Here is a 288,358-nt window from a genome sequence, read left to right as displayed (position 1 = left end):
TGAAGAGCCCAGATTTTGTTCATTTTTTGCTGATCCTGTGCCTAGAGTTCTTTCAGTCCTGGGGGGTGATTATGAGAAAGAGTAAAGCCTAATTAATATAAAGCAGTCATCATAATTCCTTTCTCATTGCTAATGATTGACTTTAAAATGGTCTTATGATACAAATCTAGCAAAAGTAATATGAAGGGGCTCCTGGAAAACTTTTCCCTTACTTTAAAAATGAGGCATATCAGCGAAAATAATTCTTTCTGCTCTGGAATTTGTAGTGATGCTAGAACAGCAGTGGGCAAACTATGGCCCGCGGGCCGAATCCGGCCCGTTTGAAATGAATAAAACTATTGAAAAAAAAGACCGTACCCTTTTATGTAATGATGTTTACTTTGAATTTATATTAGTTCACACAAACACTCCATCCATGCTTTTGTTCCGGCTCTGTGGTCCAGTTTAAGAACCCATTGTGGCCCTCGAGTCAAAAAGTTTGCCCACCCCTGTGCTAGAAGCTGTCGCAGCCACCTTGATACAGTGAGGGTCAAGTCTGAGAATAAGTATCAACATACTAAGGAGGACAGGACAAGAAATAGGAAAATTCGGATTCTTGATGATATTATTAATCTGTTCAGTTGTCTGACCTTGGAACCACTTTACTTTGGAGCTTCTACTTATCCTATATAATAAAAGGCTAGTATGCAAATCGACCAAATGGCAGAGCGACTGGTTGCTATTATGTGCACTGACCACTAGGGGACAGGTACTCAATGTAGAAGCTGCCGCCTGGTGGTCAGTGTGCTCCCCAGGGGGAGTGCCGCTCAGCCAGAAGCCGGGTTCACAACTGGCAAGCGCAGCGGGAGTGGCGGGAGCCTCTCCTGCCTCCATGGCAGCACTAATGATGTCCAACTGCCAGCTTAGGCCTGCTCCCCATGCCTGGGCCTAAGCCGGCAATCGGACATCCCCTGAGGGCTTCCGGGCTCCAAGAGGGCACAGGCCAGGCAGAGGGACACCCCGCAAGTGCACGAATTTTGTGCACCAGGCCTCTAGTGTATAATAAAGATTTTTGAATTCTTTAAAACATTTTGCTATAACAAGTCTATCTGCAGTTGAAATCATTTCATCTGATACAACAGCCAAGGTTCTTTGCTCAATATTTTCCAAAAACACTATATTTCCAGACAAAAAGAGCCTATACAAATGTAAATAAGAATAAAGTACAAATTGACCCAAATAATAAAAACAATAGCACACCCTCATTTTTTAGCTCAATATATGAATTCTAATCATCCTTATAATCTTATGTCAAGACATTAGAATCCTCTTCTGTACTTATATAGTAAGTAACTAGTATCAGAATTCATTCACAGTACATCATGGGGATTAAGACGTCAGGCTCTAGATTTAGGTGCACAGGGGTTAGGTCTAGATCTGCTCCTCTCTAGCTATGTTAACTGGGCAAAAACATAAGCTCCCTAAGCTTCAGTTCCATCATCTGTAGAGTAAGAATAATGATAGCACTTATTTCTCAGCATTAATGCCGGCATAATGAGCTAATCCATGTACTTGGCTCAGCACTTAGCGTATAATAATGATTCAATAAATGCTGGCTACCAAAAAAATCCAGTAGTTATGCAAATACACATCAATATTATGAAGAAAGAAGAGTTTAGGTCTTTAACATATTAAAAATGTCAACCTAGAAAGCACAACTATAAAATTTTATACTGGTAATGTTATTCAGAAGTAAAAATAATCAAAGAAACTCCAGGAGGATTTGTGAAAAAATTTCAATCTCAGTTTTCCTCTTAAGAGAGTAAGGTCAGATTTAGTTAAATGAAAATTATTCAGATAATAATGTGCTAGCTTTATTTACAGGTAATATGCTCCTTCATAAAAAATATCATTGCAGTATATTAAAAACCTATTCTGTAACATAATTTAGTACACGGGGGAAAAGGCACACTTTGCAGATTTAAATACATGAATGGAAGGGGTGCGTATTAGAAATACTCAAAAGGTTTTAAAAGAGTGGCTTCCTTTTTAACTCTGGTGGTAACCTTTGGTTGCCTATTAGAAACAAAGGTGAAAATTATGATGCCATAAATTAATTGTTTTATTGCCTAAAGTATTACAAAGGGTATTACATATGTGTCCTTTTTTTTTCCCGCCCTTGACAATCCCCTGGCCTCCCCTACCCCCCAGTGTCTTATGTCCATTGGTTATGCTTATATGCATGCATACAAGTCCTTCGGTTGATCTCTTACCCCCCTCCCTCCTGCCCCCCAACCCTCCCTGGCCTTCCCACTGCAGTTTGACAATCAGTTTGAGGCAGCTCTGCCTCTGTATCTATTATTGTTCATAAGTTTATAATGGTCTTTATTATCCATGAATGACTGAGATCATGTGGTATTTTTCCTTCATTGACTGGCTTACATAAATTAATTTTTAAAGAATACATTTCTAATATTTAATGCAATATACTTGCCAAAACCTACTCAGAGTTAGGGGGAAAACAGTCTTTTCAATTATTAAAAACTGCACAATGATTATAGGTTGTTCACAATAGAGATGCATATGTCAGCTAATATCTAATCAGGAAAACATAATTAATAAGTTTGTAAATTGGATTTGATTTAGACTTATACTGTTAAGACTAATTGTTTATTTTTCAAAATGGTTTTCTCCAACAACAGCTTCAATCATTCAGCAAATATTTAGTGAACATCTATCAAATGTCAGACTATGGACTAGGCAGTCTAGGCTTATGGATAAACGAAGAATGATTCTACCTCGAATACATCACAGTCCACTTAGAAGGATATCTGATATGAGCTATAACATGGGTATGTCACAGAAGATATAGCAATTAAATTTGAAGATTTAAGATTTTTTCAATTTCACCAATAATGAAACCTACAATCAAAGCCAAAGTAATTGTTCTAATTAATGATTATATCTACAAACAGAAATGAACAGTGATGCATGAATGAGCCATTAACTAGCATCTGAGGTCTGAGTATATTCTTCCCTCACCAAATCTGGAGGCCAGTCCCACACATCTCTTTAATTCTCCAAGGTTGATGCCTAAGTTACAAAAGGCATTCAAGTCCCTTGAATGAATTGAGCAGAACATTCTAAAAGCTTATTTGTTTCTGTTTCTGCATCAAACCATTAAAATAAAGATACAGATCTGATGTTTTGATTAAATAATACAAATTTAAATATAACTTTATCCTACAGAATATAAAAACATGAAGAAAAAACACAACATGAGATAATGATTAATAACAACTGCAAAATAATTAAATTCTGAAAATCTGATGTTTTCAGTGTTTTCTTCTCACCCATTTCACATTGGAAAATGGAAGCCTGAATGTAATTTTTTTTTTCCTGAATGTAATTTAATGAAATTTATTTTTATATTTTACTAAGGGAATAATCTCTTAATTCAAGCCCAACTATATACTTTTAGAATTTCATTATCTACTACTTGGGACTAAAGAATATCTGGATACATTATAAGCTATGTTGTTTAAAAAACGTGGGGGCAGGCTATAAGAGGTCAATGGGGAAGAATGGGAAATATGTAATACTTCCAACAATAAAGATTTAAAAATAAGTAAAATAAAATACAGGTAAATCATGAAAAAAATAAAAAACCCTATTTTAGTCTAATAAACCAATATGCATTTTCACTTTCATTATTTTCTCTTTACTTCATCCCCAGAGAGGAATAAATAATATGTGGAGGGGATCAAAAGTCAATCCAATCCAGCTGAAGTCGCTCAGTGATTGAGCATTGAACTATGAACCAGGAGGTCGAGGTTCAATTCCCCATCAGGGCACATGCCCAGGTTGCAGGCTCAATCCCCAACAGGGGGCATGCAGGAGGCAGCCAATCAATGCTTCTCTCTCATCATTGATGCTTCTATTTCTCTCTCCTTCTCTCTTCCTCTCTGAAATCCATAAAAAATATATTCTAAGAAAAAGTCAATCCACAAGAATAAAAAGGAAAGGGGAATACACATTCTGCTATTCCATGCCCCGGCTATCTAAAAATCCAGTTTCCAAATCTGGTAATGATGAAATGACTCAAACAGTTCTCAAGGAACAAGCAGGCAGTTCCTGTATAGCCAAAGTTTAATCAAGCTCTTTCTTCAATGAAGACATCCTGGCATGTTTGGACCTCACCTTATCGCTTCATATTAATACAGTGTGGCAATTTATAATACTCTTCCATAGTTGTAAGCATAGGACAGAATATATTTGCAAAGCTTCTCAAAGAAAAGTTTTGATTGTTAAGTTACACATTTAATTTTTCCCCAAAAAGAAAGAAAATAAAAGGATAATCTTGTTAAATAATAAAAGGATAATTTTGTTACTTGTCATGTTTGAGATGAAGTTACTGAAAGAAAACAGATTCTGATTTTAAATACAATTAATATATACATACATATATGCAATAAATCCATATAAAAGACTCAATTCCTGAATCCTCTCCAAGAAATTCCTGGGACATTGCCAGGTCATCATATCCAGCATTCCTGGTCATACCACAGATGCTGGATAAGGTCTCTTGTACATTGTTACACTGAGACATCACTAGTAGAAAATATTATACAACACATGCACCCATCAGTAAGAGAACAGAGCACACAGAGAGGCCCAAAGGTAATGAAATAATCTAGCCTAAAAATTTATTCAATTACTGGCAGATGCTCATGCTTTTATTCCTCCTTTCACATAAGGCTCATGGGGAACAACTGCCCTTGATTCCAAAATTAACTCTCTACCTTTTCAAATCACACCATTTTTTTCCTATTTTCTGACTCCCAAAAAACTCCTGGTTGCTTAGTTCACTTCTGCTTTCTAGGAAATGAGTAGGCCCACCACAGCTGTTGACAGTTGAGTATCCTCCCCTCTTGAGACAAATATACCATCAACGATTGGCAAGGTCGTGGTTCCTATGGTTAAGGGGAAGGACCCTACCCTCTTCTACAGTCAGTTGCCTTGTTTTATTTATCCTACCAAAAAATTGTTTACAACTGTGTCCAAACTCACTTTCTGCCCCCACTTGAATAGCCTCTGTGCCCTCTGCCTTCCAGCATCTATACAGTCTACACAGTACATCCCTCTTTCATAATATATTGCCTATAGACATGCTGAGAAACCCTGTCAGGTGATGATAAACATCTCAGTAAGCAAAGATGTCAAAACATCTTGGACAACCTGGGTATCTCCTTCACTGTCAATTTAAATTGAAAAAGAAAATTCAAATCCTCTCAAAAATGCTGAAATCAAAGAGAGTTTGAATGCCCCTGCTGAGGTCTCAGAACATTGATTTCAACGTATGCTATTAACTAAAGTCAGATTTTTTTAATTCTAAACTTCTATTAGCTTCACCAGCTTCATTCTTGCTTCAGTTTTTTGTGCACAGAAGTAAACACTTAATGGCATTGGACAGAGATGCTGTGAGCCATGCATGTCACTGCAGATGAGGTAATGACAATGGGAAAACAATGGCCATGCATCAGTGAATCATCAGAGTTGTCCAAAGAAAGAAGAACCCTATCACAACATAAGAAACGGATGTTGTGATTCATCTGGAACTCTTCTCAACGAAGTAACTTCCTGTTCACACACTATTCTCTACTTTTCTATGAGAAGGAATAAAAAATATAAACCATATTCTACAGTTACTCATTCTCATAAAGCTGAAAGGCACCTAGTACATTTTAGAACACTTTGCAGCACTTAGTCTGTTGTGCCTTTCCTTCTAAAACATGTTGGCAGTCATGAAGCTAGCAATCTTGTCACTCAAATCCATAATTATAAGTAAGAAAATAACTTAAAGCATAAATTGTCACTGCATTAGCCATCACATTTACATGTCTCCTCAATTTAGTAATTGCCATAAAAGCCCATTTTATTTTTAAAGGCCAAAATGTAAAATAATTAACTTGTTGTTGTTAACTCTTTTGAATGAGCAGCGTTATTTTATTGCCATTTTTAAAATCAATTTTGCACCATTCAGTGTTGAATGACAGCCTGTTAACAAGGCAGGGAAGGAACAGTTGAGTGTTTCATTTAACAATGTTTGTACCTGAAATGCACATCTTGCCAACCAGATTGAGCACCACAAGGAACAGCGTCTGAGAAAACAAACCTAAGCTTCCCGGGTGCAGTACAACTGCCCTGGCTTATTTTGGTAAGGAAAAACTTCTGCTTTATATTTCCTTAGCTCAAAAATGAATACCTTCCCTGAAACAAACTTGATTTATAAAGTAGGACAGGATGGTTTAACTGCAACAATAACTATTCAAACTCACCTCAAATTCAAAGTAAGCCTACTTTCTTCAGCTTAAATACTATTGATTTCATAACTCCCTTTCTGGTTGTCTTCAAAGTAAGAGAAAAAGAAATATAATAAAACATCCTCCTCTAAGTTCTAAAAATTATTCTCTGACTTGAGACTGAATACTGGCTTGCAGAATTATGTGCTGGCCCCGCCGGCACATGGGGGCGCCTTCTGGACAGGCAAACACCTCTCTTGGACAGGCAAACACCTCTCTTGTTCACACTTAACATGCTCTGCCCTAAGGAGTTACACAGAAAGGATGGGACTCTGTTCACCAACAGAGTTAATTTGTTGTTGTTAACTCTTCCACCCCTGAGTCCACATTCAATATATATAAGAAGGCCACTTAAGCAAGTTAAAACTCACATTAATGCCAAGGGGAACAATCAAAGAAATATCACAGCAAGAAAATGAGAAGACAAGCCACAGACTGGGAGAAAATATTTGCAAATGACATATGTGAAAAAGGACTGTTCTCCAAAGTATACAAAGAACGCTCAGACCTCAGCAATAAGAAAACCCAATTTTAAAATCTTTAAACCCAAAGATCTTAACAGATACCTCACCATAAAAGTTATATAAATGGCAATGAGCAGATGAAAAGATCTCCGCATCACATGTCAAAAGGGAAATTCAAATTAAAAACAATGAGAAACCACCACACACCTATTAAAATGGCAAAAAAGCCATACACTGACAATACCAAATGCTGTTAGGATGCAGAGCAATAAGAACTCTTATTCTGTGCTTGTCAGATTACAAAATGGTACAGCCACTTTGGAAGACAATTTGGCAGTTTCTTACAAAACTAAACATACTCTTACATACAATCCAGCAATCATACTCTGGTATTCACCCAAAGGAGATGAAAACTTACATCCACCCAAAAAGCTGTACATGCATGTTCATAGCAGCTGTATTCATAATTGCCAAAACTCAGAAGCAACCAAGATCCCCTACAGTAGGTGAAAGAATACATAAACTGTGGTCCATCTAGACAATGGAACAATGTTCAATGCCAAAAAAACAAAAAGAGCTATCAAGCCATGAAAAGACAGTAAAGAAACTTAAATGCATGTTACTAAGTATAAGAAGCCAATCTAAAAGGCTACATACTGTTCTTCCAACTATATGAAAGAAAGGAAAAGGGATAACTAAAAGAGAACTGGTTGCCAAGGTTGTAAGGTGAGGGAGGGAAGGAAGGGATGAAAAGGCAAAACACAGAGTATGTTTAGGGCAGCGAAAATATTCTGTAGCATACTATAATGATGGATATGTGCCATTATACATTTGTCCAAACACACAGAATGTACAACACCAAGAATGAATCCTAATGTAAACTATAGATTTAGAATAATTATTATGTATCAATGTAGGTTCATCAATTGTAACAAAAGTACCACTCTGGTGGGGATGTTGATAATGGGGAGTCTATGCAAGTGTGAGGCGAGGTATAAGGGAAATATCTGTATCTTCCTCTCAATTTTGTTGTGTATCTAAAACTGCGTGCCCTCCCCCCAAGAAAAAGAAAAGCCTTTTAAAAATCACACAAAAGTAAAGAAAATCTGCAGCTCTATTTTTTAGGCTATCATTGCTATGAATAATTAGAGCATAGGGAAATGTCTATCCAGCATTCTGTCTTGATCATTTTGCTCCTTGCATTAAATTATTTAAATGAACATTGTCACTGGCATAATTTTTTTTAAATTGTTACTCAAAGAGCAATGTATTTGACAGCTCTTAACCTTCATATGCCATTGAGACCTTAGATGGCCAAGATATCTCCTGTTTACTTATTTTCTTTACTGTGGTCTTACAGTTACTCTGTAGGAAAATGTCACCTTCCATTGTATTAACACAGTAATAACCTTTTCTTGCATTCCAAGTGAAAGTAAGTTACAATAAACAATGTCAACCTTAATTTTCTGGTATTTTACACTAAGTCACAGAGAAACCAAGTGTAAAATGTTTTGCTTCACTTTCTTCCATTCTCATTAGTAGGCATCATAGAAATGTTGAGAGCTAGGGCAAATTTTACAAACTATCTAGAGTGCACTCATTCTATTTACAGAATAGAAACTGAGGCACAAAGAGAGAAAATGACTTGCCCTAGGTTGTTCTTGTCATTAGTGCCAAAAGCAAGCATAGACCCTAATTCTAAGCTGCTAGAATAGTGCCTTTCCCCCACTACCCTTATTTACTTGACATATAATATAATCAGATAAAAGTGACCTTATGGTTGAAGAAAGCCAAAAGTGTAACTAGTACCTTAGATTCTCAGAACCTTCAGTGTTGAAAGAGACATTGTTTAAAAAAATTCATGTTAGAGGAAACCAAAGTCTAGTTTAGCCCAGATGGATGCCAACAGACCTGCATTCCAGTGAAAAAGGGCTCTAGTCTTGTGCCATGTCTTTGCTCCCAAACTCTCTGCTCACTCCAAGTGACAGAAGGTCCATTCAAGGTGATTTAACAAATTAAAGGGGGATTTACTGACGTTTGTAACTGAAAAGTCAAAGGTTATCTTCAGGCATTGTTAAATCTAGGAGTTAAAATAATGTCATCAGGCACTCCTCTTTATTCCTCCAACTTCAGAGCAGCCAAAAACTTGGTTGTTGTAAGTGAAACAAAAATAAGAATACAGAAATGAAAAGGCAGATTGGCTAGGGACTCTGGGACTCAAGAAATGACATAGTGCTGAGTTCCCTGGGTTTCCTTTTGCCTCGTATATCCCAGACTTGGGAGTTGGAGAAACCAGAAAGACAGAAACAACAATCACAGGGGGAAAAAGAGTCCTCACTAAAAACCTGCCCTCAGCCAAAGGACCAGGAAAGTGAAGCCTAGCAAGACAGGAAAGGGTTAGATGACAGCCCTACTCTACTCACAGAGCTTGGAAAAAACAGTAACCTCACCCATCCCCTGTTAGCAAGACAAAGTGGAGAGCCCCTCTTTCCACCCTTACCAGGCTGTAATGATGCCCAACACCCCACCATGGTGGAGTCAGAGAAGGCTGAGGAGGGAGTTAGGTCTTTCATCCCCACTGAGCAGCAGAAAGATCCCTCCCTGTGTTGTCACTGGAGGCCACATGGGGAGCCTAGACTCCATCCCCAACTACTGGTAAGAGGCAACTCTCCAGCAGCAATGGAGACACTCCTCACAGTGTCAGTGGAGTCCAAGTGGAAAGAGGTAAAAAGGCACCCCTCCTACAAGCACGGTTATGTCCATGTTGGCCTATTGTGGAACCTGAACTCCCCCACCCACATGACGGTAAATGAGAAATCCTAATTCTTTCCCCCACCCAGGGTGTCAAGGAAAAACAAATTGGGAGCCTGAACTTCCACCTCACCTGACTGTAATGTGGCAGTGACTCCTTCCCCTGCTAATAGGATGTCAGAGGCCTTCTAAAATACAAAACTTAAGATCCAGATTGTCATAACACAATATCCCAAATGTTCAGAATACAATAAGAAATCACTCATCATACCAAGAACTAGGCAAACCTCAACTTGAATGATAAACGACAATCAACCGATGCTCAAACTTAAAAGGTAAGATGTTGGAATTTTTTCACAAGGATTTTAAGGTCACCATAAAAAAAAAATTGTCTCAATGAAAAACTACAAACACTCTTGAAACAAATGGAAAAATCGAAATTCTCAGCAAAGAAAGAAATATTTCCAACAAAGAAATAGGATATGTAAAGAAGAACCCAATAGAAATTTTAGAACTGAAAATGACAGTAATCAAAATTTTAAAGCTCAATAGATGGGTTCAACAGCAGAACAGAGATGACAGAAAAAAGAATCAGTGAACTTTAAGATGGAACAGTAAAAATTACCCATTCTGAACAACAGAGAGAAAACATACTGGAGAAAAATATGAGCAGAGCCTCAGGAAACTGGGTGATTATAACAACAACAACAAAATAATAATCTTGCCCTAGCGGGTTTGGCTCAGTGGATAGAGCATCAGCCTGCAGACTGAATGGTCCCAGGTTTGATTCTGGTCAAGAGCATGTACTTAGGTTGCAAGCTCTGGCCCTAGTCAGGGCAAGTAGGGAGGCAACCAATGAATGTGTCTCTTTCATGTCAATGTTTCTCTCTGTGTGTCTCTCCCCCTCCCTTCCACTCTCTCTAAAAATCAATGGAAAAATATTCTCAGGTGAGGATTAACAAAAATTAAAATAAAAATTCTAGTGTTCATGTCACTGAAGTTCAAAAGTAGATTCCTCTGGTCACATTCCTCAGACCTCTGATCATAGTATGCACAGGTTGCCTCTTCATCTGTCTCTCTCTTTTCTAGACTCTAAGCTGTAGGAGGGCATAGATTATTGTTTCCATCTCTGCATCCCCAGTACGGTGCACATGGTAAGTGACCAATAAATATTAAATGAATGCATGGACTCCTTTCTGTATTTTCCATGTATTGTATCTAATAATTATGAAGCTTGACATTAAGATTCAAATTCTAAAAACTTTTACTTCATTTTTGCAGATAAAGTCAGAGTGGCAAATTCTTTTGAAAATCTCCCAAATAAACTTGTAAAACATGGAAAAACAATTTTGCTCCCAAGGAAATATTTTACTTGAACCAAATTCAATATTAAAAATAACACTTCGAAATGAATACTTTGGTTTCAGAACACTGAGGGACTTCTGAATCTTTAATATACAATGATGTCATTAAAATAGCATACAAGGTTATAAAAGCATTTTTACGAAGAAATGGGCTCTTTATTCAATTTCTCATTTAGAGCATACAATAAAAATCAATTCATATTGTGAATTTTCATAGGAACATTGGAAAATCTATGAAGCTATTTCATGTTTTATGGATTCAGGAAACTATGGTTCAAAGATATATCATTTATTATCTTTTTTGCACTTGCTTTATTAACCATCTAGATCAAAGAATACTAAAAATTCCACAACAGAACTATATTCAGTGTGAAATGTTTTAAGGAGAAATATGAAGCAAGTGTTCTACCAAGCTGAAGAGGTCCGTGTTAAGATTTGAGTGTTCCCAAGAGAAGACCCAATAACCAGTCTCCACAGAAACCTCAGAAGCCTTAATACATTTCCTGTGATCTGACTGACCTCAGCTTTATCAAATGTACAGAACTGAGAGGATTTATCCAGATGACTCACAGGTCGCAAACTTGTAAGTTAAATTCTATCACCTAGTCTTCAAAGGAGACAGTTCTTTCTATTGACCAGAATACTCATGTCCTCCACTCATAACATTCTGTTGCTGGTATCAGTAAATGGGGGAGAAAACAATTAGCAAAGTTGTGTGTGCGTGTGTGAGTGAGTGTGTGTGTGTGTGTGTGTGTGTGTGTGTGTGTGTACGCGCATAGAATCACACTATAAACAATCTCTGACTTAACTATGGTTGCACTTACAGTTTTTCCACTTTACAGTGGTATGAAAGTGATACACATTCACTAGAAATCATATTTTGAATTTTGACCTTTTCCTGGGCTAGTGACATGCAGTACAATACTGTATCCTGATGCTGGGCAGCAGCAGTGAGCCACAGCTCCCAGTCAGCCACCCCATCACCAGGGTAAACAAACTGTACTCTACAGTGTATTCATTGTGTTAGATGATTTTGCCAAACTATGGGCTAATGTAAGTGTCCTGAACACATTTAAGATAAGTTGGCTAAACTATGACATTCGGCACTTTCATTTTACAATGTTTTCAATTTATGAGGGATTTATCAGGATGTAACCCCATCATAAGTCGAGGAGCATCTGTACTGTGATTCTGCTAAATATTTTCCACTTTCCCCTTCTGATCTGAGCTGACCTCTATATCATGTATCAATTGATCCTAGACTTTCATTCTTCTGGTTGGGAAGCCCTCGCAGGAAATCAGAGGAAGGGAGGATAATGAGATTAATGTATTTATTCCCTTGCTCCCTCCCTGGAGGTTGCTTCTGTCTGGCTAGGGCCCTCAACCACAAGGTCACTGCATCTCTCAAGACAACAGAAATATTTGCCACTTTTACCAACAAAAGAAACTGGTATTTCTCCCCCTCCCCCCCCTCCCCTCCCCCTCTCCCTCCTTCTTCTTCCTCCTCCTCCTCCTCCTCCACCTCCCTCCTCCTCCTCCTCCTCCTCCTCCTCCTCCTCCTCCTCCTCCTCCTCCCCCTCCCCCTCCCCCTCCCCCTCTCCCTCCCCCTCCTCCTCCTCCTTCTTCTTTCTTCTTCTCCTTCTCCTTCTCCTCTTTCTCTCTTTCTCTTTCTCTCTCCTCTCTCTCTCTCTCTCTCTCTCTCTCTCTCTCTCTCTCTCTCTCTCCCCCTCCCTCCCTCCCTCCCTCCCTCCATCCCTCCCTCCTTTGCCACTGTAAAATACCAGTGACACTTAGGGAAAAAAATAATCCATATTGAACAAGGCAGTTATGTTACCATAGAGTTTACAATATTAAGATTTATTTTTGCTTGAGGTAAGTTAAGATTAAAGAGATGATGTCACTAATGCCACATAGACTCATAAAACACTAAGCCATTACTATGACCTTAATATGGAGCTCGAGATTCAAAACATCAATATTGTTTTATAATAGTCTCATATTCATTTAAAATTCAGTTGTAGTTCCTCATAGCTCTATTTCCCATTTCCATCTAAACTACATTGAATTTTGGTTGCATAAAATATTTTTTTTCTTTACTAACTGTGTACTTTAAAAATTCATAGGATCCAAAGGTGAAAGACAATAAAGAATTTACAATATCAAGCAATATCAAGACCTCATTTTCTAATTTGTGATCTTGTTCAGTACCTTTGCAGTGAGTTAAGGGATTGCCATATGTACTAATATCAGACATTATAATAACAAGAGAATATCATGGAAAATTACTTGGTAATTTTTTAAAATTATGTTAATTCATTCTCAAAGTTTACTAACTGCACATGTTTACCCATTTATCAAAAGATCACAGCTCTGCCATATATTGTGCAACCTAAGGATAATTTCTTAACCACTCAAAGGTAAAGTTTCTCATCTATAAAATGGGTCTTTGTGGTGACTAAATAAGTAAAATAACATGTAAAATGGTTAGCATATAGTTTACTTCACTTTTACGTCCCTCATTCTATTCTACATGGGGATGTCTAGACACCGAGCCAAGATTAAATAATAAAGACTGATTATAATGGTAAAAAGAACATATATAATCTGTACCAATATAAATATTACAAAGAAATTACAGTTTTATCCTTCATACTTGAAGGCATTTTGTATATTTCTATGTACTAACTTATACAGACACAACTGTTTTCCATATTAACTATGTTTTATTAATCTGAAAAAATTTCAAATGTCTTTGAGCACATTCCCTATTTCTAGGACTCAATATCTTATATACAATATGAGAGGAGTTGAACTAGATCCTCTCTAAAATGTATTTCATTCAAAATTATAAGAAGACTATATAATTTCTGAAATAGCTATAAGGGAGGTATCCATATAGTCCTGGATATAAACTGTTATGCCCAGATTTCAAGATTCCCAAGAGCCCACCAGGGTTAGCCAGCCAGTCCGATGCAAAAGCAAAGAGTCCTTTATTTCAAGCTAGCTCGAGCTCCCCGTCCACCACACTCACCGACACAACGGCAAGCCAAGTGGCCGAGAGAGCAAGGCCTGATGGGACTGTGGGTTTTATAGGGGGGTGGAGTAAGGGCAGGAGAGGGGACTGTGGGCCCCGCCGATTGGCCAGGCGCGAGTCGGTGTCTCATTACACAGGATGTGGTCATAGTGATGGCGTGCACTTCCCTTGATTATCATTGGTTAGTCCAGAGAAATCCTGGGTGTGGCTAGCAGAGGCTTCTTCCGGGAAGAAGCCTTGCCGAGCACATGGCTCTGCCCAAAAATGGAGGGCCCAGGGTAAGATGGAGGGCATAGTCCTCGCCCTTTCATAAACCATTAAGAATATTTCTGAAATAATTAAAGGGAAGGTTGCTGTAACAAAGAGACCCCAAAATAAAATGGCTTAAATAAGACTCAAGTTCCCTTCCCACTTAGACATTTGAGTCATTTTTGCAATAAAATAAATATTAATTCATTCATACAGATAGTATACTTTTTAAAATTTTGTGAATGGAGTTATAAAAGTTTTGAAAGTAAAATAAATCCTTAAATTGGCAATTTCAACACATGGTTTAACATAGAGCTGTTAACCTTGCTGAGAGATCTACTAGTAAATGTTATGTTATTTCAATAACACTCAAATAATGTCTGCTGGAATTTTCCATTGTTCAAATATTCCCTATAGGCTAAATTTTTTCAAAAATATGTTAACAGAAGAAATGCAAAGAGAAGATACAAATGTTGTAGAACACTCCAACATTAAATCAGAAACTCATCTAAAATCTAAAGTACAAAAAGCAGTTTGATTTCAAAGCAACACAAAAATCAAGGCAAAGCAGATAAAATATTTTCATTACTAATAAGGCAATAGCTTATGTAAAGAAACATGTATCCTAACAACCAACTTGAAGATGCTTTTGGAAACACTTTCAACAATCCAAGCAATGCCAACACAAAATGAAAGAACATTTTTTTACAACTGCATTATTTGTCAGAAAACAGAGAGAATAATGATCAGATAGGTCAATTAATGCTTTGTGTATTTTCAGATACAATTTTAAAATGATAATTTTTAAATATTAAATATTTGTGGTGTTTTTAATGTTTTCTGTTATCAAATGTGAGTATCAATCAGGTAAAGCTATTTCTCCAGGAAGTATATAATCTTGCCACAATATATTTGTTCATAGTTATCATTATATCACTTTTAACAGAAAAATCTCTGAAACTTTTCATAGAACCTTATTATAGAAAAAAATGTTCATTATTTATTAGTATGCTCACTCATATTTAGAAATACACAAAGTATAATAAAAATATAGAATAACTTGGGATTTATGGAATTCCCAAGAATTTCTAGGAAATTGATTTCTCATGCTGAATCCCAAAGGTTAATAATGATTTGTGGGAAATTTGAAAAAAAATCATCCATTGTCCTCACTTGCAAATTGAAGACAGGAATCAGCTATATCCAGACTCCAACTTAATGAATGCAAAAGAGAGAGGGTCAAGGGCAAGCAAGTACCAGAATATTATATTTTTATACAGACATAGGTCATACATTGTTTTCTTTTTCTTTGATTATAGTGAAACTTAGGGAAAAGAATGTGTTTGAGAAGTGGCATGATACATATTTTAAAATACATAGAATATTTAAAGACAATTCATAGTCAAGATCATAACTGAAATTGTGATGATGAGAAATAGTGTAAATATAGATGAAAAGTTGGAAATAAGACAGACTGAGGGAATACGAGGTGATATTAAAATTTAAAGATAGCCCTCCAGTATAATGAAAAGGGGAAAGAAGCTCTTATATCTTTTCCCTTGTCCAGAAAATTTAAACAATTTGTGTATAAAATGTCTGTGTCTAAAACATATAGCACACTCATATCCTATATAATAAAAGCCTAATGTGCAAATTGTCCCCTCCACCGGGAGTTCGATCAGGAGTTCGACCGCAGGGCGGGACCGGTGGCGGCAGCCGCTAGGGACCCTACCTGTGTATGAATTTTGTGCACTGGGCCTCTAGTATATATATAAATTGTGTACGGGTCATTGTTTGGGTCAGGTTGCCACTTTAGACATGAGAGTCTTTACCTGAATAATCAAGTAGGGATCAAGACAGGTGTCTTACCTTTCCTGCAAGGGCTCTTTTACCATGTGGACAGATGACCCAAAGCCTCACTGAGAAGGATAAACCCAGAGTAAGAACCAAAAATTATATTCATGTATGTCTTAGTTCACTAAGCACTAAGAAACAGAAATAAAGGAAAGAAGGAAGGGAGGGAAAGAAGGAAAGAAGAGGGAAGGGAGGGAGGGAAAGAGGGAGGGAGACTATAGCGTGTGTTTAATATTGATTTCCTGCTCGTCCTAGCCCAAAAAACTGGTGAAAGTTATTTTTTTTAGTATGGCTGCAAGAAAAATCTCTGTTAGAACTGAGCATGAATTAATTTCTTCTTTCTTTGTCTTTGCTAATCCTCCTCTGTGGATCAGGCACTGTCTTTGTCCCTTGCTGCTCTGGACTGACATTAACTTCCCTGTGTATGTTCCAAGTTATCTTGAATACCAGGTCTCTGCCACAAAATTACTAAGGGTCAGAGAGCTCACTCAGAGGCAGCCTGATGCATTTTTTCACCCAGGGGTGGTCTGAGATGACCACAGCGACATGCCATCTGACTCTGTCCTAGATTGTCTGTATTTTCAGCTACAGGAAGAATGCTTTCTTAGTTAGACTTAAAAATGCCTCTATGGGACAGAAATCCTACATAATAAGAGGCTAACACGCAAATTGTCCCCTCAGGAGTTTGACCAACCAGGAGTTCGTCCGCTTGCTATAACGTGTGCTGACCACCAGGGGGCGGCGTGGAACAAAGGACTGGGGGTGGCACGGAAAGAAGGAAGGCCTGGGCTGGCAGCTGGCAGCAGGGGAAAGGAAGACCTTACTTGGCCCTGATAACTAGCAAGGCCTAGGGACCCTACCTGTGCACAAATTTCATACACTGGGCCTCTACTGTGAGAATAACGATATATCCTAGGACTTATTAATAAATATCCTTAGTCATCTTTCTTGAAATTCCTGCTTTAACTCTGCCTTCAAAGAATTCTTTAGTGATAGCATTTTCCCAAGAGCGCCATCTATACTAATAATAGGGTAATATGCCAATTAGACCAGATAGACCGGATGTCTTCTGGACACCATTCCGGATGTTCTTCCTGACAAAGCCGGGGCGTGGCCAGCCTGCAAACTGCTCGGCCCCTTGCCCAGGCCGGCCCCTCCCCCCAGCGGGGACCCCCAACCCCGATGGAGGCGTGGATGGCCTGCAAACCACCCAAGGCACCCTCGCCCAGGTCGGCCCCATCCCCATAGAGGACCTTCATCCTGATCGGGGATGAGGCTGGCCTGCAAACCCCGTGGCCCCTCGCCCCGGCCAGCCCTGCCCCCCAACGGGGACCCCCCACCCCGATCTGAGGCCCCCTTCAGGGCAGGTCAGCCAGCCCCTACCTGTGCACCAGGCCTCTATCCTATATAATAAAAGGGTAATATGCAAATTGACCCTAATGGCAGAATGACCAGAACGACCACTGGACCAGTCACTATGAGGCACACTGACCACCTCTTGGTCCCTTTCCCTGAACAGCAGGCTCTGATCGCCTGATGGCCACCCACAGTGGGGGTGGGGCTGGCGAGGGGACGGGAACAGCTGACCTCTCGGTCCCTTTCCCTGGCTGTCAGGCACCAATTACCCAATGGCGAACGGGAAACCGGGGGTGGGTGGCTGCAGGGGGCAGGGCCAACTGCAGGCAGCTGGGGAAGATGGTGCTGATCGCAGGCCAGGCCTAGGGACAATACCCGCACACAAATTTCATGCGCCAGGCCTCTACTCTAATATAAAAGGTCATTAAACCAGGTCTGCACAAAATATTACTTGAAATGTTTGATTTAATGTTCTGTTTTGTTTTTGCATCTCTGAGCATATATAGTACACATCTGCAAAAGCAGTCTAAGATCATAACAGTGAATGCCTGCATGTGTATAATACTTCCTGTAGGTACACAGCCATTAATTCCCTTTACAAAGCCCTGCTTCAGTAAACCGAGGGTTAGCCACTCTTGTCAGTAAACATCATTCAGTGGTTGCTTAATTCAGAAGCCAGTGCTAAAGCTTTAATGGAGAGCAGTCCAGGAATTTGAAACACTACAAAATGAATACCTTACCTTATCTTCAAAATTCAGTGAAAATGCTGTCTACATTTTCTGATGTGAATTATTTCCGTGCACTTTCTGCTCTTTCTGCTCTGGAGCCTGCTGCAGAGACCCTGCCCTGAGGTTGACCAGCTGGCCTTGGGCTGCATATGAACCTATGCCTCTGTGAGTGGGATGTCTAATTGGGGCATGTAGACACCACTTAAACAGTCTTCAAATAATGCTGGTAGCTAGTAAGTTTTGTACTGATTCATTATTTCAAGAAAAAAAATGATAACCCTAAATATTGCATTATTCCCAAACAATTTAAAGGCAGCAGTAAAACAGTGTAGAGACAGAAGAAACCAGGACAAAGAGTGAGGAACCCTTGGTTTAATTCTGAATGTTGTCTGCAGGTGGCATTTGGCCAGTCACTTAACCTCTCCAGATTGCTGATTTTTCATCCATTACATGAAGGGCTCAGACTAGATGATGACTCGGCTGCCATTATACCATTCCAGGCAGAAAGAACCTTTTGAAAACAAATCAAGTGGAACAACAGCTATGATGGAAGGCAATCTCTCCTGTCCTGAGAGTATGAATCTGAAGATGGAGAGGTTCCAGGACCTAGCTGGATGAACTTGAAGGAAACACTTGTCTTCATCTCACAGGTTGGTAGGGAGGATTCAACAGATAATCTATGTCAAGAACTTAGCACAATGCATGGTACATGTAGCTAAATCAATGATTAAGTTATTAACATTTTACATTTGTGGTATTAAGTTTGGAATCTAAATAGTATAACAGATTCTTATATTCTAAGATTATAATAATAAAGAGGTGTTAACATAACCCACAGTTTATCCAAATCTGAGAAGAGGGGAAGAGAAGGGAGAAGAAAGGTCCACAAACTGAGGCCTGAGGTACTGCCTTAAACAGTGGCTGAGAGATTGCAAATGATGTGTGCAAAGCCCTCAAATATAGACACACTAAACGCTAGCTCTTAGTCCATGATGGATACTGGAAATTTTTCAATAATCAAAAGCTCATTGTCTTGGTTCACTGTCAATAATTATATTTGTACTGAATACACTATCCTGCTCTAAGATTTTCTTTCTTAGATTTTTATACTGAATTACTTGGTTAAAAGAAATTCAATATAAAAAGGCAATAACACAAAACTATCAGAGGGTAAAATAGTACACTGCCAAAAGGAACAGTTGTATTTGATTTATTTTTTCAAAGCACCCCTAGAGAAACTTAATTCAAATACTTTTGGACTTATGCATGAATTGAAAACTTGCAAAGGAAAGTAGATGTGAAAATAATATCTTATATTTATCCTCACCCAGGAAAATATTCATTGATATTTTTTAGAGAGAGGAAGAGAGAGAGAAACATCAATGTGTGATAGAAACATTGGTTGGTTGCCTCACATACGTGCCCCAAATGGGGATCAAATCCACAGCCTAGGTATGTGCCCTAACAAGGAATCAAATCCGCAACCTTTCGGAGTATGGACAATGCTCTAACAAAGCCACACCAGCCGGGGCAATATCTTCAAAAGAAGTGAAGATTCATTAAGATTGGAAAAAAAGTAAAGAAAGTTATATTTTTCATTACAAATATTAGAAGATAGCCAACTTATTCTTAATGAGTTTAATATTTGTGGTTTCCTAGCACAGACATCTCTACTGGTTGTAGAAAGAAGCAGTTTTTTCAGCTTCTGGTAGTATACTGGATTGACATAATAAGCTAACTTTGCAGTGCAGGTCAATGTCGTCCTCACATATATGAAACATACTTCCTGTGATGATAATCACACTCTTCTCTCCTACTTTAAAAAATCAGTTCCAAATATTATTTACACAGTCATCCGCTGCTGTAATGATTTTACATATCTAAAGCTCCACTTTCACTCTGCATTACCTTCAAAGTCAAAAGTACATTCCTTGACTAGATGGTCAACATCGTTTATCATGGTGCTTCTAGAAATTGCTCTTCCACAATTCCCCCATATAAGGCCCCACTCAGATTCAGCCTTCATTCCTGTTCCCTTTTCCTTTGCCAACCTCCAGGAGTTTCTTCCTCCTTGCATGCTTCCTGTCTGCCCTGTATATCTAGATGTGGGGTGCCTATTCATCTCAAAAATTGCTTCCTTCCAAATCTTTGTTCTTCTCACCTTTCATCTAATACAAAAATTTCCAAGCTCTAAACTTGCCCTTTGCAGATATATTTCATGAAAAAAGGCTCTTTTCTAAAAGCTTTCGTGAGTGTGCTCCCATAATTCATGAAATTTTTTTAAATGACAGGACACAAATGGATGACTTTTAAGTTAACCCTGTACTTATATCTGAATTATGGGTAATGCCTACCTCACTCTAGTATTCAATCAAAATATATAATTACACCCAGCAGCACCCAGTCAATAAATATTTATTGAATTGGGCCCTGTTTTAGACACAGGCGATTTAGCAGTATATAAAAGTCTCTGCTCTCTTGGAATTTACATTCTAATGAAGAGAAAGACAAACACATAAACAACAACATCAAAAACAACAACTACAAGGATCATTTTAGATAGTGATGGGTATTGTATGACCTTCAAAACATGTGTAAAAAAAATTAGTTTTGGCCATCCCCATTTCCCTAAGGCGACTGAAATATTCTAGAAAAAACAAAAACAAAACATCCCAAATGTGCTGGTCACATTTTACTTACACACAGTACATTCAGACATCTTACTGAAACCTTAACCCGCTACATCATCATACTCAGTTATAGAATTCTGCTGGCAACATAAAGCCTGTGAAGGATCTGCTGTTTGATGCTATTTCAGTGCCACCTGGTAACATTCCTTTTTTTTTTTTCCCTTTGCCCTGCACTCAACCCAAAATCCACTTTTTCTCTTGCCTTAAAATTAACTAAAAGTTCATGGTGAGGTCTCAGCCACCGTTACTGACCTTCAGCTGCAGCTGAAGCAAAGTGCAGCTTCACATGGCAGTCAGAGATGATGTCATAGGTAGGAGAACCGATCAGCGACAGTCCTCCAAATTTCTATAATTACCTCCACTGCTTGGTTTTGATCTCTGTCAAAAGGAAAAGAGTGCCACCTATGTATTTGCATTTATTTTCTTGGAGTATTTACTTCAGTGGAAAAATTTGAGAACTATTTCAGGAATATCAACAATACTACAAATAAAAGGAATATTTTTTAAAACTTAAATGTAAACTTAAGCCTTATAGATGTTATGTAAGGAATTCTGCTTGAAGAGGTTTGTGCTACAGATATAAGAAAAAGCTCAGTATTTAAAAGTAATATAATTTGGCATTTTATCCAGGAGTAAATTAAAGAATGTGGCACAGGTATTATAAAAAATGTTGCCAGTTAAAATTTGCCAATTATATAACAATTGAATAAAATGTTGCTTTCCACTAATATGAAAACAAACTAAATTCAACAAAAATTCACTTTCATAAAATTTACTAGTATATAAGATTGATGAAAACAAAGTTAGTATTTTTCAGTTAAATATTTAGAGCTTTAACTCCTCTTCTACCTATCTTTATTAATTTCCTAAGATTTCAGGAATCTGAAATGACTTTTATAAGAGCAATATTCTACCAGTGTCCTCTAGCAAAATTCAATATTAATTATGATTCATAATTATTAAGAACGTAATTTATCTTTTTTTGAGAGAGTAGGTAGAGTCTTCTAATCTTGGCAAAACCATTTGTGCCTTAGGAATTCATAATTTACATCCTCTCAGAAAGATAATTAACCTATATGGTTCTCATATTTTCTTTAAACCTACAGGAAATTATCCTAGATTTTTTTCAATAGTAAATGCATGTCCCACGTGAAAATTTTATACAGCATGTTTTGGTGTGAGATTCTATCCCACACTTTTTGGCTTTTCTATCCGTTATTTCATTATGCCCTACAGCTACCATGTGAAGTAGTTATTATTACTAACGACTTTTAAGAATTAACTACTTAACCAATTTTAAGAAAACAAAACTGAAGACAGAACTCAGATGATGTACTCAAGGTCACAAGTTTTCAAATAGGACTGGACCTCAAGCCCCAAGTTCTTGTCACTCTTACTCGGAGAAAATCTTAGGTGGTATCTGCTGAGATGAAAAACAGGGCCACGAAAATATAAAGCAGGAAAATAAAATAACAACAGTACACAAGAAAGGAAATGAATGAGGATTCTTCAGAGAATCTATCCCTAGTGGTCAGCCAAAGTCACAATTAATAGCTAAGATCAAAATAAAAGGCTATGGTCACAAGCCAATAAATATCTTCACCTTCTGGGACCCTTGCTCAATCAGGAGGCTCCCTGGTCAATAGCCAAGGCACTGGACATGATCTGTTTATGGAGAAGGGGGATGATGGAGGGATGGGGAACTCTTGAACAAAGGGGTTTGCATATGCATCCTATGGGTAGGCCATGGAGAAACCTAATAGGGGCAATGTCACCTCAACAAGAGATTTGTTGAATTAGAATTTCCTAGGTTTTTTATTTTCTTTACTCATATTATATTTAATATAGAGATGAGTTGAAAGAACCAGTGGTTTCCTTTGTGGATACACCTGAAGGCATCAATGTAATAAATGTACAGTTTTGCAGTTAGTTCAATTGGAAAAACAAAAGTACAATAATAATGTCAAACATGGTGTTACTTTGGTTAAAAGTTTTAAATATCTGAAAATAATGTTATTTTCCAGAAATTTAATAGTCATAAGATTTTAAGAAAAGTTCTAACCAAAGAGTCCTTAAAAATAATTAGCACTAAATGAAAAGAATACAGAGTTGATCTGACTAGATCTTTCTATCTTATTGTTTTCTTTCTTTTTTATTTGCATATTTACTTTTTATGATGGAAAGTTTATGGAAAACATACACCAGAGAAGAAATAATAGTATATTAAACCACCATGTAGATACTACTCTGCTGTACCAATTATTAACTCTTGGTTTTATCTGTAAAACATCAGTGCTCCAAACTCCACATTATTAAATCTCAGACAAATTATCATTTTATCTGTAAATACTACAGTATATACTTCTAAATTTTTTACCCAATAACTTTATTATCTTACAAATTCACAGTAATTATTTAATATCCTAAAATATTTGATTACTCTTCAAATATCTCCAATTGGCTCATGTTTTTTAAAATGTGTTTTAATTAAGATTTCAGTAAATTCTATACATGGTGGTTAGTCAATAGATCTCTTATGCCTTTTAATCTAGGTCCCTACTCTCTTTTTTCCTCCTTGAAATTCATGTTAAACAAGCTACAGTGTTCTACATAATTTGAATCTTGGTGATTGCCTCCCCATGGTGTTGCTTCACATGTCCTCCTAACCCCCGCATTTCCTGCAAAATGGTGGTTGAATTGGACTTCTCAGTGTTTCGATATTTACTGCTAAGAAATCCCTTCTCTCTGTGTTTGAGCCTTCCCACTTGCTCTTGGAATGACTCATCTGTCTCAGTGAACTAGGCTCATTCATTCATGGAGCAACAATGAGCATTTGCTGCACACCCCCTAGTTGCAAAATGACTGTGGCATTGAAGGGAGGTGCTCATAGCTAGAATTTTTCTTACAAACAATGCAAAACTTCCTTTTACAAGTAAAATATAATTTTCTAGCAATGGTTGAGTTGGCTTAACAGCATTTTGTCTTAATAAATCCTTACCTCAACCCTATGAGAGAAGTATTATCCTTATAAGTCTTATCCTCCTCCTTCTACAGATGAGGAAACTATAGTTTAGAGAGGTTCCATGATTTGCCCTAAATTACATATATATATATATATATATATATATATATATATAGAGAGAGAGAGAGAGAGAGAGAGAGAGAGAGAGAGAGAGAGAGAGTCATGAGTCAGTGGTGGGAAAGGGATTTGAACCTGGACTATATGCTTCTGAGCCAAACTATCTAACCACTTGGTGGCCCCTGTCCACTCCAAACTCTGTGATAGAAAAACTGAACAATTATCTGGCTAATTAGCAAGTCTCCTCAGACTGTTTATTTCATGCAATCATTGGAATTAGTTTAACTTTGAGTGATGACCAACAATATGATTATACAAAGACCTGGAATAAAATTTGCTTCCATGTCATAAAGTGTAAGGAGCACAGACTTTGTAATCAGTCCAGACTGGTTTTTGAATCTTGTAATTCAAAAATATAATACATTTGACTTTAAGATCTTTGGCTCTCAATATTTCATTTCTTCACTCTATCTTCTCTGATCCTGAGGCTATATTGTTAAAAGTCAATGCTTTTGATTTGCATAAGCCAAGTATTTGAAATTCGAAAACTAAGGCAAAAGGAAGTCAGGAATACTAGGTTCTATCAATAATGGGTGGAAAGCCAGGGTAGTTTTCCCTAAAGGGCAAGGCTGTGCCTAGGATTTACGGGGGCCCTGGGAAAATAGTTTTTGTAATGTTTCTGCCTATATAAAAATCTTATTTTTAAAATATTTTATGAAATTCATGGGCCCATATGAGATATAGGGATTTATCAATGAAGATTTCTAATAATCCTATATAATAAAATCCTAATATGCTAATCGACTGAACAGTGGAACAACCAGTGGCTATGACGCGCACTGACCACCAGGGGGCAGATGCTCAACACAGGAGCTGCCCCCTGGTGGTCTGTGCGCTCCCACAGAGGGAGCGCCACTAAGCCAGAAGCCAGGCTCATGGCTGGCGAGCGCAGCAGTGGTGACAGGAGCCTCTCCCACTTCCGCACCAGCGCTAAGGAGCAGTGAGCCCAGAGGTAAGGAGCAGCAAGCAGATGGGCAGTAAGGAGCGAGGGTTCCTGAAGGGGAGCGGGCCTAAGCCGGCAGGTGGACATCCCCTGAGGGGTCCTGGACTGCAAGAGCCGGGCTGAGGTAGCCCCTCCAGTGCACAAATGTCATGCACCGGGCCTCTTGTGGGTTTATAAGAGGTACTTTTGTATTTGTTTATAGTCTAATCAATGTATATAAAGATTATTCAACTTGTTTGACATGAAAGTCACCTGAAATCAACATGTCAGCACCATACTGACAATTCCTTGGGGGAAAAAATACCATGCCAGCCAGCAGGAGCCATCTTCTCACCAGGCTGCTCTCTTGGGACTGGCCCAGTCATTTGGGCAACTTCATAGGCTAGAGTCCCAGAGCTCCTTAATTGAACCCATTAGAAGAGAGGTCAAAGAGTGCCCAAAAGAAATAAATAAGACCAGAACTTAAATGGGTTCCAGTCTAATCCCATATTGCCCACCCAGAAAACACTGCAGACCCTGACTGTGCCCAGGCTCCAGAAATAGACATAGAAACTTTAGCAGAAGGTATCCAAAGTATGGTGTGCCAACTTAAGCAGGAACCCTACCTTCCCCAATATAAAGTCAGTACTGGCAAAATCTCATCCAGCCTGGAGCAAGGGAGGAAACAAAATAGGACCAGAGAATGAAGTTGCTTGGGACCCAAGATTCTGAAGACTGCTATCCTAAGTACCCCTTTTTAGAGAACTGAAGAAAACCAACTCAGGATCTTCTCCCAATATTGGAATGGTGGTGACACACACTCCCAATTGCATTTACTATAAGATCTTAAGAAATTATTTTAACTACCTTGAACTTTTCAGATGTCCTCATTCAAAAAATGGGGATTAAAATATTTGCCTCCAAGAATTGCTGTAAGTCTATTATTGGATACATGTTTCACTAAATGCTAAAAATAATCATAAATATGTACTTCTTCTAATTATTTAGTAACCACAAACTGAAGCAGAAGCAAAGGAAATAGAAGAAAAGCATATTCTCTAATACCCAGGAATTTGTCATTTATATGGAGCAATACTAAATTGTAGATATGGGAAACCATTAAGAACTACTTCAGTATGAATCTATTGAAAAGGATGAATGGGAATGAATTAAAGAAACAGAGAAAAGGCATGAACAAAGATTGTTGTGTTTAATACAGAAGCATCCTAGAGCAGGAGAGCTTTTGAGTCCAACATGTTAACAGGGGGAGGAACCAGAAGGATAGACAGAAGGAAGAGGCCTTGCAGAGCAGAAGACCTGAGACTGACTAAGACTGTTGGGTACGGCTTTCTTGAGGAAAAAGTGAGATCCCCAACACCAGCAATACAGGTTTGGTAATTATTCCCTATAGAGACCTGATGCGTGAAATTCGTGCATGGGTGGGGGGAGCCTCAGCCCAGCCTGCACCCTCTCCATCCGGAACCCCTTGGGGGATGTCCGACTGCCAACCTTCGTCTGCCTGCCTAAACCAGCAGTCGGACATCCCTCTCGCAATCTGGGACTGCTGGCTCCTAACTACTCACCTGCCTGCCTGCCTGATCGCCCCTAACCACCTCTGCCTGCTGGCCTGATTGCCCCCCTAACCACCTCTGCCTGCCGGCCTGATTGACCCCTAACTGCTCCCTTGCCAGCCTGATCAGCCCCTAACTGTTCCCCTGCCTGCCTGATTGCCCCTAACTTCCCTCCCCTGTCAGCCTAATCACTCCTAACTGCCCTCCCCTGCCGACCTGATCACCACTAACTGCCCTCCCCTGCTGGCCTGATCACCCCTAACTGTTCTCCCCTGCAGGCCTGATCACCCCTAACCGCCTCTGCCTTGGCCCCCACCACTGTGGCTTTGTCCAGAAGGACGTCAGGAAGACATCCAGTCTAATTAGCATATTACCCTTTTATTAGTATAGAAGAAGATAGTAACAATATCAGAAGCAAACCCAGAAAACAGGTCAGCATGCTGAAGGCTATTTCATATGTTGCAAATCAACACAGCAAGAACCTCTGAACCTAGTTCAAAAACAAAGTTCTGCTGACTTTTATACCGGAGGAAGGAGCACATGTGAATTTCCTAACTTGATCAAGATACAAATATATGCAAACTGAGTTTACAAAAGGTTGTTGCCTCAAGTAAAAATGATGCCAAAACAACAAATAGAGATGTGAATATCAGCTAAATCAATTGCCTGGCACCATGAAGACTGCTGTGGTCTTTCACACTGTAAAAAAGAAAGACATTTGGGCTACCTTAAATGGAGAATTACTGCCTGGAGGTAAGGAAGATAATGTCTACAAGGCCTGCAGTTCACTTTCCTCACAGCTCAGTGAGATTAGCACGTCCCTAAACACACAGTAGTAGCTCTGGCAACCCAGCAGGAGCTTCAGTAATCATTCCCTTCTAAGGTGCATCCATCACTGGCTACTCAAGAGCTCTGCACAATGGTGTCTGGTAAATATCTAACAGCAAGCTATATATGAGGAAACTTGATATGAAGCTTTTGTTAATTTCTTTTGTGTGAAAAAAAACAACACCTTCAAGGCCAATTTCAAGCTACCAATGTGTTGTCACTGAATACAGAGATGGGGAGAGACAAGCACTTGGGCTTTTAGAGAACCCCTGCCAGGGACTCAAAAACTCTGACTCAGCTTCTCAACTCTCTCACTCAATGGACTAACTTCTTACTGCATACTCCTCTCTACTCCATGCTTTATTCTTCCTACCTTATTTTGTAAACTTTCCTGACACCAGCTGTATGTCTCATTGTTCAAACTTTCTAAGAGAGGAAGTCTGATTGAATTACCCATTCCCCAACCATTAAGTACGGTACCACATGATTAGAGTTCTCTGGCCAGACTCTAATTCATCAGCTATGATCATGACAGTGGCTGATACCTGCTACCAAGATGAATTTGGCAGCGCCTTGATTGGGCTATTCAGGCTTTGTAACAAAAGCAATTAAGCACCTGGTTTGGCTTGTGTTCAGCCCATTGCTTTGGAATCATTTAAAAACATCTTTATCTAGACTCCATTTCTGATGGCTTGCCCAGTTTCACACTGATCAGTGTCACTCTGCAGGTGGAAGCACTGTGGTGAACATCCAAGAACTCTGAATAGAAGATGGGAGACCTGGACTTAGGCCCAGCCAACAATTACTTTGTCTTTTTCTGTGACCTTGGACAATCTCACTTAAACTTTCTAAATCTAAGTTTCCTCATTTATAAATGAGAAAATTGCTCCTACCCTATTAAATCCTAGATGTTTTACTGAAGTGAAAAAAAGGAGGAAGAGGAAGAAATGTTCTCATGAAAGAGAATTTAAATTTCTTTTAGAGTAAAGTTAACTTTTTTTCAAGCATGGGTCTTAAGTGTGGAACTGGAGCTACTCTGCTTTAAAGAGATGGAAGGAGCTAGTGCCCAACCTGTGTACCACCGTCCTGCTCTGCCTTCCCCCATCTATGGAACCCTGGAGGGCCTCAGAACACTGCTGGAAAATGAGAGTCTATACAAATTTTGATGTCTGGAATTTTTCCTCTGGTGTCAATTTAGAACAGAAGTATTTACCCATTAAAACATTCAGCAATCCTAAAAACAGGCATCTCTGGAAAATTTTGTGAGAAGAGTAAACCAAGTAGCATTTTAAAAAGGTAAGTGTTGAGGTGACTGGAATCACAAATTCTAACCTCCTACTAGAAGCCAAGTCATGAATGGGCCTTATTTCTACAAAAGATACTGTAAAATAGGTGTTATTGTTGTTCTTGAAGGGAGGAATATAGAAATAAGTTAATTTTATCCTAACGCTGTATCCTATCTTGCTATTTACCGCAACTCAAAAATACTGATTTGAATTAAAAGTAGAAAAAAAGCTGCATATGCCAAAGTGATTTTATTACTGTTGTTGTTAGTACTATCATTATTAGCCTCCAAAACCATTTTCTTGACCTTATAAATGTTTTATACATTATTGGATACATAAATACCAAAGGAGATTTTAAACGTTTACAAAACATTTGAGTTGTTGGCTTTCTATACAGAGAAGTGTCATTTTCAAATCCTTATATTTCTTTTGAGGGTACTGCCAGGAGCCAGTCCATCCTTGCTGTTTCAAGGGACCTGGCATATATGGCATACTGTTCTTAATATGTTTGCTCACCTTCTTGGCACTATGTGTTTTAACCAAGGTCTCTGAGAAAGGTTGTTTCCCCAGGTAGGGATTTTCCCCTGAAGTTAGGGAGGGAATAAAACCTCTTAACTAAGTGCCAGGTGGGTAATTAATCAATTTAACTATGAACAATCATGCTTAAGCTACATAATCTTTACTCCCTGGAATGGAGATAAGAAACGCCCTAACCTTTGTAATAGAGATTGATAGGACTGAATCAACTGGTATAAATACAGATGTAACAAGACAGCAAGAGACAGAACTTAGAACACAGAACTTAGAACACAGAACTAAGAAGACAGAACCTACACAGAACCTAGAGACAGAAGAACTTCGCTGGAGAGAACATGGCAAAAGATCTTGGACTGAACCTGACTACAGAAATTGGCAAGAGAACCTGACTAGAACCTGGTGACTGAACCTGGCTGGAGAACCTGGACAGAATCTGGCTGGAGAACCTAGCGAGGGAACATGGCTACTGAACCTGGCTGGAGAACCTGGACAGAACCTGGCTGGAGATCCTAAGCAGAACTTCGCTGGAGATCCAGACCAGAACTTGGCTGGAGATCCTGGCTAGAGATCCTGGCTAGGCTGCTGATCAACTGAACGCTGTCTCCGTGTCATTCCTTCTTCGCCGACTCTGTCCACACCTTTGGGGACCCCTGGACCTGCTGGGGTTGGACCCCGGCAGGGTACAAGTCTACTTAAAGTGAAGGTCGTGAATGAAAACAAATATAAAAATAATGGTAACAATAATAAAAGTACTTTCACACTACAATCATTTTTAATCATCTTTAATCAGATGAGAAATGGATCAACAATGTTCTATTATCAATCATTTCCACAAAGGTGGAAGGCATAGTTAATGTGTTCATCTACTGGCCCCATGTCAAATAGTCATTGTGTAAGTCAGGGTTCCAACAGAAAATGAAATTATTAGAAAAAAAGTCCAGGAAGGATTACTTACAAAATATACTAATTACAAAGTTAGTAGTGTTAATAGGGTATGAAGGTACAACCAGGGATAATGCAGAACCCCAGAGCTGGCCCAGGAGAGCCTGACGGGATGAGGGGAGAATGAGATTGCAAGTGTCCAGGAGGAGAAAGAATTCCATAGAGGAGTTCTGTTCAATAGAAATAGAATGAGACGCACGAATGTAATGTAATTTGTTCTAGTAGTCACATTTTTTTTAAATTACACTAAGTGAAATTAATTTTAATAATACATTTTATTTAATCAAATATGTCATTTCAACATTTAAAAGGAAAATCATTAATGAGGTATTTTACATTCTTTTTTTATAAGTCTCTGAAATCCAGTGTGTATTTTACACTTATAGCATACTCAATTTGGAATTGCGACAGTTCAAGTGCTCAATAGCCACATGTGGTTAGCCGGAGTGGGCAAACTTTTTGACTCGAGGGCCACAATGGGTTCTTAAACTGGACCGGAGGGCCGGAACAAAAGCATGGATGGAGTGTTTGTGTGAACTAATATAAATTCAAAGTAAACATCATTACATAAAAGGGTACGGTCTTTTTTTTTTTTTAGTTTTATTCATTTCAAACGGGCCGGATTCGGCCCGCGGGCCGTAGTTTGCCCACGGCTGGGTTAGTGGCTACTGTTCTGGACAGCACAAGTATAGAGTATAGACTGCCTTGATGTCCCACTGGGGTAGGGGTGGGAGGAGGAGGGGCACTGGCCAAACCTAACCAGACGCCAGAGGCAGTAAAGCCCTTTGATACAACTCAGGAAGTCTGACTAGAATAACTTCCATTATTTTTAGCCACCACGTTGACTGATAGATATTCTCTAGCTCAGAAATGCAGAGGCATGATATAGAGGGGTTTGCTAATTATCTATATCTGGTATTGTACTAATTGTCTACCCAGTTCCACAAACATTTCTGGGAATGCTAAGAATGAGAAGATAGGGGTATGAATATGCCACCCAGGCAACGTTCCATGAAATTAATTACTTGAGATAATTTAGACAAGAACATGCTGATGCCAGAATTTACTCAACATATTAAGTATCCTCTGTGGATGATTCAGGCACTGTGCCTAGTTATTGACACTCTTCAACATGAAACAAAAAGAAAACTAGCCTACTAAAATACATGATCTAAAAAGAGATGTAAAAGAAAGGATAAACCCAAAAAAGTTGTTTTCTAAGCAAAGTTCTTATTTTGCTTTATTAAATCTGATCAGTGCTATAATTATGAAATATTCATCACCCTAATTTACAAAAAAAAAATCAACCTAAGAACTTGTATGCATATATTCATAACCCATGAACACAGACAATAGTGTGAAGGCCTAGGGGTGAGAGTGGGGGATGCAGGGGCAGCCTAGAAGGGGTCAATGGGGGGATAAAAGGAGACATATATAATACTTTCAACAATAAAGATTTTTTAAAAATAAAATAAGGAAATTAATAAAATAAAAGCTATCACCTTAGCATCAAAGGTAGTATATGGAAAGGATAGACTTGAATTCAAAATATCTGAATCTTCCCTATGAATAATATAGACTATGTAAAGTTGAACCTAACAGGCTTTCTGAGTCTCAATCTCCTCATCTATTAATTGAAAGCATAGGAATACATATGCCCATATATTATGTATCCAATACTTTCATTTGTTCAACAATTTAATAAGCATCTACTATGTGCCAGACACTGATCTAGATACTGGGTATACCCAGATGAGCAAGATATGAACCTTGTCCCAAGTTTAGGAGAAAATACAGATGTATTAACTCCAAGTCTGCTCATAAGCCTAGGACGCTTGCTGAACATTTTGATTTTATTAGTCTGCTTATAGATTTTCTTGAATAAATTTCTCTTTAATATATTTTATCTTTTTCTTTTTAATCTTTATACCACTAATTGCTTTGCTTGTCTTGCTTCATTGTCTAAGATCTACCCAATATAAGCAGAGTTCTTTCATCTTGATCTCAACATAAATAGAAATCATTCTAAAATCTCATTAACTATGCTTACTGTAGATATTTTACATATATGCTTTAGTGATTAAAATAGTTACTTTTGATTCTTAGTTTGCTAAAAATTTTTGTCATGAATAAACTTTGAATTTTTCTAAATGCTATGTCTGCAGCTAACACCAGGAACTGTGATGGGGGTGAGCTTTTTCCTTATTTGCAGATTCTCAAGTTAGCCTGCCACAACTTCATGGATGCTGGCAGAAGACATGAAACTTTACCCATGACATCGCGAACAGCATGAATATCAGCATATTTCTGTCAGGTTCTCTTGCCTCCAAGTTTCATGGGAAAACCACAGATGGAGCTGGGTGGACACTGCACAGGTGGTAGGGTTTATTACAAGAGAGAACCCCTGAGCTTACGAGACCCAAAATCTTAAAATGCCTCCCCTCTTTTCTGGAGGGAGACATTACCTTTATTAGGCTGTACAGTTAGAATGCCTACCTTTTGTTCCAAGGGAGACACTACCTTTATTTTCCAAGACTGTTCACTTTATAAACACGCTTAAAATTTTTTCCCAAACCAAAATCTATCAGTGTCTGCTTGCAAGATGTGCAGAAATATGAGACTTGTGTCCCAATAATTTTTCTAATACAATGCATAAAAACATCAACACATTTTCTAGAGTTGAAAAACCTTACATTCCTTAGGAAAATTCTACTTTATCATGGTGCACTGTTTTTACATTTCTGGATTATGATTTTCCATTTTTTTATTTTTGTGTTTTGTTTTCATTAAAAAATAACTGTAACTATAATTTATATTTCTTTTATTGTCCTTGTCTAGTTTTGGTATCAAAGATATATCAGCCCTTTAAAAATAAGTTAGGTAACTTTTTTCTTCTTGTAGTCACTAGAGTATATAAAATAAGAATTTCTGCTATTTGAAAATTAGATAAAATTAGCCTAGAAAACTAGCTTGACTTTGTGTCTTTGAAGAAAGTAAAATGAATTATTAATTCCATTTCTTTAGTAGTTATCCATTTAATTCTCCTTATGTTGACTTTGGTATATATTTTTTCTCAAAAATTATCCATTTCATGTATTTTCTCAAATATCTATAATAATAAAAGGGTAATATGCTAATTAGACCAGATGTCTTCCCTACGTCATTCCTGACAAAGCTGGGGCGGGGCGGGGGGTGGGCCGGAGCCAGCCCGGGTCCCAGGTACCAGAGGAAAGCTTCCAAGGGAAGGAAGGCCTATTCTTGCATGAATTTTCGTGCACTGGGCATCTAGTCCTATATAATAAAGAGGCAATATGCAAATTGACCCTCACTCCATCAAGCCGTCACAAGATGGCTGTGTCTACAGCAGAGGCAGGGTTCCCATAATACAAGATGGCTACGCCCACAGAGGAAGCAGAGTTCCTATAATGAGCCATAACAAGAGATCAGCAGGGACCTGAGGCTGCATGGCGCCAGGCCAGGGAGGGGAACCTAAGGCTGCGCACCCCACCCAGTGGGGCTTGACAGGGGTGGGGCTGGCCAGGTCTGTGTCTTGCGCAATTTTGAGGCCCACACAGGTGGGCAGGGACTTGACTCTGGGTCCTGCGGCATGCCCTAGACTCTGATGGGAGGAAGATTTTTATATACATTTTACTAATTTTCTTTCATCTCTGACACTTCTATTTAAAGGGCAAATAGCAATATTAAAATATTTCCTCTAATTAATTCCCTGTTAATGTGTACGAATTTCATGCACCAGGCCACTAGTATCTGTACAAAGTTGCTCAGAGTATTCACTTGTGATTTTAAAAACCTTCACTCTATTTATATCATTCATTAATATAAGTATATATAACCTATATAGTTCCTATATTTCCTCACTAAAAAAAGTCTCGCATACTTGTTTATGCCTTTTTCATTTTTCTTGATCAGTCTTGGTAGGAGTTTGTTATAGAATTAATTTCTTCAAGTTACTTTAGTAGTTTGGATTATGTTGATCTTTCTGTGTTTTTTGGCTTTTTACTTCACTAATTTTTCTCTCATCTTTATTATTTCTTTTTAATAGTTTTATGTTCATTTATTGTCTTTATTCTTCTAGTTTCTGGGACAGAACATGAATCATTTATTCTCAGAATTTCTTCTTTTTACGAAAGTTACCTCTAAGCACTGTTTTACCAGCATCTCACAAGTTTTGATATATAGTTTTGTTTTTATACAGCTTTTTGCATTGCTTTCCTCCTTAACCCATAAATTATATAAGGTCATTGTTGGAGATGCTATAGATATAAAGACATAGAAGTGCATGTGGTACATATAGAGAGAGAGAGATAGAGAGGTTATTTTACTTTTCAATGCTTCTGAACTGTACTAAATTTTATTCTTTTCAAAATTTTATCTTTATTGTTAAAAATATTACAGATGTCCCCCTTTTTTCCCCAGTTGAATTTTATATTCTTGATCAGTTTCCTTATGATTGAGGGTTTATTGGTTGCTCCTTTTAGTTCTTGCTTTATGTAATTGAAGAGTGTTTTTTTATGTACACATATCTATACTGATTGTTGTGACATCTTGGTAGATTATTTCTTTTTTAAATTATTTGGTAGTGTATCATTTTACATGTAATTTTTTTTTTTACTCTAAATTCTATTTCACTTGAGAACCTCAGCTTACTTTAATTTGGATTTTTGCACAGATCTTTTGGTGTCCTGCAATTTAAACCTTTTAGCATTATTTTGGTTTTGGTATTTCTCTTGGATTCAAGGTAGGCAGACTGAGTTTTATAACCAATTTGATCATCCAACTTCTCACAGATGAGATTGATCAAGGAACATCTATTGTGATTATAGCATTAATGGTATACTTGGACTTACTTCCACTATCTGATTTTTTTCTTTTTGCTTCCTTCTATTCATTTAAAAGCTGTTGTTTGAATTGCTATTATTTTGGTGATTAACTTTAGTATAGTTAGATTCAAATACAACTAAAAATTTTTCTAGCAAGATCTTGAATTATATAGTACTTCTAGCCTACTGATAATTAGAACAAGTACCACACACGGGAACCTTTGAACAGCTCCACATCTATTATTTTTACACAGAGCTTCACTTTTAACTCTTTTACATGATTTTGGGGACTATACTTCTAAGTTTACTTATATCTTCTCTCAGCACTTTAGAATACCATTCCATTCCCTCTAACATCTACTGTCAGGGTAAAAGGTTGCTGCTTGTCTAATTGTTGTTAATTTGCAGATAATTTGTATAGTTTCTCTGATAACTTTTAAGATTCTCCCTTATTCTTAATGACCATCATAATATGACTAAAAGTGAATTTATTAAGGATTATAGTTTCATACTCAGAGTTTGAGTGATAATGTTAAATTCAGGACATTTCATTAACAATTCTCCTTCACATATTGATTCTCTAATATCTTTTCCATTCTCTCTTTTTGAAACTCATATTAAATAAATATTGAAAGTTCTCAATTAATATTTTATATTTTTCTTTGTACTAATCTTTTCTTTGTACTAAATTAATCTTTTATATTGTTTCTTTGTACTTCAATTCTATCTTCAAGTTTACTATTTTCTTTTTTTACTGTGTCTCTTCTAGAATCTATCCAATATATTGCATTTTGATTTCACTGACTATATTTTTATTCCCAAAACATCTAATTGGATCTACCATTGCATTATTTTATTCCTCTTCGGTTTTGTCTCACATGTTTCTGTTCTTTTAACAATCATTTCAAAGTCTTTTTTCAGGCTTGTATAAAATTAATTAATCACAGCATGAGTTCATGTACTGATCATTTGTTCATTTGGATTTTGCTTGTTTATATTTTGGCAGTCTTCCTTAGCATCAGTTTGTTGTTGTTGTTGTTTTCATGAATCTTAGAATTTTGGTTCATAGGTTAATTCTTAGGAAAATGTTTTAAATTGTATTCCCCTTTCTTCCTTCCATGCTATTCCTGCATGTCTAGTGGACTAAACTCAGTAGCTTCCACTCAGTCAATACAGAACTAGTTCTAATGACAGAGACTGCCATGATGTGTGATATCACTATCCAGTGCACTTCCCTCAGAACACCTTTTGTGAGGTTCAGATCTTGATGACATGCTACTTTTGTGCTCTTCCTCTTGGATACAATAATACAATTGCTATTTACTCTTTATTATTCCCCCAACAAGACTGTATGTTCTAAAAGGATAAGAACCCTGGCCGTCGGGTTCAGTATTATATAATCAGCACCAAGAGCAATGCTTGAAACAAAGTAAAGTTCATTAAATAGTTAGTGAATGAAAGAAACAAATGTTTGCATCACTGAGTAATGTGTCTGATGGTATTGCCATTGTGCCATTTTCTCAGGACCCATGTGGTTAATTTTGAAGTACTATGGACCATGATTTTCCTAGATGGCAGACACTTCTGAAGAGTGATTTAGTAAGCACTTGGCTGCTAGTTCAATCATTACTTCTTTAATTATGAGTTATTTTTCACATTGGGTGCATCTGATAGGGCCAGCAGCTTTGAAACTTGGCAGGAGAAGAACATAATATCTCCTACTCCACAATTTGTTCTATTGTTGTAATTGCTATGAAAATTATAGATTAAACCTGCTCCTACTTATTATAATTTCCTCTTTGAAATCCAAAGATGAGGGTTTTCATTCTTCACAGAGATCTTTTCATTTCTTTCTGAACAGAAACCAACTAAAATTAGCTCCAAGTCATTACTGAACTGTCAAAATGGAAGTGTCTTCAGCATACTCATTTCCTGTCACTACTACCTGACAATCCTATAATCATTTAAACCTTCTCACAAGTGGCTATTGGAGGGAAACATTGTTTCACTGTACTTCTATAGTTTAGTGAAGATCATGCAAAAATATGGAACAACATTTCTTGCTGTTTATAAAGTATTCTAATTTTATTTATGTATATTTTGTTTTCAAGACCTCTAGCAATTACAATAATACCAAATAAACTTACACATGTTCCCTTTTTTAGCCATAGGAGAGTTGTTGTTTTTTTATATTGTTTTCTGTCAGGTTTAGTAATAATTTATTCCAATATTTATGCTGATTGTTTTCTAAAGAACATTTAATTTTTATTATACTTGCTTCTTTAATGAAGAAAACATTCATGATTTAAATATTTTAAATTCTTTAAAGTAAACATAGAAACACTGTCTACTAATAGGCCCTAAAATCTATATGACTCTAGAATGCACTGAAAAAAAGTCACTCTTTTTCTGCTTTTCTTTATACCTGGGGGAAATTATGTGGGGGGTGGGGGTTTGTCTTTGAGGTATTTTATTATTTTACCAAATTTATCATATTTCTGGTCTATTAATTATACATAGAAAGGTCACAGAAATGATTTCTTCCAAATATTATGGTCACTTTACATTACATCCTTCATTGCATGTAGAGAACAACTTAGTATATAATTAATGTTCTTAAACCTTAATTTACCTGAATCCTTCAGATGTCATATATATGTTTTTTCATATATATTTAAATATATATTTCCACATATATATTTCCACATATATATATTTCCATATATATGGTTCTAATTTCTATCTGAGTATTTTTACTAGTCGTCCCTAATTTTCATAATAAAAGCCAGTCACAGTCCTTACTGGTTACAGATTAGATTGACAGGAGTAAACTATAATCAGGGAAGAAGGTAAAAATACTTAATATCTCTCAGAAGCTGTTCCTTTAAGCAATTGCACAAGTGGAGTCATTAAAGTTCATTTTTATTCAGTATGACCGCATAAAAACTTATAATGATAACATGAATAATGTTTACTGCAACCGTGGTTTATGAAACATTCAAATTTAGATCTGAACACTATCATAAATAAACTATAAGTAAAGCATATTATTGATTAAAGTATATTTAATGCTAAAATGTTGAAGGGAAAAAAGTCATATATGAAAAAAATCATATCTCGTTATTTCACTACCTAGGTAACAACATACTAGTTGCAAAGTATATGAAGAATTTGAATGTCAATTCTTAGACTCCTAAGTGTGATTCTATGATGACAAATACATCATTATAAGCTGATGTAATTCATTTTTACACAAATTATTGAATGCCTACTATGTGCATAGTGAAACAGACACTATTCTCTGCCTTAGGAAATTCACAGACTAGTGGGAACTAAAGCCTAATTTCAATAGTAGATAAATTTTTATGAATAAATCCTCATTCTGCACATTAATAAAAGATGCACGTGCCTCTATAATTTATACTTATACAGAAGTCATCTTTTTATATTAATAAATGAAAACCTCCATTCCAATTAGGCACTAATGTAAAACAGTCACCCACTTCCCATCTGCCATCCCATTTGCTAATACATAAAGGAAGAGGACAAGTAACTATTGAGTGTCACAAACTGAACATTCTGTTTTGCAAAATAAGTGAAATGAAATGCTTATAAAATATTTTGATGAGAAGAAATGACCAGGTTATAAGCCTTTGTTTTTTTCCATGTTAACAAAACAAAGATTAACTAGCTTCATATCTCACAAATTATAGAGACTCTTCTGGGTTTGGTATTTTCCCATCCTAAGGAGGCCTCCTAAAGTGTCTCCCATGTTTCCAAATGTAAATAATGAACCGTCATCTACTCCAGAAAAGTTCATGTAACATAGTAATGACTACCACTGTCCTCTTATGCGGGCAGCATTGGCTAACAAACAGCCTCAGAGGTAGAATGGGTGTGTACCATTCCTTTCTTCTCTCAAAGGAAGTCTATACCAGATAACAAGAGAGAAGTATGGAGACATTGTTTTCCAGATGCACATCATCATGCAAAGTAAAGGCTGAGCAGAGCTTCCTTGCAGCTCTCAGTAATTGATAGCAACTCTCCTGCCCACTTCATAGTCAAACTGCCTTACAGTCTCTCCAGCTCATTAGAAATGACTTGATTTACTTTGTGTAGTGACTCTAATGTGCCTGGCACAAGCAACCTTCATTTTGCATCTGAAGGTTAAAAACAAAATCTCCCTCTAGTATCATCCAACACCATATACACAATATCAAATACTCCCCAAAAAGACAGCAACATAATGTCAAGTTTAGCAACAATATCCAAAGATACATTTGCCAGGTCACTTCACAGCTGCCTGCCAGTCTTAAAACCTCAATCTCTAGGTGATACCTTTTTCTCTTCTAGGTCTCGTGTGAAATTATCCACATCTATCTGTTGTCATTCTGTAACCTACAGACTAAATGATCGCCTAACCATTTCACACATACACACTGAATATACAATCATGAAAGAATACAAGTGAGCTGACCACAGCAACATGTATTAGAAAAGGGGAGAAACAGACAGAAAAGAGCCAGAATGGGCAGGAGGAGAAGTAGTAATTTTTAACTTTTCAAATATTCATGCAGTGAAAAAGAAAAAGAAATTGAAGGACAGAGGAAGCTACCTCTTTCATCTCAGTAATTGAACACAAGGCTGGGACTTAGGGCGTTCCTCTTCTGCAGCCTGCTCTGCATTCCTCCTTGCCTTCAACAGCACCTCACAGGACCACGGTCTGGTGGGATAAGCCAACCTACCTCCCAATGGAACTGAACCCTCATTTAAAGTTGCAGTACTTTTTTTTGGAGGGGGGAGAGGGGGAGGAGGAGCCTTTTTTTGCCAAAAGCAGAGGCACTGTTTACCCTTGGCAATATTAAATAAACTGGCTAACAACACAGTCCTTATCTCTATGTAGTTCCCTAATGGCATACCGAGTCCAGGAGTCCAGAATATCCAGGGAGCTATCTCAGGTTCAAGATTAGTAAGATCCTTATACAATTCCAATGGGGCTTACAGTGTGTACCATGACCTGGCTGTCAAGGATGCCCAAGAGGAAAAGCTTCCCATCTTCTGGTCTAGATTCAGACAACTAATTAGATACATAATTACTTGTTCATTTTTAAACAAGTCCTGCCCCTGATACCTCTTCATTCTCTCAAATCCATCTCATCCTCTCCGCCTTCACTGCCACAGTTTTCGTTCAGCTCTTCCTTCTCATCTGGGTAATCATAACAGCCTCAACCATGCACTTCTCACACAGACCTGAGGTTAATGTCTTACCTATGCATCTATGACAAAATTTCAAAAGCTCCCTGAGGGCAGGCCTCATGTCTTACATGACTTTTTATGCCAGCACATCATAAACTGCTTGGCACATATCAGATAGTCAAAAAAAATTTTGTAGAATGAACATATCTCAACTTTTCTCCCTCTTTCCAATCTCTCCTCTCTAATCTAGCCTTCACAGTGCTACCAAAATAATGTTCACAAAACATAAATCTGACCACACATGAACCTGGCTAAATCCCCTTTGTGATACCTAAAGGCTTTCAGGATAAGGCTCAAGTATTCATGCCTACCACCTGTCTTGTCTCTGCCACTTTCCCTGCCCCAAGGGAAATCGTAGGCTCCATCCTTTCCACAGTCATTCCCTGCACACAATGCTCTCTCATGCACCTCCAAGCCTTCGTTCAAGCAGTTCCCTCTTTCCAATATGCCATTACTCCCTTGATTCCCTGACCTAGTGTCTTCATCCTTCAGAATTCAGATCAAGTGTCACTCTCTCCTGGAAACATGCCCTAAACTCTTCCGTCTGGATTAGATACTTCTCTGGGCTTTCAAGATATTCCAGGCATACATATAGCCTGGCACTTATCACGCTGAATGGTAATTTTCTATGGTAGTTTTTATATCTCCCCCCTTAAACAGAATACTCTTGAAGACTTGGGCCTATCTTATTTGTGCTTGAATTTTCACTGCTTGGCACACTATTTGGATAAATCAGTTGTTCCATAAATTGACAAATATAGGAATAAATGAATCATGCTTTGTATAATTTGACATTTCCACTTCCACTGTTATACTTGACTAGAGGCCCCGTGCATGAAATTCATGCACTGGGGGTGGTGGGTATCTGGGACCCCTCGGGGGATGTCTGACTGCCGGTTTAGGCCTGATCCCTGGGACATCCCTCTCACAATCCGGGACTGCTGGCTCCCAACCACTCGCCAGCCTGCCTGCCAGCCTGATCACCCCCTAACCACTCCCCTGCCAACCTGATTGACATCTAACTGCTCCCCTACCAGCCCGATTGCCCCTAAGTGCCCTCCCCTGCAGGCCTGGTCCCCCCCAACTTCCCTCTCCTGCAGGCCTGGTTGCCCCCAACTGCCCCCCCCCCCGCCAGCCATCTTGTGATGACATGGGGTTGGCCATCTTGTAATGACGTAGTGGCAGCCATCTTGTGATGATGTGGGGTGGCCACTTGTGATGACGTGGGGTTGGCCATCTTGTAACGATGTGGTGGCAGTCATCTTGTGGTGATGTGGGGCAGCCATCTTTTGACAACATGGGGGTGACCATCTTTTTTTTTTTATATACAACTGTGGGAGACTTCATCAAGATTTCTGAGAAATCCAGGACTGTTTCAGCAAAACCAGAGGGCACACAATTTGCATCACTGAAATGGTCCTGGGTTAGTCCGATAAAATAAAAATGTATAACCATATACACATGGATTTAATCTTTGCTGGGTAGATTACTGATAAAGTCAGTCTCAGAAAAGTTTCTAAACAGTGCTATGTAACTAGATACAATTGAGAAACTCAAATGAAAATTTATATAGTGTCATATCAATGGAAAGAAAATAATGAAACACAGAATATGTATCTCTTTTGGAAAAGAAAGCAGTGGTGATGGTGATGGTGTAGGTACCACAGAAGGTGATGGCCAGCATGCTAGAAAGATTAGTATGCGCTGAGTAGGAAGCATTTGATTTTTCTCTGATGCTTTCAGCTCTGGGCTGGCTGGTGCAAGGCCTCTCTCTGGCGTGGGTGTCCAGGATTTGTCCCAAAGTGTTTGAGTAAGCCGGTTTGAGAAGGGGTCATGCTTTCTGTTTTCTTTTTCTTCTTTCACACAGCAAAAAAATACAAACAAAAATGCACCTCAAAACCAAGCAATGAGGTGCCTGGGGCATAGACCTGCTGGTTTCCAATTGAGCCGGGGCTGCTTGGCAGGCCCCATCTTCTCTTCCCCTACAGCAGCTGCTGCTGTGTGAGGACAAACCATAGCACACATGAGCACAACCATGGCCACCTCCTTGCATTCCCGCCTTCGGGGGGTGACCATCTTGTGATGTGAGAGTGTAAGGATCAATTTGCATATTACCTCTTTATAATACAGGATTCTCACTTTAGTCTCATCAAATTAAATGTACAGATTCCAGAGTCCCTATTTAGAAGACAGAGAGGATATCTTCCACAAGACTAGGCCACTAGTAAATCAAACATCTAAGTTTCAAATCCAGAGCCCTCTGGCGTCAAGTGCAGTCACTATTCAAGGATGCCTTAGCACCTCATCAGCACAGCAATGTAGCCACCTCATGGGCTAAATTGCCTGAAGTTCACTCTGAGCTCTAGGCTGTACTTGATGATTAACTTCAACCTGCCTGGATTACTAGTATTCGGACATTCTCTTCACTTGTGTCTACTCAGCACTATTGATTCTGCCTGTAAATGGTTAGCTCAGTTCATTACAGCACCAAGACAAGGAAAGCAGGGTTATAAGGTTAGGACTTGCCTATGAAGCTAGGATGGATTAATTTGTGCAACACTACACATATATTTTAACCCATACCAACTTCCTAGTAAACAAAGTAAGCTTGGCCAATAGAAACTGACTGAGATCATGTGAACTGATCCTGGCAGATCCAGAAATTTGTTCACTGAATCCTGCATTCTAAAGCAATAAGAAAATTAAGCAATCCAGAAGCCAACTACTCTGCCTTTCTTATAAACAATAGAGGAAAAGAATTTCCCCCAGATTGTTATAATATTTGCTTATTGTAATATTTGTCCATTACTGTTGCAAAGAAATTTTAAAATATCATAGTGCTTTTTACTCCATAATATTGACTACCAACACCATTTTTCCCTCTCTCTTTGCTTGAATATTTTGTAAATTAGTGGGAGTCTACACACTGCATTTACTGACTGGTTCAAAAAAATTCTATAATACTTTCAAAATAAAACCTATAGCAATGATTGCTCCTATTTACAGAGCATCTAGTTCAGGAGTCCTCAAACTTTTTAAACAGGGGGCCAGTTCACTGTCCCTCAGACCGTTGGAGGGCCGGACTATAGTTTTAAAAAAAACTATGGCACATATCTTATTTTGAAATAAAAAAAACAAAACGGGAACAAATACAATATTTGTATTTGCATGTGGCCCGCGGGCCGTAGTTTGAGGACCCCTGAATTCTAGTCAGTACTGGGCACTGCAGTAGGGCAAAGTATGTGTTGACTCATTTACAAACTCAAAAACCACACAATGTAGTATTTATCCTCTTTCAATTAATATGCTGAGTGGTTATGGGCTTCCCCAATACCTCAATTCTGCTAATTAAAGGAACTTAGACTTTGAACAGTGTATTTAATTCTAAAGACTATGTTTTATGCCCCTGTAATGAAAGGCGCCCCGCCCGCCTCTCCGGGCGGTGCGGGAGGAGGAGTCTGGTCGCTGGGCTCTGAAATCCCTCCACGCCCGCCGTAGGGCCTGGCCTCCCCGGAGCGGGCCCGAGTGTCCGAACCGGCTGCGTGGTGGCTGGCGGCGGGCCTAGGGGTGGGGCCGGGCGGCGACCGACCACGGGGGCAGGTCATGGGAGCGGAAGGCCTCACCGCCTGGCTCTTTCCTCCCTTCCCCCGTGGTCGGCTCCCCGCTTGCCTGCGCTGGGGCCAGGAGTTCATGCGGCCCTTGGGGCCGGTCGGGGGGACCGGGGCCTGCGTGGGCCGGCTGCCGGGCCCCATGGGGGGTGGGCATTGGCTCCCCGGCCCACGGCGGGAGCCCGGCACAGGCTGCCACCCGCCCGCTGCCCCCCGGACCGGGCCCAGTGCAACAGCGGAAGCGGAGTGGGGCGCGTGCCCTAGCTCGGGGAGGCCACCATGCTGCAGTGCACCGGCCCCATGGCCGGGCCTGCTCTGAGCGGATGCCGCTCCTCCAGAGCTGGGCCACTCCACCGGCCGCACCCCGTTTGCTGGGCCTGTGCCGCCCAGACGCGCTGGAGTCCCAGTCTGCCCGCAGGCCAGCTGCGGGTGCTGTGGGGGGGGGGGGGGGGCCATCCTGCCTTGTGGCGAGTTCGAGAGGCAGCAGCAGGAGCCGGGCAAGGACTGCGCCCTCCATCTTGCCTTGGGTCCTCCATTTTGGGACGGTGCCATGTGCTTCCTCACGGGAAGAAGCCGCTGCTAGCCACACCCAGGATTTCTCTGGACTAACCAATAATAATCAAGGGAAGTGCACGCCATCACTATGACCACATCCTGTACCGACTCGCGCCTGGCCAATCGGCGGGGCCCACAGTCCCCTCTCCTGCCCTCACTCCACCCCCCTTTAAAACCCCCTGTCCCATCAGGCCTCGCTCTCTCGGCCACTGGAGCTTACCGTTGCATCGGTGAGTGTGGCCAGGGAGCCAAACCTAGGTTTGAAATAAATGACTCTTTGCTTTTGCATCAGACTGACTGGCTCCCTGGGAGTCTTGGGAACTTTGAAATCTGGGCACAACAGTATCACTGTGGCACATAGTAAGTGCTCAATAGATATTTTTGTGTAAATAAGCCGTTGTGGCTAAACCTGTTTTTTACTTTAAGATGTTAACGCTATGCATAAAAATGAAGCTTAATGACACTATACCCGATATGACTATCGAAAATGCCTTGTTAAAGGATGTACTTTAGGGTTTAATCACATTACTTTCCCCTCAATGGCCAATGCAACCCTGAATGTTTAATTATGCTACTAGTTTTATACCTAATCAATCTTTGTCATTAAAATCCAGTGAAGCAGACAACTGAGATAATTACTGCAGAATCATCTTAATTAAAAATTTTAGCTTCTAATGAAGGGTCATTGTTTATCTTATCAGGAAACAGGATTCATGACAGAGTGGCCCTGTTCATTAATTTTTTAGCCTTTTTTGAGGTTGGACACAGCATATGATACTCCTGACTCCTGCCTATATGAGCGCTTGCGTTTATACATGCACATATGCTTGAGCATATTTAGTAGTACTTTAATTGTATCAAAGGAAAAAATTAATAGGAAGCATGAAACTAATGGAAATTCAGTGAAATTCTTGATCTAGTCTTTATGTCTCAGCTAATTACAAAATGTTCAAAAGTGAATTATTTATACCTTGATTACTAGTCAAATACATACTTATAAATTCACAACTGAAAAAAAAGCAACCTTAAAACTTTTTCTTACAAGTTAAGAATTGAAACAAAGACTGATGAATATCCACTCAAGTCTGAGCAGCATAAAGAAATAATTATTTCCCTAGACTCGCACTTCTGGAAAATTTCTTTTTACCATAAGAATCATGCATATAGGACTTCAGAAGTAAGTCACAGTCTCCTTGGATTGCAAGAAACTCCATCCATTCAGATGGCAAATATAGCCATGGTACACTGTCCCTAGGGAATCCCAGCTTCATTATTCATTACAGGTGCACAACCCCCTCCCCATGTGTACGTGGGTTGTCATATAATTCATAGCCAAACACCAGCAAATGCTTTAAGTCACTATCCTCTGCCTTGACAGTAATAGATCATTTTTTAAATCTCACAATCATAATTCATGAATCCATTACTCTATTAAATTTGATCACAGACTTAAGGGAAAATCAAAGGTAGCCATGGGGACTGGGAGACTGAAGGGCTAACCAAGTCCCTAAAACACACACAACAAGATGCAAGTAACATACTTGATCAGCTATTCCTGAGTACCTATGTTAGAAAACCTAGAAGAAGGACAGGGACAACAGCAGAAGACGGGGGGGGGGGGGGGGGGGGGGGGGGGTGGGGGGGGGTGAGGGGAACAAAAATACTGCAAGGATAAAAATCATTTGTTGATAGTTTAAATGTTATGCATTGAAACCACACTGAAAAGTTGCTATGTGGAAATATTTGGAAGCCAAAAGGCTCCCATCAACTATAACAATGACCAGCATGACCCCTCACATAATCAAAGGTGACACAAGCAGTTTGAATATTTTAAGCTTATGTGGAAAAATCCCATTCAAATGTTCATTGCTAAGAGTTAGCTTACATAAAAGGTAACAGGGGGCTGAGGGTTGGGGGAAGCAAGAAATAAAATTCAAGTCGTCATCAATAACACAGGTTTTAAAACTGTCCTCTGAAGAGGACAGATGCAGGAATCTGGGAAGGTAACAACCTGAATCCCCAACAACAAAGTGGTCTTTCTCTCCCCAGTTTCCATGGCCCTGCCACCCCAGGAACAGTGGACACTGTAGCTTTCTAACAGCAGGCAAATGCTTTGCACTTACTCTAGGTCAAGGAATATAACATGATGATCTGCTCAGAACTTCCCAAACGACTTCAAAATCATTTTAAATTGGAAAGGGCACCAAGGTTGGGGGGTAAAACTTAAACCTTTGCTGAAAGAAGTCTTGAAAGTAATTATTGCACTCAGTATGAAAAAAATATATATGGAGGTAGAAGAGAGTTATAATCTAGGGTGTTTGTCCTCCCCCCCCCCCAAAAAAAAAAGTTAATAAAAGCACCTTATTATATTATACCAGGCTTCCTTTCTAGAAGCATCATTCCTCAGACAAACAAACAAAAAACATAGGTTTAAATATGCAGATAACACAGACTTTCAAATGAACACTAGCATTCAATTTGTACACAAATTCAGCGGTGCATTTTCTTTTGGAAACAATTTGTACATAGTTCCAGATGTACATCCATTTTGCCGGTGTAAGTGATGGGTACTTTAAATTCTGCCTGCTGCATGGTGGCCCACTGTTATTACAGCCAATGCCTCACCTGGATCTGTACTTTATATTGATGCTGAAAAAATCCATTCAGATAAATTACTGACTGGCAGCAGAGGGGCTGATAAAAAGAGGATCATTATTTTGCAAAATGGTCAATGCAGGGGGCTATAAAATTAAAATACAACTAAAGGATGCTTCACAGAAGTAGCACATTTTATGGCGAAGAGGTTGCTGAATAATGAGCCCCTGGAGGCCCTGCATTCTCTTTCCCTGCACTGACTGTGACGTGGGGGACAATGTTGTGCTGCTGGAAGTATCCAGTCACCAGGGTTAATTGGCTTATAAATTCTTTTGGCAACAGAATACTGATGGCTTGATAAACAGATTAGTAAAATCAAGGGCACAAGGGACATATGGAACTTCTTTCTATTTACCAGATAGAGAAAAGATGGATAATGGATGGATGGATGAATAGATTAGATCGATAGATGATAAATAGAAGGTAGATAGATAGATAGATAGATAGATGATAGATAGATAGATAGATAGGGCAAGCAGTTGAAGGGATTTTCACTTATAAGCAAACATCAATATTTAGACCCTTAAAATTTACCTATTCCTAATTCGCCAATGCACAATTTAGGCCCTACATGGCAAAGTAGCCTATATTTAGCTTAAGTTTCCTATTGCTGCTATAACAAATTACCACATTATAACACAGATTTATTATCTTACAGTACTAGAGAGTAGTCCAAATGGGTTTTATGGGCTAAATTTGAGGGTTAGCAGAGCTGCATGCCTACTGCAGGCTCTAGGAGAAATTTCATTTCCTAGCCTTTTCCAGCTTGTAGAGGCTGCCTGCATTCCTTGCCTTGTGGCCTCTTCCTCCGTTTTAAAAACATAATTTTAACTTCTGCTTCTACCATCACATCTTTAACTTTGACCCTCTTGCCTTCTTTTTATAAGAACCCTTATGATTACACTGAGACAACCTTTCTAATCCAGATACTCTTCTTATCTCAAGATCTTGACTTAATCACATCTACAAGGCACTTTTTGCCATATAAGATAACAACATATTGAAAGATTCTGGAGACTAGGACACGGAAATCTTTGGGGAGCCATTATTCTGTCTACCACAAACTCACTGTAAGACAACTTCCACAGCTTGCTGGGGGGGGAGGAGGGGAGGGGAGCCAGGATCTTCTTTATCTAAGGAGGTAACTTATTATGAATCCTAAAGGTAGACAAAGGAAGCTAGACTTCAGGGATCATCCCTAGAATTGCTCATATATTCACTGCATTTGGTGATCTCAACCAGTCTCACAGTCTTAAATACCAGGTACATGCCAAGGATTCCCAAAATATCTCTCCTGCTCAAATTCTATATCCAACTTCCTACTCAACACACCCACTAGGCTGTGTAGTAGGCATCTCTGACTCAACATGTCTAAAACTGAGCTCCTGATTCCCCCTCACTCAATCCTGCTTCTCTCAGAGTCTTCCCTACCCCCATTAATAGCAAATCTCTCCTTCTAAAGGAGTTAATGAGGGGGTGGGGGACATATCACATATGTAATACTTTCAACAATAAAGATTTTTTAACAAAGAAGTACAAAAAAAAATCTCTCCTTCTAGTTGTTCAGGCAAAAACTTCAAATTACCCTTGACTTCTTTCTTACTTTAACAGCCTACATCCAATCCATCAGTAAATCCTATAGTATTCCATTCAAAATGTACCTTCTCATTTCCTCCACTGCTATCATCCTGCTCTGATCCAATTCACCATCATTCCTCTCCAGGGTTTTTGCAACAGTCTACTAACTGGTCATTTTCCTTTCTCCCTTTATCCAGATGGCACATTCTTAAATAGCAGTCAGCATGGCCTTGATAGAAACATTAGTGTAATTCATGCTATGGGGCATCACCCAGATCCCCCCTGAGGTATTTGCTACCCCAGAAACTGGGGATGTTGGCTGCCAAAGGCTTACATTTGAGTCTCCTTCTTAAACTTATCCAGTAGGAACTGCATTACTAAAGCCTTGACCTTCCCATAAGGTAAACAATGACTAATCAATGTGGGGGTACAAAATCTTTACTCCTTTCCCTCAGTTTGGGACAACTCTGAAGGGCCATGCCAGCCCAGACTCCCTGTGGATCAGCTGAGGACCCTGTTGCAACTGTATCACATTTCAGCTTTTCCCTCTGCCCAGTCATGCTCACCAACCCTCTCACAGGTGTTGCTTCTGAGAATAGTTCCAAAATATACTACACACAGCTATACATCTCAAAGTCTGTTTCCTGGAGAACTCTAACTAACACACTAAAACATCACTCCTCTGGTCAAAACCCTCCAATTACTCTCCATTTTTTATAAAAGCCAGAACTCTCATAATAACATAAAGTCATAAGTGAAATGGCCCCTATTGCCTCATCTCCAACTATTCTTTTCTCCACCATACTAGCTAAGCCATGTCAAGCACAGCCTTTCCATTGGCTGTTCCCTCTTTCTGGAATGTTCCTTCCCCACATATCCACAGTTTACTCATTTACCTCCTTCAAGTCTTTGCTCAAATGCCACTTTCCTCGAGAAGCCCTTCCTGGATATCCTATGGCACTAGAATAGCCCTTCACTCCTGTATTCCATACCCTACTTTGATTTCATCCATAGCACTTACCCTGCCTAACAAACACTATAATACACTATTTTCTATGCATATTATCGTGCTCATCTCACTATAAGCATTGTGTGTGTGTGTGTGTGTGTGTGTGTGTGTGTGTGTGTGTGTGTGTGTGTGTTCATTCATCTGTAGTATTCTCCATGCTTGGAAATGTACCTGGTACATAGTAGGCCCTCAAAGTATTTGTTGAATGAATGAGTGCACTTCCCAGGGCATGTTTAAATATATTATCTCATTTAATACTTACAACAACCCAGAGAAAGAAGTATTATGATATCCATTTTTTCAACTGAGAAAACAGAGACCCAGATAATCAGACCTGAATATCACATTCACAAAAAGTGATAGAGCCCAGATCTAACTCCTCTTGGTCCAAACTCAAAGCTTTTTTCTTTCCACTAACCTGGGTATTCATTTTGAACTTAAAAGTATGAACAACTGACTCACTCAGAGAATATGCCCTACCACAGCTACAGTACTCTCTTCCAAAACAAGTCTATCTCAACAGAAAAAATGATTCTAAGAAAAAAGTGGAGAGATTGAGAGACAGAAAACATCATCTATTTTACAAAATGTCCATGTGTTAACTGTTAACGATTGACTCTCTAAAAAATGTTTTAAATCCCCAGCTTTGTATTAATTACTGATGGATATTCCCACAAGGAACTAATTAACATGCAGGTAACTATTTGCACACAGAAACCTTACCAAAATCTAATTACATTCAAATAATTTCTTATTTGAACCAGTAGGGGGCGGGCAAGGGGTGTTATGTGCTGGTAGAAAACAAGTCTGGTTTTTGTACCTGAGTTAATGGGAAAAAATAACTCACCCTGTCTTCCACTTAGCAAAAGAAAGCTTTATAAAGGAAATAGTGTTCCAAGAGCTTTCTGACTTCCAGAGAGGAAGAAGTTTGGCAAGATGACACGATGGTCTTATCCAGTGTTCAACACCCATTAACTTCAGAGAGAGCCTCTAGTCAGCTGGGCAGAATGCAATGCAAATGGGAAATGAGCCTGACCCCATCACAAAAACCTTTAGCTCCACACACATGTGGGTCTGATGGAATCCACTCACATAAAAGGAAGGTGAGAAAGCTCTAAATTGGCTTTTACCATCTAAGGATGTTCACACACAAAGCAAGCATTGTACCCACTAATGAAAGACATGTGCCAGAGTGGTTACACATTGCAACTGAATGAAAACTAATGACATGAAACAGCCACAGTGCCTCTAGACTGACCCCTGTAAACCCTCAGACCTGACTTGTAACAGGCAGCGCTAAACCAATTTATCACTGAATTATGCATCATTTAATAAAAACTGGTGTGACTCAACCTGCCATGAATGCTAAAAGCTTGAGGAAAGGGCCTCCAAAGTCCCCTCCTCCTTTCACCAAGCTCATCTTTAACCCTTCGATGACTGATGTGCTGATTGAAGTAAAAGTCTAAACTTTATAAACGATACTAAATAGCCTTAGGGTAGTTTGACCTTGTGTTTCCTGGGATAACTTACTTAAAAATTACTATTTCTGTGAGTCAGTGGAGTGTGAATTAAGTGAAAAAAAAAAAGGCATTCTCTGTTTTGAACCCCCACTGGCATTTTGAAATTGTAGTTAAAGTATATTTTCATATGCCAAAAACAAATGTTGATTTTACTAGTTATTTTCAGAGTCATCATCAAAATATATTTTAATTTAAATAAAAATAAATTCTATAGGCTTTTAAACTCTGCCCAAAGTTTTACATTTTCAAAAAAAAAAAAATCCTGCTGACTCCATCATTGTCATAGAAACAGAAAAATCAACACATTCAGGAGCGAATTATGCAGGGCTGAGAATAGGGTTGTCCACATCAATTTATAGACCACTGGAGATAAATTATTTAGCAAAAATTTAGCTGAAGTCAAGGAAATCCCAGCAATTTCTACCATTAGTTCCTACAATAGCTTTTTAGTAATAGCCAAAACACATGGTCTCGAAAGTTAAGAAATGTCCCAAAATCTATCCTTATTTTATTTCTCTTTTCAGAAGACATCATTTTTTTTTCTTATGAGAACAAATTTGTAGCACTGTAGAAACATTTAGGTGCCTTGAAAATTTTTTTTTCCTTAACAATACACCAAGTATCATGCTTCTCTTCAACTGAACCAAAAAAGTGCATGAAGCCAAAATCCTATATAATAAAAAACTAATGTGCAGATTGACCAAAAGCGGGACAACCGGTTGCTATGACATGCACTGACCAGAAGGGGGAAGATGCTCAATGCAGGAGCTGTCCCCTGGTGGTCAGTATGCTCCCACAGGGAGAGTACCACTCAGCCAGAAGCCCTGAGCTGGGCTCACAACTGGCAAGCGCAGCAGTAGTGGCGGGAGCCTCTCCTACCTCTGTGGTAGCACTAAGGATGTCCAACTGCCAGCTTAGGGCCTAAGCCATCAGTCAGACATCCCCCGAGGGCTCCCAGACTGCGAGAGGGTGCAGGCCAGGCTGAGAGACCACCCCCCCCCGCCAACCCTCGAGCGCACAAATTTTGTGCACTGGACCTCTCGTGAATTTATGATTAAGTCCAGCAACAATAGATTACATTGAAGACTGAAGCACTTGTAATGTTTCTTCATCTAGGGAGACTGTTAAAAATCTGCCCACTGTACTTTTGCGTTTCATTCCTTCTTTTTCTTCCACCGCGGTAATGAAAGCATCAAGAGTCTCTGAAATATTGGATAAAGGAAATCGAAAGGAGCATTCACAGCCCAGAAAATGGTTACTAATCATTAAGGGTTTGCCACCATCTGTTTATTAACCTTTATTTTTCTTGAACTACTTTATTATTTAAGATATTTAGGCCAGGAAAAATATCTGGGATGAAAGACAGAGATTTTTCTAACCACTGTACATGTATTAACTCAATTTGTACCCACAACGACTTTATGATAAATGTCCTAACATTATTTCCATCTTATAGCTGAAGAAATCAAGGCAGGGGGAGGTGAAGTAACTGACCCATGGTCAATAGCTATAAGTGGTAGAGACCAGATTCAAATCAAGGCAGTCATACTCCAAAACCCATGTGCTCACTCATGCCATGCCATGCCATCTCCAGAAATAGAAAGGCAGTGAGGAAAACCTGAAGCTTTCATTTTAATAAAAAACCAAAGAGAAATTCTTTAGTCTCTGTGCACTCTATTCGGTCCAAAAAAGTGAGATTACACATTTCAGTGCGTTTCTCTCAAGTGAAATAATGTGGCTCCTAAATTCATTTTAGAATTTTGTACAAAATATAAAGTATTCTTTTTCTAGGGTAAAGGTGGTTTATTACTATTCAGAAGATAAAAACATAATAATGAGAAGAGCCAGGATGAGAGGCTCAATCTTTTAGCTTCATTTTGGCTTTCAAGTACCCACAGACATAATATTTTATAAAATGGCACAGAGATTCATTTTATAAAATATTATTATCATTTAATTACAAGTATATCATGTTTCAAAAGTACCAAATCAAAAAGCCTCAAAGCAGATGACCCCAAAGCAGGTTTTCACTATCTCCATCCCAATCATATCTGGGAGGCAAGCAAGATACAAATTTGAAGGAAACCAGGAAATAAAAACAATTCTTTTTTGTGTGTGTGTGCAAAAATTGAGTGAACCCCAAGCTACTAATTTTAAAATTCAAAACAGTGAAAAAGGAAACAAAATAAAATCTAGTAGCAACAGGGGTGCTCTCTCTCTACTCCGCTCTACTCCAAGTGACCCATACCAACTCTGTCCCTGTGGCTGACCACCTAGCAGTTCTGATTTCCACTAACCATTATTTGAAAGGACTTACACATCTTTTAAGCATTTTGATTGTTTACATGGAAAATTGGAAATCAATATTTCCAGAGACTCTTAAGAAATCTGAAGGGGAAAAGGTCTAAAATTGACTTCTAAAAATAAGTATTTATAGGGAACTCCAGAGAGGAATAACTAAGTCAAGTCCGCCAAATAGTTGCTTAGCCTCTGTAGTAAATATTGTTTTCTTTCAACATTTTTCCCTTGTGAAAGGATTTGCCTTAGACAGAAAAGAGCAAGAACCCTATTGAAGGCTTTGGGTTTGGGGGAAGTAGGTGGGTAGCTCCTCTCTTGGCTTCTGTCTGGTACCTGCAGATAACCAGAAGTGATACTGAAGAGAACAATTTCTCTCCAAGGGGCTGGAGACTTGCAGCAGTCTGTTCTTTATTGTACCTTCTTCAGATCAAGTCTGATGCTCCACACTTGGCAGGAGATGGATTGCTGTTGACTGGTTTATATTGTCTGGCAGTGTTAGAGGGAAATTTGAAAGTTAATGAACAATTTAATTCTCTAGAGGATGTTTGAATCATCTGGAGAATTTGGGTAGTATAGACATGACAGCTTTTGAATGCAACTGTGATAAAAGTAATTTCAAATAAAATTAGGGGTAGCTTAAAGCAGTTTCTTATCACACAAATCACTTTAGAAGGAATCTTGACAATGATCAGCAATGATACATTATGGGTGGCATGCCAATAGAAGCCTGAATGTGAGATATCAACCATGAGCTAATGTTTCTCTGATAGGCATGATTTAAAGACAGACTATTATGGCCTTCAGGTACCTATAGAGATCCATTTTATAAAATATTATTATTATTTAATTACGAGTGTGGTAGTAGGCTCCAGGTTTTTATGGATGCCCTGGAGCTATCATTAAAATATTTCAGATAATGTAAAAGCATGTACCTGTGTAAATGCTAATAATAATAATAATGATAATAATAATACTGTGGTACAGCAGAAAAAAAATAAAGTTAAAAAAATAAAATAAAACTGTGCGTGCGGACTCTGATTACCATAATTGGAAGAGTCAATGACTGTATGATTCAAGAAAATAGTCTCCCTCAAGAAGGAGAGTGATTGTCCTGCATTTATATAGCAGCTAACCAACACTAAGCAGACTTTCCTTTGCATATTATTGGTGCCAGCCCAATGAGGCAGAAAATTGTATCGTGTCATTTAATTTCCCAATCTTTGTTTTCATTGTATTAATCTTTTGGCTTTGCTTCACTTTATAATTTGAAGGCTCAGCGAGAAGCAAACCAAATGGAAATTCAGCTTACTTTCATGTTGAGCTGAATGTGTTTGGTGCAGTTTCCAAAAGTTTAATTCTGCATAATACTGTCCATGAATAATAATAGGCTACTTTTGCATACAGCCTTATTAGTGTTTGTTAAAGGTTGCCTTAAAGTTTCTGGGAGATGTGCCCAAAAATCAGTCACCAAAACATGATTAACAAATTGGTTACAGAAGGAGTACAGATAATTTTTTAAAACAGAAGTATATCATCCTGTCGAGAAATGAGAACTAAAACCCTCAAAAACTGATTTAACCTGCATAAGCCTTTCTCTCCTTTTACCTTCTTTCTTTCTTCCTTTCCTTCCTTATCTTCCTTCCTTCTTTCCTTTCTGTTATTCCAATAAATTAAAAACATGAAATAAATATAACACAATGAGGAAGATTCAGATTCCAATGAGTTACACAAGAAATTAGTAGCCTGGAATATAAATAAAAGGCATTCTGTTTGGGGGGAGGGTATGACAGTGCAGTGAACAGCTCTGAATTGTTTGGACTTTGGACTTTGGAATCAGTCCAGCCTGGCTTCATATCCTTGCCATCTCTACTTGCCAGCTATGTGTATCAGTAAGTTATTTAACTCTTGGAGCTTCACTCCGTCATCTGTAAAATAGGAAATGTATAAAGAGTGCCTGGCAGGGTTGTTAGGAGTAGTAAATGTAAAATGCATGTCAACACCTAGTGTTGTGCCTGGCACCTTGGACACTCTCAGCAAGAGCCATGTGACACTGCTGTATGGACTGCCACTATCGTCAATGTATACTAATAAGTAAATGAAGGTGTGTAAAAAAGTCCCTTACCACATTTGAAATTGAGCTTTGGACATGTAGTTTTCTTTTACTCCTGACTTGTGTTATTTGTATAGCTGTAATATATAACTCACCGCAAAAATGGAATATACCTTCTACATAACTTTCATTGCTGGAAATGTTATATTAATGTATCCATTTCACCAAAGATATTGATTCCTCTGTATTTGTAGGTCCATATAAAACACGGCTTATAATAAGACATAAGCAATAAAGAAATACAAGAGAACCAAGGAGGGATGTGTGAAATCAATCCTGGAATGAACAGCAGGGTCAGTTAGCTCCTAGATCTCAAGGTCACTAAGTTAGCTTCTCAGAACTCACAGTCAAGATAACGTTTTAAGAAGTCCAGTGGTTGTTACAGACAAGGGTCAGTGGAAAATAAATGTAGAGAGAAACGTACTACACTCTTCAAATAAAAATAAAATTCAGCTGGAAGTCCCTTTCTGATTAAATTGTCCAGTTCTTGACTGATCACCTATTTATTTGACAGATCTCTACTCATGTGACATCCAAGCCTATGGAATAAGTTGGGCTGGTATTATTGACTCCATTTTAAAGATGAAAAAACTGAGGACGGAGAATGTTATGTGACACGTCCTAAAGTATATAACTGCAAAGTGGCAGATTTGAGGCTTGAATGAAGGTCATCTGACTCCAAATCCAGTGTTTTTTATACCTTCATGTTGGTGTTGAACACTTAGCAACTTATACTCCTGCCATCTCTATTCAGAGGAAAATACAGTGTTTCAAGAAGCAACCCTAGTATCCACAGAAATGGACCCATCAAGGCTAATATTTAAAAACATAAACCTTCACTTAATTATTTGTGTTTTAGTAATAAATGACTCTGAGAAGAAATATGAGGGGGATCTTGCTATTTACTTTTGTTAACTTTCCTTTAAAAATAATTGCAGCATATTTTTTTCTTTTTAAAAAGATAGAAAAAAATTTTTTTTCACTTCCCTCAGATTCCTATTATGCAGTTTGTGCCAACCAACCCATTACAAATTGCAGAAATGACATTTCTCCCTCACCTGAGCTCCCCAGGAGTCCACAAGTTGCAACTGAAAGTCCTTAGGCTTCCTGTGACTTAGATTTCACTTTATCAAGAGTTCCTGGAAACAATGTCAAATAATAAGAATTTTCACTCCTTTGCAGCTCAAAATACCTTCGAAGTTTGTTACTATACATTCTTCTCAAAGTGAGTCATCACTGTTATAAAATGAATTGGTCTTATATAAATGTCAATTCTGGGTGATATTTGTCAAGAAACTCAACCTGTTTCTGATACCTTGTTTGAAATCAGAGAATGGATGAGCTTCTGTCATATGGTATGACATGGTATAAATTTATCGAGCCTATTTTTTGCCCAACAGTAGAGGTGCCTTAGGAAGTTAATTACCAGCACTTTGTGCTAACTGACAAGCAACTTCTTAGTTAGCTCCATGAATGCCATTCCAAATAGTTAATCATGAAGCTAGTACAGATAAGGAGGGGATAGGCATGCATCAACAGGACAAGCAATCATTATGGGCTCTGTAGCTAATGTTTAAGGTTGTTATTTAATGCTATGGCCAAATGTCTTTTCAAAAAATTTCCCCAAGATTTTTTAACTGTTAAGGTACCTTTTTATTAGCTCAATTCATTTCCTATTAGTCTTGGAATTTAACAAGGCTCATGGCAAAACAGGCCTGGAAGAGATCTTATTAACTTTCCCTCAGGATAATAAGTCCCATATGGAATAAGGAAAGGAATCCAACTCTCAAAAGACAGAAGTCATTAGAGTCAATGGAGGGTTAATGTGATTTTTAATAGGAGGCCCATTACAGTTCTCAGCACCCATAAAGTTGGTACCACACTGGGCATCTATTTAAATATAATCAGAGTAGTTCCTTTATTATCCTCCTCTAAAGAAAAGGTAACATCTTTCTCCCTACAGTCTCAAATTTTCTCAGGGAATTATATAAGGTATGTCTCTTTTTTTTTCCTTGTAAATAATGAAGGCAATTATGTTTGTCTTCCCTGAAAATGTTTCACTAGTTAAAAAAAAAAAAAAGGGAAACTTTCATTCAGTTGCTCAATTAGAAAATAAACTCAAATTTAGACTTAAGATAAGTGGCTCTAGTGTGAAAAGTAGTAATATATAATTGACATTTTATATAATTTTATATCAGGTATGCATGCTTGTAATACATTAAAATATTTTCCACCAAATATACTGCTGAATATACATACTTCATCTATAGCCTTCCCTGAAAAACACCAAACCTGGGAAGAAAAAAATCACAACGCAATTCAAACACTTAATTTTGGGAAATTAAGAATGATTTCCAATTTCCATCATTGAAACAGTATGAGAAAATAAAGATGGTCATTTGGAAGGGCCTTTGGAGGGTAAAAGTACAGGGAAAGAAAAGTTGCATGGGAGCTGATAGGACAAATGCTAGTTTAGAATTCAAAAGACCTAGGCTTGAACCTCAGCTCTGTCCCTGACCAGAAGAGTGACTTTGGCCAAATCATTTCATTCTTAAGAGCTTTCATTTCCTTGCCTGTATAATGAGATGCTAAATATGATCAGAGATAGTAAATAGATTTCACCTGAAGTTCCATTAATGGTAATCTGGTAATGGAAGAAAGTGTTTAGATTCTCAGATTACATTAAGGCCCTGCGAAAAGAGGATTGTGCTCAATTAGTAATGTCTACCATCGAAGAAAAATGTAAGGGCCTATGTAGCAATTTACCGTCACCAGGTTAAATAATTTTTAAAATTCTCTTTCAACTTTAACATTCTATGATTCTATTAATTAAAACATAGAAGAGATTTTTTTTCTCATCCATGATTTTACTTGCCATAAGTTATTAAGTGTCCATCTCAACTCATAGCAAAACAATCCAAGCCATCAACTTTTGAAATATTGAACAGGATGATGCCCATTTATGCAAGAGATTCAAAATAAAAATAAGAATGTATAAGGAAAGTTGGGCACAGTAGGCCAAAGATTTCCAATGAGTCTGAGAAGTTTCTAGATGGAAAAGAATTCTATTACTCCTATTTGCCCTCTCTCGCAGACTAACAGGCACCTGATTAATTCTGTAGAACAAGAAAATTGTTTAAGTTGGTGAAGATTTCACTGGAAGTGATTCATTTCCCCCCAACCCAATGGCATAGCAATATTCATTGCTTATAATGAAGTATAAAGACTGGATAATGCAGATTAAAGTATCACCAACCCTAAGGTTTACCAATAAGCTAATTTGCAAGACAGCAATATTTCATATCAGGTGCTGTAATATTATTTATCAATGTTTAATAAGCACTTCATAAGTTTTGGCAAACAAATGAGAAATAGATTAGCACAGAGAGATGATGAAATATTTATAATGCACAAAAGCCACATTGTAACTGTCCAAGAAATCTTAATAGTAAATTGAATGGAAATATAGTTCGTAATAGTTGTGGAAGTGTTCACTCGGCCATTTGTAATGAAATAGGAAAGTGTTTAAAAAGAGTAAATACATTTGTAATGGTTTTTGATTAATATAATCAATATAATTATATATGATTCAACCATCCATTATGAACAATGTGCAGATATTGTGATGGCTTATAATTAAAGTGGCAACCTTGGAGAAATATTTTGGGAGTCATTACATGTATTACTAGCTTTCAATAATTCAATCTGTATCGTTACTTTGAAAATTTTTCTTTCACTTTCCTAAAATAATTGTATTTCTTTAATAAATGGTCCTTATTTGTGATTAGTGGTATTGTTTTTCATTTTTTATTCATCATAAATTTGAGCTCTGTTTTTGCTCATGTTAAGATTTTCTGTTTATAGCAAATGGATAAAAAACAACAGAGAATTACACACACACACACACACACACACACACACACACACACACACCAGGAAAGAAATTATTCTCTAAAATTAAGACAATTATATAGAATCATCAAATGTTCCAGTCTCCCTATCCTGTTTAGTACAATGACCATATTTGTAACTCAAACATCACTTCATTCCTTCAACCACTTCATGCCTCTGCTTAACACTCTGCAGTGACTTTCCAGTTCTATAGGAAACAGACAATAGTTGCATAAGTCCATCTAGTTCTTGTTTCAGATGCTTCACATACATTCCCTCTGCCTGAAACACCTCTCCTGCCTCTCCTGCCCCACCAGCCCCATTCTTCCTGTAGAGCTCGCTCACCATCACTTTCCACAGGCTGGGTCAGGATCTCCTTGTATAGGCACCCACAGCACCCTCTACTTCTTTAAGCACTTGTCCCAGTCATAACTAAATAATTAATGGTATTTGCAAGTTGTCTCACATCTAACTCATTTACTAGAATGCAAATTCCATAAGGGGGGGGACAACATATCTTTTATGTCCTAATTATTTCCATCCTTGGGACAGAGTCTTGCACATAACAATGCTCAGTAAATATTAAATTAATGGATAAACAAACAAAAAGCCTACTCACAGACACTGTGTCAGTTACCAAGAAGGATGAAGAAGGTAGAGCACAAAATCACTTGATTAAATCTGATTTAGGATTGATAATGGCCAGCCGTTATAATATAGTTAGAATGTTATTCACAAGTTCAGGTATTTGTTTTAGGTTTGTGAACTGTTGCTTTTAGCAAATTGCCACTCAGAACCTATGACATTTTCACCTAACTCACCCATTTGCTAATCCTCCTGCTTCGAACTCTACTATTAATATGAGAGCCTGGTTCAGGATCTGGCCTATTTTCTCTCCTCGACTCTATTAATAATTAGAATTTCACTTTCCAAAAATAAGCCCTCCTAATACTAGAGAATTATTCTTGAATATTTTACCTCTGCTTTATGCTGGACAAAGTAATAAACAAAAACAAAACAAAACAACAACAACAAAAACTACAGGACTGTCAGTCAGGAATTCCAGAGAAATAGAACCAATAGATCCATCGACCTACAGAGAGAGAGAGAGAGAAAGAGAGAGAGAGAGAGAGAGAGAGAGAGAGAGAGAGAGAGAGAAATTCATTTTAAGGAACTGGCTTACTTATCTTAAGAGGTCAGTTGGCCCCTCAACTGTGGGAATTGGCAGGTCTGAAATTTACAGGGCAGGCTGGCAGGCTGGCAATTCAGACAGGATTTATTCCCTCTTCTCCAGAAAACCTTAAGGTCTTCAATCAATCAGATATAGCCACTCATATTATTGAGGATAATCTCCTTTACTTAAAGTCAACTGATTGTGAACATAAATCACTTCTAAAAAACACCTTCACAGTAACACCTAGGTTAGTATCTGACGGACAACTGGTAGCTCCATGAATCGACTACATGATTTCTTTGGCAAATGGGACACATGTTCATTCTGAGACAGATTATTTGGTGTGCTTTTACGGTTTGATTCAGTTCAGTTCGGCTGTTCCCCACTGTTATGAGAATGGGGTTGTTCCACATAGGGGCCTCTCCTTTATTTTAGACCCCAGAATGAAGACAGCATGTGGAGCAGACTGAAATCTAACCACCAACCTGGATAAGAGTGAAACATGTTATAAAGCCATGTCACTGACCCAAAGCCACTATAGCATGAGGAAAAGTAAACCCTCTTTCTTTCATAAGCTACTGAGATTTGAAGATTTGAGATCTGTTTATTAAGCAGAAAGATTACTAGCAAAAGCTAATACAAGACACTTTCATGAAGTCTGCCACATTTTGATAGTATATGGCACTGTATCCAATCCATTTATACTACCAATAATTAAAACATATTAGCTGTAGTGAGTACCTGGACAGATACACAGCATGGTCTCTGTCACAGAGATATTATATTTTACCAAACATCATATCAGCAGAGCTACTTAAAATATATTTACGACTAGTATGTTTCAGACAATCTTCTGAGCCCAGCATATACAAAGGTGAATGGGACATACCCTCCCCCTTCGGAGGCCAATAGACTAGCAGGCAAAATGTATATGTCAATGAATAGAATAATGTGAGTCGGACATTAAATTCTACCTCATAAATTCTTGCTAACCAAAGCCTTCGCCCCAGGCTTCAAGACTTGACTTATTACTACTTCCTTCTATTGGCTCCTGAGAAAGATCCATTCCCTTAAAATCAACATCCAATTGCCCATCTTCTCACCTATAGAGAAAAATGGCTTTGCTAAGGGACATAACTGATTAACTACCATACGATCATGACTTAGAGTCCCATCTTTCTCTCTAGTCTCTAATCCTATGTGAAATTCAAGTCTAAATGGCTCTTTGCACCATTGCATCTTGTCTATCACCTGTCCCAGCCAACCTCTGTGGCCTTATCTCCCACCACACCCAACATGACCATTCCCTCTGATCACATACCTCCCTGCTGCCCAACTGTGCGGACTGTGCTGCTTATGAAAAAGCTTTTGTCTCTCAGCTTCACTCACCTTCTCAACTTAGCTTTCTGGTGCTGACACTTGTTCTCTGCAGGTCTCATTTCTGTTTGCCAGCTGGGTTCTGCCAGTAAGGGCATCAGGAGAAAGGACTGGAAAAGGAAAAGAATCTTGTTCTTTCCTATTTGCTCCTCACATCTGTCAGTTCTTTGCCCCAGAGGAGGCAATTACTTAGTTCTAGTTGCAGTGGCAGTTCTGGTTTGCTAGGCTTGGGATTCTGTTTGGTTGGTTGGTGGTGTTTTTCAGATCCCAGAGTCCGCCTTACAATGCCCCCTCAAAGGTGCCAGCGCCAGTCCTTCTTCGAGGATTGAGTCCTATTTCCTTGGGATCACTCCTCCAAAATTCTAAATTCTAAGAATCCCAACTTCTCTTTGTTCCACCCTAGAGATGATGGCTGCTTTCTGCGGCTACTGCCTCTACAACACCTCTTCATCCCCTTGAGCTTTTTCAGTTCTCTAATACCTGCTTAGTAATACTTTATATGCAATTCCTCTGATACATCCTAGTACAGAATCTTTACTCTTAACTTTTTATTTGGCTTTGCTTTTGCTTTTATTCCATGTTTTTCCCTTACACCAAGTAGTTACCCTTCCTCTCATCCTCCAGGCTCTGACTCCAGTCATGTATCCTTGATGAAGACTTTGCCCCAACTGTTCTCTTCCTCTGAACTCCAACAGTATCATTATCACAAGAAGATACACCAGAAAGACCTTGTCTAAGGCTCAGAAAGCCTTGTTCAAGAACAGCTCTGCTACTCACTGGCCCTGTACATTTGGTCTTTCTGGGATTCAGATTTCTCAACTATAAAACGGAAAGTTGGATTAATTATTTTTAATGCCCTTACAACTCCACTCTTTCAGAAATCTGTATTCTACATTTCTCATTGGTAAATCCTATCTTTCCAATTAACAGTATAAATCCCTCAAGGCCAAAAGCTTTGCCTCAAACTACCTCCCATCTTTAGTATGCCTGGCACAGTTCTGTAGGTTGAGCACACAGTAGGGGCTCTCAAATCCTTTCTTACTAAAATATCAGAATTATATTGAAAATGTGTGTGAACCAGAAGCTGCAAATTGGTAGTCTAGGAACCAAAGTCTGCGCACAAATATGACTTGTTTGGCCCATAGTAAATTTTGGTAACTAGTTGTCATAATTTTTAAAACTGGGAGATTTTATATTCAATCCAAAATTGTCCTTCAGATTTCACAGATGGAAAAAATATATAATGAGGAAGTAAAAGAAATTATCCAATGTCAAGAATTCCACCGGGAGTGAAATGGTCATGCAAATATGAATCTCTCTTTTCATTTCTGGGGTCCTAAAGTGACTGGGCCTCTGTAAAACAACACCATGAAGGGGGGGGGGTGGGGAAAGAGTGCTATAACAAAGGGAAATTTAAATCTTGAACTTCAGTTACCTTTGTCATTTGCCAAATCCTCTGATTTATCATTGACGTACAGCAGGTTTTAAGGCTGTCCTTAAAACTTTTTCATTGAAAGGTTATTTTCAAGTAATTATAAATGGTCAACATTTCATTTCATGAGTATTGGCACTCATAACTCACAGGATGCACTGTGATTGATTTTGAGGAAAACTGATACCAAGGTATTTGTTCTCTGTAATGTAAAATTCATAGCAGATGCATGAGTGAGGGAAATTCTTTCCTGCTGTTTTCACAGTTATCAAAAATCTTGGATTCTACTGTGTTTCTATCCCACATACTATGCTGTTTCCCTTATTAATCTAATTCCCTGCAGCATTTAAAAGCGGTATCTACTCTCGTTTTCTTAAAACTATCTCTCATTGCTTTCTGCTTTGAAGAAATAACAGCCGCTACCATTTACTGAGCACTTACTATATGCCATGTAGCAGATTAAGTGCTTGATAGGTTCTATCTTGATTAATACATGAGAGAGGTTTGAAAGTAATACTATCCCCATTTGACAGAGAAAAACAGATGATGTTCAAGACGATAAATAGATTATCATCAATGACACTCCTGGTGTCTGGCGGCACCAGTGTTCCTGACATGACACCTTCCCTCTTGGTTTTTGTCTTCCTCTGTTTCCTCCCTTAGACTCCTCTTCCTCTGCAGGACTCCAATATGTTTGTGCTTCCCAGGCTTCCATCTTCTTCCATGTCATCGACCAGTACAGGAGTAGGCAAAAGTAGTTTTATAGGTGTTTATATGGAAAAAATATATAATGATAAATAATAATACAAGAATAAATTCTGTGTTTTGTGTACTCACAACTGTAAACCTACTTTTGCCTGTCCTTGTATAATATGCCAAACATATGTCCAATCCAGACCTTTCTGCTAAGCTCAAGTCGGTGTCCTTACACAAGGTACTTAATCTTTCCAGGCTTCATTTTCTCATCTAGAAACAGGATAAGAAGGCTATTCCAATGGTTAAATGAGATAATGCATTTAAAGCAACTGGCACTTAATACATATTCAATAAATATTAGCCAGACATTACTTTCTATAGGACTGTGGTGGGCAGTTAGACAGGCATGAGCAGAGCAAGGACCATGGGCCAGTTACCGAAGGTCACCAGGACAGAATGTCCCAGACACTTAGCAATGGAAAAAACTGGTAGAGCAAGTATTGGAGATAAGTATTGTTAATCAGGACCTCACCCCTAAGACCTCCACTCTAGAATGCCTCTGGTCATGGAGGTGTGATTCTCCTGACCTTTTCTCCTCTGGCACATGGTAAAGCCATGTGGTAGATCCCCACCTTTATAGGAACACGGGGCTGGAGGAAAGCCCCATCTAACTTCAATACAAGAACAGAAGACAACTGGACAAACCCCAACGTGTCAGTTTGAAGAAGAGAGCCATTAAACCACCTCCAAAGGGTTAAAAGGAGCCCTTAGCCCACTCCCCAGGGCAGCTCTTTGAAATTTCTCTTTCAGTGCTCTTTCTCTTTGCTTGCCTAATAAATCTTCTCTATTGAATAAATAAATAAATATTAGCCAGTAGTTGTAATTGTTTAAACTGTCTGGTCATAAGTATTCCAATAGCCCTTTGAATTCAACCTGCTTTCAACAAAGACTTCATTTCTTCTAACAAGCCAGCTCCTCCTCTCCATTCTTTTCCATGGTGAATGGTGCTGCCACTCTTCATCAATTAACTCAAGTCAGAAATCTAAGTAACTCCTAGGAGTTAGAATTTTTTAGCAAACCTCTAGAATCTATGACCTATACTTACATAAGAGGGGTCACTTTCTAAATTTCAAATCTGTTCATATCTGCCCACCTCATTTAAACTCGCTCAGTGGATCATGATGCTCTTTACAATAAGGTCCAAATGTCTCCACAGAGCACACAACCCTTCAATATCCAGTGTCTGCTGACTCTTCAGTCTCCTCTGAAGAGTCCCTCCCCGCCCCCCCCACCCCAATTACCCTAATGAACATTACTACTGCTGTCCTGAACAGAAACAAGTCTTTCATATTATAGTATGCTAGCAAACGCAATTTCCAGAAGCCAAAAGTACCCTCCTGGCTAACTCCTTCCTGTCCTCCCAAATGCTCTTCACACCCCCTTTTTTCCAAGCCTTGGATGGCTCCTGAAGTCTGAGTCTGGCCCCTCCACTGGGCAGCCCTTGCAGCCTATCCTCACCCCTCCCTTAGCGCTTTCACAAAACCCTAGGTTTGCCGTTCTACCTCACTTCCTGGACTCTAAGTTTAAAATGTCTTTAAAATAATCCTGTGTTTCATAACGTCATTTTTTATAATATTATTCAATGAAGTCCCAAAGCCTAAAAAGGGGAAGGTCAGCAAAATTGGGGTATTGGGTGGAGGGTAAAATGATATGGACAATATATTCATTTCGCTATATAAAACAAGCTCTGTGCTCCATGAGGGCAAGCAGCCCGTTTTGTTCATTGTTGTGTTCCTTTGAATACTGTCTACCAGAGCAGAGTTCACTGGTCCAAATGTTCAACCAAAAAGCAAATGTCTAAATCTACATAAACAGTTCATATCCCAAGTGAAATAGGTAAAATGTGAAAAGTTATAGCTTTTCAAGGCAGAACCAGGTTACCGACTGGACCCCCAGCAAACATCAGTTCCAGGCTGTACATTGGTATGCAAAGAATTTGAACAGTTTCAGAAAAAACATTTCAAGTTTGCAGTTAATACTAAATTGGAAGAGACAGCAAATAATGAGAAACAAAGCAGCCAGATAAAAGGGTTTTAGATATTTCAAGTACCTACCCAGCTAATAAATGCAAATGAAGTTCAGTGCAGATAAGCATAGAATTATGAGTCTGGAAGCAAAGAAGAAAAAGGACTATCTGCTAATGGAAATGAACTGCACAGTCCTGACCAGGAATGAGATCTGGGGAATTACTGCAGGAGAAATCCCTCAAGCTTTCAACCCAATTTGCTGCAATGGAAAAGCAGTACAATGATGAGCTGTATTAAACCACAATACACAACTATCAAGTCATGCTCTACATTAAGGGAAAATTAAACAAAAACAAAGAAAGAATAAGATTTTTTTATTATTATTATTTAAACCATCACTCTGTTCAGGGCAAAACTATCCTCAATTTAAAAAAAAAAAAAAAAACAAAAAAAAACACAAAACACAAAAAACTCAATCTTAAGCAATCACCTTCTACAGATTTATTGGAATCTGTTTTCTTATAATTTGCTTTAATTCTCTGTCATTTTCCATGCAATCCCACAATTATTCAAGGATCCCTAGAATATGGTCATCACATCTGATAGCAGGAGACATCACTGTAGAAATCAGAAGACACTTGAATTGCAAAGATTGTGTGCTCCTTCTGTCAAAGCCTACATTTTCTTTTTCTTTTTTCTTTTTTCGTTGGTCAAGAAAAAAAGAATCATACATTTGTAGCCTTTAAAGCTAGAAGTACGCCTCTATGAGCCTCCTAACTATAGCAGCTAATATTAGGACCATGTTAGAGTTGAATTTCAGACTCAAAGGGCCAGTGATGTCACGGCATAAGCTATTTGAGTCAAACAGTTGAAGGAGTGAGGTGTGATGGAAGGAGAACCTAAAGGCTTCCCTGGACAGCTCTCCCTATTTCTTCTTTAGTTTCTAAAATTCCATATTTAGTCATTCAACAAATATTTCTTAAGTACCTACTATGGACTAAGGTACTGTTCTAAGCATCAGTGATATAACAGTAAACAAAAGAAATAATATCCATGCCTTCCTTCAGCTTAAATTCTAGTGAGAGGAGAGAGACAATAAATACAGAAATGAGGTGAACACACTCAAATAATGGGAAGTGCTAGGAAGGTGACAAACTGAATGGTGTGGAGAAAAAGAAACAAAGCAGAGTGTGGGACTATTTAAGGAAGATGGTGGAGAAAGACCATTCTGAGGAAGTGACATTTAAGGGCTTGAAGACTTGAAGAATGAGGAGCCCACAGGGAATTTCCATGACAAAATACAATTATGACCTAGATAAGTGAAGGCATTTAAAAAGCATCATTTACTAAAATATCATTCTGAATTAATTTCTCAGATTTTTAAAATCCAATTACCTTATAGAATTATGTAAAAAAGCAACTGACATTATAGATTATCCTTAATATGGGAAGGATACGATGGGTTAAAAACACTGGATTCAGACTAACAAGTAGGTCCTCGACCTCAGTGAAGGAAAAATGTTTACTGAAAGTGCAATTGCAGAGCATGCTCCACTAGGTTTAGCCACATTTCCCCCAATAATAACCTTACTTCAGACCTATCCTTCACCTACTCAGTGACTTCTAAACAGATAACAACTTACATAACTGATAGTGATTCCGTTTTTCTTTGAAATAGGAAAAGCCCTAGTGTAAAGTGTAGGCAGCCTCTAAGTCTAAGACAGTGATGGCGAACCTATGACAGGCGTGTCAGAGGTGACACGCGAACTCATTTTTTTGGTTGATTTTTCTTTGTTAAATGGCATTTAAATATATAAAATAAATATCAAAAATATAAGTCTTTGTTTTACTATGGTTGCAAATATCAAAAAAAAGTTCTATATGTGACACGGCACCAGAGTTAAGTTAGGGTTTTTCAAAATGCTGACACGCCGAGCTCAAAAGGTTCGCCATCACTGGGACTCTAAGACAACCTTCAATGACCCCAGCTCCTGGTATTCATGCACTTGTGTAATCCTCCCTCCCGAGTATGGGTTGGATCTAGAAGCTTGCTTCTGTGAATGGAATACAGATAAAGAGATAAGATGTCACTTCTGAGGTTAATTTGCAAAGAGACCATGGTTTTTGTCTTGCATGTCCTCTCTTACTCACTAGCTCACGCTGATAGAAGTCAGATGCCATGCTGTCGGCTGTTATATAGAAAGACCCATGGGGCAGGACACTGAAGTAGGACTGAATCCTGCCAACAACCACACACATGAGTTTGGAAACAGATCCTCTCCCAGTTGAGTCCTCAGATGAGACTGCATTCCCAGCCAGCACTTTAATTGCAGCCTTATGAGAGAAACTGAGGAGGAGGCTCCCATGTCTGGATTCCTGACCCATAGAAACTGTGAGATAATAGATGGTGGTTGTTTTAAGCAGCTAAGCTTCAGAGTAATACATAACTCATATAGACCAATAATTTTCCATCGTTTTCAGCTCATGGCACACAAAAATGAATTACTAAAATTCTGCGGCACACCAAAAAATGTTATATTTTTTTGCTGATCTGACAAAAAATAGGTATATGATTCATTTGCAACAGGTGGCTACTGTTGCATTGGCTGCTGTTATTTTTGTATTTGACAATCTCAGGGAAAAGAGGTCAGTGTCCCTGGCTAAATAGTCAGGTATTGCATGTTTTAAAAATTATTGTGGCACACACACTGGTTAAAAATTGCTGAGAGAACCAAGATGGCAGCATAGGTTAACGCCGGAGTTTGCTGCCTTGAACAACTACTTCAAAAGTGAAACTAAAAAACGGAACGGACATCATCCAGAACCACAGGAACGCTGGCTGAGTGGAAGTCCTACAACTAGGAGGAAAGAGAAACGCATACGGACACTCAGAGGAGGCGCAGTGCTGAAGTCAAATTCTGAGGTGCGGAGTGCGCGGAGCCCGCTGGCGGCGGAGGGCGCGGTTGGCGTTTTCAATCGGGAGGGAGTCGCAGACTCTGAGCTCCAGATCCGGGCGAGTCTTTAGGGACCCAGACTCAAACGGGAGAAGCGGGACTGTCTGGCTTCGGTCAGAGCGAGTGCAGCTTTCTCTCCGAGGTTTGCAGCGGGTGCTGGGACTCAGAGAGGCAGAGCCCCTGGGGACAGGACTGAGAGCCACCATAACTGCTCTCTCCGGCCCACCCTGTTGATCCTGTGCGACCCGCCCCACCCAAGCCCTGCACAGAGGCATTTGCTGGATAGCCTCAGGCAAAGGCTAGATTAGCACCTCCCTAGAGGACAGAAGTTCTCTCACTGCAGACACAGCAGATTCTCATAGCCACTTGGCCTGGAGGTCAAACCCTCCCTGGTATTAGCTACAACAATCAAGGTTTAACTATAAGACTGCGCACAAAGACCACTAGGGGGTGCACCAAGGAAGCATAACAAAATGCGGAGACAAAGAAACAGGACAAAATTGTCAATGGAAGATATAGAGTTCAGAACCACACTTTTAAGGTCTCTCAAGAACTGTTTAGAAGCCGCCGATAAACTTAATGAGATCTACAAGAAAACCAATGAGACCCTCGATATTATATTGGGGAACCAACTAGAAATTAAGCATACACGGACTGAAATAACGAATATTATACAGATTCCCGACAGCATACCAGAGGAGCGCAAGAATCAAGTCAATGATTTGAAATGCGAGGAAGCAAAAAACACCCAACCGGAAAAGCAAAATGAAAAAAGAATCCAAAAATGCGAGGATAGTGTAAGGAGCCTCTGGGACAGCTTCAAGCGTACCAACATCAGAATTATAGGGGTGCCAGAAGATGAGAGAGAGCAAGATATTGAAAACCTATTTGAAGAAATAATGACAGAAAACTTCCCCCACCTGGTGAAAGAAATGGACTTATAGGTCCAAGAAGCGCGGAGAACCCCAAACAAAAGGAATCCAAAGAGGACCACACCAAGACACATCATAATTAAAATGCCAAGAGCAAAAGATAAAGAGAGAATCTTAAAAACAGCAAGAGAAAGAAACTCAGTTACCTACAAGGGAATACCCATACGACTGTCAGCTGATTTCTCAACAGAAACTTTGCAGGCCAGAAGGGAGTGGCAAGAAATATTCAAAGTGATGAATACCAAGAACCTACAACCAAGATTACTTTATCCAGCAAAGCTATCATTCAGAATTGAAGGTCAGATAAAGAGCTTCACAGATAAGGAAAAGCTAAAGGAGTTCATCACCACCAAACCAGGATTATATGAAATGTTGAAAGGTATCCTTTAAGAAGAGGAAGAGGAAGAAAAAGGTAAAGATACAAATTATGAACAACAAATATGCATCTATCAACAAGTGAATCTAAGAATCAAGTGAATAAATAATCTGATGAACAGAATGAACTGGTGATTATAATAGAATCAGGGACATAGAAAGGGAATGGACTGACTATTCTTGGGGGGGAAAGGGGTGTGGGAGATGCGGGAAGAAACTGGACAAAAATCGTGCACCTATGGATGAGGACAGTGGGTGGGGAGTGAGGGCGGAGGGTGGGGTGGGAACTGGGAGGAGGGGAGTTATGGGGGGGGAAAAAAGAGGAACAAATGTAATAATCTGAACAATAAAGATTTAATTTAAAAAAAAATTGCTGATATAGCCACCAAGAAAGTTCTTTCAAATTGTGACCAGCCTCCTTTTGCATTTTCTGCTTTCAGTCAATCCTACTTATATAATAACTAGAGGCCCGGTGCACAGATTCGTGCACCAGTGGGGTCCCTCAGGTTGACCTGCCCCCTCTTGTAATCCAGGACACCTCGGGGGATGTCAGCCTGCCAGTTTTGGCCAGGTCCTCGCAGGCCAAACAGGCAGTCCGACATCCCCCAAGGGATGTAACAGTGCACGAAGCAGCAGGCGACCAGGGAGGAGCCCAAGCCCTGTCCCGCTCATCCTGGCCCCACTGCTCCTGCCATTGCCGCAGCTCGGTAGTGCTGCCATGGAAGTGGGAGAGGCTCGCACCGTTGCAGCTGCGCTCGCCAGCCATGAGCCCCGCATCTAGCACCTGTTGGTCAGCTGAACAGTGCTCCTGCTGTGGGAGTGCACTGACCACCAGAGGGCAGCTCCTGTGTTGAGTGTCTGTCCCCTGGTGGTCAGTGTGCATCATAGCGACCAGTTGTTCGGTTGTACGGTCGCTTAGGCTTTTATATATACAGATATGTTGTCTCTCCTTGAGCCTCTGCTGAAAGGACTGGGATGAGGCTGCATGCAATGGTGGCAAATTAAAGGACAATAATAAAAAAATAATAATAACAATATTTTATTCTTAATATAATCTCATAATAACATCACAGGGGATATTAAACCCTAGGTAAGTGTCTGTTGCTTATAATTTTAATTATTTCCTCAACCACTCAGAACGTGATGGGGTTAGTTTGAAGCATCCCTAAGCTCAGGGATACTGCATCCACTCCATCTAAAGAACAGAAGCACATCACCAGCCACCCACCAACTGGGGGTACTAAAGCCAATCTCTCCTTTAGCAGCTCTTTTCCCTGGTAGCCCCCTTAAGTTCCCAGCTGGATTCCACCACTCACAGAGGCAAATAAAATGTGATAAACTACCAACTAATATCAGCAAAGAAAATTAAATTAAGGTTTGTGATTCAAATTGAACTACTCTTGGATTAATCACCATTGTTTATCTAATATAAACTCAAGCCTACTTAGGTGAGCCGAAAAGGAACTCCCATGTCAAAATGAATAACACCTCCTTGCTTGACTTTGAAAAGCTAAGGAATTTCTCAGGAACATTGTACAAGGTTGCTTCTATAATCCCAAAGTAAGTAGAATACTAAATCAAAAGAGACAGCCCCTATATAACACTGCCACTGGCTATTAGTAACAAGGCACTACACAGTAGGTCTTCTTGACCATGGCAACCACAGTGATATCAAGCTTTGCAAATTCAAAGAGGCAGTTCTGGACTATGGAGAACTTCCAAATATAAAGACAAAAAACACATTTAAACAACCTTGGAAAGCATTCCTCCCCTGCCCCGTGGCCTCACCATGAGAGGGACCAGCTCAACAGAACCAACCCAAAGGAAAGAAGCCTCAGAGAGCTCCCCTACTTCCAGCTCTTTGTTTTAATCTCTCCACAACACTGGCCTACATAAAAATCAATAGGGATGCCAACCTTTCATCACCAACAGTTCTTTTAAATAGGCTTCCTTTCGGGAATAGCTGTAGTTTTAAGGCCAAACTCCCTGCTCTGGCACCAATGAATGCCAACTAAGGAGACTTAAATTAGAATTTGGCCCGAACAACACTGATCCTCCCACCACCACTGAAAATTTACCTTCCAAACAGAACTGTATGGGAAGCAATGGGAAAACATGCTTTTCCTGTAAACCTCTCCTTGATATACACAGTGGGGCAATATTACGTTTACAGTTGTGAGTATGGAAAATAATACAAGAATAAATAATAATACCAGAATAAACTATTGCTCATACAACTGTAAGCCTACTTTTGCCCCACCTTGTATTTCATCTACAAAAGAAGAAATGCAATTCCAATTTTAAGGTTTCCCTTGCCACATTCAATAGAAGTTCAGGCCCAGACATTTTAATCTAGGCCCCTTACATTCACACTAATTACCCTCACTTTCACCTTCCTGAGTATCTTTCCAGCATTTGCCTTTTAAAGCTCTTACTGAAAATCACAACATATCTCCTAGGGTTAAAGTTTGGGAAATATTTTATATTCGTATGTATTTAAACTTCACTTTATATTGACATTGTTAGATAGTATTTGCTTTGTTGCGAAAAGATGAGAGGAAAGCCTCAATACTTTTGAAGCTCCAGAGAGGATTCCTTCTCTGACTCTCCAGAACATTAAGTCATCAGGAGCTTTTTAAAGTTAGAAATTCATTTATCCTTTGATATTCTATTGAGCCTAGTACTCAGGTATTTATGAAAACAAAGCATCTGAAAAGCCAGCAATCCAAGGTATCATGCCTGTACCAAGCACAAGTAGCACAAAATGGCAAAGTGGGACCAAGGCAATGGTCCTTTAAAATGTATTAATGTTGCTAAGATTGATGTAAAATCTTTTTATAAAGAATACTAATTATACCATTTTCCCATACACCTTTGTAATTATCTTTTTATTCATCAGGTTGCTAGTTGTGCTTTTTATGTACTCTTTAAAAACAAAACCTATCTTTCATCAAAACTGGAAGTATTTTCCATAATATGCAAAATTCAATGTTTACAGGGAAAACCTTGTGAGGCACTCATTTTTAAAGGTTGCAGGATAAAAGAATTGTTATAGAAATTTCTTTACAGCCTCACTCTTGACTTGTAAGAAAAGTGAAATAACATTCATTTGAAAGAAATATCCATATACTTAATACTATATTCATTAGACAGAATAATGAATATATTGGTCAGGATAAAAAAATTAAGATATTGAATGTTTTAATGTCTTTATCTTTTAAAATTATTTAATATTATTCATTAACTTTCCCGGAAAAGCTCCCAGTTATGCATATGTCTACATTAGACTGACAAATTTCTTAAAGGTATAATTTTATTATTTTTAAATAAAATAATTCTGTACTCTAAATAAAAATGATTTGAAAATGTGCCCCTCACAGGAGAAAAGCCTTGCAAAATCCAAATAAAGTCTATAGTTTAATAGTATTGTACTGCTGTTAATTTCTTGGTTTGATACGTGTTCCACGGTTATGTAAGGTGTTACATTAGAGGATGCAGGGTTACAGATATACAGAAACTCTGTATCAACTTTACAAGTCTTCTGTAAATTTAAAATTACTTCAAAATAAAATGTTTTATTTTAAAAATTGTCCTTTGAATTTCAATTTAAAATAGGCAGTTGGAGAAAAACTTCTAACATTTTATTTGGAGTCTATTCATAAACATTCAATTAACAGAGAACATGTGTTCTCAATTGACTTCTGACATTAAGCCTATTTTATAGTTCTAGAGACCACACTAAGGCAAAGAGGTTATGGCTCTAATGTGAGCACAACATATTTGTATTCTCACTCAGATCACAGCCTTTCAAAGTCTCTGTAAATCAACATCTATTTTCAATCTCAGAAAAGTAGAGGAAGTAGTTATTTCTAGAATAAATTTCTCCAAACTAGTAAAGCATCTTAAAATGCACATATTATGAAAAATCTGTATTCGTGGGCAAAGCAGAATATTGAACTTACCTGTCTATGTTCATTATCTACATGGAGATACTACACACAGAACTAATATCTATCTTGACTCATGAGAATTTTGAAGCTTTTGTGACTGGAGACATGTTATGCAAACCCTTATTAAACAGTGAAACTCCATTATAACAAAGTGTAATCATGTCTACATGTCTGCCCAATGAACCACTGCCAACTCAAACTCAATGTGGAAATTGCTCTTCCTAGCAAGAAATCAAAAGAACCCATGACCCACCTCTCCACTTTAGCACAAAGGTAAACAAGACTCAGATGCAAATAGAAAAATGCATAACTGGGAAAATAGGCAGAAAAATTATATTCAAATAATAATGGACACAAACATTTCACAGTAACTCAGAGAAAGCAACCCACAAAAGCAATATGGATAATAGAGGCACAAGAAATCAAATCTTTTCTTTGGGTAACTATAGATAGTAAATTAGTAAAAAAGAGTTCTGATAGCAGGAGGGTTTTGATTCCAGCACACATGAATGGCACAGAACAGCACAGAGAGAAGAGAATGTGGAGAATCTGAACCAATGACAGGGGACATAGGAACGAGGCCAGAACAGAAGCAGTTCCCATGGTGATTAAAGATACAAAATTATGAATCATCAGTTCCCAGTCAGGAGGGGGCAGAAATGACTAGCTGAGGTCCCTGGTATACCATCTGATATTTTTGTTTAATATAACTGCAAGTAAACCAATAGTATAATAAAGTACAGGGTATATGCAACTCACATTCCACAGTATGGGGTCAATAATTCTCAATACTTTCATTGTCTTAAACCTGAGTTAAATAAACTCTCCAGGTCTTCTAAGCTTCCCTGGTTGCCCGATGGAGTGACCACACTGACACTGGTGCTCTCTCTGTGCAGGGGGGGGGGGGGGGGGGGGCGCAGGCGGGGGGGGGGGATGGGGCCAGGGGAGCAGCAGAAGAACAAGGCAGTAATACCCGACCCATCACCCATCCTCCAATGCAGAATGCTACTCTACTAAGCCTTGTTTCTGGATGCTGCAAACTAAACATCATTTATTTGGCTGTTTTACATTTCAAATGAAGTCCCAATTGCTACCTGGCTCATAGGAACATAATAAAATGTTCATTAAAAAAATTTTTTTTGCAATTTATCCATGTGAAGGACTATCTGTTTATTACTATGCTTAATAATATTGAGTATGTGTTACAGATATTATTTAGTATAAATATTTCATATCCCAAAAAGGACTGCTGAAAAAAATATATATACATATTAACATGTGTGCCTATATGCATATATACCCGCACAAAACATATATATTAGCCTTTATATTTGTTTTTCAAAAACCACTTTCCAGAATGTTTTTCATTTTTGCTCTGCAGTTCTTCAAAAATGCAGTTAAAAGTGTTGCATATTCTTAGTTTTAAACATTCAAATATAAAAATCACAAAGCTCTCTGCCGTATCACATTCTGAATCAGTGAAAGACAGAACAAGGAACAACTTTCAAGCATTACAGTAATTCCACAGTTCATAAAAGTTGTATACTTTATTAAGTTTTCTACATAAATAATTTAATATTAATAAAGATTACTTTTAAATCCATTAAATCATAGCTGTGCTCCATTAATAGACTATATAGTCCATTACACAGGTTCTTGTAAGTCCTGAGCATGTACTGACTCAAATGAACATTTGCATCATTTCCTTCTCACTTTCATGACTTGAGGTTAATTGTGAGCTTCTAAAAACAATCCAGACTCCACTTGAACTAGCTTCAAATGAGAGGTCAGCAATGAAACAAGCAAGTGCTTTTAGCCAAAAGTCTGGTTTCAATGAACAAGTATAAAAACACTCAAATCTTTCATTCCTTGGGGCATTTTTTTTTTAACCAAATGGTTTAGTAAAGGCATTTGGCCTGATTTCCTAAAGGGAATATAGGTGCTAAAAAAATTAGACTGTAATAAAACTGGGGAATATTTTAGGGAGATGTAAAATCACCAGACTGTTCCAGACTAAAATTCACACTTGCCCAAAATATCTCCACATCTTTAAGTCTGTGGGAAGACAGCCCCAACCAGAAGGAGGAAGTAGAAGAGATTGGAGCAATGGACTATGAGCTTCCTGAGGAACTCCTCACTGTGCCTCAGCAAATACTAGCTGAGTGCCTAGTAGGTTCTTGGCACTGGGCTCCAAGGAAACAGTGATGAATTAAAAGACATAGGACCTTCCTCCTGGAGTTAACAACACACCAGATATTGATTCACCTTTCTAATAATAGCTAAGGAGAAGAATTTGAGGAGCAGCCAGCCCAGAAAGAAGGTTCAAAACTATTTTAGAAGAGGCAAGTGAGAGGAATCTCCATCTCCTTAAATAACAACAAAAACAAAACCAGCTTCTATTTGAAGAGATCATTCTGTGTTAGAAAGTATTTCACTTAATTTTCAGAGTTGGGGGGAAGTGAGGGTATAGGCTTTAAATCCCAATTATTCAGAATAGAAAACTGAGGCTCAGAGAATAAAGGGATTCACTTAAGCTGCCTTCTGTGAGTGGTCTCCACCGTAGTGAACCCAATGAGGTTCACACTTCACCACAAAACCAGGAGAGTGGCTGGGCTGCCTGCATGACAGGGGTGCAGCTAGCCCATTCCCAGGAAACCTCCCCAGGCTAGGATTTTCCTCCTTCATAACCTGGAAAGTGTGGAATTAGGCATCTCTTCCCTCAGGGGTCCCAGCACACAGTCCCAAAGACCCTGGCAAAGCAGAAGAATCACTTAGGAATATATTTTTTTCAGTAAGACACCAGGTAAAATTATTTCAAAGTATGGTATTAGCTCATAGTAAAAAAAAAAAAAAAAGGAGAGAGAGAGCGGGTACATTTGCACTCTTTTATTAAATATTTTCTTGAAGAAAAATTAAGCAAATTATTCAAGCTGAAACAGCTTTCTGGATCTACCATCATATATTGGCATGAGAACTTTCCTTTCTCCCACCACCCCTCCCAAAATTGCAGCATTGGATAAGATTGGTAGGTAACTGAATAACCTTTAGGTTTTTCTTTTCTTCTCATAAAACTGTCATGCTGCACACATCTCTGCAATGAGTCTGTCTTCTCTTTATCGAAAGCAGCTCTATACAATCTAAATACAATGTAAAAGAGGACCTCAAGCGAGGCTCTGTGGTTTGGCTATAAAGGAGGCAGTGGTGCAGTTCCTCCCCAGCCCCCGTAGGCTCCCTGAGAGCTCTGCAGGACTGCAATGCAGTGAAGGGTAGCAGTAAATGAGAGGAGGCGGGAGAGGGAGAGAGCCAGGTTACAATTTCCTTGTGTGTATTCAGCCTGAGCATTTTCTATTTCAAGTGAATATGAAGAATCATGGCCTTGTTTTCAGAATTTAAGAAAAAGAAGACAATTTAAAACCAAATGCCTGCTTTCTGCTATGGCAGTTCTAGTGGCAGGCTGTAATTTGTCGAGGAGAGATAATGGAAATGCGGTTATGTTTGTCTAATCCATGAGCTGTTTATCAGCTGGTAAAGCCCAAAGATACAGGTAGCAGCAAATCTTTCTGTCTGGGGGAAAAAATCTTTCAACTCTGAAAAAATAAAGAAAAAGAAATTTTCACCATTTTAATATCAAATGCAGTTTCATGTCATTTCATTATAAGTAATTATGAACCAAAGGGAAGAGATTAATGGAGGGAAAGAAAGCATCTGTGGGCCAAAAGGCATGTTTCATATCATATATGGAACATGAATGTGCTTCTCCCAAAAAGTGGTATTTACATTCGTGTCCTGACATATTTTTAGCCCATAATTTGGAGGCAAATACCACAAGTGACAGCTCTGAACAGATCATTCCTCTGATACTAATGCATGCAATAATTTGTCACATTTTTTTCTTGTTATTCTTGTCTTTTCTGGAAGAATCTAGTCCTCAGTGAAACTTCACCCTTATCTGAAAGTATTAGACAAGCATTCACTAGTTTTGTACAGTTGTGAGAAATAACATACACAGATATAAAGGTAATAGGCTCCTTAAGAATCATGTAAAGCAAACCCTGAAAATTGCTTCTTTATTCACAGATATCAGTATTTAGTTCTGAGTTTTCGTTTTCTGAGCTGCATGTTTTACTCTGAGATGTAATCTTGCTTCATCTTTCCAATGTCAGTATGTCACTCTTCGATTGAATCAACACTGATGAATGTTGAGCTTATTCAGTAATAAACAGAAGGTACATGCAGAGACTACAAAAATACCATGTAAATACATCTCAGAATACAGTAGTACTAAATCTCCATTTCAGAATATCTTGCAACCACACTGCATAACACTAAAGAGACTGAAATGCAATGACATTTCAGACCAGGGTTTCCCTGCGTGGTTTCTATCCTGATCAGTGTCTGCACTGTTTAAATGGAAAAAGGAAAACACATAAATCATGAGCTTTTTCTCCCTCTTGAACATCTCTTACTGGTATTTCGTTCTCTGTAACCTCAAGTGAGCTTCGAAAATTAATTCAGCCATCAGCATCAAGCCACACAAATAGCAGACTGTTCTAGCTTTTTATCTTCTGATTCTTTGGGGGAATACTTGCTCCCTGGACTCACACAGTCCAATTTTACGAAGCTCCTAAAGGCACTTGTGTGCTTGTTGCAAGGTCCTTGTCAGGATTCAATGCAGCAATCCCCATGAAGAACATCACAGAGCAACTCACACATACGGCGCTCATTAAAAATATGTTATTTTTAGTATCATATCTTAATGAGTGATTTTCTAGTTATTTTCTCTAGACCAGAAAATTTATTATTCAATACGTTGTGACACACCCAGAGAAGGATTGCAACAAAAGAAATTGCATTGTTTTTAGGGGACCAGCATTCAAATTTTGGATTTACCACTTAACACATTTGTGACCTTGGGTAAATGACTTTAACTCACTGAGCTTCAGTTTACTTATCTGTACAATGGAAATGGTAACACTTAGTTCATAGATTCAGTGTCAGGATTCCTCACCTCAAGAGGCCATATGACAGACAAGTATAAAGCATGAAAACTGGGAGTAAATGCCAATTACTGTGTAACCTTGGGCATTCTTTCTCTCTCCCCATCTCAGTTTCCTCATCTGTAAAAAGGGCATAACATTTGTGAATCTGTCTCATATAGCTGTTGTGAGGATTGAATGAGCCATAAATAACTTCCAGAAGTGTGTCTGAAAGCTGCAAGTATTGGTTATGATGATAGTTGCCACGTTTAGTAATGAGATATTTACTGAGCAACAAACTGTGTCTGCCACTGCACTAGTCACTGAGGATACAAAACTGCACTCATGAAATGTAGAGTCTGATGGGGAGAAGAATGAACATTAACCCAATAATCACATAGGTAAATGTATCCTTACAAACTGAGCTATGTGATTTGAAGAAAGGGAACAGTTTTATGAAAGCATGGTCAATCAGTGGAGTCTTCCCTGGGGAAGGAACATTTGAGCTGGAATGATGGGCTCTCTAGCCCAACCCTAGCCCAGCCAAAGGAGAGAGCCACCTGTCACCCAAAAGTTCTGGGGAACCAAGGCAAAAAAGACTAGGGAGATGGATCCAGGGGAAAGGAGCTGAATATGCCAGGGCCTTGTAGTGAAGGAGCATGTTGCACCAGACGAAATGACTGGACACTGAAGAGAGGGGAGCATAATAGGAGCTGAGGCTGGCAAGGTATGCAAGTGCCATGCCATGCAGGGCGTGGGACCAGGGTGAGGCTTCGGAATTTTATCCTGGGAGAGTGGAGAATTTTTCAGGAAGTTAAGCATTGGAAGAAAAGGGGTATTAGTAGTAACATAATCAGATTTGCATCTTGAGAAGATTTTCCTGACTGATATGATTTGGATATAGGCCTAAGTACTCAGGAGACCAATTAGGAGGCTAAGGTAGATGGGAATTAGAGCTGGTGGTAGAGATGGAATCAGATGGGAAAAATTTAGTGAATGTAGCTTTCCCTTTCCTTTGTCTATCATTGCCCAGCCCAAGTGTTCTATACCTAAACTATGGGCACAGCTAGAGATAGACATGTATGATCACACCAGAGTGAGATGTGACCTAAGAATAGTCTAGGTCCAAAAAAAAAACTCTGTGGAATGACAGCCGAGGCAAGCACTTCTGAGAGAGTTCTCACATGGGCTCTAGCCCAACCCCAGCCCAGCTAAAGGAGAGAGTCATCTGTCACCCAAAAGTTCTGGGAACACAAGGAACTCTAGATATGTGACAAGGCCACAGCAGCTTCTGCTCCCATTGCTTCCTCTTTGCTACCTGGCAAAGGAAATCAGCCCTGAATCACCTGAGATCCACTTCTAGGTCTGTATCAGTGATCAACTGAAACAACATCTGTCAATCTTTTATGTTATTTATGTCTACCTTTCACTAAAAACATAACTTGTAGACATTAGGTGGTCGTCTTCTTCTCTTTGTAGAGAATACCCCAAGTGTTGGTTTTGGCCCTGGTCATTCTAACATATCCCATAAAATACTGTTTCTAAACCTGACACACTATAATGAGGTTCATTTTTTTTCTTTTTTTTCTCTTTTAATATATTTTTATTGATTTCAGAGAGGAAAGGAGAGGGGGAGAGAGATAGAAACATCAATGATGAGAGGGCATCATTGATTGGCTGCCTCTTGCATGACCCACACTGGGGATCAAGCCAATAATCCGGGCACGTGCCCTGACCTGGAATCAAATCGTGATCTCCTGGTTCATAGGTCAATGCTCAACCATTGAGCCACGCAGGCTGGGCCATTTTCTTTTAAGCTACACTAACTGGTGGCAATCATCTACTTTACCCTGACTTTTATAAACATTGATCTCACTCAACAAGAATCAAGCATTTGCTGAGCACATTCTACATGCCACGCCTATATCAGGTGCAGGGGACTAGAAGATAAGTGGCCCATCCTCAATATGAAGGGTCAGCTGTCTAGTGGGGACGGTGGGTATAAAACAATTAATCACAATACGATATGGAAGTGCTAAAATAGGGCATGAATAAAATGTGGAAATACAGATCTGGATATAATTAATTTCTGTCTTGGGTAATACATAAAATCTCCATAGAATTTGTGGCAAAACACAATAAAAATTAGATAGACTTAGCTTAACAATTTCCTTCTGGCATTTTCTTCTTACCCTTTAACTTCATTACAATCACCTAGAAGTTCCTGCACTCTATTATTAATGGAAATGTTTCCTCTCATTAGCCATCAACTCTATTACATAGACAATTGTGTTCTGGAAGATGTTTGAGAACTTCTTTAGTTGATAAAAGAGTTAACCTTTTAGACTAAGGCAGCTACTTACCGCTGGGCACAGCTCTCAAGGATTCTGATTACTTGAGAAATATAAAGCATTTGTTTTACATGTGTATGCAGTATAGCTTAGCAAATAACTATTCAAAACAGTAAAATTTTATTATCATTAAGGGACTACAGAACAATAATCCTCATAATTATGCCTTTAAAATAGTCAAATCTCAATTGTAATAGAATGTCACAAAAATAAATCTTCAGAGACCAGCCCAACATTTTAGAAACAGAAGAGGTAGCCATGTGCATATGAAGACTTGAGGATTGTGGAAAAACTATGTGCCCCAAAAATATCTTCCTCAGTGACTACGCTACTTGGCTGTTAGTGGGAATGTGTTACATTCTCTGAGAGAGAATGAATGAAATTTAAAAACACAAGAATTGGTGAACTTGTAGTATAAACAGATTGGTAACAAATACTCTGCGTCCTTGGAAAGATGTCTTACTCATCCTATCATTCTCCATAATCTAAAGAACAGAATCCAGTGGCTTTACCCAAGCATTCAAGGCCCTCAATAATCTAGTACCAACCTACATTTGCCAACTTATATCCCACCTTCCCATTACCAACTAGCATAATCACTGACCTCAGTTCATGCTTTTCTTTTTCCCTCCAAGTGGGAGCTTGGGGCAGCAGAGTGTGCTAGAAGTCGCTACAGAATCAGCTCCATTACTTGACAGATGTCTCAGCCCCATTTAGTGAGTTCCAATGTCCCAAATCATTTTATTGATAATCAAATTAACAAATGAACCAAACAGTTATCTCAGAAATAAACATCTAAAAATAGACACCTAACACTAGGTAATAAACTAAAACAACAGGTAGCCTTCCTGAGGGATAGATTCTGTGCCCTCAAAGGCATTATGGAATTTATCAGGCTTTAATCTGAAAATGGCACGTTAACCAAAGATCTAAGTAACAAAATCTTTGTTACCAAATGAAAGAGAAGGGCATGATAATAACAGTAATAATAGCTGGCATTTATTCAGTGCTAACAGTGTACCAGATACCATTCTAAATGTTTTATATATGTGATACATTAATCTTCACAGGAGCCCTCGAGGTAAGTAATGTTTCTAATGCCAACATTGTAGGTGAGAAAAATGAGGTCAGAGGTTGAGTAACTTACTCAAATTCGTAGAGTGCCTAAGAAGTAGCATCAGAATTTGACTTCAGGCTATCTAATTCTAGGAACTATGTTCTTAAACTCAGCCAGGTAAGAAAATGTCAGATTATAGGTAGAACTGTCTATGAGGTTTCCTGGGGTAAAATATTTACTGATTAACAGTCAAGAAAGGGGATATGTTTGCTCTTTTCTATAATCACTAGTTATATGCTTTATCCAACCAAAATGCAAAGAACAAAAAAAGCCTTTCTACCAAAGATATCTTCAGATGCAGGAAAGATGAGAATGCTTTGTCCCAATAACAGTCAAGTTTAAGAACTGGATTGAAATTTTCTTTAAATATACACAGCCTGACCTATGAGGTTTACTATCAATTATCTCATTTTGCAAATGTCTTAATCTGAAACAATTTATTTTTTAGAAAAGTTTTCACTGAAAGAAAATATTTAATCTTATTGCACTTTATATTTCCCTTAATAGTTCTAAACATGAGTCATAATAATTGGCTTATAAAGAGAATATTTCACTTGCTTGTTTCTAGGTTACACAATGGAATAATATGAATAGTTCTAACAGATAGAAAGTCTTATACTATAATGTTAAGTGAAAATGACACAAAATTTTATATTTATTATGAACACATTACTGGAAATATATATTCATAGGAAGTATACTAGCAGAAAATGTTGGCATTAATAAAATGGTTGTCTTTAGGTAGTGGCATGTTGGTAGTTTTTTCTTTATGCTCTTATGTATTTCTATTTTTGTAAAATAAACATCTTTACATTTGTAATGAAAAAAAAGAAAAACTTTAAAGTAAATATGAACAAGAAAGTCATTAGCAATCCAAGTTCTGTTTCTACACTCAGCTCTTTTAAGGAACATTTTACCATCTAGTTAAGAAAATTCTCTTTGAACCACACACCAAACGTAAATTTGCCTTTATGAGGCCTTTCAACATTTTATAGACAACCACTAATCCAGAATAATAAAGAAAATCAGCTTTCTTTCTCTTGGGGAAAACACTTTCTCTTTAATTTAGAAGAAATAAAATGGGCTTTGGACTGTGTTTCAATCCTGGTTCAAATACTTCAGCAAATTAGTTAAGCTCTCTGAGCCTTAGTTTTCCCACAGATAAAAAAGTTGCTATTAGCTGAAACCGGTTTGGCTCAGTGGATAGAGCGTCGGCCTGCGGACTGAGAGGTCCCAGGTTCGATTCTGGTCGGGGCATGTACCTGGGTTGCGGGCACATCACCAGTGGGAGATGTGGAGGAGGCAGCTGATCGATGTTTCTCTCATCGATGTTTCTAACTCTCTATCTCTCTCCCTTCCACTCTGTAAAAAATCAATAAAATATATTTTTTTTAAAAAAGTTGCTATTAGCATTAAACTCAACAGCATAAGCCCAGTGGTTAGCTCAGATGACTGCACCCCAGCTAACATCTGACTACAAATGCGATGTTACTTTGCTCACTCTTGGCCCTTAGATCTGCTATAGCATCCATAATTGGGAGGAAACAAAAGTAAATTTCACATAAGAACTCTATTTTAGGTTCACCTAAAATGCCAGTGGCTCCAAATTGAGGGACTGAAAAAAATCAATACTATTTTTCTTGTCAATATATAATGATTCCAGCTCACAATTAGCATTCAACTTTTCTGAAAAATTGTATTGCTTGATTTTAGACACATTTTTCACAAAATAACCTGTGTCAAATTTACCCACCTTGTTTATTTGGTTTCTGTCTGATTTTCCTTCTTTCTGTCTTTATTTCTTTCTTATATTATTTTGGACACATCGAGAATGCAACAGTTCCTTTGTTAAACACCCAAAATGCTAAGTATTCTCTTATAGCTGGATAATATACCAAGTAAAATTTTATCTATAATGATAAAGTATGTTATAAGCCACATATGTCAAGAAATATAGCATAGAAAAATTTTCTTCTGTTTAGTGTAAATGATTATTAGAATGTGTTAGAATCCTCATGTGATGTTTATAACAGGCATTTTCTCTTTGTGAATATTTACAATCTCTGTCTCCCTGATCTTCACAGTTTCTTTAATAGCATTCTTGTTCTTCATAATAGTTATTTTAACCAGGAATTAGAGAGATCATACAGTCCTTCTCCCCTGGTACTAGTGACAGGATAAATATAAAATAGGAGTAGGTGAGCATAATTCATTATTCATTATTCTTATATTTGTGGAATTGGTAATTCCTTTCTTTGCCTTAATTCCCACTCTTTTTCTCAGATCTTATCCTATACCAGAGGCCCGATGCACGAAATTCATGCAAGAGTAGGCCTTCCTTTCCCCGGCTGCTGGCACTGGCTTCCCTCACAGCCCCAGCTTCGTCGGGAAGGTCATCCAGTCTAATTAGCATGTTATGCTTTTATTATTATCCTAATAATAAAGAGCTAATATGCTAATTAGACAAACAGCAGAACAACCATCTGCACAACTTTCCGGACAACCTTCCAAACAAAGCTGGGGCTGCAAGGGCTGGCTGAGGCTGCGAGGGGCTGTGAGGACTGAGCCCCTTGCATGAATTTCGTGCACTGGGCCTCTAGTAGATAATAAAAGCCTAATATACTAAGTGTGCAGTCGACTGGTCGGCTGTTCAACCAATCAAAGCATAATATGCTAATGATATGCTAAGGCCACTCAACCGCTCACTATGACGTGCACTGACCACCAGGGGGAAGACACTCCAACCAGGTTAGCTTGCTGCTGGGGTCTGGCTGATCAGGACTGAGCAAGACAGGCCAGACACACCCTGGAGCCCTCCCACGGTCTCTCCCCAGCTGGCCAACCTCCCATGTCCCTCCCCGACCCTGATCATGCACCGGTGGGGTCCCTTGGCCTGGCCTACACCCTCTCACAATCCGGGACCCCTCAGGGGATATCAGAGAGCTGATTTCAGCCCAGTCCCACAGACCAGACCGAGGAAACCCACTGGTACATGAATTCATGCACTGGGCCTCTAATATTAAATAATACCCATTCTGGGAAGCCTTTTCTGACCACTTCCCACTCCTCCCCCTAACTCACCACCTCAGATGAGGTTGGGGCTCTAATTATATTCTCTCACTATACACTAGATATTTATTTTATACCACTATTACAACAGTAACTAAATTATTACTAGTATATGCTTAATATCTGTCTATATGAATAGACTGTGACTTGCATGGGACAAAGATATAACTGCTTTGTTCATCTTTGTACCCAGTCCATCCTGTGGAATCTGATCTATAAAAATACTCAATAAATAATTATTGAGCCTTTTACTTGCTGCCAGTAGAAATATCCAGGTTTGTGCTTTCAGCTAAGGGTAAAATAGCCTGAATCTCAAGGGTCTATTTAGAATAAAAATGTGTTCATTGTGTAGTTTAGTAAAATGTGTGAAGGAACCATTTTTCAGCTTCCTGTAACTATCTGTGCCAAAATAAGCAAGGTTTGGCTGCCTTTCACACAAGGTATTTGGGCTTCCAAACAATATTTACAACTACAGAGTTAAAAGCAAAAGATGCTTTCTAAATCCAAATATGCATAGGTTATTGCTTTATCAAGTTTTTTTTCCTTGAAGATTCACTATGAGAATTGATGGAATGTCAGATATACAGGTATCAGAAAGAATACATCCAATTAAGACAGGGTATATTATAAGGCTTGGACAAAATTAAAATCAGAAGAATTTAAGTTAGTGTGTGCTTGTAAAGAATATCAACTAGAAGTTTGTCTATTGAACCAGGGTCAGATCCTCACTGTTCCCCTAAACCCCATAACCATAAACAAGCCCAGAGAGCCAATAAGATCAGTTTTATGGAGCACAGTGAGTTTTTTAAGCTGATAGAATGTTCACGGTGGAATCGCCTCAAGGTTTATACATTACTTTAATCACAGGATAATTCAGGTTAGTCTACTTGCCTTGTGAAGTCATGATAAACAGCTCCTTTCTGGGACAGAAACCAGGCATGGTGTCAAGTGGGCAGCTTAAGCTCCCGCTGTGTGCTAAAAAGGAAATAATGAGAACTGAAGAGTGCAAAGCAAAGCTTCAGACCCTCATTATAACATGCACCGAACAATGAACAAAAAGCAACACCAAAGGTTTTGAAACAATAACATAAGCTTTTTCCTAACATTGTTCAACAAATAATTATAGGCCAGGCACTGAACATGATTTTAGTGATTAAGACAGGTGCGGTACATGCCTTCACTGAATTCACAAAATTAAATGCCAAACAGTAGCACTAGTTTCTAAAGAGTGTTGGTAAATGTCCTTTACTTATTCATGAAATGCTATAAATGACATGTCATGTGCACCAGTCACTTAGAAACCTTTCCAAGAGTTGAACTAGACTTTGTGGTCACAAAGGACTATAATACAATGATGAATGGGTAACCCAAATGATAAAGGCTATAAAAAGGAAGGCAGGCACTCAGGTTGCCAAAGTGGAGAGGTTCTCAGGTCAGAGGTGGGACTTGAGCCGGCTTTGAAAGAATGGAGACCTAAGAAGAGGGAAAAGCACCATAAGGACATGAAGAAAAATGCAAAGAAGACATGGAAGCAGGAATGCTGATGGCATCCAAAAGTTAGGTGAGTTTGAAACAGAACCAGTAAAGAAGCAATGAGAGATGCAGTTGGAAAGGTAGGCACACTTCTCAAATGCCTTATACTTCATACTGTGAAATCCTGAGAAGAGAAGGTTGAAGAAATCCTTGCATTAGACTAATCTGGTAGTAGTTCCTAAATCTGGTTTGAAAAATGGCGCCAGATTAAATAAAATCACCTGCAGCACTTTATGAATAATACAGATCTCAGGTCCCTCATTCCTAGAAAGTTGGAGTATATCCAAGAAATTTAGAGTATATGTATTAACATATATATCCATTATATATAGTACATACACATATATACATTTTTTAACTACTACCTCAAGTGATTTCCTATGTGATTCTGAGGCATAGCCAGGTTTGGGAAACACTACTGTAGTATATGGAAAAAATAGCCTCTGACTACGCTGGCTCAGGGAAAGAAACAAGGGGCAAGCCCAGAGAGAGTTTGGCCTGAACCGAAAGACAGGCAGGCTACTCAGTCTAATCAGGGCTGTAAGGTCTAACTGACAGCTGGAAATGTTTGTCGGAACTTTTGACCCGTAAAAGTACATTACTTGCATATTGCTGTGCTCAATGTTTAGAATAAATGGTTTACTATGCAAGGACTCTAAATGAATCAAAAACCTATGTCTGCACATCTTGACTCCATCTGTTTTCTCCTAGCCCCATCCATCCCCTGAGAAGAGGTAAGTTCCTCAAAAGCAGAGAATTTACACCATGCTCTAACCCAGCCCTGGCAATGGAGTTAGCACAGAGTAGACAAGCAATAGTTTTTTTCATTTTTTAAATAAATGCATAAATGAATGAAGAAAAAAGTCTTTTTTGGTCACTGGAAAAAGCACCTGATATTCAAATATCTTTGGGAACCATGTCTAAAATACCCATTATTCAGGTGAAACAAGAAAAATTCAATGGTGTCCACCATGGTTATTAAATGCTTTAGTATACTTTAGATTAGAGCAATGGTTTTCAATCAATGTGCCACAAGAATATTTAAAACCTGCAATACCCGACTATTTAGTCAGGGGCACTGACCTCTTTTCCGTTAGATTATCAACTTTTTTAAATGACAGCCAACACAACAATAGACATCCAGTGTGAGTGACTCAAAATTATACCTATTTTTATGTTAAATCGGCAAAAATTATCTTTTTTGGTGTGCCACAGAATTTTAGTAATTAGTTTGTGTGTGCCATGAAATGAAATGGTTGAAAATCACTGCTCTAGAGGCTTCCAAGATAGAAAAGAGACCTGGGAGAAACTTTAACTAAAACAGTGAGACAAGGCACAGAGGCAGCAAGAGTAGCGCAATCTTCATAGTAGACTGATTTCAGCCTGATTTTAAAGCATCTGCCATCTGTAGACATCAGGATTTTCATTGGGGGAGATGGCTGGGTCGGGGCGGGGGGGGGGGGGCGGGGGGGGACTCCTAAAGTCTGCAAGAGAGTTATTTCTGGGTCACGAAGGAATTCCTTCTCTTCTCATTTAAGAGTTCTGGAAATCTGAGAGACAGTCTTTAAATGCCCAGAGTTTAGTACTTTAGAGTCGGTGGAACTTACATATTTGTTTTTTTTCTGAAAATGAGCAAGGCTGTGATGGCGGTATAATTAATGCTTATTCCTTGAATCCAGACATCATCTTAATTTGGCATACTTAGTCAAAATGACTATGTTGTAAAATAATCTGCCCGGTTCCTTCATTAATCTTTTTAAAATAGGGAAATTGAGCCCCAGAAAGTTGATGCCATGAGGGCTCAATGATTCATCAGTTTCAGAGCCACCATTACAACTGAGGTCTATGTGTCAAGATAAATTCTACAATATGACACTGCCTCTCTTAAAACAAAACAAAACCTAGGATATATTGCATTTTATACCTAGTGCTTTTTTTATTGCATCAGTATTTTTTCTTCAGTAGAGTAAGCAAGATGAAGCAACTCAATGAGAAACTGGTTTTAGATTTTTGTGCATAAGGTTCCTAATTTGAAATAATTCACTTTTACCAAATAAGAGAAATTTAATTGTCCTTGAGATGGGTAGGAGGGGGAAGCATAAAATATAAAAATGGGTGCTTAGTTTCTCCAACACAAGTTTTTAATAGCAAGCCATTGGTGGGGAGTGGCATCTGCTCCTACAGGGAGGAGTATTCTTATTACTGACATTGTTTAAAATTGATGGAGCATGATAACAATAGAAAGCAGACAACCTGGTGTTATTATTGTTTTTCAACTCTCTACAGACGATACGCCCTCTCACTGACTGCACCTGAGGCAGCTGGCTGCCTGCCACCACTGTTCTTGGTAGGTTACTGAGAGCGCTTAGAGGCAGCCCAATGACACAAATCACGGCCACAAATATCTCCATCAGGGGCAGAAACAACATTGGAGAAACATCATCTGATCCTCATCTGAGGTATACAATGATCTCAACAAATAAGGAAGGTGGTTTTAGGCTACATATGCTGGCCTCCTACAGTCAAGGATTCTGCAGTCTAGGTTTCATGGTCAAAACATTTAGGTCAATACTAAGTATTACATCCTCCTCTTAGCGTCAGAATGCACTTCGGCTCTAAGAAGTCATATACTGGAGAAACACGTTTAACTTTGTTTTACCAGGTGTTTCTGCAAAATCAGGAGGGCTCAGAATCCCTTTTCTGAAGAGCACCTATTAGTGTAAATGTATAATGGACCAGCACCGTGTACTAAGAACCAAGTGGAATTGGGGAATTTAACCTTCCCCTTAAACATAATTTCTTAAAACAGAACAGGCCCCTACAAAAGCAAGCACTTACATTTGGTTGTATGAATAAAAGAATCACTTCAATTATAGATTTCCAAACTGTGAAGAACAGGCTAAGTGATAGCCAAATTGGAAATAGAAACTCTTTGTTGCATTACTGGCATTCAGGGACATGTTAAATTTAATAACAGTAGAATAATGTTGAATATTTCATTGATTGTCTGTATTTCCACATGCATATGGATACATATGAGCATTCAACTGTTTACCTCAACTCCCTTCCACCCCCAAGAATTCTCTTTTTTTTTTTTCTGGTTATGAAGTGTCAAAAGGTTAAAAAGTAATTTTACTATTTTTTTTTGTTCTTCATTCATGTCTGAGTGTTTTTTTATTATAACTGGATTTAGAGTATTTCCACTTTACAAAAAGAATGCTACACATTTCTTCAAATGTATACAATCATTTAAGAGGAAGTTTTAAAATTTTGAAAATGCAGGAGTATCAATTTAATTAAACACATTTAACACATTTCTAACTACCTGTTAGTCTGGTGCTGCATTTAGCAAATGTTATCTCCAAGGCCAATTAGGTATTTTCATCCCAGAAGGGTGTGGGAGGTGATAGATTATTATTGCCATGTAAAAGGGAAACTTTACCTTCATTACTATCAATTTACAGCCTATTTTTTCTGGCACCTCTAATTTTTCTATCATATTCTTTCCTTTACCCTTTATAACAACCTTCATTAGTGAACTTTCTCTCCTTGGGGGCTATTAGTTACAAGATCCCCTGAATCAGATGTCACTGACTGATAAAACATTCATCTTCTGTCAGGACTAGAAAAATCACCAAATAATGATTAGAGACAGAGGGTTTTTAAATATCCTAACCATATGTCTCAATTCCATATTGATTTAAGTGATAAATTTTTCTATGATGATACAGAATCCTGACCAATCAAATATAATGTTTATAAGGTGCATTAATCATAGTTTGCTGTTCTCTTACAGGTATGATGGATAGTGAACATTTTATGAATCAATAAACTGGCAAAAACAAGTATTCAGGGCTAGAAAAATAAAAGAAGACATAAAACCTGCTTAATTTTTATATGTTTTTAAAATTCCAGCAGTCTCTTAATTATCAATTTTATTCTAATTTACATTTAAGGGTTTCTATTACCAGCTTGTTTTTATCATTATGGAGCAACAGAAAACAAGTTCAAAACACGGAGCCATGTCTGCCCTTTCACGTAATGTCAAAACACAAATAATAGCTAAGAGTGTGATTTATCTGGAGAAAACAGTATTTCAAGTAGAACTGTACAAAATGATCTGTATAGTTTCATTTCCTTGGAGAACAGTCAAGATTTAAAGATTAAATCTAAAGTATGGCTGAAAAAATGTGTCACAATTTTGCTAAGTAGAGCAGAGAGACTGTGACAATAAAGGTTTCCTCTCGTAATTCTGAATTATATTTCTTTCTGTTGTTTTTATTCTTCAGCCTAATTAATACATTCATACCATTATCTTATGGATAATTGGTTTTTATGTAATTTTGCTTGTCGCTTTCATTTTGTATACTTTAGTTCCATTTTTTAAAGTCTTTTTCTTGTTGGCACCCAGGAATTGCATACATTCAGTTTAGGAAGAGCTTGCAGACTCTTCGCTCACCCATGTTTCTAACATGGAAATTGCCTGCCTTGTTGTAGTGGCTCCTCCTTCCCTGAAGTGTTTTACCGAAGGCAGAGTTCTGAGCGGCAGTCCTTTATTCTTGCATGTGCCGACATGGACCTTCTCCATATGCAGAGCTGGACAGGGGTCTAAAGGTAACCATAGAATCATATCCTTTGTTTTCCTGCACCCCCTGGACAGCTACAAATGAGCATAAATATGTGAGAGCAAATATCAAGACAAAAGGTGACACAGGACCAGCCTCACACTGATGGTACACGTAGCTCCTGACTTCACAGAGCCCAGGCTGATCTGTCCAGTGGGCAAGTTGAGAAATGGTGTCCGCTGCCTGTCCACAGGACTCACCCATAGACAGTGTGCTTGACCTTAGGATATAGACTATTGAAAATTTATCTGAATTCAAAATATTACTTCTCTGAGTTTTGCATTTCATTGGTTTCAGAAAAAGCCCAGTGCTTGAGAAAGAAGAATCTGAAAATTCTCTGATGCCCTCAATGACATCCCAAATACGGATTCCTTTATAAAAGCATCCTTTAGAGAAGGCAGCTTGAAAACACTATTTTATGACACCGTCTTTTCATGGAGATCTGCTATGTGACAGGCATTTTCTTACACTAAGCACTGAAAAAAAAAAAAAAAGGGTAAGACACAGTCCCTGCTCTCAAGGAGCCCAGAGAACACTAGAGGTGGGGGAAAGTAAACAAGAAAGCAAATACTTTGGAATAGAAGTGGCCATGATATAAACAAATAAAGAACTATAAAAGTTTAAGGTCTGAGCAACTATTCTACCAGCAGAAGTCAGGGATACCCCAGATAGGAAGCAAATTTGAACTAAGTGTTAAAGAATTAGTGAAAGCCTTCCATGAGAAGGGGAAATCTGTTCCCAGAAGGAAGAGCATGTACAAAAGCACAGTCATGCAGGAACTGGGCATATCTTAAGAATAATAAAAAGGTCCCTGAAACACTAGTGTGGGGGGTTTTGAGGAATAAAACACTAGTATGAGATGAAAGTAGAGCTGACAGATGTGAAACTCCTTACAGTAAACATATGTTGTCTACCTATGGCTGGGTTTTTTGAGTGAGTGCTCCTAGTTGGAGAGGCTGACAACACTACTTTTAGCCCCAGCTGTAGACAAGTGAGCCAGTCAGAGTGCTCCATACATTAGCCCAGGTGATAGGTTCATGAGTAGATGAACAACCCAAGCTGGGCCAATAAGAATCCTTGTCAGGACTATCAGCAGATCCAATCAAAATGCTCCACAGGGCTATCAGCAGGTCCAATCAGAATGCCTATCAGGGCTAACAGTAGGTCCAAACATGAGCTCCTTAGGGCTATCAGCAGATTCACTTTGTGTGTGTGACCTATTCTGTCACAAAGCCCCTGTGCTCAAAATGGGATAATAAAGCATGCACATAATCGAAGAAATACACACTCCATTAGTGATACAGCACTCATGATATCCTATGAGCACAGCATTCCATGGACCTACCATGTATGGCACTTCTGTGAGATTCAAAGTGAGTAAAAGGTAAGCATGTTACTAAAACAGAATAAATGGGGGTGCTGACAGCCGCAAAAGGACATGCAGTCCATCTGAACCAGAGCTTGCTTCCAATACAGAAAGAAATCAATAGCATTTTAAGAAACAGGACCAAATAAGTTTATCATATCCTTTCTTAATTGTGTTACTTCCCTTTATTAACAAACCCACTGAAAACAATATGAAGGAAAGAAAAGACAGGGCAACCCATAGTTCCTTTTCCTTTCAGTCCTTTGTTACTTATCAGTAAGCTGAAGAGCATTGGTAGAACGTAAGTATACCAAGAGGTGAAATAAAAACAGTTGAGTCTGGCCCTAGCTGGGTAGGTCGGTTGGTTGGAGTGTTGTCCTATATACCAAAAGGTTGCAGGTTTGATTCCCCATCAGGGCACATACCTAGGTTGTGAGTTTGATCCCCAGTCTGGGCAAGTACAGGAGGCAATCCGGTTGATGTTTCTCTTTCTTTCTTTCTCTTTCTCCCTTCCTTCCTCCCTTCCTTCCTTCCTTCCTTCCTTCCTTCCTTCCTTCCTTCCTTCCTTCCTTCCTTCCTTCCTTTCTTTCTTCTCTCTCTCTCTCTCTCTCTCTCTCTCTCTCTCTCTCTCTCTCTCTCAACAATTTAAAATAGTCCTCAAGTGAGAATTTTTAAAAACAGTTGAGTTTGTTTTGTACATTTCCAAGAATCTAGTAAGAGCAAAATACAAATGCACGTATAAAATGTGTGCAATTTCAGTGCTTTCATGATGAGTAATATGATCTTTGTGTTGAAAACTGGTATTGCACAATACAAACAGTAAGATTTGTGCTCATAATTTAAAAATTTAGTTTCCCTTCACTTAGAAAGATATTAAATATTTGTTTAAAACACCATGACAACTCTATTCCAACAAACTAGACAACCTGGAGGAAATGGACATATTCCTAGAAAAATACAACCTTTCAAAACTTAATCAGGAAGAATCTAAAAATCTCAATAGGCCGATAACTACGGAAGAAATTGAAGCAGTCATCAAAAAACTTCCAGCAAACAAAAGCCGGGGGCCAGACGGCTTCACAGGGGAGTTTTATCAAACATACAAGGAAGAACTAAAACCTATCCTTCTCAGACTATTCCAAAAAATTCAAGAGGAAGGAACACTTCCCAGCTCATTCTATGAAGCCAGCATCACCCTAATACCAAAACCAGATAAAGACAATACAATGAAAGAGAATTATAGGCCAATATCACTCATGAACATAGGTGCCAAAATCCTCAACAAAATTCTAGCCAATCAAATCCAGCATTACATCACAAAGATCATACACCATGTCCAAGTAGGATTTATCCCGGGATGCAAGGATGGTACAATATCCGCAAATCAATAAACATGATACATCAAATAAACAAATTGAGAGAAAAAAAACCACATAGTCATATCAATGGATGCAGAAAAAGCATTTGACAAAATCCAACACCCATTTTTGATAAAAACTCTCAGAAAGGTGGGAATTGAAGGATCATACCTCAACATAATAAAAGCCATATATGACAAACCCACAGCCAACATCATACTCAATGGGCAAAAAATAAAACCATTTCCCTTAAGAACAGGAACAAGACAGGGATGCCCACTCTCACCACTCCTGTTCGACATAGTACTGGAAGTATTAGCCATTGTAATTAGACAAGAAGAAGAAATAAAGGCATCCAAATTGGAAAAGAAGAAGTAAAACTGTCCTTATTCGCAGATGACATGATATTGTACATAAAAAAACTCTAAAGACTCCATCAAAAAACTATTAGACTTAATAAAGGAATTAGGCAATGTAGCAGGATACAAAATTAATGCCAAGAAATCTATGGCATTTCTATACACCAATAGTGAACTTACAGAAAGAGAGACTAAAAAAGCAATCCCATTTACCATCACACCAAAAAAATTAGGATACCTAGGAATAAACTTAACTAAAGAGGTAAAAGACCTCTACTCGGAAAACTACAGGACGTTGAAAGAAGAGAGAGGAAGACATAAACAGATGGAAGAACATACCCTGTTCATAGATTGGTAGAATCAACATCATTAAAATGTCCATACTACCCAAAGCAATCTATAAATTCAACGCACTTCTCATTAAAATACCAACGGCATATTTCACAGACCTAGAATGAACTCTCCAAAAATTCATCTGGAATAAAAAAAGACCCTGAAGAGCTGCAGTGATCCTGAGAAAGAAGAACAAAGTAGGTGAGATCTCAATACCAGATATCAAACTGTATTACAAAGACACTGTTCTCAAAACTGCCTGGTACTGACACAAGAACAGACATAGATCAATGGAATAAAATAGAGAACCCAGAAATTGACCCGAACCAATATGCTCAATTAATATTTGGCAAAGGAGGCAAGAACATACAATGGAGTCAAGACAGTCTCTTCAATAAATGGTGTTGGGAAAATTGGACAGATACATGCAAAAAAATGAAACTAGACCACCAACTTACACCATACACAAAAATAAACTCAAAATGGATAAAGGACTTAAATGTATGATGGGATACCATTAAAATACTAGAGGAATCCAAAGGCAATACAATCTCAGACATATGCCGAAGCAATTTCTTCACTGATACAGCTCCTAGGGCACTTGAAACTAAAGAGAAAATGAACAAATGGGACTACATCAAAATAAAAAGCCTCTGCACAGCAAAAGAAACCATCAACAAAACAACAAGAAAATCCACTGCATGGAAGAACATATTTGCCAATGTTATCACCGATAAGGGTTTAATCTCCAACATTTATAGGGAACTCATACAACTTAACAAAAGGAAGATAAACAATCCAATCAACAAATGGGCAAAGGACCTAAATAGACACCTTTCAAAAGAGGACATTCAGAAAGCCAACAGACACATGAAAACATGCTCAAAGTCACTAATCATCCGAGAAATGCAAATCAAAACAACAATGAGGTACCATCTCACACCTGTCAGAATGCCTATCATCAGCAAATCAATAAACGACAAGTGCTGGAAAGGATGCAGAGAAAAGGGAACATTCGTGCACTGCTGGTGGGAATGCAGACTGGTGCAGCCACTATGGAAGACAGTATGGAGTTTCCTCAGAAAGTTAAAAATGGAACTCCCATTTGACCCAGTGATCCCACTTCTAGGATTATATCCCAAGAAACCAGAAACACCAATCAGAAAGGATATATGCACCCCTATGTTCATAGCAGCACAATTCACCATAGCTAAGATTTGGAAACAGCCTAAGTGCCCATCAGCAGATGAATGGATTAGAAAACTGTGGTACATCTACACAATGAAATACTATGCTGCTGTAAAAAAGAAGGAACTCTTACCATTTGCAACAGCATGGATGGAACTGGAGAGCATTATGCTAAGTGAAATAAGCCAGTCAATAAAATAAAAATACCACATGATCTCACTCATTTATGGATAATAAAGACCATTATAAGGTGATGAACAAAAATAGATACAGAGGCAGAGCAGCATCGAACAGACTGTCAAACTACAGCAGGAAGGCCGGGGAGGGTTGGGGGGGCGGAGGGTAAGAGATCAACCGAAGGACTTGTATGCATGCATATAAGCATAACCAATGGACACAAGACACTGGGGGGGTAGCGGAGGCCGGGGGAATGTCAAGGGGGGGAAAAAAAGGAGACATATGTAATACTCTTTGTAATACTTTAAGCAACAAAACAAAATTAAAAAAAAAAAAAACCACAAGAAAAAAAAAAAGCTACCTGATACACAGTATGGTGCTTTTCATAGCTTTATATAAGACTGTCTCCTCCCTCTATCAAATTCATTTTAAATGAATCACAGGAATAAAAGAATAGCACAGAAAAATAATCCCTAATTTGCACAGTACGGTACTTAGTTGGAGGTAAGCAGGAGTTGAATTTTCTGGTGTAAGTAGAGCCTGCCTTTCATATCCTCACATTCTTGCTGGCTCACATAACAAGAACTTCTGCTCTAGCTGTAGGCGCTGTAGCTATTTGGATCCTACTCATTGGCTTCCAACAAGAGGAGCAATTTTTCTGTTTTGTGCTGAGAACCTGATGTCCATTGGTCCACTTTTCATTGTTGGATGAATCATTGGGTTCAAGGTTGCTATACATGAGTGGCCTTTCACTCAGTTTCTCTGAGCCCAATGGGTATGAGTTGGGCCATAACTACGTCAAGAAGATGGCAGGGGAAATGTCACTCTGCAGGCCCAACGCATCCCCCATGAAGGTCCTGCCAGCTAAACTTGTGAGGAAAGGAAGGAGGAAGTCCATTTGACCCCATATCCAAGCCACATTCTCCAATTTTATTCATCATAAAATCCCTGTGTCCTTTTCTGTTTTATTCTCAGTATCCACTTCATGTGTGTTCCTCAAGTCAGTTCAGAACTCAGAGGGGAGATGGACTGACTGGCCCCTTCAAACCCCAACACCCAACATCCTTCAAATTACATAATTTAGTTAACTATTTATGAACTACCTTGTAAATTATTGAAATTTTTCCCTTTTTATGAAGAAAATTAAACGGTAGTTATGTAACACGATTCTGAATAGGAAAAAGAGATGTATACTCTTACTATGAATATTCATTTTCTCCCTCATTCATAAAGACTTCAATAAAGCAATATAATTTTTTACCCTCCTGTTTCCTATAAGCCATCGCCTCCTCAAATACAGATTCAGAATTTGTCATGCTCTCCAGACTCCATGCAACAATCTCCAAATACTTAAATCAGCAAAACAAATTTACCCATGAGCAACCTAGGAGCTGCCAGCATCAATTAAAAATAAGTGGTGCAAAACAAATTGATGAAAGATAATTTTGATGCAATACCATTTTAGCTTATATAATGGCTCCCATCCCTAAAAATAAGCAGACCTGAATAACAAAAAAAAATTTCCCTAAGAAACAAACAAACATTTGTTCCATTCAATAAAAACAAATTGCTTTTATGTTATCTGAAAGGGTTCAGTCAAACAGAAATATTGGCATTAAACCACAACATTTGAATATTGTGGCAGAAGGGCTTTTAAACCATTTCTTTACATGATTGAATAAAAATGGCACTACCACTGGAAAATAATGGAACAGAAAACTTTTCAACATACAATCGAGTTTCCATAAAATGTAAACATTATAAAACTAGTTGTTTTATTATACTGCCAATAGTTTATATGGGGCTTATGCCTTAATGCCCTTGAAATTATATATTTTTAAAAGATAGGTTTTAAAATAACATAAGACTGCAAATGCTACAAAATATGATTTTCTATAAAATAGAAACTGTTTTCTCCAAATAAATGAGGAAAAGCTGTTTCTAAATAAATCATCAGAAATCCTTTTGTATTCAGCAGTACTTTTTAGGACCAGATTTCCAAACCCCACACCCAGTTCAAGTTTCGTTTCATTCGTTCCTATTATGATTGCTTCCAATCTTCTCCATAATGCTCAGACACAGTATTGTGTTCTCTATCTAACTCACACCTTGTAATACTAAGACCAATAGGCTCTCATCACTCTTTTCTCCTCCCCCAAATCTCTATTGTCATGCATCCTCCTTTCCCTCCCCACTTTTGGGTTCTTCCTATTCCAGACCAACCCCAAGAAGTGGTTTCTTTGCTTCCACCTTCCTCTACCTTTCCAATTCCCTGAGCCCCCACCACAGCCTCACACAGACTTCTCCCTGCTCCCCTACAATGGTGCTCAAGGCTCCTCTTTTCCTTCTCTCTAACAAACCACCCAACAGACATTTAGATCAAATCCACGCCCCAAATTCACTTGCCTAAGAGGCCAGGAATGTCATACAAATAAGAGACTTGAGCCAGGTGGAAAGGATATCCATTGGGATGGGGACTGAGGGGTGAGTCAGGGGAAAGTGTGTTATTTCTAAGACGGGTAACCAATTGTTGCCAAGAAGTTGAAGGTCCAGTGTTGTCAGATCTTCCAGTTTTTTCAAGAGAAACAAAACTTATGCTTTATATGAAACCTCCCTAATTTTATGTTAAAAATTATTTTTTAAATCTCTGAACAGTATAGAGCAGCAGTTCTCAACCTGTGGGTCGCAACCCCTTTGGCGGTCGAACGACTCTTTCACAGGGGTCACCTAAGACCACCCTGCATATCAGATATTTACATTACGATTCATAACAATAGCAACATTACAGTTATGAAGTAGCAACGAAAATAATTTTATGGTTGGGTCACAGCATGAGGAACTGTATTTAAAGGGCCAGAAGGTTGAGAACCACTGCTATAGAGGATACAATGAATAGGTCAATCAGAGCACATTTGTGAGAAGCATGCACAGGTAATCTGTTGCTTCTGTCCACACTTGCTACACTGAGTCCTTAGTGCCCCACTCTTTATTTGTTTTGCAGTCCGGCTTTCCACCACACCACTACACTGGAACTCAGTGGGACACTCTCTGGCTTCTCTTCAGTCCTTGCCACCCCTAAACTGTGACAGCATTTGACACCATTGACTGATATTGATGACCAATTCACGCTCCTGGAAGTCCCCTCTCTCAATGTCCACCACCTGGTGTTTTCCTGGTTCTTTTCTTCCCCGTCTGATTACTCCCGCTCCAGTCCCACCTCCTCCTCTTCAGCTCCTGCACCCTTCTACAATATAGTATGGGAAGCTCACGTGGAGACAATGCTTAGACAAACTTCACACGGGCAGTTCTCTAAAGGACAGTATCATTTCAAGGTAAACATCAACTGTGCTTTCCATACAAATGGGGATATTTGGCAGTGTTTCTGATCTTTGGATGCACATTAAAATCAACTGGGAGTGGGGAAATTTAATTGATCTCGGTTGTAACCTGGCCTCAGAATTTTTTAAAAGCTCCTCAGGTGATTCTAAAGTGCAGCAAAGTTGAATCACCACATGGTGACTAAGTAAGTGGGTGACTTCTCAAAATTGATGAATCTCACCTAGTGTAAATTGCTGTTTTCAGGGTCTGCCAACCAGTATGGCTCCACATATTCATTCAACAAAAACTTCTGATTGCTAAGGTATGCCCTGCACTGTGGGCCTAAAGGAAGGTAATGGAACTGGCTGAGCCAGCACAGGTTGCTGAACATAAACTTTTCTATGAAAGTAGAGTGTTTGTTTCATTGGAATATAATTTGTAGAAACTCCTATTATACCAAGGCTTTTCCCTTGGCTTATACATGGAAAACTTCCAAATCTGTTTTCTATCTCTCCAGTTCTGAATACCCTTATAAACTTTTCTTTTGCATTTCCAACTGCCTGGCGGACGTTTACATTTTTCTCCTCCTCGCCGTTTTCCATTATCATGTTTCAATTCTCCCACCCACTGAAGTGTGAAATCTTAACACAATCCTTGACTCCTCCCTCTACTTTTTCCTTTACATCTAATATTGAGTCTTCTCTCACACTGTTTCTGCCATCTGGCTGTGCCTCCCCATTCCCACTACACCTTCCAACTTAAGACATTGCATGACTGGCCTATGGCGATGGTTCTCAGTGCTCTTGCTACTCCCAGCCTCTTCCTCAACTAGTCCATTGTGCTCTACAACTGGGTTTTCACCTTCTCACAAAACCCTGCTGCACCTGGCAGGAATAGGCTTAAACAGCCCTACAACCTGAATCTGTTGAGCTGTGTCACACCACCACCCAGTCTCTTAAGTAAAGACTAAGTGGTTTGTGAGCTTACTGAGTGCTTAAAACATTCATTGATGAACAACACAAGTTTTATTGTATTAAGATTATATATTCTCCATAAGTACAATCATACTATTTAGTTGTAGAAAGAAAATATTTATATAAACATAATATAAAATATAAAAATATATCTTCACAATACAAAAAATAATATCTTCTGTTTGGTAATTATATTTATATCTTCCATGTTGGTCTGTAGGTTGATTCTGAAAAGTGAAAATACATACAATTTTTATAACATGATTATGTAAATATTTCCTTCCTAGAACTAAATAGTATGATTGGACCTATGGAGAAGATATAAACTTAACATAACAAAACTTGTGTTCTTCATAAATGAATGTACTAAGCACAAAGCTCAAATGGAAAATCTACAATTTGTTTAAAATCATTGCTTTTTATTTGGACCACATTCTTTTCTGATTTTTTATGATTATTTTAGTACTAGAGAAAACAAAACTTCAAGCCCTCCACACATTCCTCCCCTCCAAAAATACTGCTGCCCTAACCCCACCTTTTATTATATAAAAATTAAGAAAGTATCACTGGAGCTTAGAGTATGCTGGGATTGATAAGCAACTCACCAGAATTCTATAATTCATTACACTTACATGGGTGATAAAGTAAAGGATTCTAAGATTTTACGTTTTATAAGATTTTGTAATATTAAGTGGGAGAACAAGAATTTATGGGACAAGTCATGCAACATAGTTATAATGTAAAAGATAAGAATAATCAATCACAAGAAGAAGAAATAAAAGGCATCCAAATTGGAAAAGAGGAAGTAAAACTGTCCTTATTTGCAGGCGACATGATATTATACATACAAAACCCTAGAGACTCCATCCAAAAGCTACTAGACTTAATACATGAATTTGGCAATGTAGCAGGATACAAAATTAACCCCAAGAAATCTGAGGCATTTCTATACACCAATAGTGAACTTTCAGAAAGAGAGATTATAAAAACAATCCCATTTACCATAGCACCAAAAAAAATTAAGCCACCTAGGAATAAACTTAACTAAAGAGGTAAAAGACCTCTACTCAGAAAATTACAGGACGTTGAAAAAAGAGATAGAGGAAGACATAAACAGATGGAAGAACATACCGTGTTCATGGATTGGTAGAATCAACATCATTAAAATGTCCATAATACCCAAAGCAATCTATAAATTCAACGCACTTCTCATTAAAATACCAACGGCATACTTCACAGATCTAGAACGAACTCTCCAAAAATTCATCTGGAATAAAAAAAGACCCCGAATAGCTGCAGCAATACTGAGAAAGAACAAAGTAGGTGGGATCTCAATACCAGATATCAAGCTGTATTACAAAGCCACTGTTCTCAAAACTGCCTGGTACTGGCACAAGAACAGACATATAGATCAATGGAATAGAATAGAGAACCCAGAAATCGGCCTGAACCAATATGCTCAATTAATATTTGGCAAAGGAGGCAAGAACATACAATGGAGCCAAGATAGTCTCTTCAATAAATGGTGTTGGTAAAATTGGACAGATATATGCAAGAAAATGAAACTAGACCACCAACTTACACCATACACAAAAATAAACTCAAAATGGATAAAGGACTTAAATGTACGACGGGAAACCATAAAAATTCTAGAAGAATCCAAAGGCAACAAAATCTCAGACATATGCTGAAGCAATTTCTTCACTGATACAGCTCCTAGGGCACTTGAAACTAAAGAGAAAATGAACAAATGGGACTACATCAAAATAAAAAGCTTCTGCACAGCAAAAGAAACCATCAACAAAACAACGAGAAAACCCACTGTGTGGGAAAACATATTTGCCAATGTAATATCTGATAAGGGCCTAATCTCCAAAATTTATAGGGAACTTATACAACTTAACAAAGGAAGTTAAACAATCCAATCAAAAAATGGGCAAAGGACCTAGATAGACACCTTTCAAAAGAGGACATTCAGAAAGCCAAGAGACATATGAAAACATGCTCAAAGTCACTAATCATCTGAGAGATGCAAATCAAAACAACAATGAGGTACCATCTCACACCTGTCAGACTGGCTATCATCAACAAATCAACAAACGACAAGTGCTGGAGAGGATGTGGAGAAAAAGGAACACTTGTGCACTGCTGGTGGGAATGCAGACTGGTGCAGCCACTATGGAAGACTTTATGGAGTTTCCTCAAAAAACTAAAAATGGGCCCTAACTGATTTGGCTCAGTGGCTAGAGTGTCGGCCTGTGGATTCAAGGGTCCCAGGTTCGATTCCGGTCAAGGGCATGTACCTTGGTTGCGGGCACATCCCCAGTGGGGGGTGTGCAAGAGGCGGCTGATCGATGTTTCTCTCTCATCGATGTTTCTGGCTCTCTGTCCCTCTCCCTTCCTCTCTGTAGAAAATCAATAAAATATATATTTTTTTAAAAAAAAAAACTAAAAATGGAACTCCCATTTGACCCAGTGATCCCACTTCTAGGAATATATCCCAAGAAACCAGAAACACCAATCAGAAAGGATATATGCACCCATATGTTCATAGCAGCACAATTCACCATAGCTAAGATCTGGAAACAGCCTAAGTGCCCATCAGCAGATGAATGGATTAGAAAACTGTGGTACATCTACACGATGGAATACTATGCTGCTGTAAAAAAGAAGGAACTCTTACCATTTACAATGGCATGGATGGAACTGCAGAGCATTATGCTAAGTGAAATAAGCCAGTCAATGAAGGAAAAATACCACATGATCTCACTCATTCATGGATAATAGAGACCATTATAAACTTTTGAACAATAATAGATACAGAGGCAGAGCTGCCTCAAACAGATTGTCAAACTGCAGCGGGAAGGCCGGGGAGGGTTGGGGAGCAGGAGGGAGGGGGGTAAGAGATCAAACGAAGGACTTGTATGCATGCATATAAGCATAACCAATGGACATAAGACACTGGGGGGTAGGGGAGGCCAGGGGATTGTCAAGGGCGGGGAAAAAAAAAAAAAGGACACATATGTAATACTTTAAGCAATAAATAAATAAATAAATAAATAAATAAATAAATAAATAAATAAAATGTAAAAAAAAAAAAAAGAATAATCAATCATAAACCATAAATGTTCTTACCACTAAAAAAAAAAGGTAATTATGTGAGATGATAGGAGTATTAAGTAAACCTTTTATGGGTATTATCATTTCACAATATATGCTTATATCAAATCATCATGTTGTGTACCTTAAACTGACACAATCTTTTATGTCAATTATATCTCAATAAAACTAATAAATAAATAAAATTCAGTTAAAGTGATAAAAAAGAATGACCAATGACATTTCTTATCTTCAATATACTTTTATAAGTTATAAATTGTACTTTTACATTTCAAAGGTATTGAAAACTTCCACATTTCTCATATAGTATATATTGTACACCAAAATCTCTTTTGGAAGTGTGTGTATTTATCAACTTCAAATGAGCCTCAGGATAGTACATATTATTAAGATAACACAAAATGCATCCATTTCTGAGTCTTTTCTATAAACTCCCTGGCCAGGTATTTTGCAGGCTTGTCAGCTATCCTAGTGATAGCTAAAGAAAGATTTGAGATGAGGAAGGTTAACCTCTCTTTTGTGAGTCACAGCACTGATGTGCTTCAGCCTTAGAACACAGCTAAACTTTTAATCATTGTCTGAGTTAGTTCCTTTTTCTTCTTTTCCTTGATGTATTTAAGCTGAGTTCATTTTGGCACATTGGTTTATTAACACATGGACCCATATATGGTAAATTCATTTCCTCCCAATCCCTTCATACTAAATACTGAAGTTTGGTTAGAGATGAGAAAATGTTGCTACCCACATAAAACACCAAAATCCAGCCCTCTTCCCCGTTGTGAAAAGGGTCCCTGTGTTATTTGGGTGTCCCATCTCCTCTGTGTATCCTGTGCTCAGGAGAAGTAGAAGGGCCCACTCCACATCCCCTGGCTTCCTTTTCCATGGCCAAGGATTAGTCTGGACTTAGGCATGCGGTATAATTCTGGGTACTGTGATGTGTAGGAAATCTTGGAAAGGCTCCCCTTATTAACAGTGAAAATGATAGTTGAGGCTAAACATTTCCTGATGCTGGATGTCATTGTCCCTATGACAATGGATTCCTGGAGCTGTGGCAGCCACCTTGCAACCATGTGGGGTACTGAGTTAATAGATCCAGGAGGGCAGAACACAAAGGTGCAAAGAACTTAAAAGTTCTTGCTCTTGCTGAGCAATGCCGCCAATCTGGAGCTGCTCCTCATTTGAACTTCCTATTATGGGATAACAAATGTTCCTCATTGTTTAAAGCATGTTGAGTGAGGATTTTCTCTTAGCAGATATGCACATCCAAACTGGTACCCATGGATTTGTTCTGTTAACTCCCTTTTACCTCCACCCAGCCAACATTTTAAATGTCTAAACATACTTTAATTGGTATTAACAATATTACACAGGTAAACTTTAGCTTTCTTCAGTGATATATTTAAATGTATCCTCGTTTTATACTTTACCTTGGCAACCTATTTTAAAAAACTGAATCTTATCAAAGATGTCTGGTTACTATACCCATGGGCACTCATTATACTCTTAAGGCAGTGGTTCTCAACCTGTGGGTCGTGACCCCTTTGGTGGTCGAACGACCCTTTCACAGGGGTCGCCTAAGACCATCCTGCATATCAGATATTTACATTACGATCCGTAACAGTAGCAACATTACAGTTATGAAGTATCAACGAAAATAATTTTACGGTTGGGTCACAACATGAGGAACTGTATTTAAAGGGCCAGAAGGTTGAGAACCACTGTCTTAAGGTCATGGAAATAGCAGTATGAGATTACAGTGGTTTTTGATAGCCCAACAAATCTATGTTGACCAAAGAAACTTTTCCTGTATTAAAAAGAAACTAAGAAAGAAAAGAAAAAAACTGAGTTATATGTGGAAAATTTCTAATTCTTATTGGAAATTTTTTTATAGACTTTATTATAGCAACTTCTTGGAGCCTGACTGTTTGGCTTTCAAAGTTTAATTTCTTAGCTTTGAGCTAATATTATTCCCTTAATCTCACTAATCCCCTAAGGACGGTGACCATAATGGTAAACTTCATATAAGAAATATTCTATTAAATTTTGAAATGACTAAACTGTATACATAAAAATAAAGTATGAAACCACATTGAATTTATAAAACTTCCTATGCAAATTCCGAATTGTAAGCCCTTTTTTCCACCAATACCACCTCCAAATGTCTTTCTGCTTTATGAGCTGCTTTATCAAGACAAATGTCAGAATTCATAAAATCAATCACAGCAATTGAAAGGCCTATGTTAATTATAAATCATAACACAAGTCAAGATTAATTACAATTAGGTTTCAAACATTTTGCTTGGCTATGTTAAGTTTCTTTAGTCTGGAACACATTTTTAAAAATTAAATGCTTATGTATGAAAGATGTAATAATATGTCTACTGCAGCTGTGGAGGTAGGGGAAGGAAGCACTACCCAGCACTATGTAAACATTACATATTCACCTCAAAAGTGACAGAAATAAGCAGTTTGAATGCAAATTAGTCTCCAGAATTTTTGGCTCTTAAAAGGAAATGTAAAGGCCATAATCTCTTAAGCGCTTCTGGGCACTAACAATTTTGAAAAATTCTGAGATGAAGCTAAAATGACAGCATTCACTTCTGAAGTTTGCAGCCAATTTTGTCATACACAGAAGTGCTTTAATTATATTTTTTCACTTCTGTGTTCTAAGAAAAAGCCTTTAGTTCAAATCAAAGAGAAATTATTAATAAGCCAACCTACCATATTTTTAGTGGCTCTCTAGTTCCTTATAAGGAAAATTACTGGAGATGGGATTAGAACTTTTAGAGGCAGCTACGAGAATGTAATAGAGAACAATCTTACCCAGTCTGGAAAGCGGGCACAGAATTTCTAGGGTCCAAGAATAATGGAAGTCTAATATGAAAGTGAATAGATATATCCTTTAAGAAAAAAAGTGAAGCCCTTTTCCTTAAGGAAAATTTGAAGGAATTTTTTAAATTGTACTTTAGCTATACAAGACATAAACATCTAGGGGCTCTAGGTGGAGGGTGTACAGAGTTCTTATTTTTCTAATTTTTGAAAAGTCCACAGTTATTACAAAATAAAACGTTTATAATGTTTTATAAATATTACTATTTTGGCATGAGAAACTAATTCAATTGTCTAAAGCACTTTCCTTTCTGACCAGGGTGACACCAGTTAACAAGACCGCTGTGCTGGAAAGGCCTCAGTGCATGTCCAGAGCTCAGGCTCTCACCTTGGTTCTCAGCAGTATTTAAGGACATCAATCTCCCCAGATAGATAGATTTTTATTCTCACAGAGCAGAGTTCTACATAGAAGAAAAACCAAAATACTACATGTAGTGTACATCAATTATTTTCCAATAAAACTAGGGGAAAAGGTTCATGAACATAAGCCTGAGTTTGGTTGGTATCTGAAATCTGACTTAAATACATTGTTCTTTTATTTGGTGGTTTATCAGTTCCTGTCAAATTACTTCAAAACATTCCTACTTTTAATGTTCCTTAAAAATAAATCACAAAATTATAGGCCTAAAATGATCTATAATTATAGATTCATAGACTCTCAGAGCTCAAAACAATATTATTAGATCATCCTATACCACCCACAGACATGAAAGCACTTACCCAAAGCCACGTAGTACAAACTAACACATCACATCACACAACTTCACTTGTCAGCCAGTTGCAATGTGGGAACCTAGAATGCATCATATAAAAGACATTCTTGTAACAGCTGGACATATTTAAATGTGAAACGGCCACTGAATAATGTTAAAAAATCATTGTTAATTGTCTTTACTATGATAAAGCACTTCCACTGTCTTTGTTCTTAGATGATACATGTTAAGGTATTTATGACTTTGGAACTTATCACAAATGTTCAAATGGTACAGTACCAGTGTGTGTGTGTATGAGTGTTAATGTGTGTGTTATTATATTGAAAGGTCAGGGTAAAGAAGTTGTGGGAAAATGTTAACAATTATTTTATTTAGGTGAAGGGCACATGGGAATTCAGATTTTCTGTATGTTTGAAAATACACAGGACTGTACTTTACCAAAACCCTCAATGACGCTCAGAAAAATTGTATTAAGGACTTCGTTTAGATATTTACTAACACTTTAAGCAGTTGTTAGAAAAGTTAATTTTTCTTTTTTCTAGAGTACAACAGATTAGAAACAGTAAGTTAAAAGAGAGAAATAGATGTAAGAGACAGTCAAGATCCATTAGACAAACATTTATAAAGCATCTACCAGACTTAGGAGACAGAAATGGCTAAGATATTATCCTGACCCTGAAGGAGCCACAATCCAGCTGGCAACAGAAACATGTAAACAAGTAGCCATAATGGTAACTAAGATACCTAATATAGAGAAAGAATATTAAGAAGTAGATACAACTGTATTTATATCCAGTGAGCAATGAAACTCACAATGATAATCCCAAGTCATAAGGAAAAGGTCAAAATTTATGGTAAGTCATATACATTTAGAAGGTTAGGGAAATTAACATTATATTTTATAAATATTATTACTAAAGTATTATCTAAATGTCTAAAGCTTATAGAGAAATGATTTTACATATTAAAAATATATTTCCCTGAATAGAAAGACTCAATATTTTTAAGATGTAAATTCTTGCCAAAACCGGTTTGGCTCAGTGGATAGAGCATCGGTCTGTGGACTGAAAGGTCCCAGGCTCGATTCCGGTCAAGGGCATGTACCTGGGTTGCGGGCACATCCCCAGTAGGGAGTGTGCAGGAGGCAGCTGATCGATGTTTCTTTCTCATCGATGTTTCTAACTCTCTATCTCTCTCCCTTCTTCTCTGTAAAAAATCAATAAAATATATTAAAAAAAAAAGATGTAAATTCTTCCCAAGTTATGTACAGTCAATATAATCCCAATCAAAACTCTAGCAAGATATTTTATGTCAACAAACATACAGTTTATATGAAAAGACAGAAGGCCCAGAATAACTAACACAATATTAAAGAAGAATAAAGTCTAAGGATTGACACAATCTGACTTTAAAATGTATCATAAAGTTACCAGAGGCCTGGTGCATGAGATTTGTGCACTGGGGGGGGGGGGGGTCCCTCAGCCCGGCCTGCGGGCTCTCTGCAGTTCAGGACCCCTCGCTCCTTACCACCCGCCTGCAGCAGAGGTGGGAGACGCTCCTGCCACCGCCACTGCACTCGCCAGCCATGACCCTGGCTTCCGACTGAGCGGTGCTCCCCCTGTGGGAGTGCACTGACCACCAGGGGGAAGTTCCTGCATTGAGCGTCTGCTTCCTGGTGGTCAGTGTGCTTCACAGTGACCAGTCGTTCTGCTGTTCAGTCTATTTGCATATTAAGGTTTTATTATATAGGATAATTATCAAGGAAGTGTGGGTATTGGTAAGAGAAAAGACAAATGGATCAATGAAACAGAACAGACAACTCAGAAATAGACCCACACAAATATAGTCAACTAATCTTTGACAAAGGAACAAAGACAAATCAATGGAAAAAGGGTAGTCTTTTCAACAATTGGTGTTGTAACAATTAGATATCCACATGTAAAAAAAAAGTTGTGACACTAGCCTTACCTCTTTTATAAAAACTAATTCAAACATAAACTAATATAAAACTTCTATAAAATAACATAGGTAAAAAGTCTATGTGACCTGGGTTTGGTGATGAGTTTTATTTTGAACAACTAAAGCATAATTCATAAAAGAAAAAAATTATAACTTGACTTCAGGAAAAATAAAAAACTTCTATGCAAATGAGAACGTTATAATAAAAAGACAAGCTACAGACTGGGAGAAAATATTTATAGAACCTATATAATAAAGGACTTGTACCTAAAATATACAAAATGCTTTTTTTTAATTAATGATTTTAGAGAGAGAGGGGAAGAGACAAAGAGAGAAAGAGAGACTAATTTGTTGTTACACTTATTGATGCATTCATAGGTTGATTTTTATATGTGCCTTGACCAGGGATCAAACCCGCAACCTTGGTTTATCTCAAAGATGCTCTAACCAACTGAGCACCTGGCCAAGGCAAAAGTCTTAAAACTCAACAATAAGACGACAAACCCAATTACAAAATGGGCAAATGATCCAACCAGATACCTAACTAAAGAAGATATACAGGTGGCAAATAAGCATTTATAAACATGTTCAATGTCATATATTATTAGAGAACTGTAAATTAAAACATCAATGGGATACCACAACATACTTATTAAAGAGGCAAAAAAGAAAAACAAAACAATATCAAATGCTGGCATGGATGCTGAGTAACAGGAACTCTCATTCATTGCTGGTGAAAATGCAAAATGGTTCAGCCAATTTAGAAGACAGTTTGGCAGTTTCTTACAACACTAAACATGTTTTGATCATGCAATCCAATAATCACACTCCTAGGTATTTACCCAAATGACTTAAAAAAACTAATATCCACACAAAAAAACTATACACAAATGTTTATAGCAGCTTTATTCATAATTTCTCCAAAGTAGAGGCAAACAGACATCCTTCCAAAAGTGAATGGAGAAACAAACTGTGGAATATATGTTATTTGGCAATAAAAATAAATGAGCTATCAAGCCCTAATAAAAATAAATGAGCTATCAAGCCAATATAAAACATGAACGAATCTGAAATGTATATTGCTTAGTAAAAGGAAACCATCTAAAAAACCTGCACACTATATGATTACAACTATATGACACTGGAAAAGTTGAAACTATAGTGGTAATAAAAAGACCAGTATTGCCAAGAGTTCAAGGAGAGGAGTGGGACAGGGAAGAATAGGTAGAACACAGGATTTTTAAGGCAGTAAAACTATTCTGTAGGATACCATAATGATGGATATAAAGCATCATGCATTTGTCAAAACCCATAGAACTGTAGAACACAAAGAGTGAAACTTAATGTAATCTATGGACTTCAGTTAATAATAATGCATCAACTATTAACCATATGGTATCAATATTGGTTAACTACAACAAATATACCACACTAATACTCGACATTAATAAGAAGGGAAACGTGAGATTAGAGAGGGAGTATATATGGGAAATCTGTACTATCTGTTCAATTTTATGTAAACCTAAACTACTTTAAAAAAATTGTCTATTAATTTTTTAATTTGTATTTTTTTGTGTGGGTAATACTCATTTTCCCCAAATGCCAAGTATTAAGCTCTATTTTAATAAGCATGTGTTGCTCACAGTTAAGTCTTTATCTACACTAAACTAACTTTTTCTGAATTGTCAGTCACTTTTGGATATGCTCAAATAATGAGCACATAAATTATGAGTAGGCTCTGGGCAGGGTTTCAAAATGTATGGTCTTCAAACTACCTGCACCAGAATCATTTGGATGCTTGTTAAAAATCATATACCTACTAAATCAGAACCTCAAGGGGTGGGCAATCTGCATTTTTAACAAGTTCCCTGGGGACTGTGATACACGACAAGTGTGGAAAGCACCACATTAATAGGGTATAAGGATACTTAAGAAATACTATTTTACTGCTTATAAAAAGCAAACTATTAAAGCACACCAGCTGCCCAGTAATTGAGAACAGGCTTCCCTTCATCTCCCTGGCACAAGATGACAACCAGTGACTCACGTTGCAGTTCCAGGAATTCCAGCTGCAAGGACTAAATCCCCTAGAAGCACTGTATTATATAACACCACGTTTTTATAAGTGCTGGTCGTTCAAGAAAGAAATAACTAGACAGTAAAGACCAAAATGATGCTTATCACCCTTTTGTATGTTTTACTTGAAGGCTTATAGTTTTAATAAAGGGTTAAAAAGAATCTTTCTGATGCTTTATCATTTATTATTTCCAAACTGAATAAATATTATAATAAAATTTTGGATGGCATTGCCAATTTCTTTTATTCTCCAAGAAAATTAATTTATATTAAGTAATTTTGGTCTTGCCCTTTTCAGAAAGATAAAATTTTACTGCATCTACATCAAAGAAGGTCACAGAGCCAGGATACAGGGCAATGCTTCATGACAATGCCCTAGATAGAACAATGATAGAGTGGGCCCAGGCAATCCTCGCTGTCATCATTTCCTTCAGACTTTCCATCTGAGTTTTTGTGACCTTGGCAATCCATCTTTAAGCTTCATAGTATTGTTATTACCCCCATTTACCCAGTGGTCAAATGTCAAGCAATCGTAGCCATTCTGAACACAGCAGAGAAATGTGTCTTTCAAATGTATGGCTTACCTTTCTGCATCCTTTTTCCTCTCCCACCAATATTTCAGTTATTGTCTTTCTTAAGTGGAAACAATCTGATGTTAGTCATTTATACGTATGATTGAATGCAACACTGCTCATAATCACCTGGACGGTTTGTGAAAACACAAATCACTGGGCTCCACAAACCCCCAAAGTTCCTGAGTCAGTGGGTCTGGTATGAGGCTGGAGAATGTACATTTTTCTTTCTTTGTCTTTTTTTTTTAATTGATGACAGAGTGAGAGAGAGAGAGAGAGAGAGAGAGAGAGAGAGAGAGAGAGAGAGAGAGAGAGAGAGGAGAGATTTTTTGTTCTACTTATTTATGCATTCATTGGTTGATTCTTGTATGTGCCCTGCCTCTTCCCACCATACACCCAAGCCCCCTCTGCCACCCTGCCAAACCTATCCTGCGTTTCTGATCTCTAGTCCTGGATCCTCTCCATCTTGGCTCCCTGAGGAGTTATAGCACACTCCTTCCAGGGTTCCCAGGGTTCTAGATATGTGATAAATTTCTGGCATCAGTCCTCTTTGCTGCCTCCCCGAGCAAGATTTAGAGAAAGATGTTTACTCTCTTTTTAAAAGAACCAGAAGAATGCCAGACCTAAGGTGAGGAAAGGGCCACACTGGGAATTGGTAGGTGAAAGCGCCCCCTCGATAGATGGCAGGAGAAAAGGTAGCTTTCATACGCGAAGTTGACTGTTGAAGAAATATTAAGTCCTACTTTTTTAAAATGTTCTGATCTTTTCCATAAGTGAAATGCCAACCAAAATAGCTTTTCACTTTCATATGAGAGGCACTCTCTGCTGAAAGATGTTGCATGAGATCAAGATTAAATCCAGAGGAAGCCAAGCAACAAGAAAGTGCAGGCGTCCTAGCTGGTTTGGCTCAGTGGAGAGAGCATCAGCCTGCAGACTGAGGGGTCCCAGGTTCGATTCTGGTCAAGGGCACATGCTAGAGTTGCGGGCTCGATCCCCAGTGGGGGGCGTGCAGGATGCAGCCAATCAATGATTCCCTCTCATCACTGATGTTTCTATCTCCCTCTCCCTTCCTCTCTAAAATCAATATATTTTTTTAAAAAAGACAGTGGGGGCTACTTTGCCAGCATAGGGTGGAAGATCACATTACAAGAGGGACCCCATCCACAAGCAGCACTTCCCACAGGTCTATAACTGCTGGTAACTATGGGAACGCTGAAGGAAGTATATTGGACTATTCTTCTTGCTTCCATGTTACTATTCCTCATGGTGGGACTACTAACAAGGAAATGTCAGCATCATATACTAGGTGTGCCAGTTAATAATGTGGATTTTCAATAGATGAGTTACACATATGTTGACGTATATGCGATTTGATACATATGCTATTTTGTTGTATTGACAGCAAGCTTCAAAACTTCATATGTCAAATTAGCTGAAGGTATTAACATCATAGATTTTTTATGCTTAAAAATGTTGAATTTCATGCAAAAAAAAAGAGCATTTGCAGGAAGTTTTAATTCATTACTTTATTTTGAAGAAAAAGTTATATACTTCGGGAAGCTTATGGTGAACATGCTCCATCTCAAGATACTTGTGAATGCTGGTTTAAAAAAAAACTTTAAAAGTGATGATTTTGATGTGAAAGACAAAGAACGTCCAGGACATCCAAAAAAGTTTAAAGACCAACAATTACAAGCATTATTGGATGAAGATGCATGTCAAACTCAAAAACAACTTGCAGAAAGATTAAATGTTGCTCAAGCAAACAATTTACGATTGTTTACAAGCAAGGGGAAAGATTTTAAAGGAAGGAAAATGGGTGTCACATCAACTAAATGAAAGACAAATGGAAAACCGAAAAGTCATCAGTAAAATGTTGCTTCAATGGCACAAAAGACTTTTTCTTTTAAATTTCTTTATTGATTAAGGTATTACATATGTGTCCTTATCCCCCCTTTACCCCCTCACTCATGCCCTCACCCCCCGGGTGTCTGTGTCCATTGGTTAGGCTTATATGCATGCATACAAGTCCTTTGGTTGATCTCTCCCTCCTTACCCCCACCCTCCCCTACCTTCCCTCTGAGGTTTGACAGTCTGATCGATGCATCTCTATCTCTGGATCTGTTTTTGTTCATCAGTTTATGTTGTTCATTATATTTCATAAATGAGTGATCATGTGATATTTATCTTTTTCTGACTGGCTTATTTCACTTAACATAATGCTCTCCAGTTCCATCCATGCTTTTACAAATGGTAAGAATCCCTTCTTTTTTACTGCAGCATAGTATTTCCTTGTGTAGATGTACCACAGTTTTCTAATCCACTCATCTGTTGATGGGCATTTTGGCTGTTTCCAGATCTTAGCTATGGTGAATTGTGCTGCTATAAACATGGGGGTGCATATATCCTTTCTGATTGGTGTTTCTAGTTTCTTGGGATATATTCCTAGAAGAGGGATCACTGGGTCAAATGGGAGTTCCATTTTTAGTTTTTTGAGGAAACTCCACACTATTCTCCACAGTGGCTGCACCAGTCTGCATTCCCACCAGCAGTGCATCAGGGTTCCTTTTTCTCCGCAACCTCGCCAGCACTTGTGGTTTGTTGATTTGTTGATGATAGGCATTCTGACAGGTGTGAGATGGTACCGCATTGTCGTTTTGATTTGCATGATTAGTGACTTTGAGTATGTTTTCATATGTCTCTTGGCCTTCCTTCTGTCTTCCTTCAAAAAGTATCTATTTTTGCATCGAATTGTGACTGGCCATGAAAATGGATTTATTTTGAGAATCCCAAATGCACAAAATCATGGGTTGATCCAGGTCAACCATCAACATCGACTGCAAAGCCAAATCGCTTCGGAAAGAAGACAATGTTCTGCATTTGGTGGGATCAGGAAGGTGTGGTGTATTATGAGCTTCTAAAACCAGGTAAACCATTAATACTTGTCGCTACCGACAACAAATAATCAATTTGAACCACACTTTGTGAAACGACCAGGATGTGCCAGAAGACATGGCAAAGTAATTTTGCTTCATAATAATGCACCATCACACACTTCAAAACTAAGTTAAAGACACATTAAAAGATCCTGCCTGGCAAGTATTAATCCACCCACCGTATTCACAAGACCTTGCTCCTTCAGATTACCACTTGTTCCAATCGATGGCACATGCACTTTCCGAACAGCACTTCGAAACGTACGAAGAAGTGGAAAATTGGGTCTCTGAATGGTTTGCCTCAAAACAAGAAAAGTTCTATTGGGACGGTATCCACAAATTACCTGAAAGATGGGGAAATGTGTAGCTAGTGATGGACATTACTTGTAATACAGCATTTTTGATGTTTCTCTTGAAATTATCATGTTTTCTTTTATTACAAAATCTGCCATTATTAGCCAGTACACCTAGTAAGAGAAGAGCACAGGACTTGGAGTCTGAAAAACTGGATTCTAGCATTTTCTAGCTGTTAGGCTTGGCCAACAACCCAGAGCCTCCATTTTCTTATCAATGGAATGAGGGAGGGGAAAATAACAAAAACCAGTAATGATTACCTGTGACTCATCAAATGCATAGGCTTATTGTGGGGGCTAATAAGTAAAAGGAAAAAGTCTATACACATTAACATTAGTTATTTCCCAGGTTGTGAACTCAAAACAAAAGCAGTATGTTAACCCCAAAAGGTCATCTCAGCTCTTCATTCCACAGGTTCTGATGCCTGAGAATTCTCTAACCTTATCACAACTGTGGGAAGATATTCTGGCACTAGGCTGCAGAGATAAAGGGGCTTTCTAGAGTAGGAGTCCAAATCCCACTCAGCAATTAGGGGCACAGACCGCTCCGCCCCAATCCTGGTTACTTAAGTGAGGCTGACAAAAGAGAAGCCAAGAACCACAGTACAGAGAATTAAGGGGAAAAGCTTTAAGAGAAAGACTTAACTGACAGCTGTCTCTCCTAAACAATCACAAGAAAATGCAGATCCAGTCCACCGCAGGAAACCTCAGGGAAAATATCATTTTGATTGTGTGTTTGCATCTTTTACAGAGCATACAAGAGGACTGCTGGGCACTGCAAAGCAGAAGCTAAGAGACCCTGAACTTATATTATGCCATTATGGGGCTATTATGCTTAGCTAATGTTGAAAAAAGCACAAAATTTAAGTGCCGAAGTTAAAATCACAAATTCTGAGCTAAACTACAAGACAGAGTTCCACATGATTTCATTCTATTTTTATTTGACAGGCTATTAATTGCAATCACTGAACAGATTTTCATCTTAAGACAGCTAAGGTTTCTCTTGCCACCAAGTCCCAAAGAACATTGTCCTCTCTCTTGGAGAAATTTCTCTAACCAATCTTCCTATCATTTGCCTCACGGGCTTGTTTAAATTGACACTTGAGAGTAAATATACACCTTCCTTTTTTAGAAAAACAATCCCAGATGAAGGTACCAAATGATCTATCCTATTTGAATTAAAAGTATAAATTCTGCTATGGATTATATAAATGGGAACCCTTGGGGGGGAAGCTCAGATAAAGTGGAATTTTTTTTTTTTAACCTGTAAATTATTTCCTCAACATATCCATACTGGTTACTTTTAAATATCCTTCTATCTCTTCCTTAAAATCCAGCTAACAAACATATCATTATAAATAGTACCTTTTTAGGGAGACAAAATAGTTCACCACTAAATTCTTCTAAAAGGAAGTCATTAATGTACGTGACTGAGTTAGAGCAATCTCTAGAACAGGCATTTTTTTCTGAACCCTAGAACAAACTAGGAACTTTTAAAATTGTAGCGAATAAGTATTGGAACTTTTTAAAACTAACTTGTATTTAAAATCAATTGTTTTCTTTTGAACACATGTGGTATTGGGATAATTACTGACACTGTCTGCTGCCCACCTTCCAATAACATGGTAAGAACCCACTTCCCCTGCCCTGTGAAATTAGGCGGGGCCAAGTGAATCGCTTGGGCCAATGAAATGCACACCTCACTTCCTGTCAGAAGGCTATCTAAGAGCAACTGTCTGGCCCATTCCCTTGTCCAATCACAGTGTCCCTCTAAATAGCCTGGGCTCTGAGTGAAGAAATCATGAATCAAATGAGCCAAAGATGGACACAGGGGGCCAAGTATTGATGGAAAATAAATCTTTGCTGTTTTCAGCCACTGAGTTTTGGGGATCATTTCTATCACGGAAAAATCCAGCTTATCCTGATGCCATATCAGAAAATTTTACCTCAACAATGCACCAGGCCACAGGCCTCTGTACCTGGCAGAAATCAGAGAAGGAGTCACCAGGCAAGATCGCAGAGTGGTTTTGTTCTCAAAAAAAAAAAAAAAAAAAAAAAGATCGGAAACTAGGCTTTCAAAACAGAGACAGTCCAGGTTCAAAATTTGAATCTGATACTTACAATCCTTCATTATACTGGCAAGTTCTCAAATTCTCTGGGCTTCAGTTTCCTTTGCCATAAAATGAGAGTACTATTACCTTTCTTAAATGAGAACCTACATGCAAAATACCTCTCACAGCAAATTTTCAATACAGATTAATAATAGCTGCTATTATTATCACTTGTTCTTATAGAAAAGAATCAGTACAAGATGGACAGTACAAGGGCAGAATAAACATTTCCACTTGTTCATCTTTGAAAAACGTTATGTTAAGCACTGCCACTTATATTTTCTAATTAAACAAGCCCTGTACAGGAAATATAAATTTAGTACTGACATCTTCTGAATGCACAAAATAATGAATATATAGATGTTAAGTACACAGAAAGTCATGATAGAGAAGGATTTATTTATTTACTCAATTTATGAAACTCTTATGCAAAAAAAGCCATTAATCCCAATTTGTAAAGTACATGAAACTAGCAGCAAAGTAGTAACAGATAAAGTATGACACAAGAAGAATTAGAATGGCTTTTAAAGCAACATCTGTCTGCTCCCTTCTCATTAAGCCTGTTTTAAAAGGTGAGGTGTATTCCTGACCCTAAAAATTAAAATTTCTCACTCCAATCAATCTGGTTTTGTACATTGAGATATACTGCCTTCCTCCACAAGCGCTAAAAGATTTCATAAACCCCAGGGTAACCAGAGATGAAGTTCTTAATAAAAATTCAATTTGTAGGCTTTGATACTATTTACTTCTTGATTGGAGAGCAACATGTGAGCCTTATCCAATATGGCCAATACCGTCTTCCTCTGGCAAAGGGAGTAAAACTGATTGGATCTTTTCACGGAATAACACATAGGCTGATCTAAATTTTTTGCTCTCACATCTTACATATCGCCTTGCTATTTATTTTCTGTCAAAATAATCCTAGCTTGCCAAGCCACCAAGCAAAACATAGATTTTTATGTAAGAATTTTCAATTTTGTTTAGTAAATGATTCTGTCTATAACAGGTTCTTTCTGCTCACCAAATCTACAGAAAGAAAAAAAGAACAGATAACAGGCCTGTCCATTTGTTTCACCTTAGTCAAAAGTCACAGTGTTTGCTTCTCATTTGTACTAAGAACTCCTTTCCTTATTTTGCACTTCCAAGGGCCATTGATTCTCCTCAATAATCACTTAATTGTACCCCCAGAGCCAGAAGACACATCTATTAGCCACAGCCATGTCAATTACACCAGTCAGTTGGAGGCCCTGACTCTTTGGACTCAGCCATGTATCATGAAGCACTGGCAAGACAAGATAGACCATATGGTCACTGAAATGCAGGGTTTTCAGAGCCTAAAGGAAAGTAAATCCTATTATGTTCTCTCCGAATTCATCAGTTCAGGTTATAAATACGTGGACAGAGCCGCTCTTTCCCATGAGGGAGTCACTGCTGAGAATGGTAAGCATGAACACATGCAGCTCTGCAGTGGCATTCTCAGTAAGCTGTGCCCCCAAATGACCTCTCTGACCAACTGTTAATCATTCAGCTAAACTTAAACTAAAAGACTTCAATCTCATAGCACCATTTAGGGGAGTTTCATGCAGCACCCATAAGCCAAATAACGTAGGTAGCTATTTCAACACTGAAAACTGCCCTTGCTTCTCTCTGGGGCTAGGAGAGAGGGCACAGAAAAGACTAGATATCTAATTGAAACTGCCCAGAAGCCTCCAAGTGCTTCAGGCTGAGGGTCACAGAGCATGATTAGGGGACTGGCAGAGTAGTCTGCATTTCCTCTGGGCCACGTCCTAGGAATCTGGTTGTAATCATGATTGTTAATGATCAGAACTGGACTTTGGTTGATGATGTATGAAGTGGCATGAGGATGTGGGCTCTTGTGTGCAAATGTACACAGTTCACCGACTTTACTCTCAAATTCCCACACTGCAATCATCAAAACGGTATGGGAGCTGCCCCCGAGATGAATATCCATCCAAAACTGTCAGTTACAAGATAGGCCGAGGAAACTGCAGCCAAAGAAAGGAATTCCAACATGACAGATGTTTGGCTGTTAAAAGTTCAGAAAAAGCAGAGAAAATGAGAAACAGAAGCATGAAGCCAAGGTTAGAGAGGCTTCTTTCCTGGAGGCCTCAACCACAACAGCAGCTGCTCAGAAGGCACCAGTTGCCATAAGGCACCTCTAAAAAGATAATCAGTTAGAGGGTTTTCCCGAAATGCTAAAGGTCAGAAAGCTGTCGACGTTTTGATCCCAGCCTAGCACACCATAGGTCAGAGAGACCTGGCTTAGAAGCCTCTGGGAAGAAATGTTAATCATTTATTTTGAGAACATGCAGTCCAAATAAAGTGCCTCGTCCTGCTTTAAAACAAGCCTCACTACAGATCTATTTTTTAAAAACAGACAAGCAAAAGCCTAACTCTGGATGGCTACTGAAGATTTTCACCAAGGGGGCTAGTTGGGGAGCAAGAGGTATAAATTACAATACACAACACACAGTTACACTTTCTCTATTCACCTTTGTCCCCCAAGTCCTTCTTCTTGGCACAGTGGCCCCTGTTCCCATTTCTGTCTCTTAAAATACTCGAGCATCAGAAAGCTCTACTTCTCAGCAACCTGTCGGCATCTTTCCTCAGAGTGTTTCCGGCCCTTATGATTGGTCATCAATCCTCCGGGGCTTCTTCAGTTTTAAACTCCAACCATGTCCCCAACTGAATCCAGTGGCTCTGCAGGGAAGAATTCTAGCTCCTGGTAAGACTGAAGAGGAAAGGGTTTATATAAATTGCCTTTTGAATATTCATTTCTTTCTTGTACAAACACACACTGGCACAGACACTTATATACCACAGTTATAGGCTATATGGAGAAGCTAAAGTCATTAAAATATTCACTAATGAACTGATTTTGTTTATTCCACACTCTTCACAAACTCATCTATCCAATCCTGTGCTCTCTGAGGTAAGCATTTTGGTTAGCATCTGGCTGTTTTCATTTCATATTACTACACCCTAAGTGCCTTAAAACACCACAAATTTACCCTGTTACAGTTCTGGCGGTCAGAATTTGAAATAAGTCTTGAGGGGCCAATATTAAGGTGTTGGCAGGGCTTGTGCCTTCTGCAGGTTCCCAAACAGAATCCATTCCTTGTCTTTTCTTACTTCCAGAGGCAGCAGGCTTTCCTTGGTTGGTGGCTGCATCACTCCAATATTTGCTTCCATCATCATATTTACCACTCACGCTGATCTCCTGCCTTCTTCTTATAAAGACCTTTGTGATTACATCATTCCTACCCTAATAATCCAGGGTAAGATCTCATGAGCCTTAACTTAATTGTATCAACAAAGTCCCTTTTGTCATATGAGGTAACATTCAACAAATTCCACAGATTAGGATATGAACGTCATGAGGTAGGGTGAGGGAATTATTCACAATACCAGATGTCACAAACTTTATAAAAATCAGTACAAATTCAATGTACAACAACTGCAAAGTGAAATTGCCAGGCTTGCAAAAGATGAATGAATTCATAAAGTCAACAAAACTTATGGGTGAGAACTGCTAGAATTATGAGCAAAGCCATTGACAAATGGTGATTCAGCAGAGACAGAAGCCCTTGCAATTGAAAAAACAGAAAATCAGCAGGATGATAACAGCTGGATACAGCAAAGAAAAGAGTTATTGAAATACCACCTGATTAAGAGAGAATATTAGGAAAACTGATGAAACCCTCAAATTTTTGCTGTGATGAAAAAATGGGAAATAAATATAATATAGAATTGTCTTGGAAAAATTGTCTACAAAATGAATCAATAGTGTCCTGATTACTTTCTTGTTCAATCTTTTATAATTATAATTATTATGTTAATTTTATTTTAATAAGAATTATTTTTATAATTTTTAGTTTCATTTTTCAAGAAAAATAAGCAATTTAAGCCTTTTTTCACTCTTTATTATAAAGTTTTGGTCCCTATTCTAAGCAGATCCATTTTAAATAGCTATTTGCTAGTAAAAATTAGTCTTAAAAATAAAGGCAGGGGTGGAGAGAAACCTCCCATGAAGACAGACTGTGCTCCAAAGTGCATGCAAGAGGCCCAAAGCCATACAGCAGCTGCACAGGGAAAGCTGGGAGAGCAGGGCCCTGTGCCACCTTACACAGAGCCCTTCCCCTATCTGAGCCAAATATTTTTCCCCTTATTACAGCCTGCAATTTTATCTGTGGTGGGGGGGAAATTTCATTAGTCTGGTAAACATCACGCTACAAAGTGATCCCAAAAATCAGAGTGTCACATGGGAAAATATTTCACATTTCTGAAGGAGGGGGAAACAAAAAAAAACAAAACTAACAAAAAGAAGAACCACCATTTATTGAGTGCCTCCAAAGTGCCAAATAGGATAGGGTACATTCTCAATTGTACCACCCTCCATTTATTGAAGAAACTGAGTTTTTTTTGAATAATTTTCCAGAAATCTCATAGATAGGAAATAGCAAAGTCAAGAGAGAACTGGAGTCTTCTCCACCCTAAAGCTATCTTTACTACACCATGCTTTACTAGATGTACCAGTTAATAATGAGGATTTTTCTCAATCGATGGAGTTACTCATATGTTGATATATATGCGATTTGATACATATGCCATTTTGTTGTATTAATAACAAGCTTCAAAACTTCATATGTCAAATTTGCTGAAGGTATTAACATCATAGATATTTTTACACTTAAAAATGTCAATTTCGTGCCAAAAAAAAAAAAAGAGCATTTGCAGGAAGTTTTAATTCATTACTTTATTTTGAAGAAAAAGTTATATACTTCAGGAAGCTTATGGTGAACATTCTCCATCTCAAGATACTGGTGAAGCTGGTTTAAACACTTTAAAAGTGATGATTTTGATGTAAAGACAAAGAACGTCCAGGACATCCAAAAAAGTTTGAAGACCAACAGTTACAAGTATTATTGGATGAAGATTCATGTCAAACTCAAAAACAACTTTCAGAAAGATTAAACATTGCTCAGCAAACAATTTCCAATCATTTACAAGCAATGGGAAAGATTTTAAAGGAAGGAAAATGGGTGTCACATCAACTGAACAAAAGACAAAGGGAAAACCGAAAAGTCATCAGTAAAATGTTGCTCCAATAGCACTAAAGAAAGTCTTTTTTGCATAAAATTGTGACTGGTGATGAAAAGTGTCTTTATTTTGAGAATCCCAAATGCACAAAATCATGGGTTGATCCAGTTCAACCATCCACATCAACTGCAAGGCCAAACTGCTTTGGAAAGAAGATAATGCTCTGCATTTGGTGGGATCAGGAAGGTGTGGTGCAGTGGTTCTCAACCTTCTGGCCCTTTAAATACAGTTCCTCATGTTGTGACCCAACCATAAAATTATTTTCATTGCTACTTCATAACTGTAATGTTGCTACTGTTACGGATCGTAATGTAAATATCTGATATGCAGGATGGTCTTAGGCGACCCCTGTGAAAGGGTCGTTTGACCGCCAAAGGGGTTGCGACCCACAGATTGAGAATCGCTGTTGTGGTGTATTATGCGCTTCTAAAACCAGGTGAAACCATTAATACTGATCGCTACTGACAACAAATAATCAATTTGAACCACACTTTAATTGTAACACGACCAGAATGTGCCATAAGACACAGCAAAGTAATTTTGCTTCATGATAATGCACCATCACACACTTCAAAACCAGTTAAAGACACGTTAAAAGATCTTGCCTGGGAAGTATTAACCCACCGGCCCTATTCACCAGAACTTGCGCCTTCAGATTACCACTTGTTCCAATCAATGGCACACGCACTTTCTGAGCAGCACTTCAAAATGTATGAAGAAGTGGAAAATTGGGTCTCTGAATGGTTTGCCTCAAAACAAGAAAAGTTCTATTGGGACCGTATCCACAAATTACCTGAAAGATGGGGAAATGTGTAGCTAGCAATGGACATTACTTTTAATAAAGCACTTTTGATGTTTCTATTGAAATTATCGTGTTTTCTTTGATTACAAAATCTGCATTATTAACCGGTATACCTAGTAGCATAGTTCCATGCCACCACAGGTGCCCCCCGGTCTCCAGAACCTGCCTCTCCCTGCCATAAAGGGACAGATAGACTGAGTGTTCTATGACAGAGATCAAGAGTCTAAGGGAGAATACCCAGTCTAGACCCTTTTCAAGTCTTGTCATTTTTGTGACATTGAGGAATAAGGATGTTTGGAATCTCTCAGATCTCTGCTTCCTCTATAAAATGAGAATATAAATACTTGTCCTCATACTTTTGTTGATTTCAAGAAATGCACCTTAAAATTCAGATGAATAGTAAAACTCAATGTTAAATTAAAGATATCCACTTCATACTATCCAAAAAAAAAGACATCAACAGGAATTTTTGGAATGAAAAAAGTTAATTCTAAAGTTAATATGGATAATAAACTTGCAATAATAGTCAAGAATATTCTGAGGAAGGTGAGTAATGAGAAGGTAAGCCCAACAGAGAAGGAGCAATATTATAAAGGTGTACTGATTAAGCAGTAAGGTATTACACCTGAAAAGACAGAACAGTAGAGCAGAACAGAGTCCTAAAATGGACTCAAATACCAACAGGAATTTAAGATATTATATAACTATACTTCTAAATCAGTAGGTAAAAGATGAATTGTCCAATGATGATGTCAGAACAACTGAGTAGCCACCTGGGGAAAAATATACATCTACTTCGTATCTTTCACAAAATAAAGTAGGGATGGATAAGGGATTTCAACATACAAAATGAAACCATTATAATTGCTCAAAGAAAATGGGAGAAATTTTCACAATCTTAGATTAGGATGGTCTTAACACTACTTTAATATTTTACCATAAAAAATAAGGAATTTTACAACTTTTAATTTCTGCTTGAAAAGAACTAACATAGTGGAGAAAAAAAGCCCACTGTTCTTTCTATTCTTCTTGCATACCTCAGAATACTTCACTTGCTCTGAAAATGCTTTCTCCTGCTTACAAATAACAAACAGGAGAAAATATTTACAATGCATATAAAAATTCCAACAAATCAGTAAGAAAATATCAACAACTCAAAAGAAAAAAGGGGGGCAAAAACAGTAAGTCACAGAAAATGAAATACAAATGACTTTCCAACATTTTAGAAGATATTGAACCTTAGAGCAAGTGAGTCTCTAATAATACTCTGATTCCAGCTTTTAACTGTCAGATTAGAGAAAAACAAAAATCTTATTGTGTATTATATTGGCTACGTGAAGCAATCACTTTCATACAATACTGGTGGAAATGTAAGTAGAACCACCTCTTTACAGAGAAATTTGGAAATATCTACCAAACATATAAACATACAAAATTTTGACACATAGATTACACTTATAATAAAATTAAATATCTATGAATATTTACATGTACATAATTCTAACCCTAAAACATCCTATAAAACACTCTCATTTGTATACAAATCCTATCTAATAAAAGAGAAACATGGTAATTGGCGTACGACCACTACCCTTCCCATTGGCTAATCAGGGCAATATGCAAATTAACTACCAGCCAAGATGGCGGCGGGCAGCCAGGCAGCTTGAAACTAACATGAGGCTTGCTTGCTTCAGTGACGGAGGACTCCAACATTCCCCGCCTGCCGCTGCATGCCTCTGAGCTGCAACTCTAAGCAACTATGTAACAAATATAGAAGCTAAACAAAACCCCAGAAACCTGCTTTAGTCCGCCGGGCTACAGCCAGCCGGATCGCAACATTGTAAGCAAAGGCCAGAAACCTACTTTCAGCAGCGGAGGCCTAAGAGCTGGAGCCAAGCCTCAAAGCTAAAGCTGGCCCAGAATAAAAAAAAAAAAAAAAAAAAAAGGAAAAAAGGAGTGGTTGGGAGCTTCAGTCACCCCCAGCCTGAAAATAGCCCTCAGCCCCTCACCCAGACTGGCCAGGCACCCCAGTGGGGACCCCCACCCTGAAGGATGTGTGACCAGCTGCAAACAGCCATCATCCCCTCACCCAGGCTGGCCAGGCACCCCAGTGGGGACCCCCACCCTGATCCAGGACACCCTTCAGGGCAAACCAGCCGGCACCCACCCATGAACCAGGCCTCTACCCTATATAGTAAAAGGGTAATATGCCTCCCAGCACCGGGATCAGCAGAGCCGCGAGGCCTCTCGGCACCGGGATCAGCGTGACAGGGGGTAGCGCCCAAACCCCCTGATCGCCCTGCAGCTCTGTGTGTGACAGGGGGCGGGGCCACAACCTCCCTATCCACCCTGCTCTGTTCGTGACAGGGGAAGGCGCCCCAACCCCCTGATCAGCCCTGCTCTGTGCCTGATAGGAGGGAGCTCCCCAACCCCCTGATCGCCCTGCAGCTCTGTGTGTGACAGGGTGCGGCGCCCCAACCCCCTGATCAGCCCTGCTCTGTGTGTGACAGGGTGCGGTGCCCCAACCCCCCCCCCCCCACGGGCCCTGCTCTGTGTGTGACGGGGTAGAGCCATAACCTCCCCATCGGCCCTGCCCTGAGTGTGAGAGTGGCGGCGCCCCAACCTCCTGATTGGCCCTGCTCTGTGGGTGATAGAGGGCGGCGCCCCAACCCCCTGATGGGCCCTGCTCTGTGCGTGACAGGGTACAGAGCCCCAACCCCCCTGATGGGCCCTGCTCTGTGAGTGACAGGGGGCAGTGCCCCAACCCCCTGATTGGCTCTGCTCTGTGCATGACAGGGGGTGGCGCCGCAACCTCCCCATCGACCCTGCCTTGAGTGTGACAGGGGACAGGGCCCCAACCCCCCAATCGGCCCTACCCTGAGCGTGACTGAGGGTGGCATCACAACCTCCCGATCACCCTGCTCTGTGCATGACAGGGGCGGCGCCCCAACTCCCCAGTCGGCCCTGCTCTGAGCCCGACCAGGGGCTGCACCTAGGGATTGGGCCTGCCCTCTGCCACCCGGGAGCAGGCCTAAGCCAGCAGGTCGTTATCTCCCAAGGGGTCCCAGACTGCGAGAGAGCACAGGCCGGGCTGAGGGACCCCCCTACCCCACCCCACCCCCCGAGTGCACAAATTTTTGTGCACCGGGCCTCTAGTAAGTATATAAAGGGAAATGAAAATGTAACTTTTTTGTAATAGAAAACACTGAGATAAAAATCAAATACCCTTCCATTGAGGACTGGTTAAATAAGTGATACCAGTACAATGAAATATTCTGTAGTCATTAATAGGAGTGAGATATGGTATACTACCATTTGTGAGTGTTTTAAGGGATAAAGTATAGTTACGTGTGTACATTATAGGATCAAGGATGGGTGAAAACTTGAATTTTTAATCATGCTCATATATTATCTATTCAAGAAATTAAGGAAAAAAATGTTCAAGCAAGGCCTTGAAACATTGGGGCAATTATCTGTGATTTACCATTGCTGGCACCACTAAGCTTTGTTGTTGACATAAATAATGAAAACTGACTATATATAACTTTTTATTGTTCACTGAGCACTCAACTCAGTGGAGTCTGAAATTCAATAGGAGACAGTGTAATGTGATGCAAATGCATAGTAAGCATTTGGAGTTAGAAGGCCTGTGTCTAGTTTCCAACTCCATGTCTTAAGAGCTATGTGACCTGAAAAAAGGCACTTATATTTTGAACATTTTCTCAACTATCAATAGAGACAAATACTATGGGTGTCTCTTGTGAGGTTCCAATTGGGGATGATAAAACTAAAAGTGATGTGCAAACTTAATGTGACATAAACAAGCTAGTTAATATCTAATAAGTATCTTAAATTTTTCCTTTTTTTACTTTCTTTTCATTTTATTGTATCTATATGACAAGATGGATGTTAGCTGAACCTATTATGGTAATCATTTCACAATATGTATGAACTAGAGGTCCGGTACATGAAATTCGTGCACTCAGGAGGGGGGGGGGGGTCCCTCAGCCCGCATTGCAAGAGAGCGCAAGCCAGGCCGAGGGACCCTACTGGTGCATGATGAGGGCTGAGGAGTGACGCGGGAGGGCTCCAGGGCGTACCCAGCCCATCCCACTCAGTCCCGATCGGCAGGACCCCAGTAGCAAGCTAACCTACCAGTCGGAGCGTCTTCACAGCAACTGGCCGACTGGTCGACTGCCCCCTAGTGGTAAGGGCACATCATAGTGAGCAGTTGAGCTGCCTTAGCATATCATTAGCATATTACACTTCAATTGAACAGCCAACTGGATGACCGGACACTTAGCATATTGGGCTTTTATTATATAGGATCTAACTATTATGTTGTATGCCTTAAACTTATACAGTGCTATATGTCAATTATTTTTCAGTAAAACTGAATAATGAATAATATCTGAGTAGTGCTATATAAACTTAAAGTGACATAAACAAGCTAGTTAATATATAATTAATTTTTAGGAATTAAGAAACTTAATTGAGAAGAAGACAATCATTGGAAAATCTTGATGAGACCACATAACAATGAGGATCAAGTAGATGTTCAATGTACCCAATCAGAGGGCACTATTCATACCTATGTGCAAAAAGGGGTGAGAAGGGGGAGGAGGGTAGTGTGTGTGTGTTTGGGGATGGTGATGGAAGATATATGTTTTTTCTTTTTAACTTGAACCCTAACCAAGAAGTTATTCTTCCTTGTCAAGGAATTCATCTGCCCTGGTAGATGCTGAATACAAAGAAATACAACCCAGAGGTAGCTGACTACAGAGCAGAGAGCTCAATGAAAGGTAGAAAACGGACATGCCATTCAGGTGGGCCAGAAGCATTTTGTCAGGTAAATGTACAAGTCATATTTCCATAGAATTGTTAAAGACATTTTATTTAAAATCTAAATTTGACTAACCACAAATAAAAATTAGAAAAATATCTGCAAATAGTTCTAAGGATCTTAATATAAGGAAGAGGTAATATACATGCAGCAAGAATGAAGAGAACAATCAGCAGAGCACAGAAAAGTCAAAGAAAGAAGGAATCAGAGGAATCTGGATGTGAGATTTTAACACACATCTGCAAAGTGTCTGATACTCCTGTCCTTAAAAGGTGGGTTCTGTGTTCCCTCTGCTTGAGCCTGGTCGACCATAGTGACTGGTTCACCAATAGCATATGGTGAGAGTAGCATTATGTGGCTTTCACGGTCGAGGGACCTATGAAGCCATAGAGGGCCTATGCTTAGAAAGATTCCATGCTCTTCTGTTTCAATCCTGAAATTCCTGCGAATTTTTGAACAAGGGACCCACGTTTTCATTTCTCACTGGGCCCCACACATTATGAACCTAGTCCTGCTCCTGAGCCTGGGTATTGGAAGGCAATGCAGCTTCTGCTTGGTTCTCTAGAACCCTTGTGGAAGAGCTATAAGCCTCAGGTGCACTGAAGCCAGAAGCCACCAGGCTGAGATGAAACCAACCGTCCCACCCAAGATGATCATGGGTGCTGATCAGAAACAGAAAGATAATAAAATGGCTGCCGATGTGCTAAGTCTTTACATTTTAGGCTGACTTTAACACACACACACACACACACGTGTGTGTGTTACCTGAATCACTGAATTATGTCATAAATTCTTAATCTTTGGGGAGCTATAAAAGAGAAATGAGTGGGTAAAAAAGAGACACTTCCTTTAGACTTTTTTTAGAGTTCTTTCTCTAGCTAGTAACCATTAAACAGGAAAGGGAGATATATGAGGGGAGTGCATGGGCCTGGAACCCAGGAAACAAACCACAGCCTGACTAACAAGTCACTGCCAGGGATGAAGCCTCTACCTGGCCCCTGGCGAGCCAGGGGGTGCATCAGCTCCAACAGCCTAATTGAATGAGGTAAAGAGAGTAAAAAGAGAGCATATCTTATTAACCTAACTAATCTCCATTCGGTTTCCATGTCTCCTGAGATCAGCCCTCACACAGCGGAACCCTCTGCAACTCCATCCTCTGCTGGGGTCTGCAGGTCTAAGAGAAAGAGGCCACTGTTCATCAAGGACTCCTCCTGAGCCAGACTCTCAACCAACACTAGTTCTAATTCCACAAACAACTCCATGGGGAGGTTTTATTGCCTCCATTCTAGGAGTTAGGAAAGGAAGCTAAGAGTAATGAAGCAACTTTATAAAGCTGACGTTCATTGAGTGCTGATTATGTGTAGGCTCTGCTGCGTGCTCCATATGCATTACCCCACTAAATGCTCATAGCTTCACTCTAAAGCAGGGAATAACGTCATCCTTGTTTTGCAACAGATGTACCTACTTTCAGAGGAGTTGAGTAACTTGCCAAGTGTCACAGAGTGGCCATTGAGAGAGTAGAGACGCTGGGTCAACACCCACCTCAGAACCTTTCTACTCTGGCAACGCCAAAGGCCAGGCTCAGCCCACAGAACAAGACCTTGTTGCCTCTTTGTAAAGCTCCCTCTTCAGGAGAGGGAAGCTATGCCCTTGACATCAAGCAACCGAAGGACTTGTATGCATGCATATAAGCATAACCAATGGACACAAGACACTGGAGGCGGGGGGTGGTGAGGGCATGTGCCGAGGGGTAGGAGAGGCCGGGGGAAGGTCAATGGGGGAAAAAAAGGAGACATATGTACTACTATCTGTAATACTTTAAACAATAAAATGAAATTTAAAAAATAAAAATAAAGTATGGTCTTAGGAGGGAGAAGGGGGAATATCTCCCTCAAATCCCTTGGCCCTGTTATGTTTAAACATTGCAGGTTGGGAGATGCATGAAGGCTATTTGATAGCAGATATCACAAAACTCAAAGAGTTCATTCTGTGCCCCACAAGGGCTCATCAATGGAGTGTGCCATTCAGACTAACTGTAGCAAATCGTGCAAGACTTGGCAGTGGCTTTGGGAAAGCTCTCTGGAAACATACAGGCTCATCTTGCTTCTACTTGCATGAAATGTCTTTGTATATCTGTAAACCTGACCATTGTTTGGTTCCACTTCTCTCAAAGGAGTGAGGCAGCACCTCTTAAAACAGATGCAATCAGCTACACTGTCCAGGCTAAGCCCTATCACCATTACAAGATAATGTGGCTCAAACACAGAACTTAAGCCCTTCCTGTCTCTTTAGCTTATAGTCACAAGGTTTTTTTTTATAACTTTCAGAGCTGATTATGCTGTCAATGCCTAAGGTAGGCAACACCACCCCATAGACACCTCTTCTCCATGTCCTAGATGGGATCTTACACTATCTATTCCCAATCATGGCTTCTTGCTTACTGTGTAAATTGCATTTATCACTCTAAAAAGATGTGAAACATTTTGACTATTTTCTCTTATGTGGGACCTGAAATGCATCGATTTCTGTTGCTACAGCCCTAGAGATTGTTTATTATCTGTCAGTTCTAGTTTACTTAGAAGTTTCCTCTAAAGAACCTACCTGTCTACAACTAGCTCACAACAAAAGAGAGAATTAAGAGCCATATTTCATCCACATGTTGACATTTGCCATCCACCTTCCCAATTCTGCTCAGCATGTTTCTAGTGGAAAGGCCCCTGGCATCCGAGGGCTCTCTCTCTTTCAATGGCAGCAGACAAGCCCTCTAAATGCCTCCAGTTGTTAGAAGAGAACAAAGTTGTCACTTCTTGTGATCAAATTCAGAACTTCCTGTTATTGCTGCCACCATCATGAATGTATGTCACAGAGTAAAGCCATGTGTGCTGTATTCCCAGGAATAAAGTCAGGAATACACTTACTCCCAGACAGGTCCTGGGGAACTGACTACCTCAGAGAAGTAAAGGCAGGTCTACAGCACAGATGGTGGACTTTGCAGATGGAGACATGGTGCTGGCAAAGTCATTTAATTGCTCTTGGAGGGTAGTTTTCTTCTCTGTAAATGGTGATGATAATAGCTTACTGCAGGGTTCATGTTAAAATTAGAAATAAAAGAAATAAATAAAAATAATAAAATTAAAAATAATGTCTGAAAAAACTTATTTTCATGCTTAGCAGATAGGAAGTCCACAGTAAACAGTTGCTGCTATTGTTATAAAAAGAAACTGGTATGGTTCTGGCTGGGTAGCATCGCCCCCATACACCACGGTTGCAGGTTAGATCCCCAGTCAGGGCACATGCAAAAATCAACCAATGAATGCCTAAATAAGTGGAACAACAAATCGATGTTCCCCTCTCTCCCTAAAAATCAATAAATAAAAATTTAAAAAGAATGGACACCTGTCTTTAAAATGTTAGTCTTATTTTTAACAAAGTTACACGTGCACTTTTTTTTATAATTCTTTATTGCTGAAAGTATATTACATATGTCCCCTTTTCACATGCACATTTTTAATGGTTAGATGGGGCTATCAGTCTTGTTATAAAAACACTGCCCCTAATGTATGCCTACTATTTTTTAATGAAATGTATTTCATTTTTTATTTTTCAATTACAGTTTACTCTTATTTTGTATTAGTTTCGGGTGTACAGTATAGTGGTTAAAATATAGACTTTACAAAGTGCCCAACCCCATATTTCCAGTACCCAACTGGCACCACACATACTTACTATATTATTATTTACTCTATTCCCTATGCTGTACTTTACATCCCCAAGACTATTTTGCAATTACCACTATGTATTTGTTAATTCCTTCACCTCTTTCTCCCAGTCCACCAACCCCACTCCCCTCTGTCTATGAGCCTGTTTCAATTTTGTTTCTACTGAACAGGCAACACCAAACTGTTTCCCAAATCGGTTGGATCTGTTTACAATCCGACAAGTTCATGGTCTCTTTGATTCTGAAAACTCTTGTCCTTCAATACTGGAAAATTGTTTTAATTACTTTTTGGTCTACATTCTGGCTGATTTCTTAACTTTATATTCCCAAATGTCCACTGAATTTTTATTTCTTCTGTTTTCTTATTTTTCTAGATCTCTTCTTGTTTTCTGAATGTTACTTTTTCATAGACACTCGTTTTGTCTATGGCTGCAATATCTTTCTTCATCCCCCTAACTATATTAATGACCTTCTTTGGTCAGATTTTCTTCTTCCTATTGCCTTCCCAGTGCCTATCCCCACACCAACCCATTCCAACCCCTCCCCAGGTGCTATTTTTAGGTTGTTTCAGTCTCTGCCTGCCTTATCGAATGTTTTTCTAAAATGTCTGAATATCCCAGGTTATCTGCCTCTAACAAGTTTATTAGAAGACAGATGTGCATGGGCGAAGCTTAGCAACATGGTTCTTTTGTGCAGTCCTCAGTCTAAGGCCCGTGGTCGGCAAACTGCGGCTCGCGAGCCACATGCGGCTCTTTGGCCCCTTGAGGGTGGCTCTTCCTAAGCCTTAGGAGTACCCTAACTAAGTTAATAACAATGTACCTACCTATATAGTTTAAGTTTAAAAAATTTGGCTCTCAAAAGAAATTTCAATTGTTGTACTGTTATATTTGGCTCTGTTGACTAATGAGTTTGCCAACCACTGGTCTAGGCTATTTCATTGGCAAGCACTCAATGTCAATAGATAAAGATCTTTTCTCCTGGACTGGTCAAACTTTTCAGAGAAGACTCTTTCAGTCTCCTGCACATAGGTGCAGCCTGACTCTGCATGCTGGGACCAGGGGGAGAAGTGGAGGGAGAGTGGAGTCACAACTGTCAGTATATAAGTATTCACTTTCTCCATGTTGTTAGTATAAATAAACCTGCATAAATAAATCTCCAGTTTCCTGCCAAGGTTGTACAGAGTGGGAGAGAAGTTTTTTAAGATAAGTTTCTATGTTAATTAGGAAAAGCTTCTTTCTCTCTCAAAATAATACAGTTCAGAAGTAGGCAAATGGTCCTGGGTGTGTATGCTTCCTCAATGAGATAATCCAAAGATCCAAATGTATTCTATTTATTGACCCCCCTTCTCCTACAAGGTCCTCTTCATCTACATGGTCAAAATTAACTCATCATATGATATCTACATTCCAGCTGACGTGAGGGGAGGAGAGAGAAATTGAAGGGCAATTAGCTTCTTTTCTAAGGACCAAACCTATCATAGCCATTAGCTGGAATTTATTCATGTAGCCATATCTCCCTGCAAGAAAGACTGAGACATGTAACTGCTAGCTGGGCATGTGCTCAGCTAAAACTGGGTGATGAGGGGGTTCTATTCCAAAGGAGGAAAGGGTGACTGGATTTGGAGATATAGCTTTCTCTGCCAGTCTCTCAAACAGATTTTCAAGCAGTCATCCTGTTCTTGGCCCCACCACCACTTCCCCTTATAGAAGAACCTGTGACACTGATTCTGAGGCTTTCTTGGGGTTTTACAGTGCTAATCAAATCACTTTTTTAACTTTCCCAACTCTGGGTCAGGGTTCAGATTCCTCCAATCTGCTTTGCCATTTGCAACTAATGGATCTGCTCTCCAGCCTCCAGAGTTTCATAGCTGTTGTCTTTCTTCTCCTTATCTCCTTTTCCTTGAAGATTTATTCCTTATTAAAGAAACCTTTCACTCTTATTTTAATGAGTAGGGATTTTGGGAGAGTGATGATTAAATATGTGTGCTTGGCCAGTTTTAAACAATTCCAATTTCACCAATTGTGACTTTTAAAGGGATTAAAAGTGATAGGCATCTGGTTTTGGTCTTTCATTGGTCATTTTCCACTTATTCATTTCTTCATTCTATAAGCATCTATTAAATGTTTGTTATATAGTAATCACTGGAGAGAGAATTGCTTTATCAATCTCATAGCCCAAAGGCAGAAATAGATAATCAAGACTAAGAGGTAAACATGAAATAACACTTAAGAAACAGGAAACAAAGAAAACAAACATTACACTGGAACAGAAAATAAAGAGGTAAATGCAAGGCATATATGCTAAACTTGCCTTGTTTGAGGAACTAAAAAGACACTACTGCGACTTTACAGCTTATCTTTACATCTTCTTGCCTTCTGATTTCTAAATAATTCCCATAAAATTTTTCTTGTTTTTCCTTCCCAACTTATAGTTGGTAGTGTTATAATGAATAGAACATTACCCTTTGACTCAAAAGACAAGGGCTCAAATTCCAACTCTGCCATTTTCCAGCTATGTGACTCAGCCAAGTTATTTAACTTCTCAGAACTTAATTTTCTCTATTGAAGAGTAAAAAATTATAAAATAAAACTTATAGTGAGAATCAAATTAGATAATTTATATAGAAGTATCTGGCATACAGTAGGTACACAGAAATTGTTTGTTGAAAGTAAATCTGAATGTTGAATACATTCTCAGCTATTCAAATTGTATTCTCCCTCAAATAGGCAAAGGATTCATGAATTAGTTTTCTGCTCAGATAATGAGGAAAAAATATGTAAATATTACAAACAAATACCTTAGGTAAAATCAGAATGGCTGGATCAAATCCATGGCTTCCTCCGCTTAGAATTGTATCTGAAGGTGGCATTCATGCCCCTTGACATCTGTTTCAAGGGTAGGGATGTGACATCCCTATTACAAAATTATAGTTAATGGAGTATCTAATGTGTTTTGGGTAATTCATTCTCATTCTCTCTCTCTCTCACAGGGATGGACTCTTGGGAAGCATAAGCTCCAATCTGAAGCGCTCTTATTTATTTTCCCATTACTTAATGTCTTTAATATCGTGAAATGCCCCTAAGAGATATTATTTAAACTTAATTCAACAAACCTTTATCATTCACTTCAAAGACACACGATGCTGGGTTAATGTGCTGGGAGGAATACTAACATAATCTTAATATTTGTGGTCTAGAATATAATAAAATACTGGTTACTCCAAAGTCTTTTTTTCAGTGATTCATAGGGCACTTTATGATCTTACATTTCAGAGTAATCATTATGAACATCAGTTACAATTCTATATGGACCTGCTTATAAGGAAAGGCTAAATAAGGTCTAAAAGACACAAAATACTGGCAAAAGGGACTTGTTCTCTTCTCTGTGCTCCCATAGCACTCTGTTCTATATGGAACTTGGAGATTTGTGCTGTAGTAGCCCAAATACAGACTGTCCCCACCCCTGCTTCTAAAGTGTTCAGTGGGCAGATCTGCGTCCTGTCCATTTTTGCATCCTTGGTATCTAAAATGCCTCAGGTACATGAGTGTACATTCAATAAATGTGGACATTAGATGGATGGATGGATAGATGGGTGGTGGGTGGATGGACTGATGAATATCTAGAGGTTTTTTCTTTCTAATTATTGCCCTAGAAAATATACACTAGGTAAATGTTGAAATTAAACACTCTAGTAGCACAATGAAGCTTAGCATTTGCGTTGCACAGTGATGCTGCCATTTCTACAGCAGCATGTGTGAGCGCGAATAAAGAGTTAATATCAGATCTGGCTAAGGCAGGCCTGCCTGAGAATGACCTCAGCTACCACTGCCCTGTTTCCTTGGAAACAGTAGAATTAAGATAAATGGAGAACAGTTGTCTCTCCTTCTGTATTGTGTGAAACAAAAACCTGCTTTGGGGGATCTGCGAGTTGACATGCAGATTTCAGGCTTGATGAAAACCATATATGAGATTTGTGGGGAAGGGGACTGTGGCCTCTCTGTGACAAGGTGACCCCACACACCTTGGCTTTCACACCTTGACCCTGCATGGTTGAGGGGGCAAAAAATGCTGTACTAGGATAGCTGCTGGGCCTCCTCAAGAGTTGATGATACTGTATCACCTTGTTGTCTCCTACCAGGTTTCCTTCCAGAAAGCTCAGTAAGGTTTGGCTGCTTTGGTTTAGTGGATAGAGCCTCAACCAGCGAACTGAGGGGGTCCTGGGTCTGATTCCACTAAGTCGGGGGCATATGCCCCAGTTGTGGGCTCAATTCCCAGTAAGGGGTGTGGTGGAGGTGGCCAATCAATGATTCTCATCATTGATGTTTCTATCTTTACATCTCTCTTCCTCTCTGAACTCAATAAAAATCTATTTTTATAAATTAAGGGTAATATTAGATTAAAGCCTGTCTGTGTCTCCTGATTGCCAACCCGGACTCATAATAGCAGCTAAACTGTCTCAGTCAGTAGTCTTCATACCTGGCTTTCCTGCTCCCAAATGTCATTCTCAGTACAGAGAAGAGGAAGTTAAAAGAAGGGTGAAGGAGGGAGAGAGAGAGAGAAGAAAGATCTCCAATACTTTGTTCCCAAGGATGGAAAATAAATTGTTTGTAAATTTGGGATGTCATGAAACCCAGACAAAACCCAAACGGCTCCCAAGAGGTCAGCACTATTGTCCCATCAAAATCAGAATGGAAGGGATTAAAACCAATCCAAGTGACAATGTCTGAAGTAGGCACTGCATAATTTAAACTGCAGCACCAAAGAAAGGCCATTTGGGAAAGGAAGTGCAAAGGAGAAAAAGCAGGATGAAGGTAATTTGATGACTAGGGAAAGGTCAAAGGGGCATATTCACTGAAGGTCCCACTGGATAAGTGAAACAAGAAGGAATAAAAGCGAATGCATGTTCACTGAAATTAAAAACTTTTTTAGGTTGTTCTCTCTGCTAACTTCTTAAGGCTTGAAAATTATTTTAAATTCCTGAAAGCAACTCTTTCTTCTCTGAGTAAATGTTTAGATGCTTTGACCTGGGAGTTCTTTGTGTGTTTTCAGCCAGGAAAAGAGTTGTAACAGGGTCTAATATCCCTTGCAGGCATATGTAACATTTTCAAGCGCCAAAGAGTCCACAAGCTAATGAAGGCAAGAGACCACATAGGTGACCAAAAGCCATGCAAAGACCCTGGCTCAGAGACCTTGGAACTCACATCCACTAGGCTGACCATTTTCACTATCATTCATTATCATTCTTTTTTTTTAATGTATTGAGAGCCCACCATGTGCAAACAAATTTGGCCCTAAATTTCTTACACTTCTTTAGTCCATGTGTTTAGTTCTAAAGAGAAGTGCACTAGATACCATTACTCTCTATATATTTAAAAACATTTAAACAATCTTTAGTGGGTCGGTCTAAGAAATATTGATGTTTTCAGTTATATCAACATAAAATAAAGGTAGATGTTAAATGGTACATCTTCCTACAATAAAATGATAAGTACAACATATTTAAAATAGACTATACATACTAATCTTGTTTTAAGTAAAATTGCTTATACTCCTACAGCCCTTTATATGCCCAAGCATTTTGCATAAATTACCCCATTTGATATTCTCAATAACCCGGTGATATAGTAAGGCAGACATTATTATTATTACTATTCAGATCTCTTGAAAACAAATAGTGGTTTAAAAATATCCACAGAAACACAAAGTTGTTAAAAGACCTTAACCTACAACCTAGATATTCTGACCTCTAGCAAAATAATCTTTCTATCAAAGAACTTAATAAAAATAATGCAAATTTTTTCAGTTTACTTCTCCAAGATTTCAAAGTTAGTAAAGACAAATAAAAGTTGTTAAGCATTTCCCTTGATTATTAGGTAATTTGTCTGTACGCTATTAATTTAAAAGTTCAAGCTTTTATAAAACATAGTTATTTTTGTGAAGCTACTGGGTGAGGAATTTATCCTATTTCTTTTTATCCCCCAGGAGAGATTTAGTAGGCAAATACAAGTTTAAAACTTAATATAGCTTAAGCACCAGTTCAAAAAATTTAATTCTATCAATTTGAATACTTTAATTTAGTCAGAATAAAAAATTTTTAAATATCAAAATTGAGACCCACTTCCTTTGGTATTCATCCTAACCATTCAATAAGCTCCATATTTTGTTTCAGAACAAATCTAGTGGGCATTTCAACCCACAAATCTTCAGATTTGCTTTAAATTCTTCTAGAAGATTCATACTTCTATAGGTAGGAAAGGAAATTAATAACTTCTGTAAAGGATAGAAAAACGTATTTATAAAAGGATTTGGGGGCAGGAGCTTTGCAATTAAAAATACCATTTAAACATTCTACTTAAATCCAACCAAACTGGAGTGTCAGCGCAATTCTATTCGTTAATTTTGACATGATTTACTGAGTGTAATCCCCTTAAGTCAGAAGCTGACCTCAACAGCATTCAAGCTTCCTGTGGGATCAAAAGGAATAATAAGAAACATGTTACTACTGTAAAATAAGCAAGTCTGGTGTTGTATGCACGTTTGTTCCTATGTTGTCAAGTAGACAAGCATGCAGCAAATACTCAGCAATAACAAAATAAATGTCCAGAGACCTTTTTTCACCCAACAAGCCGACAACTCAGCAACTTCAAACAGATTTTTTTCCTCTCGGAGCCAATTCACTTGCAGTGTAGGCTGATAAAGCAGTATTAATCTCCTGCTTTAAATCAAGTTTCTGTCACTGGGCTCCATTAATCTCCCCCCTGTTATCAAGTGTCTCCATGGCAGGAAATTATATTTCTAAATTGAATTTTGTTCTGGTTCGATGTAGTAAGAAATATTTTCCAGACTACTAATAGGATGCATAAAGACTTGACTCTGACAATACTGTTAGATAAATAAAAACTATAAATTAAAACCACCTTCATTCTCGAACCAGCATAATAGCAAAATAGAAAGCACTGATTACCTGAAAAGAGTAATCAAATAAAAGTTTTTAAATGAAAAGGTAGCAGATGGTTAACTTTTTAATTTACCTTTTTATAGCAAGTGCCCATAAAGGTAAAAAGAAAAAAAATCAATCCAATGAGTCTCTTTGTGCTAATAAAACACATATTGATTCTTAGTGCATATGCTTACTCTACAAGATGCCTGAACATGGTCCACCACCGGTAATGGGAGCAGAGACTGTTTACGAGCACTTCAGTGGAGACAAATTTACAGGAAAGAAATGTCTTTGAGCTGGATTTATTATGAAAGAACAAAAACTTATAACTATAAGCAACAAAGAGATTTCATTTTATGGGCAGAGATCCTCTCACAGTCAACCAGGACAATTCAGCCAAATGGCAGTTCAGTGACTAGGAGAGGCCTTCAAAATTATAGTCTCCTTTTTTGTCAGTGAACAATACAGTAATTTCAATAAAGTTCAGTTTATTTTCCATTGACATAAATGCTTTGTACTGCCGCCTTTAATACAGGCGTAGGTTCTCTGACAGTAGCAATTTGGGGAAAATGTTTTCAACATGTTATTGAAAGCGTGGTCCCAAGGTGGTCCACTTAAAACTTCCCATATTTAAAGAAACATTACATGAAAGAAGCTTTTCATCCTGCATCAAATGTAAAGAGTTTGTAGGACACGTAATTAATTCTACCTGTACCAAGATGCTTGAAGGATAAGCAGGATCTGATAAATGCACAAAGGAATGGGGGGGGGGGGGGAGTTTTGCAGAGAGCAGGGAGATGAATGGATACCAGCATTTCTTTCGCACTAGCCTATGCATCTTGGCCTGAATAGATAAGATATGTGGATCAAATCACTATTCCCTCTTCAACTTCACATTCAGAATATTTCAAACAGAATGATCGTGATAGACTTAAGTCACTGTTATATATACTGTCTTAGAATACCTTTAAAATAATACATAAATATTGTTCAAAACTAGAAAGCCAGCCGGAATTGAATACATTACTTTCCGGAGAGAAATAAATACAGCCTGCTCTTTTTTATAAATAAAAGCAGTGGTAAATGGGAAATCAGCATCTGAAAAACATACACCCTCCTCCTTTACCCTTTGACCCGATATTACCTATATGCGTGAGAAAGAAACAGCAGCATCCCAAAGTAGGGGTCATAAGTCACATTCTTGAAGAGCAACCAACTGGGAATGGGACGTTTGAAAAAACTATGAAGCTTCTTTTTAAAATTATTATCATTATATGACATAATTTTGACAGGAGAGCAGACAATAATATGCTCCTGGGAAGAATGGCAGCAAAAGAGGTCATTATTTTTCTATACACTGCAATTTAACAATGAATTTTACATAACCAACACCACCATATGCCTCAGGACTCACTTTTTATCAGAAAGGCCAGCCATCTCAGCAAGTGTGATGTACATTTCAAGCATTTACACCATGCTCCATTTAATGCCATTTGGTGGGGTTCCACGTGGAATTAATTTGTGATCCTGAAAGCCAGTTAAGGACAGTCTCCATTTTAAACTAAATCCATCTGCCAAAATGTTGCTTCACACATGAAATGCACTTTCTAATGGCTAATTTTCAGAAGCATCTCATAGCCACCTATTCATATATAAAAAGTACACTTCAATTGCTATTCATGAAAGGGGAAAAAATCTATATTACCCAAATGGAGTAAAAAAACAGAAGTCACACAAAAGCTCTTCCATCTTTCAGAAGAGAGACTCTTACACTGCATTTATTACAGTTCTCCAGCATCAGACATTCTCTTGGGCTGAATGTTCAAGATTCTCATTTTTATCATTTAGTCCCATGTTAAGAGAATTGCCTTATTTGTCAAAACATATTTAAACATCCAGTTCTGTTGGTCCAAAAGCTTCTGGTTCTCAACCTTCTGGCCCTTTAAATACAGTTCCTCATGTTGTGGCCCAACCATAAAATTATTTTCGTTGCTACTTCGTAACTGTAATGTTGCTACTGTTATGAATCGTAATGTAAATATCTGATATGCAGGATGGTCTTAGGCGACCCCTGTGAAAGGGTCGTTCGACCTCCAAAGGGGTCGCGACCCACAGGTTGAGAACCGCTGGTTTATAGGTAGAAAAGAGAAGTGTCAGGAGCCTACTTCACCTTGCCTCTTCCTGATATCTGAAAAAGACTGACCAACCACACAGCAGAAAATCAGGATGTAATCAGAGGCTTCATCCTTCTGCCATGAGATGGTTTCTCAGGAAGGAAATCACCAGAAAGGTATCAGGAAACTAAGGACTGTGGCAGTCATCTGTAAAGAGTTCAAAGTACTGTATTTCAGGGAGCGGAATGTTTAATTAGCTCTTTTTGTGAACAGAAAAATAAAATCTCCAAGTCAGCCAAGGAGAAAAAGATCACAAGAAATATCCTATCTCTAGCTCCCCCAAAATGGCACTCATTCTCAATTTTTTAAAATGTATCTTTAGGCCCTAACCGGTTTGGCTCAGTGGATAGAGCGTCGGCCTGCGGACTGAAAGGTCCCAGGTTTGATTCTGGTCAAGGGCATGTACCTTGATTGCAGGCACATCCGCAGTGGGAGGTGTTTAGGAGGCAGCTGATCAATGTTTCTCTCTCATCGATGTTTTTAACTCTCTATCCCTCTCCCTTCCTCTCTGTAAAAAATTAATAAAATATATATATAAAAAATTAAAAAGGTTAATGAGATATACGATTTATAAAAAAAAAAATGTATCTTTAGTACCTTCCAACTATAGATTTGAATATATTGAGCGTGCTGCTTTGAGTGATGGTGTTGGATTCTCCCTGGGCAAGTTTCCCAGGCCTTCACCTTGACTGTCAAATTTCCCAGGATGCTTCTTTATGAGAGCCTCACTTCCAAAAGATACCAATCCTTAAAACTTGAGCTGAATAGGAGAATAGATGCTTGATTTTAAAACATTTCATCAAGTTCTATCTGAGCAGAAGGGACAATTCCCAGGGCTAACATAAAGTCTTTAAAAATCCAACTTTATAAATGACCAGTTTATCAAGCATGAACGCTTGAGGAGGGAAGAAGGTTCACTGACATGACTTCTTAATACCCATCTGGTTCCAAACAGCTAATATTTATTATGAAAAGACTGAAGCTAATAACATTTTTCTTGTCTGTGTCAGTCTTAAGATCTAGCAAGACCTACAAACTCCTAGAATTTTTTTAACTAAATTTTTCAACATCGCCAATCCACAGAATGCTGAGGACAAAGCAGAATGCAAATAAACTAAAAGAGCAGGGACCCGGACCTTAACAGAGTTTTAAGAGTGTTTAATTCACTGCTGCCATTTAAATTTTTGAAGATTTTCCATAAGTATCCAAATTTCTGGCTTATTTTTAAGTTGGAAGATCCCAGCATCACTGAGCCCTCCTTCCATTCTGGCAATAACTGATTGGCACTGAGTAGCTGCTGTTTAATCCCCAGGCCAGATAATCTCCAAAATCCTTCTAGGAACAAAATTCTGAATATCTAAAGATGACTGTAGTTAAGTTTGCTAAACTTTTCATTCCAATAGCATTAACAAAATAGAATTCATAAGTGTGAAGCTCAGAACACTTCTCTGAAGTTAAAGTGAATTCCAGAATTGTGATTATTTAAAGTGACAGGATGTTTGCTCTTGTACTGAGCAGGATTACCATGGCAACAGCACATCATCAGTAGGGTAAAACTAACCTGTCCCACCATAATCTAATTCAAACTCACATTCCCGATTAGTGGGTGAATAATCCAATGCTTGGTGAATTCTGCTTCACAGTGAACATGGAAAGATCACAAAGCAACCTCACTATGAACACCTGGCTGCCACCCGCCAGCTATCCCTATGGTAACTTTTCTGACACCTCCTGCTTAAAACCCAAAAGGTCACAAGGATCTGAGGCCCTGTTTCCACTGTCTGTATTCATATACTGAAAATGAAGATCAAGCAAGCCCTTCTGCTTCATGAGTTTCGAATTCATTGAGGTTTCTGTCCTCCTTGAGCTGGCTTTAGGACACCTGCACTATCATTTGACAGGTGTTCCTGCCTAGACTTGGGCAGCGACCTACTGGCCCACAGTGCCGAAGTGCCTGTTGAAGGAGATGTGGGGGAGAAGGGGTGGACTCGTACTCCATCACGTCAAAGAGAGCTGAGACACCAACTTCTGTCAGGTTCCTCTGCTCCAAATACATGACCTTGAACTGCAGCCTCTGGAAGACCTCTGTCAGGACCTCACAGGTCTTACAGTTGAGCTCCAGAACCTCCTTCCTAAAACTCCACACACACCACCCCATGGAACTCAGGAAAGAGGTGGCTAGGAGTGACGAGGAGTGGCCCCAGGTCCGGGCAGACCATCCTCAGGAACTCCACACTCAACAAGTGACTGTACCTACCTGACCTCTTCAGCACCTTCAATTCCACCAGCTTCATCAGTAACTTGTGCTGCTGCTCTGAGCCTTTCAGCAGTGACAGGTGTTCTCTGCCAAGTGTACTGAAGAGTGACTCTGTGTGACCGCATCAATACCGACCACCTGGAGCCTGGGGGAATGGGAAAGCCCAACCCTGTGCCCAGCTTGATTCCTACCTTGACGTGCTGAAGGTGGATATCATTCACTACCTCTTCTGAAAGGTTGCAGTGGTGGTATTCGTCAAAGAAGCCCCTCACATCAGCATCTTCAGGCTGGGCTAACTGTTGGCCTGCATCTCCCTGCTGCTCTTCGGCACAACCTCGCTGCAGACGGCCACGGCCACGCACCTCATGCTATGGGGCTGCTGCATTCTCTGCATCGTCACCTTCATCGTCTCCAACAACATGCTCTTGCTCCTGTCCTGCATCTTCATGGAGCAAACGCAAGCAACTTCTATGGACATCGAGCTTTTCAGCCTCCTGCCAAGTCAAAGGCTACAATGGCCTCAAGGAGTCCCCGCGCAAGGACCGGGCCCACCAGCTGCGGGTGAGGAGGCGGCATCCTCCCGGACAGCGTCTGCTTCCCGTTTCCGCCGCTGGGTGCAACGTGTCTCCCTGGCCACGGCTTCCTGCACATCAGGCCGAACTCCCGGCCTCCGCCCTGCAGGCCTCCAGGTGCCTCACTCTCTACAACCGGGTCAACCTCCAAAGCATCGACCACCCCACAAAAACAGAGCCGTCCCCGGCCCAGCTGGAGACAGACGGAGCCCATTTGTGCCAGGCAGTCCACGGGATTCCCGCCACGGAGCCGGTGGTGCCGCCGGCTGGACCACACCACACTCCTCCGGGGGGAAGTCCAGCCTGAGGACCCAGGACGCCCACACACAGAGCCTTAGGGACAGCGCGGCATCCCGACTGGCATGGTGGGCAGCGCCCAGACGATGCTGAAGCCGCCGCGGAGGCGGGAACCGGCCCGGCAGCTGTCCGTGGGGCCGGCCGGGACCAGGAGGCGGACCAGGGGGCCCGGCGGCCGAGGTGCCGACCACATCCCTGACACAGCGAGCACTGAGCACGTGCAGTTCCCGTGGGGCCAGGCGCTCCCGCGAGATCTTCTCAGGCGTGGGGGGAGGGGTCCCCGCGCAGAGGATGCCGGACCCTAAGCCCCTGAGGGCAGCGAGGCAGGGAGACCCCTCAGCAGCAGCAGCGAGGAGGGGTCCGAGCGGCGCCATGCGATGCGCGTGGCTGGAGCCCGCCTTCCTCCACCTGCACCCCTACTGCGCGCCCAGAGCGGCTCCGGCAGGCGGCGTACGGTGTGGCCACCCCTGGGCCTAGACACGGTTCTGGTTCTGCTACTTCGTCATCAGTGTCCTCAGCCACATGGTCACCGCCTTGGCTGCCTTCCCGGTGCGGCGCAGCCCAGGCGGGTCTTCCCATGCGCCATGCTGCCGCCCCGAGGCCCAGCAACAGCGTTGGGTGGCGGCCGCCATCGTCACTGAACTCGCGGTAGTCACCGAGGGCCTGTTCTGGTTCGGTTCTTCCCTGGCCCAGCCACGTGGTGCCGCAGCATCAGGAGAACAGGCCCTGCTTCCCACCTCCGGTGCTTGGCCAAGTACATCTACGCCGGCCTGTCGGCCCACCAGGTCCACTTCCCCTACCCCACCCCCCCAGTCCTCACCAAGAGGGGGAGCCCCTCCCTCCCTGCCCATGTGTACAGCAGTTTTCCAATTTACAAAGTTCTTATTTCTGCAAACGGACAAAAAAACAGAAATTTAGTTTGGGAAAGGCAGGCTCATGTCCAGTCTCTCAACCTCCTGGAACACATCCTTTCCAAGAGGGAGAGATGTGGGGGTTTCATTTGGGTGATGAAAATGGTCTAAACTTAGATCATCATGATAATTGTACAACTTAGCAAATACACTAATAGATGGACATGGTAACAATGCTTCTTGAGAAGACATTCACTATAAATTCATTAAAATCAAAACTGTATAACCATGCCTTCTGTAGCTTATGTCCCTGTAAGGGTTATACCTTCAGAGGGCTTATATCCTGAGAAAGAAGAGAGGAGCCCATGAAGGCAGGCCTCTCATCGCCACTTGAAACAACCCAGTCAACTTCCAGGTTCAAAAAGACCTAGGAGCCTAAATAGAAAAGGAAGCTAGAATGAAAGGGAGGGTATGTATTAGACTTCCTCTTACTCAAACTAGTTTCAATACTCTATTTGCTGATCCACCAGAGATAGATTGCATGTCAGCTTAATGTCACCTCAACCTCCATTTTATCTGCAGCTCATTCATGCAGGCTGGGAATGTAATTTCAGGCATTAGGCTTAAATTTCACTTAAGTCAGATATTCCCTTTTTTTTAAGATTATTTAAAATTTAGCATACTTATATTTCAGTACCCTTGATGCTGTTGTTTCTTCTATTAAATTCCTGGGCCCATTCTGAAATGGGGAAGGGGATACCTACTAGTACATTCCAAAACACTTGCCATTGTCCAGCTCAGAAGACAAATCCTATGTACTCCAGTTCCAATGGTGGTCAGTGTTGTATGAATATGGGACCAAGTGGGACTTCAAACATTGTTAGTGACTTAGCAGTGCATTGGGCACAGATAAAGTTGCTTTTAAAAGCAATATATTCTTCCCTCCCTCACATGTGCCTGCGGTCACTTTTGTTTGGCACCTACGCTCCTTCACGTTATTACAAAACCATACCCCGGAGTATTGCTAACTCAGTTTTCCCTTCACTACATGCGATGTAATTTTCACATCAAGGTGTTTCTATAGACTGGACAGAGTTAGAGTTCAGCTTCTTCTAGCCAAAGTGTTTAAATTTGACTAGACAGCAGCAATTGCTTTTTAATCTAAGCAAACTGATCTGTCAAAGGCAATCAACTCAGGGAAGTCACTCCAGGAGGATCCTAATAATCCCAATGAATCACACTGCCCTGTATGAAACTCAGCCGCTGAACCTTGACACAGTGTGTCACAAGTACTTAGAGGAATAAGTACATTCAGCTGAACTCTGTGCCGACCCACACACTCTGGCCTCTCGTGCATAAGTTGATGATCACTGCATTTGGTCTGGTGGGGGAAGCACACTGTTGTGTGTGGTGATGTCAATTCATGTTTAATGATGTTACATCAACTGGGCTTCATGTTACATAACCCACTATCCTCACAAGCATTGATCAGCAATGTGCTTGATTCCTCCAATTGTAAATAAAAGTTCGTTGTTCTTTTTAATCACCTCCCATCTGTTTTTGTTGTTGTTGTTAATCCTGAGGATATTTTTTCCATTGCTTTTTAGAGGGAGTGGAAGAGTGAGAGAAACATCGATGTGAGAGAGACATATCTACTGGGCCCCAGCACGGTTTGAGAGAGCCTGGGAATGAACTGCAACCCAGGTAAGTTCCCTTGACTGGAAATCAACCCACCACCCTTCCGTGGGTGGACCCATGCTCTACCACTGAGCAACACCGGCCAGGGCTTACCTATTACCTTTTAAACAAGGGTTCCCAAACTCTTAATAATGCCCATACCAATGTGGGGCTTTATAGTTAGCAAGATCTTTAAATACTTTATGTTGTTTAATTATCACAACAACACTGAGAGGTCAGTAGAGATGGAAGCATCATTCACATTATTTATAATTTGCAGAACTGAGACTCAAACCTAGATTTGATGGTTTCAGATTTTTAAGGTCTTCCCACTGCTGTACGTCTCATTATTGAAGCTTGTTATTGCTCTAGTGTCAGGATTACAAGGGTTGGTGGAATAGGGAGGGACAGCAGTGTTGAATGTCTTGCTCCTGAGTTGAATAGCACTGTCAGAAGAGCCCCACCACCACCCCACAATGAACCCTACCACACTTTAGATAAGAAAACAGAGCAGATAGGGGGGCAGCAATAATGAGCAGAGTATGGTGGACAGCAGGGCTGAAAATTCTCCCTAAGTGATGGAACAAGTATTCTTTGAGAAAGACTTCCTCTTATTAACAGTTCGAGGAGAGCGTTAAGAGAATAATAACATAATTCAGTCAAGGGCAATAGAAAGAGTAAGTTGGCTAGAAGTTAAGTTTGAAAGAATAATAGCAGCAATAATAATAGCTAATGTGTATTAAGCTCTTAATATTTTCCACCATTCTAAGTGCTTTATGTATATTAATTTAATAAATTTTCATCACAACCCTATGAAACAAGTACTGTTTTTCTGATGAGAGAACTGAGGCAACAGGAGGTTCATAAACTTACCTGTGTCCACACAGCTAGTAAATGTTAGAACCAAAATTCCAACCTAGGTAAACTGATTCTCCAACATGTGCTCTGATTATTGTGTAGCAATAATGATAAATTTGGAGACTTCCAGAATTGTTAGAAATTTTACTATTTTTTCTGACTTAAAAGTAGTAATGAATATTTCCATTTCCGGCAGTATTATAGCCTAGATAGTCTGACTGACCTTCCCATTGAAAATACCCAAAATTGCTGTATAAAATGAAGGGGGGTGGGGGGAAGACTTCTTTAAACATGTTAATAAGCTGCAAAGTCAGGAAGGAAAGCAGATGTACCTATAATTACATAAAAATTACCCAGACAGCCCTGGCCAGTGTGGCTCAGTTGGTCGGAGCATAATCCTATGCACCAAAAGGTGGCAGGTTTGATTCCCGGTCAGGACACATACCCAGGTTGGAGGTTCAATACCCCATCAGGTCACAAGTGGAAATGGAAAGCAACTGTTCTTTCTCTCTCTCTCTCTCTCTCTCTCTCTCTCTCTCTCTCTCTCTCTCTCTCTCTCTCTCTCTCTCTCTATCTCTCCCTCCCTTCCTCTCCCTCTCCTTCTTTCTCTCATCCTTTCTCTGAAATCAATTTTTAAAAATTTCTTTAAGTACCCAGAGAGACGAGCTGAAGTCAGTTTTTACTCTGATAGTCACTGATCCTGATTACCTAGATCTTTGATTTTCATAGGGTCACGAGGTGAAAGTCTAATTGGAGACTTCACTACTCACAGGTTCACTTTGTACATTAGAAATAAGACAAAAGTATTTTCTACTAGTGCTAGTAGATGTGAGGGGAAAATCTCTCCTAAGAATTCAAAACCAAAAAACAGACCTTCATTTGGGTTTCTGGTATAAATTTACAGTACTAGAGTGGTAACAAACTAGGTTAAGAGTATGGTAAATGGGTCTTCTTGTTGTTTTGTTGATGGTTTCCTTTGCTGTGCAAAAGCTTTTTATTTTGATGTAGTCCCATTTGTTTATTTTCTCTTTAGTTTCCATTGCCCTAGGAGCATTATCAGAGAAGAAATTTCTTCGGCATATGTTTGCGATTTCACTGCCTGTGGATTCCTCTAGTATTTTTATGGTTTCCCGTCTTACGTTTAAGTCTTTTATCCATTTTGAGTTTATTTTTGTGTATGGTGTGAGTTGGTGATCTAGTTTCATCCTTTTGCATGTATCTGTCCAATTTTCCCAACACCATTTATTGAAAAGACTCTCTTGACTCCATTGTATGCTCTTCCCTCCTTTGTCGAATATTAATTGGGCATAGTGGTTTGGGTTGATTTCTGGGGTCTCTATTCTATTCCATTGATCTATATGTCTGTTCTTGTGCCAGTACCAAGCTGTTTTAAGAACAGTGGCTTTGTAATACAGTTTGATATCTGGTATTGAGATCCCACCTACAAGAAGACCCACTACATGGGAGAACATATTTGCCAATGATACCACCGATAAGGGTTTAATTTCCAACATTTACAGGGATCTCATGAAACTTAACAAAAGGAAGATAATCCAATAAAAAAATGGGCAACGGACCTAGATAGACACTTTTCAAAAGAGGACATACAGAAGGCCGAAAGACATATGAAAACCTGCTCAAAGTCACTAATTATACGAGAGATGCAAATCAAAACGACAATGCGTTATCATCTCACACCTGTCAGAATGGCTATCATCAACAAATCAACAAACAACAAGTGTTGGAGAGGATGTGGAGAAAAAGGAACCCTTCTGCACTGCTGGTGGGAATGCAGACTGGTGCAGCCACTGTGGAGAACAGTATGGAGCTACCTCAGAAGACTAAAAATGGAACTCCCATTTGACCCAGTGATCCCACTACTAGGAATATATCCCAAGAAACCAGAAACGCCAATCAGAAAGGATATATGCACCCCTATGTTCATAGCAGCACAATTCACCATAGCTAAGATTTGGAAACAGCCTAAGTGCCCATCAGCAGATGAGTGGATTAGAAAACTGTGGTACATATACACAATGGAATACTATGCTGCGGTAAAAAAAAAGGAACTCTTGCCTTTTGCAACAGCATGGATGGAACTGGAGAGCATTATGCTAAGTGAAATAAGCCAGTCAGAGAAAGATAAATACCACATGATCTCACTCATTTGTGGATTATAGAGAACAACATAGACTGATGAAAAGGGACAGACTCAAAGACTGAGAAACAGCGATCAGGCTATCAATCCCCAGAAGGAAAGTAGGGGAGGGCGGGGGTAAGGGGAAGAGATCAACCGAAGGACTTGTATACATGTATATAAGCCATACCAATGGACATGGACAACAGGGGGATGGTAGCATGAGTGTGTGTGGGGGGGAGGTTGGGGGTTAATGGGGGGGATGAGGACACATTTGTAATACCTTAACTAATAATAAAAATAAAAAAAAATAAAAAAGAGTATGGTAAATGATTCTGGATTGGTAGTACACTTAGATACCTGGCAGAATCAGAAGCAACCCCACCCCAAAGGGGTTAAAACCTTAAAATCAATTCTCAAAGAATACCCACAGATAAACTACCAAAGGATAAAAGCTCAGAGCAAAATATCACAAAACACATAAATCACTATTTGTGCTTGAGTGTAGAATTTAGGGCCAGTAGAAACTACAGTCATAAGAATCAGGCCCCAAAATACACCAGATAGTGCAATTATGCAATAGAGAGTGACCAGTATAATCTGGTAGTGTTTTCTTCAGTTGTATCTCTTATTTCTTGCTCTCTGGACCTGGGCTTCTCTGATGTCAGTCATGATGTCTTCAGAAACTAGCTAGGCACTCAAGCATGCATATCTGGAAGTACAGGGAAGTTGCCATTCCTGGGGCAAGCTTTGATCGATGGTGTAAAGGATAAATGCTCTCGTCTTTCACTCTTTTGGTGGACAATTGTGAGATGCCAGCTCTTCTAAAGTTCCTGGTGGACTTGAGTTCCAGGTGCCCACAGTGGATCAATTCATAGGACACCCTTGTATTGGCTTTCTTTCTTTCCTTATTTCACTTCCTACTCCTGACAACAGCTAATAGTGGGAACACTGGAATTCAAATCCATGCAGTCTAACTCTAAGTGTGTATTCCAACCATGATGCTCTACTGCCTTCTTTTGTGTTAAACCACTGCAGTTTAAGGATGGCAGCTTGGTCAAAACAACAAAAGTTGACTAAGATATATGCGACAGATATACTCAACAAGAGTTGGAAATGGCCTGGATGTAGAACATGAGAGAAAGGGAAGAATAAAGAATGACTTATTGGTTTGTATCTTAGAACATGAAGGTGGGTGGTGGTCTCCATTTACTGAGACAAGAAATTGGGATAGGGTGACAGATGGCAGGGGGACAATGAGGAAACAAGATATCCTCTCTGGACACGTTTAAGGGTTGAGATTGTTAATAACCATCCAAGTGAAGATGTCAAGCAGGCCACTGCATGTAGAATTTTGGAATTTGAATAAGAAAATCCATTTTGCTTTGTTCATCTATTCCTAAATATACCATATGAGAACACTGTACAGACACCACCTTAAGCACTCCTACCCACTCCTACTATAAGATTTTCAAAAAGAACCAGGTATTGCCACTATTCTGAGAGAAATGGAGAGCCTCCCTCAAATATGGTTGGTATATGAACAGTCTCCAAATAGAAATTCCCAGATCAGAATTCTCAAGGAATGACCAGAACCTAGAATTAAGCAAGCTAATAATTCACTCATTAAAAATTTGAAAACTCAATGACTGACACACATGAGCCTTATTTAACAGTGAACTTATCATTTTTAACCTTTTCAGTTATTTGTTCAATCAACAGGTTAATCAATTTATTAGTCTTGAAATACAGAGGGCAATTTAATGATTCAGTTAGGTCAAATATTGGAAGCAGTTTTGGATACTGTTTCTATTAAAATCTTCTTTCCCCCACACTAATACATTTCTGTAGCTGGCTTTTATATTTAATCATATGCTGTGCTGCACAATTTTAAAACCTGTTTCAAATATGCCTTCCATCTGCCCAATTGAATTTTATTTCCTTTGAGGGTAGCGTGTGGGTCACAATCCCTAAACCAGTGTTGAATACATACAAGGCATTTAAGGGAATTTGTTGACTTGATTTGAAGTTTTCTCCACTAAATGTATATTCAACACCACACAGGAATACTTCCCCTCCATTGCATTCAACGAGACATTTAAGAGAATAATAACATAATTCACTCAAGGGCAATAGAAAGAGTAGGTACACAAGTATATGGCACTAGTCATTATATTGCTTATGGTTTTAATGGTTTTGCAACATTAGATGCACAACATATTTCCAAGCAAGCACCAAGTATGCTTAAAATTTAACATTTTTATAAAGATAATAAAAGTTAATGATTGTCCATGATCTATGATCTGACAATACATCTGTTCTTTTTCATTTTGAGATGGTAAAATACCCACCCTAGCTTATTGTTGCACAGTGGGAAAGAAGAAATATAGTCCTATTAATCACTCTTAACTATTAGCTTATTAAGTTATAGTTTCCCAAAAGGCTTATCATACAGGACTGTTAATAGGCTGCAGGTGTTTTCCTAAAAGAGTCTTTTTATAATGCAGTTATGTCATAAAGAGACAGCATGGAGTCAAGAAAACCCTTGTAGACTAAGAATTAGACCATCTATTTTCTAAATTCCAGTTTGGTTAAGGAGCTCTGAAACCTTAAGCCATATACCACCTCACTGGACTCCAATTTTCTGACCTATGAGATGAAAGGACTGATTATAATAAATTAAACAAATTTGTGCCAAATTGCATTGGAGCAATAAGCAGGTAATCATGAAGTAAGGCCTAAGAATTTCACAAAGGACATTTTAACAGAAATTTTTCCACATTACAACAGCTTCAACCAAAATGTAAAATTGGGATTTCTGTTACTATTGTTAACCTTAAAAGTAAAATTTTGTTGACTAACAACTGTGGAAGTGCACAAGAACAAGAAGCGTGTTTCACATGAAAAAAAAATCATGACTGATTTATATTGATACGCCTAAATTGTGGTAAAAGCAAGCAAAATTATAATATTAGCTAAATACCTACCCATTCAAAGACAGCTGTTATATTTACATTGTCCAATGAGCTAAAAGGTTGCACTCCAAAGCTCAGAAATCCACTTTTGGGAAACAATAAATGGAGTCTAGGGGTTTCTAGTTTAACTGATAAGAGCATAAATGACCCTCGATGTAGCTAAACTATATCTATACATATAAAAGCCTAAGCGACCCTTATGACTGAACAACCAGAACAACCGGTCACTATGAGCGCACTGACCACCAGGGAGCGACACTCAACGCAGGAGCTGGCCCTTGGTGGTCAGTGCACTCCCACAGCCAACCGCCCATGGTCCCTTCCCCTGGTGGCCAGCCAACCTCCCACAGGCCCGTCCCCCAGGCCAGTCCCCCCCCCCCCCCCCCCCCAGCTAAGGCTCACCGGAGAATCTGGGTCTGGGAAGTCTGTAGAAGGAGAGTGACCCTGATACTGATCAAGACAGAGTAGCAGCTCAGAGGGGGCAAAAGAGGCAAGGCAGCAGCCTATCTGCAAAGACGTAAAGTAAGCACCACCACCATCTCTGCCACCGCACCACACCGCTCGCTCTTCTGCCCCGCCTCAGCCACTTCTAGCTTGGCCCCGTGCCTTTCCGGGCTCCCAAGAGCTGATTGGCTAGCACTCCTATGGTGGTGTACCACCATTGGCCGAAGTCAGCTACCTGTCATGCTTGGGGGCAGAGCCCCGAGAAAATGTGCAGTTGAGATAGGAGAGACGAACTGTCTGTCAGCAACTCCACCCTTGGGGAGAGTGAGGCAGCCCCAGCATGGCAGCAAAGTGGAGCTGTATTTCCACCTTAGAGCATAGCCATAGCTGGTGTTCAGGCCGTTTTGGGGTGCTCTGTCTGTGGTCTTTGCTTGCCACTATCTCAACACATCTACATAACTAGATCGGGGCCTGCCGGCCAATCTCCTGCAGTCCCCCCACCCCCCCGTGCACAAATTCATGCACTGGGCCTCTAGTAATGTAATAACAAATGCTTGAGCTCTGGGTTCTGAGAATGAGGCTATGTCATATAAAAGATTAATTTTCTCCCCTGTTCTTGGGATTAAGACTGAAAATAAGCAATTATCTAAACACCCTTCTACCACCCTTTCTAACTCTTTACACTCTGATAGGGCACACATCCCTAATTGTGCTGCTGGAACAAGCCTACTCGGTCCCATCTACCAAAAAGGGTTCTGTGTTCCAACAGCCCTTCCTTGAGCCTTCCTACAACAGTAATTCCACAACCATGGAGCAACTTATGAACAATTCGACAAATAACCCAGAAAACGTTACCACTCCTAGACTATCACTAGTGTTAAGAGACCACTTATTATTTATAAAAGCAAACATATTAGGAATACCAGGTATGTGTTAAATATTTTAGAAATATGGTCAAGTAAATTATGATGCATACATACAATCAAATAGACTATGCCACTTTTTAAAAAATATTTACAAATAAGCTATAATGATAGGAAATGTTTAAAAGATAATGTTGAATAAATAAGGGAGATACTAAATGCTATGTTCTTTATGAACTGAACTATGGAAAAAAGTGCATTGAGAAAGACTAGAAGGAAAGACAATGGCTAGGGAGTAGAATTATAACTTATTGCTTTTTTCTAGTTAGTACACAAATCCATGTGTACCAAATTTTCCCATATTAAAAAAGTACTTTTGTTATGGGGGGGGGGGGGGGGAATTGGCGAGAAAGTGCAAATTCAAGTAAATCTCTAATTCATAGAATTTTAGGAGACATTAACAGTGCTAATTATCACACAATGTGGAAATATAGTAGAGCTTCGTGGGCAAGGGAGCATTCCTTTTTTCACTGTTTGCAAAAGAATTTAAGGAACTGCCGTAACCGGTTTGGCTCAGTGGATAGAGCGTCGGCCTGCAGACTGAAGGGTCCCAGGTTCGATTCCGGTCAAGGGCATGTGCCTTGGTTGTGGGCACATCCCCAGTGGGAGGTGTGCAGCAGGCAGCTGATCGATGTTTCTCTCCATTGATGTTTCTCTCTGTCTCTCTCCCTTCCTCTCTGTAAAAAAAATCAATAAAATATATTTTTTTTAAAAAAGAGTTTAAGGAACTGATTTTAAATTAACCACCCTAAAATAAGTTCTGCAATTATGAAAATATTGCTTATCAGCATTTTATAGATTCAATAATAGCTATTACTGATACTTGTTTCCCTTGATTAAAGACATTGGGTGTTTATATATATATTATATACAAAATAATACAGGCTTATGATTTAGACAAACAGGGAAAAAAAATGATTATGTAGTGAAAAATGGTTATCCCACTTTGTTTTCCTAGATTTAAAAACAGTCCTTTGACCCCAATTTTTTCTTGAGTTTAACCTTACATATATTGTATTTACACACTAACCACTCTTCTGCACACCTTATTTCACTTAACATACCTTAGAAATATTGACATGTCAGTATGTATAGCTCCATGTCATTTTTTATAAATACTAATTAATATTCTATTGCATGGATGTAACAGTTTATCGGCAACCCGTTCCTGATAGACATTTAAATTGTTTAGTTTTCCCTGACCAACAAGGCTTCAGTGATATTCTTGTACAAATATCTTTATGTACATGAACAAATATGTTGTAAAATAAATCCTTAGAAGTGGAATTGTTGAGCCAAAGAGTGTGTGTACATTTTTAAATACAATATTGCCAAATTGCCTTCCAAAGTATTTGTACCAATTAACACTCCAGGGGAACATTTTTGGTCAACATAGATTTTTTAAAATTTATTTTTACTGAATTCAGAGAGTAAAGAAGAGGGAGAGAGATAGAAACATCAATGATGAGAGAGAATCATTGATCGGCTGACTCCTGCATGCCCCCCAATGGGGACTGAGCCCACAAGCTGGGAATGTGCCTTTGACCAGAATTGAACCTGGGACCCTTCAATCTGCAGGGCGACGCTCTATCCACTGAGCCAAACCGCTAGGGCTGGTCAACATTGATATTTAAAAGCAAACTCCAATGCTGTCAATGGCCAGAAAGGTAACATCTATTAGTGAAGCGGGCTGGGATGAAAAAACAGCAAACTGGAGAGCAAATTCAGTCACTGAAAGCAGCAGCTTTCACTCAAGCCCAGTCTCCTAGCAATGCCTTCCAGGAGTCTGTGCTCAATGCTGTTAGATTGTCTGATTTCTCAAAGGCCAAAACCCTGGACTTCTGCATGAACTCTCCAGATTCTTTTAAATGTTGATAACTCATTAAAGTTTTAGAATTGGCATGACTAATAAAACACATGTGAGTGGGAATGCTGGTACACAACCTTGGAAGCTTCCCCAGTAAAATCTGAAACCAGCCCACATACACAGAGGGCAAGAATAGAGAAAAAAAAAAAAGGCAGATCACTCAAGTGGTAGGTGGCAGTTTTAACAAGCACCTACTAGTTCTGAGGCTTGTCTTGGACAGCAGCAAGATGAGTAGATCTTTTTCTATTATTATTTTACTAGTGGCCTGGTGCACGAAATCTATGCACATTAAAAGGGAATTAATTAGAGGAAATATTTTAATATTGCTATTTGGTGTCCATCTCTCTATCCCAGTCTCTCCCAGTCTCTGTCTCTCTTTGTTTCTTAGCAGTCCTCCAGGCCTCCCTGCCTCCATCTCTCCCTCTTCCTCTTTCCCGGCTGGGAGGAGATAGGGCCAGTGGGGACAACTCCACCCTCTGCCCACCCTGGGGCCTCATTCTGAGAGAGGCTCCGAGAGCAAGCTGGGAGGGAGGGAAAGGGAGAAAAGGGTGTGAGCTGATGAGCGCTGTGTGTGATTGTGAGTGTGAGTGCCAGGCACTGTCTCTCCTGGTGCCCCCGCGGAGAGGCCTGTGCCACGGGCACCGTGGCGACCCAGGACTCACTGCCACCATGGTGCAGAGAGGAAGAGGGACTTGGGACACCTTTGGAAGGCAGTTTGAAGATACTGGGAGTCTCCAGAGGGAGGGCACCCTTCTCCATCCCTGCCTGTGGCTTTGGCTCCCCTGCTCACTTCTGAGCACCACACGTGAGTTGGGGAGGGACTGGTGAAATATTTCAGTTCCTGGCCCCCACAGGCCTCCCTTCCATCCAGGCCTCTTCAGGCCCGGTCTGTTTTGTTTCCATCTCTCTATCCCAGTCTCTCCCAGTCTCTGTCTCTCTGTTTTTCTCAGCAGTCCTCCAGGCCTCCCTGCCTCCCTCTCTCTCTCTTCCTCTATACTGGCTGGGAGGGGGCAGGGCCAGTGGGGGCAGCTCCACCCTCTGCCCACCCTCTCTTCAGGCCCAGTCTGTTTTGTTTCCATCTCTCCATCCCAGTCTCTCCTGGGGCCTCATTCTCAGAGAGGCTCCAAGAGCGAGCTGGGAGGGAGAAAACTGACCCCTGCCAGCCTGGCACCCCCAAACTGACCCCTGCTGGTCTGGCCGCCACCAAACTGCCCCCCTTCTGGCCTGGTCGCCCCATAACTGTCCCCCTGCCGGCCTGGCCACCACCAAACTGCCCCCCTGCTGGCCTGGTCCCCCCCCCTAATTACTCCTCTGCTGGCCTGGTTGCCCCCTAACTGCCCCCCTGCCAGCCTTGTCACCCCCTAACTGCCCCCTACCAGCCCAGTGATCCCCTAACTGTCCAGAAGATGTCCGGTCAACCCAGTCTAATTAGTATATTTTCCTTCTATTAGTATAGATTATTTTGAGAGAATCAATTTGTTGTTCCACTTATTTACCCATTCATTGGTTGCTTCTTACATGTGCCCTGACTAGGGATCAAACCTACAACCTTGGTGTATTGGGATGACACTCTAACCAACTAAGCTACCTGGCCAGGCCAAGACAAGTAGATTCTTGCACCCACCTGTCAAATTCTAAGTTTATATAGAGGCCTTAACTGGGCTCAGTCACATATACCTTACAGATGGTCTCAACACATTTCTCTCTCAGGCTATGTCCTTGAAAATGGCTCCACTGTGGGAATGGTGGGTAGAACATACATTCCAAGGACAGGGGAGGAAGTGAGGATTGCCCAGGTCCAGTTCTAAGCTCACCTGGTGGTTAAGTCATCTCCATTACTTCCTCAAACAGGGAATCATCGGTTGGCCCTCCAACTTGTGACCTACACTTTAAAACTTTCACTCCCACACGGAATAGGCTGTATTCAACATACTGTTTTAAAGCTGGATTTCCTTAGATTATATTACATTTTGGCTTTTTTGATGAATTAGAAGATGGATTTTATTAACTACATGGGCACTATCCACTCAAACTATTTGAATGACTAAACTTTCACCCGGAAGTTTTCATTAATGTTTCCTGTAATATGCTCCCTTGACTTACATTTGTTTTACTTTAGAATTCTATGTTTCTGTTTTCCTCCTTATATGGAACTACCAAATATTCTAAGACTTAAAAAGTCATTTTCCTATTATGTAATCTTCTTTTATCCAAAGGGAAAGGAATTTCTAATCATTTTTCTATGTGACCTTCCACTCAACATATCCATCTACTCACAGAAGAAATTGTGGAATAAATGTAAAGACTTGCTGCCTCCAGGTTAAATAATATTTTTAATCCATGTAAAATATTTTCATATTAACTACATTCTTATAATTTAAAAATAAAGACAATATGAAAGAATAAACCCAAAATTTTCTAGGTTTAGATAAAAATATTCATATTCATGGATAAAATACCATGACATTTTTAATGTTTTGTTATCTCTTGTACATAAATAGTTGCAAAAGGACCAATCTGACAAAGCCAATGGATTGCATAATTATAAACAAATTTAGAGACAGACTCATAGATAGAGAGCAGGCTGACATCTGTCGGGAAAGGGGTTGTTGGCTGGGGGATAGTGGAGGGATTGAGCAAAATAGAAAAAAATAAGGAAAAACTCATTGACATGGACAACAGTATGGTGATTGAGGGGGAGGGGAGGTGGAGGAGGATATGGGGGGGTATAAATGGTGATGATGCAGACTTGACTTGGGGTGGTGAACACACAATACAGTGGTATAGAATTGTACACCTGAAACCTGTGTAATTTTGTTAACCAGGGTCATCCCAATACAGTCAATAAAAAATAAAACAATGTTTGTAGCATAAAACAAAAAAATAAAACAATGTTTGTAAACATGAAAAATTAGCAATGTAATATTAAACTCAGTTACTTACTTGAAAAGATAGAAGTCAATGACCACTTTTACAAATAAATTTTGAAAACCAAAATTTAAAAATTATTAGCTTCATTTATTATAAAGCATATGACTCTTAATTTTAGAGCTAATAATTTTTAAATAATTCCTAATTTTTAATGTCATCTACTGAGATTTTTTAATATAAAAAACCACAATAACAAAAAAGGACCAAAAAGCGCATATTAGAGAAACTTTATAAATTAGCAAAGCTTTCAATGTATATGTCTATATACATATATACATAATAAATATTTGTCTGTATTGACATATACATTGTCAATATTTGTCAGTGACAAATATACCGGCTGCTCATGAGGAAATATGCACAGGTATGTATATCCACGGATATGCTATGGGAGAGTCTACTTTTGGTTTCCAGATGCAAAGTCCTAAGCATTACAAATCCCTCCATTAGCACTTCTAACTATGTGCATGTTCCTACTTCCTCCTAAAAGGTATGCTGTAACTCCTCAAGTGTGTCTTTTCAAAATAAAAACTGATTAGATCACCCTAAAATTTAAAAACTAACACTCTACATTAGGCATATTCACTGGAACTCAACATTTTAATCATAAAAAGCAAATTTGAGAAAAACTTACATATTTAAATTGTAATCTGCACATCAGATTATTTAAGTGTGTCATCAGAATTCACTGATAAAATAAAAAATGATAAAATATTATATTTTAGGTTTACCTAAAATATAAATTAAGGCATAAGAAAAACTATGAGACCACAATATATATGGAAAACTGACCATTGAAAAGTACAAATAATTCATACAATATAGTATAAACTTTAATATATAAATTAGATATCATTTCATCAGCTGTTTGTTAGTCACATCAGTCTAAACTTTACATTACATAGTAAAATATTAAAAAGCTAGAAAACATCATTGCAATATAGATTCAGTATGGGAAAATACATATTTGTGGCTTTATACACAATTTCAATTAATCCATTCTATACAATAGTTTTTCAAAATATAAATGGCACTTTACATGCGATAGGACATACCAGGTTGGATGTCATACTATATTTTAATATACAGAAAAGTAAAGAGAAAACATCCTTCAAACAAGACAGCTACATAGCAGAGGTGGAATGTAGAACAAGATTTTGCCTTAATACAATCTTGAATAAGATAAAAGAAATATAAGGACAGTTTCTACTACTTTCAGTTAGCATTCTTTAAAATAAAGGCTACTGTGATTTTCTATTTCTAAGTGTATCACAAACTGAGAAAACATAAAAGGGAAAAGGGGCAGGGGAGAAAACCTGATCCTTGATGAATTTTAAACAGCCCTGCCCATGAACTGCCTTGAGGCTGCTTTCCTGTTGACATTTCCTAAATTACTTCTGCCACTCGGACTGTGCATCAGCAGTCAGATGAGCTTTCCAGACTCCACTATGCCATTGTGTAGCCATAGCTGCCACAATGCAGTGCCACAAGAAGTCTGTCCTTGAGTATTTCTTTACTTGGGTATTCAGGTAACTTGAGCATGTTGATGCTTTAAAAGTAAAATATACCACCATTAAATAGAAAAACTATAAAATTTCTAATTGTTTTGTCTAGCAATGAAAACTATGAAAATTAACATAAAACCACCCTCTCAAATTTGCATTCAAATTGGAAAACCCTGAAGTAGTATTTAAAAGATAAAAACAAAAGCAAAAAAAAAAAACCCTGCTGCATTGTAGTTTTCATTAGTCTGCAAATGTAGTGGAAGAAAATAAGTTCCTTTCAGCCAAAAATAAGCAAGAACAATTTAATTTGAAATGATGGTGTAATTTAGTGACACTATGACAACTTAACTTTAATGCTGGTTGAACAATATTCACTTAAATTATAGTTTCCTCAAACATATTCCTTACCAAAAAAGGGGCAAGCAAGGAACTATGTAGCTATTTATTTGTCAGTGATACCAAAATGCTGATAGAGATCACTGTTGAGATTTATTTCCTCTTCTTGTAGCAATGCAGTAGTTAGACTTTTTTGATCACTCAAAAGTAATCAAAACTTCAAAATGCATTTAAATAAAAAAATTTAACATACCATGTGCTTGAAGTCGGTAGAAGATTTGGAGTATATGGCACAGCAGCGATTGTAAAGTTTTGCAATCCACTTCCACCCATGATATTAGCAAATCCACCATGTGGGACCCTGGAACTAACAGTTCATATCTTAATATGTTGCAATCATCAAAGGAAAATCTTTATTATAGATATATTTCCTAAGTTAGGGTAAGAATGTATTCAACTCTAGGTCACCAACAAAATAATCCTTTTGAATCTGCAGCACTCCAACTTATTACTAAAAGTCACCATGTGGCCAGTTATCCAGCTTCCATGGAGACACCCCTCCACATTTCTATAAGCTGTACTATGCTTTCAATTAGCCACAGCACATAGCTCTACTATTCATTTAGCATACTGTTAGGGGCAGAAACAGAATATAGTGGGCATCAGCTACAATTATAACAAACATTAAACATGCTCTATTAACCATGATGGTTCTGTTCTGATTAGAGAAAGCACATTCTAACCTGGCTGAGAGTTGTACACCTTGGGACATACCATTGGAATGCAGTCTGTCCTCCTAGTGAGAACTGCCTATCATTAGGGAAAGATTTACAACCTCATGGCACCTAGTCCTGGAGGCACTTGCTCTTTACAACCCCCCAGGCCCCTATTACCTGTAATCTGGTCCCAGGGCACCCAGTAACTCCCCCGCAGCCCACGTGACTTGTAACCTGTACTGATTATCCCATGCCCACTTTCCTATACCTGTAATTCCTACTTCCCATGTAATCTTATCCTTCTACCCAATATAAGCAGCTGGCTTATGGTAGGGTACAGAACAGATTTTTGTGGATGACCTGTTGCTCTCCCATACTGCCGGCATTATTGTAATGAACGCTCATATGTGATTCAACCCTGTCTCTGCTTAACTGGCTGAAGTAGTGACAGGCAGCCCGGACCCCTTGGTTGTCCGGTTACAATACTGCACGTACAATTATTTTATTTCATGTGTGTCTCTACTAAACTGGGACTGATTTGAGGGCCCAAGTATGTTATATTTGTATTTGTATCCCTGGGGTTAGCAAAATGATTGGCATCTAGTAGACATTCACTAAGTATCTGCTGAATAAATAAATGTTTGCTTAATTAATTAAAGCAACAGAGGATCTTACATATAATCCAAATAATTTCCCATTTGAAAAGTATCTGGGGTCAAAAGGATTTTGTTTTGTTTTTCACAGTGGAAATACTATAAAATTCTTCACATTTCTCTTTCCAAAGATTCACAATATCAGATGTTGTTTTTTAATGTCACCTAACATAGTCAAACCACAGGAAGGCTAACACAATATGTATAACCACAACCAGAAAATTCAATCTTGTGTACATGGCTGTAGAGGATGTAATTACAACTTCTCAAATTCTATTGTTTACATTTGAAAGAAAATTAGTATTTCAAATTAGCCTTTATATATATAAATATATAAATACACACACACACACACACACACACACACACACACACACACACACACACATATCATGATTAAACAAACTGATCCTGGAATAAACTTTTTTGTTTTTAAAATGAGATGTTCTAGTGCTTTTTGGATAAATTAGAATGATGGTAAGCATTTAACATATAGGTGTCAATGCATACTCAAAGACAGTAGACTAATATTAAAAATGTTTTCTAACATGATTCATAGTACAAACCATAATTCATATGCCAAAGGATACCAGGAATAGAGTAAAAAGGTAACACAAAATAGGTGAAAATATTTTCAAATCATAAGTCATAAGGAATTGGCATCCAAAAAATATACAAAACAGCAACAAAAACCAATTAAAAATAAGGAAAGGACTTGAATAGACAGTTCTCCAAAGAAGATACATAAATGGCCTATAAGCAGATGAAAAAGACGCTTAATCAAATCGTTTGTCATTAGGGAAATGAAATCAAAACCACAATGAGGTAACTTCTTCATACACATTAGGATGACTATTAATAAAACAAAAACCACCAACCCCTACCTCAAAAAAAAGAAAAAAGAAAAGACCAAGTATTGGAAAGGACATGCAGAAATTAAAACCCTTAGGCATTATTGGTGAGAATGTAAAATGGTGCAGCCACTCTGGAAAACAGCCTGGCAGGTTCTAAAAAAATGAAACATAGAATTACAGTATATATCCAAAAGAACTGAAAGCAGAGAATCAATGAGATGTTTGAACATCCATGTTCACGGCAATATCATTCACAAGAGCCAAAATGTGGATGCAACCCAAGTGACCTCCATGGGTGAAAAGATAAGCAAACTGTGGTATATATACACAATGAAATATTATTTAGTCTTCAAAAGGAAACTCTGACATTTGCTAATACAGATGAACCTTGAGGACATTATGATAAGTGAAATAAGCCAGTCACAAAAAGACAAACAATGTATGGTTCCACTTAGATGAGGTACCTAGAAGATTCAAATCCGTAACGACAGATAGGAGAACGGTGGTTGTCAGGGGCTAGGAGAGTAGGAATGGACAGTTAGTGTTTATTGGGTACACTATTAACTGAGGAAGATAAAAATTTGGGAGATGGATGGTGGTGATGGTTGCACAATGTAAATGTACCTAATGTCACAGAAGTGTACACTTAAAAATGCAAGCCTGACAGTGTTGCTCAGTGGTTGAGCATCAACCCATAAACCAAGAGGTCACTGGCTGGATTCCAGTCAGGGCACATACCCAGGTTGCAGGCTCGATCCCCAGTAGGGGGGATGTAGGAGGCAGCCAATGGATGATGTTGCTCTCTCATCAATGTTTCTCTCTTTAGCCCTCTCCTTTCCTCTCTCTCTCTAAAAATCAATAAAAACACATTTAAAACTGGTAAATGTTATGTATTTTTTAGCACACACACTATAAAAACTGTTAAAAATGAACCAAATTGAAATTATGGATATGCATGTACTCCCAGGGGAAAAAATTAGCAATCACTATATATGAATCTCTGAAAACAGCCATTTTCTTTTCTAGCTGGGAAGCAGTTTGGTTGCTATTAAATGTTTTCCTGATGAAATGCCTGAGCTTACCTTCGAGGTCTAAGTGAATATTAAAAGTATGCGTAGGTCTTACTAATAAAATGCTAATGCATGAGCAATTCCTACTTAGGGCAAAAGAATATCTGAAGAAGACATGAATATGTCTGTCAACTGAAATAAAATTCAACTTAAGTTAATCTATGCATATTAACCTTTGCCTAAAAAAATTAACAAAGGCAACCAAAAATGAAAAGGGATCAAAAAAAACCAAACTGTTCTCAATCTCCTATAGAGGCAGAATTTAAAAAACAAGCATAACACTGTATCAGGACAAGATGAGAAAAAGAGCCTTGACACTTATTCTTACACAAACTGTAACAGTATTTCATTATCAGGGTAATTAAGCTAATGTCTTCATATACCTAAATTTTGAAAAGTAAGCTTTAAAAAAAAACAAAGATTTTATAATTTTGTTAGAATAAAAGGAACAGGCCCTATCTCATTCCCTGCTAATCTGAAAACTGGTATCTTTCTGAAGGATAAATGAGCAATATGTATCAAGGTTATAAAAATGAATGTACTTTCTATATAAAAATTTCCCTAAGAATTTATCCTATATAAATAATGTAGGATTTTGGCCCACCAAGTATGTAGCACAAAAATTCCTTATTTCTGCAGCCTTATTCATAAATGAGGAAATTCGGCAATAAAGGACAATATCAATTAAAGGAGGTCCATAAATTGAAGAGTTAGGCAGCCATTTAAAAATTGTATCTATAAATGGAATAATTTTTAGTGATATATTGCAAAATTCAAGTTATAAAACTGGGACAATGTCTTAAAAAGCAAAAATTTATATATGTGAGTAACATTCTGGAAGAATAACGACAATGTTAACAGTGATTATCTCCAGTGATTGAGCTTAGAGTGACTTTTTAAAATTTGAATTGCCTAACCTTCCTACACAGAAAATGTAATTTTTATTAAATTATTTTCATTAAGTTACGCAATCACAGGGTATTTCTTGGCATGAAGAAGCCACCAAAAAAGCAAAACCCCAAAAACTTAACAAGGTTTTCTTTCATAGCTTTAGTCTACAATCTGAATATTTATGTTTTATTTTATTCTTTAAAATTAGACATATGGTGGGACTCCAACTATTTTCCTAATCATATAGTTAAAAGACTAAGAAAATAAAGTAAAATGTTAATAGCATTATCTATGTGGTGGAATTACTTAATAGGATTTTCATTTTGTTCTAGCTATATTCTCCATTTTCTAAACTTTTAAAATGCTTATATACTAGTTTAAAAATAAGACAATAGTGTACCTGGCCAGTGTTGCTCAATGGTTGAGCACTGACTCAAGAACCAGGAGATCATGGTTTGATTCCGGTCAGGACACATGCCTGGGTGGTGGGCTTGATCCCCAGTACGGGGCATATGTGAGGTGGTCAATCCAAGATTCTATCTCATCATTGATGTTTCTGTCTCTCTCCCCCTCTCCCTTCCTCTCTCTGAAATCAATAAAAACATATTTTTAAAAAATAAGACAACAGTGAATCTTAAATTACATACATATATTTTATATAGATACACACTCAAAATTATGTTTTTAAAAAAGCAAAAAACACTCTGGCTGGGTAGCACAGTTGGTTGGGGCATCATCCCATATAACAAAAGACTCTGGGCTAGATTCCCAGTCACTTAAAAAATCTATACTAATAAAAGCCTACGTGGCCCTTGCGCCCTCATGTCATCAAAAGATGGCCGCCCCCACGTCATCATAAGATGGCCACTCCCCACGTTGTCACAATATGGCCACCCTCACAGTTGGGGGTGATCAGGCCGCCAGGGGAGGGCAGTTGGGGGCCATTGGGCCAGCAGGGGAGGGCAGTTGGGGGCCATCAGGCTGGCAGGGGAGGGCAGTTGGGGGCCATCAGGCTGGCAGGGGAGGGCAGTTGGGGGCGATTGGGCCGGCAGGGGAGCAATCAGGCATTAATTAGGCCAGCAGGGGAGCGGTTAGGGGGCGATCAGACTGGCAGGCAGAAACGGTTAGGGGCAATCAGGCAGGCAGAGAGGCGAGTGGTTAGGAGCCAGCAGTCCCAGATTGTGAGAAGGTGCAGGCTGGGCTGAGGACACCACCCCCCTGCACAAATTTCATGCACTGGGCCTCTAGTAAATAAATAATAAGGCAGAGAAAAAAGGTAAATACATCAAATTGTTTATAGTAGTTACTGCTGGCAGAGTGTGATTTTTTTTTTATTCTTCTAATTTTCTGTGTGCCAACTTTCCCAGGAGAACTATGCACATTTGTAACAGAACTGAACTATATTTTAATAAATAGAAGGAAACAGATAAAATTCTATGTTATAAAGAATGAAAATCGAACCTTTTTTTACATCTTTCAGAAATATAACTTAAAAGAAGTTTTCTAATCTATGATATTTCACTGGTTGCAAAAGAAGACTTCTCAAAGTGTGGTATCATAATTATTCTTAGGACATGGATCTTAACATTTAAAGTAAAGTTTTATAAGAATTGGAGAAAAACCGCTGTGTATGGGTATTATATGTGTTGTGGTGTGCACGTGTGTGTGTGTGTGTGTGTGTGTGTGTGTGTGTGTTGCCCAGCACACACAAATATTAAAAATCTGGCTACTACTATTGACCAATCTGCAGAATTTTAAACAGACATTTATTGGCCACTACTATATATGTTTTATTTTAAATGCTTAAATAAATCTTTGTTTAATATCATAAAAGTGGAAAGGGAGGTAAAAAACTGACAATTCAGAGTAATAATTCATGTTGGTTGTTTATCTCTAAGCCATTAGAAATAGAATACATTAAATTACTTTCCCATTATCATAAAAACACTTCCTACCTGCCAGTAACAAACTGCAGGAGAAGAACTCTCTCCTCTGGAGTAATATCTTCCACAACTTCCCAGAACCACTGACAAAATGAAAACAAAAAACTTAGCTCACATTTCAGAGCAATCGTAGACTTAATACCAAGAAGTATGCAGCATTCATAAAGCACATTTGATTCTAAGGAACTCATTTATCAAAAATTATTTCATACCAAGCTTTCATATGCAATTCCCATAAGAAGAATTTAGGGGAAAACTTTACTTCGTTAATTAATGTAGGTTTTCATCCAATAGTGCTGAAAAGCTTACAGAATCAAATGGTAAAACTTAACTTCATTCTAAGCTCTAGAGAAATTTTACCTGAATAACTGGATCTTGTCTTTCATAGCCACTTGTGTATTCTGTATTTTTTATCCAATCACTCACATCAATTTCTGGCATGCCAGAAAGCAGTAGCTCCTTTGGGGAAGAAGAAAAATATTTCATTATTCTTCTTTGGGGGAAAAAAACACACAAAACTATTACATTTAAAGAGTAGATTTGCCTTAATTAGAAACTAATTCCATGTAAAAGCGATTTATTTTTGTGACAGTGTCTGCATGTCATCAATAACAAGTACTACATGGGAGAGAACCCTTGATACCAATGATCTCAAATATGTGAGCTGTGCAGATGTCTCTACATTGATACAACTTAATTAAAACATAAGGAGACAATACTTTGTTTATAGATAAACACTTATGCAGCAACAGCTTATATGTGCAATACTTTTATGAACATTATCTTTATGGTTATTTTTATTTTAGGAATTTGTTAAATTATATAAAGAACCATTTTCTCAATATGAAAGTAACAACAACAAACACCTGAATAAATCCTGGATTAAGCAAAGGAAAACATCATCAAAAATCCTAATCATTAGGAAAAGGAAAGTAATAAAATAAAAATGTATTTTTAAAAAAGATTCAGGCCTTTGCAGAACTATTCTGGAATAATTCAGATCTTTAATGTCAACTTTCCCCAAGGTGAGAAAAAAAATACAATTTCCTAATGACTTTGGTAGCCTCCTTTTTCCCAGAAAGACCGTCAAATAAACAAAATAGCAATCAAATAACTAAAAAATGAAATAAAGAATGGCAAAAGTATTTACCATTATGTTTTCCAAGAGAAAAGAAAACATGAAAAAGAGCTTGTCCACACCTCTGAATCACAGTTGGGCTTATTTACAGAGACAGGTGAGGCAATAACCAGCCTACACTTAACTAAACCACGGACAAGCTGGAATAGCAGGATGTGTTATTACAGAGACATCAATGCAATGTGGTTCAAAATCACGTTTCCTACAGCAACTACTCGTAATATATACCAGACTAGTACAGAGTGTACTTTGAAGGTTAATGAAAGTTAGTATAAGGTGGTGTCTGAGAACTCTTGGGTGTTTCTGAGATCTATTCAAGGAGTCTGCAAGGTTCTCTCTTTTCCAACTTATTTAAGGCTAGATTTTCTCCATACAGTTCAACCAAACAACATATCATAGCAGATAATGTGCAGATGCAGATATGAGTACCCATTGTCTTCTATTAAGCCAGACATTAAACTTGCAAAAATATAAAATAATGCCACTCTTCCCATTATTTTTGTTTCATTCTGGAAAATAGTTTTCAATTTTAAAATTTTTTGTTAATAGGCAATAAATTATTTTTATATGAATAAATTATTTTACATTTCTGTTTTAACTTCAAATACAATAAACATCAATTAATATAACTCAAACAAAAAGGCTTTTGTCGTAAGGAGGTCCTAAGACCTTTTGTTTGAGAACTGCTAGTTACGTTCTCCTTGTGATGGTATTATAAAATAATTTGACTAGCCCTAGCCAGTTTGGCTCAGTGATAGAGCATCAGCCTGCAGACCAAAGGGTCCCGGGTTTGATTCCGGTCAAAGGCACATGCCCAGGTTTGTGGGCTCAGTCCCCAGTGGGGGACTGTAGGAGGCAGCCAACGCATGATTCTCATCATGGATGTTTCTCTCTATCTCTCCCTCTCCCTTCCCCTCTGAAATCAATAAAAATATTAAAAAATATATACTTTGACTAAATAGAGGTGTTCTGTTAGTATCCATTTACCAGCCACAAATAGAGTCTCCACTTTTCTCTGCACTGTTCTGTGCCCTAGGAGGCTGATCCTGGCACACTAGCTCTCTTGTCTGCTGGCTTCAGGTTGGGTTCCGCCACAGAACAGGCAGAGGCCTGGAAGTGAGAGCACTTTCCGCTCCCTCGCCGCTTTAGCACCTCTTTCCAGTAGCCATGTCTCCTCATCACAGGGCTTCTTACAATAACTCCCCCACCTGTCTCTTCAATTCCAGAGGTGATAAAGACTTTCCACTGCTGCTAGTCTCTGGATGTCTCACCAAATCTTATTTATTCTTAACACTGCCTGCACCTGTATAATGGTCCCTTTGTTAATGCTCCTTTATTTAAACCATCTGGGGAAATTGGGTTTTGTGGCAGGACCTTGAAACAGACCTGTCAAAGGGAGGGAGAATGAATTTTACACATGTCTTAAATATGAGCTTAATCTTCTTTCCTTCTAAGCTAAAGTAAGCTTTTAATAATATTAAGTATGCTTTCATTGCCAATAATTATGAATAAAAATGACTGAGGCTTTATTATCTTAAGATTTTGAGCTATTTCATGAAAATCATGTTATAACTTTTTATGAAGAGAATGAAAGATCTTTATTATCCTATTTAACACTGTACTTCCCAAATAATCTTACCATCTAAATCAGTTCAACTTAGTTTTGAGGCCAGAGTCTAAAACACACCAGGAATCCTAACCTAACTTCTAATATAAGCACAACTGAAAATTTATCAGTAGCAGATCTAAATGTGAAAGACAAAGGAATAAAGTTTTTAGAAGAAATTATAGGAAAATACCTTCATGATCTTGGAATAAGAAACAATTTCTTAAAAGGACACATGAAGCTCCAATCATTTAAAAATAAATAAAAAAGGTAAACTAAACTGTGCTAAAACTAAAAACTTTATTAACTAAGACGCCAGAGTGGAATACATATTTCTAACAAAGACTCCTATAAAGAATATATAGCTCTGGCCGGGTGGTTCAGTGGATAGAGCGTCGGCCTCAGGACTGAAGGGTCCCAGGTTCGATTCCGGTCAAGGGCATGTACCTTGGTTGCGGGCACATCCCCAGTAGGGGGTGTGCAGGAGGCAGCTGGTCGATGCTTCTCTCTCATCGATGTTTCTAGCTCTCTATCCCTCTCCCTTCCTCTCTGTAAAAAATCAATAAAATATATATTAAAATATATATATATATACTAGAGGCCCAGTGCACAAAAATTTGTGCACTTGGGGGGAAAGGGAGGGGTCCCTCAGCCCGGCCTGTGCCCTCTCGCAGTCTGGGACCCCTCGCGAGATAACGACCTGCTGGCTTAGGCCTGCTTCCGGGTGGCAGAGGGCAGGCCCAATCCCTAGGTGCAGCCCCTGGTCGGGCTCAGAGCAGGGCCGACTGGGGAGTTGGGGCACCGCCCCTGTCATGCACAGAGCAGGGCGGATTGGGAGGTTGTGATGCCACCCTCAGTCACGCTCGGGGTAGGGCCGATAGGGGGTTGGGGCACCACCCCGTCACACTCAAGGCAGGGTCGATGGGGAGGTTGCGGCGCCACCCCCGTCACGCACAGAGCAGTGCCCATCAGGGGGGTTGGGGCTCCGCACCCTGTCATGCACAGAGCAGGGTAAATCAGGGGGTTGGGGAGCTCCCCCCTGTCACTCACAGAGTAGGGCCGATAGGGGAGTTGGGGCACCGCCCTGTCACACACAGAGCAGGGCGGATCAGGGGGTTGGGGAGCTCCCCCCTGTCACGCACAGAGCAGGGACCATCAGGGCGTTGGGGCGCCTCCCTCTATCACCCACAGAGCAGGGTCGATCAGGGGGTTGGGGCGCCGCCACTGTCACACTCAGGGCAGGGCCAATTGGGAGGTTATGGCTCTACCCCATCACACACAGACCAGGGCCCATGGCGGTGCGGGGGAGTTGGGGCGCCGAGGGGGTTGGGGCGCCGCCACTCTCACACTCAGGGCAGGGCCAATGGGGAGGTTATGGCTCTACCCCGTCACACACAGAGCAGGGCCCGTGGGGAGGGTTGGGGCGCCGCACTCTGTCACACACAGAACTGGGCCGATCAGGGGGTTGGGGGACCGCACGCTGTCACACAAAGAGCCACAGGGCAATCAGGGGGCTGGGGACCTCCCCCCTATCAGGCACAGAGCAGGGCTGATCAGGGGGTTGGGGCGCCTTCCCCTGTCACGAACAGAGCAGGGCGGATAGGGAGATTGTGGCCCCGCCCCCTGTCACACACAGAGCCGCAGGGTGATCAGGGGGTTTGGGTGCTGCCCCCTGTCACGCTGATCCCAGTGCCAGGAGGCCTCACAGCTCCGCTGATCCTGGTGCTGGGAGGCATATTACCCTTTTACTATATAGGATAGAGGCCTGGTGCATGGGTGGGGGCCGGCTGGCTTGCCCTGAAGGGTGTCCTGGATCAGGGTGGGGGTCCCCACTGGGGTGCCTGGCCAGCCTGGATGAGGGGATGATGGCTGTTTGCAGCTGGTCACACACCCTTCAGGGTGGGGTTCCCCCTTGGGGTGCCTGGCCAGCCTGGGTGAGGGGATGATGGCTGTTTGCAGCTGGTCACACACCCTTCAGGGTGGGGGTCCCCACTGGGGTGCCTGGCCATTCTGGGTGAGGGGCTGAGGGCTGTTTTCAGGCTGGCGGGTGACTAAAGCTCCCAACTGCTCCTTTTTTTCTTTTTCTTTTTTTATTCTGGGCCAGCTTTAGCTCTGACTCCAGCTCTGAGGTCTCGGCTGCTGAAAGCAGGTATCTGGTTTGTTTGTGTTCTATAATGGAAACACTGTATCAACTCCAGCTCTGAGATCCCTGCGGGCTGAAAGCGGGTTTCTGGGGTTTTGTTTAGCTTCTATATTTGTAACTATGTTTCAAACTGCAAGCTCAGAGGCCGGCAAGGCAGGCGGGGAACGCTGGTTTCCTCCGTCACTGAAACAAGCAAGCCTCATGTTAGTTTCAAGCTGCCTGGCTGCCAGCCGCCATCTTGGCTGGCAGTTAATTTGCATATCACCCTGATTAGCCAATGGGAAGGGTAGCGGATGTATGCTAATTACCATGTTTCTCTTTTATTAGATAGGATATAAAGAATCCTAGGGATTAGTAACAAAGAAAATAGAAAACACAATAGAAAAAATGGACAAATTGCTTTAACATTTCAAAACCAGAGTACACAAACAGCTAATAAACATATCGAACACACTCAACTTCATTGATCATTAGGGAAATGCAAATTAATATCATGATGAAATACCACTACCAATCCACCAAAATGGTAAAAATGCAAAATCAAGTTATCAAATGCCTGTGAAGAATGGGAACACCCAGAACTTCCAGACCTGGTGGTGAGAGCGTAAACTGACACACCACTTTGGAAAACTATTTGCTAGTATCTATTGTAATGTAATAAATACTCACCATATATGGCAGCAATTCTACTCCAAGGTATATAACACAGAGATTGCATGCATATTTCTCCTAAAGACATGTACTAGTATGTATGTAGCAGCACTATTTCAAATAGTCTAAAACTAAAAAGTACTTACCAAATGTTTAAGAGGAGAAAAGATAAAACAGTATCCTGACACAATGAAATACCTACCATACAGCAATGAAAATGAACAAATTACACTGCATGCAACGACAGTATAACTCTCACAAACAAAAAGCCCAGCCAAAGAGGTCAGATATATTCCAGGTGATTATTTCATTTATATTAAATTAAAACACGGGCAACCTAACCTATGATATTATAAGTTAGGAGAGTGGTTGCCCATGACTGGGGATAGTTAGTGAAAGGGGACATGAAAGGGGCATCTGGGGCACTAGGATCTGTCAATTTCTTAATCTGGGTGCTGTTTTCATGGGTGTAGTCAGCTTACGAAAATGTATCAAACATGCATTTATAATGCATGTATTTTTCTCTATGTATACTGTAATTCAATAAGTTTCACAGAATTTATAAGTATCAGTAAATTATGAGGCAAATTTTTTGTCAATGGTTTATGTTGTTGCTATTGGTTTTTTACACCATAGGTCCAAGAAATAATGTAATTCCCTGTTTAACAGTTCATAAGTACTCCTCCATTTTTAAATGCTAAACGTAACTTTTATGGTTATGCTAAAACTAGACAAGTCTATGCTAAACAAAACCATTAATCCTAAACCTAAAAACAGAACCAAAAAAACTCAAAACTGGGTTTTTTGTGTTTTTTCTTTTTTTTTTTTTGATTTGAGAAATGGATTTGTTGGGGATCCAACCTTGGCGTGATCAGGACAATGCTCTAACAACTGAGCTACCTGGCCTGGGCCTCAAAACTGATATTTAATGAAACTAAATCACAAGGGACTTCAAAATTAATTAGCAAATTCTGTCCACTACTTTACTAAGATACACCATGAGTGAAAAAAAATTGAGAATACTGGTATATGTGTAAAATTAAAGGTATATACCATTGCACTTATTCATATATTAAAATGAAGGGCATAGGGTAAAACTAATTTTATGAAACAGAATAAAACCAAAGGATACTTTCCATTGACCTAAAATTTAATTTTCCAAATTATACTTTTTAAAAATGATACTCTATTTACAATACTGGGTTTTATTAAGGAGTTAGAAACTTAGAGAGTTTGGAAACAATTTATTACCAAAAATAAAAGAGAAAAAGGAAATAAGGGAAAATGCAGACATAAATCATATAACAGCAGAAATCCCATTGGATCACAGTAAAAGGCAGACAAATTAAATATAATAAAACATTCATTAGAGAATGGGGGCTAGCAAAAAGAGTGGCCTTCACAGAGTTTTGAAATGGAAAATTATAAAATTATATATATGATGAAATAAGCTGAAAAGAAAACCCAAATATAACAAGAAAAAACTTAATCAAGTCTTCTCTTTGGAAGTATGAGAAGTTTGTATTGGTATTCTTTTTTACCACAGATGACCAAAAAAAAATTCAGAAATATGGAATTTTGCTTTTGGGACGACTGACCCTCAGCTTCTTCCATGTACAGTACTTCGGAAACAATATTCCATTTTTATCACCACTGCATTCCATTTCACATTCAGGAATTGCTAATATGGTTATTAAGCTTAAGAGAAGCACAATCACAAATGTTGTAACAAATCTCTAAACACGAATTCTAAACCATCTGTCTTATACATTATTCCATGCACCTCAGTACTCCAAAATTATTTTGAGTTACATCGACTGGAGTTTTGTATTGTTGTGTTGCAATAAAGGAGCTGATGTTTTTCCTTACCAACTCAAATTCATCAAACAGCTGTATGAGGGAAGGTGGAATGAACATGTGAAAGCCTTGGAGAAAAGCATTGATCTGAGGTTGAATGGCTCTTGTCATTCGAAGTTCTGTAACAAGCTGGACATACTCCTCCTATTAAAAAAGATAGTTTTCATGATGACTTTTTTTTTAATTCCACATACTTAAGATAATTTTGATATAGTCACTTCTCATTTAAGAGGTAAAGATTTAGCCGAACCGGTTTGGCTCAGTGGATAGAGCGTCGGCCTGTGGACTGAGGGGTCCCAGGTTCAATTCCGGTCAAGGGCATGTACCTTGGTTGCGGGCACATCCCCAGTGGGGGGGCGTGCAGGAGGCAGCTGATCGATCTCTCTCATTGATGTTTCTAACTCTGTCCCTCTCCCTTCTTCTCTGTGAAAAATCAATAAAATATATTTTTTAAAAAAAGAGGTAAAGATTTAGAATTAAGTTGGCACCAATATTCATACACCTCAGTAAACCAGCACCCTACCATTCACTAAACTGTTTTCTCACACCCTGTCTGTAACAGCAGTGCTATCAAGATCAGTGGTCCCACTTCTGGAAATATATCCTAAAAATCCCTGAACACCAAGCAAAAAGAATAGATGCGCCCCTATGTTCATAGCAGCATTATTTAAAATAGCTAAAATCTAGAAATAGCCCAAGTGCCCATCAGTAGATAAGTGGATAAAAAAGCTGTGGCACATTTACACAATGGAATACAATGTGGCCTTGTGAGTAAAAAGTAATCTATACTAATAATAGATAAATATGTAAACTGACCATCCCTCCACGACACCCACAGCCAATCAGGAGTATGCAAATTAAGCCAACAAAGATGGCAGGCCTGCGCAGAGCAGCCGGGGTCGGGGCAGGATGCCCGCCGTGTAGCCGGGGTGACGCGGCAGGCCTCCCCGGGACCCCACCCACCCCAAGCCTATGGCCAGCGTGCATGCGTGCCGGCGCCGAGCAGCTGGGGTCCCAGGGACACCACTGGAGTGTCCGGTCCTGTCAGCCCGACCTGGGGGTGGCTGGAGTTCCCAGTCCTTTCGGTTTCTGCAGCCTCTGGCCTGGAAGCAGAAACCAAAGTGCAGGGAGCACCAGGAATTCTGGGAATCGTAGTTCTGGTGGCAGCCCCTGGACAGGAAGCGGAAGCCCAGAGCGTGGGTAGCACCAGGAATGCTGGGAATTGTAGTTCTGGTGGCATACGCATTGCGGGATCTCCTAGACACTAGAGCAGTGGTTCTCAACCTGTGGGTCGCGACCCCTTTGGCGGTCAAACAACCCTTTCACAGGGGTCACCTAAGACCATCCTGCATATCAGATATTTACATTACGATTCATAACAGTAGCAACATTACAGTTATGAAGTAGCAACGAAAATAATTTTATGGTTGGGTCACAACATGAGGAACTGTATTTAAAGGGCCAGAAGGTTGAGAACCACTGCACTAGAGCAAAGTGAGCCAGGAGCAAGTTACTGTTGCGGTGGGGGATGGAGGGAAAGCAAAGGTGGGAGACATAAATAAACTCAGAGTGTCAAGGAAAAATTAAAAGGAAGATATCCTGCAACTTCTAGGAAATCTCCACCAATGGAGCAAAGAAGAAAAAAAGACCTTTATTATTCTGTGAGCACTAAACCAAACTGGGTTGGGGTCTCAGACAATTCGCTCATATGATTGCAAAGACAGACAGAAACACCAGGATTGGAGAGGGCTCCCCTGAGGGCTCCCAGATTGGAGAGGGTGCAGGTCGGGCTGAGGGAACGACCCCTCCCTGACCCCCCCCCCATCTCCCCGTGCACGAATTTTGTGCACCGGGCCCTTAGTATATTGTATATAATCCTCACTTCCCAGGAACAAATACTCTAAACACAAAGGGGAGAAAACCTATTTTGGGACCAACCCTTTATTATTTATTTTGGGGGGGCACTAACATGATGCTCAGCCCCCAAAAAAATCACAGGCACTGAGTCAGCAAGTTACTAGTATATACTGGCTATGAATTCTCTGTGTATCTCAGAGCTACAGAAGTGTCAGTGAATTCCTCACTGCTCTCTCCAAACCCCACCTGGCTTCTACTTTCTGGCACAGGGAAAGGTGCCAAAGCTGCCATTTAATCCATTCTTACCCCCAATCCCACTCCCTACCTACCAAAGGCTTTTCCCACTATATAGGAATTAATCGGCTACTACAAGTTACATACAGACAGTTACTAGAGGAAGACAGAATCATGTATCAAACAATCAAATAGAAACACAGAACTAAATTTCAGGGTTCAATCAAGAAATAATATATAATAACACACTTCTAAGTGATAACCAGCAGTGAATTCAGCATCAGCACATGATTATCTCAATATTTATGAATGCTCTAAAACTGCGTATTGAACACTACAATTTTTCTACTCCATCCATTCATTAATTATATGTTTAAGATGTTATATAAGATCTCATCTTCCCTTAACAAGAATAGCTTTTATTCAAGAGGTTTTGTTTTTACAATCAAAGTACTACTCAGTAGTTACTGCTCAAGACCTTACTAAATTATGAAGCTTGAAAGTAAAAGATTTGTGAATTGCTCAAGTACACTTATTTTAATTTGCCATTTTAGTCCATATTTATCAGAATAGTACACATCTCTTATTTATCAATTAATTCTTATTGTTTCCCCATACATTTTATTTTTAGAAATTTGTTTTCAGAAGTATACTAATCTTTGCTCACATGTTACCTTCTATTTCACCCAATACATTTATTTCTATAACTCTGGTTCATAGTTATTAAATATCAATATGTGAACATCAGCTCTTTCAGATACCAGTCTCCATATTAAGGTAATTTAAATGTGAAAACAAACAAATAAAAAATTCCTGGCCAGGTGGGTCAGTTGATTGGAGCATCCATCCAGTCAGGCACATATGGAAGGCAATGATCAATATTTCTCTCTCTCCCTTCCTTTCTCTATAAATAAATACATACATACATACATACATACATACATACATGTCCTTGGGTGAGGATTAAAAAATAAATAAAAAATGTGAACTTGGTCTGAAAAATGGATCTTGGTCTAAATTATTTCTCCATAAAATAATGAAATCCTAGCCATCACATATCCTCCTGGGTATAATAAAATAAGTTTTCCAGGTAGTTGAAAGATAATTGTGTTTAACAGTTAAAATCTACAGAAAACAGAAAAATATCTAAATCCAACTGCTTCTAAAATAGTTGTTCTGCCTCCTTAAACTGCACATCTTCAAATAGAGTAAAACCATAAACATTTTCTTGATGACACAATTATTACTATGAACATCCACTATTATTATGCACTAACATTTTGACTGCTCATACTGTGCTACAGAAACACACTGGCTGCATTCCCACTACATATGAAGGCAGCCAAGTGATGCACCGCCACACTTTATCCCCTCATAACTACATCAAATACCCATATGCCTTAAAGAAACAGTGGACACACAGATGATAATCAGTCTACAAAATAGTGGCATAAAGAGTTGCATGATCAGCCCGGCCGGCATGGCTCAGTGGTTGAGCGTCAACCTATGAACCAGGAGGTCATGGTTCGATTCCCGATCAGGGCACATGCACTGGTTGCGAGCTCGATCCCCAGTAGGGGGTGTACAAGAGGCAGCCGATCAATGATTCTCTTTCATCATTGATGTTTCTATTTCTCTCTCTCTCTCCCTTCCTCTCTGAAATCAATAAAAATATTTTTAAAAAGAAAAAAGAGCCGAAACCGGTTTGGCTCAGTGGATAGAGCGTCGGCCTGCGGACTGAAAGGTCCCAGGTTCGATTCCGGTCAAGGGCATGTACCTGGGTTGCGGGCATATCCCCAGTGGGAGATGTGCAGGAGGCAGTTGATCGATGTTTCTCTCTCATCGATGTTTCTAACTCTCTATCTCTCTCCCTTCCTCTCTGTAAAAAATCAATAAAATATATTAAAAAAAAAAAAAGAAAGAAAAAAGAGTTGCATGATCAAACATTAAATATATACCAAACCTGATATCTCATTTTTTCTAAGGTATTAAAAGAGATGATATAACTTGGAGGGGCGGGTAAACTTTTATCCCCAACAGATGGCATATTTGCTCCCACGTGAGTTTTTTGCTAATTCTTTGAGGGCATAAAGTAATGCCAGATGCCATAGATGTAACTCGAAAAATTAACTATATACAAGAATCTGAGTTAGTGCTGTACTAAAATAGTTATGTTAACATACAGAAAGTATTCAACTTAGAAAGCCTCAGCATGGAGATAAGAACAACAAAAAGCCCTAACAACTTTTTTCTAGCTTAACCTCTGAGCCTGATAACGGATACAACATAGCTAAGAAAAAAGTAACTGCAAAGGGAAAAATACCACTAAGATTAAGGAGATGCAACATCTGACCTTAAATTCCAGTTAAGTTATAGGTCTAGTTACAGAAACATTTTGTTTTAATAATCTCCTAGTCTTCTGAATGTGTGGAATGAATAATATCACCCTTCAGAAATGTTTTTTAAAATCTAACTTCTTTTCAGGCTTTGGACCTAAATTATGTCTTTTTATTAGGGGCGATAGTGATGTTGAAACTTAAAATATTTTTAAAGCTATTTTTCTTCTTGAAAATCTTTTCTACTATTCCTAGGAAAATATTTAAATAAACCATATTTATATAAATAAAAATTAATTTTAATAGTGAAACCAAGATGTTCCTTCTAAGTAGACCGATAAATTTGGCCATACTTGTAAAACTGTCTGGAATAATAATTTTTTTTGCAATTAACAGTTTCAATGCCATTATTATTCTCATAATTCAAATAACTGTTTGAATATAAATCCCTTGGTAATAAAAGCTTCCTTCCTGGGCTTCTCCAATTGATTAGTATTGCTCTGGTATGTAAGAGTTCTCACTAAAAACTTCTCCACCTAGAGCTCAAAAGAATACCAGGTAAGAATAAGTAAGTAAAAGAAAAAGAGAGGCACTGTAATATTTTTCAATCATTTTTTCTTTACCAGTATATTCTTATTTTTAAGGTCACATATTATTTACAAAGATTGATAGTCTGGTAAAAATCCTATTACTTCAGTTTACCTGAAAAAAGTTTAGTCATTGAAAATAGTGATTCCTCAGGTTACCATTTCATAGAGTTGGTAAAATTTTAGAATATACTAACTAAAAAGCAAGGGAACATATGTTCTTCTTGTAAACAGGAAAATACTAAAGATAATTAAAATCCAATCAAATAATACACACAAATATTCAATATGGAGAACTTCAGACTCAAACTGTTTTAAAAGTTTTGAATAGTAAAATGATTTCTCATAGTATACTTTTCTGAAGATGAAAATAAGGAATCCACTTTAAGTCAATAATCTATATGCACAAACCTGTATTTTATGTGTGCATCAAATGTGTCTGTGTGTGAAATAAATCAAGTGAAAATGGCAATAAAATACAAGGTATTAACCATATGAAAATAAGTGGAGGAAAACATACTAAATTTGTATTTGCAACTTTGTTCATATTCACTAACTTAGTAAGGGAGACGCTAGCAGTTATACAATCATACAGAACTTGATTTAAATTGAGGGCTCACCACTTACTAATTTTGAGCCCTTAGAGTCCAGGGATGGGCAAACTTTTTGACTCGAGGGGCACAATGGGTTCTTAAACTGGACCAGAGGGCCGGAACAAAAGCATGGATGGAGTGTTTGTGTGAACTAATATAAATTCAAAGTAAACATCATTACATAAAAGGGTACGGTCTTTTTTTTTTTTTTTTTAGTTTTATTCATTTCAAACGGGCCGGATCCGGCCCGCGGGCCGTAGTTTGCCCACGGCTGCCTTAGACAGGTATTTAACGTCTAAAGAAATATATAGTGTGGATAAAAAGGGGCCACATGCTAACCTGACTAGCTCAGGGAAGGCCTGCGTGGCGGCCTTACAAACTCAAGAGACTTAAAATGGTCTGAAATTAAAAATTTTTTAACTAAAAAGCAATTTATGGTGGGCATTCATGTACTAGGCTGGTATCTTCCCTGACAAAGGCCAATCTTTACCTTAACTGAGCCTGTCTATTGTCTTTTTGCATCCATGATAACATCATTGGAATGTCAAAGTAATTTTCCTTTTTCCGAACCCCTCAAAGTACAGACACCGCTCTGGAGACTACAAGTCCCCTCATTGTTATTGAGTTGTCAAGTGTTAACTATCCTGCACCCACCTAAATAAAAAAAGTATGTGTCTATCATTTTACATTTTATCCAATCTCAGAGGTCCACCCCTTTCTGCTTTGCTTACTCCCACCTCCCTAATCTATCACCAATAGATTTCACGTAACCCACTTACATCACCTCTTTTGACTGTAATGTATAAAACAAGGTGCAAAACTGCCATTCTCCAGAGCATTATCTCAATCTGCTGAGATTCTGCTTCCTGGCGTCAACAGTTTGGCTCAAATAAACTCACAAAAATTCTTCACAAGTTTGAATGTTTCTTACATTAACAATAATGTCATAGTTACAAGCTCAGGCTTGAAATTTATAGACTGCCTGGGTTCAAATCCTAGCTCCAACACTTATTAACCACGTTATCTGGAGGAAAGCTACTTAAGCCCTTTACCCTTCAGTCTCCTGACCTGTAGAAAAGGATATCTACACCTCACAGGACTATTAAGTAAATACACATGAAGTACTTTGAACAGTGCCTAACACATAAGCACCTGATAAATGTCAGATGCTTTTAATATTAATATTTCCACATTCAATAAATAGAAATAACTATCTCAAAAAGCTGTTATCCTATATAATAAAAGCCTAATATGCAAACTGACTGAACGGTGGAACAATCGGACGGCAGGGGGCAGGGCTGGCAAGTGGGCAGTGCCAGGCCAGCAAAGGCGGGTGCCAGTGAGCAGAGGGAGTGGACAGCGATCAGGGGGTGGTGGTGACCAGTGGCAGTGGGGCGATGGGGGGCGGGACTGGCCCCTCACCAGCCAGCACCAGCCCGATTGGCCCGCTGGTCGCCTCCCGCAGAGGGAGGCCAGACTGCGTATTAGGCCTGCTACATCCCCTAAGGCAGCAGTTCTCAATCTGTGGGTCACCAACCTGTGGGTCGTAACCCCTTTGGGGGTCGAACGACCCTTTCACAGGGGTCGCCTAAGACCATCAGAAAACCCATATATAATTACATATTGTTTTTGTGATTAATCACTATGCTTTAATTATGTTCAATTTGTAACAATGAAAATACATCCTGCATATCAGATATTTACATTACAATTCATAACTAGCAAAATTACAGTTATGAAGTAGCAACAAAAATAATTTTATGGTTGGGGTCACCACAACATGAGGAACTGTATTAAAGCGTTGTAGCATTAGGAAGGTTGAGAACCACTGCCCTAAGGACCAGACTGCGAGAGGGCACAGGCAGGGCTGAGGGACCCCCCAGAGTGCACGAATTTTCATGCACTGGACCTCTAGTGCAAATGCACTAAGAACACATCTTAAATATATGAAATATATACCAAGTACTCAATAAGCAGTACCTATTATCACTAGAAAGCAACACTGATGGTAATGAGATTGATGAAGAGGAGGACAGCAACAACAACAGTCATTCTGGGGGCCAATCCACAAAAGCAGTAGTCGTCTTTGAGTTGTTCTCTTCTCACCTTCCCAAACAATTACTAAGTTTCATAAATTCTATATCTTTGAAAGCTATCTTTTTCCCCATCTTCAATGGCACTAGCATAAAATCCCCCATGCATGCTCCACAGACCACTGCCACAACAACCTACCAGCTGATCTGTACTAGCCCATTTCAATCCATTCCTCAAACGCCAAGCTGAGTTTATTCGATCATGTGACTCCCCACTATAGCATCTTCAATCATCACACAGCCTTTAGAAAAATGTTCAAATTTCTGATTGTGAATTAAAGTCTTTCAGAATTTGGCCCTTTCTACCTCCCTCAGCTAATCTTTTTCCACTCACTTACTTTGCAATCTAAGCTAAGATGTACAACTCTCACCTATCTGTGGTTCCCCAAACACATGCTAGGTCAACTCTGTGCCTTCTTTTAAGCCTAGAACACTTCCTTCTCCCCTTCCTTACTCCCATTCTGACCACTTAATGGTTCTCCTCTGTAATCCAACTCCCATGGCACCTCCTCCATTCCTGTCCCATCCCACCCCCATGTTTTCCCCTTCTAGCCAGAATGAACTTGAGGATTAGTATTGTAAAAGTGTTCTTAACATTTAAAACCCAAGTAGCTTACTCTTCAGTTCTAACAGCTAGATCAATTTAAGCTACAGGTATGTTTGTAAAGATTTTTAATATTTAAAAATTAATCAGGCTGTTTATTGAATAAGTATTAAGCGTCATCAATTAGATATAAAATTATACTTGACCCTTACTGGTCATATTCAGTTCTAACAGCTAAAACTTAAGGTTTGGGCCAAAAATGTCACTTTTAATTCCAGATTTCATGGTTCTACAATTTCAGCTTTTCATCAAGAATTTAAAAGTAAAAGTTAAAAAAAGTAAAAGAAAACTAAAATAAAAATACTATTTAAATGTAAATATTCAGCCATTTTCAAACGGGAAAACAAGGTTCTTTGTTTTTACCCTCTAGAATTTAAAACAAAACAGATACAAAATAAATTTCAAAGAGCATTATAGTTCCAATGTGGAACTGGGATATATTCTTTTGCCTTACATTAATTGTATTTTTTAATTTACTGCTTTTCAAAAAAGGGTATTTTCATCTGTTTGGTTTTACTCTATAGTTACCAAAGCCTTTCAATAAAACTTAGGAATAAATGACTCCCCCATGTGGAGATCAGCTTACATAGACTTTCTCTTACTAACAAGCTTGACAAGTCATTTAGCTTCAATATGATTATAAATTTTGAAGATGAACATGACAATTATAACTTTTTACCTATAAAGGTAAGTAGATAAAAGGCTGACCCTAAAGTGACACAAAGGTTCATGACAGAAATGTATGTTAAAGAATAATACCTGTAAAAAACATGCTTTGAAAATTTTATTTGTAAATTGAATACTTTAACAATTTTAAAGTGAGTGGTCAATTTAAGCTATAGGTATGTTTCTAAAGATTTTTAATATTTAAAAATTAATCAGGTTGTTTATTGAATAAGCATTAAGTGTTTAAGTATCAGCAATTAGATATAAAATTATACTTGACTCTTATTGTAGGTAGTATCAGAGGCTCAATTTATTGTGAAAAATGTTTATATCCCAAAATTGAAAGCTGAGAATTTACATATTAATGATTGAGATCCTGCTTTTAGCTCTATTACCAAACTAATTATTGAAAAAGTTTAGCCTGTAATCAACCAATATAGTTAAGTAAAAATGTACTAAACTCAGAAACAAAAGTTTCAAGCTCTTTAATATTATAATAGTATTCCAGCCTCAGAGTAGAATCAAGATAAAGGGCATACCGCCAGAACCGGTTTGGCTCAGTGGATAGAGCGTCAGCCTGCGGACTGAGGGGTCCCGGGTTCGATTCCGGTCAGGGGCATGTGCCTTGGTTGCCGGCACATCCCCAGTGGGGGGCGTGCAGGAGGCAGCTGATCGATGTTTCTCTCTCATCGATGTTTCTGGCTCTCTATCCCTCTCCCTTCCTCTCTGTAAAAAATCAATAAAATGTATTAAAAAAAAAAAAAAGATAAAGGGTATACCTTCAGTGTGAGTTTATTCTCATTTGCTATTATTTTTTGAATATCTTCCTTCTTTCTAGAGTTCCACAAAAAACACAAATGTAAAAGAATTAATAAAATATGAATCTAAACAAAAATCAGTCATAGTGGGAGGGAAGCTGTTAGGAGAAACAAGTTATAAATACAGCTAACTATCATGCAATTGTTAGTGGATCTTTCTACTTTGTCATATAAAATATATCTGAGAGGAGAGACAAATACACTCATCATCAGATACAATATTCACAGGTAGGAGTCATGTTTGAGGTTTTCTCATGAAAAGCAATCACTTGATTATAATAAAGATTCTATGACTTCATCTCCCGTAATTGAGAGTATGTCTCCATTGTAAAATAAAGGAACAAATTCACTGCAAGGTGGACAATCTAATAATTAGAAGGATTAAAAAAAATTTTCATTCACTAGCAAGTTCATATAGATTTTAAAAACTAATTTAAGCACTTTACTATTTTAAGTTTCTAGAGCTTCATATGACTCATTATATTAAAAGTCAAGAAGTTCCTCCTTAACATGATTAATTTTGCAAATAGTATGAAGAATATTAGACTTGAAACTAGGAGACAGGAGACCTGGGTTTTAGCCCCAGCTTTAAGCTTCAGTATCCTCATGTGTAAAATGAGAGGGTAAATATAAAAATTTAAGTATAAATATTGAAAACTCAGCTCCTGATTTTATTTTCCAAAATTAAACTTCATGTTTTTTATATGAACAGTATCTAAGTTTCAAAAAGGAAAATTATATAGCATAATATAAGTCTCCAATTTCCTGTGTATATCTGAAACTTTTAAGCCTATTTTTTATAGAAAACTATCCAATAACAACTAACTTTTGTAATGTGCTTTTAGGTTTACAAAATGTTAGTAACAATTCTCTATGGGAGGTAGTATTATCCCGATTTTACAGAATGGAAAACTGAGGCTCAGAGTTTAGCTAAAACATGGCCAAGTCTTTTGGTTTTTAAATAAAAAAAAATAAAATAAAATAAAAAAAAATGATATTTTACTAAATTCCTAGTCTAAAAAATGGTTTGATAAACATTATTTTTGTAGGTAGGTGATTCTAAAGCTATCTTAGAATTATAACTCAACTACAGGAAAGGAAAAAGGAAAGGAAAAAGGTTTTAGTCTTATTTAACCATAACTTTGGTTAATTAAAATATTTTTCTTCTATAAAATGTTATTAATTCTAACAGTAAAAAAATTTTTAGCTAATACCAGGAGACTTTACAATAATTAGCCAGGAGACTTTAGAATATCAGGACCAAGTTACAAACAGTGGCTAAGGTAAAAATTCAAATACTTACTTTGTTATTTTGTGTCACCAGAATACTTCCACCCCCAGGTTTCAAAGGTACCTCTTCCATTGCTCCAAACACATCAGTCTCAACAGAAAAAGTCAGTTCTAGACCCAGATCACTAATATCATTATCTAAAATCCACTGCAAATTCTTGGCATATTCTGGATCAATAGATGCCACATCTTGGTAATTTACAGGAATACCTAAAAATATAAACATACAGCAGTTATATTCTACATGTTTCTGCCTTTCCTTATCTGTTTAATGGTAAAATACTGCCCTCTACAGATACTATGTAAAACTGCAAAATATAATCAAATTCACAGTATGATTTAAATGGATGCTAATTCTTGAATTTGAGGCTTAATTTAAGCTTAGTTTCTTCCACATTTTTACAATGTAATCTTCCTTTAAAAGCACTATTCAGGAAATTATTATAAACTTCAAAAAGTGCCAATTCTCTTAACTATATTCATGTCAAAATGCATTCTTCATATAAATATACATACACTGAAATGAAAAAAAATTGTAGGTGTTTTTTTCTTTCCCTCAGGCCGTCATTTAAATGCCTTACATACACAGATAGTCTCTAAGCAAAATAAAAATGTTCTCATTCAAAATGGCATCACTTATCAAATTATATTTACTTAAAGACTATATTTACTTATAGTCTTCAAGTAAATATTTCCTATATTTACTTATAGGAAAAACACTTTAGCCCTAACTGGTTTGGCTCAGTGGATAGAGCATCGGCCTGCAGACTGAAGGGTCCCGGGTTCGATTCTGGTCAAGGGCATGTACCTGGCTTGTGGGCACATCCCCAGTGGGGGGTGTGCAGGAGGCAGCCGATCGATGTTTCTCTCTCATCGATGTTTCTAACTATCTATCCTTCTCCCTTCCTCTCTGTAAAAAATCAATAAAATATATTTAAAAAGAAAAAAAAACACTTTAAATAAATAAATTAGAGCCATACCAAGAATGTGCTTATAGAACGATCTTGTGAAGTAAATGTTGACCAGCTGCCTATGGTTCAAAGCTAATCCCAAGATCTGTCCAGCAAAACGGAAATAGTTCAGGTGATCAGGATTTACATAGGAGTTGCTATTAGGCTGAAAAGTTGTTCCTATTAAAATAAATACAAAATAATGTATTTTAAAGAATCTATATACAGAAGAGACATCATTTTAATGCAGATAAATTTGTTCATACAAAACTTCAGCAAAGCTAAAGTTAAGTATTAATTTCCACAGGAATGTTCTTTGTGAAATATATAACAGGCAGTGAAACTAGAAGTACAAAAGACATTAATTCACACATGTATATCACAGTACATCTTTGTGCAGAGAGAAAAATTTTAAAGTACTTTTAAACTGCACTTTTAAGTATTTTAATTGGAAGATGTGTCAGAGAGATCCTGGAAATAATATATTAAAAGATCACATACATACACACACACACACACACACTCACGGTTCCCTGGACAGTGTGGATAAATAACTGCTAGGCTGTGAATTAAGGCAGACATTGTCTCATTCAGGCCCAGTGCAGTAAGTATTTACTACTTTTTGCTCCTTAAGGAACACAGCACTATAAGAAAATAACTATTCTTAAGTAATAGAACTACTAATCAATGAACTTGATGCCTTTTAACAATTCTCAGAAAATCACCAAAAGTCCACAAGTCAACCAATTCATCCTCATGGCAAATAATCAAGGTTAAATAAGTATCTCTGAGGTATAAAAGTAAAAATGGCAAGGGCAATAGTTACCCATTACTGTCAAAATCTAGAGTAATGGAGTATATGACTCCACCTATATGAAAAAGATCTGGAAATAAGACAGTGGTGACAGATACACAACACTATGAATGCACATAGTGCCAATGAATTATAACACCTCAAGATTATTAAAATGGTAAATTTTGTCACAATAAAAAAACGCCTCAAAAATATCTAGTGCAATGAAAAAACCTAATACCAAGACCTCAACTTTAAGTAACCCTTCTTCCCTGTTTTTCTGTGATAATCACTAACTTGGATTATAAATCCTCTTATCATTCAACAAGTATTTATTGAGCTTGTGCTACCTAAAATAAATAATGGATAAAATTAATGAAACTGCATCAAAGGAAAATAAAGAAACAATAAGAAAGTACTAGAGAGTGAAAAGTTTGGTCATTTAGTATACATAGTACTCTGGCAATAATTCCCTTTGTGCTTCGTTGGTCTTTGATTTATCAGAGTTGGCATTGGACTAAATTGCCATGACCAATTTACTGAGATATAAGGTACACATTTGGAAGCTTATGGCTGAATGATTTAAAAGGGCCCCATGAAGCTAATCATCTACTTTTAAATACCTTTAGAGAATCATAATGTAAGACTGGGTATTAAAAGTCAAGGCAAAATTCTGTGGGATGAAGAAACACTTTAAGGATAAACATAGCCATAATTTCAAAAAATACAATATTCTGAGAATAATCACAAACGTTTTTTATGTATTAAAAGAGTGAATGCTTAGGGTTATTGATGAACCAGTAAAGATTTTTGATGAACTGAACTTTCTCCCCCTTGGTCTGTACAATTCCTTCTCTAAGTACTTTCTGGGAAGTCTGGGTTATTAAAAAGAATAGAAGAGAAATCAAAAGAAAAAAATGGGGGGAAATATTCAGGAAACAAATAATAGTTTTTAACTTGAAAGCTAGAGAAAACATAATATAAATTCTGTTATGTTTTAAGTTCAAAATAAAAGTAACTGTGATACTCCCAGTTATTTTCATTGCTTCAGAAAAATTGTATTATACAATTTATCCTTTGATTCCCGTAGTAACATAAAAAGGAGCAGAGCCTAACACCAAAGGCCAAACTCTTGGCCACTATAGCATATTACTTGTCTAATGTTAAGTATCTTAATTTAATTAGAAAGCAAGTTTTAAAGACATTATTATAGACATTAGGTCTATTCAAACATTTCCCACATTTAGGAAATTTTAATTCTTAAATGTAATTCCCTTCTTGTCAACTATACATAAGAACAATTTCATCTAGATTTTAATCTGTTCATATTATGAACCCGAAAAGAACACTCATATGGCTTACAAAAAGGACAAATCACAATTTTTATAGTCTATGTGCTTCAATATATGCTCTACTATAAATTTGTAGTATGAGGAAGTACCTCGACTAATGATCTCACACCAAATCTGTTTTTCAGGTATGGAACGGTATACAAGACTCAGAATAAAGGGCTATAAAGAAAAGAAATGCATCTAAAATACAATGTTTTAGCCTGGCTAGTGTGACTCAGTGGTTGAGCATCAACCTATGAACCAGGAGGTCAAGGTTCAATTCCCAGTCGGGGCACATGCCAGAGTTATGGGCTCAATTCCCAGTGTGGGGCATGCAGGAGGCAGCCAATCAATGATTCTCTCTCATCACTGATGTTTCTAACTCTCTCTCTCCTTCTCCCTTCCTCTCTGGAATCAATAAAAATATATTTTAAAAAATAAAAATAAAATACAATGTTTTAATGCTAAATCTTACATCAAAGATTAGGCCTAAATAATGAAATTTAATGCCACATTAGTCTTGTCAAATTCAACAAATTCATCTCATAGCAAACAATCAAAGGAAACAGAGTTAAAGCAGGCAGTCCCATAACCTATATAACCCTATATAATAAAAGCTTAATATGCAAATCGACTGAACGGCAGAACGATCAGTCACTATGAAGCGCACTGACCACCAGGGGGCAGACACTCAACTCAGGAGCTGCCCCCAGACCACAGGCCCCAGGCCAGCCAAGACGGGTACAATCGGGGGCCCACTGATCACCCCGCCAGTTGCCCCACAGAGGGAGGCAACTGGCAGCGGTGGCAGTGTGGGGTGGGGTCGGTGAGTGGGCAGCACCAGGCCAGCCAAGGTGGGTGCAAACAGGGGGGCCCCAATCACCCTGCCAGTCATCCCACAGATCGGCCCTGATCGCCGGGCCTAGGGACCTTACTCATGCACGAATTTCGTGTACCAGGCTTCTAGTTTATAAATAATTTCAAATACACCAAGTATATCTGAGGAGCCCATCACACAGCTGGATATCTACAGCTGCCTAGCACCACTGCAGCCCTCCTCCACTTGCCTCTCTTAGAGTCATTCTTCTTTTTTTTTTTTTTTTTTTTTTAAATATTTTTTATTGATTTTTTACAGAGAGGAAGGGAAAGGGATAGAGAGTCAGAAACATTGATGCGAGAGAAACATCAATCAGCTGCCTCTTGCACACCCCCTACTGGGAATGTGCCCACAACCAAGGTATATGCCCTTGACCGGAATCGAACCTGGGACCTTTCAGTTCACAGGCCGACGCTCTATCCACTGAGCCAAACCGGCTAGGGCTAGAGTCATTCTTCTTATTCAAAGAAGATGTGCTACTCATTTGGTTGGATGCAATCAGGAACTACAAGTAATGAAGCACTCTACCCTTATAAAAAAAAATTTAAACAATGGGAAAGAAAAAGTTTTTAGGGGAAAAAAGCAACTGTACATAGCATTTAAAAACTAAAATCCTACCTTCACTTGGATATGTGTCTATGAAGTTACAAAACCCTTAATTATACCTCACACAAATGAGGCAGTACACTAATCATTTCCATTTAGCCTACAATGTCAAATTCAATTCTGTGTCACAAGTACCATTTCAACAAACAGAGCTTTTTATCTGTATTAAATGGTTAAATAAGAATTTCTTAGTTGTCAGGTCTTGACATTTTAAAAAGACTGAAAATTAAGTTACTATACATAAGTAAACTGTAAGTTAAGATTTGATATCATGATTTCCAGACTTTGTTTGTTATAACCAATAAATTTTGAGGCTTGGAAACTTAAATAGGATTAGCAAATTTTAATTTTTCCAAATAAGTACTTGTATTATTTTCACATCATCTACTATCACTATTTCACTAAAGGAAATTTAAACTCAAGAAAAGTAGACTAAAGGACAATCCTTAAAGTGAATAAATTTAGTTCTAGTTTATAAAGAGTTAATGAAGTTTCTTGGGGGCAGCACGAGTACTTGAGACAAGCATTGGAGAATCAACTGTTGCAGTGGTTCTCAACCTTCCTAATGCCGCGACCCTTTAATACAGTTCCTCATGTTGCGGTGACCCCCAACCATAAAATTATTTTCGTTGCTACTTCATAACTGTAATTTTGCTACTGTTATGAATCGTAATGTAAATATCTGATATGCAGGATGTATTTTCATTGTTCACGACCCACAGGTTGAGAACCGCTGGGAGGAAAGACTGCTAGACTGAGTCAGTTTCCAATTCATTAATTGTGCCAACATAGACAAAAACTCTGAATTTTAGTTTTCTTTTCTATGAAATGGGAATACCCAACCTATATTATAGGGCTACTACGGGAATCAAAGAATAAAATACAGTGAAGTAGTTTGGAATGTGACAAGTCACAGAAAGAGTCATGGAGGCTGTACAACTTACCATCAGCTGACTGGGTAAACAATGCATAATCAGGATTGACTATCTCATTAGACAGAATATCAAACCATTCACGCACAACGCCTTGACCCTAAGTTCAAGAAAATAAAATTAAGTATCAACATAAATATATAAGATGGGGAAGTTTTTTGTAAACAATAAAATTAAAAGCATATTAAATTTCTTCAATTACCAATTAAATATTAAATTTTATTCAAGTGTATCTTAATCTTTTATATACATTGATCTTCATCACTTATGTTTATACCCACCATGCCTTCTTCTCCATGGAACCGTACAGCAATTCCTTGCTTTAGCTTTGCACAATTTGCTTTTGACACGACTTCACAGCTACTCCTAAAAATGGAATCTAAATATGCAGCACTGGTTAATTGTACATATTAAAATTTACAATAGCTAGTGTTTGGGGCCTCACATGCACAGCATTTCTTTTGTTAGCATACCTCTGTGAACCAGCAGGATGTCATTCTCACTCACTGGTCTATGCACCATGTCTGAATCTGCTTGTCCTGAATGCAAATGTTCATAAAACCATTCACAGCGATCTTTAAATGGCTGCCCCAACAAATAACAGTAAAATATGTTAGTGTTTCAGTCACCTATTAAATTTACTTAACTAGCATGCTAAATACCCTTGCTACAAGTAATCATCCTTAGACCTTTATTTATACCAAGTAGTTCTAGATAACGTCCTGACATTTCAACAACTATTTACAAAAAGGCAGAGCATGGCTGAAATACTTTGACTATCTAAAGGGTGTTAAAATTCCTTGCATTTTTGCCCAGCTGGTATGGCTCTGTGGTTGAGCATGGACCTATGGACCAAGAGATCATGGTTCAATTCCCAGTCAGGGCACATGCTCGAGGTTGTGGGCTCCATCCCCAGTAGGGGGAGTGCAGGAGGCAGCCAATCAATGATTCTCTCTCATCATTGATGTTTCTATCTCTCTCTCTCCCTCTCCCTTCCTCCCTGAAATCAATAAAAATATATTTAAAAATAAATTTTTAAAAATGCCTTGCCTTTTCAACAGAAAAGACTTGACAAATTAGGTTATATCTAAGAACTTAATGTCATATATGTAATTAAATATATTTACTCTCATTTTCTTTTAAACACAACAAGGCTTATAAAAAATGAATTTTCACATCCAGAAAAATTATGTCACATGTTCCATTTAATTTTTCATGAAAATAATCTGTTACAGCTAACTTTATTCTTATTTCTACTATAACCTCTGAATACATGCAGCAACCAAAAAAGAATTTGTAGCCTCCTTCTTCCTTCCCTTCTTCCACCCTAAAAATTAAAGAATACGACCTCTTAAACAGTAAAGAAAGTCTCTACCTTTTGTTCATTTGCCAGATATGCAACTGCATGTGATTTGCAATTTTTTTATGATTACTCAGAAAGTATTGCTGAGTAGCCAGCATGTGCCAACACTGCAGGTAACATAAGAGCTATAAAAATCTCAAATTCTTTGCTAAAATTGTTTAATATAGTTAAAGAAATGAAACAAGCATTAGAACAATACATATATACTAAGTTCTAAATAGTGAAGTACAATAAACTAGAGTACATTAAGAATGTAAAGAAATTAAGAATCCTCTAAGAACTTTAGTTTTCCCACCTGTAAAATCGGGGAAATAATACCTTAGGTGATAATTGTGAGGATTAAGTGAAATAATGCATATATAAGGCATAATAATAATTATAATCATAGATTAGCTAACATTTATTAAAGCACCTATAAGTTTTAAGCACTTTAGATGTATTTTGACATGTAATCCTCACAACACTATGAGGCAAAGGGACTCTTACTGTCCCCATTTCACAGAAGAAAAAATGCAGCATCCAGAGGTTAACTTGTAGAAATACTTAACACCCAAAATGCTCAGAGGTGTTGTTCTTATTATCACTCATAATAATGTTAAAATTATTGTTAATAAGATTTAAAATTACGTTAACTGTCCTTGCCATTATAAGATATTAAATATTAAATTATACCTTTTATCTATAAAATGTGAACCAAGAAATAAAAGCAAATGACAATTTTTTAAAGTAATTCAAATGGAACATAAAAAAATATAAAGTTCTACCTTTAAAAGCTAATTAAGATATCTGTAAGATCAAAGCATCCACATACATATACACATACCTACAAAGCCAAAGGGCAGATTTTTGTATGTAAACTTTCTCAGTACCTGCATTTCCATAAAATAATTCACAAAACAGGACTGATTACAGAGGTTCCTCTTATTAGCATTTGTACAGCAATACAAAATGTTTCTCCCTTTAACTACAAGCCACCTGAAAACCACCAACAGAACAAGAAGTCAATCCCTTAGCAGAGATCCTTTTTGTTTTTAACTGTGTTTTGGGACAGCCTCCAAGTTACATAAAATTTCTAAGAACAGTAGAATACAAAGTATTTCTTTTTCCTGTTGTGAGAGTAAGCTGCCAACATGATGTCCAGTCAAGTCTAAAAACTTCAGTGTGCATTTCTCACAAACAAGAGAATTCTTCTACATACCAGAAAACAACTGTCAAAAATCAGAAAATTAACAGACACATTACTACAGTGTATCTAATCCTTAGACCTAATTCAAGTTTTGTTCTTTTCCTAATAATGTCCGTTATAGTGCAATACCTCAAGAATTTTATTTAGTCCTGTTTCATTCTGGTAGTTTCATTGTTTACTTAATTTTCATGACCTCAATACTTTTAAAGATTGCAGGTCACTTATTTTGTTAGTATGTCTGATGTTTTCTCATGATTAAATGCAGGGTGTGCATCTTTGGCAGGAATATTAAAGAAGTGATGCCATGTTCTTCTCTGTGCGCCAAGTCAGCTGGCACACTGATCGTTCTGCTTTGTCACTGCCAAATGTGCCCACTGTAAAGTTTTTTTTGTTTGTTTATTTTTATTTTAATCCTCATCTGAGGACATGTTTATTAATTTTAGGGAGATAGATACAGAGAGACAGAGACAGAGACAGAGACAGAGACAGAGACAGAGAGACATCGATTGGCTGCCTCCCATATTCACTCCAACTAGGGATCGAACCCACAATCTAGGTGTGTGTCCTGACCGGGAATTAAATCCACAACCTTTTGGTGTATAGGATGACACTCCAATCAAATGAGCCACCCAGCCTGGGTGATAAAGGCCTTTTTTAAATCTTTGTAATTTGTAAGTATTCCATGGGGACATACTTTGAGACAGTAAAAATATCCCTCACGCCCTGGCCGGTTTGGCTCAGTGGATGGAGCGTCGGCCTGCGGACTGAAGGGTCCCGGGTTCGATTCCGGTCAAGGGCATGTACCTTGGTTGCGGGCACATCCCCAGTTGGGAGTGTGCAGGAGGCAGCTGATCGATGTTTCTCTCTCATCGATGTTTCTGGCTCTCTATCCCTCTCCCTTCCTCTCTGTAATAAAATCAATAAAATATATTTAAAAATATATATATATATCCCTCACATCATCAAACTTTCCATGTATTCATTAATTTTTTCAATACAGACTCATGAGTTGGTTGTATTTATAATATTTTGCCATCAGTATTTATTTTGATGGCCAGATTGTTCCAGATTTGGACAGTGGAGTACATTCGAGCTGGTTCTGAGTCATTATTAATTCTGAGTCATAATTCTTTAAAAAATTTTCTTGCACATAAGATGTTGCAGGCTCATCTGTACTTTCACTGACCCAGCCCTGGAATTAGCCATTTCTCCAATGAGTCCTGATTCATTAAGAACAGTATTCAGAGACCAAGAACTGGGTGCTGGGTTAGCTATATCTATCTATCTACATTAAAAATTGTAAGCTCACACTGCCATCTCCAATTCCACTCCAAAGGCACATGGTTCATTCTATTTTCCTCCTTTTTGAAACTCCTTTCTCCAACAATGAGAAACAAAGCTCCCACTATATTCACTATACTTACTTATTTGAACAACCTGCATATAGCTTACATGAACCGTTTGTTCACTGCATGCATGCCCTGTACCCCACTTGGGCTTTGTCAAACTACTGAGCCACTGTCACCACCCTCCACACTGGACATTCTCCATACGCCACTGCAACTCACATACTCCATGCTGAGGCCCTCTTCTACACAGACACCCTCCTTACCACGCCCAAGCTCCAAACACCATAAGAGGAACACCACAATGTTTGAGGGCACCTTCCTCACTCTGGTCAGGCAACAAAATACTCTGTGAGTCAAAGAGGTGGGTAAGGTGGATAGCTGATGCAGATGCTTTTTGACTGAATTGTTCAGAAAGGGAAGGGATAAAGGAAGTGAAAAGCAAAGACAATATTAAAAAATAGCACACTACCTCTTTCAAAACTAAGTTTCTTTCACCCATAATCTCATTTGCCCTAGAATGGAGTCACACAATATAGGTTAAGAAAATGAACTTAAGAACCAGACAGACTTTTAAATTCTGGTTCTCCCACTTGGTGCTGAATAACTTAACGTACTTAACCTCTTTAGTTAAGAGTACCCATCTCCACATGATTGTTATAAAAATAAAATAACCCACGTAAAAAAATGTATGGTACCTGGCCTGAAGTTAGCATTCAATAAATGTAAGTTATTATTACTACCTTCTCTTTTACATTACCATTCATTATTAAACAGATGTCAAAGGATACTAATAGACATCTGTATAATTTTGTCAGATTTAGTTCTTAGCTTTCTTTAAGTTCTCAAAGAATCAGTGTCCCTAAAGACATTTAAACACACCTGTAGTATTTATCCTATGACTACTAACCAAACCACAGCCTGCAGTCTATCCTACACTTCTGACAAAGTGTTTCCTAAAATTTTGCCAGGGTCATGTCATTCTCCTAAGGCAGTGATGGTGAATCTTTTGAGCTCGGCGTGTCAGCATTTTGAAAAACCCTAACTTAACTCTGGTGCCGTGTCACATATAGAAATTTTTTGATCTTTGCAACCATAGTAAAACAAAAATTTATATTTTTGATATTTATTTTATATATTTAAATGCCATTTAACAAAGAAAAATCAACCAAAAAAATGAGTTCACGTGTCACCTCTGCCACGCGTGTCATAGGTTCACCATCACTGTCTTAAGGCAAAGCTATCACTGGCTCCTGCCACCCTAGCAAACAAAGATATATTTAATATAGCAGTCGAGGTTTAACAAAGGATGACCTAAATCTGCCTTTCCAGAATTGTATCTCATTCCTCACCTACACAAATTTTCTGCTTCTCCCACCTACATGTCCATATCTTAACTAGAATGTTCATCTTCCCCATTTATTCTCTTCAAATTTTGCATGTTTTTCAAGGTCCACTTTAAAAACCATCTCCTCTTTGAACTTCCTCTGGATTATAGCAGCCAGAAGCAAGTGTTTCATCCCTTAAACGCCTGAAGAGCCAGGTGATACTGTAATTACTATCATATAGGTACATTTATTATCTCCTCTGCTAGACTCAATTAAGATCCTCTAGGAGAAAGGATACATGTCTTCTACCTCCAAAACAACTACCATTAATTGAACATATATGCCAGTCACTATTTAATACTCTTAATAGTTTTATGAAGTTTATCTCATAAAAGACTCAAGGAGGCTGGAGCTGTACCCAAAGTCACATGAGCTGTTAAGTAGTAAAACAAGCTTTTTCTAACACATTACATGAAATGTGAGATATGTGGAATGAACCCTGGCAGGGGAAAGGTTATCAGGTCAAATAAATTTGGAGGATTAACAAAATTAGATCACTCTTTTCAGTAGAGGGCTTCTCAAAGCCTTTAATATGATGCTGATAAACTTCATAAATCTCCAACAGGGCACATTTCCCAAAGTATTTGGGGATAAAATCTTTTTCTCAAGGACCATGAGCTTTATAGGGCTAATGTTCCATGAAGCTCATTTCAGGAATGTGACAACGTGTTCTGTTGTCTTTGAATAGCCACTGCACATAGGACCTCAATACACATTTCTTGAAGAAAAATTACTCCTCATACTAAACAAACATACTAATGTAATTTCATATATTAAAGAATAAGGTAATTTTAATCCTTTATAGCAGGAGGTCTCACATATAATAATTACTTCACTAAACAGTACTCAAATTTAGAAAGTCAATTTTCATTAAACAGATTAAAAACAAGATTAAGAGAAATTTATACCTGTGCTTTTATGATATGCATAAATCTTGACATCAACTCAGGACATTCAAGGAGAAAGTGAAAGTGGTCAAATATAATTTTGGGATTTCTGAAAGAAAAATACATTTTGTTTAAATGAACAGAAACTATGACTAGCATTAAGTGAAATGCAGATTCAGATATATGGATATTGAAACAGAAGAGCAACACACCTACAATACTTTCACTTGTCACTGAACATTATTTTAATAGTTTAACAGAAGTAACATTTTTTCTGTAGAGATGAAAACATAAGTAAAGAAAGAAAAGGCTACAAGTGCAGTCTATGAGTCCAAGAAAGCCTTACCTGTTAACAAAGCATTTTAAGACTTCATCGTGTTTGCAGACAAATTCAATGAAACGGGGTGAAGTCATTCTGTGGGGAGTAAAAAAACAAATCAGAACACACAGACAAAAGTTGATGATACAGCAAATTTGAAAACTATGTATTGAACTGGACTGGCTTCTAGACAAAAATTGGGTTTGGATCATCTTTACAAATTAAGAAATTGAGGCATGTCTACCCAATCTATAAAATGAAAAAATATAAAATTTTCATTAACATATAAACAAGTGACTTTTTTGAAACCTTGATGTGTTAATAAGCATCTCTGGTCTATACATTTCAAATACATAATAAAGTGATCCTATACAAAGTGGTATTCAGCATTCCTCATGCTAATAACTTATAGAATGCCTATCAAATAATCCTAGATTGGTATGAATATCCTAAAACTAGATCAGAATAGAACTTAAAATCAACAAATTACCAGCTGTTTTTACTGAAATTACAAAAAATAAAATAAAAAATCATAGCATTTCTTCATCTATCAGAGAAGTAATAAGCATGCCATGTAAGCCTTGACAGTTGGGTTTCCCGTTTTGTAATGTAGGCGCCTGACTTAAGTTTTGGTTGCCAAGGCTTCTGCTTCAAAGAGGCACATACTTCAAAGATGGCTATCTTTAATAAACACATTGCCAGCCACCCAACTAGATAAGAGCCAGGCCACCTTCCCACATTGAGGCTCCTTTGTTTTAGAGATCTTGGTTGACTTGGATAACTGACCATTTAGGCCACTTGTTTTTTTCTCTTCCCACACTTTAAATTCCCACTCTTATGTTTTAAATTCACCAATAAAGACTGAGCACCAGAAAACCCCCACCTTCGACCCCCCAAAAAGCAGAACACCAGGCCCATACCCATACCGCTTTTGCACTAGCTCGCTAGTGGGCCACGCTCTTGCTCTCGCTCTCTCCCTGTGACCTCGCTGTGTGGCCCCAGGTGTGCCATGTAATTTCCAGACCTTGTAAGTAATAAACTTTTTTTTTTTTTCAAAGTTTCCTGATGGTTATTGCTGAAGGGCGCCTTGCAATCATAATAAGAACCACAAGGGCTAGACCAGCCACCAGATTGGTTATTGATAGGCTGAGACCTGCACAAAAAACAAAGCAGAAACCCTCTTACCCTGGAGGCATCTGACAAGAACAGCACATGTAAAAAGCTTGAATGACAGCACTTAGCCGGTTAGCTGTCATAGAAATAACATCCTGACAGTCTGCACCGGCTTCCTGTTTCCCTCCTAGAGCATCTGGTTTAGATTCCCTGGTACCAGTGGATAGATTTTCATAGCTCCCAGGTCCTGGAGGTTCAAATGGAGGAATGGAAGTACCATCTTGATCTTGGCCTTTTTGTTTTAGTAAAATAGAAGTGATATCCGTTGAGTCCTTTTTGTTTTTCATCAGTTCTGTAGCTATTAAAACTAGCCATTCATCTAATGAGTGCCAAAGCAATTCAAGAGGCTAAGAGAAAAAGAGAAGTTTTTTTAAAAATATATCATTCTGAAGCTCCAGCCAAACAAATATTATCAAAGAGAAAATTTACTCTAGATACTACTATTTTCCCTGGTTAATGTAACGGCAATGCCTATAGGCAAGTAACAAAAAGTTATGAATGTCATATAAATGACAATTTCTCCATTTATAATGAAAACTTAATTTGCATTTATGCATTCCTTGGAATAAAAAGGGAAAACTAAAACCTAACAAAAAATACATAAGCAATCTTCTTTTAAAAATTTGTATTTAGTTTTAAAAGCATACATGCATACTCCAATGGGTTCTTATTTTCATTCCTTTACGCAGCAGTTCTCAACCTGTGGGTCGCGCCATCGGAAAACACATATAGCATATCAGATATTTACATTACGATTCATAACAGTAGCAAAATTACAGATATGAAGTAGCAACAAAAATAATTTTATGGTTGGGGGTCACCACAACATGAAGAACTATATTAAAGGGTCGCGGCATTAAGAAGGTTGAGAACCACTATAAAGGTTATAGAGATATAATTAGCATAAATATTGTATAACTTTAAGGTATAAAATGTAATGATTTGATATATGTATACATTGCAAAATGTTTATCATAATTTTATTTTTTTATTCTTATATGACCACAGAATGCTGTAAACCAAATCATGTATTTTGGAAAGACACACCCTTACAATACTTCAACTAAAATAAATAATATTACTTTTAAAGACCACTATGGGAAGAGATTATGCAATCATATTTGAAACCTTAGAAAATGTTTAAAGAACCTGTTCTGCCAGAAAATTATTTCCAGTTATTATCTAACAAATCCCTCTGCTACATCTTTAGCCTTCCTCCAGGTTTCCATAACATTCTCTTTTTGAAAATATTTCACTTATTGAATTTACAAACAATTAAATCACCCTTAAGTCTCCACTTTAAATGTTAAACCAAAAAGCAGAACACAAAATAAAATAAAACACCCACTACCATTAACAAAAACCTAATTCACTCATTCAGCAAGCATTTAATTAGTAGGCACTTGGTAAACAGGTAAGCAAAAGGCGAAACTAATTATACCCTTTCTGAGGCTGAAATGAGCACCCCCTTCCCCACAAAGAGCCTTTCCATGATTAGGCACAGACTGCAGCTGGAAGACTCAGTGTCCCTGAGCTGCTTAAACAAGAGGCAAAAGAACTGGCTGCCACAAATACTGACATAATACCTTCACTGAAATGTCTTTTTTTTTTCTTTCAATCCTCACCGGAAGATATGTTTCTTGATTTGAGAGGGAGAGAAGAAGAGAGGAATAGAGAGAAACATCGATGGGTTGTTTCCTACACTTGCCCTGACCTGGGGTCAAACCTGCAATCTGGGCATATGCCCTGATCAGGAATCAAACTCACAGCCTTTTGGTGTACAGGATGATTCTCCAACCAATTGAGCCACCCGGCCAGGGCTTCACTGAAAATGTTTTTAATTCTAATCATGATTCAAGTTTGAGTCAATAGTTTCAGTTCATGAGCAAAACATTTAACCTGCTATAAAAGATGAAAAGAACTATGTCAACAAAACTATTTAGCTTTACATCAGAAAATGAACTTCTAAAACAGAAAGAACAGGTGGTAATGATGTAAAACTGTTTGAAACAAAAGGAAAAAGGAATAATAAGCCTCTAAATGAGAATTGCTAAAACCTAGAAAATCAACCATTGGATGGAGATGAGCCTAAGGCAGGAAATGATTCCTGCTGCTCAAGCAGACGAGAGCACTGAGCCTGAACCTATCACAATCTTATTTTCAAATACGGGCAATGTGCAAAAATGAAAGACAAAATTTGAATAATCCAGAATACTAAAAAAACTAGAAAGTTTTCAATAAACACAGTGTAGACTTAAAAGAAAAAGAGGGAAAAAGAGTAGTTAAATCATCTTAGGCCTTTTCTTTTCTCTCTTTACTAGCTTTTCATTTTTCATTCACACATGCACTAAAAACAAAATCCCAACCTTGAGGTAGTTTTACTTAGGGAGCTATCCCTTTAAAGATTTGTGCAGAAAATTCCTTCCTCAACCACAAAAGAATACTGTGAAAATAACTTTAATTTCTAACTGTGGTATCAGCCACAGACAAAAAGATTATAGTACATTTTAAAAATTAAAAGTAAACCATATCTGTGATGCTTTTTCTACTCATAAATAATGATAAAAACATTAGACAAAATACAAAGCACTGTACAGATCAACTGCTACTGAAAAATGAGTTAATGACTATGGAAAATATGAGACGGCTTCTTGGCACTGTGGAAATATTGCTTCATTTCAAATTATTAGGTGATCTTCACCACAGAATTACATTCTCCCTATAGTAATAATGACAATCATATATAATTTTTAAAACATTTGTATATGTAATCCCAACTTGCAGAAAAATTAGAAATTTTTCAAGATCCACGTGCCAAAGTGAGATACAAATCTGACAGGAAAGCAATACTAACTTTACTAAATCCATTAATAGTATCTTGGATTCTTGTTAGTCTGACTATTCTCATCTTGATAATGACAAATGCCACAACTCAAAAGATAAGATTTTATAGTTAAAAGTTTCTCAATCTTTCTTGGCTTCCAATTTTTCCCAATTATACTTCTATGATACTGTTAATAGTCACAGCTTACTATTCACAATAGCATATCAAGATTGAGGAACCTAAACTCTCTGGCCCATGCTCACCCTTCTTCTAAACCAGAACTGCCTCCTCCTACAGATGCTCCGAGAGTTCCATGGCGCCAGGTAAAAATCTCTTAAACTAAAAACTAGGTAAGTGTTCAGACAAATTTAAAGGACTTCTAAGATAAATGAGAAAACTACTAACAGGATGTTAAATAATTTCACCTACTAAAAACACACGGCCTATAAACCTATTCATTTTAATGGAAAACCTGTTAGTTAATTTTAATAGAGGGACATGGTACCTAGTTAATGAAATAGAAAGTGGGGATCAATTGCTACCTTAGAAAAATGTAGTAAAAATTAAAATGATATTTCCAACTTAACATTACAGCAACTCGGCAAATGTTTAAAGATTTTTACAACTTGAATCATCCCACAATGAAGAGATCTTATATACATAAATGACAATGTAACTTCTATTTTTATTCTTAAAGTGGAGAGCTAAGTTTTATAATAAAAATGTTTTAACAAAGTGGCAGATCAAAATTTAAGAGAAAATAAGTGATCAGAGGCAAAAGTAGTTGTCAATAATGCAGAAAATAATGACTTAAAAAAGAAATAAAAATACTAACAAATAAAATAGATAAATATATATATAATTGACACATACAATAAAAATACAGAGTCTGGATTCCATGGGGAAAAAAACTAAAAGAAAAACAGTAATATCTTTTTCTACTCAGTTACATATGTACTGACTGGGTAGGTAAAAAACTAACAAGCATTTAATGCCTACAGAGAGGATATTCAGCACATACTTATTTTCTGATATCAGCAAATAGATGGCAAATTCAAATTTTAACCAAAAAAATCAGAAAATAGTGAATATAATGGTGACCATATCTATACATGATTTGATTTTTCTATTCATAATTGTAAATGAGTAGCAAGAATGAGTAGAAAATAAAATCAGTGGTAGATTCAGTAACTAACAGCATGAGCACATTAAGAACAATTTCATTTAAAGTGAATGCTTCAGCAGTAAAACTCACTTAAAGCAGCATTGGAAAAACAATGAATCAATAGTGTAGATTAGATTTTTACACAGACAATAAATTATCACTCCTAATATTCAAGGAAGTGGTGGTATGTGAAAAGCCAAAATTTGAATTACAATAAGATGCATAACTTCCTTCTTCCAGGAGGTGGCACAATAGGGAAAGAAAAAAGAAGAGAAAAAAAGTGAGATCTCTTTCCAATACTAATTTAAAAAAAGAGAGGCAAGGAAGAGAGAGATAGATCTCTCTAGCTCCTGAAGCAGACAAATAGATGCAGAGATACTTATACATACCTTCCTAAAGGCTATCAGACCTATTCTAAGTTTTAAGGAATCTACTAGTGTCAAAATGCTTACAAACCATTTACTTGTGTCTGCCAAAATTTTCCATGTAAGGATCATTTAGCAGAACTCATTAATTTAACTTCAGATTTTTACAGACAGTGAAGCTGTCAATCATAACTCGTTTTGGAGAAAGTGGCACATAAAAGCGGTATATCAGTTTTTGGATAGAGAACCTATATTTACACTCAACACACTGTTGAAAAAAATATGTCTTTATGAACCCAAAAGCAAATTTTATACTATGAAAATTTCCTAAGATAAAATAACTAAAAAAAAATAACATGGAAAGTTATTAAATTACACATTTATCCAAAATCTGAGTTACCTGAAAATATGCCATAAAAAAGCATTAATAATAGCAATTGCAGCCATGTTCCTTTTGTTTACTTCATAAAATTATCATTTAACACGAGTAGCAACACTGCCTTGGGTTTTATATGGAATCATTTTTCCAAGGATTCCATCCATAAATGTGCTTATATAACAGGAGCAACCGAAGCAACACAAAATGTTTAACAAAATACATATCTCAATGATTCTTCCTTGAAGTGATCCCAGGAATTAACTGTTGGTACCCAGTAACTGAAAGTAAATTTACTTTGAAAACATATACACACATAATAATAAAATCTAAATAAAAACTCAACAGTTTCTTTCCTTCTGAATAAGTAATATTTTTTAAAAAACATAATGGCTGCATATGCCACCTTAAAAGATTAAAAATTAGATTTGGTCATGTTTAACATTAAATATCTTTATGATAATAAAGAATAAAACACTAAAGGAATTAAAAGTTTACTTGTAAGAAAAATATAAAAGCTCACCAATTAAGACTTGCTGTTGATTAAACAGAGATGAAAGGAGGAAGGTGTGTCCTAACTTAAAAAGTGATACAGGTATGAACCAAACTTACGTCCTGTGTATGAGGTTTCTGATTAATGAAAGCATGCTTTGTCAAATTCATCTCTTTTACGTCTATCTTCATAACAACGTCATATACTTTTCTGACCTTGAACACCTGGCTTCTTGGTGTTTTATTCCCGTTGTAGCCCATATCGATTCCATTACTGGGAGAGGAAGGACCAATTCGAAAGACATGACAAAATATCCTCACAATCCTTAAAAGGCTCTTCATTTGAGCATCATAATTACTAGACAGGCTAAAAAAAAAAATTAAAATATGAAAAGATTAGATGGAATAAAACAAATTACATTTTAAAATATCTATTTTAAAACATTTTCATGAATTGGCCATCTGTTTCATAATTTAACCAGTAAAATTCCTTTCCTGTCTTAACAGAGAACAGAATGTTTTAACAGGAAGATACCAAATATATATTACTTCAATTGCATATAAACAAATTATTAATTTTTAAGTCACGAGAATATAACCAATGGTCAAAACATAAAATATATAAATATTTGTTTTAAGTACCTAATCTGGAGTTATCTTAAGGTAAGAAGTATTTTCTTACAATGGAATCTTAAAATTATCAACTATTAATATAGCCTAATAATTTTATATTACTTTACCTAGTTTAAACTTCTTCCAAGCTAATTGGTTGGTCTAAAAAAATGCTATTTTTTCACTTTCCAACCAGTGAAATATCTCTTTTGTATGATACAAAAAAATTATAAAACCCAAACTTCACCATACTCTTCTCAGTTGATCATAAAATAATTTCTTTTCAAGCCACCAGGTCTCAATATAAAAGTTTCAAAATTAGTTTCCTAATTTAAAGCACTACCTACCACCTTCGGTTTTTATGAGAGTACACCTCCAGTCAGTGTCTTACTTAGCAAAGGTTGTGATTTCTCTGTTCATTTACACATTGTTAACTATCGTTACCTCAATCACAAATATATAGGAAGATAACTCATTTAATGAAACAAAATATGTGTGAAAAGGCCCTCAGGAAATATTTATTATCTTTATCAAATACTCCTAGAATCAGTTAGACAAAAGGCTATTCATTTTTCAAAAGTGCGCTAAATAACATCTCAATTATCACTAATTAATATATATTTATTTTCTTAATTAAAATTTCTATTAAAGTAAATGGCCAAAATTACATCACCTTGGGGTTAAGAAACACAAAATGATTCACAAATGAATAAATGAAAGGCAAACTGCAAAAATACCATTAAACATAATATAATATTAAATATCAATTGTAATTTAAATTTTTTTAATTTTAAACATTATTAAACATAAATTGGAAGGGGGGGAATAATTTGTATTTAAGATTCTCTTAAGAATCTACCTTGGTAGCTGTGAGATAATAGTAAATATATCTATTGGTCTCTGCCCCCAGTTCCTGGGCAGCTCTTAAACCCTTATAATTTCCTAAGTGGTTGGGGCACTAGGAGCATCTTTTGTTCTAATAGTTGGTCTTTGATGTCAATTCCTAACACAGAAACCCTAAATCTCTTGGAATTTCCTGGGTGAGAGCACTGTCTGTTGTTCTACTGAGGTGACTCTTGGTGGGCTGTGGGATAGAATGGAAGCTGGTCACGAGAAAGGCCAAGCCATGATTAGAATTTTCAGCCCCCCTCACCCCAAACCCATCCTCCAGAGAGAAGAGAGGGGCTGGATGTGATGTTAATGTTTCACATGCCTATGTGACAAAGCCTCCATAAAAAGCCAAAACATATGGAGTTTAAGAAGCATCCAGGTTGGTGAACACATCCATGTACCAGAAGGATGATGTAAGCCAACTCCATGGGGACAGAAGCTCCTGTGCTCAGGACTCTCCCAGACCTTGCCCTAAGTATCTCTTTATCTAGCTATTCATCTCTATCCTTTCTCATAGCCTTTAATAAATTAGCAAATGTGTTTCCTTGAATTTGTGAGCTGTTCTAGGAAATAATCCAATCCCAGGGGGGAAGGTCATCAGAACCTCAGCTTTGCAGTCAAGTCAAACAGAAGTTATGGGGACCTACTACTTGGGATTAACATCTTAAGTGGGGGAGGGGAGCCTTGTGGGACTGAGCCCTTAACCTGTGGGAACTGATGCTATCTCCAGGTAGATAGTGTCAAAATTGATTTAAATTGTAGGACATCCAGCCCCGTTAGTGTGGCTTTGTGGTTGGGTGTCAACCCAGGAACCAAGAGGTCACCAGTTTGATTCCCAGTCAGGGCACATGCAGGCTTAATGCCAGCAGAGGGCATGCAGGAGGCAGCCAATAGATGATGTGTCTCTCTCATCAATGTTCTTATCTCTCCATCCCTCTCCCTTCTTCTCTAAAAATCAATAAACACATATTTAAAAATAATAATAAATCCATTGTAGGACACCCAGCTGGTGTTGCAGAACTGCTTGGTGTAGATAATAAGTGTTGTGAGTGTGGTAGTGATAGGAGAATAAAGGAGAAACACAGAAGGAAGACTAGTGTACTCAAAACAGTAGCAATTCACTAATAATCCCAACAAAAGCCATGACATATTCTATAAAGCATTTTAAGAGTAGTATTGTAAGTACAGACAGTACAGTTTAGCAAAGTAGCTTTAAAACTTGTACTGGCAATGGATCGCTTTTTCCTACCCTGCTTCCCCTGTTTCACTAACCTTGTTTCTTTTAAGAGCTAGATTGAAATCTAGAATCTGCTTTTTATAAGCAAGGGTATGAATCCTGCATCTTCTATGTATTAGCTTGGCATATCACTGAACTTGACAATTTTCTTATAGGTAACACAGAGATAACAATATCTAAATTAGAAGGTTACTATGAGGTTTAAGTAAAACAATGCATGTGAATGTTCCTTAGCTTCGTACCTACTTAATAAGTTGTAAAGATGAACTTAAAATAAAAACATACATATATACATAAAAACATAAATGTTTTCTGATTACTGAAGAAGAAATGGGACAAAGATTTAGATAGAAAAAAACAAATAAATTTTCTAATGTAGGAAAACAGGTTAAAGGTATTATGGGGGTATTTAAAACAATCATCATTATCTCTAGCATTTTCCATTTATATCATCAAGACTATTATCACCGTCATCTCCTCTATATGTGCCTGGCACTTCAAAGCACCTTATTATTTCATTCTTACAACAATTCATTAAGACATTTGCTATCATTTTCCAAAAAGGAAATAAAATCCCGATTGGACTGTAAATTAAACATAGGGAGAGATCTTGTCTGTATTTTTCACGAGCACCTAGAAGATGGTCTGGTAGATAGTAGGCACTGAAAAAATAAGTATTAGATGGCCCTGGCCAGTGTGGCTCAGTTGGTTGGGCATCATCCATGCAGTAGAGGTCACTGGTTCAATTCCAATGTGCTGGTCAGAGCACATGCCTGGGTTTTGGGCTCCATCCCCAGTAGGGAGGTGTGCAGGAGGCAGCTGATTGATGTTTCTTTTTTTTTTTTTTAATATATTTTATTGAATTTTTACAGAGAGGAAGAGAGAGGGACAAAGAGTTAGAAACATCAATGACAGAGAAACACCGATCAGCTGCCTCCTGCACACCCCCTACTGGGGATGTGCCCGTAACCAAGGTACATGCCCTTGACTGGAATCGAACCTGGGACCCTTCAGTCCGCAGGCTGACGCTCTATCCATTGAGCCAAACCAGTTAGGGCATGATTGATGTTTCTTTCATTGACGTTTCTCTCTCTCCCTCTCCCTTCCTCTCTCTCTAAAATCAATAAAAACATATTTTGAAAAAAATTAAGTATTAGACGAATGGGTAGATGATGGGGAAACTATGAAAAGTTACTTGCTGAGATCACAGTAAATGGTGATGTCTGGATTTACACCTGAGTCTGGTGTAAATGCTTTTATTTAGTATGCCTGAATCTTAGGAAGTCCTTATCCAATAAATGGATTAATGGAAATGACTAAATAAAAAGAGAGCATTATGTCAAGCTGGAATTCAATGACTCTTACAGAGTCTAAAGTAGTCTCAGAGGTAAAAATAGATTTTAAAAATTATCAACTGGTATACTGAATGAAAGTACTGAAGAAACACTTAACGGCTGAAAGAACACAAGAAGGTGACCTAGCAAAGATCCTTTTGAGTAAATAGAAAATGTGATTCTGGTCTGAAGTATATGGAAAGTGTGAAGAAAGACAGAAGAAAAGGGTAACATAATGGATTTCAAAATGTAGCTGACTTATAGAAGCAAAATGTAGCTGGGAGGAAGAAGTCTGGTTGCAACTAACCGAGGTCAGAGAAGACCATGACCTATTAAGACTATTAATGAATTAAGAATAGAAGTGAAAAGACCATTACAAAGTGGAAATGATCCAAATTAGAAGTGGACTAAATTTGTAAGCTACAAAATAATACATTAACCATTTCTAAATGGCTGTTTATTCCTAATTGGAGTAGCTAACCACATACAAAGAAGTGTAGTTGCAGGAAAATGTAATATATATAAATGCAAATACTATAAAGGCATTAACTCCATGGACTGAGAACCACATAATTTTTGGAAGGAATAAAGGACTGGAAAGGGGGAGAGTTCAAGGAGAAAATTTTATAAGGAATCATTAGGGAGCACTGAGAGGTTAAACACTAGCGTATACCCAGTTTTACATATTAGTTATCAAGATTCCTCAATTGCTTTCTTGATTCTTCTTACTGCACATTTTACTTACATGACTGTTCTAAGCAATCATGTTGTAAAATTCTAGACGCATATGTCCAAATCCACTTAAGTCCCTAGTGTTACCTCTTTATGGAAACTAAAGTTTCCTTAGTAAAAGTTGATTGCCCTGGTTCTTTAAAACAAAACACACGAGGATGTGTCAGCAAATTTTTAGAACATCTTACCACTGACAAAAGGCATCCAACAAAATAAACTATTCCCAGAAATGCCTAAAAGCTGACAGATATTGTTACTATTGATCTGTTTATATTTTGAAACACTTACCTAAGCAGTTTATGACCATTTGTTGTGGCAACCTCAGCAAGGCTTGTTAAAATCTTTAGGTACTGGCTTTCACTTTGCTGAGACAAATGTTCCAGAACTTGCCGTAACTAAATTTTTTACAAATAAAAAAAATGCAATTATATAAACTTTATCAAGAAATTAAGTACCTATTAGTTTAATAAGTATCCCCAAGCCAATTAGCTGAAATCAAGTCCTTTACAGTTATTTTGCCTTGCATAAATTCAAAAGCTAATATAGAGATAAGATGACCTAAAATCTTTGCTCAAAATCACCAAGAAAGCAATAAAAAAATAGAAACAGAACAGAAATCACCAAGTTTATTTATAGAAATTTATTCTAAAATTTAAAAGCAATATAAGTGCTGCAATTTTCCAAGAGTAGAGCTATTCTAAATACAGAACTCAGTAAAGTAGTGATTACCAATCATAACATGATATTCCTTAGATTTTTTGCCTCTAACTATGGGGAATATTCTAGTTATCTTTAGGAGAAACCAAAGACCCAGAGGAAAGAAGATTCATAGGGCCAAATATTAGCACAAAGTTTATTAATTATTATATGATTTATACTTATCCTATAATGAACATAAATTTATTACAAATATTAAAATATTCATTATAATAAATTATTATAATATATACATAATTACATTATTCATATATTTGTAATATACATTATTTATAAATAACGTTATAAATATTTATAATAATATGATTAAGAAACACATTTGTAAATTGCCATATATGTTAAGCATGCATAAAGCTTGTTCATTTACAGGCTACTAGCACAATTACATTACCATGTTTTCTCGGAGATCTTCATTCTGTGTCATTTGAATAATTGTCTGGAAAAGCCTAGGGTGATACTGAATTAATACTTCACAGGTCTCTCCATATCCACCCTAAAAAATATATTTAAAATTAACTAGCTTTAAAAACAAAGTTCCTAAAGGAAAATGTATAGACAACCCAGATAAGGAGCTTGGTTCACACTTCAGAAGTCAGTCAATCACAAGTCCAGACCACCTACACTCTCACTAAACAGCTGTAAGTCAGAAGTTCCTCAACTCCTCTTTGAGTTTGATAATCTGCTAGAAGAGCTCACAGAATCCAGGGAAACACTTTACTATTACCTGTTCATTATATAGAGTACAACTCAGGAGTAGCCAAATAGAAGAGATTCATAGGGCAAGGTATGCGGGAAGGAGCAGAGCTTCCATGCCCTCTCTGGGCATGTCATCCTCCCAGCACTTTAACAGTCACCAGCCCAGAAACTCTCTGAGAACCCCACTGTTTAGGGTGTTTAGGAAAGTTCCATTATATAGGCATGACTGATTAAATTATTGATCATCAGTGACTGATTTCAAGCTCCAGGTCCTCTCCCCTCCCCAGGAACAGGAGAAGAAGCTGCCCTCTAATCCCATGGTTGGCTCCTCTGGCAACCAGCCCACATCCTGAAGCTATCTAAGGGCTTTCAGCCACCAGTCATCTCATTAATATAAAAAAAGACATTCTTACATTCTGGAGAACCCAAGGGTCTTAGAAGCTCATGTGTCATAAAGACCAATATATATTTCTTATATCACTGTTCCTTTTAAAGAGCATATTCTTTACAGAATAAAAATCTTTGTACCCACACTCTCATTTGAGAAAAAACGTTATTTTATCAGTTTCCTTCTATTATAAAATAAGGGGCTATGAATATACATTAACAACATACTTGTACACATAAATCCAGAGGGGTTACTCCATTTTTATCTGGCAGGTATTTGGCTCCTCGTAATAGAAGAATCTGTGCTGTGTCTCTCTGACCATGACTGTACAGAAAGAGAAACAAGTTAAAAATATAGTTGTTTTAAAGTCTTTCTCTATGAATTATGGACAGTTAATATGAATCAACGAGGATTAAGAATTTTTAAGAATTGAGAGGAAGATCTGAACTACATCGTCAACAATCAGGAAAACATTTCTCAATGTTAAGTCATACTTTCACTATGTAGGTAAGAAAATGAGCTATTAAATATGAGTATTGAACTTGAGACATATTACCTATAATAAATCATAATATTTTGGGATAAGTAACTGCTACTGAAGACTATGCTTTGGTTTCTTTCTTCCAGTCACTTCCTTTTCAACTCTAACCAGTTTTGCTTAAAAATCTTTGTTCAAAGAGATCCAATGTTTGCTAGGTTAAAACTTAGTGATGCCACCCTAGCTGTTTTGCTCAGTAGTTAGAACACTGGCCTGCAGACTGAAGGGTCTCAAGTTCTATTCTGGTCAAGGCTTGTTTGCAGGCTTGATCCCCTGCACCAGGGCACATGCAGGAGACAACCAATCTATGTGTTTCTCTCACATCGATGTTTTTCTGTCTCTACCCCTCTCTAAAAAATCAATGGAAAAAATATCCTTGGGTAAGGATTAACAACAACAACAAAAAAACTTAGTGATGCCCTCGCTAGGTGGCTCAGTTGGTTGGAGCATCATCCCATACAGCAAAAGGTCATGGGTTCGATTCCTGGTAAGGGCACATACCTAGGGCACAATCTCTGGTAGGGACACATACGGGAGGCAACCAATTGATATTTCTCTCTCACATTGATGTTTCTCTCTCTCTCTCTCTCTCCTCCCCCCACCTTCCTCTCTCTCTAAAATATCAATAAAAACACATCCTTGGGTAAGAATTAAAAAAACAAAAACAACTTAATGATGGGGCCCTGACAGGGTAGCTCAGTTGGGTAGAACATCATCCTGATACACCAATGTTGCAGGTTCATTCTCCGGTCAGCAACCAATACATAAATAAGTGGAACAATAAATCTCTCTCTCTCTCAAATCAATGAATAAAAATAAATAAATAAAACTTGATGAGAATATAATACTAGCAGAAAGTACTTCTAAAAAATTCTTTAACCATATCCCTATGCTTAGACTAACTATATAAATAGCCCAGTTCTGTACAATACTAATCTATCTATATATATAAAAGGCTAAGTGACCGTCCAACTGTCTGACTGGTAGCTATGATGCATACTGACCACCAGGGGGAAGACACTCAATATCGGAGCTGCCGAGCTGCAGTGACTTGGCAGCAGCGGTTCTCGAGTGACCCATCCCGGAAACCAGAAAGGAGGGAGCCCAATTCTGGGGTGCTGTGGGATGCATCACTCGAGAACTGCCCTCTCGCAATTTGAAACCCCCTTAGGGGACATTGGAGAGTAGATTTCAGCCCAATCCCCACAGGCCAGGTGAAGGGACCCACCATTGCACGAATCCATGCACCGGGCCTCTAGTATACTTATATTTTACTATTATACATGGCACTGTTCTATATAAGATATTTTTCAGAAATGTAATTATAGTGATTCATTCCAAAAATTTACTAAGCATTTCAGCAGAAAGCACTGTACTACACATTGACTATAAAGTGGTGAATAAAATAGGCAAAATTCTTGCTTTCACTGAGCTTTCGGTCTAGTAGGGGAGACACACTGTAAACAAGCAAATACGCCATATATATGATAGAAAATTTGGGGAGAGGCTTACTTGGATTGGTGAGGAATTGCCTTTCTACAAAGTAACAGTTAAGCAGTGACATGAAGGAGTCAGCCATATAGGAAGCCTAGGAGCCCCAGCTGGTTTGGCTCGGAAGATAGAGTGTCAGCCTGTGGACTCAAGGGTCCCAGATTCGATTCCGGTCAAGGGCACATGCCCAGTTGCAGGCTCGATCCCCAGTGGGGGGGTGTGCAGGAGGCAGCCGATCAATGAGTCTCTCTCATCATTGATGTTTCTATCTCTCCCTCTTCCTTCCTCTCTGAAATCAATAAAAATATATTTTAAAAAGGAAAAAAAGAAGCCTAGGGAAGACCTTTTCAGGCAAAACAAATAGCATGTAGAATAGCCTGCTGGAAAGAGTCAGCTGTGTTTGGGGAACTCAAAGATAACCAATGCAACCAAAGCAGAGTGAGCCAAGTAGGGGTCAGACCACGCAGGTCTCACGGGTGAATGCAGATTAGATTTTATTTGAAATATAACAAAGAAGCACTGAAAAGTTTTAAATACAGGGTTTAAACACAAAGTGACAAGACTAATTCATTTTTTAAAGGTCACTTTGGCAACTGAGGAAAGAACAGTGGAAGAGAAAGAAGAATCAGAAAAACCACTTATGAGACTACTGCAGTACTCTAGATAAGAGGTAACAACTCTAACCAAAGTGGTTTCAGTGAGTTGGAATAAAGAGATTCAGAATATATTCTGAAGGTGGAATTTATAGAACTGACTAATTCCAAGTGGAGGGTCAGAGAAAGAAAGATATAAAAAACAATGACCTGCCCTGACTGGTTTGGCTCAGTGGATGGAGCGTCAGCCTGCGGACTAAAAGGTCCCGGGTTCGATTCTGGTCAAGGGCATGTACCTTGGTTGCGGGCACATCCCCAGTGGGGAGTGTGCAGGAGGCAGCTGATTGATGTTTCTCTCTCATCAATGTTTCTAACTCTCTATCCCTCTCCCTTCCTCTCTGTAAAAAATCAATAAAATATATTTTAAAAAAACCAAAAAACAAAAAAACAATGACCTAGTTTCTGGTTTAAACTGAAAGGATATGGGTTCCGATGACTGAGATTAGAAAAACTGGAGGAGGTTTGAAAAGGAAAATCAGAAACCTGTATTTTGGACATGGTGACATTTGACATTTTATGAAACTTTCAAATGATGGTGTAAATCAGGCAAGTGGACATTTCAAATCTGAACCTTCAAAGAGAGGTCTTATCTAGAAACAACCTTTCAATATAGAATATGATTTCACGGAATCAAACAATGATATTATTCATAAACTCAAGATACTATGGAAGTAACTGGTTTTCTTAAGTATAATTTTAGAAAATAACTAAATTCAGATAAGATCTAGTCTAGAGATCCAAAGTCCTTGTATTATAATTCAAAGTTGTGCGATGATGATTTGAATCAGTCTGATCAAAGTAACATCAGAAATCCTAAAGAGAAGCTAAACAAGAAGAAAAGCAGGTCTTTCAGTCTAAAATAAATCTCCAATAAAATGTTATAAAACAAAAACAAAAAATAAAGAAAAGAAGAGCTTTTTGGAGAGCTCTATATTTGAATTTAAGAGCCTAAATAAATATTATAATTCATATAATCTAAACCAAAGGGAAGAATCACTAGTGTATTGTGAACTGTTCCTAACTGCTAACTACATTAATATAACATTGTGTGCGTGCGTGTGTTTGTGTGTGTGTGTGTGTATGTGTGTGTGTGTGTGCATGTGGGGGAAGGTGTATGTGTATAATTATTATATTGCAACCTCCATAAGGACTGAGGTATATTTATTACTGTATCACTAATGCTATAATAATGGATGGCAAATAGCGAGTGCTAACTAAATGTTTGCTAATTATATAAATGAATCAATGAACAAAATAAGTGCTTTAAGAAAATGAACCAAGACATAGTACAAAAATAACTTAATGCAGAATTTAATATCTAACAATAATGATTCAAAAGAAATTTTTTTTAATTTACAAATCCAGAGAAAGCAAATACAGAACTGTGGACCAAGACATACTTTAATAGCTTATCCCATTGGAATTGACCTGGAACTTAATAAAGACAACTAGGAAAATTAGTGGATTATGTCTTTTCTCATTAGTTAATAAGTAATTAATATAAAATTGAATAATCAAAGATATCAAAAGCTGCACTTACACCATATAAAAACACTGGCAATATAACAGAAAATATTTTTCCTCATGCGGTTAAGTAACAACCATAATGCTATATACTTCATCTTAAAAGACATCATAGTATTAATGAAAAAAACAAGAGAGCCTTAGAAAATATACAGAAATGTTTGTGTTTGGAAATATAGTAAATACACGACATTCTTTAATGACAGTATCTGGAAATATAAAATCTCATACCTGCAAGCGAAGTACAATGGAGTGGCTCCTGATACATTTGGCCTGTTAATATCAGCACCACTGTCTAGCAAGCATTGCACTGTCTAGGGAGGAAAAAAACAAAACAATTAAAAGTAGATCAGAAAAGTCAAACAAAGACACAATTATCACAATTTCAATCCATATAAGAAAAGTTCTTGCCACAACTTGAAGCTTTAAAGAATGAGTAGGAACATGACAATTACGATGGCTGAACAAATTCAATTTTTGATAAGCTCTCTGGGTCTCTCAGGCACTATACAATATATGTGGAATTGTCAATGCAATCTAAACTGTGCTAACCTGGGAAAGCTCTAAACAACTGACACATGTAGCTACCAAGGACTTTAAATTGGCTAATATAACTGAGGAACTAAATTTTAATTTTATTTTAAACAGCCATATATGGCTAGTAAATTGAATAGTGCTGCTCTAAATATTTGAATTTAAAAAACATGTTTTTTTTGCCTCTAAAAAGAAAAACATAGGTACCAGCCCAGCCGGTTTGGCTCAGTGGTTGAGCATCGACCCCCGCACCAAGAGGTCACCAGTTCGATTCCTGGTCAGGGCACATGCCTGGGTTGCGGGCTTGATCCCCAATAGGGGCATGCAGGAGGCAGCCAATAGATGTTTTGCTCTCATTGATATTTCTATCTCCCTCTCTCTCTTTCTTCCTCTCTCTCTAAAAATCAATAAAAACATATTTTAAAAAATAGGTACCAGAGCTATAAATCTCTCAAAGTCAAAGAGCATAACTGGTAAAGTACAAAATGTTAAAAAGCCAAGTTTTTTGTTGTTAACAGCAGCCAATACTGACTCAGTTTTTCTGATCACCATTCAAATGTACTCTGTCCTCTAAGCTTTTCTTGTGCAATCATCTGACTAATATTAACAAAAAGTAAGCTAATATAAAATCTTAAGAATACATATCTTTTGATTAGGGATTGGGCAAGGCTCGCCTGAAAACCTTAAAAAAGAGTCTGGTTATATTCCTATGATCCTCATTTGAATTTCTCCTGCAAAAAAAAAAAAAAAAAAATGCACAAAAAACTTGAAAGTTTTTGGAATTAGGCTGTATAGTATTACTTCTGGGTTGAACACACATGTTCATCTTTCGTGCTGCTCTAAAACCTAGTGCAATGATAGTAAAATAGTAAGACTATAGCTCTGGCCGGTGTGTTCAGTGTTTAGAGCCTGCACACCAAAGGGTCTCGGCTTCAATTCCCGGTCAAGGACACGTACCTGAGTTGTAGGTTCCATCCCTGCCTGGTTGGGGTGCATGCAGGAGGCAATCAATCAATGTGTCTATCTCACATCAATGTTTCTCTCTTCCTCTCCCTTCCTCTCTCTCTAAAATCAATCAAAAGAAACACACAAAGAAGGCTCACCAAGTACCCAGTCTAATAAATTAAAAGGCTTTCAAAAGGTTCCATCAAAGTGAAATTTCACAATACTGAGGAAATTTGATTCCAGAGATAATGAGAAATCAGACTGGCATTAACAGCAACACTGGAATCTAAAAGATAAAATGCCTTGAAAATTGCAAGTTAAATGACTTCCAACACAGAATTCTTTAGCTAGCCACACTATCATTCAAATACACAATTTTAAATTAAAACACACACAAAATATGTTCACCTATATACTAGTAAGATTTCAAAAAAAATTACCTCCAATGTACCTTTCTCAAGAACCTACTGGAGCATATTCTCCTCCAAAACAAGGGACTACACTAAAATGTAGTAAGATGTGGAATCCAGAGTACTGGAGATCAAACACAGGAGAGAATAAGCAATTTCCAGGTTTAGAGAAGAAGAATAAAACTGGTATTATCTAATGAATCTGTCTTTGTAGAAAACAGTCCTGAGATACCTCTCAGCTCATATTTTTGTAGAAGTATATAGGAAGAATTACTGATTAATAAAAAGAAAATTGAGCAAAGTCAATTTTAAGAAAAATAGTCCCTTAGGTAGAAAATATTGTTATAGTTCACTACTTGACTCAGCAATAAACAATATTTACCCAACTATATATACAACTAATATTGTCTAAGCAAAATCTGTGATATAATTAATTTTAGAAAATGGGGAAAAGAGGGCATGGGGAGAGGATTTAAATGAGCTAAACCCGCATGCACCATAACAAGAATTGATCCAGAGATATTTAAAAGTCATGAATTGAGAAAGACCAGAGGAAGCATGTTCTTTGGAAATAGATATCGTAAGAAAAGGTGAAAGAGTTGAATATTGTTGCCTGGTGATCATGACTTGACAAAGAAGATTGATGATTTAATGGACTATTATTATTACAAAGGTTTTGATAAAAATATTTTAAAATCTACTATTCACATCTTGCTCTTTGAATTTACTTCTATCCCAAGAGAAATTCTAAAATCCATATAATCTATGTAATATAATAGAAATATTACATAAAACTTTATAATCAGCTATAGAATTCCCTAAACTGGGCACAGTGGTTTAGTACCGCTTTCAAAGAGAAAAAAAATAAGCATTTGGGTCATTTTATAAGATAAGGCCTATTTAAGCCTTTTGATCATGGTTTATCCCTTTTTTATTTTTGACCTAGAAGTTCTCTGTATAATCCCCAAAATGGGTGATGGATAGCCATAATACTGTTTTACTATGATAGAAGTTACAGACAAACTCTCAAAAAGCTCAGAAGAGATGAAAGCAAATATATCAAATATATATAATATGCAATTAAAACCTAGCAATCCAGAGAGAAGCTGAAATAAAGTAATTATTAATAAAACAAATTATGATTCCATAAAAATTATGTTAAGACTAATTAATGATATAATAATATTAATCACCTTAACATGTGCCTGGACACTACTAATAAGCATTTATAATTTCATTTATTTTTTTTTTAATTTCCTCATTGATTAAGGTTATCATTTCATTTAATAGATCCTGTGAGGAAGTCAATATTCTCTCCACTTTTGCAAGCAGGAAACTGAGTCTCAAAGGGGTCAAATAATGTGTACCCAACACACAAATAAATAGGGAAGCAGGAATTAAAACCTAAGCCCAGGTTCATAACCATTATGCTATTTACCAAAAAGCAGAAGTTCTAATTTTTCTGAATTCAGATTACTAAATATATTATAACTAATTTGGCATATCTTCATAAGCTACATTAATCATAGATGACCTAATAATTCCCTATTGGATAACTGCCTAGCCAACTATTGGTGTTTACTTTTTAAATGATGCTAAAACCATATTCTTTTTATAATATTTCTCTATTTTTATTTATATTGTAGAGCTTAACAACTTAGCCATTAGACTAACATTAGTCAAACCTGGGTTTTTGAGTGGCTCCCATCTTAAACAATTTGGTTCTCAACCAAGTTGTTCAAGGGGTGAGAGATGGGGGTGTCTTGGTTGTTGAAAAGCTTCTCTCAGGCTACAAAGGAGAGAATGCACAAGTATGAGTCAGTTTAGCACTAACATCTCAGGAAATAATGCTATGAATATTTTTGTGGATTTTGGTTTTTGGGGTTTTGTTTTTTTGTGTTGTCTTATTTGCTTCTGTTGCTAGTGAAATGGGTGATTAGCACAATTTTAAAACATAAAGAGGCCATCAAGAGTGCTAATATTGCTAATGGTGTGAAAGAAATGATCACTGGCAATTGAAGAAGTAGAAAAACCAGTAATCCCACTTCTAGGAATGTATTCCAAGAAAACAGAAACACCAATCAGAAATGATATATGTACCGTTATGTTCATAGCAGCACAATTTACAATAGCTAAGATTTGGAAACAGCCTAAGTGCCCATCAGCAGATGAGTGGATTAAAAACTGTGGTACATCTACACAATGGAATACTACACTGCGGTAAAAAAGAAGGAAATCTTACCATTTGCAATAGCATGGATAGAACTGGAGAGCATTATGCTAAGTGAAATAAGCCAGTCAGAGAAAGATAAATATCACATGATCTCACTCATTTGTGGAATATAATGAACAACATAAACTGATGAACAAAAACAGATTCAGAGTCAGAGAAGCATCGATCAGACCATCAAACCTCAGAGGAAAGGTAGGGGGCCGTGGGGGTAAGGGGGAAAGATCAACCAAAGGACCTGTATGCATGCATATAAGTCTAACCAATGGACACAGACACCAGGGAATGAAGGCATGAACGGGGGGGGCGGGGGAGCTGAGGGGGGGCACAATCGGGGCATAAGGACACATATGTAATACCTTAATGAATAAAGAAAAAAAAGAAAAGAAACTTTAATGAATAAAAAAAATCACCTTGCAGCACTGAAATGAGTGAAAAATCATCAATATTTGTGATTAAAAAGTTTACAGATTTCTTTTTGTAAAAGCTCTGAAATAGGAGAAGAAAGTCTAATGCAGAATTCAATTATCAATTAAATGGCTTAATGGGACAAGGAGCAAGAAAGTCACAAAGACCCTAAATCACTGTTTTTTTGTTAATCCTCATACGAGGATATTTTTTCCACTGGTTTTTTCAGAGAGAGTGAAAGGGGGATAGGTGGAAGAGAGAGAGGAAGAGAGAGAGACATTGATGTGAGAGAGACACATCAATTGGCAAAGCTGCAATCCGGGTACGTGCCCTTGAGACCAGGAATTGAACCTCAAACCCTTCGGTGCATGGGCCAATGTTCTAACCACTGAGCAATGCCCATGGCCAGGACCTAAATCACAGTTTAAAAAAAATTTTCCAGTCTATATACACAAAGGATAAAATAACTTCGTAACTAGTAAAACTCAGGTAGATGAAACTATTTATTAAATAAATACATAAAAGCATTTGAAGAAACAATACTACTTAAAAATTTTAAGCTATATAGAAGTATAAGGCAAAAACATAATCAAAGAGAATAAATTATAGATTCAACTACTAAAACCCCTAGGGATTCTCAAAAGCAAAGATGTCCAGCAATACAAACAAATCAAACATGATCTTTTATAAGAATCAGCACTATAAATATTCATTTCACTTAAAGGTACAAAAGAAAAAAGTGACACTCAGAAATGGAAAAAAAAAGGCAGGAAAAAAGGTCAAAATGGTACTGCATTTGACTAGTACATTCCATCTTTCAACAAAAATTTCAATGTCTATTATGTACTAGGTACAACTCTAGATGCTGGAGTGACAGCAATGAATAAAAAGGACAAAAATCTCTGCCTTTATGAAGCTTGCATTCTAGTGGAAAAGGAAGACCAAGAGACAAATGAAATAAACAAAATATGTACTCTGCTAGATGGTGATAAAAACCTATCCAGAGAAATGAATAGAATTCAAATGACAGATTTAAATTTATTTTATCAAATTTCTCACTCCTGCCAAAACCGGTTTGGCTCAGTGGATAAAGCGTCGGCCTGCGGACTGAAAGGTCCCAGGTTCGATTCCGGTCAAGGGCATGTACCTGGGTTGCGGGCACATCCCCAGTAGGAGATGTGCAGGAGGCGGCTGATCGATGTTTCTCTCCCATCGATGTTTCTAACTCTCTATCTCTCTCCCCCTTCCTCTCTGTAAAAAATCAATAAAATATATTTTTTAAAAAAAATTTCTCACTCCTAAACCCTTATACACAAATATTTCTGTAAAAAATTGTACTGTCTGCTTAACGGAATATAAGCCATTAATTAAAAAAATAATTGTGATTTACAATGTTCGTAAGTTCTATTTTCGGAATTTTATGCCTTTTCATTTACTTGCAAAAAATTAAGCTCAGCAGCTTACAATTTAATAACTGTAAACACGTAAAAGTGTATCGACATAAATATTTGTGACTGTAGCTGAATACCTATATTTTTGAAGTTATCACAACACATTTTAAGCACTACAGTGAATCACTTTATGTGACTAATTTAGATCACCAGAATATGCTTTTAAAGTAATTCAAACCTTGAAGTCCCCCTCCTCCCCTTAAAAAACAAAAACAATTATTCTGATTCCTAGGTAATCTACTATGGAGGGGTCTTCTTCCTCACAGAATAAGAGAGTGCTGGGAAAGAACCCTGAAAGGAAAGCACTGAAAGAGGATTTTCATATGGCTCTCACGAAATTCTTAAGCAGAAACAACACATTTTCAACAGAATTCATGACCTTTCAAGTGATAAAACAATATCCTGAGCTGAAAACTAATGTTTAAAGCTAATGTTTGGGTCAATCACAAAAGTCATTTAATTGAAGGCAGTGACTAACAAAGACCACCTGTGCCCAATACACTGATAAATTACAAAGAAATCCAAAGCACCTCTACTTTATCAATGTCAACACTCTAAACAACACTAATCAAAATAAAAAGGTATAGATATTCAATATTAAAACTACAAGTAAAATCTATTATGGTACTATCATTTGCTAAAAGACCAAACAACAAAAAAGCAAGCATCTTTGTTTTATCTTCTTTTAAAAAGAATTGTGATTATTAACTAATGTCACTCCAATAAATTTAATTACATTTTAAAAATTCTGAACATTAGAAAAATATTCTGATGAAATGACTTAATAGCAATGCACAAATAAGTTAAGCGCTAAGAAAAACGACCAACTCACTAATCAGTGACTGGTTTATATAAATCTTCTCTAGAAATCTGTTCACATAAAACTATAGAAACTTTGAACTCTTATGTAACATCTAGAAAAAAATCAATTATTATCCAGTTCTGTGAGAAAAACCAGAGTAAAGAGAACTTTTTTTAAAAAATATATTTTATTGATTTTTTATAGAGAGGAAGGGAGAGGGATAGAGAGTTAGAAACATCGATGAGAGAGAAACATTGATCAGCTGCCTCCAGCACATCTCCCACTGGGGATGTGCCCACAACCCAGGTACGTGCCCTTGACCGGAATCGAACCTGGGACCCCTCAGTCCGCAGGCCGACGCTCTATCCACTGTGCCAAACCGGTTTTGGCATAAAGAGAACTTTTCATTATTTACTCACATTGCCTAGAAGTGATAAAGTAGAATTCTAACATTAAAATAAAAAAAAATTACTCTAAACCTAAAAATACAAAAAAAAAGAAAGAAATGTTGGAGTATCTACCTTTGTGCCTCAAGGCAGATCCAATTAATGTTTTTGCAAAGCTTTCAATTAAGCGTGGTCTATAATCTCTGGATGAAAAGCTTGGGAGCTGGCTTAAGATAGCAAGAGAGCTGACTGAACATAGGTGAGCACTGTTCCTTAACAAGCCTACAATTTCAGCAAAAAATGCAGTCAGTTCTATCAAAGATAGTCTATAATCCCATAATTAGTAACATACAGCTAATTAACAACTGACCTAAGAAAGTTGTGTCAAAATAGCTTAAATCTAAGCAGGATTCAGCTACCATTTTAAGTTTGTGAAGCTTCAGATTCAGCTATATAAATTTAGAAATATAAAATTTATTCTGATAAAAGTAACATTTATTGTACAAATAAATTGAAATTCGTTTCTAAATTAATCCTGCTGTGTACTCTAACTTATATAAATTGAGAATGAACCATCTGAAAGTTTTCTAGGGTTTCTAAATCCAAAGTATTCCAGAAATCAGTAAGCAACTATTTGTGGCAACTCAACACATTAATAAATTTAATTAATAACAAAGAAAAAATTACCAAAATATTCATTCAACTTATGGCCAAATAAATTGGAGTCAATTATACACCATGTAGAATAATATGAGGCTTCACTACTCTTTCTAACAATGAGATTAAAACTCAAAAAACACAATAGCTTTTTGCACAAGCTAAGTCAATTAAGGACCCAGATAGTGCTCTCTATACTTTGCTTGAAGAATCCCATCATCCATATTAATAATGACAGTAATAGTACCAAAACTATTAGTGCTCTTAAGTGTTTTCCAACGTGTTCACAATGCTTTTCTTAATGATGTGATCAGTAAACAGAATATACCTTAGGAGCTACATAAGGCATGGGAACAAAGAGTTGCCAAAGACTATACTATAATAAGCCAGCTGAATAATCAAACTCTGAAATGATATGTCAAAATCAGTATCAAAAAACAAACCATAATTTTAGTATCATATAGCTAATAAACAATTTACCTAAGGAAAGTTATAGATAATTGCATTATTCAGAAATTGTTATGATCATTTCTTTGACCTGATCACTTATAAACAGGAATAGAAGTAGCTTAAAATTTAGTGCTGTTATGTTGCGACGACAAATAAAAGATCGGAAGGTACTCTTCAACTGCCGAAACCACTTCTTTCCAACAAGAGGATGATGAGACCTTTACTGCTAATGAAATTGATGCATCTATTTGAAATCATAGCAAAGATTACTCGATTTCTTAGTTATGACAAAAATGAATATACCAAATCTTTTAACTTTAAAAAAGTAATGTAAATCTGTAATTCTTAGCCTGACAGCAAAAATGTAGTCAATTACAAATTCTACAAAGCTTTAGCGCTCTCAGCCAGTTAAATCTCATCATGCCCCTTTGAAATTTACTCTAAAATGAGATTAGATTGAAACTTCAGAGGACTTCTTTGTCATAGCTGTTTCTATAATTTGAAAGAAATTATATGCTTTTAAAAATGTTTTAAAATAGAGTTTCTTTCCCCCTCTAAAGTTTCCTATTTCATTTTATAAAAAATACATAATCAATATGCAAGCTTTTCAGCTTAAACATAAACTGAAATCTTGAACCTGTATCTACATGGACACCAGTATTGAATACCTGTTAATGATTTGATGTAAGAACTGGCTACTTTGAGACAATAAAAAGGCCATTTTCACTTGCCACTAAAATAAGTCCCAATTGTGATACCTGACAAAGCATTTTAGACTCCGTAGTCAACTTATGGAAAGATACACAGAGTTTAAAAAATCAATAATCCCTATCCAGTAATAACTTATCATATCTTATAACCCAATAAATCATATTCAGCTCTAGATAAAAGGATATGCTTATCCATGGAACTGTGAACACAGACCAGAAATACATGAGTAATTATGAGACACAGGTAATATTAGTACAACTGTCAACACAGATTTTTAGAAATACAATTCAGCCTGGAGGCTAGAAGGTACACTAATTTTTCAAGATCCTTTCTTGCCCTAATTGAAGAAGGATTAAAGATGAATACAATGATTCCAAAAACAGTTTTAAATATTATCTGTATATGATCCTTCCAGATAACTACAATTGATTAACTATGACAGAATGGAATCTCACTCACTAATACAATCAACCACCAGTCAACATGGTTTTTTGTACACTTCCTCCTCTACTATATCTGCAAAATCTCACCCTGTAAAACTCATCACCACAGTAAAGTCAGGCTCCCTATAAATCTTCTGAGAATATAATTCTTCAAAGGCATTTGGCTATGAGGAATTCTCCCTTACTTTACCACACCTGCTTTCAGTTCAAACCATATGGAATATATTATACTTATACTACCTACCTTTCAATAACTTCAGAAGGCAATTCTAAATTTCTAATGCAGCCTGTAATGCACGTTTTGAAATAAGATTTTCTATGCAATTCTTGCTTCTTCACTGATTCAAGGAAGCTAAAATGAGATTTTGTAGATCATTCCTAATCTGAATTCCAGTTTTTTCCTACACAAGTTCCTGAACAACAGGTAGGGTTTGCAATCTTAGTACATGACACTCCACTTACCTGTTATAAAGATAAATTTCAAAAAAATAAAGTACAGTCCAGTATAGAAAACACGAGAGAGAGAGAGAGAGAGAGAGAGAGAGAGAGAGAGAGAGAGAGAGAGAGAGAGAGACAGACAGACAGACAGACACTAGGCCACTCAAGAGTAGAATATTTCAGATCATTTTTTATCATATAAAATATTTTTTAAATTTAATAGTGTGGACTCTGAGACAATGAGAAGAAATGTTCCTTGAAAATACTGGGTTACTTTTCAGATAATAAAAGACAAAAAAATTAAAAACGAACAATGATGTTCAGAAAAATTCCATGTAATCAAAAGAATCCTATATCCCTCCTTTTATCTAACTCTTAAATAAGACAATGTCAACCTTGGCCTCACAATCTTAAAGAAGTGAAATATTCTGTGAACTGAAGTCATACATAAAGCATCTAAAACGTAGGATCCTATATCCTGAACCAGGTTAGGAAAAAAGTGTTTGCAGAGAAGGAAACCAATGACTCCACTAAAAATTCTCCCACAAAAAGATAAGACTCAAAGAATATACAAAAAAATAAATATAAACAAGCAAATTTTGTAGCTTTAAAGTTGTATAGAGTTGGTCTTTGTTGTCATTTTTACAGTTAGCAAGTAAATAAGCAACATTCTATTGTCAATAACAGTAAATGCATGTGTGTGTGTGTGTGTGTGTGTGTGTGTGTGTGTGTGTGTGTGGCGGGGGTGGGGGAGGAAACAACAGGAAAGTAACCAGGAAATTATAGCAAAGCAAATATTCATTTATAATTGTAAGCTAACAACCTTTATATAAGGCAGCAAAGTCTCCTAATGAGAGAAAACTATTAGGAATTTTAAAAGCCAAATGTTTGTACATAGAATTAACAGAAAACTATTGCTATAAAACAAATGCATGATTTTAGAAACCTAAAGTCTGAAAGAAAACAACTGTCATTCTAGTGCTTGCATCATATTCTGAGATAGTAGACAAATATGATAACCCAAGTTAAATGATTTAAGAAATGTCAGTATTCACTTTCTTTATATCTAATCCCAATCACTGAGGCTTAGTAATAAAAAATAAAAGAAAATATGAAAAACTTAGTTGGTAAAATTGAGAACAAAACATAATTGTTAAAATTATATATGAACATACTACATTTAAATTTTTAATATATTCAGCTATTTAAAAATCTATGAATCAGAAATGAAGTTAAAATCCAAATTATAAATATTATAAACAGATTTTAAAGGACTATTTTCTATTCCTTTTTCCACATAAAATATATTAACCAAAAGTCTGTATGATGCAGAAAATGTTATAACAAGATTTTGCTATGATGCTTCATGTTTCCAATTATGTATGCACAGTGAGAAACTTTTCATGATTCAAAGTTTTCAAAAATAAACACATGCAACTTAAAGTTCTCACAGCTGAATTTACCGTCTTGTGACCATTCTGGCAGGCCACATGCAGCGCTGTCTGCCCCATTGCATCCTCAACATCGACGTCACTGACGTGCTGTACAAGGTCATGGAGTAGCTCTGTCCGCCCATTCACAGCCAGCCAGTGTATCTGTGCAGTCAGTTAGTTACTTAGCATTTATGCAGGAGTGTTTCACATAAAAACAGCAGATAGATGCTATTACTTCCCAACTGTGAGCATAATACACACTAAAGACTAAAATTAAAATTTAAGCCTATATATATTTTTCTATATTTTTACAGGGGGAAAAATATGCATCAAGATATAGGTTACACCACCATGTATTTCAAAATCAAGCACTTCATGGTTCAAAGTAATTAAGTTTAGACTTAGGATCACCAAATAGTCTGCTTCTTAGATGATCCCGAACTCTATGAATAGGTTTTCTCTATAGAAAAGGTACTGAATAATTTTCCTTCCCCAGAAGCAAACATAAATTAAAAAGTAATTAACAAAGTGGGTGCCATATTCTTTACTTCAGTTGGTTAGAGCATCTACTCCATACTCCAAGGTTTTGTATTCTATTCCTGGTGAGGGCACATACAAGAATCAACCAATGAATGTATAAATAAGTAGAACAACAAAGCATTGTTTCTTCCTCCCTCTCGCTCTCTCTCTCTCTCTCTCTCTCTCTAAAAAGCAATCAATATATTTTTTTACAAATCCAATTAGAAAATGGACAATTGACATGAATTATCATTTCATATAATAGGATGAACAAATGGTAAAAAACGCACAAATGGTAAAAAAACGCATATAAAAAGATGTTCAACAATATCAGCAATTAGGCAAGAGCAAAGTAAAACTACAAGAGATATAATTATCCTATCTAATAAAAGAGAAACATGGTAATTAGCATACGACCGCTACCCTACCCATTGGCTAATCAGGGCGATATGCAAATTAACCGCCAGCCAAGATGGCGGCCAGCAGCCAGGCAGCTTGAAACTAACATGAGGCTTGCTTGCTTCAGTAACGAAGGAAACCTGCCTTGCCGGCCTCTGAGCCTGCAGTCTGAAACATTGTAACAAATATAGAAGCTAAACAAAACCCCAGAAACCTGCTTTCAGAGAGCTGGGATCTCAGAGCTGGAGTTATACATTGTTTCATTATAGAACCGAAACAAACCAGATACCTGCTTTCAGCAGCGGAGGCCTAAGAGCTGGAGCCTCAGAGCTAAAGCTGGCCCAGAATTTAAAAAAAAAAGAAAAAAAGGAGCGGTTGGGAGCTTCAGCCCTCAGCCCCTCACCCAGACTGGCCAGGCACCCCAGTGGGGACCCCCACCCTGAAGGGTGTGTGACCAGCTGCAAACAGCCATCATCCCCTCATCCAGGCTGGCCAGGCACCCCAGTGGGGACCCCCACCCTGATCCAGGACACCCTTCAGGGAAAACCAGCCGGGCCCCACACGTGCACCAGGCCTCTATCCTATATAGTAAAAGGGTAATATGCCTCCCAGCACCAGGATCAGCGGAGCCGCAAGGCCTCCCGGCACTGGGATCAGCGTGACAGGGGGCAGTGCCCAAACCCCCTGATCGCCCTGCGGCTCTGTGTGTGACAGGGGGCGGCACCCCAACCCCATGATCGGCCCTGCTCTATGTGTAACAGGATGCGGTGCCCCAACCCCCCCCCCCCCAAGGGCCCTGCTCTGTGTGTGACGGGGTAGAGCCATAACCTCCCCATCGGCCCTGCCCTGAGTGTGACAGTGGCGGCGCCCCAACCCCATGATCGGCCCTGCTCTGTGGGTGATAGAGGGTGACTCCCCAACCGCCCCCCACGGGCCCTGCTCTGTGTGTGACGGGGTAGAGCCATAACCTCCTCATCAGCGCTGCCCTGAGTGTGACAGGGTGCGGCACCCCAACCCCCTGATCGGCCCTGCTGTGTGTGTGACCGGGGCAGTGCCCCAACTCCCCTATCGGCCCTACTCTGTGAGTGACAGGGGGGAGCTCCCCAACCCCCTGACTGGCCCTGCTCTGTGCATGACAGGGGGAGCTCCCCAACCCCCTGATGGGCCCTGCTCTGTGCGTGACAGGGTACGGAGCCCCAACTCCCCTGATGGGCACTGCTCTGTGCGTGACAGGGCCAGCGTCCCAACCCCCTGATTGGCCCTGCTCTGTGTGTGACAGGGGGTGGCACCGCAACCTCCCCATCGACCCTGCCTTGAGTGTGACAGGGGGCGGTGCCCCAACCCCCCAATCGGCCCTACCCTGAGCGTGACTGAGGGTGGCATCACAACCTCCCGATTGCCCTGCTCTGTGCATGACAGGGGCGGCGCCCCAACTCCCCAATCAGCCCTGCTCTGAGCCCGACCAGGGGCTGCACCTAGGGATTGGGCCTGCCCTCTGCCACCCGGAAGCAGGCCTAAGCCAGCAGGTCGTTATCTCGCGAGGGGTCCCAGACTGCGAGAGGGCACAGGCCGGGCTGAGGGACCCCTCCCTTTCCCCCCAAGTGCACAAATTTTTGTGCACCGGGCCTCTAGTCCTAAATAATAAAAGCCTAATATGTTAAATGTCCGGTCGCTCGGTCAGCTGTTCAACCAATCAAAGCATAATATGCTAATTATATGCTAAGGCCACTCAACTGCTTGCTATGACATGCACTGACCACCAGGGGGCAGATGCTCCAACTGGTAGGTTAGCTTACTGCTGGGGTCCGGCCAAACAGGATTAAGCTAGGCGGGCCGGACATGCCCTGGAGCCCTCCTGTGGTCCCTCCCTGCTGGCCAACCTCCCGCATCCCTCCCCAACCCCAATCGTGCACCGGTGGGGTCCCTCCACCTGGCCTGTACCCCCTCACCATCTGGGACCCCTTGGGGGATGTTGGAGAGGCGGTTTCGGCCCAATCCCGCAGGCCAGGCCAAGGGACCCCACTGGTGCACGAATTCATGCACTGGGCCTCTAGTACCTATCATAATTGCTAAAATTAAAAAAAAAACATTAACGATATCAAATGCTAGTGAGGATGCTGAAAAACTAGATTCCTGGTAGGTGGTAAACGATACAGTCACTCTGGAAAAGTAAGGCAGAGCATTTGAAAACTAAACATGAAAATGCCATACAACCCAGCAACTGAATTCCTGGGCATTTATTTCAGAGAAATGAAAATGTATGTTCACCCCAAAAACTTATACCCTAATGTTTATGCTTATGGCAGCATTACTTGCAATAGCTCCAAACAGGAAATGACCCAGTTGTCCTTCAAGAGGTGAATGATTAAACAAACAGTGGTATATCTACACCAAGGAATACTAGTCAGTAATATAAAAGAACAAACTATTGATACACACAAAAATCTAAATCAATCTCCAAGGAATATGATGAGTATACAAAAGCCTACCCCAAAAAGTTCCACAATTATGATTCCATGTCTATATTCTTGAAACAACATTTCAGAAAAGAAAAATAGATTAGTGGTTGCCAGGGGTTAGGCATGGGAGTTAAGGGGAAGAAAGGTGTGATTAGAAAAGAAGAGCAACACAAGGCATCTTTGTGGAACTGGAAATGTTCAGGATGTTGACTACAGTAGTGGACCCATGGATCTACACAGGTAATAAAACTGTATAAAACTTAATATATGTACATACATACACACAGGTAAAACTGGGTACAAGCAAGCAAGTAAAACAGGAAATGAGTAAGACTGTATCCATGCCAATACCCTGGTTATGATATTATATTATACTATGGTTCTGTAAAATGTGATCAATGAGAAACTGGGCAAAATATACAGGGGGGGTTTCTGTATCTTACAACTGCATATGAATCTATTAATTACTTCAATTTTTTAAATGCAATTTTTAACTACATGAAAAATAAAATGCTTTATAAAACAGAAAAGTAACAATAGAAAACAACTTAACCTAACTATGAATAGTTTTTACACAATCAAAAACTAAAACATTGAAAAATGACATAACAAAAATTGTGACTCTATTGTAAGGGTCTGAGGGAATGTGCTTGTACATGAAGGGACATGGGAGGGAGGCTGAAAAAGAGAGCAATAATCTTATTGTTCAGAAAATCAATAAGTAAAGCCTAAAACTGAAAAATTCAAAAGGTAGCAATATTAGCATGTCATTCAGATACAGGGAAAACAAATGTTTAAATCCATTAAAAATAGTTGAGAGGAGCTCACTATGGAATGAGAATTTTGGAAGTTGGAAGATCAAGAGAACGTTTTATTTTGGGGGGACAAGGGTGTCATAAGGTATATGTGTATTTACTTGAGGCATAATACCATACAATTCACCTATTTAAGTAAACAACCTCTAGACATGTAGTATATTCAGAGTTGTGTGATCACCACCACCATCAATTTTAGAATACTTTCATTTCTCCAAAAAGAAAACCTGTACCCATTAGCAGTCACTGCCCATTTCCTCCACTTCCTAATATAGGTAAATATAGATAGAGATAAGTATGAATAAAATAGATAGATTAAAAGTCACCCTGACTGCCAGTTGGGTGAAAAGAGTCACCACTGACTTCAGCATTTCCTACTGACGTTCTTTTGCTTCTCACTGAACTTTACCTTAGAGCAGTGGTTCTCAACCTCCTGGCCCTTTAAATACAGTTCCTCATGTTATGACCCAACATAAAATTATTCTCGTTGCTACTTCATAACTGTCATGTTGTTACTGTTATGAATTGTAATGAAATATCTGATATGCAGGATGGTCTTAGGCGACCCCACAGGGGTCGTTCGACCACCAAAGGGGTCGTGACCCACAGGTTGAGAACCACTGCCTTAGAGGCAATGTATTCTTTGATAGTAGTTGTGGGATGGTATTGATGACAAACCAAGCAAATATTCCAAGACTACTACTGCATCATTTTTGTAATTGTGCTGAATTCAGAATAAAGCAACTCAAGTCTAAATACTTCACCAGTAACAGCAATACATATAAGACAGGAAAAAGCCTAAGGGTGATGAATGATAGAGACTTTGAAGACACCAATATTTTGAGTTGGCTTTTTTGTTTGTTTGTTTACTCCTAGCCCCACCCCATCCTTGACAATGTATCTTGGCAATATTCAGGATGGGTGGGTATAAAATGTATTCTACTCAAAACAAGTGGTGGAAGAGTGATTTTTAAGGTAAAAGTGGAAAGGGCTGGCACTCTACCAGGGGATGCTCTTGAGCAGATCATTTAAGAGCACATAGAAACACAGAAACTGAAGATCTGTAAAGTGATATCCTTAAACATACATGCCACAAGCCTTTGGAAGTATTCATGAAGCTCCAGGGGTATCTGAATACCACATTAAGCTCATTGCTCTAATGCAGGGGTGAGCAAACTTTTTGACTCGAGGGCCACAATGGGTTCTTAAACTGGACCAGAGGGCCGGAACAAAAGCATGGATGGAGTGTTTGTGTGAACTAATATAAATTCAAAGTAAACATCATTACATAAAAGGGTACGGTCTTTTTTTTCTTTTAGTTTTATTCATTTCAAACAGGCCGAATACGGCCCGCGGGCCGTAGTTTGCCCACGGCTGCTCTACTGTATCATGCTCTCTTTCATTTCCAAGCCTTCACCAATCTATTCCACAGAGCTAGAACTCTTTTAACACTCTTTTAGCCACCACTTTTAACACTCCACTGTTTAATTGTCCCTTGGCCTCAGCTCACATGCTCCTAGGTAAGGATGGATCCCCCTCCATTTCTTCCATAGCTCTCCTCCTATGTTGACATTACAATGCGTCACCAACACCTGCTGACTTTCGTGTTTGGAGATGACAAGGTCTGAGTCAGAAATATTCACAAATCTATCCCCACACCAGCAAAGTGCCTGCCTAGCATATAGTTAAGTATTGTCCTTTGAAAGAACAAATGAAGAAACATGAGTCTTTTGTGAGGTTGACCAACCTAGAAAGCATGCAGTCAACGACTGTCTCCTTTTGTAGAAACAATCCTGGGGCTCTTGGCTCCCTACTGAAGGTTCCATCATCTCAGCAGTGCTTGGCTTTACTCCCCTGCATGTTTGGTGACAAGTACTCAATTCTGTAGCAGCACATTTCCACCATCCCAGCTTCCTTCAGCCAATGAGGTCAATGAACCCAATTGTTGAATTAATTCCACCATGGTGGTCTGGGACAAGTCAGGAACATGCTTGGCAGCCAGAATAGTATCCAAGAAAAGGAGACACACCACACCCACAGGAGAGAACACCGAGGTTGATCCCAGGCAGAAAAAGAATAGAGACTTTTTCTATAACAGCCTGGTATAATTAAATGACCCTTTAAATATGCACATGAATAGTTTTTAGATTAAAATTTGATGTTTAAAAATGTTCTACTCTACTTCCTTTAAAGTTTAGGAGTGGAAGAAATTAGCAGATAAAAACTAATGCGATAAACATTATGGGAATATTGGACACCTTATCTTACCTATATTAGACAGTGCTCTAAGGACAGATAGTTTTATAACCCTCTGTGATACCTAGCACATCATTACGCTTTATTGAGATATAATTAACAAATAAAATTATAAAATATTTAAAGTATACAGTGTGATGATTTCATATACATTGTAAAAGGATTCCCACCTTCCAGTTAGTTAATATCTCTATCACCTCACAAATAGGGAGGTAAAATTTAATAAGTAAAACTTAACATCTTCTATCATGACTTTAAAACAATTTCTCAGTAATCACAAAATTCTATTTTATCTCTACTTATAAAATGAATAATGCTTCATTAAATAATGATAATTTGATTAAAATTTTTTATTTCAGCAATCTCTTCAAATATCCTATACCATCTCTCTATAATATCTATGTGGATCAAAGTATAACAACCGCCTGGCCTATGTGGCTCAATGGTTGAGCATCAACCTATGAACCAGGAGGTCATAGTTCAAGTTCTAGTCAGGGCACATGCCCAAGTTTCAGGCTCAATCTCCAGTAGGGGCCACTGAAAGTCATTGAAAATGGATGACAAAAGTTAGGGGAATAATAAGACTTCAAAACAAATGAAAAGGCATACACTCAAACAGGAGAAAAAAGAAGAAATATGGTGGACCATATCTTCTCTTAATAAATATAGCTGAGAACTATATCTCAAATCATTCTGCATCTTCTTAATTATCACAAAGAAGTAACTTGCAAAAACACTTGTACTGCACTTTGCATTACTATCACCTTCAATGATATTTCTAAAAAGCATTTTAAAAATCTCAAGAAATTCTTAGCACTTACTGCTGTAAGGCCTTCATTATTACAAATGTTGACATCAGCACTGTATTCTAATAATTTACTCATGCATTTCTTCTGCCTAAAAAGAAAGAAAGTCACAAATAACTGATACTAGAAATACAAACAAGTAACAATTATTATGCTAAAATATTAACTACACTCAACATTAGTTGAGTGTAGTTAATATTTAAGTATCAATCCATATCTTCAATATTTAAATAAACACTAACATTTGAAATAATATACAAAATTGTTTCTATGACTCAAAGATAACAGGATAAAGAAAAGGCACAATAAGATTTTCATGTCATTGGGACAGTCATCATTCAAAATGCTGAGAAATTTCTAGTGTTGACTGAATATCTGAAATAGTAATTTTCATTAGCAATCCTTTCTAATAAAGAGGGTATATGCTAATTGACCCTCACACCATCGCAAAGATGGTGGCACACACAGCCAATAAGGAGGGAATATGCTAATTGACTGTCCCACCCTCAAAGATGGCAGCGCCCACAGCCACAAGATGGCCTGCAGGGGAGGGAAGTTGGGGGGAACTGGGCCAGCAGGGGAGGGCAGTTGAGGGCGACTGGGCTGGCAAGGGAGCGGTTAGGCATCTATCAGGCTGGCAGGGGAGTGGTTAGGGGGTGATCAGGCTGGCAGGCAGAAGCGGTTAGGGGCAATGAGGCAGGCAGGCAGGCAAGTGGTTGGGAGCCAGCAGTCCCGGATTGTGAGAGGGATGTCCCAGATTGGAGAGGTGCACTGGGCTGAGGGACACCCGCCCCCCGTGCACGAAGTTCGTGTACCAGGCCTCTAGTATAACATAAGCCTAATGAAAGAGGAATGAATATAGATAGCAAAAGCATGTCTCAATGTTGTATCCTACATTCATGATTATAAATATTAAAAGTTAATACTAACATGAATTATAAAAACATAAGCACAAAATTAATAAAATACATGTATATGCATCCCCCTACTTCCTTCATTGTTTTTCATTTTTATTGTAGTAAAATAGACATAACATAAAATATAGCATATTAATCATTTTTAAGTGTACAGTTCAGTGGTATTAAGTACATTCATATTGTGCAACCATCACCATCCTCTTTCCATCTTGAAAACTTGAGAACTCTTTTCATCTTGAAAACTGAAAATCCATTAAACAATAACTCCCCATCTCCTCTCCCCTCGCAACCACCATGGTACTTTCTGTCTCTAAAATTTGGGCTTATATAAGTCCCTCATAAAAATGGAATCAGACAGGTGTTTGTCTCTTTGTGACTGGCCTAATTTCACTTAGCATAATGTCCACAAGATTTATCCACGTTTTAGCATATGTCAGAATTTCCTTCCTTTTTAAGACTGAATAATATTCCAAAATATGTACATACCACATTTTCCTTATCTGTTCATCTGTCAATGGATACATATTTAGGTTGTTTACATTTTAGCTATTGTGAACAGCTATGAACATGGGTACAGAAATATTTCTTCAAGACCCTGCTTTCAATGTTATTGGGTATATATCCAGAAGTGGGATTGTTGGAATATATGGTATTTCTAATTTTTTGTGGAACCACCAAAATTTTTTTCAGAGCACCTGTACCATTTTACATTCCCACCAACAGTGGACAGAGTTCCAATTTCTCCACATCCTCATCAAAACTTGTTACTTTCTGCTTTGTTTTGTTGTTTTTCTTTGATAGTCATACTAATAAGTGTGATGATAACTCATTATAGTTTTGTTTTGCATTTCCCTAATGATTAGTGACAGTGAGTACCTTTTCATGTGCTTAGTAGCCATCTGTGTATCTTTGGAGAAATGCCTATTCAAGTCCTTTGCCCCTTTTGAACTGCCTACTCATTTTGTTTTGCTCACAATGGTTCATCTTAGCCTGATTCATTACTAGTTACTATTCAGTATTCATCTCAATGGCCCCTTCATTAAATAATAAAATGAAAATTCATGCTTTGGAAATAAAGTGATACACACATATGTGTATATATAATATCCATTTCATATGTTGTGTATATGTGTGTGTGTGTGTGTGTGTGTGTGTGTATATATATATATATATATATATGCTCTGATTAAGGAAATATGATATAGTCCATAGCATAAAAGTTTATTATCTAGTTGAATAAATAATTATATGCATAAAATACATAACAGTGTATGTGTACTATATGATATATACTATACTATGTATATATAGTATTAATAAATGAGTACAGTCTTCACATAGATAGTATATGGCATACAGAGTATTTAGTACATACAATATACATATATATATATCACTACTCAATTAGATCATAAATTTCTTCATGCCATGTATTATATCATATTTCTTTAATCAACTCAATACTAAGCATAGCTAGTCATTCTCCAATAAAACTTTATAGATTATTATTAATCTTACAAATCAACAGCTACAAATTTTATTGGCTGAACAAATCTTTTATAAGAAAAGAACCAAGCTGCCCTGACTCAGTAGCTGAGTGTCCAGCTATGAACCAGGAAGTCACAGTTCGATTGTACAACTTAAGAGGTGCTCAATGAATGTTTGCTAAGCAACCTGAGTACTTAATTCCTGCAGCTGCTTATGTTTTCAGACATAACTTTTTGCTATAATTTCTTTTTTTTTCTTTTTTTTTAAATATATTTCTTTATTGATTTCAGAGAGGAAGGAGAAGGAGAGAGAGATAGAAACATCAATGATGAGAGAGAATCATTGATTGGCTGCCTCCTGCACACACCCCACTGGGGATGGAGCCTGCAACCCAGACATGTGCCCTTAGCCGGAATCAAACCCGGGACCCCTCAGTCCGCAGGCTGACGCTCTATCCACTGAGCCAAGCCAGCCAGGGCGCTATAATTTCTTTATGAGTTCAAATTTGTATAGATTGAAGCATAGGTCATAGGGAAATTTTTAATAAATAATAAAAAAAAGTTAAGTACGAAAGGCATCCAAATTGATGTTATGTCAGGGTTACGAACTCTTCTTATTCCTTTTCTCCTCACTGACCTGCCATGTGAATAATGCAGTATCTCTCATATTTCTTTCTCTTTAAAATGTAATGGTCTCGCCCTAGCTAGTTTGGCTCAGTGAATAGAGTATCAGCCTGCGGATTGAAGGGTCCAGGGTTCTATTCTGGTCAAGGACACATGCCCGGGTTGCAGGCTTGACCCCCAGTAGGGGGCGTGCAGGAGGCAGCCGATCAATGATTCTCTCTCATCACTGATGTTTCTATCTCTCTCTCCCTCTTCCCTTTCTAAAATCAATAAAAATATATTTTTTTAAAAATGTAATAGTCTCGCCAGCCAGTGTGGCTCAGTGGTTGAGTGTCAACCCATGAAACAAAAGGTCACCCGTTCAATTCCCAGTCAGGGTACATGCCCAGATTGCAGGCTTGACACCTAGAAGGGGGCTTGCAGGAGAAAGCCGATGGATGATTCTCTCTCATCACTGATGTTTCTCTCTCTCTCTCTCTCTCTCTCTCTCAATCTCCCTTCCTCTCTGAAATTAATAAAAACATATTTTTTTAAAAATGTAATGGTCTCCAACTTAAATGTTCTCACCCCTCCGCAAAAAAGAAAGATAAATATATGAGTTGTGAGATGATGGTGAATGAATGTGTTAATTAACTAGATGGAAGGAATTCTTTCACAATGTAGAGATATATCAAATCATTACAATGTATACTTTAAATATCTTGTTATTTTGTCAATTATACCTCAACAAAGATGGGGGGGGGGGGTAACAATTTTGACTAAGTCTTCCTACTACAATTTTGGCCCTGCTATGCACCAATCTGTCCTTTCATTTACAATTGTTGAGACAGAGTACTGAGATATTTCCTATAAGTAACTTTTTCACAGACCTTTATTGTTATCCTACTAGAACTAGGGATAAGGTATCTAGACCTGAGATTAATTCAGCAAGTAAATAAATAATCTACTCAACGATTTAGGGGTGCCCTCCTACAACATACCTAATGTGGCCAAGTATTAAAAAAACAATAAGCTGTTCCCTAAACTAGTTCATGTGCCAAATCAGAAAATGGGGAAGACCAGGTAGGGTCAAAGACTACATGCCTTTTCCACTCCAACCTCGACATCGCTGAGGTTCTTGTTCTTTGGGTTTCACTTTAATCCTTGCATGAAAAAATTTGTCTCAGATTGATGCAGTAGACAATTTTAGCCCCATATCCCTACCTAGAATCCCAGTTCAAAACTAAGAAAACAAAAATATTTTCAAGAGTAAACAAGAGACACATAGAAATATACTTTCATAAAGAAGTTTTATAGCATTAGAAAAATGTTTATAAGGTCCTCAAACTCATAATCAAAAACTATTTATTTTCATTTTGAACATAATTCCTATCATTTTTGCCTGGTTTCTCAGTCCAACAGAATTTTAAGAAGTAAAAAATAGTGGTAGATGCAGACAGAGATGTGACATCTAAAATTTTTTACAAAAAAGGGGAGAAACCCATAAAAAGTATAGTAGGATTTAAAAACAGTACACAATAACATAATGATGTTCATAATGATGACCAGAGTTACCAGGAAAAGGCACAAATTATATTCACATTTTGGAAATAATACTTTCATAATGGAAAAATGCTGATTTAATTAAAAATTTAAAAGAGGGCTAGCAAGCACATTATTTATTAAAGAATCATTTTGTTGTAACTAAAATGAAAAGCAGTTTTGGCACTGACAGGAGTAATCAAGAAAGCTTACTCCATGCCCTGACCAGTGTGCTCAGTTCGTTGGGCATGGTCCCATGAACTGGGCTCATAAAGGAGGCAACGTTCGATGTGCGGCTCTTACATCAACATTTTTCTCTCTCTTCCTCTTCCTTCCTCTCTCTCTAAAAATCAATAAAAATATTTTGAAGAAACAAAAAAACTTCATCCTTACAAATAAAATAAAAAACAAAGCTTACTCTATCTAGTATAGCTCATTCTCAAATAGTTACTATGAATAAACTGGATATAATAGTATTTACTCTGGCCCTGGCCAAGTAGCTCAGTTGGTTAGAACATCAACTGGATACGCCAAAGATGCAGGTTTGATCTACAGGCAGGGTACATACAAGAAACAACCAATAGATGCATAAATAAGTGGAACAAAAAAATCATTGTTTCTCTCTCTGTGTCTCTGTCTCTCACTCCCTTCCTCTCTCGCTCTAAAATCAATGAAAAAAAAACCACAACATTTAATCTGCATTTAATTCCATAAATAAAATTAACTAAATAAGCAATTTGGAAAATACAACATGGAATAAATTGTGACAAGAGATTAGCAGGAAAAAGGATATCAAAACAATAAAGGCAAAAATTTTTCCTTTCAGAAAATAAAATGTCACTATAAACCAGCGATTCTCAACCTGTGGGTCACGACCCCTTTGGGGGTGGAACAACCCTTTCACAGGGATTGCCTAAGACTATCAGAAAACACATATATAATTACATATTGTTTTTGTGATTAATCACTATGCTTTATGTTCAATTTGTAACAATGAAATTGGGGGTCACCACAACATGGGGAACTGTATTAAAGGGTTGCGGCATTAGGAAGGTTGAGAACCACTGCTATAAACCAAGTAATAATTAACTTCAACAAATATATTTTCAAGAAGAAAAATATCGGTAAACAATTTCATAAATATTTAAATATGATAGTTATTTAACAATTGGATATAATGACCCAAGACCCTCTTACCAAGACCAATATGGGGGGAAAAAATCAAATCAATGTAGAGTGCCTTGAATAAAAATAATACAACTTAATCTACTTAAGAAAACGAAATACTTACCCATTTCTAGCTGCCAAATGAAGTGGTGTACAGCCTGAAATATCTTGATAGTTAGGATTTGCTCCTTTCTTTAACAGCAGAACCAAGCATTCCACAGATCCACAACTAAAACAATATTAAAAATAGATCAGATACATTCAACACAGCCAAGTTGATATAGCTTAATTAAAGAACAAAAAGCTTTAAACACATTATTTTTGAGGTCCATATTAACCTAAAAGATGACTTCTGTCACAAATAATAAATATCCTCTACTTTAAAATACAGGATGGGGCAAAAGTAGATTTACAGTTGTTCCTATGGAAAATAATACAATAACTAATAAATAATAACACAAGAATAAACTCTGTTTCATGTACTCACAACTGAATACCTGTTTTTGCCCACCTCTGTATAAGGCCAATGACCATGTGTAGTCAGCATATAAAATCTCATTGGTTGGATAAAAGGAAAATTTCGATGAATGAGAGTCTAAGGTATTTCTAAAAAAGACAACCCAGTGCCTAACATACTTTGCTTTGATCTAGAACAAGCGAAGGCAGTGGATGTGAGACTAGAGTCCAATCCCGAGGTTAACAATATATTTAGGTAAAGAATGTAAGCGTAGCACACTATGCCCTTGACATATAAAGAACCATTCAGATGTCTGTACTCATTTCTCTCCATAACTACCCTGGGCCAACACTGATTCAAATCCTGCTACTACTGATCATTAGGCCAGAGTTCAATTCAAAATAGCTTTAATCTTACTTTGCTGCAATGTGAAGCAAGCTTCTTTTCACACGTCCAAATGCATAATTAACATCAAACTTTGAATTTGACAGTAGTTCGGAAACAGATCTACACAAAAGAATATTAAAAGAGTTGATACATTTTTTAAAAGTTTTAAAAAACAAAGATCTAGAGTTAATAGCTCTTTAATTACTCTTATCAATATATTTTAAAAATTCTATCCCACATAAACCAAAAAAATGGGCACTGTTTTCTAAGTGTAGCATGGCATCCAAAAACCAACTGCTCTGACATATAAACTATTGCTGAATGTTTCCGTGTCTGCACTCTGTGTAATCTGCTCTGAGGCTATCCAAGTAGTCCTCAGCTCCCCTTAGAATGTTTTTTTAAGAAACATAACTTCCTTTTCAGAACATATATATATATATATATATATATATATATATATATATATGTTTTTATTGATTTCAGAGAGGAAAGGAGAGGGAGAGAGATAGAAACATCAATGATGGAGAATCATCTAACAGCTGCCCCCTGCATTCCCCCTACTGGGGATGGAGTCCAGGGCATGATCAAATCTAACCGTGACCTCCTGGTTTATAGGTCAACACTGAACCACTGAGTGACACTGGCCGGGCTCCCCTAGAATACTGAGAAATAAAGAGAGTAGGGCTGGCTGCTCCCCTTGCAGAAACCTGAGCCCATCTATATTAATTTTGTCCAAATAAGAAAATCAAAGACAAAAAACACATTTTAATAATATCAGATAGGAGGTTTAAAGCAAAAAACTTGTTTCAAAATATAGTTTTCCTTCACTTTCTTCTCACTACACCAAATTACCTAATGGCTAACCATAGCAGAGCTGTCTGCTGCAAGTGTAAACACCTCATTCCACAGTCAGATAACTGTACCTTATATGACCAACCAAATACCTGACTTAATATCTGACTATTCATTTAGAAAATCTCTTACCATAGGATCTCAGAAAATCTTTTTTCTTAATTCACAGACAGAAAATTATAACAGGTTAAATAACTTGTCCCAGGACAACATCTATGAACAAACTGTGTGTGTGCATGCACATGTGCATACGTACATGTGTGTATACTAGTACACGACATTTAGACAAATTTATACCTCTCAAAAAGTATAAATTTGTAAAAGAGGAACTCACCTGTGTTGATCAGCCATAACCATTGGCATTAATGTATAAACAGCAGTTTCATTATCTGAGTAAAACAAAACAAAACAGAAAAGAATTCATTTATCTCAGACTTTATCCAAAGGGTAATACCTAAAACTATCTTAAAATTTTCTTAACTCCACATAAAAAGTGAGAAGAGGTAAAAAGTTAAGGTTAGTGAAGAATACCACAGGTATTGCAAAATTTGCAATACATAATTTCTTATCCTCTCTAATGCTCATTCCCTCTACATCACCACAAAACTTCTTAGCTTCTAGATCTGAGGGAAAAATTAGAGCCCTAACAATTTCTGTAGCTTTAACAACTAAAATTTCTTTTAGTTCCAAAGAGGTGTTTATTGACTTCACGTTTTATCATACTTACATGTACTTTGGGGAAACTTATCCTACCTAATAAGAGACAAACATGGTAACTGACCATACTTTTGCTACGCCTCCCATTGGCTAATCAGCGAGATATGCAAATTAACCACCAACAAAGATGGTGGTTAATTTGCATACATAGATGTGAAGCGGTGGAGCAAAGACTGAAGGCGGCTCCAGCCGGGGCAGCGAAGACTGAAGGCAGCTCCGGCCAGAGCAAAGGCCTAGGTCTGGGGTGCCGGAGGAAAACCGGTGCCAGCAGCCAGGGGAAGGGAAGGCCTATTGCATGAATCTTTTCGTGCAACAGGCCTCTAGTCCTTATAATAAAAGGGTAATATGCAAATCGACCAGACTGCAGAACACTGGTCACTATGGCATGCACTGACCACCAGGGGGCGGCTGCTCAATGCAGGAGCTGCCCCCTGGTGGTCAGTGCGCTCCCACAAGGGGGAGCTCTGCTCAACCAGAAGCAGAGTGCCAGAAGCAGGGTGAACGCAGTGCGGTGGCAGGAGCCTCTCCCACCCTCCAAGGCAATGCTAAGGAGCAGTCAGCCTAGGGCAGCGGTCGGCAAACTCATTGGTCAACAGAGCCAAATATCAACAGTACTTCTTCAAAATAGACTCGCCCAGGCCAAAAACCGACTTCTGCGCATGGGCCACGAAGTTTCAATCACACTGTACGCGCGTCCACACGTGGTATTTTGTGGAAGAGCCACACTCAAGGGGCCAAAGAGCCGCATGTGGCTCGCAGTTTGCCGACCACGGACCTAGGGTAAGGAGCAGCAAGCAGGGAGCCAGGGCTCCTGGACTGCGAGAGGGATGTCTGACTGCTGACTTAGGCCTGGAGAGCAGGGCTAATCAAGCAGACATCCCTTCAGGTGTCCAGGACTGTGAGAGGGCGCAGGCCGGGCTGAGGCCACCCACCCCCCTAGTGCATGAATTTCCGTGCACCGGACCTCTAGTAAGTATATACGGATTTTAAAGCTATATATGCTAAGTAAGTTTAAATACATTAAACATACATGCTTGCTTCTTGCCAATATTATAGCAAAAGGAAATATTTTAGAAGCTTTTATGAAACAGTATTAAAATTTTACTTTTACTTATTACTTTTAATTATTCACATCTTCATTTATATCATTTATAGAAAAAAATTCACACAAACATGATCCAAAAGAAAACATCAATGATGCCATATTATACTTATGTAAGTTTCAGCGAGTTATTTACAAAGAAGTAACTCTGACAACTCCCATTTAGCCCTTAAAACGTTAATGCCACCCTGGCCAGTTTTGCTCGTGGATAGAGCGTCAGTCCACAGTATGAAGGGTCCAGGGTTCCATTCTGGTCAAGGGCACGTATCTGGTTTACAGGCTCGGGCCTCGCGGGAGGCAACCAATGGATGTGTCTCTTTCACATCCATGTTTTTCTTTCTTTCTCTCCTCTCTCTCTCTATCTCTCTCTCTCTCTCTCTCTCTCTTTCTCCCTCCCTCCCTCCCTCTCCTCCTCCCCGTTCTTCTCCCTCTCCCTTCCACTCTCTAAAATTCCTAAACTGCAGGGATCACCTCTTATTTCTTTGTAGAAGCTCCCCAGCCCCCACCTATGAGCAACGAATAAAAAAATGAAACGGCCCTAACCGGTTTGGCTCAGTGGATAGAGCGTGGGCCTTTGGACTGAAGGGTCCCAGGTTGATTCTGGTCAAGGGCATGTACCTTGGTTGCGGGCACATCCCCAGTAGGAGGTGTGCAGGAGGCAGCTGATCGATGCATCGATGTTTCTCACTCATCGATGTTTCTCTCTCATCGATGTTTCTAACTCTCTACCCCTCTCCCTTCCTCTCTGTAAAAAAACAATAAAATATATTAAAAACAAAAACTTTAAAAAAAAGAATGAAAACGGAAAGGCATATTAAAGAAAAGTGTAAATATGTCTACTAGTACATAGAGTATTTTAAGAGTACAAGTTTGGCATGTGCCACCTTATTTATCTTTTGTCAAAATACAACAGTGCTCCACGCTTTCAAACAGTAAAGGCTGCCAAACCGCCCTCGCAGCCTCAAGTAAACAGCACTGTCCCGGGAGCATCCCTGCCTCCCCAGCCGGCAGCGGCAGTGAGATGACCACCGCCTAATGTTTCTGGGACCCGGGTCCCCGCCATCCGCTTGGAGATCCGGGCTCTTCTGCTTCCTCCACCTGTCGGACCCGCACAGCCCAGCGCTTCCCGCAAACCCCACCTGCCGCGGCGGGCGCCCGGCGCTCGGGGGTCCCAGTCCGGCCCCTCCCAGCTCAGAGAGCAAACGTGGGCGTTTTGTCAGCCTTCGGTGAGTTTCCCACCGACCTCTCCAGGCCCGCGCTCCGCCCCCGCTCCCGCCCCGGCCGCCCCCGCTCCCAGCCGCGCTGCCCCGCTCACCGTCGGGCAGCTCCACGGTGCGAGCGCGGCGCAGCGAGCGAGTCAGGCGGTTGAGTTGCTCCATCGCTCTCTCCATCCTCGGGGCGCCCTCCGCGCTCCTCCAGCCGCTCCGGCGGCCTCCGTGCCCCGCGCCCTACATCCCGCCCCGCCCCGTCCTGTGGGCGGAGGCGCCGGCTTGCCCCGGCCAGCGCCCGGGACTGAGAGGACTGCGCGGGGCCGCGTTCTCCGTCCGGACCGTGGGGGCAGCCGGACAGACCACCGAGGGAACACCCAGCACCGTCGCCTCTAGTGCTCTTCCGGCCGCCTCGGCCCTTCCCTCCTCGACTCGCACAGCCTTCTGGGAACCGTAGTTCCGAGCCGGGCGACTCGACCCGGGCGGAGCCACGCTGGGTGCGCGGGTGACTCCTCACTCTGGCCCCGCAGAAACCCGGGCGGTGTGTGCGGAAAGCAATGCCGTGCCTGGGCGTGCCCCAACTTCCTGGAGAGACTTTCGGGGTGTCACCGCGCCCGCTGCTCTGCTTCTCCAAAGTTGTACGCGAGCCGCTGCCTTGACCTTCAATTCTATCACTTTCCTGTTTAAAATAAAAACCATCATCTCGGTTTGGGTACATTTGTTTTTCAAATACATAAACTGTTGAAATATTATACAATTTTCCTATGTCGAGTCTAAAGAATAATAATGTCAAAGAGATGCAAACGCAGAATATAGTAGTACTGCAGCTTCATATACCTTGGAGCAGAGCAATTTCAGAGACATCATGTGGCAGAATTTATAAATGACAATCTGCAGTAGCATTCTATAACATTCTTCCAGCATCCTCTGCTCCTGTGGCGAACAATGGCCAGGATGGGGAGTGAAGCCCACCTTGGAAGCTATTGGGGACTCCTGCCCCTGCACACAAACTTTAGGCTTGGTGTGCACAGGACATTGGAAGCGATTTGAAGCAACAGCCTAGGTCAGCGGCTCTCAACCTGTGGGTCGCGACCCCTTTGGGAGTGGAACGACCCTTTCACAGGGGTCGCCTAAGACCATCGGAAAACGCATATATAATTACATATTGCTTTTGTGATTAATCACTATGCTTTAATTATGTCCAATTTGTAACAATGAAATTGGGGGTCACCACAACATGAGGAACTGTATGATAGGGTCGCGGCATTAGGAAGGTTGAGAACCACTGGCCTAGGTAGTGGTGGTGATAACAGGGACTGAGGTGCTAGCTCCTGTCCAGCAGTGGGCAACTTGACTTTATGAGTGGTACTGGAAGGCCAAGAAAGGTTGGAGCATTTCTAGTTGAAACCAGATTGCAATGGGTTGGGCATGGCCCAGACAGTCCCATAGCATTTGGCATTCCTTGGAAGCTGTAACATCTCCACCTTGTTGCCAGACTGGTTAGTTAGGTCTCATCTGAACCAGCTGGTTAGGAAGTCTACACTGAGCCTGTTGCACCACTGGCACGAGTGACTGGTGGCTGCAGATTGGAACTGATTTAGGATGGCACAGCAAGGAATACCTGTGCCAGCCACCATCTGCCCCCACATAGCCTGGATGGGCAAGTAAGACAAACTTTCTTCCTCTGGACCAGCCAACATACATTATCAACATACCTGTGCCAATTCATTGCAGGAAAAACTTTGCCTCTCTGAGGAAGAAGCTATGAAAGTCCTAGTTCTTTGTTTCTCTCTTACATTTTGTCACTGGTTATATCCAAGAAAAGAAAATACCCCCCCTCCCCCTTATCATTTAATTGTAAGCGGTGTTAGCCAGGTTCATATTTGCCCACATGGAATAATGGAGGGTTTTTTTCCCCATTTCAGTAAAATTCTGCCTTTTTTAAACATTCAACTTGGGTTAGATAAAAGATAATGGTGAGTTCATTCTATCATCATTGACTTAGTCCCAAATATTTATGTAAAACGTGCAGGGTAGAAGGACAATAAAGAAGATTTTTTTACTCTCAAGGAGTTCAACTTTAGGAAAGAAAGTGAAGACATGTACCAATATGTTAGCAATACATAGAAAGGTGTGGAAAGTCCTTCAAGTTGTGCCCAAAACCCTGGGGATATGAGGGAGAGTGTCACCACTGTATTGTAGGGAGGGAATAGAATCAAGGAAAATTTCATGCATGAAAGGAGGTCAAGTTAACACATGGTGAATAGAAACAAGCAGGACAACTGATTAATAGCAAATAATAACAGTTGATATTTGCGCATTCATAGCTGATTTAGCTGAGGCTTATGAATAACTAGAGGCCCAGTACATGAAATTCGTGCATGGTGGGGAGGGTGGGGGTAAGGAGGCCCCCTCAGCCCAGCCTGCCACCTCTCTAATCCGGTACCCCTCGGGGGATGTCCGACTGCCAGGATAGGGCCTAAACCGGCAGCTGGGCATCCCTCTCACAATCCAGGACCACTGGCTCCTAACTGCTCACCTGCCTGCCGGCCTGGTTGCCCCCAACTGCCCCCCCACCAACCGGGTCGCCCCCAGCTGCCCCCACCCCTGCTGGCCTGGTTGTCCCTAACTGCCCCCCCACCAGCCTAGTCACCCCTTACTGCCTCCTGCCAACCTGGTCTCCCCTAACTGCCTGCCCTGCTGGCCTGGTCACCCCCAACTGCCCCCCTGCTGGCCTGGTCGCCCCCAACTGCCCCTCTGCTGGCCTGGTCGCCCCTAACTGCCCCCTCCTCCCGCCGGCCTGGTTGCCCCATGCAGCCTGCTGTTCGGTCATTACTGTGATGGAGTCTGGACAATAATAATAATATTCTTCTATTATTACTATAGATTGTATAATTAAGGCTAACTAACATGTGTTAGACAGATTTCAGTTAGCCTTGAATCCCTGCTTAGGAGCTTGAAGCCAGTTCCACAAGCAGTGAGGAGCATAATGAAATGGTAGAACAAGAGAGTGGCAACAACTAAATGAGTGACGAGGTCACTATCCAGGTGAGTGGAAACAAAACACGGTATTGTGTTGGGAGTGAAGAAAAAATGATAGATGTGAGTACTATGGATTGACAGGATGCAGAATCTAGATTCTAGATGGGTAAGAGTTAAAAATGACTCCAAAAGTAATGGTAGTCATGAGTAAGTTCTTTTAAGGGAGAAAAGCTTGTTCAAAAATTGTTAAAACTTTTCAACAAATTTTCATGGAGAAAGGCAATTATTTTAAATTAAGTCATCTATTGCTCATAAAGCTAGGTCTGAGACATTCAAATTTAGCACAGTGTACATCTGAGTCTGTCTTTCCTCCACTTTGGTGCAGTGGGCTTACTGATGAACACATATTATTTTGTTTTTCTCTACATATATGCACATGCTGTGTCTCTAGCCCCAATCATTAGAGTTCGGAGAGTCTTATCAAGGCTGAGTCTGTAGTATGGGATGATCTTATGCTAAATACATTTAATAAATGCACCTTTCATCTGAGTCCTGGTTTCCCACATCAAAACAGTGTGGGTTTGATTTACATAAAATCACCGTCAACCACCCGTGAATTGATTTGTTCACCTTTTGTTCAAGACAATGAGTGTAGTGAAAAAGTAAAAGGTCAAATTTCCCAGGATAGAGTGGTTTAGGACTAGGGATTGAAGACATGGGCATTCTAGTTCTGATACTGACACCAGAAAACTGGGATTCATTCAAACTGTCTGATTTCAAGTTTCTTTGTCAGCAAACTGAGGTTTATTAATCAAGACTTTTTCAGTTGCAACCAATGGAAATTTGACTTCAGCTAGCTTCTGTTACATAAAGAATTTATCAATACAACAGGATGGTTCATGGACCCCAAGAGGTGGAGACACCATTAGAACTCTCTATGGTTTCTGTTGAAGTTCTAAACAACTTGAGACATTTCACTTCCCACCTCACAATCTATGCAGCTGTCTGCATTCTTCATACTTTAAAGTCTAAACTCCTAAGGATGTTATTTAAAGCTTGACACGGTCTGTCATCAAACAACCTTTTCAGTCTTATTTTAATAATTGCCTATATTTATTAAGCCCTTACTGCACCCAGGATTTGTCTTAGAGGAAAACAAACCAGCATTAGAATTCCTGGGTCCATTCCTACTAACCTTGTGCCTTGAAAAACTCCCTTGCCCAGCTGGTGTGGCTCAGTGGTTAAGGGTCGACCTATAAACCAGAGGGTCATGGTTCGATTCGATTCCCAGTCAGGGCACATCCCAGTCAAACCCAGGTGTGGGGTGTGCAGGAGGCAGCCAATTAATGATTCTCTCTCATCATTTAGGTCTCTCTCTCATTTTCTCTCCTCTCTCTCTCTCTCTCTCTCTCTCTCTCTCTCTCTCTCTCTCTCTCTCTTCCTCTCTGAAATCAATAAAAACAAATATTTTTTTAAAAGCAGGCAGATTTAAAAAGAAAAGAAAAAACTTCCTTAACCCCTAGAAGCCTCCATTTTCATCATTTTCAAAGTGGGGATAATTACAGTATCAGCAAGTAAGTATTATTTCACTTATTCCATTCTGTATATCATGGTGGGAAACATGGTCTCATATTTTACAGCTTATCTTGATGGCCCATTCTTAGTCCAGGGTACAGGGTCAAATTATTTAAATAGGCTGCTCTCTTAGGAGCCATGTGCATGGGCTATGGTACAGTTCCCCAAAATGTAGGAGCCAAGAGATGCAAATTAATTTGGCTAATATAGAGAATGTGGACTTATTCAACTCCTAAAGTCTGCCTGGGAAACAACATCCTTATTTGGCACATCCTTTATATCTATTCTTCCAAAATATTCTGTTAAATTTTTGGCTTCTTTTGTTTGAATACTTCCTCATTTTAGCACTACCATACTCCCAGAAATTCTCTATTAATAGAATATCTTAGCACTTGTTGCTTTTAGGGAAAAGGTAACCTGAACTAACAGAGATACTTTCCCTTCTACCCTCCACAATAGCCACCATGGAAGACTGTGCCTCCTCACCCTCTCTTAACCCAAATTGGCCATTTGGGGAAGGGTCAAGAATACTTGGTCAGCCTCCCTACTCTGAGCCTTGGAGGTGGTAGCTTTCATGTTATCAAGGGAGGAGCAGTTTCCTTATCGCTTTATTGTACCTGCACACATATCTCAGCTCCAAAGTCCTTATTCAATTTCAGTTCTACCAAATTAACCATTGACTTCTGTGCCCTTGCAAGCTGCTTCCTACTTAATCCCACAGTTCCAGTTTAACCCCTACATTTCAACATTTTGGGCACTGGTTCTTCAAATTAAATCTGTGACTGAGTATGCCTATAGCATTCACAAAGGCAGGGTTTGACTTGGTATGGCAATCTGGGCAAACAAACACATAAACCCACAAACACAAAACAATAAAGATGGTTGGATCTATTTTTTAGAAATGTACAATTACCTAAAATATGGATACCCGAGAATGCAAGTACTGTATGCAGATTTAGAAGCAGAATGTAGAAAACCTTCGATGCTTAATGGCACTTTCTTAGCTGAGCACTAACTCATTTGGAGAGGAGTGATTTCTTTTCATCTTCCTAAATAATCTATACAGAATTTAGGCTTTTTGTTCTCTCTTTCTAAATTTCAACATAGTAGATCCAGTTACACTTCCTGGGTCATTGTTGAGAGAAGTTTGGTGGGAATGGGGGCAGACAGCAGACAAAAGGGAAAGTGGGTATTCTAAACTGGATTGCTGAAGAATAGTGGGGGTGGGAGGGGACCATCTACACTCCTGTGCTTAGACCCACTGATGCCTAAAAGAGCTTCCTGTTAGAGGATTATATTGCCCGGATCACCTCATTTCTGAAAGAAATTGTTTCCAGGAGTATTGAGGGTGGGAAGAAGTTTGATTCTCTCTGAGAGACCCACATGGCCAACGATGCTCAGAAAAGTGCCACTAGACTGGCACTTGGGCTGAGGGCAGCTGCACAGCTATTCTATTCTGAACATCTTTTTACAATTGGGTTGATTTTAGCTTTGCACAATTTTGCAAGCTATCATCAGAGTGTAAAACTAAAAGAAATAGCCTTTCGTCCTTCTGACACTTCTCTGTTTCTCCAAATCCCACTTTCATCGTGTGTTCAACAGATGGAACAAGTACAGAGCCCTGTTTCATGCACAAAGAGGTACTGAGAAATATAAGGCCCTGTCCTCATCTATAAGAAATAACAAGTGAGAGCTGTGGTGGAGATGGGCACGAGGTAAAATACATGGAAGAAAACAGGTTAAGACATACATGCACATTTTAATTCACTGAACACATATTTGTTGTATATCTATTCCATTCCAGGTGCTGTTCTAGGTATTGAGGATATAGCAGTAAGCAAAAGAGGCAATATCTTGGTCTTCATGGGTTTATGTTCAAGTAGAGAACACTTAAAATATGAATATTAAAATAAATATGTTATTTTAAAGTGCTGGGGGAAAAGGAAGAAGGAACCACAAGTACAAAAGTCATGAAGTGAAAACGAGCGTGGGGTGTTAGAGGAATAGCACAAAGCTATTTAATTTGAGTAAAGTGAGCTTGGGGGAAGTATTAAAAAATAAGGTCAAAGAAATATTGGGGTAGGTAGGCTGTAGTCTGATGAGCCACCAAATGAATTAAAGCCAATAAAACGATGTAATCCAATGTATATATTTTTAAAGTACTTCCCTAGCTACTAAGTAGAGAGCAAACTGTAGAAGGTACAAAAGTGCGAGGTAAGAGGTCGGTTAGGAGGTTATAGCAATGGTTCTGTAGAGGGATGGTAGAAGATTAAACCAGGATTGTTTCAGTGAAGATGGGGAGATATAGTGGTTTTTGAGAATTTGCTGGTGGATAGGATGAGAGGTTTGAAAGAAAGAGAGCAGTCAAGAGTCTTGAGATTTAGAGCTAAGGATTTTGTCTTGATTTACTGGGTGATTGGAGTTGCCATTTATTGATATGGAGGACACTGGAGGAGGAGCTGGTTGGGGCAGGGAGGAATCAAGAGTCTTTTAAGTTTGAAATACTTATTAGACATCTAAGAGGAAATGTCAAGTAGAAGGTTGGATCTATTAAGTCTGGCATTGAGAAAAGAGGTCAGGACTAGACATATATTTCTCATATCATTACGTTACATATCTCAACAGCAATGGATAATATTAAAACCATTAACTGGATGAGACCCCTTAGGGAATGACATCAACATTTACAAATAGGAAAGTGTAGATGGATCTAGCAAAGCAGTGAGAGTTGGTAGGTCTGAAGCCAACTGAAGAATGTATTTAAGGTGCTCCTGAGAGTTGGAACCAAAAAGACTAAAAATTGACTCTTGGATTTGGCAATACAGAGGTCATGTAATGTCCTTGATATGTGCAATTTCAGTGGAGTGATAAGTGTAAAAACTGATTGGAATAGGTTTAAATGAAACTTTCCTATAGTGCTGAAGATAATGTTGATTGGTATAACTCACTTGGAGGACAGTTGGACAGTATCTATCAAAATTCAAATGTATATGTGTTTGACCTAGCAATTTAACTTGGAGTTTATTATGTAGATATACTTGAATATGTGAAAAATAACATATGTAAAGGTAATTTTTTAAAATTTACCACCCTAACCATTTTTAAGTGGGAACTATGTGATGGATGGAGTTGGTGGCTAATACTATAGTGGTATTCATTTTGCAATTTATAAATGTATCAAATCAACACATTGTATACCTTAAATTTAAACAATGTTATGTGTCAATTACATCTCAAAAATACTGGAAGGGGGCAGGAAGAAAACAGCTAATTCAAGGGGGCAAATCTGGGTTTTAAGGAAGCAGGTAATGTTTTAAGATATTGAACATTATAACATGAGGTGGGTTTTTGCTATCACCCTTGTTAAGCAAATTAGATGATTGTTTATATCCCTGCTAGCCCTTATCTATAATAATAAAAGTGTAATATGCTAATTAGACCAGACAGCCGAACGACCTTTCAGATGTCCTTCCAGAGGAAGCTGGGGCTGCAAGAGCCAAGCCCCTTACACGAATCTGGTGCATTGGGCCTCTAGTATGCTATAATTGCAGTAATCGTCTGCTCAATAAAAATAAAAGAGAGTAACTTACAGGCAGCTGTCAATTCACGATGACCCAGAGCAAAGTTGTCAGAATCTGCATGTGAGGCTGTAATTACAAGACCAGAGCAGATTCCACCATGACTGGAAGTCTAATTGTCACTCAATACCAGAGATCTGGGAAAATTAGAGAAGTATTTCTAAATCACTACTTCCAGGTATTTTAGAGCCACAGGTCAACAAATTATCATACCTACCTGGACTGCGGTAATAATAGGCCATAAATATCTTCCTTTATCTTTGAAATTTCACCTTTTTTTATTTTCTACACCAGGAAGGCTCAGAAGCTTTTCACTAGAATAAAGAGACAACAAGCTTAGTCCGAAGATGAATAGGTATCTTAAGTGGAAGAGTAAACTTATATTTAATGACTATTACAATTTCTCAAATACAGTTTAGTTTAACATTCATTTGGCAGAAAAACATACAATATGATAATGTATATATGTGTAATAAAACTATATGTTTATAAATTTACACATCAATATTAATTCATTTTTTAAAGTCTATAAGGATAATACCCATTAAAAATATGACAATGGTGTCACCTCTAATGAGGGATGTTATATTGAAAGAAGAAAAGTTAAGGTCACATGTAGCAATTTATACTTTACATGTCTCTATATTTTTTAAAGGGTTTAGCAAAAATATAATCCCAACTTGAATTAAGTATTAATGTTGCTATTTAAAAAAAATACAAAAAGACACAAAACTTGTGAATTGGTAGAGTAGGATTTGGTCAGGCTAGATAGAATTCCCTGTGCCCTTTATAGCTCTGTTACTATGAACTATTTACATATAGTATAAGCATGTTTACATAAAAAAGCCTAGAAGTAATTTTTAATATGCACCTGGTATTTTATTATTTTAATAGTGTAATTTCATTCACAAGCCTTTTATTTTGTTTCCAACTATTTAAAATAACTTTTAAAACTTTTTGTTGTGGAGTTTTCCAAACAGACACAAAGAGGGGTTATACAGGAGTTAGGAAAGTAGGTTTTCAGCTGTGAGTAAATAAAGCAGTTTATTCTTGTATTATTATTTATTAAATATTGCATTACTTTCCATACAAACAACTGTAAACCTACTTTGCCAACCCCCATATATAAGGAACCCCAAGCATCCATAACCCAGTTTCATTCTATGGCCAAACTTGTTTACCTGAAATGAAAACTTAATTTTCTCTATTTATATAACTTCTTCCTCTTTGTAATCATCTTTATCTAAAATAGAGTTTGTAAATATCTGGATTCTAATCCATTCATCTTTCTCAACAACTTTAATTAACCTTTAAAATCATCTTCCATCAATTACAGGATTATTTATCAGCGTTCCAAAACTCTCTGGGGCAAACTTATTTAAAATCAAAATACCCTAAGATTTTCTCTGTCTCTGTGACAATTCAAAAATATAAAAATCTTATGCAAAGAACTACAATGATAATTATGTATATGAAACTATCAGTGTGCATTGATGGAAAGTTAAAGAGTTGGGTAAAATAGAGGGAATCAGAAAAAAATAATTTGTAAAAACAGATATAAAGTTGTATCCACACTTAAAATTTTCTTTCAATCTACGGCCTTTGTGTGTGTGTTTTTAAGCATCTTTCGGCCAAACAAAAATAAACGCAGGTGGCTGAAGCAAGCCCAGTTCACTATTTTAGTTCCCCCACGTAGCATCCCCCTGGACATGCTTGAAACTTAAAATAGTGTTCTTGTCCAATGCATGGCCAAGTGGAACTCAGAGGCCAAGACCATCAGTTCGTATGGAGAGCAAAGCGAAGTGTAACCACAGGGTGTTTCAGAACAATGGCGATTCAGTACCATGGACAGCGATATGCGGGGCCTCACATTCCCTTATCACCCGTACTGTGCATAGTTTGCTCCTACAGAAAGGCATCTGTTACTGTGTATCAAATGGCTAGAGCAAACACACAGACACTGTTCAGAGGCCAACTGCAGGAGTCAACCTAGCATCCATAGAGCCTAAGCAGAGGCATGGTAAACGTCTTCAAATCAAAAGACAAATGCCTAGGAATCACTCTCAGGGAAAAGAAAAGTCAAACTGAGGACGAACGGAAGGACTGGGATACAATAAAATCGACATGGAAAGGCATTCAGACGTAAGGTCTAGAAACAGCACTTTCAAGTGCAGAAGCAGGCAAGCAGGTCCATACAACAGTGCAACCAGATAAGGTCCTTGCCCTTTTATCTGAATTCAATTCAAGTTGATTCAAATCCACAGGCACCTAACGCATGCTACTGATAGTGAGATAATAGTTTTCTACAGTAACCCTGGTGTGGACAGATAAGAGCTAACAGATTTGCACTCCTCACAGGCATGAAGAGGGTTCTGCACTTGTCTGACAATGACTGCAAGGTATGCCTTACTCATTTCCATTTAGTCAATCAGTTGCTCCTCTTAGGGGAGGAAGTTTTTCATAAATATATGTAGTTAGATTAAGCTTATTGTCAAGGAGGTGACACTGCCTGCTACAAATGGATCCCATATGTGCTAATTACCTCAGAACACAGGAGCTATAGAGAGATTAGGGTAATGACTTGGATGGATGAACAAATAGGTCAGCTAGAGATGAGTGAACTGATTTGTCTAATATTAGAACGGAGCCCTACAAACCCCCTGCCTGAACAAAATCAATTCAATAGTTTCTGTAGCTTTAGAATTTAAAGTATGGTGTTAAGCCTCTAGAGTTTTAAATTTCTATGTATTTGTCAGGTTTCTGCCTCTGGAAAATAATGAGATATAAAAACACACTCTAACAAAACTGCATTCCTAGAGGTTTATGATTTATCAAAAGATTCTCTACCATCCTGCAAGGCTTTCCTAATTTCCCTAATATCTGCCACAGAAAGGCTTTGAATGTGAAAATCCTCAGTCACTGCATGGGCTGCTGTCACTATATCAAAGTATAATGCAAAGATATTTCTCCATAACACTAGGCAGCAGATTGCACTTTATAATTTGAGGATATAAAAGAAGGTGATAAGTTAAGAAGCCAACACAGAGGGTTTGCTGATTTAGGAGCCAAGAGACACAGATCTTTAGTTCATTTCTGCCTTTAGGGACTTTGTGAAGTTCAGACATTTAACCCTCAGTGCCTCATTTTTCTCTTTTTATTAAACTTGTTTCACAGGCAAGTATCTATACCTCGGTTAAGGCTAAAGTTATCTAAAAAAAAAAAAAAAAAAGGAAAGGGTGATTTATTTTGTACTTCTCCCTGCCTTTCAAATACATACTCTTCAATGTTTATCCCACAAAAATAGTGATAGAATGAGAATGATCATTTGTCAAATTTAAAAAAGAAAAGAAAGAAAGCTAAGGTATTGGGCAATGTGATCTGATTTAATATCTTTTAATTTCCTTAGGCATCCAAACACCACCTTTATATGTTCTGCCCAGACATTACATTTCTGTGATGAGAATAAGGTCAGAGAATTTAAATAACAAACACCATTTTTACCACCATAGGGAAAACGGGAGGTTACTCATACGATTGGATGTAGTGGGCCCCTACTGAATCAACACCAGCATTTAGATATGTCGAGCCTGACTTTTAACATTCTTCTTTTCCTTTCTCCCCTGCCGTCTCCCATAGCTTCACACTCCCCCAACCACTCACCTGAAGCCAAAGATGGAGAAGACAGTATGCTCTATGGCTGAACTCCATTAATTCCCACTGGAACCCTCTATAAAGAGAAGTTACGAGATGAATTACAAGGGACACTTTAAATGGCACTCTGGAAGCCAAGGGACACAGCTTGGTATAAGCGAGAAAGAGGGGCATTCTCTACATGTCTTCTCACAGTACAGCATGACTTGACTTCTCCAACAATAGCTTCAGAAAATGTAGAGCTGCTTCGGCACCTCCAGATTTGGCAACTCTGAAAGCAATGAGAAATGGCACCCTCAACAGATTCATCATTCTATCAGATAAGGCAGCAAGGGCAGGCATAACTTTCAGGGGCTTCTCTTCTCAGGTAGCACATTAACCAGGTGACCAGAAGTTCAGAGCACCGAAGGAAGGGCTTCCTTACAAAACATGCCCTGGGAATTTAGAGGGAGGTTGGGTGTCCTGTGATAGATGAAGACAGAAATGTTGAAATGTGATCAATCACTTACTTGACTCCCTCTGTAGCCACAGACTGGCGAAGACTGACAAATTCAGCTTATGTGGATTTTCTGGTAAAATCCAGATTTCAAATATTCTTCTCATCATGTTCATAAACCATGGAAATGCATAAATTTGATCTTCAAATGACATGCCTGATTTAGGGCAGAAATACAGTTAGCATACTCATATGTTATAGAGAGAGAGGTGATGAGAAGAACCCTCACAAAAAAAAAAAAAAAAAAAAAAAAGTCATTTCTAGTGATCACTGAAGTTCTACCATAATACATTCTTTCTTTCCTTTTTTTTTTTTTTTTGTCAAGCACTGCTCTTGGAGAGCAGATCTGTTCCTTCATCAGGTGAAAAGGAGCTGGAAAGGAAGTTGAGAAGTGGCCCAAACATGTCAAACTCTCAGCCGGTGGGCCGCATGCCTCTTACGAGTGTGACACGCTTGCAAAGGGTCCTTTTGTTCTCTGCTTCGGTCTCCCTTTCCCCAGTGTGTCTCTGAGCGGTTTCTAGTTATACTGGTGAGTTGGAAAGGATCACTGGATTTAGGAATAGAACACCTGGTTTTAGACCTGTCTCTCCAACTACCTAATAAAGGCTCTTGGGGGGGTGGGGGGAGGTTGTGGTTCAGGGAGAGTGGCCATGATTTACAGTACATATTTTCCAATTTCTGTGATGTAAATATTCCACCATGACCTATTTCAAACTACCAGCATGATGTCAGTGAATGTGGAACTGTGAAGAGATTCAAAACAGCACACTGTCATATAATACTGCCACCAGACAGATGTGATAGATGTAAATAACCTCAAGGACACAGATTATAATAAAATGTAGTAAAATAATTAGGAAATGAGTTCTGAGTTATCTCTTACCGTGTGTGTGTGTGTGTGTGTGTGTGTGTGTGTGTGTGTATTTGTGTGTGTTCTTAATAATAAATCTTATTTACTAGTAATTACCACCATGGATCAGAATTTTTTTCTAATTGAGGTATAATTAACATATAATAAACAATACATATTTAAAGTGTACAATTTGCTAATTTTTGACATTTGTATGCACCCATGAAACTATCAACAAAATCACAAAGGTGAACATATCCATCACTCCAGAAAGTTTGTAATCTTTCCTCTTGCCCATTGGTCCCCATCCTCACTCTATCTCCCAGGCAACTACTGATCGGCTTTCAGTCACTATAGATTGACTTGGATTTTTTAGAATTTTGAATAAGTAGAATCATACAGTATGTATCCTTTTGTTATCTCACTTCTTTAAAAGCCTCTTGTATTGAGATTCATCCATGTTGTTGTGTATATCAATACTTTATTCCTATGTATTGCTGAGTATATTCCCTTGTATGAGTAGACCATAATTTGTTTAGCCACTCACCTATTAATGTATGTTTGGGTTGTTTCTCAAAGTTTACTGATTCTCTTTTCACTTTTTTGTTTCATTTTCTTTTTTTGTTGTTAATTCTTTTTATTCTTTGGGTTTCATTGTGGATGACTTCTATTGCTATGTATTCAAATTCACCAAACTTTTCTTCTGCAATGTCTAATAAGCTGTTATTCCATTCCAGTATTTTTTTTTTTTTCATTTCAGACATTATAGTTTTCATCTCTAGAAATTCTATGTGGATTTTTAAAATATTTTCCATGTTTCTACTTAAATGTTGAGCACATGTAATATAGTTAACCTATTTTTTACTGTCCTTTTCTGCTAGTTATAACCTCTGTATCTGTTCTAAATTGGTTTGAATTTATTGATTTTTCTCCTTATAGTTCCCATTTTCCTGCTTTTTTACATTCCTGTTATCTTGGATTGGATATTGTGAATTTCACTTAGTTGAGTGCTGCATATTTTTGTACTCCTATAAATTTTCTTGAGCCTTTTCTGAAGAAAACTTAAAATCCTTTCCTGTATCCTAGAATTTCTCACCTTTCTTTCCTGCTCCTCTTGAAAATTATTGCATATAGCAGGATGTTTTGATGGGAAAGCCCTATGCTTATAAATAGCATACGTGCAGGAAAAAAAGTGAATATTTTGTGTTTTATTTCAAGGTTCAGAATAATTTTTATTAACCATAGTATTTGAAATGCATAGAGTTTTATAAAGAGAAATAAAATTACCTTAAGTTTTGAAGTCGGTACTTCTTAAACCACTTATGATAGCGCCTGCAGAAAAGACTGCTTGGCTCAGACTTATCAAAGAAGAGCAACAGCCACTAGATGTCAGCACTTCTGAACTGTAATCCTGCCAATGGCTCTGATGTCAGTTTCTGTATTTTTAAGGTTATCATCTATGACAAAACGAATCAGAAAAGATATATAATGGTTGATTGAAATATATAAAATAATATATTTAGAAAATAATAGAATAAACTTAATTATGACAACGTCTTATAACAAGAATAAAAATCTCATTTTAAGTGACCATTTTACAAGCCCTAGAGGTCCACGAACTGGCACTTTGCCAAATCAGGACCAGGACAAAAATTCTACATGTAAGGATTATCTCAAGAACCAAATACCTAGACTTTGCATCTAGGTATTTGGAATTTTCTTCAGGTCATGAAAACAAGATGTTCTTCACGTTGTGGTCCTCCCCTTGCACCCTCCTATGTACTTTCTTGCTACCTACTCAACACCTTCTTTAATGTCTCTTTTTATTTATATGTCACAGAATCATTAAATTCCCTAGTGCTCCTCTTTTAAAGTATATTCAACAAAACAAATAAAAATCCATGCACTGCCCTGGCCGGTTTGGCTCACTGGATGGAGCGTCAGCCTGGGGACTGAAGAGTCCCGGGTTCGATTCCAGTCAAGGGCATGTGCCTTGGTTGCGGGCACATCCCCAGTGTGGGGTCTGCAGGAGGCAGCTGATCGATGCTTCTCTCTCATCAATGTTTCTGACTCTGTCCCTCTCCCTTCCTCTCTGTAAGAAATCAATGAAATATATTTAAATATATTTAAAAAAAAATCCATGCACTGACAGGCTGCATAAAATACAAAAGTTTTCTCCTTCCCCCTCACCCCAACACAAAAATCCTTCTTAGGCTGCTTTTGAATAGCAAAACAAAGATGCACCAAGAGCAAAGAGCATCCCAAAGGTGTGTCCACTGAGCCTCTCACTGAGAGTAATGCAAGTGTAATTAGTTGTTTAATAAACCATTATTAAGCTGTCTGGTGTTGAGGGTGGAACGTACACATTTGGCTCACCTGAATGGCATCATTTTGATCAGAGTCTGAAATAAAACAATAGAATATGTTAGATCATTGGATACTTTCATAGGTAGCCTCAGAGATCTCTTCCATAGCTGAGGTTCTATAATGAGGCTAATTAAACAGCCCATTTCTTGCACCATCAGAACTTAGTTTTAAGAAAATGCAAATGTCTTTATTCTTTTTTTTTTTAAATATATTTTATTGATTTTCCACAGAGAGGAAGGGAGAGAGATAGTCAGAAACATCGATGAGAGAGAAACATCAATCAGCTGCCTCCTGCACATCTCCCACTGGGGATGTGCCCGCAACCAAGGCACATGCCCTTGACTGGAATTGAACCCGGGACCCTTCAGTCCGCAAGCCGATGCTCTATCCACTGAGCCAAACCGGTTTCGGCAATGTCTTTATTCTTATTTAAAAATAAAAACACCGTAAAACCTCATCACAAAATTAACATGTCTACTGCGCATACCCTATGACAGAGAAGTAAAATAAGGCACTAATATTGCTTTTCATTTTCCTCAACTTCAAATTTTTGTTTGCATGCTCTGAGAATTTTATCCTATAGTTAAATTATTATACACTAAGATTCTCTTTCAATAATTATAAGATTTATATTTTGCTCTCTAACCATAATTACCAGTTATTTGAGCTTAGTTTGTTTAAATGGGCTCATTGTGTATCACTATTATTTCCTACATAATTAGATCATTTATTTTTCTTTATCTTTTGAAGATGAGGAAAAAATTCTTAAAGTGCTTTGTTTATTTGTTTCAGTAAAGATTTATGGAAGCTTAGAGAAAGAGTTAGGGTTATTTGACATTGTCTTTTCTTGTATTATGGAGTTCATTTTTTCTTTAATCTCCTTGAGAATCAAAACAATTATGTAAATTTTTGTTTTTCCAAGGTGTGCTCTTCATCTATAATGTACATTCTTTATTCCATTCTGTTTTTGTTCCAGCATTTTTGTACAGGTCCCATGTGGGTGTTTATTGTCAAAAAGAAAAAAATAGTGCAGTGGAATTGTCTTAATGCCTTTTCTTACTCATTTTGGGACCATCTGAATCCTTACCTTAGAATATGAACTGGAGGTTTAATTTTAATGCTTTTTATTCCATATTCAGTCCTCTCCATGCCTAGTGATGGGAGTGGTTGGGTACCAACCCTGTTGCTATAGGTAGCCACAGTGTTAGGGTTTTATATTAAAAAATCCTCACCACTGTCCAGTTATGTCAAATTATGAAAAAAATACTTACCTGCCATATTCAGTAGGCTGTCCTTGGGTGTTGACTTATTTTTTAAAAGTGAATCACATGATTTTGTGAAAAATCAGGTTACTGTGACATCCCATAGTTTGTTAATCATTTTATTTTATTTTTAAAATTCCCTTCCCTTCCCTTCCCTTCTCTTCCTTCCTTCTTCTCTGTTTGAAAGGGTCAACTTATCTTTTTCTCCATCCAATCATTTTTGTTCCTCTGCTGCAAATTTGGTTCTTCATATAGAATCCCCTTTCTCTTAGCATCCAGAGCTCTCTCACCCTGATTAAGGAGTCAAAATAGTGAATTTTTAAGTGATAGCTAGTGGCCACGCGGTCTACTACAGCTGACCATCTGCACTGGGAGAATGGGCTCCAGGACACTTGGTCTTTGCTCTTCTTGCTGCCTCTTGATGCTTTCAGCCTTGTATCTTCAAAACGGGAGTATAGCGGGCAAGTTATTACCTTGACTTATTTCCAACAACACTACAAAGGACCTAAAGTAGGGGAAAGCTTTGCTGATGCTTTGAAAAAGCATATATTGAACTCTTTAACTCAGAAAATTTGGCTTGTTATATTATGTGCTCTGTTGTGTTGTATTTTTTCAATAAGATTGTTTCGTTTCAGTAATTTTTAAGATTAAAACGTTTTTTAAAATTAATTCTTAATATTGTAGTAAATAAAATTTTAATACATTGACAATTTAAATGTGGAATGGCTATATGTAAATAAGTCCTTTGTAGAAAAAATGGACAGTTATAATTAAAGAAGTAGTAGAGACAAAAATTTTTCCAAATGGAGACAAATATACTAGAACAAGTACATAGACTGAGGAAGGGTACAGATTTTATTGAAATGCAATGAAAATTATATTAAATATAATCTAAATATCAAATTGGAAAGATATTGGAGGAAAGAGGGTCTAGATTAAATCCCTAGACTCTAGAACTTCTTATTGAATTGATCACTTCAGAAATGTTAAAATATTTGAGGATGCTAGAAGTGCTCTTGCATTTATAGAAGTGCTCTGATTTTCCCAATTAGCATGGAAACTATTCCAGTTCAGTAGATGATAGGCATCAGCCATAAACCTTTGAAACAACCTCCTGTGTATTTCTATGAGATGGTGATTATATCATAGATGCCCTCATGCATATACACAGATATTATAACTTGAACCAGACAATTTTCCCACAATGCACTAATTTTTATTCAAACCTCTTCCAAGTTGCCTGTTGAGCCAAGTAGCGGTGCCTGTGTTCCAAGTCCTTGGGAAACCCTGCAGAAACCAAAGTCTAAAGAATTTGAGCATCTTACACCACTCTGAGGTCACTGCTTACTTTATGGCTGCCTCAAGTTTGTTTTGCAGGTTCAGCATCACTGTAGCAAAGTGTGTTGTAGATAAATTAGTCCTATAAATCAAAATCACAGATAATATTTTAGTCCCAATCCTGATTCTTATTGGTTATGTGAAACACAGCTTCAGTTGTCATGTTTATGTATCCTGTTATTGTCCAAACAACCCTTGGGATAATTATACATCCCCTATATGTATGTCCAATGTGGTCCTGGGAGGAGAGGAGAATTGGCTTGAGCCTCTACCCACTGTCAGGACTGGGACTCCCAAGTCCGTTCCCTTAGCTAGCTCATGTGGCTCATGCTCTTCTTTGGTAAACATTCTAGGGTTCTGTTCCTTGGTAATGCTTTCTGGGTTACTGCTTTCACTATTGTCCTGTGTTGGCACATTTCTTTGCATCTCCAGCCACAATGTGTTCCTGATCTTTGTTGTGCTGACCGCACAATGAAAGACAGAAAGGTGATACACTGTTCTCTTTTTATCCCCTTTCGGCCTACAATATAACACTACTAAACGATTCCTCGTGCCTCTAAAAGTCCCCTTTTTGAGGGCAGGCACCAAATCTATCTTGTTCATTTCCCTATCTCCAGGCCACTTCTTGGCACATAGTAAGTTCAATAATATCTGTTCAATGAATGTTCCAAGTCCCACTCAACGATTGGCAAGAGAGTATTTAAATGATAATCCTGTCTTTAAAAATGTCCTTTCTAGTGGGCTTCTGGTCTAGGCAAGATGCATAGATTTGTCTCTCCTTGTTCCTGCTAGGTAAGCACAACTATAAACCCTGGAAATAGTGAAAGAGGCAACCATAGGAGGGCTCTGAAAAGGGAAAGGCAGATTGGCCAGGGATCCAAGACCAGAGGAATGACACAGTGGCCGGGTATCTTATGATCCTTCCTACCCAGCAACAGAAGGCATCCTAGATCCCATGTCTCCCAAACCCAAACCTAGTGGCAGAAGATGTACCAGGCGGGCTCTTTTCCCTCTGGATCAAATAGAAATCCTACCAAAAACTCCAGGCAGACCAAGGGCACTGGCAAGAGGAACAGAGCAGAAGCTCCTCTGACAAGTGGCCCTGAGGAACTACTCTCCATCCTTGTCAGCAGACTTCCTTTTCCAACACAGAGGCACAAATGCTTGGTCTAGGAAAATGCCTTTCGACCGCACAGGTTTCAACATCAGGGATCAGTGGGAGCCCTAGTGGCTCTAGAAGAACAAAGTAGACCAAAACAGTACTGCAAAGACTGAAAATTAAATTGTCATTGGAGGGTGGGGGTAAGGGGAAGAGATCAACCAAAGGACTTGTATGCATGCATATAAGCCAAACCAATGGACATGGACAACAGGGGGATGAGAGCATGGGGGAGGGGGAAGGATGGGGGTTAATGGGGGGGGGGATGAGGACACATTTGTAATTCCTTAACTAATAAAGAATTTAAAGATAAAAAAAAATTGTCATTGGAACCATGGCCTACAAGTAGATCAGGACCTGCATGCTAAACATAAACAGGGTGACTGTTGCTAAAATAGAAGATTTAAACAGACCCCAGAATTTCCTAACACAGCAGCCCAATTGTCCAGGATACAACAAAATCACCTGTCACACTAAGAGCCGGGAAAATCACAACTTGAATGAAAAAAGGCAATGAAATGACACCAACACCAAGATGAATCAGATGGACTTATCTGACAAGGATTTTCAAGTAGCCATCATAAAAAATGCTTCAACAAGCAATTATGAATTCCCCTGAAGGAAATACATAAAAATCTCAGCAAATAAACAGAAATTAAGGAAGAACCAAATGGAAAATAGAAAACTGAAAACTACAATAACCAAAAATAAAAATAAAAATCACTGGATGTGCTAAATTGTAGAGTGGAGATGACAGGATAGAAGCAGTGAACTGGAAAACAGATAAGTAATAGTCACTGAATCTGAACAACAGAAAAAAAAATGGACTGAAATAATATCCTTTTTTCTGGTGATCAACTAGAATCTCTCTCTTGCTACGGGGTGAATTGCTTTCCTTCCTGATGCATTAATCCCCACCTCCTTCCTCCACAGAGGTTGGCTGGATTTCATCTCCCCTCTTTGTCCTAATGTCAATATCACAGGGGCCTACCTGTCAGTCCCCAAAGCTTTCTTCAAGGGCTCTGGGACTCTAAGCAAAAGGAAATTTTGTAACCTGCCTTGGGCTTCACGTTGGGTAGATTACTAACCAGTGTCACTCCCTGCATCCTTCCACATACCATGCACCAGATATTTCTTATAGTTCACCATATAAAATAGCGTGGGCCTGTCCCATCAGGACTCAGAAGCAGTCTCCTAGCTGGAATCCATTTATGACAATCCTTTCAGCTCCAGAAGAACTTAGCTCTGTATGTTTCAGAAGTAAATATTTAAACCTAAAGATACAACTATTTATGAATGTAAAAGTATAAATTAGTTAGATACTCATTTTATAAAGTAAAAAAAAAAAGATATATAAAAGATATGTATCTTTTTAGGTACCAGTTACATTCCTTTTGGAGTAAATCTTAACTTTTATCAATGGCCCCTTAAGCTTTGGTTTTCTTTGCTCTCCTCAAAAAGAACAGTAATCTTCCACTTCTAGTATTCTCACCCTCTTCAAAGTTATATTTGCTGCTTCAATTTGTATGGTCTACTTTGGGAAGAGTTTCAACATCTAAAGCCTTATTTTAGCTCTGTTTCAGCTACTTTTAACATTAGGTTTTCAGAGCTTAGGCTGGCTGGAAGTCTGCTGTTAACTAATTAGCTCTGGCTAATTACATGCAGAGCTATCTATGCCTGAATTCACCATAATTTCTAGGACCTAAATTCTTGGCACTCCTCTTACATGTCAGATTTGGCTCCCCTTGGTCATGAAGTTTGGCTGCGAAAGCCTCTCCATTATGTCTCCCTTCAGGGCAGGAGAATAACAGAGAAAAACACTGACTCAAATCACAAAATGTGACCCCTGCCACTCCCTCCTCCAAACTCATGATAAATTCATTATGGTTACACACACACACAGCAACACACGCTTATCATGTTTAAGACAAGGTATTGTTCTTCCCAGTTAAGTCTCTCTTCTCATCTGATCCACTGGGTTTTGTGTTCGTAATACTTCACATATTATTTTTCCGGAGTTTAAATGCTAGCTTAAGAACCTACTTTCTGTGTGTCCAAGGGCAAACCATTTAACACCCACCTCTCACCCAAGTCTGAGTTTATCCACTTATAAATTAAGAATTATATTAGTACCTACATCATGATTCTGTGGTAGGGATCAACTTTGTAACACAGTGCCTGGAACAGAGTAAGCACTTGATAAATGTCCGCTGTTGTAACTAATTTCTATTATTGAAATAAGTTGTTCCTGTCTCATTTATCTACTAAATTATACAATCTGTGAGGGCAGGGTAGTCTTACTCTTCTCTGTATACCATTTTAAGAGCTTTATCTGAAGGTGATTGATCCTGTTTCATGGTGGCTGCTACTGCCACCAATATATCACCACCATTGCCACTCGACTGTTACACACGTCCAATAGAACTCTCAGATACATGGCTGCAAAAGAAGCAGTCACAATAGCCTTCTAGCTTTGGGAAAATCTCATACATGCTTTATTATGATGTTGACAATATACCAGGAAGCAGCTGTGATGTCCCTGGCTCTGTTTTTCTAAAATCCCCAATTTGGAATCACAGAGGATTGGCACTGGGGCCTGGTGTCATGGAAATTAAGACGGTATCACAATATTTAAATTCTGTCCCATAATTTGAACTAAATTGTTCATACCTATCTTAAAAATCAAGTACCATTTGTATTTTAACACTATCTTTCCATGAGCTGATCTGTGTGGCTGAAAGCAAAATAATTTCAGTTACTAAGGTAAGACTAATAGAGGAAATGATTGTGGAGAAATCATCAGTTGGGAATTCTTCACCAATCAACTCTTTAAATTTTTAAAGAAGTTATTTTTTTTTTTGGAGAGAGAGAAACATCAATTTGTATCCCACTTATTTATGCATTCATTGTTTGATTCTGGTAGGTGCCCTGACTGGGATCGAATCCGCAACCTTGGAGTATTGGGATGACACTCTAACCAAGTAAGCTAGGACTATAGTGATTTTTGTTAATCAAGTGTTTAATATTATCTATTTTAAAGCTAAATAACAAGGAAAGCTAATTTGTTAATCTACAAACTTATAAGGCATCCTCCCTTTTCCTTCTTTTTAAAACGATTTTTTAAATTGTTTTTTTTTTTTTGTTAGAACAACTCAGCAAAATAAAATTCCTGTTTATTGTGGACAACATTGTTTCACACATACATCGAACAGGCCAAAAAAAATAAACAGCAATTTCATAGACAAAAAAAGGGAAAAAAAAGAAACCTTTTTATCTTTGGCCTTTTTAACCATCTCATACAAACCAACTACTTATAGTACAGCTAAGTACATACACAAAAAGTTACTGGAATGCTCGGAATAAGATTGTTTTTTTGTTGTTGTTTTTGCTTTTTTTACAAGGTTTTTTTTCTCCTTTGAGATTATAATGAACATGGTCACACCACAAGTAAAGTCAGAAGTAGGACAGAGAATGCTCCGAAGGCTGGTTTGGTCATCCCAAGATCATTAAAAATGGCTGACCCCTAACAATATGTACAAAAATATAAAACGTAAATAAAAAATACAAACAAATTTTCCTTTTTAAAGTACTTTTAAGAAAAAAAGCAGAGCAGGGCCTTGGAAGTTTTGGTTCTTTTTTCCTCCCCTGTTGCAAATTCACGTTGTGGTTTTGGTTGGGTGGTGGAGAGTGCGTGTCATCTGCAGGTGGCGCTGCCTGAGGTGGGTGGGTAGGCAGGTGGGCGGGAGTCTCTACTCGAAGGTGACCACGTTTAGATTCTGAGACGGGAAGTGGAGGGTGAATAGGTCACGGAGGCCTTTAACTTTTCCTTTTTTTGCTGTCTAGTCATCCTCAACGGTCTTCTGCTTCTTGGTGTCAACATCATCATCCTCATCATCTTCAGCTGCCCGTTTGCCTGTAGCTGCCTCAGCCTCCTCATCTTCATCTCCATCCTCTTCCTCACCATCACCTTCCTCTTCCTCCTCCTCCTCCTCCCCTCCTTCTTCCTCTTCTTCATCTACCTCATTGTCAGCCTCCTGCTCCCCATTTTCCTCATTAGCGTTCCCATTCGCAGGTGCATCTCTTCCATTCTCTGCCTCCTCCACAACTTCCTTCTTCTCCTTTAAGTCCTTGGTGGTGATCTCGGAGCTGGTGTCCACGGCCGTGTCTGACATGGTGGGGCACGCCGGTGATCCTATGCAGCGGATTTTTTTTTAAAAAGCGAGAGTTGGAGGACTCTGGCGAAGAAGCTGCCGGAGTCCGCGGCGGTGGAGGAGGCGCGCGGCGGAGGTGGTTGCAGCGAGCGGAGAGGGAGCCACAGGAACAATGCAAAGATGGCTTTTCAGAGCAGCCAGTGGGGGCATTTAAATTGTTTTTTTTTTTGAAAGCATGTGCCCAGACCAGGAATCAAACCAGTGACCCTTTAGTGCACAGGACGTCCCCCAAGGGCCAATGTCTTTCTTTTTTCAATAGATCTAGTTTCATGGACAGTGATTGAACCCTTTGTGAATTTTTTTTAAAATACATTTTTATGGATTTCAAAGAGGAAGGGAGAGGGAAGAGAGAGATAGAAACATAGGGATACGAGAGAATCATTGATGGCTGCCTCCTGCATGACCCCCACTGGGGATTGAACCTGCAACTCAGGCATGTGCCCTTGACCAGAATTGAACCTGAGACCTTTCAGTTTGTAGGTTGATGCTCTATCCACTGAGCCAAACTGGCTAGGGCCCTTTGTGAATTTTTGTTGGAATAGAATCTAGTATCTAAAAATAGGCTCTAGCCCTAACCGGTTTTGCTTAGTGGATAGAGCGTCGGCCTGTGGACTGAAAGGTCCCAGGTTCGATTCTGGTCAAGGGCATGTACCTTGGTTGTGGGCACATCCCCAGTGGGGAGTATGCAGGAGGCAGCTGAATCGATGTTTCTCTCATCGATGTTTCTAACTCTCTATCCCTCTCCCTTCCTCTCTGTAAAAAATCAATAAAATATATTTTTAAAAAAATAAAAATAGGCTCTAAAAGTTAGCAGAGACATCTTCATGCTTATCACCACCTACAACCCTGAGGGGGTTTTCAGGTTTAAATCATTTTTAATTGCTTAAAATACACTGTCTCACATATGTTTCTGACAATACTAAAAGCAGATGACTTCAGACATTTCTTTTCCACATAAAACAATGATCAGACAATAGAACCTTGAACTATAATACGTCAGTACCTCTTATAATTTACTAGAGGACTGATGCACGAAATTCATGCAAGGGGCTCGGCCCTCGCAGCCCCAGCTTTGTCCAAGAGGTCATCTGGAAGGTCATTTGGCTGTCCGGTCTAATTAGCATATTACACTTTTATTATTATATTTAGAAAAAGGTCTAAGTAACATTATTGAAAGAAAAACTGTCGCCCTGACCGCTTTGGCTCAGTGGATAGAGCGTCGGCCTGCGGACTGAAAGGTCCCAGGTTCGAGTCCGGTCAAGGGCATGTACCTGGGTTGTGGGCACATCCCCAGTAGGGAATGTGCAGGAGACAGCTGATTGATGTTTCTCTCTCATCGATGTTTCTAACTATCCCTCTCCCTTCCTCTCTGTAAAAAATCAATAAAATATATTTTTTTGAAAAAAGAAAAACGGTCAAAGATAGAAATTTCTGAATTTATTTTATTTGTATGCCAACTTTAACCTTTTTATTTGGTTGCCGGTGAATCAGTAATAATTTTAGGTGAAGAAGATGGGCATGATTTAAAGATTAGGAAAGTGTTATCCATCTATGCTTCCTAAATACCACTCCCTTTCCCCAACCCTGTGACTCAGAACAATTTGCCTGTCCTGGAAATTCTTCCCCAAAAATCCTGGTTAGAAAGCAAAGACAGGAAAAAGTGTAAGAAGCCACATAAAGAAATACTAACGTGTAATTACATGGGCACAAAGATTTTATTTACCAGATTAGTTCTCATCAGAGACACAGTGAGTTGGTCTGGATGAAAATGGAAGGTCAAGAAAGTGGCCATGAAAAAATGCCTGACGTAGCATTATTAACAACAGCCAAACTATGGAAGCAACCTAAGTGTACATCAATAGATGAATGGATAAAGAAGTGGTGCATATATACTAGTACATGGAATATGACTCAGCCATCAAAAGGATATCTTGCCATCTACAACGACATGAATGGACCTAGAAAGGATTGTGCTAAGTGAAATAAGTCAGACAGAAAAAGACAAATGCCTTATGATTTATATGTGGAATTTGAAAACAAAATAAATGAACAAGCAGAATAGAAACAGACTTATACAGAGAACATTTTTATAGTTGCTAGATGGGAGAGGGTTGAAAGGTATGGGTAAGAGGGGTAATGGGATTAAGAAGTACAAATTGGTAGTTACAAAATGGTCATGGGGACGTAAAGTGTAACATAGGGAATTTAGTCAATCATATTGTGGTAACTAGGTATGGTGTCAAATGGGCACTAGTTTAATCGGGGTGGTCACGTTGTTAGTTATATAAATGTCTAATCATTGGGTTGTACACCTGAAGCTAATATAATGTTGTATGTCAACTATAATTGAAAAATAAAAAATTAGAACCACATGGTTTCACTTATATGTGGGATATAAAACTAAAAGCAACAAATGAACTAACAAGAAAAACAAATGAACAACAACTCATAGACACAGAAAACAGTACAGTGGTTACCAGAGGGAGGGGAAGTGGGGGAGCAGTAAAGGGTTAGGGGGTCAAATATATGGTGAAAGGAAAATTTAAAAATTGTTTTTAAAAGTTCAGTCCAGGAACACACATAATTAGCTATGTGTGTACTTATATCTGTAGCATATTATCCCAATAGTGGGATTACTGGGCCATAGAGTATATTTATAACTTTTTAAATATATTATTTTTATTGATTTCAGAGAAGGGGAAATAGAAACATCAGTGATGAGAGAGAATCACTGATTGGCTGCCTCCTGCATGTCCCCTCCCCCTTGGGGATCAAGCCTACATATGCCCTGACTGGGAATTTAACCATGACCTCCTGGTTCATAGGCTGACCCCCAAGCCATGTTGGATGGACTATTTACAATTTTAATATTTCACCAAATTGCCCTCTCTAAACTTTGTGCCACTTTTGTATCCTAAAGCAGTACATGAAAGTAGCAGTGTATCCACAACCTTCCAACAGAACATGTTGTCAGACTTCAGGATTTTTAAGTTTGATAGGCAACACAGGTTTGTCATAATTTTAATGAAAAACTTTCTGTCCACTTTTCAATTTTCTCTTCTATATGTGAGGGAGAGTTCAATAGATACCTTAATTTGGATGATAGGGCTTGCTTTATACTTTCAATTTCAATAAGCACACAGTAGTCAAAAACAAGCATTTGTGACTGGAGGGTTGTTGTTTTTTTTTAACTATAATAAATGGGGGTAGGGGGCCAACTCTGTGGATCTAGTCAGTTCTCTGCAGTCAGTTCATTTTTCTGCAAAGAAGCAAAATCATCTAATTTTAACTGATAGGTTATGAGTTGAATCTCCCAAGGATATTGATGTCCTAACCCCCAGTACCTGAGGATGTGACCTTCTTTGGAAATAGGGTCTTTAAAGATGATCAAGATGGTCATTAGGATGAGCTTTCGAAAACAAACACTATTACTTCCTTATTCTTACACTATGTTTTAAAAATGGTTTTAGAGCAGGAGAATAAATGTAATATATAAATACCTAGTTTTTCAATATTATAACACTCAATATTTGTAACTCATAAGTAAAATGCTGTGATGTCTGGGATTTACTTTCATGTACTTTGGTCATAAAAATATGGGTGAAAGTGAGATATAATACACTGCATTATATATTTTCCAAATATTTTGTTAATTATTTGCTTGAAAATGTAATCAGGGTGCATGTACTAATTAAAAAGCTAAATTTCTTTCCCACCCACTGTGTACCCAGCATTGTTGTAGGCACTAGAGACCCTGAGAAGAATAAGATAGACCCTGCTCTTTTAGGGAGTAATTGTTAGATATAGTTTTAAGAGTAAAGCAAGCTACCACCATGGTCCCAGGTAGAAAGATACATTTTTAGAAAAATTACCGAGAGCCATATACAAATGATAAATTCATATGCCTTTAATTTTCTCTTGAGGCTTTTCAACCTACTTCTAATTATGCTAATATATTATTTACTAAGTGCTTAGTCTATCAGAGTTCATTATCTCCCTTGCCCAGCACCTGACATAAAATAATACAATAAGTCCCATTTTTATAATGTCCCATTTTTCATTTTTGTGACAGCAGCATGGTGCCATGAGGATTATTAGTTTGAAATAAAAAAGAAAAAAAATGACCTCTTGATTATTTGGGTTACCAACTCTAGGTTATGTTTTAATCTGTTTTGATTTTTATTTTATTTTTTTTTAATATATTTTATTGATTTTTTACAGAGAGGAAGGGAGAGAGATAGAGAGTTAGAAACATCGATGAGAGAGAAACATCGATCAGCCGCCTCCTGCACATCTCCTACTGGGGATGTGCCCGCAACCCAGGTACATGCCCTTGACCGGAATCGAACCTGGGACCTTTCAGTCCGCAGGCTGACGCTCTATCCACTGAGCCAAACCGGTTTTGGCGATTTTTATTTTCTGTTTATAATTCTTCTCAGGACTTTAAACAGTATTACATTAATATATCAAAAGTTTTATAAAACACCTGAAAGACATAGTTATTGGAAAAAAAACCCACAAAGTTCATTCTGTAAGTGCATCACTTATAAGCTCCACTCATAAATAAAAAATTACTACAATGCTTTTAAGTTAAAGCATATCATATTTCAGATGGTGATATATAATGAATTGCTGTTTTTCATTTCTTGTGATCAATGTCTGCATCCTTTCCCACTAAATTATATATAGGTGGAATCATAATGTAAAGTATGTAGCACTGTAAACAAATCAATTGCAATTGATACAATGGTTATAACTAAGAATTGTATGTAAAAGAATTTTCTGTACTACTCAATGAGGAATTTAAGGAAAAACTTTGAATCTTAAAGTCAGTCACATTGTACACAGGCTCAATAGAAAGTTGGACAGCCATCTAGGGAATCCATCAAAGGTAGCCAATCTCGCAAGTTCTTATGGGGTCACAAAGGGATTTTGCTTCTGATCAGTCTGGCTGTACTCATCTCACTCCTATGTTTTTTCTAGACCATGGTTATCTCTAACAGATGACCTGCTTTCCTAACGTAATCCAGGCATTCAAAGGAAGAATATGGTCATCATTATTCAGCAATGATTTAGAAATTTGCCTTTTAATCATCAATTATCAGGCTAACTGGCCTTATATTAGTCATATTCAAAGGTTTCCACTTGTAACTTATGCCATATATATAGCATATACATACATATTAGAGAAATATACATACATACATATATATTGAATATGCCTGGGTTTTCATTTCCTGAAATATTTAATTCCTTTAATCAGTTCCAACAAACAGTCCATGTTTGAACAGACCAGGTCATAGATTACAAGTCTATGTTTGGTCCACAGTGGTTGGCCAGGACTACTGGTTCATTTCTTGTGATCAATGTCTGCATATATTGAGCAATATATGCGGGTATAAAGAGAAACTTTGAGGGACAAGAATGAACTGCGAAATCAGTAGGTAGCAAGTACTCAGGAGAGAAGGCAGTGACATTTAAGGAAGCTATACCAAAATAACGGGGTTAGGTATACCTATATCACAGTATTTTTTGTCCACAGGTCTTGTGGCAGTTCGAGAGAGAATGTCTTCCGTTTGAGGGTGAGTAGTTTATTGTTTAGGAAAGTACAATGTAGAACACACCTGATAGTAGGTTCTCCAAACTTCTGATACTACCTACGATGCTCGGAGTTTACTACCTCTTGGTACCCCCAGAGCGTTTATTAGTGAAGGAGAACATGACCCGGTACCTTCTCACAGTGTCGCTCCCGCTTCCCGCAAGGCGCACCCAGGGACCGCCGGCCCGGGTTCCTCCAGGAGCGCGCAGCGCGCGGCACGGCCGGAGGACAGGCTCCCACACTAGCGGCCTCCGCGAGATCAGCGGGCGGCGGCGGCGGCCGTGCGCGCCCACGTCCCGCGCGAGCACGCGCCTCCGGGGTCGGAGGCCGGCAGCGCGCGTCCCGGAGAGCCCGCGGGGAGAGCTCGGCCACCGCCGCGCGCGCGCCCGCCCGCCCGGCCTCAGAATGAATGGAAAGTTCAATCTCGCGCGCTCGGCGCGGGCAGCCAATGACGCAGCCGGCAGCGGCGGCGGGCAGGTGTGCGCGTGTCGCCGCCTGACGCAGGGCGCGAGTCGAGCTGCCGGGTGTCGCCGCCGCTCCCCGCGGCCCCCAGCCGGCCCGGCCCCCTCCTCCCCACGCCCCGCCACCCGTCGGGCTGCGGCGGTGGAGCGGCGGCGACCGCGGGTTCCGCGTGCGGCAGCCGAACGCCGCCCGCCCTCCGCGCCGCGTCCCCTCGCGGCTCACAATGTGCTGACCCTCCCGGCTCCGCCGCGCGCACTCCGGACTCCGGCGGCCGCGCTCCCTCTGGAAGGGTCACACTGCAGGCCCCTTCCTCCGTCCCGTCCCCCCGGACTGAGCGCCACACGCGTCCTCACACCCCGTTCCCCGCTCACACCCGGGCTAGCGGGCGACCATGAGGCCCTGGAGGTAAGCAGCGCGCCCAGCGGCCGTGCGAGCGCGAGGGCGGCCGGGTGTGCGCGCCGGAGCGACGCGGCTCGCGGCCCGGCCTGGCACGTGAGCAACGTCGAGGGGTGCTCGGTGCCGAGGAGCAGGCAGAAAGGAAGGGGCGCGCCCCGGAGCGGGGGGCGAGGGCCAGGTACGGAGGGGACAGGTCTCGCGGCTAGTGGCCGTGCGGACGCTGGACCCGGTCCGCCCTTCGCTGGCCCTGATTTATTGCCCGCGAGTTGTCGCCGAGATGCGGGCGGTCGATGTACTTCCGGGTTCACACCTTTCTCACCCCGCTCCGCGCCGCTGAGTCAGCGCCTGGTGCGGGCGAGGCACGGTCTGCGCGGCGGCCGGCGGGCTGCGAGCGAGTGGGCCGGGCCGGGCAGCGCAGCCGGCGAGCGGGGCGATGGTGAGGCGGGCCGGGGTCCCGGCGGCGGGGTCGCGCGGCCCGTGCGCGCTGCTCGCACCCGCGGGCCCGCGTCGCCAGGGGGCGTCCGCACCTGTCCTGCCCGCATTCCGCGAGCCGAGCTGCTTTGTAGCCGGCAGGCGTCGGGGATCCTTTTTGCTGCGGAGTCGGTGATGCACATAAATGAATTAAAATTAAGGATTTGCGGAGAACGAAGGAAAACGTACTTGGATTTAGGTTGCTTTTGAAAAAGGAAGCCACCAAAGAAGCAGCGATGCCTTTGCAAGAGCATTAACTACTGACTGCAACAGTGGATGCGGGTGCATGACGAGGATTTGTACTCCAAAAACTTTTTTTTTTTTTAATTGCACGTTGGTAAATATTAAGTGCTCTCAAGTAATACCTTGCAGTATGTATTTAATGTCCTCATTGCGGAAATTGCTTAAATGTAAGTAATAGTAAGTCCGCCATTTTGAATTGTTTCATGTAACAGACAAATCTTAGGCTCCTGTGTTTCCTTTAGGTCCTTTCTGTTCTTTCTCTGAATTTGTTTTCATCCATAGGTGTTTTTTTGTTGTTGTTTTTTTTCAGGTTACTAGGTATTGTTACTGTTCACAAAACTAAATTATCCAGTGAGGGTTTTTATCCAATTGTTAATACAAGGGGAAAATAAATTATGCTCGTGTTTATTTTTATTTCTTGGTCACAAATACTGTGCAACTTACAATTACACATGCTAGTACTAGAAAATTTACAACATTGTTGGCAAAGTAGGATTGAAAGCGTCTTCGCCCTGATGAAAAAATTCTCGTGTCATTTTTGTGCCCATTTATAGTTAGCTAGGTGGTAATGCAAAAACGCTTTTTTAAAATGCATCTGTTCGTAAGTCAGATGTTTAAGTTCAAGAATAATTTATAAAACCTCACAATTGGATTTTATAAAAGATTTTGGGAAAACTTTAAAATCGGATTTTTGGAATTTATGCCAGTTACTGTAATTTTGAAAATGCAAATTTGATTGTTATAAGATTTATGCCATGTTGGGGGTTTCTTTGGCTTTGGTTTTGCGCAGATTTGGTAGAGTAGTCATAAATTAACAGAATTGTAATAATCAGTATTTCATTTAGATTAATTATTAGACTCTCGTCCATTTGGGGGACAATTCTTGCTTCCCAAATTCTTTATCTCGGAATGTATGAAAAAGAACAATCCAGCATGTCTAAATTTCCTAAAGAGCTTTAGAAATTAAACTGACACAGGCCTCTTTCTAGTACTTGGAGGTGAGGTGAAGATACTACGAAGAAAAAATTGCTTCATTTGACTTTGCCATTTTACAAATAGGATCAACTAATCATTGCTTGATAATCAAATGTCAAGAATTTAAGGATCTGAATAAATTTGTAATACATATTAATTATTAGAACTATTTATAGGTATTTTTAATAGATCTGGAACCAAATGATTCAAAGATCAATTCTCATTAATCCTTGTCAAATTGTAGTGTCTTATAATATGTCTATGCCAAACTTCTTTCAGAAACAATGAAAAATTTATTGTGAAATTAATCAGCACTTAAATAATTCTGTGTTATGGGGAAGGTACTGTCAACTGTACTTCTTTGTAAGTGAAGGAGATTGAATTTTAATATGGGAATGCTTAAAGTTAGTCCAGAATGACTTATTTTAAAGTATGTTGCACATGTAAATTCTTAAAAAAACCACCAGAATTTTAGTAAATTTAGTGGATTTAAGGGTTTGTGTTTTTTTACCCATTTATTCTGAAGAAAAGAAGATTAAACAGATCTTACCTGTCTGATATTTGATAATGTTTGGTACCTGATCATATTTATTTTTTGTATTTGAAATACTGCTATCATAATTAACAAAGCATGATTAAGGGGGAAAATAAGTTATTAAATAAAATATGCATAACAGCTGTCAGGTATAGCACTGATGTCTCTTTAAAATAATTGAAATGTTATTTATAACTTCCAAATTTGGGGACTGTAAATGATCTTTAAACATTTAATCTAGAGTTGAGTAGATTAAAAAAAGAAAGTGGACATTCAAAGATGAATCCGTTTAGAAGTAATTAAAACTGTTGAGTATAAAAGGAACATTAGAAATTTTTTGTCAGTTAAAGAATTTTTTATTTGGTAATTTTTAGAAGAATCTTATTTTCTTTTAAAATAGTATAGCCCATAAGTGCCCAAAGTTTTTATCTTTAAATGCTTTAGAACCTGTATCTGATTTTCTTGCCTTCTAAAGTGACATTTTCTTTACAAATACGTATTGTTTTCAATGAACCACAAGGTAAAGAAGAATTTCTAGCTTGCCAAGCAAAACAGTGACAATTTTTTACATTAAAAATTAAGATTTATTTATATGAACAAATCTAGGAATATATGAAATATAGAATCACATTGATTTGAGAAACTTGACCACAATATACAGACTTGGCTTTATCTGACAGTGACTCTATGATGTCGCTGACCATAGTGCTGAACCAAGACAGCCATATTGGTCACTGCTAAATCTGACTGAAAACCATACAGAAATTGTAGAGGTTCAAGTAACATCATCACTGTAAGAAATATACACATATATTTCATATATACTTTTTAATGCATTCTTTTTACCTAACTGAATTGAATTCAATTAGAAATTGTGATAGAGAAATATCCCTGACTGTATAACATTGATTTTGAAGACTGTCAGTTTAATCAATGAGGTCGATGCTAGAGATTTTCTCTTTGAAAGCTGCTACTTGCAAGGGAAGACAAGATTTGGAAACCAACTTAAGCAACTAATGAGTTCTTACAAAAAGCAAAATATTAGTTGATACACACGGTAAGGTTGAGTATGAATTTGATATTTGCAATTTTTTGACATTATAGTTGTCTTGACTTAGTACTTTGGGGAAATTTTCTATTGTTTGAAGCAGGACAAACACCAGGCTGTCACTACTTACAATATTACTGAATTGAACACTGCTATGAAACCATTATAGAAATTACCTGCAAAAGAATTCTATAATACATTTAATATCTCAGTAAAAAGTGCTATTTTAGAAATAGAACTTTGACATTATTTTTCTAAAAATAGGATGGGTTGATATGCAGGATCATCAAATTAAGGGTCAAAGGTGACCAACCAGGACAAAGAGCATGCAGCTCATTTTCAAGTAATCAGTTTCCAGTTTTGTCATGGCTGAACAAAAGCTTAATTATATAGAAAAAAGGACATAGTGTTGTATGACCAGTTGTAATGGTGGAAAAACATGTTTTAAATTTTCTAGATACTTTTAGTATTTCTCTTACAGATAGTGGAAATGCAAGAGCCAAGTGCTTTTATATTTTCAAACATTTCTTTTACATTTTTTCAAACTCTACAAAAACATTTCAACTAACATATTCTATACTGTATAAATTAAAAACAGACTTTTCATAGATTAAAAATTTTAGAACATGTGTAAATTATGCTCTATTTTTTTTGCATTAACCTCTTGGTATAAACTCTGCTAATTAATGTCCTATTGTTTTTATTTAATATTATATTTATTACACCATTAGATTACAGGCAGTGACATAAAGATGAGCAGTCTTTAAAACATCTCTTGATCTTTATTACATGGAGGTGTTCAAGTTTAATTGGAATCTTTTTTCCCCCCCACCATACCAAGAAATTACGTTAAAGTTTCTATCTTTCAAGTTATGGTGGGCCTTCAAAATATGTGATTAGCTTTTTAAGCAGGAATTTTGCCATTATTTTGGCTCTTTAATTTAAAACCAATATTTTGTTATTTAATTTAAAGTGACCTTATCAATGATTCAGCTGTGAGCTTTATTTTATGAAACTGTTTAATATTGTGGGAAATACAAACTATTTGCCTTAATTGAACCAACTGTGCTATAGCTCATCTGTGTTACAACTTTCACATTTAAGTTAAAGAATTGTTCTTACCAATTAACTATTGTGCCATACTCAGGGCCTTTAAACAATCTAGACAATATGCCAATTGACTTAATTAATATTTATTGAAGTTTATTTTCTAGAATAAATTATTTTCTACTACACTTACTTGAAGAGTATTCTAGATCTGCCAGTATCTTATGTGAAACCAATAAAATTTCAATTTGAGAGTGGTTGAGAAAGTTAAATTCATCTCTGTAATTTAGCAATATTAGAGATATTAGCCTCTAATTTAAGGTTAACTGTTTATATGTTATAAATAATGAAAAATAAATAATAAATAATGAAAAATAAATTATATAATATAATTTAATTCATAATTATAAAAATATAGCTTTGAAATATTTTTCTTAAGCAATATAAATTTTTCATTCTCTCAAGAGAATGTTCAAAATATTTCACCAAATGTGAAGTTTCCTGTCTTAACACTCCAGTACCTATGATTTTTCAATTGTATAAAATTCCATGTAAATATCTTTAAAGTAGATCATTTTTAAAAAATTGTCTGTACCTGTATATATTTAAAGGTACAGTATTTCCAGTTATAGGTAAAATTACAGTAGAATGTTCATTTGAATTACACAATTTATCCTGATTGTGCTTATGCAGAATTTGAATTGTCTGTTGACTAATTCAAAAAAAGTAATTAGAGTGAAGGGTTTTAATACATAGTAAACATTTCTTTAGAGGACAGTGTAAGGGGGGTGGGAGAAGGAGATTAATCAAAGATCTTATATGCATATATGCATTACCTATGGACACAGACAATAGGGATGTGAAGGCCTGGGGTGGGGTGGGAACAGGGTGGAAGGGGGTAATGGGGGGGAAAAAGGGAGACATCTGTAATACTCTCAACAAAGATTAAAATAAACATTAATTTCAATATTGAACAACATTTAATATTTTATTTAACATGTTGATGTTATAGTAATCTAAATAAGTATTATGCTTTAGGTTTTGATCTGGTGTTTGTATAGGATGTTTGCTCTATGATTTTAAATAGTCATTTTACCCCAATTATTCTTCTAGGAAGGAAAAGTTACATTGGTGTTTACTTTTTAGATAATATATTTACTTCAATCATAAGTCATATTGTAAATAGACTATAATTGTTGTTATAAACCATAAAGTGAATGTTTTTGTGGTAAACTATAATGTATTTTATACTTACATTATTTTAGAAAATACTGATAATGAGAGACAAAAAATTTGTTTTCTATAGTATTTTTTAAATGTTGAGAAATTATAGTGATGAGAATAAGTAATGAAATAATTTTCCTTTTATATGGTAAATATTCTTGATTACTAAATCATTTTTTGAGAATTTAAAGTAACTTGCATATTAATATTAGAGAGGAAAACTAACATGATGTAAATGGAATTGAAATAAAGTTCTGAGTAATATGTTATAGTAGTGTTTTTACTTATTACTCAATTCTGTGGACTCAACAGCTTAATTGGCAATTTTTTTAAAAAAAGAAGTGTATAGTGTGTAGTAGTAACCATTACCCTTTATATTGAATAGTTACAATAGTGGATTACCAACAATATGTCAAGTACTTGAGAAAAATATTGTTATATATTTTAGTAGTAAGTATGAAGTCTAAGAGTGTTTGTAATAGATAGTGTTCATCAGTTAGGCAATTTTATAACAGTAAGTACATATATTTTAAATAAAATTCTTGAAATCACATTATATGCAAATGTTTTGTATTTATAATAGTGAAACGATTAAATACCTAGCACATTCTCTTTTTTAAAAGATAATTTTTAAGAAAATGTTATATACAAATTCATTTATTTCATAGAAAGCTATTCTACAGATGGTTTAGCCAGGTTCAAAAACACATTAACTACTTATTGATTCATTTAAAAAATGTGTATTAAACACCAAAGAATGCCAGGATTAAAATGATGGGCTAAATCTATACAACCCCTGCCAACATAGAGCATAGAATCCATGTGGGAGAGACAACACTTTCCTGGGCTTATTATAGTCAATTGCAGTACAGTATTAAATGGTAAAAGCAGTGTACTCAGTGTGTAACAATAAGAAAAATAGATTGAAGTGGAGGTAAAATGATGAATAGGTATTATTCCAGTGAAGGGTCAGAGAAGTATATTCAATCTAGCCTATCACAATTTTAATTAAATTTTTGTTTTTTAATATTTACTCCAAAGTATAATATTAAATAAATACAGCCATGTATAAAACTACAAATAGCTGTTTTTTTATTATTCATCCATTTAAGGAATTATTTTAATTGTTATTTCATTTTAGTCAGCTATAATAAGAATATGAACATTTAATATTATAAATATTCTATGTAACATTTACCTACTTCATTCTTATTATAATTGTTCAGTAAATATTGGATGGAGTATAATATTCATATTTAAACTTAATTCTTTACTAACTTTTGTTCTTGAAAAATTTTATAACATTAACATCAGTGAAATATGTCAATATCTGTGATATAATTCCATCTTTTCCTTTGAAAGGGGATATTCAAACTATAAATAACAACAATAAAAAAACACTATCATATCTAAGTTTGGACAGTGAAAAATGTGAACATCTTTATCATTCAAAATGATTGCCTTTTTTTAAACCCAGAAAGCTCATAGTTAGAGCTCTTAAATAACATTATGCCATTTGATTTTTACTTTTAAAGCTACCATTTATAGTAATTTATCATCTGAATTAGTTAAAAAATTTTATCGAACTCTATTGATTGCTTTTCTACATCTTTAGAATATGTTGGTTTGAACTTTTCTGTAAATATAAGCAGAGAAAATTAAGCATGGGCCGTGGGCTATTAGAATAGAAAAAACATGACCTATGGTTTTGCAGAAATGATGTGTAATATTTAGATAAAGCCCTACATAAACTTAGTGTGAAAAATAAAAATTAACATAGCCTTAATGTGAAGGAAAGCTCTATTTTAAATGTTATAATGAATTTTGTTAATATTAGGGTCTGTCATCATATGTCTTTTGGTTGTAAACACAGGATTTAATATAGAGTTTCATGTCCTTTTGATCACATTCTTCCTCTATTCAAATTTTACTCAGTGGGATTGTCATCCTTTATAAGAAGAATCTTGAGTCAACATTCAGAATAACTCTGAACTTGGAAAAGCCTCCATTTGGTGTTTTTTTTTTTTTTAATTTTAATGCTTACCTGAGGATATGTTTATTGATTTTAGAGAAAGAGGAAAGGAGAGAAACATCGATGTGAGAGAGGAAACATCGACTGGTTGCCTCCTGTCCATGCCCTGACTGGGGATGGAACCTGCAATTTTTTGGTGCATGGGATGATGCTCCATCCAAACTAAGCCACACCTACCAGGGCAACATTTAGTTTTGAGAAGAAAATTAAATTGCAACTTAAAGAACTTACACATATTGGCTTATTTTGTGAGAGTTGAAATAGTAGATATAGCATGTAAAACTTAGTTAAGGGAACAAAGACAACCCTTAGTTAAGGTGAGTGGATACATGTTCAAAGAGATCTATTTTCCAAACTTTAATAACTAACCTGAGGATAAAAATGATAATTCAGTGCCTATCAGGAGTTTCTCTTCCAATTGCTATACTCCATCACTGAGTAAAGTCTTTTTTGCAAGTTTTATTGTGTTGTGACATCTGCTAGCAGATATATTAGATATTTCAGAAACTGTTCATATTTTTTAAACAAAAACTGTTGCTTTTTAAAATCTGGGTTAATGCCTATTAGATAGATACTTTAATTAAATATACTTAATGATTAAATGAATTACTACTAAAGTAATTTTTTCCCAAAGGATATTTGAATGTAACAGCGAGAGACCTAATATCAATGTTGTAGTACCACAATTAGGTTCTCATGATTTATCTTCTATCTAAAGCATATCTGAAGAGAATAGACAAATAAGTCCATTAAGAAGCACAATATTGTAGGTTAGCTTGATTCTTAACTGTTAATAAAAAAATGGGATTCTTGCCCAGTGGCTCAGTGTTTGGGCATCATGAACCAGGAGCTCTGGGTTGGATTCCTGGTCAGGGAACATGCCCGGGTTGCAGGCTAGATCCACAGTAGGGGGCGTGCAGGAGGCAGTGGATCAATGATTTTCTCTCATCATGCATGTTTCTCTCTCTCTCTTCCTCTCTCTCCCTTTCTCTATGAAATCAATAAAAATATATTTTTAAATGGGATTCTTGAATTACAATGTAATATGAAATATTTTTAAAATGTAATTGCATTGTTGATGAAATCGGGATATTTGACATCTTAATGGTCTTGTTTAAAATGTTAATTTTAAGCCAGTGTCCTTTAATAGTAATGAAAGGCAAGTTTATGCCAATTGGTTATCTTTCTAATATTGCTAGGTGAGTCTTAAATTTGACTTCACAGAGTCAAAATGTAGGCATTTTATTGCTTTCTAATGAGCCATTAAGCTGATGAAGAGGCAATTGAATAGGCAATTAATGTAGTTCTAACTTGAGCTTTCTGGTTTTAGGTTTTTCAGAAGATGATGAGGTCATTCAACCAGTTTTCATCAGCCCCAGGTTAGTCTCTTTTTTTTTTCTTTTCTTCAAATAAATAATTTACTTAAGTTTGAGAAGATCACTAGAGGCATATAAGAAACTTGACAGCCTTCAGAAATTCACTTTGGCAAGATGGGTACCATATCCCACTGTACTCCAGCTAACTCTGTCCTATAAACTGATATTCCCACCAGAATGCTTGGATGAAATCTCCTAATTAACTCCTTTTCCTCCTGATTTTAGCAGCATTGGATTTTGTGATTTTTTTTCATGACTCAGGCAAAATAGATATTTATATGCTTATGTAGCTGAATGAAGATTATTTGTAGTTTGTTCATTTTCAAAACACCCATAGGCTGAATTAATTTAAAGATAGAGAGTTGGTACTGTTTTCAAATAAGTTACCATAATATAAATAGCACATTTTTTCAGAGAATTAGGGAATTTCACTAGTCTAGGAAAGCCTCCATTTATTTTGATTTTCATGAACTTGTATCATATTTGTTCCTTATTATACTGCAATAATGAGGCATTTGAACTTTTAACACTTTAAGCCTGGACTTTTTTTTGTATATATTTTTTCATTTATTTAGGTGTACTATAAACCTAGATTTTGGGTACATAACTATTTTCTGAAAACTTAACTATTTTTGGTTCTGATGAATTTAATATCTTGGCTCAATTGACTGATATTACTATGAAAATACATTTAAAAGCTATGCTATAACAAAGTTTCTGATCATTAAATAATACAAGTAAAAAGATGTTATTCTGTTATTAGCTTATCAAATTTAAGATTGTAGGTAGCAAGAGGAAAATAGTAGGGATCAAAAAGTTTAATGAGGAAACCACTGCTAGGCATTGCCATTTGACAAACACTTTCCTTTTTTCTAGAGTGAATCCTTTGACATGGAGATGATGCTCTAATGAGTATCATGAAAAAGAAGATTCTGAAAAGTTGCTACAATATTTTAATTTACCAACTAGTTTCTGTAGATTGTGGTTTTTCTGTGGGGGCAAACTGGAGACAGTCCAGATAACCTTTTTCTTTTCTGTTGGGAAATAATGTTAACACCAATGTGTTAAGTGACTGCAATAAAGTTTCATGTCTGTGTTTCCTTGTGATTAAAAAGGGGTTGTTTGGGAAAGGATCCACTTTCACCAAAAAGAATGGCTATTGCCAGGGATTACATTTAAGCCGAAATACTTGAACATCAACTGGTCCAGTCTCTCCTCACTTTGCAAATGAAGTAACTGAGGCCAGAGAATCTTAGTGATTAGCAAGGTCAGCAAGTGGGACCAGAACTCTGGCTTCCAGTTTCTGGCTGGATGTTCTTTCTCCACAGATTTGCTTCCCACACAGGCATCTTTAAAACCTGATTTCTTCCCACTCCCCTCATCTTTTATTCCCCTACTGTTCTTTTCCTTCCCATGTTCCATACACGTGACCCCTTCTCCCAAATAAAGGCAAAGTGGAAATATTAAAATAAATACCTGGAAAACAGTCCACTCTCTTATTTCATTTATTTCTTTTGATGAGATTAAGTTATAATCAACTTTCACTCATTGCCTTGGAGGGGAAAGAATACATGTTTACATTCTTTAGTGTCATTTATAGACAGAATATTTACTGCAAAAATATGTTTAAATTATGAAACATACACGTTCAACTGGTGCAGGTGAAAAATACTGGCTCATTTTTCATATAAAACATGAAGCTGCCTTTGTGCTATTCTTGGCAAAATAATGGAGAGCTAATTACAAAATGATTTTTCTAACCTATTTCTGTCATTAAAATCATTTAAGAAAAAAATGTTTATTTTTCCTTTTTATTGGGGGAGTGTGGTAATAGAACAGGATTTTCTTTTTCTATTTCAGTTGTTTCAAGGAAACTTTCTACAAAATGGATGCTCCTAAAATAATGTCCTTTTTCTGAATTAATTTTATTGCTATAAATACTGAAACATAGCTGGTCAAAAAGAAGGAAACATTTGCAAGTGTTTGTTTTTTGAAGTGTGAAAGCAATTTGGAAAATTTAAAGTATGTGCTAATAGTTTCCTGTATTTCCATAATTTTATTTAATTATACCTAGGGAAATGTGTTAAGATATTTAAGAAAGAAAATTTAAAGAGATTTACAACTGTGTAAAAATTCTCAAGTGGGAAAAATTGTGTTAAAATCCAGAGAATTTTCCCTCCAGATAAGGAAATTAAATAACGGAATTTTGCTTTTTGAAAACAAAAAACATAATGCCCCCATATTCTGAAGTGCCTTTATTATAAGATCAAGGCACCCAGCGGAGTACTCTTTCATTTGATTCCGTATTGTAAGAATTTTAAGAAAGTTATTTGCTTAGTAGTTCGCTGAATGGGAAGGAGGGATCGGGAACAGTTTGCCCGATGTGCAACTTTTGAACTGGAAACCACAATCTTCAAGGCCAGAGAGCAGGTTCCCTAAAATCGCCCCTGGCCGCCCCCTTGCCGGACGAGGGCTTTTTCTGACCCTCCAAAGGCGCAGGGCGCTGTTTTCGTGGCTGCCCTAAAGTACCGGCGCCAGGAGTCTGAAGACCTTTGCATTTTAGGCAATGCCGGGGTGGTGATGGGGCTGGGGGTGGGGGTAGGGGTGGGGGGGGGGCGGGGAATAAGGGCTTAGTGGTCATTTTCTGGGGTTCTCCTGATTCCTTCCCCTTTGACTTCACTTATCTTAGATTTCCGAGACTGATATCTCACAGATAAAGGGATCACATTATAAACGATATATCTGGAAGTGCAGTAAAAGTAGTAGATTGTGCCTTGCAAGGGTTGCCTTCCATAGTGGTAAAGGCAAGGGTTTCCTTTGTTTCGTGTTCTGGGGGGAAGGGGGGCGGGAGGACACATGTAAAAATCCATTAATTAGTGAGAAATCATTAGCCTTCTTCGGAAGGGTTCCACTTCTAAAGAGGAGGTGGTGATGTGCTGAATAAAGGGGAAGGTGACGAGAAAAAGGGAGAGGAAGTGTTGGGGAGGATGGAGGTGGAGGGAAGGGCTGCTCGGCTGGCCCGGGGGTCTCGGCGACCCTGGGGCGCGAACTGCGCGTGAAATTACTGAGCTGCGAACACAGCACTGGGCCTGCAGACCCCGGCTCATTTGCCGGAGAAGAGCCCCGGTGGAGTCGCTCGCAGCAGTGTTACAGCCCCTCCTCTTAGTTTTAAGAACCTAAGCATTGTTTCTGCTTTGATAAAGGTTACTCATTGCTTATGGGAAAACAACGACGGTGGGCTGTGGCACCTCTTTTGGCTCCTTGCATTGCACTGTTGGAATTAAAAACAAAACTAAACGAAAAACCGGCCAAGAACATGTGTACTTTGCTTTTTAAATGTAGAAGCCTTAGATTGTGGTACCCAATGGGCACATGATAGATTATTTACTTGATTTTTACCCCCAGTGCGTTAAAAATCTATGTAGTTATTTGAACTCATTTTAAAGATATTTTGGAAGAACTACGATAAATCAACTTACGGAAACATTTGGCTTTCACAAGTATAAAACATGCGTTTTGAGTCAAGCACAGGTCTTTCTGGCACTAAAATCAAGTAGGAAATGAGAAAAAAATTAAAACCAGAAGACTTCAGGAAGGTGACAAATTGGAAAGCATTCTAGGAGATTCATAGGACCATTTTATGTGAAAGACGCTTTCTCTGAGCTTAAAGAGATTATGTTCAGTTTTATAAAAGGATCTTAGGCTCAAAAGACAAGGGTGGGGGAAAGGAAAGACCAATCTATGTAAAAGATAGTGCCATATCCCCGAAATGGTGGTATTTTCTTATTGTCTCTGTTCACTTTTCTCCCAAATTTCCTTCCCTCCTCCTCCTCCTCCTCTTCCCTTCTCTCCCCCTTTCTTTTACCCAACCCCCAGGTATGTAAATGCAGTTGCCTTAAATTCTTTGTGAATGAACATTAGAGGATTTCTCAGAGTTCCCAGTTGGAAAAAGCCTTCCACACAACTTGAAAGGCTGATGTCCCTCTCAGGAAATGAATGAGTCGATAACCTCTGACACCAGTGACCAGTCCAGTGAACCCTACCTTAATTCCACTAATACTGGAGGCCCCCAATCAGGCAAGACTGAATCTCATATCATACTGTGTGGTTCAGTTATGGTATTTCACACTTTTAAGCTGTGTATCGGTAGGTTTGAATTTCATCAAATTTAACAATAAACAAGGATTCAGAATCCACCTATAGTTTGGGATTTTATTAAACTTTTCTAATTAAGACAAACTTACAGATAAAATATCATGTACTATAAATGTATGTCAATGACAGCTAAACTGTACTGGCTTGTGAATTTTATGACAATTGGGTTTACATGAATAATAGCTTTCCCCCTCAAGTTACATGCATACTTTTCCAGATTATTTTTCTGTTACCCAGATGTTGATTTTTTAAAGTAAATCTGTCATTTAAAATATTTTTAAAAGGCACATAACTTAGTTTAGTATTTTCTATTTTGTGAAATGTTTAACCTCAAATGAATGCCCTTGTTAAAGTTACTTCATTATAGGTTAGTTGCTTTTTTATTAAAAATAATGCCTAGTAAATGTTTTGTTAACAAATAATTTTTTGAGAGCTTTGAGCTTTTGTTACTCCTTCCAAATCATTTGGATTTTCACGCTTTTTCTTTCCTCCCTACCAAGGTTTATACCCCCTTTCATGGGAAACAACAAAATAAACAGACAAAAAGTCTTTACAAATTCATCTGTCTTTATTGAAGCCTTTTACCATTAGACTGCCTAAAATAGCATATATATATATATATATATATATATATATATATATATATACATATATATATCTCCACTTATTTCAGATCTGAACCAATTAGTATACATTTATATTTACTTGTTCAGTGGGAGGAGGAGGTGTGCATAGATGCCATATGTGGATTTTTCAGAAGGTCTTGGATTCAGGCTCCCTGCATTTCAGTTTGTGTGAAACAGTGTTGGTTAGGAGTGTTAAGAGTTAGCAGTGTGGACATGTTTGGAGACACCCGAGGGGATTGCGGGTTTGGTGGGGGAGGGTCAACTCGGTAGCGTTGCCTAAGGGAAGTGGTATCTGTACAGTTTCTCTGTAAACTGCTTGTTTAAGAAAATGGGAGGTGGGGAGGGGGAAAGAGTAGTGGTGCGTTTAAATGTTTGAAAAACGGGTGATGCTTTATATTTTAAAGGAAGTAAGTCATTTCTATTTGATCTATAATATTTATTGTAGTGTTCCATGAGGGCGGTAATATTGGTGTCAGTATCTAGTAATCTGCAATCATTTGAACCGATTTGAAAGGTAAAGGGAAAGCATTTTGAAACTGGGGCGGGCGAAACGGGGTAGGAGCCTAATCCGTTATTAAATTTTCATTTATTCGACTCTTCTATCCACTGGTAAAATGTCACGGTCCAGTCAATATTCTATGAATTTACCTTTTTGTCTCCCACTTGCCTCTCTTTCTTTACCCTTCCCCCCACCAGCGCCCGATTTTCTCTCCCCCACCTCTTTCTCTAGCTCTGCAGCCGCCTCTACTGGCCGCCCCCTTCACCTCCCTGCCTGGCGCACCCCTCCCCCTCCCTGCCCTACCTCGTCTTGCTCTTGGGGAACAATCGCCAGTGATTGAGGTTCACTCGATGTTAAGCTGGAAAACTGGGCTGTTATTTAGGAAGTCATTAATCACATCTCCTCCCCCCGGAAAGAGATGGCGGAAAA

General features: G+C 38.3%; 2 protein-coding genes across 16 annotated transcripts; both read right to left on the bottom strand.

The window, feature by feature from the left end:
* Positions 1-118,188: 118,188 nt before the first annotated feature.
* Positions 118,189-244,209, bottom strand: HACE1 (HECT domain and ankyrin repeat containing E3 ubiquitin protein ligase 1). 15 transcript variants are annotated; one of them, XM_036316763.1, is made up of 24 exons: positions 243,880-244,208; positions 241,080-241,134; positions 239,924-240,013; positions 239,174-239,278; positions 233,349-233,424; positions 226,098-226,241; positions 215,013-215,095; positions 210,803-210,899; positions 209,883-209,984; positions 209,063-209,169; positions 204,089-204,335; positions 198,759-199,093; positions 197,601-197,669; positions 197,276-197,363; positions 191,558-191,669; positions 191,366-191,463; positions 191,097-191,184; positions 186,576-186,725; positions 185,609-185,805; positions 174,530-174,661; positions 167,483-167,581; positions 167,135-167,205; positions 161,249-161,362; positions 118,189-120,519 (listed from the first exon to the last, which is right to left on the bottom strand). In XM_036316763.1, exons 1-24 carry the CDS (start codon positions 243,953-243,955, stop codon positions 120,504-120,506), a joined length of 2,751 nt encoding a protein of 916 aa, XP_036172656.1. In that variant the 5' UTR covers positions 243,956-244,208; the 3' UTR covers positions 118,189-120,503. The 15 variants fall into 15 exon arrangements, 13 of the variants coding, with proteins under 13 accessions (XP_036172656.1, XP_036172658.1, XP_036172654.1 ...); XM_036316765.1 differs by lacking the exon at positions 118,189-120,519 and adding an exon at positions 159,025-159,842; XM_036316761.1 differs by lacking the exon at positions 118,189-120,519 and adding an exon at positions 159,966-160,703 and having other exon boundaries at positions 243,880-244,207.
* A 21,973-nt stretch (positions 244,210-266,182) lies between these two features.
* On the bottom strand, positions 266,183-267,383 carry LOC118660382 (prothymosin alpha-like). The gene has a single exon (XM_036317710.1). It carries the CDS (start codon positions 267,200-267,202, stop codon positions 266,870-266,872), a length of 333 nt encoding a protein of 110 aa, XP_036173603.1. The 5' UTR covers positions 267,203-267,383; the 3' UTR covers positions 266,183-266,869.
* Positions 267,384-288,358: the final 20,975 nt, after the last annotated feature.

The sequence above is a fragment of the Myotis myotis genome, unplaced genomic scaffold (assembly GCF_014108235.1).
Source record: "Myotis myotis isolate mMyoMyo1 unplaced genomic scaffold, mMyoMyo1.p scaffold_m19_p_7, whole genome shotgun sequence".
Lineage (NCBI taxonomy): Eukaryota > Metazoa > Chordata > Mammalia > Chiroptera > Vespertilionidae > Myotis > Myotis myotis.
This window is presented reverse-complemented; position numbering and strand designations above follow the sequence as displayed.

Coding starts and splice junctions, on each gene's coding strand:
- HACE1 (XM_036316761.1), bottom strand. CDS start 243,955: ATGGAGAGAGCGATGGAGCAACTCAACCGCCTGACTCGCTCGCTGCGC. Junction 174,662..185,608: donor TGGTGACACAAAATAACAAA/GTAAGTATTTGA, acceptor CTTTTTTAATAG/GAGGAGTATGTCCAGCTTGT. Junction 167,206..167,482: donor GACAAGATCCAGTTATTCAG/GTAAAATTTCTC, acceptor TCATTTTGTCAG/TGGTTCTGGGAAGTTGTGGA.
- LOC118660382 (XM_036317710.1), bottom strand. CDS start 267,202: ATGTCAGACACGGCCGTGGACACCAGCTCCGAGATCACCACCAAGGAC.